The sequence below is a fragment of the Ovis aries genome, chromosome 15 (genome assembly GCF_016772045.2).
Source record: "Ovis aries strain OAR_USU_Benz2616 breed Rambouillet chromosome 15, ARS-UI_Ramb_v3.0, whole genome shotgun sequence".
Classification (NCBI taxonomy): Eukaryota; Metazoa; Chordata; class Mammalia; order Artiodactyla; family Bovidae; genus Ovis; species Ovis aries.
Genome location: NC_056068.1, coordinates 24,761,582 through 25,049,939, shown reverse-complemented (window position 1 = coordinate 25,049,939; position 288,358 = coordinate 24,761,582). Strand labels below are relative to the sequence as shown.

General features: G+C 40.9%; 2 protein-coding genes, 2 long non-coding RNA genes, 1 other non-coding gene and 1 pseudogene across 12 annotated transcripts; 4 read left to right on the top strand and 2 right to left on the bottom strand.

Annotated features, from left to right (window-relative positions):
- Positions 1–125,092: 125,092 nt before the first annotated feature.
- Positions 125,093–161,621, bottom strand: LOC101115226 (NXPE family member 2). Of its 2 annotated transcripts, XM_004016039.6 has the most exons (6): positions 161,532–161,621; positions 160,431–160,536; positions 133,091–133,824; positions 129,554–129,615; positions 126,907–127,122; positions 125,093–126,527 (listed from the first exon to the last, which is right to left on the bottom strand). In XM_004016039.6, exons 1-6 carry the CDS (start codon positions 161,555–161,557, stop codon positions 125,992–125,994), a joined length of 1,680 nt encoding a protein of 559 aa, XP_004016088.4. In that variant the 5' UTR covers positions 161,558–161,621; the 3' UTR covers positions 125,093–125,991. The 2 variants fall into 2 exon arrangements, with proteins under 2 accessions (XP_004016088.4, XP_011950870.3); XM_012095480.5 differs by lacking the exon at positions 126,907–127,122.
- Positions 161,622–163,817: 2,196 nt separating this feature from the next.
- On the top strand, positions 163,818–233,913 carry LOC101114973 (NXPE family member 4). Of its 6 annotated transcripts, none has more exons than XM_060399307.1 (8): positions 163,818–163,979; positions 166,243–167,869; positions 219,582–219,677; positions 220,609–220,714; positions 226,665–227,395; positions 227,914–227,975; positions 229,990–230,199; positions 233,051–233,913. In XM_060399307.1, the coding sequence occupies exons 4-8, from the start codon at positions 220,619–220,621 to the stop codon at positions 233,584–233,586; spliced, it is 1,635 nt and encodes a 544-aa protein (XP_060255290.1). In that variant the 5' UTR covers positions 163,818–163,979; positions 166,243–167,869; positions 219,582–219,677; positions 220,609–220,618; the 3' UTR covers positions 233,587–233,913. The 6 variants fall into 6 exon arrangements, with proteins under 6 accessions (XP_060255290.1, XP_060255288.1, XP_060255289.1 ...); XM_060399305.1 differs by having other exon boundaries at positions 163,818–163,983; positions 167,777–167,869; XM_060399306.1 differs by having other exon boundaries at positions 163,818–163,983.
- LOC121816675 (uncharacterized) lies at positions 220,085–233,058 on the bottom strand. Its single transcript, XR_006056332.2, has 3 exons — positions 232,197–233,058; positions 230,495–230,630; positions 220,085–220,513 (listed from the first exon to the last, which is right to left on the bottom strand). It is a non-coding gene; the product is annotated as an uncharacterized LOC121816675 (long non-coding RNA).
- TRNAC-GCA (transfer RNA cysteine (anticodon GCA)) lies at positions 232,273–232,344 on the top strand. The gene has a single exon. It is a non-coding gene; the product is annotated as a tRNA-Cys (tRNA).
- An 11,947-nt stretch (positions 233,914–245,860) lies between the features above and the next one.
- Positions 245,861–262,252, top strand: LOC121816674 (uncharacterized). Of its 2 annotated transcripts, XR_009596509.1 has the most exons (5): positions 245,861–246,827; positions 248,731–248,823; positions 249,626–249,727; positions 252,827–252,903; positions 253,808–262,252. It is a non-coding gene; the product is annotated as an uncharacterized LOC121816674 (long non-coding RNA). The 2 variants fall into 2 exon arrangements; XR_006056331.2 differs by having other exon boundaries at positions 246,591–246,827; positions 249,626–262,252.
- Positions 262,253–263,457: 1,205 nt separating this feature from the next.
- On the top strand, positions 263,458–271,555 carry LOC132657815 (NXPE family member 1-like; annotated as a pseudogene).
- Positions 271,556–288,358: the final 16,803 nt, after the last annotated feature.

The window sequence follows — 288,358 nt, the reverse complement described above, 5'->3', positions numbered from 1 at the left end:
GGATCACTCACCAAATTGCATTATAAATTTTTTAAAGAGAAAGGACTATGATTTCTGTCCAAAAAGTACTTTGGAGTGCAAAAAGGATTCATCAAATTTAGAGAAAACAGACTACAAGAAGGAATCTTTATGTTACAATCCCAAACTCTATAGTGGGAATGTCTTTTAGGTGAGACAAAGACTCTCTTACCCGGAAAATCCCGCGGATGGAGGAGCCTGGTAGGCTGCGGTCCATGGGGTCACTAAGAGTCGGAAACGACTTCACTTTCACTTTTCACTTTCATGCATTGGAGAAGGAAATGGCAACCCACTCCAGTGTTCTTGCCTGGAGAATCCCAGGGATGGGGGAGCCTGGTGGGCTGCTGTCTATGGAGTCACACAGAGTCAGACACGACTGAAGCACCTTAGCAGCAGCAGCAACAGCAACAAACAAAGACTCAGTGATTTCCTGAAGGTTAATTACTGTTGATAATGGACAATGTCTAGATGGGTGTGCACATTTTTCTGTTCCAAATCCCATACATGTTACAATATATCCCCTAGTAGAGAAATGATCTGTATGAAGGAAATCTAAGCCAGATCCCCTGAAACTCCTGTTTCCTTCATCAAACCATGAAGGCCACTGAAATGCTCAGAAGGATGGAAAGGTTGAGACAAGATTCGATTCTTGCTGAAGCCCCAACTTGATCTTACGTGGGTGGCTTTCAGTGTTTACTGGAATCAGAAAAGCTCAACTTAGAGATGGTCCAGGGCTCTGAGAGGGGCTGAACCAGCAAATACTGGCTGAAAACCTACTGAGCTCTGGGCTAGAAATAGAGAACACACACAGGATAGAGCAAGATGCAGGAACGAGGTTAAGGATCTCTCTGTGCATTTTGTTTGCTAATTTTGCAAGCTGCAAGTTTCATTTTTAGATCAAGTTTCTGAAAGATCTACAGCATAAAAATAGCCTCAATTATGAGGGCTTTGTATGGACGTTTGCTTAGTAAAGCAGTGGTTCCTAGTGCATTTGCTCCTTTCAGGGCTAAAAATACTTTGAAATCTCATCAAAGCAGTTGTTCTTTGAGTTATCTGTTCATCAGGAAACTGTGTGATGACAAAAAGCCATTCTGGAAAATGTGTTTTATTGGTCACAACATTGATAACATTTAACAAATCACTGCACATCCTGTATGTCGGAGCTATGTTATGAGTGGAGCCCAGGAACTGACAAGCTCTAGGATTCACTCATCCAAATATACCCAGATCCACATACATGCATGTGTCTTCATGCGTACATACAGGAGAGAAGCCCACGGTGCTGGTTCAAAGAGGCTCAGCACTTGGAGCCTTGGCTTGAGTTGCAGCTCTCAGATGCCACCAGACGATGAGTCAGTTCCAAGGGGTGTGTGTGTGCAGATTCTTGAGAGTCTGTTTGCAAACCCAGTCTGGCCTGGTCCCTCCTCGGGGCTCCTGAGAAGGTGGCACAGGGATGAGCTGTCTGATTTGCTGGGAGGAAGCTGGGAGCAGCTAGCTTGGAAAGTAACCCAGGCAAACAGCTGAAGAAGGAGGAGATGACAAAGGATAGGTCTCCCGGAAGCTGCTGGGCGGAACCTGTGATTACACTTTCATGATTCTAACCACTGGGTAGATACAGCAGCTTAGTCTAGTTTGGTTTTCTTCCTGCAGCAGGCTTTCCTGTGATGCATACAGCAATTAAAATTGGGGAGATGGGGCATAAATAGCTCTCCTGATGCTGCAGTCCTGAGAACTGACATTAATAGGGTGAGTTGAGGGAGCCCAGCCCCCCACCCCTCAGCAGGAGACCTCCCTGCTGGCCCCTCTCCCCAGGGTGCAGCCATAAGCTGGGAGCTTGGCTATTTATAGTCAGACTGCTATCTCAGATGATTACCTTTCAGATCTCAAGTGTGAAGTCTACTTTATGGAAATAGCACAGTATAAACTAATTGTTGGTTTCGTAGTGCATCTATTTTTTTTCTCCATTTTCTCTTCTCTTGCCACCACTCCCCTCCCTCCAATTCCCAAAACCACCACTACCCCATTTTTTGCAGAGGTCAGAAGCAGCTCAGTGCAATTGGGAATCAAATAGCCCTGCAGAAGTCCCACCATATCTATGAACCCCTGGAAACGGTGACTCTTTCAAGGGTGCCAAAATCTGCCAAACTAGATTTAATTCCTGAAACTTTTCTGGCCATTTTTTCGCTCAAAATCCAGCATAGTTCCAATAGAGTGTGCTTCCTTAGCAACTCCACCTTTGATAGCACCTTGGAGGACAGCTAGTTCAATCTTCTAACCTGGGTTTCTCCTGTTAGAACATCTGTTTGTCCATCATTTGCTTAATTAAAAGATGAGCTCACACCTTTCCAATGCCATGTTCCCATATTTAAAGTAATTCTAATGGCTAGAATGTTCTTATTTTGAACTATAATTTGTCTCTTTAGATACGCTTATGGAGACAAAAGTGAGTATGAGTGTTCTCCCTTTTTCACATGATATCCTGTTACATACTCAAAGACAGCTAAGCTACTGTTGTGCTTGGCCTGGCTCCCAGCCTCTACCACATCCTTCTTCATCCCCAGCTGGGGCTACTTGATCCTCACCTCTGGACTCTATTCTACCCTGGGGAGCTAAGACTAATCTTGGCCTTTGGCAAGAGGGATTTAAGAGCTCAAACCCAACTGTGTGGTATTAAAAATCAATTTTCTTTCAGTGTTAATCTGGATAATGTGGTTCTTGTATTGTGTTCTTTCTCTGATTAAACTGGGTTCTACTTATATTTGTGACAATAATGTCTAACTTTTTAAAAGTATTTGCTATGTGCCAGGTAATGTGCTAAGCATGAATATATATAATTTATCAGTCCTACCAGAAATTCTCTAGGATTGTTATCATTGCCAAACTCATGGTCAGTTGCTTGCCACTGGCAAGCCAATACACAAAAGACAAGGGCTGGTAGGAACAGAAAGGGTGCTATATTCAGGAGACTAGCAACCTGGGGAGAAGATGGACTCATGTCCAAAACCCAACTCTGATGATTCTGCTTGACCATGAAATTTTTTAAATGGAGAATCATTTGGGGAGGGGATGTCAGAGTCTTCCACTATATGCAAATTTTCTTCTGATTGGTTAGGGGTGAGATAACAGGGTGGTGTTCCAGGAATCAGTGGATCTGTGCTCAATCTGAGTATATCATGTGAAATGCTGGGCTGGATGAATCACAAGCTGGAATCAAGACTGCCAGGAGAAATATCAATAACCCCAGATATGTAGATGAAAACCACCCTTATGGCAGAATGTTAAGAGGAACTAAAGAGCCTCTTGGTGAAGATGAAAGAGGAAAGTGAAAAAGCTATCTTAAAACTCAACATTCAAAAAACTAAGATCCTGGCATCCAGTCCCATCACTTCATGTCAAATAGATGGGGAAACCATGGAAACATTGACAGACTTTATTTTGGGGGACTCCAAAATCACTGCAGATTGTGACTGCAGCCATAAAATTAAAAGACACTTGCTCTTAGGAAGAAAAGCTATGACCAACCTAGACAGCATATTAAAAAGCAGACATTACTGACAAAGGTCCATATAGTCAAAGCTATGGTTTTTCCAGTCATCATGTATGAATGTGAGAGTTGGACCGTAAAGAAGGCTGAATGCTAAAGAATTGACGCTTTTGAACTGTGATGTTGGAGAAGACTCTTGAGAGTCCCTTGGACTGCAAAGAGCTCAAACCGATCAATCCTAAAGGAAATCAATCCTGATTCATCAGAAGAACTGATGCTGAAGCTGAAGTTTCAGTACTTTTGCCACCTGATGCAAAGTGCTAACTCGTTAGAAAAAAACCCTAATGCTGGGAAAGATTGAAGGCAGGAGGAAACAGGGATGATAGAGAATGAGATGGTTGAATGACATCACTGACTCAATGGCCATGAGTTTGAGCAAGCTGAAGGACAGGGAAGCCTGGTGTGCTGCAGTCCATGGAGTCACAAAGAGTTAGACATGACTGAGCAACTGAACAACAAAAGGGTGGTGTTCCAGGAATCACTGGATCTGTGCTCAATCTGAAGTTACCACCCTCCTCTCAGGTAAGGGTCTTAGTTCCCACAAAAGAATTTAAAGGAATTGTATTATATATTCCTTGAGGAGAAACAAGGGCCCTATTTCATGGTTGCACTATTATTTCTTGTCTACAATAGAATGGGAAAGACTAGAGATCTCTTCAAGAAAATTAGAGGTACCAAGGGAATATTTCATGCAAAGATGAGCACAATAAAGGGCAAAAATAATATGGACATAACAGAAGCAGAAGATATTAAGAAGAGGTAGCAAAAGTACACAGAAAAACTGTTAAAAAAAAGATCTTCATGACCCAGATAACCATGATGGTGTGATCAATCACCTAGAGCCAGACATCCTAGAATGCAAAGTCAAGTGGGCCTTAGGAAGCATCACTACAAACAAAGCTAGGGGAGGTGATGGAATTCCAGTTGAGCTATTTCAAATTCTCAAAGATGATGCTGTGAAAGTGCTGCACTCAATCTGCCAGCAAATTTAGAAAACTCAGCAGTGGCCACAGGACTGGAAAAGGTCAGTTTTCATTCCAATTGCAAAGAAAGGCAATGTCAAAGAATGTTCAGACTACCACACAATTACGCTCATCTCACACGCTAGCAAAGTAATGCTCAAAATTCTTCAATCCAGGCTTCAACATTACATGAACTATGAACTTCCAGATGTTCAAGCTGGATTTAGAAAAGGCAGAGGAACCAGAGATCAAATTGCCAACATGTGCTGGATCATCAAAAAAGCAAGAGAGTTCCAGAAAAACTTCTACTTTTGCTTTATTGACTATGCCAAAGCCTTTGACTGTATGGATCACAACAAACTGTGGAAAATTCTTCAAGAGATAGGAATACCAAACCACCTGACCTGCCTCCTCAGAAATCTATATGCAGGTCAAGAATCAACAGTTAGAACTGGACATGGAACAACAGACTGGTTCCAAATCAGGAAAGGAGTACATCAAGGCTGTATTTTGTCACCCTGCTTATTTAAAAATTATATGCAGAGTGACCAACCTAGATAGTATATTCAAAAGCAGAGACATTACTTTGTTGACTAAGGTCCATCTAGTCAAGGCTATGGTTTTTCCTGTGGTCATGTATGGATGTGAGTGTTGGACTGTGAAGAAGGCTGAGCGCCGAAGAATTGATGCTTTTGAACTGTGGTGTTGGAGAAGACTCTTGAGAGTCCCTTGGACTGCAAGGAGATCCAACCAGTCCATTCTGAAGGAGATCAACCCTGGGATTTCTTTGGAAGGAATGATGCTAAAGCTGAAGCTCCAATACTTTGGCCACCTCATGAGAAGAGTTGACTCATTGGAAAAGACTTTGATGCTGGGAGGGATTGGGGGCAGGAAGAGTAGGGGACGACCAAAGATGAGATGGCTGGATGGCATCACTGACTCGATGGACGTGAGTCTGAGTGAACTCCGGGGGATGGTGATGGACAGGGAGGCCTGGCGTGCTGTGATTCATGGGGTCGCAAAGAGTCAGACACAACTGAGTGACTGAATTGAACTGAACTGAACATCATGTGAAATACCAAGCTGGATAAAGCACAAACTGGAATCAAGGCTGCCAGGAGAAATATCAATAACCTCAGATATGCAGATGACACCACCCTTATGGCAGAAAGCAAAGAAGAACTAAAGAGCCATTAATGAAAGTGAAAGAGGAGAGTTAAATAGATGGCTTAAAACTCAACATTTAGAAAACTAAGATCATGACATCCAGTCCCATCACTTCATGGCAAATAGATGGGGAAACAATGGAAACAGTGAGAGACTTTATTTTGGGGAGCTCCAAAATCACTGCCATGAATTTAAAAGATGAAATTAAAATTAAATTAAAAGATGAAATTAAAAAGACACTTGCCATGAAATTAAAAGATGCTTGCTCCTTGGAAGAAAATCTATGACAAATCTAGACAGCTTATTAAAAAGTAGAGACATTACTTTATCAACAAAGGTCCATCTAGTCAAAGCTATGGCTTTTCCAGTAGTTATATATGGATGTGACAGTTGGACTATAAAGAAAGCTGAGCGCCAAAGAATTGATGCATTTGAACTGTGGTGTTGGAGAAGACTCTTGAGAGTCCCTTGGACTGCAAGGAGATTGAACCAGTCAATTCTAAAGGAAATCAGTCCTGAATATTCATTGGAAGGACTGATGCTGAAGCTGAAACTCCAATACTTTGGCCACTTGATGCAAAGAATCAACTCATTTGAAAAGACCCTGATGCTGGGAAAGATTGAAGGCAGGAAGAGAAGGGGATGACAGAGGATGAGATGGTTGAGTGGCAAGTGGCAACACCAACACAATGGGCATGAATTGAGTAGGCTCTGGGGTCGCAGAGAGTCAGACATGACTGAGCAACTGAACTGACTCCTCCTTTGTCTCTGCATCTGCTCCTTTTCCTGATAAACATCTGTTTAAATCCTCCCTGTGGGACTCAGGAAAGGTCAAGGAGGCTGAATGAAGTCTACTTCCTACAAACAAGAAATGGGGCACATGGAAAGAACTTGTACCTAGGAGGGTCCCTGAGGGTCTTTCTCCATTTCAGTTTTATTGGCCTCAGTGTACAGATGAGAAAACTAAAGCTAAGTAAGTGCAGTGACTTTCCCAAGGTCACAGAGGTGATGTGCCAGAGAGCTAAAGAAGGAACTCAAGGAGGGTTCACTCTGCAGTCTTGTGGTTAAGCCAGTCCAACACATTGCCTTCTAGCCCAGATATTCGTGACACTTGAAGGCTTGTGTCCCTTTTGGCACCTCTAAGCAAAGGGAGTGCCCAGACTGGAGTCCTTCTTGAGTCCTGCTCAGGGGTAGGGCCTAGCCATCTGTTAGAGACTTCCCTGCCACTGCCTGTCCACTGCCTTAGTCCCATTCACCCTGCATGCTTGAAACATTTCTCACCATTCTTTCTCCCCATCCTGCTTGTGCCATTTGGTGTTTATATGATTTCTTCTCTTCATGAGTGCAACAGTGAGACTTTTAGAGAACAGGTCTCTCCTCTTTTTAAAATCCTGGTGACCCCAATAACGATTCTTATTTGGCCTCTGGGAGAGGCCTCTGGGAATCATATTGAGAGAGCGTCATCTCCTTTCATCTCCTACCTAAGGAGATGGCTCTGATTGTACCTAATCCCACTACCTCTTCAGTAACCAGGAGAGACATGTGTTACTTGGCCCCCCATCCCAAAGGGAAAGGAAGTAGAAATTTATTCTAGAGAGACACTCCTTGAGAGTTTCTTAAGAGAGGTCATATTTTCAAATTCTTTTGGCATTCATGGATCTAATCCATTAGGTCTGAAGACCATGCTCTAAAGGATTAAGAGTTTCCAAGGTCTGTGCTTCTCTCCAAGTGAAGCCTTTGTTCAGGAAGCCATGACCCAAGGTCCAGAGAATTTTCCTACAAGGACACAACCATATCAAGCTCTTTGTGAAGGAAAGAGGAAAAGCCACATAGCAACTCACTCAGTAATTGCCTTGCTGACCCGAATCTGAGCTGGTTCCTATTCATCCTGTTGATTCTACTATGTAGACAAAAATTAAGACTTCTTTCTAAGAGCATATGTTTTAAAAGGCAAATTAAAAGTGACAACCTAGATATTCTAACTGAATACAAAAGAAAAGAAAGAACATCAAAACCCCAAACAAACAAAAAACAGCATCTAGGCTCATCCTACACATAATTGAGTTACAGTGAATAGCCAGCCACAGAGAATGGCAAGCTAATTGTCTTTATTGCTGTAGTCCTCTTCGGCCTCTTAGGAATGAAAGACCTTTTGTTCTTTTAAGACAGGGCTCCGGACCCTAGTATCTTGCTGGAGCTGATAACATGGCTGAATGAAGGTTATAAAGGGTCAAAACCATAGACCTTGGCAAATCCCAGAGCATATCTCTTAACCTTGAGGCCAGACTCTCCAGACCAGGTCATGTGGATATGGCATATAGGGAATGAGGGTGGTAAGAAATCTTTCCTGAAACTTAATGAGCTTCTTTGGTCATATATTTGGGGTCACTTAGGAGGTTCCTCTTAACAAGCTGACAGAGGACTCTTGGAGGTTGGAGACTGCAATCAGGTGCCTTGCATGGATAGCCTTTAAGATATTCCTGAAATTGCCCTCTTGTATAGTAGTCATAAAGAGGGACTGAAATGTGCGTTTTAAATAAGCCAATGAAGTAATGGTTTTGCGATGTGCTATTCACCTCATCATTATTTGGTGAGCAAATTTGGGTTGTCACTTTTTCTTAGTCCCCTGAGTGTGGGCTTAGAAATAAATTCTTCCCCCCCCCCCTTTTTTTTTCTGCACAAGTGACTCAAAACAAAATCAGGAACAGGCCTAGACTAGAGTCAGAAAAATAATTACTGTTGCAGGGTAGCCAGTGTTTCAGGGTAGCCAATCCAGAATAATTGTCATGGGCCAGCTGGCCCCTGCCTCTGGCTATAGCTCAACCTATTTGCAGCAGGGAGAACTCTGGGCAGGCAGGGTTGTATAGAAGCTGTCATCCAATCTTGATGTGATATATGATCTATAGGGAAAACCCTCTGGTCCAGGAGGCCTAGCTTCACCAAGACCCCTCTGTGAATACACCATACCTCGAATCAGACAGGTTAGTGTCCAGAGAAGGTTCCTGATCCTCTTGTTTTCTTTCTTTTTCTTTTTTCTTCATGACGCACTTTACTTTCCAGTATAAACCTTGAGTACATCAATCTTGACTTCAGATAGGAGCAAATTTATTTATTTAAACTTGATTAGAGACATCAAACAAGAAGAATTAAAACCCAGACCATCATGTCATACTATATTTGGAGATATAGACAGACACATCAAGTTTACAATTAGGAAGCAGATCCAAATTGAAAAGTTTGCCTAGCTCAGTGATTTCACCAGTAACCACAAATGTGCTACTCTTTTCCAAGAAAAAAAGTTCATGCTTTTTCTCCAGGACACCAGGTAGGACCAGTCAGTAGAGTTACCCCCATTCTCCTGGCCTGGGATTGGTTCAAAAGGTGGACTCGTGACCTATGCCCTAGGCCACCTATGTCGTGACCTTCCTTAATATATTATGAAGTTAGGAGGAAAAATTTTCTTTTTCTCTTGCATTATGAAGATGGAGTTCAGATCTGCCTGTGGCTAGGTTTCCTTCAAATAGAAAAACTCCAGGATTACAGATGGAAATGGACTGAGTTGAAAGATTGAGGGAGGGAGGGAGGGAGGGAGAGAGAACCCAGAGTGGTAAAGGCAGACAGAACCCTGATGGCTTAGGTCAGTCCCATTCTTCCCAAACTGGCTTAATTATGAAGCAAATAAATGCACGGATCTTCCTCTTCTGAATGACTTCTAAATCTTGGCATCCCCAAGGTTTTGTCCCAAACCATTTTCTCATCTTTATCTATATTCACTCCCTTGGTGATCTCATCAGATTCCACGGCTTTGAGTACAATTTATGTTGACATTGTCATTTTCAACTCTAGCCCTGATCTCTACACGCGTACCTAAGCTGCCTATGGGTTGTCTGATAGTCCTTTGGATTAGACATGTCCAACACACCCTCCCCCTGCTCCACCCTTTACCCAGGTTTCCCCATCTGTTAATGGCATCACCAATTACATTTTTCAGTTATTCAGATCAGAAAATTCAGCATCATCCTTGACTCCTCCTTGTTTTGTGCCTCTGACATCCAATCCATCACCAAATCCTACTGATTTTATATCTAAGATAAATTTTCCATCTGTCTACTTCTACCTCCTTTTCCCCAGTCTGGTCTACCACAATAGGCTTCTAACCGGCTTCCTGCTTTTGCCTTTGGCCTCCTGTGATATATTCTCCCTCTCCACGTAGCACATAGAGTACTCTTTTTAGAATTTGAATAAGTCACTCATATACTTAATCTCCTTAAATTACTTCTACAATAACAAACAAAACCCAGACTTCTTATCATGGCCCACAATAGTCTATGATCTGGTCCCTTTCTATTTCTCCAACTCATCTTAAATAAGACTTCTTTCCTTGAAACTGCCTAACTTGTTCTCTGCCTCAGGGCCCTTGCATTTGCTTCTCTCTACCAAGAATGTCTACATGACTGGATTCTTCTCATCACTTAAATGCTTCAGAGAAATCTTCTCTATCCCCCAAATCTAAGTTCTCTCTCCTCAGTAACACTTCATACGTTATTATTTAAGTATTTAATCACAATCTGATATGCATTCTTTCTGCTTTGGCTCTCTCTTCTAGAATGTAAGTATCATAAAACCTGGGACTTCATGTTTCCACTACTACCATCTGAGCACCTGAAACAGTGAAGTGCTCAGTAACTGTTGGTTGACTGGGTGAACAAAGTTTGTTTAGCTGGGTTCTTCCACTTGTAAGTAAAGGAGATTTTGAGAGATACAAAAGATTTCCCCATAATTCTACACAAAAATCAATGATAGTAAGTTTGATAGCTATGGAACTTAATAGGTTATAAAGCTGTATTGAATGTTATAACAACAACAGTAGCAATAATGACACTATTTATCGAGCATTCACTATATCCCAGACATAGAATTTTATCTTAGTCTAAATCAATCCTCAGCAAAATTCTGTAAGACAGGTATGTCAGTCTTTTTTCCAATGTTAGAGACTGAGACCCAGAAAGATTACACGACTTGTCCAGGATTACTTAGGAAGTAAAATTGTGGGTCTTGAATTCGAACTTGGGATTTCTGAATCCAAAGTCAGTATTCATCCATGACATCATGCTGACTCTCTAAAGTTAAACATAAAGTTTAAAAGATCAAAGACAAATATTTGACAAAGTCAACTCCTTACGAGCTATGAGGTTTATAGATACCTTGATAAACTTCACTGCTGAAAATGATAGAATAAAATTTGAGACAAAAAGCACTTCAAGGGAGAACCTAAGAAAATTAGTTTAACAATAATCAAAGAATATAAATATTATTTGATATTGAATAATCAAAGAATTATTTGATTGAATAATCAGAGAATATAAAAAATCTAAAGTTCATTATCTATCTCCCATCTTAACATAGTGTAGCTTTCAAATAGATAAAATATCAATACTACCTACCCAAGCATCTCATAGTGATGTTGAGATATTGTGAAAGTTATTGCAAAAGTATTTTGAATACAAAAATTGTGACAAGCACACGTGAGGTTTAACTACTTTTAAACTGGCTAACACCCTAATCCCAGAGACAAATGTCTGCCCATCCAAGGAGCTTGCAACCTGTGGTGTAAAGATGTTATTTACCAATGGAAATCTGTTGTTTTTCTTTAGAAACATTATTTAGAGAGACAAAGATACAAAAAGAGAGAGACAGAGGGGGAGGGAAAAAATGGAAGGAAATAAAGAAAAAGAAGGAAGGGAGGAATGGGGAAGGAGAAGAAAAGAAAGAAAGAGGGAAGGAGGAGGGGAGGAAAGAGGAAGGAAAAAAAGAGCTCTGAGCCTTGTCTGCCATGAGATAAACTCTCTGGGCTTATCACTGCGGATCCCTCTGTCCTCTCACCGTCTATAGATTCTCCCTCTGGTTGCTGACGCCTGTGCTTCAGCTCTGGGACTCACAGGCTTGCCTCACATCTTCTTGTTGCTGTTTACTTGGATGCAGCTTCTCTGATACCCCCATCCTGTCTCAGAGGTCTGGAAGGATGACTGTAAACAGTGGGCAGAATACACTGGCTAATTTCCTTCCCACCTAGGGAGACCCATCATTGGACTGCCGTTCTGCCCTCATTTGGAATCTAAACATTTTCTCCTTGGCTCTATTTCCCCTCGAGGTGTCCATTAGTTTGTAATGGTCACACTTCATCACCGTCTCATTTATTCATGGCCTGCCTCCTCAGGACCACTCTATCCTCTGATATATTTGATGAAACTCTTATTTTCCTTAACTCCTCTCCAAACTATTAACTCAGCCAGGATTTTTGCCAACCTTATCTTCTCCCAGCAGTCTTAACTGATGCAGCCAATTTTTTTGCCCTCTTCCCTCTCATCTCCTCCATTTCCAGGACAGATGTTTCCTCCTCTTCTTATTAATTATCACAAATACCCAAATAAAACCTAAATATAGACTAACTTATTTTCTCTTCCCTATCAAAAGGAATTAAAGTACTGCTCCCCGTTCCTTCCTGTTACTAAGAAAATCCCTGGGTAGAAAAATAAAAATAAAAACACTGAAATTACCCATTTATTTAATTACAAGGCACTTGCTTTCATAAGCCACATTTTCACTGCTGAGAAGATTCTGATTTGGCAACAAAAGGCAAAAGCTATTTCTAGTGAGCGGCAAGGAGTCGACGTTAGCAGTGCAACAGTGTGAAGCGAGCATGGGGAGCCGCTTTAATGGCTCTCTACCTTTGAGGGAGGGGCAGCCAGGAGGAGCAGGGCAGGCTTGGGAAGGCGCAGCCAGGGAGAGATGGATAAAGCAAAGGCAGAACATCAAGGCACGATACAAAATGTCAGGAAGGGAGAGAACAACAAAAAGAAACTTGAGACAGGATGTAGAGGCAAGGAAGAGATGTAGGAAGTAAATGATGCAAAGTGGTAATGGGCAGAAAAAGAGACCTGGAAAGAGAGAAAAATGAAGGTTCCAAGGCAAGTTCATTAAAAGTTGGTCACATTTTGCTGGGGACAGTGGCTGTGATTCAGGTCATTGTCCCCTGACAGTAAAGGCAATTTTAGGGCTTATTTGTGGCCATCTATCATTAGGAATCTCAGAGAAAACGCACAAAATGCAAGTATTGTTTGATACTTTTCTAACATGATAGCTTTTTGTTAGAGCAGGAATGTGTATGAGATTGGTAGTCTCTTTTAGAGATAAATGAATAAGAATAATATAAACAGAGGCAAGACTTAAGAAATTGAATGACCTAGGTACAGTTGAGATGCTGTAGCCAATTTAACTTTGGATTTGATTAGTCTTCGGTTTTACTGTGTTTTCTGAAATGATAGACCCCAAATTGGCTTTTTTAGGCAGTAAAGAGGAGATCTAGAACTTAGGCTGGAAGCAGTTACTTTAAATGAGCTGTCTAGCTCTGAGGGCCTCAGAACCTCACGTGAAACTTGATTGTTTTAGTATTAAAATCTTTCATCACAGTATTACAATATGAACATTATCTAAACCTAAGTTCATGGATGTTATCTAATAAAGTGGCTGGAATAAAATGTCTTCTCTGTCTACGGCTCACTTGAAAGGTTCATAGGATTCATTCATCTCTGAAATGGTAAATAGATTTCATCTCAAGAGTAAACGCCAGTGAAGGTGCCAAGGAGCTTTGCTGAGAAGGGATGTGTTAAGAATGAGTGTGTGTTTGAACAGAAAGGATGCTGAGCCTGACTAACTCTGTATGCCATTCACGTGGGAGGGGGTGATGGTGAGATACTTATAGTGAACTAACCAAGGGCCTCTTGGCCTGACAGGAGCTTCCTCGCGAACCCTTGTTTAAGTATCAGTTTGAGATGTGGGAGGCTGTGCTCATCCTCGGTAAGCCTGAGAGGAGAGAAAAATAGAAGTATATGGGGACTAGCCAGAAGAAACAAGGTAAGCCGCCTCCTAGTTTGCATGCACTCATTTCATCTTTGTAATTTCACATGGTTTATCTTCAGGAGCAGTTATAGAAGGAAAAGAGGAAGGAACAATAACTTTTATTCATTTCTATTAACATTAAGGTAGTGACGACTATAGGCTTCCCTAGTGGCTCAGCGGTAAAGAATCCCCCTGCCAATGCAGGAGAAGTGAGTTTGATCCCTGGGTCAGGAAGATCCCCTGGAGAAGGAAATGGCAACCCACTCCAGTATTCTTGCCTGGAGAATCCCATGGACAGAGGAGCCTGGAGGGGGTTGCAAAAGAGTCAGGCATGACCCTTAGTGACTAAACAGCAACAGTGACTACTATAAGCCAAGCACTTGGGATACGGTGACTAGTATGACATTATCCAGTTCTCATAGAACTCACAGTCTAGCTGGGTGGGCAGGGAGATCAGTCAGATGGAGAATTATTTTAATAAATTATGAGTCATGCAATAGTGAATGCCAGTCTTCTACATAAAACCTTTCTATGACCTCTTGCTTCCTGCCTAAAGGGGAAATTTCTTACTGTGGCACACAGATCCCTGTTCACATGGATTTCATTGACCTCTTCACCTTTCTCTCTGAATTCTGTGCTTCATCTGCACTGAACTACTCCCAGTTTCTCAAACAAATCATATTTCAATCACCTCCAGACTCTCGCCAGACCATCCACTCCATCTAGAACCCTCTTATCTCCTTTTCCACCCCATGCCCTGCCTGCTGTGATCACAAACTCCGGCAGCCTTCCTCCAGCAAATTTTCTTGGACTTCACTTGTCTGGGAGATGCATTCTCTTATATGTCCTCACATCTCTTTCAGCTCTTAACCACCCTATAGCTAGTTTGTTACCTGTCTGTTTCTGCCTATAGATTGTTTGCTCTGTGAAGGCAAGGACCATGCACACTTATTCATCTTTGTCTTCCCAGCAAGTAGCACAACACCTGGCATAAATTAGGTTCTTAGAGGATATTTGTTAGATAAATAAACAAACAGGTGGTGGTGGTGATGGTTTAGTCACTAAGTCATGTCAGACTCCTGTGGCCCTGTGGACGGTAGCCCACCAGGCTTCCCTGTCCATGGGATTTTCCGAGCAAAGATACTGGGAATTTTATACAGGTAGGTGGTTCACTATGTCTTCAGGTTACTATGGTTGGATATTGGACACAGAAAAGAGATACAAATTTATCTGAATCTCAGGCAAGAGAGTTGACCATGTCTTCAACCAATTATCTTCTACATTTTACTACAAATTTCCTTCTAACTCATTTCTTGATCCTTATTTTCAGTTTCTAAGCTGGAAGGTGACGACTAACATACATAAAACATTACCTCTCCCCTGGATATTTGAAATTAAAACTTGGTTCTGAAAGGTAAAACGTCTTCAAGGGCTGATTTAATGAAGAGCAATAATAATTAATATGTGTGCAGAGATTTAAGATTTTCAAAAAGAGTCCATATTATTTTTATTTGCTTCTTACTATAAACTGAGATCCAGGAAGCTGAATTAGCCGCCCAAGGTCACCAAAAGAAAGAACAGAGCCAGGAATCAAAGATGGGCAGATCTTTCCAAGACATCACAAGTTCCTCCAGGCACTGAACAGAAATGTGAGAGGGTAAGGGGAGAGGATAAGTCTGCCTAGTGCCATCCACATCACACCATGTAAGTGACTTTCTCTTCTGCCTATTGTGAAGCTGTTGTGAGGCTGTCTTTGGGGAGAAGATATGGCAATGACCCATCTTGAAAACTCATGAGTGAATCCCAATCTGGGCTCAATGCTAAGCTGTTTGAGAGGATGTGGAAACTTGTACTGCAATCTTACGCCCTAAGATGAGTATAAGACACGCACAGGTACATGGTGGCTGGGACAGACAGTCTCCATGCCAGGGCACTATCCCAACTAGAAAAGAGTGCTTTCACTCATGGGCTTCAGTAAATGCAATTGGTGGCAGATATGAACCCATGTCCTGGCGGAATGGGGATCCCTTCAGGATATTCATGCTGTCGTGGGAGTGCCGAAGCTAAGTTGGGCGCTGGGATCTAAAGAGATGGGGAGTGATGGATCCAGAGCTTAATCCAAAATTGGAAACTGGGTATTATTTGAATGTAAGTGTGTGCATGCATGCTCTGTTGTGTCCGATACTTTGCAACCCCATGGGCCATAACCCATCAGCCTCCTTTGTCCTTGGTATTTTCCAGGCAAGAATACTGAGCGTTCACTCAGCCCATGAGTGAAACCACTCTTTTCTAGTTAGGATAGTGCCCTGGCATGGAAACAGTCTGTCCCTGGCCACCATGTACCTGTGCATGTCCTATACTCATCTTAGGGTTGTAATTTCTCCCTCCAGGGGAATCTTCCCAACCCAGGGATCAATTAGCAGGAGATCTCTTTACTGCTGAGCTACCCATTATTTGAATGTAAGAGATGTACTTAAATCTAAGAGACTGGGGCCGGGGAAGAAAGAAGATCTACAAAGTAGGCAAGCAAAGGCTAAATGAAGGTGTCCAGGCAGGACTGTGTTGTGCTAGGGTTCTCTTGGAAAGTTTAAACATTATAGCCCTGAAAGGATCCACTCTGATCTGAGCCGTAGACCATTGACTGGGAAACCAGACGAGGGACTAGAAAGCTGAACACAGAAAGAAGGTAGCCATTGCCATTGCTAATGACTCCCACCTCTAAAATCCCTAGAGTCTTTTCCTGGGGTCCCGGACACAGACTGGATCTGGCCCTTCTCCACTTCCCATTTCCATCTATTCACAAGTTGGGATGGCTTTCTCTTCCTTCCTTCAGCTCCTGGGATTGGCAACACACAAGAATTTGCCCTTCTCTCTGTCATTCAGCCTTCCCCTGCCTCTGGGAGAAAAATGCCATTGATTACAACCTTCCAAATTAAAGCTTCAGGAGACTTAAGTGAACAATTATTATCAGCTACAAAACGCCCTGAAAATTGGTTATTAGGCAGCATCTCATTGTTTACTCTGACACCGTCTCAACTACTCTGTGAACATGGAGGACTGTTCTGAGGCAGTCTGATGGGTTTCCTGAGGTGTTTTTTTTTTTTAATTTTAATTTTTACTTTATTTTACTTTACAATACTGTACTGGTTTTGCCATACATTGACATGAATCCACCACGGGTGTACATGTATTCCCAAACATGAACCCCCTCCCACCTCCCTCCCCATAACATCTCTCTGGGTCATCACCGTGCACCAGCCCCAAGCATGCTGTATCCTGCATCGGACATAGACTGGTGATTCGATCCTTACATGATAGTATACATGTTTCAATGCCATTCTCCCAAATCATCCCACCCTCTCCCTCTCCCTCTGAGTCCAAAAGTCCACTCTACACATCTGTGTCTTTTTTGCTGTCTTGCATACAAGGGTCATCATTGCCATCTTTCTAAATTCCATACATATGTGTTAGTATACTGTATTGGTGTTTTTCTTTCTGGCTTACTTCACTCTGTATAATCGGCTTCAGTTTCATCCACCTCATCAGAACTGATTTAAATGTATTCTTTTTAATGGCTGAGTAATACTCCATTGTGTATATGTACCACAGCTTTCTTATCCATTCATCTGCTGAGTTTTTAAGAGTTCATAGCTGAGATGAAGTTACTCTTTAGAATCCAGAGGAGTCAATTCTTTCATCCCTCTTTCAAAGTAAGTGTTAAATTAAGAAAGTAGGAGCCTGGAGAAGAAGAGAAGATGGAGATCTCCTAATTTAAAATTGCTCATGAATAGAGATGGTTGGATAGCACCACCAATTCAATGGACATGAACTTGGGCAAACTCCAGGAGACAGCACTACAGGGAGGCCTGGCATGCTGCAGTCCAAGGGGTCACAAAGAATCAGACATGACTTGGCAACTGAACAACAGTAACAACATGAACAGAAATTCCCAAATATCCCTGTGTCGTGGTGGGAACATTTGGAGATCAAGTCCATCTCTACGACTACACACAGCACAGACTGCATGGCTTTCCTCTGGTTCTTGCCATCAAACTCCTGGGTTTTCCTGGATTCCTGCCGGTTTTCCCAACCTGGCTCTCCAGGTGGGATGCTGTGAGTCTCTGTCAGCTTTTCAATAAGGATGAGACAGCCTAGGGGACTTCCATTGCCTCTTGCCCTGTATAGTTGGGCACAACAGTCACACCCAGCATCTTGAGTGCTCATGAAGTGCCCAAGATGCTCAATCAGCTCAGTGGACCGAGGAGGTGTCTTCAGATGACACATGAAGCTGAATCTTGAAAGATATTACTCTGAGGAGAATATGGGAGAATGGTATCCAATGGAGAAGGGGCAACAAGTGCAAAGCCAAGAAAAAGAAAGTATTCGGTGTGATGAAGCAATTAAAAGGTTTGGTGCACTCCTGAGCACAGGGCTCATAGGAGGAATAGCTGGAAATGAGGCTAGAAAAGTGGGCAGAAGGCATGACTCCATTGAGATCCCATAGGAGGGACTAAGCAGGAAGTGCTGAGTTAGGGGCTCAGAAGTAGAGTCAGGAGGCGGACAGGCATCTCAGAGCAGTCATCCCAGCAGGACGGATGCACAGAGACAGCACTTTTCAGGTGAAGTGGCGAAGGTAAAGGAGAAGGAACAGGCTCTGATTGAAATCGTCAGGGACAGAGAAGCCAGCTGGGGGTAAATTGGAATGGAGATAGAAATTAGCATAGGTGCCCTGCAGAGAAATCCTGAGCCTGCAGAAGTGAGATATAGGGAAGCCTGGACTGAATGAAATGCCCTTAAAATGACCTCCTTCTCTCACCCCGATTCTGTGTTTACATATTGGGTTAGCCAAAAAGTTCATTCAAATTTTCAGTCAGACAGTATGGAAAAACCGAAATGAACTTTTTGGCCACCCGATGCATGTAAATTCTGGAGCTTAACAATCAAGACTTCCCCGTCCCTAGCGCCATTCCCCATCCTCATTCCCCAAATTCCCTCTGCAGAGCAGTTCTCCCCATTTCCTCCAACACACAACCTGGGATTTCTCATTGTAGCTTACCCCCTAGAATACCCTCTGTTCTGTCGCTCCCTTAGTTTCTACTGCTTCACCCAGGTGAAGCCGCAAATAGTTCCAGAAAGCCCTCCCCAATGACTCCTGCCTCCTCCCCTCTTTCTTACTGGGTTTTCTGCCCTGTCTACAGTCAGATCCACACAACACAATAAACAGTTTACTAAATATACTGCCTTATTGTTTCTCAACCAAGAAAACAATAACATTTTAGCTTGAGGGCAAGGACTTTGTCTTATACATCTTTTGCTTCGCCTGTAAATTTAGCACAAGAGAGAAAAAATTGTAGTAACCCATAAAATGCAGTTGAATCTATCATTAGTATCTACAATACAATTATTAGGGTTCTACTCAGGGTACCACAACTGAAGGCAAACTGTAGCAAATGTGCTTCATCAAAAGGTCCTATGAGGGCTTCCCTGGTGGTAGAGTGATAAAGGATTCCTCTGCCAACGCCGGGGACACCGATTCGATCCCTGGTCCAGAAAGATTCCACATGACACAGGGCAGCTAAGCCCATGCGCCACAGCTACTGAGTCCACCCGCCCTAGAACCCATGGTCTGCTGCAGGAGAATTCACCACAGCAAGACCGTGCATTGCAATGAGAGAGTAGCCCCCACTCGCCGCCACTAGAGAAAGCCGATGAGCAGCAATCAAGACCTACTGCAGCCAAACAAATACACAAGCAATTGTTTTTTAAGTCATATGAGAATGAGTTGAATCTGGAGATGTCTTGCACACTTCAAGAGAAACACGCGGGATGTGGTATTTGCAAAACTGCCATGTGATGGAGGCATTTTGGCTCGTTCTGCCTTACGAAGGTGTAAAACCAGGGCATGGGTGAAAATTATAGTTTTTTAACTCCAAATAAGCAAGTGCTTTCTCAAGGTCAGAGTCGTCAAAGGGAGCAAGATGCTTCAAGTTGTGAGTTCCTCTTTTCTGGAGGCTTCCAAGCAGAAGCTTCAGAACCAACAGGAAGAAGTGTCAATGTAGAATAGGGGTTCAGAGCTTGGGCTTTGCTTCCTGAACTATATGATGAGGATGCCAACTTTTTCCTCACAGAATTGACATCAGGATTAAGTGAGATAATACCTGTAACATGTTTAGCAGAGTCCATTAATGATAGCTCTTCTTAATTTGAAATAATTAATGTAGTAAGGAAATTTTCATAACAAATGGGGAGGTGTCAAATTAGATACCTTTGGGGACTTCTGTGGTGACCCAGCGGTTAGGACTCTGTGCTTCTGCTGCAGGGGGCATGGGTTTGATTCCTGGCTGGGGAACTAAGATTCCCCCATGCTGAGGTACAGTTGAAAAAAAAAAAGATAGCTTTGAAGTGTCTCCCAAACCCAAATGTCTATGACCGTAAGATAAAGAGTACTTAGTGGTGAATCTGAATTCAGAGATGGTGCACCTTCAGTGGGGGATTGGCAACATATTTCCACTGAATGATCATTTTGGGTCCCCGAGCAGCAAGGCAAGGATCCTCAGAAATACACTGGCCCTAGAGGACTGATTTGTAGCTGGGAATAGGATTATTATAGTACAGATACAGGTAAGAAATCAGAAATCAAGGTTACCAAGTCAAAACCCTAATGTCAGCAATGGTGGGGGGTGGGGGGAGATCAGAATTCAGACTGGTAAGATACAGATTTAAGAGCATCTAAGGGTTTAGAGGAAGACAAATGTAAAAACCAGGCAGATGGGGCTGGTGAACTCAGCAATGATCATTATGATAAAACCTCATTCAAGCAAGAGCTGCTTCCCCCAGGACCCAATGACATATTCCCAAATGGAGCGGGGCTTGGGTACCCCTCTTTAATTTGCTGATATTCTTACTCTCCCTAGGCTTTGACCTTGACTCAGCCCCTGATTTTTGTCTCTCCCATGGCAGCACTGACATCTTGAAAGGGCGTGACACCTGCCGCTCTGCCTGAGTGACACCTACCACTCTGGGGGCACAGAGTGCTCTTCCTACGGTAGCACTTGGGTGGTCCAGTCACCCAGACAGTCCCCCAGCGGGGTCTTATTTCAGGCCAGGGAGTGACTTAGACACATATGCATCCTGGACCTTCCTGCCCCATGGCTGCAAACAGTGGAGTATTTGGAAGAGTTGATGAGAAGACATGGGAGCCCATATCAGCTCAGTGAAATGGGAACACAGTTAACAGCCCAGGGTTTACTCCCGCCTTCTCTCACTCTTTTCTGAAGTGAAATCACCCTGTTGTCAACGCTGGGGAGGGTTAGCCTGTTTGACTGAAGCGGTAATTTGACAAGATGTGTCTTTGCTGTCATTCAAATTGTGAAATTGAGCTCTTAACATATGCTGGGTTCATTCTCCCTGCCACCTCCATCTCTTTGTGAAACTTTGCCTTCCCCTTGGAGATATGCCTCCTTAAAGATTAAGAAAAAAAACCCCATAATCTTGGGGTCAAGAGGGCATGAGCTAAAATCTACAATGACTCGGTGAGTTCCCAGGAGTCAAGACAAGCTTCAGTGCTGGCGGGGCCTCTCTGGGGACGGGGAGAGGCAAGAAATCAAAACAGAGGATCACGGAGTCTGCTGGACTGTCCCCTGCCCATCTCTATAAATCAATTGCAGAGAGTTAATTCCTTGTTGAGAATGATGACTGAAAGTCTCCAAGGCCTGGCACTGGCTGGACTGGCTTGGTGAGAGACCAAGTCTGCCAAAATGTCCATCTGATCTGTCTCAAAGGCCTTAAGCAGGGGATCAAAACGAAGAAAGACTCCTGTGTGCATTTCTGGCTGTAGGTGCTGCCCTGGCCACCTGAGACTCCGGACACGCATGCTGAACTCCAGACATTTTGGGAAATTGGGGCCAGCCAAAATCTGGATTGTGTACTAATACAACTTAGTGATTAGAGTATACAGTTTAAGAAGATGTGGTATATATCAACATACAATGGAATTTTGCTCAGCCATTAAAAGGAATGAAATAATGGCATTTGGAACAACATAGATGGACCTGAAGATTATCATATTAAGCGAAGTAAATCAAATATGAATACTGTATGATATCTCTTATATGTGGAGTCTAAAATGTTACATAAATGAACTTACTTAAAAAACAGAAATAGACTCACAGACATAGAAAACAAACTTATGGTTATCAAAGGGGAAGAGGGGAGAGGATAAATTAGAAGTTTGGGAGTAAGACATATGTATCCCATTGTTCACTGCAGCACTATTTACAATAGCTAGAACATGGAAGCAACCTAGATGCCCATCGACAGATGAATGGATAAAGAAGTTGTGGTACATATACACAATGGAATATTACTCAGCCATAAAAAGGAACACATTTGAGTCAATTCTGATGAGGTGGATGAACCTAGACCCTATTAAACAGAGTGAAGTGAGTCAGAAAGAGAAAGATAAACATTGTATTCTAATGCACATATACAGAATCTAGAAGAATGGTTCTGAAGAACTTAGTTACAGGGCAGCAGTGGAGAAACAGACATCGAGAATAGACTTACGGAGATGGGGAGAGGAGAGGAGAAGGTGAGATGTGTGGAAAGAGTAACATGGAAACTTACATTACCATATGTAACATGGATAGCCAACGGGAATTTGCTGTACGGCTCAGGAAACTCAAACAGGGGTTCTGCATCAACCTAGAGGAGTGGATGGGGAGGAATTTGGGAGGGAGGTTCAAAAGGGAGGGGATATATGTATACCTATGGCTAATTTATGTTGAGGTTTGACAGAAAACAACAAAATTCTGTAAAGCAATTGTCCTTTAATAAAAAATTAAAAAAAAAAAACAGAAATAGACTCATAGACATAGAAAACAAACTTATGGTTATCAAAGGAGAAGAGGAGGAAGGATAAATCAGGAGTTTGGGAGTAACATGTACACTGTAGTTTGGGAGTAACGTGTACACATTAGTATATCAGAATACTGGAGTGAGTGGCTGTTCCCTTCTCCAGGGGATCTTCCCAACCCAGGGATCAAACCCAGGTCTCCCACATTGCAGGCAGATTCTTTACCAGCTGAGCCACCAGGGAAGCCCAAGAAAACTGAGATGAGTAGCCTATCCCTTCTCCAGTGGATCTTGCTGACCCAGGAATGGAACCGGGGTCTCCTGCATTGCAGGCGGATTCTCTACCACCTGAGTTACCAGGAAAGCCCATGTACAAAATAGAAAACCAGTGCCTGTGCTGGCGCTCAGTTGCTCAGTCGTGTCCGACTCTTTACAACTCCATGGACTGTAGCCCACCAGGGTCCTCTATTCATGGGATTTCCCAGGCAAGATTACTGGAATGGGTTGCCATTTCCTCCTCCAGGGGATCTTTCTGACCCAGGGATCAGACCTGCATCTCCGGTGTCTTCTGCATTGTTAGGAGGATTCTTTTACCACTGAGCCACCTGTGTCAAAGAATCCACCTGCCAATGCAGGAGACTTGGGTTCGATCCCTGGGTCGGGTAGATTCCCTAGAAGAGGAAATGGCAACCCATTCCAGTATTTTTGCCTGGAAAATCCCACTGACAGAGGAGTATAGTGGGCTACGGCCTTTGGGGTTGCAAAGAATCAGGCACGACTTAGCAACTAAACAACAACAACAGTTCAGTTCAGTTGCTCAGGTAGCTATACTCATATCTTGTAATAATCTGTGAGAAAAGAATCTGAAAAAGAATACATATAACGATCATTTTGCTGTACACATGAAACTAATATAACATTGTAAATAAACTATAAGTTGATTTTTTTACAGTATGAATTTTTAGCCAGAACCACCTGGAATCTTAGCTTGTAACCTTGGGCAAGGCACATGCCTTCTCCATCTATAGAACGGGGATGATAATACCCATCCTGGAGCACTCAGTGAATGGTAGCTGTTAACTCTCAGTATATCACACATCTTCCCAATTGTGCCTCTGGTCCCTATGGGAGACAACTGCATGGTCTGGAATTGAGGGTTTACATAAGAATCGTGTTGGCCAGCCTGGGAAGCAGGAAACAAGAAAGAGATGTATCTATTAAATGCTTATTATTGAAATCCAGATTCTCCTCCTGGGTCTTGGCTCAGCCTTGTGGGGCCATATCCTCTAGAACCCTTGTAAGCTCACCCGCCGCCTGGTGGGCAGGCTGCATATCTGCCTCTGAGAACCCGTGGGTTCCTTGTTGGAATTCCCAGCATGATCTTGTCTCTGTACACATTCCCAGCAAACATTTGAGTAAGCAGTGCACCAGGCATCAGTCTGGGCAGAAGGATATGAAGATGAAGGAGACGTGACCCCTGCCCCGAGGGATGTACCCAGGCTGCGGGATGGAAACAGATGGGGAAACGAATAGCAGGGAAGCCAGCCGGGGAGGTAAGCAGAGTGAGCGCACCATGGGGCCAAGGAGGGGCACCTCATGTGCCCAGGATGGAGGCTGACTGAACCCACTTGTGTTAGGAAGCTTTCACCAGTCAAATAAGTCTTTTCCCTCATTCTATAATACTGCTCACCTTAGCATTTACATATTTTATTTCTTTTATATATGTTTTTCTTCTGAACCAGAATTAAATACGGAATAAACTAAGCAAGATGAGACTCATAAAGTACCTGACACCCAGGAGATATGCAACAAAATCTAGTTTTCTTTTATTTCTTCTCTCCATGAGGGAGGTGTTTATGTCATAGATTTGGTTGAAGCGCATGAAATTACCATTTTTTGTAGGTAGCTGAATATTGGTGATTTCATATGGTCCAAGTTCACACTTTATTCAGTGACCCAAAGCTGCTTGATGGGTTAATGGATTTAGCTTAGAAGAAAAAAGTTTCTTCCTGGTGATGACTGAGGGGAGACGAGCAGCCTTGTTCTGTATATCCAGCATGTTTTGAACATCAAATACATGCAAGGTACCATACAAGGACCTGGGGTGTAGGGATAGAAGGTCCCTGCTCAGCAAAAGTTGACCATCTCATGAAGAGATAGACGAGTCATCAACATGATGACTAATGTATCAAAACTTCAAACAATGCACTACAGAAATGCAAGAAGGGGGAATGAGGAATGGGAACGAGGAGTCTGATCAGGGAAAAATCTTACAGGAGGGTCATGACACCTGTATCTAAGAGCTGCAGAGGCATCCTTTTTAACGAAGCTGGGCATCCATCTGGGCACAGAGAGTAACAGAAAGACACACACAGCAGGGTGCTTGTGTTTTTGGAGGGAGAGTGGCCACACCACAGGGCTTGCAGGATGTTATTAGTCCCTCAACTAAGTAATTCCCCAAGCAGGGATTGAACCTGCATCCTCAGCAGTGAAAGTCCTTACCACGGGACTGTCAGGGAATTCCCACCCACACAGAGAGAGGCTTTAAGGAACAAATGGACTAATGTCTCCAAAACAAATAGGAAATCACAAATGCAAGTATGCTTTTATAGATCTTTAAAAAGAAGCTAGTGCCTCTTTTTAAAATTCATTTATTTTTAATTGGAGGGTAATTTCTTTACAATAATTGTGTTTTTCTGCCATACATCAACATAGTATATATACGTCCCCTCTCTCTTGAACCTCTTCTCACCTCCCACCCCATCCCACCCCTCTAGGCTATCACGTAGCACCAGAAACCCGAAACCACTGCTTCTAACTGGAGCCCTGTGATCCTCTTGTTAGGGAGGTGAACAAAAAAGTCCCCTCCCCAACCCCTTGCAAGGGAGTTGGTGGGCCCTCCCCTTGGGCAGAATGTCCAGTTCTGAGTGACTGGAATTTCCATAGGTCTGGCCTTGCCCTCCACCCTCCCATTAACTGCAAACAATAAGCTCTGCTCCTAAGGAAAGAGGTAGTTTCTTTGTCCTTCTTCTCATGGCCACACTGCAAGCCCCAGCTCCATGTTATTGATGCTTCCCTGGGTAGGGGAGGAGGCTGATGGTGTTCTGTCACGGATGCTGGATAAACCATAAATCGCTTTGAGTCATTTGTATTGGCTTCTGACCCCACAGTATCTCACCTCCCGCCTCCAAGGCCTTTGTTAATTGGGGCAACCTACCCTTCATCCTTACTGTCCTTGGGCCAGGCTACCTTCCTCCAACCGGGCTGAGGTTGCAGAAGCTCCAGAGTGTGACTGGGAAGGCACTGACATAGGGAGGAAAGCAGAAAGTGGGAAGGAGCCAAGTCCAAGGGGAGAGAGGCCCCCAGCAACTGGGAGAATATGCATTTCCTGGGTGAAGGGCAGAGCCAAAAAGGGGCCTGAGGAAAGGAGACAGGTATCTTTACAAGTTCCTCCTGTGTGGTTGATTCTGGAATTTTTATATAAAATAAATGTGTGTGTGTGTGTGTGTGTGTGTGTGTGTGTGCGCGCTCAGTTGCTCAGTTGTGTCCAACTCTTTGCAACTCACGAACTTGTAGCCCACCAGGCTCCTCTGTCCATGGGATTCTCCAGGCAAGAATACTGGAGTGGATTGCCATTCCTCCTCCAGGGGATCTTCCCAGGGATCCAGTCTGAGTCTTCTGCGTCTCCTGCATTGGCAGGCAGATTCTTTACCACTGAGCCACCTGGGAAGCCAACAGAATAAACACATATACACAAAACAGCATCTGTATTTCCCTAATGAAACTTATTCTGTCAAAGGACTTTTAGGAAGAGCGGGCAGCTGAATGTGTCTCAGCCCCTCCCCTCCCATGCCAGCCCCTTTCCAAATGAATATTTCAGCAGAGTGCCCCTGGTGCTCTCAGTAAATAAACCAGGATCAATTGTTTGCTAGAGCCTCTGCTCAAATCCGCCTTAGATGGTAATATTTTAAAGTTGATTGGATCTTAAAATTGTAAGAGGTCCGTGGTGTCATGACTTTGCTGGCATTATCAGCTCAGCCATTGTCTTACCAAGCAATCTCCCACTGAAGCCCAGGGCTTCCCGCCCCCACCCCCAGTGAAGGCAGATGGAGGCAGCTGCACCAGGCACCCACTAGGGATGCTCACTTAAGAATCAAGTGATGGTAAAGAATGAGGCTGCCTCTCCTCGCCCATCCGCGTGACCTTGGGAGTGCAGAACTCTCCTTGCAGCATCAAGGGAGGCTCCAGGCTTCCCCCACCCCCCCCACCACCCCGTCTTCCTTCTTTTTCCTTTTTTTTAATTTTCATATGCCCGTTGACAGTGTCATCTCTCAACTTGATAAACTTGTCAGAGGGAGCTCCGGGAAAGTGTGACACGGAGGTTGGACTGATTGCTGAGTATGCAGGGAGAAGGGGCTGGGGAGACAAGGGAGGCACTGGGACTTTAGCCTAGGGGCAGGCAACTGTTCTGGGGTGTTCTTGGGCTAGAGGGCAATGCACACCACCCCCATGGCTTACTCTTAGCAGACCAGGATCCTGGAGGAGGGAAAGGGAGCTCTGGGGACAAAAATGTGTTGGGATTGAAGGTTGATGTGGATGGACAATACCCACCAAGGATTTGAGGCTGCACACGCGTGCACCTGTGCGTGACTCTGTGTTACATGCATTCTGGGGCATGCATGAGGCAGGCCATAGGAGGCTGTGGGGACGAGGTGTGGGTAGCCAAGCAAAGAGACAGGATGGAGGGTGAGAGGCAAAGAGCAATAGGCCTCTCTTGATAAAGCAAGCTGGAAACTAGAACTTGGGTGCTTTCTGGAACCCTTCTACTAATTTCTTCCTGAGAGATCTTTTCAGATCCCCACCTGGAATCCATAATCATCCATAATCATGGAAGTTTGCACTAAAAATTCTCCTTTGCGTCCAGAGGGTGAGTAAGCTAGTGATCACTGTTGTTCTGAGACTTATGCCGTGATTTATGTCATGACATTTTGTTAACATTAATCACACACACATTGGATCAATGAATGAAACAAAGAACTTCACTTTTGCCTGAACTAATTTGTTGGGATGTGAGGGAAATCCACATTAAATGAGTAATTTAGAGAAGAAAGAAGAAAGATCTGAATCTGAATATATCAGCTTTGTCCAAATTACCTCTCCTCTTCGGTCCTCAGTTTCCTCATCTGTACAGTGGGAGATACGAAATTTATCACAGGGAACGTTATCCAGTATTCTAACTTGCAGGAAAAATCCTAGGTGCTGTCCTGGTGATCAGTGTAACAATGCAAATGAAAGATGCGTATAAATTGCAACACCATACAGATTCATGAAGATGGTCTGATCTCCTCCACTGGGATGGATTTCCCTTATTTTGGGGTCCTGTGGCCAATAATCCCCTTATTGGGCTGATAACCCACCCCAACTTCGTTTTTTCTCTCTGGAGGGAAGGACCTGGCCATCTGCCAAAGGAACGGGCGTCCCCTTTTCCTGGTACTGTTTAATAGGGCAGTAAAATTCTGCCCCAGTGCCACCCAGTGATTAGAACACATCTCAGGAGCTGCAGTGAAGATTCGAGGCCAAGAAATTCACCTCACCTGGGGAAGTGCCATCATTGTTCTACGATGCCCTGCCTGGAGTGTGGTATTTATAAGACAGGATTTAGGTCTGAAAATAAGGGAAGTTGTCAGAGCTCAGGGTTATTGATACAAGTGTGAGTGACAACACTGACAGCTAACGTGAAGAGTTTTAGTTGTGTCCAGGTTTCTAAATTGGGAGGGAGTCAAAATTAATAAATTAGATCGTTGGCAAAACCCCTGGAGGGAAGGAATCCTCATCCCAGCTCACTGGCTCACCTTTTTAGCCTTCACATAAAGAGAACTGCGTTTGGGAAGCACCATGAAATTAAATACACACACCAAACACACAGGGATAAAATAGCTACTGTCGTTAATGTATTAAAAGTCATAGAGGAGCACTACTTAATCAAATAACATGGTAAAAAAAAAAGGAGCCACATTATTCTCTGAAAGATGACCCATGTGCAAATTATTATAACACTACAGAGCCTAGGTTGTCTGTGTGCTATGATAGGAAACAGCATCAGGACCGTGTTTCCAGTTTTGATCAACCAGTCTTGTGAACTCTGAGCCTCAGTTTCCTCAATTGCAAAATGAGGGGGTTGGGCCAGAAGACTTCTAAGGTCCCATCCAGTTTTGAGATTCTGAGGCTCTATTTTGAGTATGACTTCACTGGTCTTTTTGATCCAGAAGGTACTTGAGGATCCTGCTATGCATGTGGTAGCCATTTTGAACATCAGTGGCCTTTGTCTGGGAGACGCACTGTCAGCCGACAGAGAGGCCTGATTAATAGGATGGGAGATCACAGGGCTGACTGTGGGCACTTTCTTATTTTCTGCAGCATTTCTGTCCTCGGAGAGCTAAATAAAACTGGTCAGCTTTGCTTTCTTTCTTCTTCTTCTTCTTCTTCTTCTTCTTCTTTTCTGGTTTTTAGCCACACCTCCAGAAGAGATTTTGGTTTTTCATTTCCTTTCACTGCAGGTTTCGATCTTCCCCACCCCCAAAACAATATCTCCCATCCTACGGCATTAATAGACACACACACAATGGTTCACATTGGCTCTGCCTCCTTAAACTTTTGGAAACTCTTACTGTGCACGTCTACAAAACCTAAATTTGGGGCCTGTGCTATTTGGTGGTGTCTCTTTGCCTCAGAGAAATCTTCTAGCTTTTTTCCATTTCAAAGCCCTTGGGTCCATACAAATGCTCTTGGAGAGAGAGCTTTTTTTCCCCCCTTAGGAAAAATTCAGGTTTGTCACCAGGAGAGAAGAGGTTTTTCTGTGGAAAATCTTCCTCATGCTGGTTATAAAGCCACTCACATCTCAGTGTGAACTCTGCAAACTCGCCCGTTGTCTTTGTGAGTGAGAAGTGAAATCCACACAAAGGTATAAAGAGCTGATCCATATAAAGATTGTTCTCCGGATTTCCATTGGGCAGCAGCTTTCTGATGACTGCATCTTTGCTGCAGACAGCTGTGCAATTGAGACAACAGCAGGGCTCCAGATGTGCTGGGACTTGCTAGGCAACAGACTTAAAAGTTTGGCCAAATCAGCCCCAGATCATCACCAGAGGAGGGGGAAATAATACAGGGCTGGGCCAGAGTTTTCGTGGCATTAGGGGGCTGGGGTATTAACCCAGCGGACAGAAAGAGAACGAGTTGGGATGGAAGGTCTATTTCTCATGTAATGTGCAAAGTCTTTCCTTTGTCTGTAAAAAATTCTCATGGGCTTCCCAGGTGGCTCAGTTGTAAAGAATTCACTTGGCAAGCAGGGGACTCAGGTTCATTCCCTGGGTCGGAAAGATCCCCTAGAGAAGGAAACGGCAACCCACTCCGGTATTCTTGCCCGGGAAATCCCATGGACGGAGGAGCCTGACTGGCTACAGTCACAAAAGAGTCGGGCATGACTGTGTGAATAAACAAACAAACAAACAAACAAATAAACCGACAGGAGAACAGAACTGAGAGGGCCCACTTGGAGAGGGCTTCACACTGTGGTTAGAAATCTGGGCACTTGAGTCCTGCAGACCTCAGTTTGAATATTGGTCCTGCCTCTGACTAGTTGTGTGACCTTGGGCTCCTCTGCAGAGTTGATGCTTACAAGGCAATTAGATTGTGCTTAACATGTTTAATTATAGCGGCTCCTTCTTTTACAAAGAGGAATTTAACAACCAGCAAGACACTGCGGTGATGATCAGTTGAAGTGAAATGAAGAGGCTCAGTTGTGTCTGACTCTTTGCGACTCCGCGGACTGTAGCCCGCCAGGCTCCTCCGTCCATTGGATTCTCCAGGCAAGAATACTGGAATGGGTTGCCATTTCCTTCTCCAGGGGATCTTCCCAACCCAGGGATTGAACTCATGTCTCCTGCATTGCAGGCAGATGCTTTAACCTCTGAGCCACCAGGGAAGCAGGAAGTAAAGCTGGGTCTAAAATCCAGTTCTCCTATAAAGCTGGGTCTAAAATCCAGTTCTCCTAACTCCCCACTAAGTGTTCTCTCCACTATACTAGTGTCTGCAAATTTACCTGATCATGACAATCACCTGGCTGAGTACCTCTGGAATTGGTCCCAGGTGAGTCTTAAGATGAACGAGACAAATTTGAGAAAGACCTTCTCTGCACCATGTTACCTAGGATAGAATTTCGCAGAGATATGCTGTCCTTCCTTCTATATCTCTTCTATCCATACAGATGATGGGGCTGGGGAGGGAAATGAATCACTCATCCCAAGAGGCAACAGGGATACCAGAAAGAGTCCAAAACAGTTCTGAGTGGTGTTTTGGCATAAACAAACTGACTAACTTTTCACAGAAATTCAGGAGAGAAAATCTGTGTGCCCTTACATGAGCTGTCTAACAGGGGTATATGAGAAAATGCGTAATGATTCTCTCTTGGGCATATTTTAGTGAGATCCGTCTGCTTTGGGGTGACCTGGCTTTTCCTTGGACTTTGCTAGAAATCAGGGAGCTATCTGGGGCTTGTACAATTCAGGCATTCAAAGCAGAACACACGAAAAGAGCCCCTCAGGTGGGAACCGTAGATGAGCAGATGGTAAAAAGTGTTCTTGGTGTCTCTTGAACATTAACGCCCTGGAAACTTTGTTTTAAGTTGAGTTTTTATGGTTACTTTGGGCAACCACAAAGGATAACAGAACCATGGCAGCAGCTACTTGGAGAGGAGAAGCACGTGTCCTAAAGCACTTTAGGTACAAAGGCAGGTGGCTTCAGATAGACTGCAGGTTATGAAATGGAAAAGCCCATTGTCGTTTTGGACTTTGCAGGGAGCCAGGAGTAAATAATACTTCTCATATAGCTTTAGCCCCGTGCTATCTTAATTGCAATCTCTGGTGAGATTTGGAGTTATGCGTTTTTAACAAGCAAACCATAAAATAAGGTTTAATCTCCCCAGAGCCCCGGAGTTAATTTATCTGTCCACAGGCTAAGATCTTTTTAAAGGTTAAGAATGCTTGGGTTTTCTTTCTAGGTCTCTGGGTTGGCTGGAACGCCTGCAGGTTTCTCCTACGGCTGGTGGCTGGAATCTGGCTTTCATCAGCGCTAAAGACCCAAGCCCTTAGGAAACCCTGCTATAAGCATCAGATATTGGATCCTAGTATCCAGACTATCCTGCATCCAGATGGGGAGGAACTGGTATTCATCAGGACTGTGTCTGTGGCTGAAAATGCATTTGATTTAGCCTCAGAAGACCAGGGATTATCTTTACTCTATGATTAAGAGCTGTGGGATTTAGGGGAAATTATTTAGCCTCTCTGAGCTTTTGTTTCCTCATCTGTAAAATGGGTATAACCATATCTACCTTGAAATATTCAAAGAATTCTGTGAACGTTAAATAGAATGAATGGCTTTTTCTTTAAAAAGTAAAGCACAAAGTAGTTGTTAAGCTAATTTTCTTACATGGCTATTCAAGCAAGTGGAATTTGCTGCTTTCATCAAAGGAAGTATTTTCTAGCAAGCCATGCTGTTGAAAGACATTTCTGAGTGTTCAGAAGACATCTAAAACCCAATCCTGGCTCTCAGCTTGCCAGCGTAGGTTCATTGCCAACATATAGAGAGCACAAGTTGTCACACAGCTCTTGGGCCTAACCATAGAATTAATACACATATATTATCTCCATTACTCAGCTCAGCAGGGCCACCTGTCCTCTTCAGAACACCTTTCTTGTCCTTGCCAACCACCCCAGGGGATGCAATAACTAATCTGTATCCATCAGTCGGGAGTCTACTCTCATCCATCTGCAAGGCTGTGTCCCAAGGGAACTAAATCAAGGGGTTGCCTGTACTCTGGGTGGAGGTGGAGGAGGAAGGACTCTGGAGGATGGATTGACGTGGCCCATTATTGATGAGCCATTCTGGGGTCTTCCATCACCTGGAATTCATATTGATGGAACCTACCCACTCCCTCCTCCCAGCACATCAAGTTCGCCCCACCCCACCCAGCAGTCACACCAACTGTCCTCAGCTCTGATGAGCCTTCTTCCTGAAATGCCTCCCTCTTTTACCCCCTACTAAATCATTCATCTGTGATGTTGTTTAGTTGCTAAGTCATGTCTGACCCTTTTGTGATGCTGTGGACTGTAACTCACCAGGCTCCTCTGTCCTTGGGCTTCTCCAGGCAAGAATATTCGTGTGGGTTGCCATTTCCTCCTTCAGAAAATCCTTCCCACCCAGGGATGGAACCCACATCTCCTGCATTGGCAGGGGAGGGGGTGGTTCCTTAACCTCTGAGCCACCTGGGAAGCTTCATCTATGATATCTCCATCACAAAGCCGCAATGTCGGGAAGCCTTCCCAATTAACCACATACCTCTCTTGTCCTCATCGCCCTTTACGTGCAGGTTCCCTAGGCATGTGTATATTTGGTTGGGTTGTTATGAAACCCACGCAACTGAAAGTCAGCATGGCCAGGACAAGGAAGGGATGGTGCTTGATCAAGCATCCTCAGGAAAAGCCATTCTGCTGTCTGTGTCCCGCTCGTTGGAGCTTTGCTGAAACTGTCCACAAGCCCAGCTGCAGGAAGTAAAGAGGCTCATGCCGTGGCTCTGGATTTCTCCTAAGTCACACATGGAGCTATGTTTGTGTTCCTAGCTTTTTTTCTGGCAAGCCACATGGTAGGGATAAAGAACTAGGGAGCTCATGCCAAAAGGGAGCAGAATTGTCCTCCAAAATATCATTCTAATCCCATCACTCAACATCTTCTAGGTCATTCCCAACTCCCCACGGCACAAAAAACAAAGGTGGGCTCCCCAGCCTGGGGGACCAGGTCCTGCTTGGCTGCTACAGCCTCTCTTCAGGGCCTCTCTGTCTCTCCTCTCAGCCCCCCTTTGGCTCCCACAATATCTTCTGGGTTAAAGGACCCCAAACATGCCACTGCGCCAGGGGTGCCCCCCTCAGCACCTTCCGCCTGTTGCTTCTCCGTCTGGGCCATTCCTCTTGGCATCCTTCCCCCCAAGCCAACAGTGTGCAGGAGCGGCTCACCTGCAAAGCTTTCTTTTCCCAGACCTCCCCAGGCTAGACTCAAGTCTGCCTTCCCAAGGCCCTCAGAATGTGTGGTTTGTTCTTGCACATTTGGCCACCTCAGCCCATGAGCCTGGGAACCTCTGGCATTCAGGGACTCCTTCCCACCTAACAGCCTGAAGCCCCGTGTCCAGGAGGAGTCACTATGTCCCATACCGAGTTGAGTTAAAGTTATTGAATTGAGCTGCAGGACATCAGGAGAACCGCCACCCCCTTCTCAACTCTGTTCCGCCACCCTGCCCCTCCTGTCCTCATCTCCTGCCCGGTTTCAGCACCCACTGCCTGCAGGTGGGGCCCCAAGTCCGCAGGGATTTGCAGACCAGGCGGGAAGCAAAGACCTCCTATTGGGGGCCTGCTCTTGCCTCCTTGGCCCGAGACAAGAAGGGAGTGGCTGCTGCAGGAGGGCCAGAAGAAGGGGACCTGTGTCCTTCTCCGCCTCCTTCTGTGCCTCTTCCATTTGCCTTTGTCTGTGGCTTCAGAGCTATTTGAGAGACACCTTGAGACAGCTGGAGAAACAGCAATAATCCAATTAGAGTGTCTGACACTCTGGGCTGGTGGCATCCAGGTGGGGAGGAGGTGGACACACCGGGGCTGTTTCTGGTTCGGTCTGTGATATGTTTTCCTGGCCATCGATACCTACAGGGAAAACTCCAGCAGTCAGATTCACAGATAAAAACCGGTGACCTCTGTTTCCTCCCTGGGATGTTTTCACCAGAAATTGGTTTCTGGGCAGGGAGGGGACAAAGACGCCTTCCTTTTCTTTCCCCACCTCAGTAGCATGCAGAGGGGCTTGAAAGAGAAAGTCTTGGAGGGAGGGAAAGAGTAAACCAGAGGAGCCAGCGGGGTCTGAAAGTCAGAACTCTCTCCCCAGCCGAGGAGTTTTTCAGGGTGAGAAACTCAGTCCCCCTTCCTCTCCTGACTCTCTCTCTCCACTGCTACTAACCCTAGCTGTGCTTTCTCACTTTTTTTCTCCCTTTCTCCTTTCGTCTTTGGTCACTGTCCCATCTCTGGGAATTTTAGGGGGTCCTCTGGGCCCAAACAAAGCGCAGAAACTGTCCCCTGGGAATTAGAACAGATGAACTCATGATCCAACCACTCTGCCTTTCATTGCGGATATCAAAGCGCATGGCGAGAAGCCGTTGATGGATTTGTTATCTCGAGGGAGTAGGGCGCTGTTACTCTCCCAGTCATCCCAAGAGACGTGGCTCTCAGCAGCCCTTCCAGTCCGATTTCTGTCTCCTTCACCCACCTTCCAGCCCTGCCATCCCAGCAACCCCTTCCCAGATGCACCCGAGCTCTCACTCCCAGCCCCCTAACCTGCCGCCAGCCCCGGCTGCCCCACGCCCCACGCCAGGCCAGCTTGACTGTGTGGTGGCTGGGAAAAGTGAAACGCTCTTCCCTTCATTATCAGAAAGAGTTTTATTCTGACTGAAGTGAACAATATGAAGAGACACTACAGAGCCCTGGCGGAGGATGAAAAGTTTCTTATATCCACAGAGCCTCACTTCAAAGTGTCCTGTGAGAAGGTTCCACTTTAATTAGGGGGAGGAAATTGCCATGTAACTTAATTAATATCGAAAACAATTTTCCCTTAAATATAAGAAAGAAAGATGGCTCCACTGAGAAGGAGAAAGGATCTGACAGCAAATCTGGACAGGCCTGTTCACCTGCTGCTGCTGCTGCTGCTAAGTCGCTTCAGTCGTGTCCGACTCTGCGACCCCATAGACAGCAGCCCACCAGGCTCCCCCATCCCTGGGATTCTCCAGGCAAGAACACTGGAGTGGGCTGCCATTTCCTTCTCCAATGCATGAAAGTGAAAAGTGAAAGTGAAGTCGCTCAGTCGTGTCCGACTCTTAGCGACCCCATGGACTGCAGCCCACCAGGCTCCTCCATCCCTGGGATATTCCCGGCAAGAGTACTGGAGTGGGGTGCCATTGCCCTCTCTGCCTGTTCACCTACAGAATAACAATAACCTCTGTTTTGAATGACTCTGCATACGTCTTAGGTTGATTAAGAACTTGAAAGCCATGGCAGGTTCTTCATGAAACAGGGGTTTTTATTTTCCATCTCAACACTGGCCTTTGTACAAAACAAATTGAAGACCTGAGATCTGGATATCTCAGGAGAGAAACACAGAAATCCTATTTTATTTCAATGATCTGAGAAGCATTTGCAGAGAATGCTTTGGAGAGCTGGGTCATGTGGCTCCTTCACACCCTCCCAGGAGAGTTTGTGGGCACCATCTCTCCTGCAGGGCTCCCTGGCCCTGTCATCATGTCCCATGTTCCTTCCAGTCTTCTGGAAAGACTCCTAGGCATTTTCCTGGTTTCTCTTCTCTTTCCACATTCAAGCTGTCGTATCCATTCTGCCTTCTAAGTACCACCTCTTACGTCTATCTGCTACTCTGCTGCCACCTTGGGCAGGGCCACCTCCTATTTCTCCCAAAGGACTCCCAAGTATGTTCCTAGATGGTCGTTCTGATTTCCCTCTCGCCCCTTGGAGTTTATTCCCCACCCAACAGCCGGAGAGATCTTTTATAAGACAAAGTTACGCTACTCTCTGCTCAAAATCCTTCAATGGCTTCCTATTACTCTTAAGATTTCTTACCAAGGACCCTAAGGCACTATATGGTTTTGTGTCCCCCAAGTCTTTTACTCTTGTTTTACCCTAGCCAGAGTCTCAGGGTCTTGGACACAATGTTCCTTCTGTTTGGAACACTTTCCATACCTCCTCTCCCCACTGGACCTTGGCCTAACTCATTCCTACACATCTTTTGGGTCACAGTGTAAACATAATTTACTCTGGGAAGAATTCTGAGATACCCACTCACCCCCAACACACACAGATATCAAAATGAAATCCCATATGACATGCTCACATGGACTACTGCATTTCTTTGTAACCCATATCAAAGTTGTAATCAACTAGTTGTTTGGTCAAACAAGGTTTGATATTTATCTTTTGCCCTGGACTATAAGCTGGGGAGAAGCAGAGATGAAGTCTATCTTATCATAGTTGTTTGCTGAGTTGCTTGTATGTTATCACAGCAGACACTGATATAATCTCCATCAGGGCATTTCAATCTCATTACAAATCAAAAAAAATACATCATTTTATTAAACACATTACAGGAGTAAAATATGAAGCATAGAGGTTAGATGTTACCCCAAGTCCAGTAGTCATGTATGGATGTGAGAGCTGGACAAAAAGAAGGCTGAGTACTAAAGAATTGATGCTTTTGAACTGTGGTGCTGAAGAAGACTCTTGAGAGTCCCTTGGACTGCAAGGAGATCAAACCAATCAATCCTAAAGGAAATCAACTCTGAATATTCATTGGAAAGACTGATGCTGAAGCTGAAGCCCTAATACTTTGACCACCTGATGCAAAGAATCGACTCACTGGAAAAGACCCTGGTGCTGGGAAAGACTGAGGGCAGGAGGAGCAGAGGGGGACAGAGGATGAGATGGTTGGGTGGCATCATCGAATCGATGGACATGAGTTTGAGCAAGCTCTGGGAGAGAGTGGAGGACAGGGAAGCCTGGCACGCTGCAGTCCACGGGGTCCCAAAGAGCTGATGATGATTTATTGACTAAACAACAACCACCGTGGAGTCACACTGGGTAGCAAAGGGTGTGTAGTCTGGCTCCTGGGTCCTGCTGTTTATCACTGGGGTGTACTCAGACAAAGGAAGGATAATATTCATTTGTGAAAATCAAGGAGGAGAGAAGGGAGGGAGTTAAAGAGGAGGGTGAAAGGAAGGAAGAAATAACCAGCCTAGAAATAGTTGCAGAATTAACCAGTGGCACCAGGCATAATCCCAGGGACCCAGTTCTCAACTCAGGTACCCATTCCTACCTTATGCAATGTCCTTAACATTCACAGGAAAGATCTCAGCCTTGTGATTTTTCCTAGATTTGCTTCTTTAGAGAATGAGTATAGTCTGAGGATGTCTTGAGAAAGTTAAGACAGTTTTTCTCTCTCCGTTCTTTGCCTTTATCCCAACGTCTAGCCCCCTCACCTTCTCCAACATGAGGAAATGCAATAAACTTACAGAGTAGGGTCACAGTTCTCAAACGGTGCAGCATGGTGTCCTAGTGAACAATGAACCCACACAGAATATCTTAATTTGGGGACGGTAACACAGAGATACCCAACAACTGCCAGACACTGAGCACGTTACTGTCTCAAAATTTATAGTTTTGACATTAGATCTCACTATTTCCTTTCATTTGGGTCATATCTTTATGAAAGTGGGTTTTCTGAAGTTGCTGTGATAAAAAGCAAGTAACTACACGAAAATCAATGTGGAACAAAAATTGAAGGCAGCAATGTCCAAGGTTTGAGAAGTTGGGTGGTGCTCAACAGGTGCACACATCCCACTAGCAGATAATTATGAATATTTAAGAATGAAATGAAAATGTTTTTCCCTTTCATTTATGTATATATTTTCAAATAGCTATTGAGTTGTTAGGACATTAAAACTTGCTACATTGTTTGATCCAAGCTATTTTAAAGATTGAACTGTTAGTTCTCTTGGCCTCTGGGTACCATAAAAATCTACTGAGACCAAAGATATCATGAATCAAGAAAATACCGGACCCTCTGGGGTTAGGGGTTCCAAGGGATTGGTGCTGGGATTGACATACTAATATGGCAGAGAGGGGAAAGACCTCTCCCCTTAAAGAAGACCGCCTCGGATAGGACACAACTGTCCTCCAGGGTGATGTCGTCTTGGCAGATTACAGTACTTTCCAGTGAGTTAAGGGGGAAGGGAAGAAGCAGACCGACGGGGGGCCACGCCCATTGGCTCTCTGCACCAGGCTCCTCCTTGGACACGTGCACACCCATCAACAGGCAGACCCCTCGGCCATCGGGCCTGAGGCTTGAAGGATGGGTATGTAATTGACAGTATCTCAGCTGCCCTCGGAAAGCACTGCCTCCAGCCAGGGGTCTCTCCATCTCTCCACAACAGCAAAGAGAAGCCTCTTAACTCCCTGCGCTTCAAGCAAGGCCTTCTGTTATCAGCACCGATGTGAGCTCGGCCGCCTCCCACTCCAGAGAGCTCAGTGGAAACAGCCTTGGCAGGTGGACAAAACGGGCAAGATGGCAAGTGCTGTTAAGCCGCAGCAGCAGGTTGTTGTGGCGTGTGCTTAGGACCTTCCTTCTCTTGGGTTCCCCGAGCCACCGATGTGGCTGCCAGGGGGCCACAGTGCACCTCCCAAGTCCAGAGGCTGCCATGAGGTTCTGGTCCCCTGAGGCCTCCCAGAACAGAGGCGAGAGATGGTGGGTACTCTGGGCCCTCCTAGTGGGTCTTCTCCTTCAAAGCGTGGGACCTCCCTGATAGGGAGACAAAGACTCACCAGAGGGGAAGCTTTGGGTTGACTTCAGTGCCTAACCACTCACTTACTCCCAGGTGCCAGGCACCGTTCACCTTTCTCAGCCCCTTCTTTCCGACAGCTCCATGACACCCTGCCCTAGACGCCAGGTTTACAGCATCTGTAGTCTCTCAGTACTTTCTCCTGGTGCCCTGCACACCTGAAAGGTAATAAGTGGACAGAGTTGAGGGATTGGGAGCTGGTGGAGGTGTCTGCTCAGCTTCCTACAATAGCTCTCTCCCTTCTCCAGCCCAGAAGGGCTTACAGAGAGCTGTTCAGAACCTCATTCTCTTCTCCCCGACCTTGAAGGCCCTGGGTCTAACCAAGGGAGGCAAGCCCAGGACAGCCTCTTACCCTGCACTGCCCCAAAGCTAAAGGCCATCTCTTTTCCCCACCTGGGAGGCACAGATCCAGAGGGAAGTGGGAAGGAAAGGAGAGAAAGATGGGGCAATAGCTGCTGGTGACCGCCCATTCTGGTGGTCCCAGCGGCCTGCGTTCAGGAGACCTGTAGTTGGGCAGCTCCCAGAGTGGACCTGCTACCTGGAGAATCTACCTCATTTCATCAGAGCCAGGGACGTCTGTCTCCAGCTGCCATATCGTCAACCCCCCAGCTGTAGGACTTACTATAATTTCATACAGTTCTGTAGACAGATATTGAAAAGGCATCTGGAAAAATTGATAGCATATCAAGGCAAAGATTTCATAAAAGTCATTTTTTAAATGTCCAGCCATAGGTACTAGCTAGCATGCAGTCCTCGCAGACACATGTTCAAGGTCCCCAAAGGCCTTTTTCCTGATCTCAGAGCGCCCCCTTTGGAAATGAGGCTCCTACTGCAACTGGCCTGCAGCCTTCTCTGTGCACGTTTGAGCTGGGGGAAGGCAAAAAGAGAAAGGCCAGGGAGGGGGGAGGAAGACGGGAGCAGGAGCGGGGAGAAGAGGGCAAGGGCAGAGGGAGAGGGAGCTGACCTCCAGGGGTCACGTGGTTACACGTTCTCACGTGCTGAGAACACTCAACACATGTAACCTCATTACCACTCGCATGCAGAGTAAGCCCCCGGCCCCAGTTTAGTAACAGAGACACAGAGAGACCAAGGAAGGGTGGCTGTCAGGGCCAATGGTCCCCAAGATGACCACGTACATGCTCTTTCGTTAGAGGAAATCTGTGGCCGGCTCCCTTCTCACCTCTCTCCGGCTTTCAAATTCTCCACTGAAATCACAATGAGAAGAAACAACCATGTTCAAGGAACTAACGAGAAGTTTCAGGGGGTTTGACTGCAAGTGGAGAGCACACTTGAATTAACAATAGTCAAGGGCAGAACTCACAAATACACCCTTTTCCCTGCAGTGTCATCTTGTTTTGCTTCCTCCCGAGAGTCTCACAGGTGGCAGCCTCCAGGACAAGAAAAGAGCCCTGGATTTGGAATCAGACACCTGCTCTGGCGCATCGGCTCAGGCCTCAGCAGGGTTTGGCCAGTAAGGAGAGAAACTGTTAGGGTTCTGGTTTGGGGAGGGCAGGGAAGCCAGGAGGCTGTTTCAAGGGCCGTGGAAGCAGCATCTAGCGATCACACAAAGGGGAGCAGGGAGCTAATCCCAAGTACAGGGAGAAACCCAGGATCCTAGGGTAAGAGGCCAAGTCAGGAGCCAGAGGGTGGCCGATTTTGGAGCTAGAAACAGGAGAAGAGAAAAGAAAAAAAAAAGGGCAGTTCTCCGGAAGGGAGACCTCTGTTGAGTCAGGGGCAAAGGGGGAGCTCTTATCTGGAAGCATCTTAAAGATACGTTCCTTTGAGTGGGTCTGGGGATGCAGAGAGCCAGAGGAAGATCTGTGAGTGCTCAGGATGCAGTGGGGTACACAGGGTGTGCGCTTGACCTTGAACCCAAAGCTTTCTTTTGGAGTCTCTTTTGAAGGTGTCTGGGATGAGAACAGAGGAAGTCGTGCGCTAAGGTATCTCTTTGGCAGGAACGCTGCTTCCCCGTGGACCTGTGCTTGAGTAGAAGCCCGCTCCCCTATATCTTTCATGGCAGGGAGCGAATCTGCAGGGTTAGTGAGCCTGAGATCACTTTGTTCATCCCTCTGCCTCCATGCCCCACTGCCTTCCAGTCCTTTCAACCACACCAGAGTCAATTCTACTTTGAATATGAGAGAGGGTTCGAAAGAGATTTCCGTGCTTGTCCTTCCTGAATAGCACTCTGGAGAGTCAGGAGTAGAGGGAGAGAGGCCGGCTTTGGCTCAGTGATGTTGTGACGAAGGGAGACAGGAGATGACACTGGTGTACAAGGGGTGAGCCTGGAGCTTGACCTCTGCTCCTCAAAGCACTGAACCCCTGATTCTGTCTGATAACTATCTTCATGAGCAAGCATGTCAATGGGGTTGGACAGAGAAGGCAGGTCTGTTTTTATAGGGGTAAAGAAATTGGGGGTACTTTTTCAGAAGGACTTTATCAGGGAAAAAGACATGAAAGAGTTTGGACCCTCCCTCTTGCCCTGCCTAATCTGTAAGCTGATGTGATCTCTTGTAGTAGAATAACTATGACAAAACTAAGGTCACTACTGGAATCCTAGGTGGGCAACTCAGTACTTCAAAGAAGAAAAACACTATTTCCAAGCCCTAGTCACCCAGAAACTTGCCTGTCAAATGCGAGACAATGTTGAAAACACTGTTTATCATCCAATGTCTCCCAAAAGAAGGGTCACATGAGGATTTCCTATTACCATTTAGAACAAGGACATTATTTATGCCCTAAGAATAGGGGCTAGTGGGGAAGTGCGTTTCTCTCTTTTAAATGATGAAAACAATGGTAATTTGCTATGTTTCTTTTTTGCCTTAGCTACCAGGGAGCTCCGATTAGATTTTGTGTTACTTGTGATAAATATGCTAATTAATCCTTTGGGTGACTATGTTTCTTAATCTTCAACTTTAGCTAGTTCAGTCTCTCAGTCGTGCCCGACTCTTTGCGACCCCATGAATCGCAGCACGCCAGGCCTCCCTGTCCATCACCAACTCCCGGAGTTCACTCAGACTCACGTCCATCAAGTCAGTGATGCCATCCAGCCATCTCATCCTCGGTCGTCCCCTTCTCCTCCTGCCCCCAATCCCTCCCAGCATCAGAGTCTTTTCCAATGAGTCAACTCTTCGCATGAAATGGCCAAAGTACTGGAGTTTCAGCTTTAGCATCATTCCTTCCAAAGAAATCCCAGGGTTGATCTCCTTCAGAATGGACTGGTTGGATCTCCTTGCAGTCCAAGGGACTCTCAAGAGTCTTCTCCAACACCACAGTTCAAAAGCATCAATTCTTCGGTGCTCAGCCTTCAACTTTGGTTTCCCTCTTTGATTTCTGTTTCTTTATTTTTGTAGGTGTCCTTTGTTTAAGCTGTTCAAACCATCTTTGGAAAGAGGTCGATAGTTCCTTAAGGGACAACACACTGCTTAACGCACACTCATGGCCATAGCTGGGTAAGCCGTGCAGAGAGCACTTTCTTTTGGCAGGAACCCACATTACATCAGCACTGTCTTCAAGATAAAGGACAGTCTTCTGTACTCCTCCCCTGCCTCTTCCCCTGCCACCACCCTCACAAGGACAAAGTGTCGAGGGCATTCTTTAATCTCCTCGCTTCTAATTGGTGAGAGAAAGTGGTGCCACTCATCAGTGCTCTAAGTTGGAGGGATTTAATTAGATCTAATGACCAGATAAATGGAGAATTCTCAGCAAGGACCTTTGGGGACTGAACGGTGTGAAGAGGATTATGTTGTTATATTTCCCTGTACTCCTTCCCGTGGCCGCGGCCACGACGCAAAGAGGAGCCGGGCACCAACAGCAGTCAGATGTGGACGCTACTGGCGGGGAGAAGGTCATCTCTGAGCCCTGGTGGAGAAGCATTCGGAGCAAAGGGTGAGGTGGGAGTGAGGTCTCTGGGAGGATCCGACGTTTGACTACCCTGCCTGAGTCATTCTCACGCTCTGGCGGATCCTGTCTTCCAATTGACTTGTTTCCCAGGCTTTCTATCTGCCTGTGACCCTGGCATCTTTCTCACCCATGAGAAGAGCCACAGCTTGGCCCTAGAATGGGTAGACGTGTTCCCTTGTCAGACTGCCCGTGTACAGCTGCTAAACCGACCTGTCCCCTTCTGACAAGTTGCCTTTATCTAGTCTGCACGGGATCATTCTGAATATCCGCGTGCTGTCACTTAGGGCCTGGAGTGTCAGGTTTCTCCCCCCTCCAAGATCATCTGTCACCGTGACTAGGGTATTCTGGTCCAAAGAGCCCCGAGGGAAAGTTCTTTGGGCTGAAGGGAAGCATGGGGGAGAAAGGGATTGAAGACAGTCAGCAGATACTCCATATCTGACTCATTCTCAAATTGTGAGCTGGGGAAGGGGTGGTGAATTCTTTCCTAGAAAAAGGTCATTTGAAGCCATGAGGCTTAAGAGGAGTAGAAAGACCGTTTATTGAGGTTTCATCATACGCTCAGCATTTGGTCAGATACTCACACCTGTCATATCACTTCATTTCTAGAAAATTAGAGCCTGGTACACGATATGTCCTCGATAAGCATAAGATGAATAATTGAATTTTCCGGAGAAGTTACCGCTATCCTTATCAGACAGAAGAGAAAACCAACGTTTCAGAAAAATGAGCAATTTGCTGAAGTTTACTCACCAGGGGAGCTGGAATTTGAGCCGAGGTCATTCTTTCTGATGTCGACAACACTCTGTTTCCAGTTTGACATGAGGGCAAGACATTGACCACAGCCCTTTCTGGGCTGTCTCCAAACCACAGTCCCTTCAAATGAAGATTGTGCATGGTCTGATGTCATTAGACCTCAGTATGCTCACTGATGAAATGGACTGGCTGGGACTTTGTGCCAATGCTTTGTGACGGAGGAAATGACCACTGTGTTTTGTTTGTTGTTTTCCCCCCCACCCCCCCCCCCAGAGATATGGTAAAGCTGAGATAATTTGTATGGAGGCTGCCTCTCCTCTAAATCCAAACCCCACACTTCGTGATAAACAGCATGAAGGTGATAGCTCTATGTATTATATATATTATATAGTTCTATATGTATTATCTATCCCCCTGAGCCAGGAGATAGATTTACACATGTGTCTCATATATTCCTCCAGTGCCTCAGAGTGATGCTTTGTATCAGTAGCTCTGGACACCTAGAAGCAGCAGCTCAGGTCATTAAGGAAACACACACACACACACACACACACACACACACACACACACACACATTGCAGCCACTCTAGGAACACAGAACCAACAGGAGACAGATGGGGAGGACTCTGGCAGGAAGGTCTCACTTACAAATACAAATGACAAATAACTTCTTGTTCTGACTCTCTGTAAGTTTCTTAGAGATAAAGGAGCTGTCAGGGCTATCTCATCCTTTTACTTCTCAGAATTATTTAAATGAAAGTAGAGTTCAAGGCCAAATTATTTGAATTGGCTACATTTCTGGTTTAGCTTAGCCATGGAAAGACGTCTGTGGTTTTGAAGTTGACAACATGGCAGTCGGTGAGCCCCATGCTATGGTCCAGGGGTTCCTGAAATACACTGATCATCTTTCCTCAAGATAATTGTTAACTTTCATCGAGTATTGTGTCCCAGGGCCTATATACCAAAGGCTTCAAATCAATGATCCCACTGACTTCCCACACCAATCTTACAAATTTTATTAGGCCCATTTTACAGATGAGAACATTGAAACTTAGGAAACTAATAACTTGTCCACAAACACCCGACTAGCTAAAATCAGCAGAGAAAAGGTATGAACCCAAGACTGCTTGAGTCTTAACTACACAAGACCACAGACTTCAGTGAGATGTGTGTTTTTAAGGATACTGGACTGCTGGGGCCAAAGCTAAGGGGATTTACAAAAGAAGAAATTTCACAATATTTTTACAATCATGTACAGTGTACCATGGAGTGCACATAGTCATGAAGCATGTTAGGCTAGGTTCTTTAAGAGGCAGATAGAATCAAGTGACAATTCACTTTCATTCGTGCATTTATTCATCTTTGCTTTAATTCTTTTTTTTTTTTAATCTTTAATTCTTACATGCATTCCCAAACATGAACCCCCCTCCCACCTCCCTCCCCATAACATCTTTCTGGGTCATCCCCATGCACCAGCCCCAAGCATGCTGCATCCTGCGTCAGACATAGACTGACGATTCAATTCACATGATAGTATACATGTTAGAATGTCATTCTCCCAAATCATCCCACCCTCTCCCTCTCCCTCTGAGTCCAAAAGTCCGTTATACACATCTGTGTCTCTTTCCCTGTCTTGCATACAGGGTCGTCATTGCCATCTTCCTAAATTCCATATATATGTGTTAGTATACTGTATTGGTGTTTTTCTTTCTGGCTTACTTCACTCTGTATAATCGGCTCCAGTTTCATCCTGAACCAACATATCCTGAACTATTCACTGGAAATTAATAACACCTGATCTCTGCACTCAGTAAGCTCAAAGTTTAATGGTGGGGGGCGGTGGGAACCAACTTGTAAATCAATGACAACACTGCCATTACCTGCTTTGGTGCATGGGAACTGTGCAAGCCCAGAGGAGGGTCATCCAGACCAGAATGGAACAAAGGAGCAAAAGTCTTCAAATATAAAAGAAATTTTGAGTTCTGTCAGTGTGATCTTGAGCCAGTTCAAACTCTTTTTTTGCTGGATGGCAGAAATATCAGTCTAATGATATTGCCAATCCTAAAAGAGTCAGGTAGAGGATGAAATGAGTTAATGTAAATGAAAGCACTATTATTCATCATCATAATAGCAAAGATATAAAATACGGGAAAGGTAAGTATGAAAAGTCATAAAAGTAAAGCAAATGTTTCTATAATATAGGATTAAGTAAGAGTATAGTAAAACAATATGGATACACCAAGGAAATGACTCGATATCCCTGGAATTTTGAAATCACCAGCCTCAAATTTCTCCATTTGGGATTAAGGAGGAAAAGTATTTTCAGAAATTGGCAGGTGTAATTAATTCTCCCTAGAGTAGGAGAATAAAAAACATAATTAATGCTTTCCATTAGACCTCACAGAAAACAATCAAATCCTAAGCATGTCCTGACCATAGCCATGTGCCCAGCACTGTGGGGGTTTGTATGTAGAACTCCAAAGAGCTAGTGAGTTAGTTGGAAATAAATAAATACATATATTAAATATTTAGCTACCAAACTGCAACTAACTTTGGTCACTGTGGGAGAAGGAAAATTTTAGCATAAGCTCAAGCAGTGAGAGATACTTTGATGGAAGCAATGGAAACTGAATTATATCCTAAAGAAAGGCTAAGATTTGGGGGCTTCCCTGGTAGCTCAGTGGTAAAGAATGTGCCTGTCAATGTAGGAGACATGGGTTCCATCCCTGACCTGGATGATCTCACATGCCACGGAGCAACTAAGCTCGTGCACTGCAGCTAGTGAGCCTGTGCTGTAAGAGTCTGGAAGCCACAACTGCTGGGCCCACGTGCTGCAGCCCCTGAAGTCTGCTCTCTCTAGAGCTCGTGCTCTGCAACAAGAGAAGCCACCGCAACGAGAAGTCCATGCACCACAGATAGAGAGTATCCCCCACTCACCACAACTAGAGAAAAGCCCACACAGCCACAGAGACCCCGCACAGCCAAAAATAAGTAAATAAGCCATGTAGAGCGTTTGCAGATGGGGACGCTAGGGTAGATTTGGAAGGACCTGGCTAGAGGGCTGTCGAAGCAGAGTCAGTGACCACAGAATAGGGCGGATGAAACCAAATTATATTCTGAGCTGCAGAGTCTAGATTTCATGCTTCTGCCAAGTTGACTCTTTTTTGTCGGTTCATACCACGGACTGTCATGACAGTTTTGTTTTGTAACAGATTGAGGGGTGGCTTGGGGAAAAACCAAGAATGAGGAGAAAGCCCAAAGCAGAGACTCTCTGTGATCTTCGCTCCATTAATGAGGATGCATTTGCCAGAACAAAGAAGAAAGGGCAGATCTGAGGGGAAATGATAGGGCTGGGAGTATTAGAAATAAAAATGAGAAATGGAGAAGAAGAAAAAGTCAGAGAATCCTGCCGAGAATCTATGGGGCTGGGAAACCAGAAGAAAAATGGTGCCTCTGGAGGGGGAGCAAGCATTCCGAAAGAGGAAACATAGTGATTTTAAGTTTGAAAGTGTCAGTCTGAGGTGCTGGGAAAGTCATTCCAATGGGGAAAAGCATGTCATATAAGCGCTCAGGATAATGAGATTGAAATGGCAGCAGTGAGATCAGGACTGGATGCGTACACAAGAGAGATGTACTGGAGGTGACAGTCAACAAACTCTTGGAGAAAGTGGTTAGAAGGACAAAGGGAGAAGGGCTTAAAAACAGGTTCCCAGAAAATCCTTACATTTAGGAAGGCAGGATAAAATGAAACATTAACCCCCCACCAAACTCTGATACATGATGATTAAAGTAGGTAAGACTATCGCACATGAGGGACTTGTCAGTGGTGCTACACAGCAGAGATCAAGAATAACAGAGCAAAGGGCTGAAAAGGCTATTTGTTCTGCAAGAAGACATATCAGTCTAATTTGGGAACAAATGCCAGCTTGTATGGGACTTCCCAGGTGGCTTATCAGGAAAGAATCTGCCTGAAATTCAGAAGACATTCAGGAGACATGGCTCCGATCCCTGGGTCGGGAAGATCCCCTGGAGAAGGAAATGGCAACCCACTCCAGTATTCTTGTCTGAGAAATCCCATGGATGGAGGAGCCTGACAGGGTTGCAAGGGTCAGGCACAACTGATTGGCTAAGCAACAACAACCAGCTTGCATGAAAGCCAAGACTGGGGTAGCAGGAAGTGATATCTGCAAAGACCATGAGCCTGAAAAGCTAACCAGGAGAAAGGAAGAGGAGAAATTAGAAAGTATGATAGGATCAAACACAGGGCTTTCTGCAGTATAGAGACTGCAGCACACGGAGAGAAAGAGTCTGAAGCTGGCAGAGATGGAGGAGATGGAGGAACTAGCTATATCTTGTGGAAGCAAACCTCCAGAGGAGTCATGGGTTCAGAGCTCAAAGGAAGCAGTTAGCTTTAAATAAGCGGAGAGATACCTTTTCCTTTGAGAATAAAGGGAAATGGTCCACCTCAGAGACAGAGTTTTTATGTTGTGAGAATGCCTATACGATATGTTCCAAAAGATGTCTTTAGTTTCCCACCAATCTGAAATGGCCGTGTATCTATCACATGTGAGGAAGAAATCTTTGAAAGTGTAAGTTACCCAGATCTTCAGATTGTTACTGCAGCATAATGCAGCCCATCCTGGTTAAATGCAAGGAGAAAGTTGCCTCCTGAGATTAGAACAGCAGGAAGAATTGAGATTTTTAAGGGGAAACTCGTTATGAAATAACTGCAGGAGTATCCAAGTGATTCAAAAGATTTTTTTTCTGACCATATGTTTCTAAAATTTCAAACCTACAGAAAAGTACAGAAACTGGTATAGTGACCACCTACAGCCCCTTCACCCAGACTCACCAGCTGCACAACATTTTGCACATTTTCTTTTTCTCTCTGAGTATAATGTATAGACACACACACACACACACACACACACACACCTTTTTTTTTTTTCTTTAAAAAGAACATTTGAAAGTAAGTAGCAGGCATCACATCAGTTCACTCTGAGTATTTCAGCAGATGTCTTTTAAGAATAAGGGTGTTCTGAGCTTATGGTGGCTGGAGGGGAAGGATGCGGGGAATAGTTAGGGAGTTTGGGATGGACATGTACACACTCCTATATTCAAAATGGATAACCAGCAAGGACCTACTTGTTTCCTACAAGCGCAGGAAACTCTGCTCGATGTTATGTGACAGGCTGGATGGGAGGGAAGCTTAGGGGAGAATGGGTGCATATATATGTATAGCTGAGTTCTCTTGCTGCTCACCTGAAACTGTCGCCACATGGTTACCTGGCTATACCCTACTACAAAATAAAAATTTTAAAGAAAGAATAAGAATGTTCTCCTATAGAACTATAATACCATTATTATACCAAAAACTTTCATAGTAATACACTAGTTTTATCTCATATACTTGTGTGCTTAGTCGTGTCTGACACTTTGTGGCCCCATGGATGGTAGCCCGCCAGGCCCCTCTGTTTATGGAATTTTCCAGGCGAGAGTACTGGAGTGGGTTGCCATGTCCTTCTCCAGGGGATCTCCCTGACCCAGGGATCAAACTCATATCTCTGGTGTCTCCTGCATTGGCGGGCAGGCTCTTTTTCACTAGCGCCACCTAGGAAGCCCTTACCTAGTGTACATCCATTTTCAAAACTTCCCACGTGTCCTTACATTTACTTCACAGGTGTTCCACCCCCCATGATTACGATCCCATCAAAGATCGCGTGCTGTACTTGGTACATATGTATCTACCCAAAAGCAGGAAGGTTGCCTAGGCAGAATTTGGATAGCCTGATCTTTCCATGGGGAAACAGGAGTTACAGCACATATGGAGATGGACTTGGTTGGAGAACACAGGCCTTTGCCTGAGGTTATCTGTCATGGTAACGGTGGGGGTGATGAGACGATGATGAGGAAGATGAAAAGGAAGACGAATGAGGCATAGCATCAAAGGAAAATGACAATTTTCAGATATTAAAGGGCCAACAAAGAAAAAATTAGAAATATGATTTGGCAATATAAAAATTAATATTAATTAGACTCTTTATGCTCTACTAAAAATGTTTAATTATATGCATTAAATAAGAAATCATTAAATGTATGTGAAATTAATTTGTTCTAAGCTCTCTCAACATACATGCTCAATTTGCAAGTAGCAGCTCCTCCCAACTTAATTAATTAGAGTTGGCACTGATGATGGAATATTTATTTATGGACCAGGTGCCATGAAAGAGGAATGGGCTATGTACACTACAGGGAATGCCAAAGGGGATTTAAGATGTAAGAGATGTGAGAAGCCTAGAATCTCAGAGCTAGTGTGACCTTTGTGGTTATTTATTTCAGTACATCCCTTTGTATTGTAGGATCTATGATGGCTATAATACAAGGCTATGTGCCACTCTCAATATTTCAAGATGACTCACAGAAACGCTAGATTTACTCATGATAAGGCTACACAAGCTAGATAAAGTATCAGCATTTTTAATTTTGTGTTTCACCTTTGCTTGTAATAAAATTAACTCTTTATAGTCCAATAGCAGTTAAGTATGTCTTTGATGGATGGAAACGAGACGAGTAACAAACTTTTCTTTAATCAGAGAGTCTATTTCGGTAGAAGAGATTTTTTGGAGCTAGGGAAAAGGGCACGGTGCCGAGGGAACTCAGAGTGTAAGTACTCACACTGAAAAGATGGAAAAATACTCTCCTTGCTACCAAACCCTCACTTTATAGGATGCCTAGATTGCCCAAGTGACATGCCTAAGTTCATGCAGTTATTTACCAGAGGCAATTAACAGCAATCTCCTAGCACATCAAAGGTTAGTTGAGGAATAAATTTAGTGAGCCACAAGTGGGATATCCCTAGTGACAGAAAGTCTTGAGAAGGGAAGTCAGTCAGGAAAATGTTGCTTACGAACCAAGCAGGGTAGTGGTGCCCTGGTGTCAAACAGTGGAAGGATGGGGGCGTTTATGTAGGGGTGCAATCAAGAGGCCTCAGTGACTGAGGAGCTCTTGGCTTGGAGACTTGAGTAGAGCGGGGAAGGAAAGGAAGCATCAGACACGGGGTGGGGTGGGGAAGCATAGGTGGGACGAATGGAGAGGGTAGCATGGAAACAAAGACACTACCATATGTAAAACAGAGAGCCGTGTGACTCCAGAAGCTCAAACCAGCGCTCCGTGACAACCTAGAGGGGTACAATGGGGCAGGAGGCGGGAGGTAGGCTCAAGAGGGAGAGCACATATATATGCCTATGGCGGGTTCATGTTGACGTATAGCTGAAGCCAACACAATATTGTAGAGTAATTTATCCTTCAATTAAAAATGATTTAAAAAAAAACCACACACACTCAGATTCTAAGTGGCAGCTTTTGTCGAGGGAGGGAGCGTGAGAAGGGAAATAGAATTGAAGACAAATATTAGAAAATGACTTCAGAAGACCTAGGAAGGTTGGGATTCTAAGATCCACTTCTGGGCCGAAAGGCTTCTTGGGCCTTTCTGAAGCCAGGGACGGGAAGATTAAGAAGCCCGGTATCTAGTTCTGTGCCCGCAATTAGAGGCCTCTGCTCAAGGCAGACACCAGGGGTCAGTGCAACCCCAGCTTCTCTATAAGGAGGTATGAGTCCCTTTCCTTGAGGTCTGTTCTTTACCAAGAGAATTTAAGAGAACTCTAAAAGGCAGATTCGTTTACGATCGCAGCATTTACAAGCAGTTGTAATTATGGTGTATGAAAAACAATTATTCCCTCCTAAAATTGCTCTTTTAATTTTCTCTTATATTTCCCATAGTGAACATTTAGTAAGCCTCATTGCCTCACATACTGCCTTGGATTCGTGCACCGAGGCTCCTTAACGTTAGGATAGGAAACAGACATCACACTCACACTCACATTACACAGACTGGTTCCAGGACTGCATGGTGGGCGTCTCCGATGGAACCCCCAACTCAACCCCATCCTGGGCACAGCTCTGAAATGTATAACCTACTTTCTGCGTAGCCACCTGGAGCACACCCAGTCCTCCCCACAAATCCACCTCAAGAGCCACCTCTGCTATGAAACCTTTCTGTATTGCACCCCCAAGACCTAGCCACCCCATTCTTCATGCCACCATGTTCCCTGAGCAGACATTTTTCACCTGAGAAACTTTCATCAGCTTCTTTGTTTACATGTCAGTCTTTACAAAATCGTACATACCTTAAAGGCAAAGGCCTTACCTTCTGAGTTACCAGTCCCCAATGCCTGACACCCAGAAAATCCTAATAAATCAGTTTGGGGTTAAACAAATGAATGATTAAGTCTAAAAAGGACTGGCCAGTGGATATGGAGAGACAAGGAAGAAGGCAAGGATATAACACCAATGAGGACCTTTGACACAAAGAAAAAAAATAAGAGGGGCCTGACTTGGTCTGAGGTCCTTCTATAGACATAATAGAACATGACACACGAGACTGCATTGTGAGGTGCCCTGGACGTCAAGCAAAGAAATTTAGGCTTGATGAGACAAATGATAGAAGATCATAGTGGATTTGGATTCTGGTCATTGTGAAAAATAGCTGGCTTCTGATTTCTCTCTCAGGCCATAGCTGAACACACTGCTCTCCTAACAAAGGTCACAAAATTGGCTGCTTTCCCAAAATGTCAGCTTGCAAACAGTTCAGTTTCCATATTTCCCACCTCCGCCAAGAAAAGTGGGAGAAGCGACAGGAGTCAGGAGCTGAGTGCACCTGCCTCCTGAGGACTTCCCTGGGAGCTCAGATGCTTTTGCAGAAATGCATCCCATTTCAAAATGTCCTGAGATCTTGATGGGGATGTAGAGAAACAATACCCAGCAGGGTCTCTAATTCTGCCTTTCAAGAGAATAGGTGTCCAGAGGAGATGGACAGGGATGAGAAACAAACAATTTTCACAATCAGGAGCAATGACATTTAATAAAGTGATTAGTCAGTGACATTAAATAAGTTCTCAGGCCATCTTGAAGTGATTAATGTGGGTGGATGGAGGCCAGGATCTGTTAGGGGAGGGATGTGGAGGGCAGTTCTTTTGATTAAAAAGGGTGTGTTGGGGGGAGTGAAATTTCAGGGAAGTGTTGTTATTAATTGGTTGTCCTTAGCCTTAAGATGGTCTTGACTATTAAATAGCTTTATCTCTTTACAGTAGGAGAGTGAGTGGGAGGGAAGAGTCCCATGTGAAGGACAGAAGGAAGGTGCTGGCGCCAAGAGTCCTTTGCCAGAATCAGACACTTAGTGATTTACAAACACTTTGGACTGCTTATCCACTGATATTTCCTTGTTTTCACTAAAATGTTAAAGGAGCTTCTGAATTCCTTCATTTCCCTTTTTCTACCAGTGCATGGACAGTCCTGAGAATCACAGTAGCTTCATATTTGAGTGCTTAGCTATAACCCCCTGCTGGTGAGAGTGGAGGAAACGACCAGAGTTTATATTCTCCAACTGGTTTAGGAGCTCCATGGAAACATCAAGGGAGATAAAGGAAGACGGAGAGAACTTTTTGTTAGGCGTAGCCCCCAGTACCTTGTTGAAAGCAGTGACCCTTAGAAAAGTACTTATGTACTTTTACAGTACTTATGTACAGAATTTCAGAATTAATTAATGAGAAGTCACTGACTCCCAGGATTTAGGATTTCATGAACCAGAGAAAGTTTTTGGATTTCATGGGCCAGTAAATTTTCTTTAAGAAGAAACATCAGTTCTTTATATCACCAAATAAAGTAATAACAAATAAATTACCATTCACCACTAACAAAATTATATGAAATATAAAAGGTAGGAAGAACATAAAATGATTAAAGAAAATTAAATATAATAGAATTTGCTTTATGAGAAACTTAGTCTTTATTGTAATTTTCTTCGTTTTGTAAATTACTTTTTGACCAATCAAATAGTCATCCACATAACTGGGAGAAGGCTTAGCATAAACAACCTCTAAGACACCAGCAGAAACTGACTGAATAAACATAGTAGCAATAGTTGATACTCCATGAGCACTTGCTAGCTGTTGATAAAATGGCACTAATATAACTTACAATGGTTTGTTTTATATGGATTTTTCCATGTATTGATTCATCTCATCTTCACAACACCCCTAGAGAGGGCCTCTATTATCACCCTTATTTTACAGAGAAGAAACTGACGTGCAGATACATTAAGTGACTTACCCAAGTCTTACAGCAGGGCCCGGTGGAGCTAGAACTCAACCCCAGGCTCTCTGGAGGAGGCTTAGAGCATCACTGTGGGTTACTTGGCTGAAACAGAAACAATCTACATGGGCAAAGCCAAGTAATCCATGTGAATTCTAGGTTGGAATTAGAAAGAGGAGTGTGTGTTTCTGTGTGTGTGTGTGTGTGTGTGTGTGTGTAGGAGGTGGGATATGGACCTGGGTACATGCCCTTCATCCAATGATTAAAAGAAAAAACTTACAGCTTCATAGCCATGTGAATATTATACCATTTGAGTCTTCAAAAACTTTTTCCAGTGTGGCAGAGTATATTTATGTCATCCATTTTAAAGACGCAGCAATCTGTAGGAAAATACGAAGTTGCATTGATAACTATAATACCTAATCTTTACTATCCCTTTCGCATATATTAAATTCTAGTCCTCACAATAACCTAAGGAGTTTCACAAGATTATTACACAGATTAGTGTTACTTTATTATTTAACAGATTGGTGCTGTTTTACAGATTGAACTGGAACTCAGAGGGATGAAGTGAATTACCCAAGATCACAGAGTTAGGGAATGGTGGTAGGATTCCAATCAGAGACAGATATGAGTTCCTTGGAGCTGGATCTTCCAGGGCTTTCTGGAAAAAAAAAAAAAAAACATAATTAAAAAGACAAAAATAGGTGTCAAACTCATTTAGAAGGAGAAAGGAAATTTTAACAAATGAACACCTTTTTAAAAGCTGATACATACCAAACTTTACAAAATCCAGGAAAATAACTTATTATTATTAACTCCCTAACATGGGGTCACAAAGAGTTGGACATGACTGAGCAACTGAACTGAACTGAACACGTCTCTATCTCCTCCTTCCTCATGCTTTATGAAGTTATTATTCTTTGTTTTTTGGTTTTTGCTTCGTGTGTGTGTGTGTTTAACTATAACAGAGAGGCTTTATTCAAAGAAGAACAACATATATATGGATATGTAACAGCAATTTGATCTTACCCATTTGTGGAAGTTGACTAAGTAAGGTTCGTTCTTCACATCTCCGGCTGGAGATTACAGACCACTGGGAAGACAGATGGGAAGGGACGATGGATGTAAAGAGAGAGATCCAGGACAAATCGGGGCCGATATCAGGAGGTGAAAACCCACGAGATGGACAGAAATATTTCGTATTTGTTCTTGTCACCTCTGACACAGTGGTACGGACACCTGGCAGAACTGAAGTCTTTCATCTTGGAGTTCATTATGCCTGTCTGTCTCTAGGTGTTGTAGGAGCTGGCAGCATATGCAGGGGATGCTGGAGTCACTGCAATCCACCTGCTGCCTTAATGCCAGGTTGATTCAGCAGATCAGCAACAGTAGGCTGCGGCTTCACTTCCACCTTCTAAAAATCTTCGGCACGAATCTCCCTGCGGCCCGTCACAATCGGAAATATGAAAGACTGAATATTCTGGGAAGCGTATTTCAGCCCATCCAAGCTGACACATAACAAAGCAGTGTCGTGTTTTCTGCTGATATTGGTTAAGAGTTTAATAAATGTCAAATGTGTCTAGCTGCTTGACAGTGTTAAGTGCTTTATATCAACACTGATGATCTGTCTACATGGGGTGTCAGTTTTTGAGAGAGGGTGTTGAGCTCTCTAACTATATTTGTATTTTTCTATTTCCCCTTTGCTGTACATTCCAAAATATTTTCCATAACAATATAAAATAGTGATCTCACGTATATGTGGGATCTAAACAATATGACAAATAAAACAGACTTAAAGATCTAGAGAGCAAACTGGTGGCTGCCGGAGGGGAGGGGATGGTGGGGCGGGGATTTGCCAAAATAAGTACTGGGGATCAAGAGACACGAATTTCCAGTTATAAAATGAAGAAGTCACAGGGCTTAATCCGTAGTGTAAGGAATATTGTCCATTATTCTATAATAATTGTGTATGGTAACAGATGGTTCGGAGAAGGCGATGGCACCCCACTCCAGTACTCTTGCCTGGAAAATCCCATGGATGGAGGAGCCTGTTAGGTTGCAGTCCATGGGGTTGCGAAGAGTTGGACACGACTGAGCAACTTTACTTTCACTTTTCACTTTCAGGCATTGGAGAAGGACATGGCAACCCACTCCAGTGTTCTTGCCTGGAGAATCCCAGGGACAGAAGAGCCTGGTGGGCTGCCGTCTCTGGGGTAGCACAGAGTCGGACATGACTGAAGCGACTTAGCAGCAGCAGCAGCAGCAGCAGCAGATGGTTATTGGGCTCATGGTGAGCATTTTGTAATGTATGTGATTGTCAGATCACTATGTTATACACTTGAAACTAATTTAGCAGGTATGTTTTATATTTAAATATATTTGTATGTTAAATATATATATAGCCGCCTAATCACTGTTTGTTGTTTTAGTGGTTGTTTACTCTTTGATTGTCTCGTCACATAAAATCTGGGTGGAAAGAGCCCTTGGTCTTAACTAATGGCAACTTTATTTACAGTGGGGCTTCCTAGGTGGCGCTAGTGGTAAAGAACCCACTGCCAATGCCGGAGACATAAAGAGAAGTGGGTTTGGTCCCTGGGTCAGGAAGATCCCCTGGAGGAGGTCATGGCAACCCATTACAGTATTCTTGCCTGGAGAATCCAATGGACAGAGGAACCTGGTGAGCTACAGTCCATGGCATCACAAAGAGTCAGACACAACTGAAGTGACTAGGAGAGCGATGTATATATGGTAAAATAACAATATAAATACATTTATAAAATATACATTTTTACATTTTATATATATTTCTCTCTACATCTAAATATATGTATAATATATACACATTTTTTTTACTAAAATATATGACCATGGAAATATATTAGAAGGGCCCCCACCCAGGGCCGTAGAAGGAACCCATGCAAATGAAGGACCCTAGCTTACATTTTCTGCTCTGATTCTAGCCCAGGTTTGTCTCCAAAGCCCAACCTCTTAACTCCTCTATTGCCTCTTCAGTGAGAGAGTCAGGACCAGAATTCAGGTATGACTCAAATACACTTGTTCTCTGCTCTGTTTAAAGAATAATTATGTATCCCAGACTCCCACTGTGATCCAACTAAAGAATCCACATATCTCAGTAATTTCACGCATACTTGTCCAAGAACGTGTCCTGCTTCTTACTCAAGAAAAATGTGACCATTCAAGCAAACCTCCCAATCACACATTAAAGGAAAAGCAGACGAACATTTGAAAGAAAGCTGAGATTGTGATTCCTGTTTTCAGTAGGAAGTTGGGTCAAATAATCCCAGATTGCCTTCTAGCAGAGTCATTCCACCTTCCTCTACCTTTCCCAGCAGGATGAATGCTGCCTGAGTGGAATCTGTCCATCTAATTCTCATTCAGCTGCAAAGTCTGCACACATCAGATTCATTTAACAAGCCTCTATTATATACTTGATATAACAGCAAATAAGACAAGTATTGCTTACTGGCAAACTCAAGTGTGCTGGGCTAGAACACAGAGACTGAGCCCCGTGGGCATAAGCTGTTGATTAAAGATTCTGCAGGACTCCTTCAGCATCAGAGCTGGTGTTAAAGAGAACACAATAATGCAAGCAGCCATAGCACCTTACGTTGTTGAGTAGTGGCCACATACCTTGTTCTCTGCCAAGCACGTTACACAACGTGTCTCACTAACTATCCCCAATAATCCTAAAGATAGATGCTTAACCACTCTGCAATCATGAAAGCAATACCCTTCTGCCACATGACAGCCATACCCTTGGGTCAGTAGAACTGACCTAGGAGATAGGAGAGGTTAATGGGTGGAGATGAGGAGATGAACTAAAAGCACCTGCAAATGACTCTAATAGCAACCCAGAATCCGCTCCCAAATGTTTCCATCCCTCCAGAGGCTGTAATCCTCGCCATCCTGCGGCAGGGAAGAAGAGGAGACATTTTAATCGTCAATGTCTTTTAATGACAAGGACAATCAAAACTTCCCACGAGATTCTTACCACCAACGCTTGCAATTTTTAATCAAGAAAAACACCCCTGTATTCCTTCCCCCAGTGAATCCTGGCCTCCCTCCACCCACATTAATCACTTCAAGATGGCCTGAGCACTTATTTAATGTCACTGATTAATCACTTTATTGAATGCCACTGCACCTGAGTGTGAATATTTGTTTTGATCTTCACTTTGACGTCTTCCACAGAGCCCTAATCTAAGAACTCCAGCTCTTTTCCAAAACAATATGAGTTTCCCACCCTGCACCCCCTTTGTCACTTTTTTGCCATAAAGCCCAAATGGTACAATGTGAGGTACCTCAGAAAAACTGCTCTTTACAAAGGTGGCATGTCTCCCCTTCGATCTTAGTGTCTGAAATCCTATCATAGAAAACTCTTGCCATAGATTAAGCAAAAAAAAAAAAAAAAAGAAAGAAAATAGGTTAAGTATGGTCCTTTCCAAATCCCTCCCTTATAGGGTAACAATATATATATTTTTTCATTTTAAATTAGCATTCTTTGGTCTGAGGAGAGAAAGGGGCAACAGAGTTCTGAAAACTTCAGGAATGGGAGATTACTAAGAGAAAAAAGTGGAAAACAGAGAAGGAACTTCTATCACCGATAGAAATATTACCAAACCAGAGTGTCTGCTCCATTGACTAAAACCAAAATATTGTTTCATGACTGGCCTAAGGCGTGCCCTGCCCATACTCCGTGGAGGAAATATAGAAGGATGACGCAGCTGGCACAGGAAGATGTCTCTGGAGGGAGGCGGTGGTTTCACTTTAGTTGATATTATCTTGGAGAAAAAAGAAAACGAAATTCTACTAAGTGTAGAAATATTTTCAACTCTACAAATACTTTCACTCCAGGGTTGGAAAATTGGTTTCCATGTGCATGCCAGTGCGAAATGATTGGCAATGTCTTGCTGCAGCATTACAGTGAAAAGGATTCTGAGACCGCATTAAGCAGAGCTGGAAAAAGGTGTGATGCTTCAACAAGGTCTACTGTGGAAAAAAAAACTAATAATGACATACACCCCAAGGAAACCAGAATTGAAGGAGACGCATGTACCCCAATGTTCATTGCAGCATTGTTTACAATAGCTAGGACTTGGAAGCAACCTAGATGTCCATTGGTAGATGAATGGATAAGGAAGTTTTGGTTCATAGACACAATGGAATATTACTCAGCTATAAAAAAGAACACATTTGAGTCCGTTCTAATGAGGTGGATGAAACTGGAGCCTATTATACAGAGTGAAGTAAGCCAGAAAGAGAAACACCAATGCAGTATATTAGCGCATATATAAGGAGTTTAGAAAGATGGTAACGACAACCCTATATGCAAGATAGCAAAGGAGACATAGATGTAAAGAACAGACTTTTGGACTATGTGGGAGGAGGCAAGGGTGGGACAATATAAGAGAATAGCATTGAAACATGTATATTACCATGTATAAAATAGACGACCAGTGCAAGTTTGATGCATGAAGCAGGGCACTCAAAGCCGATGCTCTGAGACAATTCAGAGGGATGGGGTGGCGAGGGAGGTGGGAGGTGGGTTCAGGATGGTGGGACACATGTACACCCATGGCTGATTCATGTCCATGTATGGCAAAAGCTACGAAAATATTGTAAAGTAATTAGCCTCCAATTAAAATAAATAATTTTTTTTAAAAAAGGGAATGTCACAACTTCCTAGTACCTGCTAGCCCTGCATTGACATATCAGTTAATCCACCCAGTGCTTCCTTGAGGACAAGAAAAACGCACGCAGTAGACACTCACCAAAAACTCACTTTATATTTCATTCAACCCGGAAATCTCCTTCTGCACAAAAATCTGAAACTGATATTGTTGGTTGCATGTATACGGTATTGTGCACATTTTCTTTTCACACTGTAAGAGATCTACTATTACAGAAATTGCCCCATATCTGATGTTGCCCACTCCCACCTCTCAAGTCACTCTCTATTATAAAATCTTATTTTCTCTGTAGTAATCACCACTATTTGAAATTATTTTTTAGTTGTTTCTCGTCTCGTTGAACAGAATATAATTCCGTGAAAGCACAAAAAAAAAACCGAGGAGGAATCTTAGAAATCCTCTTCCTCTCACTCCTCACTTTATGAATAAGAAAACTGAAAATGGAAGAAATGGTTTAGTTATTGTATCTTTAGGTTCCAGGATTTTTTTTAAATGTACCATTCTACAAGTAGGGTCATTTCATTGTATAAAATAAATCAGATTTCTGAGAGGGTCACTACAAAATAAAGCTTTCAGAACGGTAAGTTTTTCTGTTGACATCTATGATAGCAAGAAGAAAGCATTATGATTTCCTCTCCATTTAGCAGGGAGCATGCTGCACAGAGCTAGTCGGTGCAGGGCTGACACTTGCATGCAGGCCTGTCTTACTCAATAGTTTGGGCTCTTAAACTCCTCTGTTATTGCCTCCTTCTGTGACCTTTGCAAAAGAAGAAACATCTCATCCTCTGTGGGATAATAAAGAGAATTCACAAGTATTATAGAATCTGAGAAATCCACTCACTGTGCCCAGGAAAAAAGGAAACCATCAACTGGAGAGCATGGAGGAAACATTAAATGGTGGGTATGAGAAGTCAAGAAAGGACTGGCTGTTTCTGGTGCAAAGGAATCAGGATGTGATGGATAATAGAATTTATCACTCTTTCATCCCCATCCACTTCAACTCATTCCTAGAAGGATGCAGGTGTGGGACATAGGGAAATACTCTAGAGAAAAGATGTCTTATCATAAAGCTATAAAACTTGGGGTTCAGGTTAGTAGTACTTTTGTTTCAATTAAGATTGGGGTTTAAGGAAAGAAATTAGTTCAATGAATGGCCAAGTAGTTTAATTTCTTTCTAGAACTAGATGAAAAATGGGAAATAGATAGATGTAGACAGATAGATAGGCTTTGTTGTTGCTGTTGTTGTTGTTTAGTTGCTAAGTTGTATCTGATTCTTTTGCAACCACACAGGCTCTAGCCTGTAAGGCTCCTCTCACCATGAGATTCTCCAGGCAAGAATACCAGAGAGGGTTAGCTTGCTCTCCTCCAGAGGATCTTCCGGACCCAGGTGTCGAACCCATGTCTCTTGCATTGTGCTGTGCTTAGTCATTCAGTCACGTCTGACTCTTCACAACCCCATGGACTGTAGCCCGCCAGGCTCCTCTGTCCATGGGGATTCTCCAGGCAAGAATACTGGAGTGGGTTGCTATGTCCTCCTCCAAGGGATCTTCCCAAAGCAAGGCTAGAACCCAGATCACCCACATTGCAGGTGGATTCTTCACCATCTGAGCCACTAGGAAAGCCTGTCTCTTCCATTAACAGGCATATTCTTTACCACCAAGCCACCTGGGAAGCGCCCAGATATATAGATAGATAGATACATATTGATAGATATAGATAGATACATATTGATATAGATAGATGTTGATAGATAGACAGATATAAGGCAACAAAATCTGTCAGCAAAGCTAGTATTACAGGATGACATTTGGCTTAGGTTTTCTAGATTCTGGTTTAAGATGCTGAAGTATTGGCTCTCTTAGCAAAGAAAAGAGTACACATCTAGAATATGAAGGCTACCTAGATGCTTATTGATTTATCAAGCAGACTTTACACTAAAAATAGAGGTAGAGAAAGAAAAATTCCCAGAAATGAATCAGGGCGGTATCTATAACAAGAGAAGAAAAAATAACTTTGAGAGGGATGCCTGGTACTTCATAATGGAAATAATGCAAAGAAAAACCTAGAAAAATACCCCCCAAATATGTGTAGCCTTAGTACATCCCACACACAGCTCCTGGGTGATAAACAAAGGTAGGCATCATGTCTCTGCAAAAGCTATCTCATCAACACACAAACATGCTATTAATTCTATTATAAAAAGTTCTCTTTTCTTAAACTTTTTATTTTCTGTTGGTGTATAGCCAATTAACAATGTTGTGATAGCTTCAGGTGGACAGCAAAGGGACTCAACCATATGTATACGTATATATGTACCCATTCTCCACCAAGGTGCTCCCAGGTGGCGCAGTGATAAAGTATCTGCCTGCTAATGAGGGAGATGCAGGAGACTCACGTTCAATCCCTAGATGGGGAAGATCCTCTGAGTAGGAAATGGCAACCCACTCCAGTATTCTTGCTTGGGAAATTCCATGGGCAGAGGAGCATGGCAGGCTCAAGTAGTAGTCCGTGGGGTCACAAAGAGCTGGACGCGACTGAGCGACTGCGCACACATCCTCCCCCAGGCTCCTCCAATCCCTGCTTCCACAGAGCATTAAGCAGAGTCCCCTGGGCTCCATAGCAAGACCTTGTTGGTTACCCATTTTTAAATATAGCAGTGTGTACATTTCAATCAAGAAAAGCCTCTTTTGATCTCCTCATCTCCAACCCCATTTCTTTGCTCCTCTTTATAGCAAAACCCCTTGAAAGAGTCACCAGTTGTCCTTGCATTTTTTCCCCTGTACCTATTCAGTCAAACTCATACCCTCACTGGATCACCAAAAGACCAGTGACCTCCATGTTACAAAATCAATTTTAAGCTTGCTTGAACTTAGAGTAGAGCAAATATCCAACCATATGCATAGCTATAGCCATATCAGTTGTTCAAATACTAAAATATTTCCACATCATTGATAAATAGCCACATTTTCTGAGACCTCTGAGTGCTCTCGCCAGCCATTGCCACTCTCTGGAGTTTATTACCTTCTCAAAATCCAGAAATTAAGGGGTTAATCCTAGGCACTGCAGTGGGCTCCAGGTCCCCGCTTCAACACTAAGGTCGGATTCCTTTCTCGTTGATGGATAGTGTACGGGCCAGTTGTATTCCCCAAGGAGCCTGGCTCCCTGCATTGCCATCTGTCCATTCCCGAGCAGATTAGACCATGCCCTGCCCACATTATTCCCAACCCTGAGGATCCCTGAACAACAATGTTTGGGAAGCTCCTGGAATGTAAGCCTGCCCTCCATGGTTCCCATGAACCACCCTTAGAGCCAGGCTCTAGCAGACCCAGAGATTTGGAGGAAGTGTCCCTGGTGGCACTGGTATTCACGCAAGCAAACGCCTAAGCTCCATCTGGCCCCTAAAGCTCTGGTCTAGTGTGCTGGTGCTCATCCTGGTGTCACTTTCATGTGGCTGCTAGGACTGGAGCCTCCATGTGACCTCGCCTCAAAAAGGATCTTGGATGCAAACAATTATGTGTAGGATGGATAAACCACGTGGTCCTGCTCTGCAGCACGGAGTGACTGAGCCACAGAGCACTCAGCTCTATACAGCACACGGAACTATGGACAAGCACTATATAGAACAAGAAACTATATATATATATATATTCTTTGTATTTTCCATTACGCTTTGTCACAGGATACACACACACACACACACACACACACACACACACACACACACAGGTTTAGTCATTAAGTCATATCCAGCTCTTTGCGACCCCTTGGACTGTAGCCCACCAGGCTCCTCTGTCCATGGGATCTTCCAGGCAAGAGTTCTGGAGCGGCTTGCCATTTCCTTCTCTAGGGCATCTTCCCAATCCAGTGATCAAAACTTCATCTCCTGCATTGCGGGTGAATTCTTTACTGTTGAGCCACCAGAATAATAAACCTGAAACTCTTAAAAAACAAAAGAAAGGATTTGGTAGATGCTGGAAGAACAGGTAAGCAGGATGCAATGGATGGGGCTCTTAGGCACAGTTTGAGGTCAAGGATATCCAGAGTGTAGATTACTGTTGAATTTCACCTTCATCTAATTTTATCAGCTCATTAAAATCCATCAAACCCTAACTCATCACAAGAATTAGCAGCAATAATTTTGTTAATAAAAATGAGAGCAATCACTTACAGTATTTGCTTTGTCTGGTAAATATCAACTCATTTAAATACTTAATGCTCATTAGCACCTCCTTGTTTACAGATAAGAAAACTGAGACAAATAGAGAGGTTAAAATTTAAACGGCAGGACTAAGATTCAAACTTCATCTGGCATATGGCCAATGCTCTTAACTGCTACAGTGCTTTCCTCTAGTTTGGCCTGAAGGATCGTATTCCACCCAATTAACTATGACATTCCAAAATGCCTTTCTTGATTTAGTTGATAATAAAGATTTTTAATACACAAAATCTCAGTAATATAAGGGCTAAAACATTTGGGAGGATGGAACATCTTTTATAGAATTGCTTTTCAATAGAAGCTGTGGGGATTTGGCATCATGATCTATACAGCTGATGTTAATTTGACACTCTAAGTCCCCATGACTGTTAATTTAGTGTGGAAGTTTTTGTGTGTTTGATGCAGTCTCTTTTATCAAAGCATAATTCACAGACAGAGGCATCACTTAGCTAGTGACAGCCTCTTCAATGAAAGATCACACAACAATTTCTAAAAATTAACAAATGATTTGAAATTGATTGCAGTGATCTGATGAACAGTTTACACTGTGACTATGGCACACGATGGAATTCTAATATATTTAGCTTAGCTTGTTTAAGGATAAGAAAGGTTTTCTTTTTTGGTTGTTCTGTATGCACTTTTACCTTAATTTATCCTACCAAACTGATCACCTTAACTTCCACTAACATTTTACCCTCCCTCTTAAAACACATTTTCAATTGACTTTAATGCAACATACTTTGCTTTCCTTTTAACTCACCATGGAACTTCTCAGTTTCCTTTGCTGATCATTCCTCACCTCTCTGGTCTCCCAAACTTACACCATACTTGCATTCCTTGGATTCTGGTCCCTTCAAAGCCAGCCATGCGTCATCTTCAAATCTCCCCTCCTCTATCCTCTGCTTTCCATTGTTACCTTGTCTTTTCTGACTCTGACACTTCTGCCATCCTCTTATAAAGACCCTGTGATCACATTGACCCAACAATTTAATCCCTGATCATCTCTCCAACTTATGACCCTTAATCACCTCTGCAAAGTCCCTTTTACCATAATAGGTAACATATTCAAAGCTTCTGGGGATTAGGTCATGGACAACTTTGGGTACCATTATTTAGCCAACCACAGTGACCTTCTTGGTAGACCTTCTCCAACTGAAGTATTTAAGCTTACATATCTCATTCCTCCACCAGAAAGCCGTAGTCTCCTTTTCTGCCTAATTTTTCTGCATGGCATTTTTTCACCACCTGACATGCTGTATATTGAAAACGTGTCTATCTGGAATGAGAGTAGGGGGGCCTTGTCTCTTCACTTCACTGCTGTGTGACTAACTAGTGCCTCGAAGAGCACCTAGAAGGTAATAGATGTCTGCTGAAAGAGTGTGAAAGACACTTCATAAGTAATAACCATGCTGGAATGAGACGCAACCGAATTCTGCTCATGAAATGTACATGCAGAAGATGATGCTGCGTGTGCTGTCACGTCCAGCTCTTTGCAGCCCTACGAACAGTAGCCCATCAGGCTCCTCGCCCATGGGATTCTCCAGGCAAGTATACTGGCATGGTGCCACTTCCCACTCCAGAGGATATCTCCCGACCCAGGGATCAAACCCATGTCTCTTGCGTCTCCTGCATTGGCAGGTGGATTCTTTATCACTAGCACTACCTGGGAAGCCTGCAGAATATACTAGTGTTTGCAGATATCTAGTTCTGCCCCTGTTGGCACATGGAAGACAGCTTTCAGTTTCTTCAAGGTTGGTTAGGATCTTGTGACTATTAACAATTCTGGCCATTGAAATGTGACGTGTGTCATATCTGGTATGAGACAATGGAAAGTCCATGCACTGTTCATCAGTCCCATTTCCCCGATGAAACAACTAAGAAACTGGCTGTTTTGGCTGGTGCAGATACTGATGGCAGAGCCTCTGACAAACTGGGTTTCTGAGTGGCTACACAAACCAAAGCCTTCCCTTCATCCCCACTGACCGGCACAGGACATAAAACATGATGCTGGGAAAGAGATCAACTTTTGTTGTATTAAGACAATGAAACTTTGGATTTTTTGTTATTAGAACATAACCTCATCCATTCTTTGTTGTTGTTCAATCACTCACTCATGTCCAACTCTTTGACACCCCATGGACTGCAGCACATCAGGCTTCCCTGTCCTTCTGTCCTTCTCCGTCTCCAAGAGTTTGCTCAAGCTCATATCCATTGAGTTGGTGATGCCATCCGACCATCTCAAACTCTGTCATCCCCTACTCATCCTGCCTTTACTCTTTCCCAGCATCAGGGTCTTCCCTAATGAGTTGGCTCTTCACATCAGGTAACTCCTAATGTTTGGGAGCTTCAGCTTCAGCATCAGTCATTTTAATGAGTATTCAGGACTGATTTCATTTAGGATTGACTGGTTTGATCTACTTGCAGTCCAAGGGACTCTCAGGAGCTTTTTCCAACACCACAGCTCAAATGCATCAATCTTCAGTGCTCAGTCTTCTTTATGGTCCAACTCTCACATCTATACATAATCACTGGAAAAACCATAGCTTCGACAAGATGGACCTCTGTTGGCCAAGTAATGTCTCTGCTTTTTAACATGCTGTCTAGGTTGGTCATAGCTTTACTTTCAAGCAGCAAGTGTGTTTTAATTTCATGACTGCAGTCACCATCTGCAGTGATTTTGGAGCCCAAGAAAATAAAATCTGCCACTGTTTCTTCATTTGCCATGAAGTGATGAAACTGGATGCCATGATCTTCATCTTTTGAATGCTGAGTTTTAAGCCAGCTTCTTCCCTCTCCTCTTTCACCTTCATCAAGAGGCTCTTCAGTTCTTTTTTGCTTTCTGCCATTACTGTGTTGTCATCTGAGTATCTGAGGTTATTGATATTTCTCCTGGCAATCTTGATTCCAGCTTGTGCTTCATCCAGCCCAGGATTTCACATGACGTACTCTGCACATAGGTTAAATAAGCAGGGTGACAATATGCAGCCTTGACGTACTCCTTTCCCAATTTTTAACCAGCTTGCTGTTCCATGTCTAGTTCTAACTGTTGCTTCTTGACTGGCATACAGGTGTCTTAGGAGATAGGTCAAGTGGTATGGAATTCCCAACTCTTTCAGAATTTTCCACAGTTTGTTAGGATCAACATAGGCTTTAGCATAGTCAATAAAGCAGAAGTGAAGGTTTTTCTGGAATTCCCTTGCTTTTTCTATGATACAGTGGATGTTGGCAATTTGATCTCTGGTTCCTCTGCCTTTTCTAAATCCAGTTTGAATATCTGGAAGTTCTCGGTTCATGTATTTTTGAAGCCTAGCTTGGAGAATTTTGAGTATTACTTTGATAGCATGTGAAACGAGCGCAACTGTGCAGTAGTTTGAACATAATTTCACATTGCCCTTCTTTGAAGCCAGAATGAAAACTGACCTTTTCCAGTCCTGCGGCCACTGCTGAGTTTTCCAGATTTGCTAGCATATTTAGTGCAGGACTTTAACAGCATCATCTTTTAGGATTTGAAATAGCTCAGCTGGAATTCCATCACCTCCACCAGCTTTGTTCGTTGTTATGCTTCCTAAGGTCCACTTGACTCTGTACTCCAAGATGCATGGCTCTAGGTGAGTGGTTATGTGGGTTATGTGGGTCATGAAGTTTTCTGTATAGTTCTTCTTTGTATTCTTGCAACCTCTTCTTAATATCTTCTGTTTCTGTTAGGTCCATACACTTTCTATCCTTTATTGTGCCCATCTTTGCATGAAATATTCCCCTGGAGTCTCTAATTTTCTTGAAGAGAACCCTAGTCTTTCCCATTCTATTGTTTTCCTCTATTTCTTTGCATTGTTCACTTAGGAAGGCTTTCTTATCCCTCCTTGCTATTCTTTGGAACTCTGCACTCAAATGGGTAGATCTTTTCTCCTTTGCCTTTCACTTCTCTTCTTTTCTCAGTTATTTATAAGGCCTCCTCAGACAGCCATTTTGCCTTTTTGCATTTCTTTTTCCTGGGGATGGTCATGATCACTGCCTCCAATACAATGTCATGAACCTCCGTCCATAGTTCTTCAGGTACTTTATCAGATTTAATCCCTTGAATCTATTTGTCAATTCCACTATATAATCATTAAGAATTTGATTTAGGTCATCTTTATTTTGGGGGGCTCCAAAATCACTGCAGATGGTGAGTGCAGCCATGAAATTAAAAGACGCTTACTCCTTGGAAGAAAAGTTATGACCAACCTAGATAGCATATTCAAAAGCAGAGACATTACTTTGCCGACTAAGGTCCATCTAGGCAAGGCTATGGTTTTTCCTGTGGTCATGTATGGTTGTGAGAATTGGACTGTGAAGAAGGCTGAGCACCGAAGAATTGATGCTTTTGAAGTGTGGTGTTGGAGAAGACTCTGAGAGTCCCTTGGACTGCAAGGAGATCCAACCAGTCCATTCTGAAGGAGATCAACCCTGGGATTTCTATGGAAGGAATGATGCTAAAGCTGAAGCTCCAGTACTTTGGCCACCTCATGCGAAAAGTTGACTCATTGGAAAAGACTCTGATGCTGGGAGGGATTGGGGGCAGGAGGAGAAGGGGATGACAGAGGATGAGATGGCTGGATGGCATCGCGGACTCAATGGACATGAGTCTGAGTGAACTCCGGGGGATGGTGGTGGACAGGGAGGCCTGGCATGCTGCGATTCATGGGGTCGCAAGGAGTTGGACACAACTGGGCAACTGAACTGAACTGAACTGAATTACTGGCCTAGTGGTTTTCCCTGCTTTCTTCAATTTAAGTTTAGATTTTGCAATAAGCAGTTCAAGATCTGAGCTGCAGTCAGCTTCCAGGATTGTTCTTGCCAACTCTATAGAGCTTCTCCGTCTTTAACTGTGAAGAATATCATCAATCTGATTTTGGTCTTGACCATCTGGTGATGTCCATTTGTAGAGTCATCTCTTGTGTTGTCGGAAGAGAGTGTTTTCTATGACCAGTACATTCTATCCTTTGCCCTGCTTCATTTTGTACTCCAAGGCCAAACTTGCCTGTTACTCCAGGTGCCTCTTGACCTCCTACTTTTGCATTCCAGTCCCCTATGATGAAAAGGACATCTTTTCTTTGGTGTTAGTTCTAGAAGTCTTTACAGAACTATTCAATTTCCACTTCATCCTTAGTTGCTGGGGCATAGACTTGGATTACTGTGATACTGAATTGTTTGCCTTGGAAATGAACAGAGATCATTCTGTTGGTTTTGATATTGCACCCAAGTACTGCATTTTAGACTCTTTTGTTGACTATATGGGCTACTCCATTTCTTCTAAGTTATTATTGCCCGTAGTAGTAGATACAATGGTCATCTGAATTAAATTCACCCATTCCAGTCCATTTCAGTTCACTGATTCTTAAAGTGTCAATGTTCACTCTTGCCATTTCCTATTTGACCACTTCCGGCTTACCTTGATTCATGGACCTAACATTCCAGGTTCCTATGCAATATTGTTCTTTACAGCATCAGACTTTGCTTTCACCACCAGAAACATCCACAACCGGGTGCTGTTTCCCTCTTTTGCTCAGCCTCTTCATTCCTTCTGGAGCTATTTCTCTGCCCTTCTCCAGGAGCATATTGGGCACCTACCAACCTGGGGAATTCATCTTTCAGTGTCCCATCCTTTTGCCTTTTCATACTGTTATGGGGTTCTCAAGGCAAGAACACTGAAGTGGTTTGCCATTCCCTTCTCCAGTGGACCACGTTTTGTCAGAACTCTCCATTATGGCCCGCCCATCTTGGGTGGCCCTACACAGCATTGTTCATAGTTTCATTGAGTTAGACAGGGTTGTGATCCATGTGATCACTTTGGTTAGTTTTCTGTGATTGTGGTTTTCATTTTGTCTGCCCTCTGATGGATGAGAATAAGAGGCTTGTGGAAGCTTCCTGGTGGGAGGGAGTGGTTATGGATAAAACTAGGTCTTGCTCTGGTGGGCAGGGCTATGCTCAGTAAATCTTCAATCCAATTTTCTGCTGTTGGGTAGGGGAGTGTTCCCTCCCTGTAATTTGGCCTGAGGCCAAACTGTGGTAGGGGTGATGGTGGTAATGGCAACCCCCTTCAGAAAGACTTATGCCAGCATGCCACTGCCCCCAGGACTGCTGTACTCAGTGCCCCTGACCCTGCAGCAGGCCACTGTCAACCACACCTCTGCCGGAGATTCCTGGACACTCATACGCAAGTCTGGCTCAGTCTCTTGTGAGACTTATATTAATAAGCCTATTCTTATTAATATATAATTTCCTTCCAGAAATTGGGTGACCTTGTGAAAAAAAATATGTGGAACTGATTTCACAGTTAGGTGGTCATTGGCAAGAACATGACAGAGGCTAGAAAGGCTGTGATCCATGTTTTTAAGTGACCGAATATTCTGCAGAACTGTCATTCATGTAATTTGAGAAATAGATCATGATTTGAGCGAACCTACAGCACTAGGGGAAAATGTGTTCGAATGTTTGTTTAGTGATATTTATCGTGTTTGGCTAGATATTATAAGAAAGACATAAACCCAGGAGAAAATCGCCTAATTTGAAAGCAGAAATGAAAGGAAACTGAGAGATTTAAGAGTTGGGGCTTTGCAAGGTTAAAAAAAAAAAAAGAACCAACTGCTTCTAGGTTTCAAATACTAAAATATAAGAGTCAGAAAGCAATTTTAAGGAAGATGCTAATAAAATCTTTCAACAGATTATATTACCTAAGGGCAAGGATCAGATTAAGGGTATATTGCTCAGTAAATCTTTTTCAACTTTATAAAATTACTCATGTCAGATATTAAGGGTAAAAACTTGCCCACAGAAGTGGGATAGAGAAGGAGAGCTTTGGGAATGAAAATGCAAAGAAACGTACCAGATATGAGAAATTTGTCCCAAAGGGAACTATGAGATCTTTCTCTTCTCCTCCCTTTCTTTTTTGAAGAATGTGGCCCTGAAGCCATTAGGAGGGCAGAGGAAGGTGGACCTCCATACATGGAACCTAGTGCAGGGGTGGGCCAGCCACAGTGGCCTAGAGGAGGGTGCTGGAGTCTGAGCTGAACGAGGCGGGCATCTGAATAGGACAGCTGCCCGGGCCTGAGCCTGACTAAGGCAAGGAGGGTGCCACCTGGAGGAGGGAGTGTAGGGGTCAGAGCCACAGAGGGGCGAGGAGGCATCCCTGTGGAGGGAAGTGTACCGGCAGGTGCTGTCAGAGCCTAAGGAGCCTGAAGAGTCATGCTGGAGGAGTGGCCTGGCATATCAGAGGGCATCGCTGTGGGGGCATGCATTGGCATAGATAGTCAGAGCCCCTTGTGAACCAAGGAGACCACCCATAGTGATGGGATGGGGGGGTCGGCACATCTGGCACAAGGTGGCAAAGCCTGAGCTGGGTGCAGAAGACGTCCTGTGAGGGTGGCTTGGAGGAGCCCAGTGTGAAAAGGGTATTCCAAGTATGGGAATTGGAGAGCCAGCAGGGTGAAGAGTGGTCTTTGTGGAATGGCAACCTAGCATGGGCATCAGATCTCGAGCGAGCTGATGGTGGCATCCACACTAGAAAGCAGACTGGGTCAGGCTGTCAGAGCCTGAGTGCAGGGAAGAGGGCATTCGTGCAGGGAAGAGACAGTAACAAGGGATGATTGTCAGGGCTTGATGAAAGAAAGACAATGGGAGGTGAGTTTCTCACTGTCAGAGACTGCTGTTGTTTTAGTTGCTGAGTCATGTCTGACTCCGAAACCTCATAGACTATAGCCCACCAGGCTCTTCTGTCCAGGCAAGAATACTGGAGTGGGTTGCCATTTTCTACTCCAAGAGATCTTCTTGACCCAAGGATGGAATCCACATCTACTGCACAAGCAGGTGGATTTCTTACTACTGAGCCACCACATTGCAGAGAAGGGCGCTTCAAACAAAACAGGGGAAAAATTAGAGTAAGGCTCGTGATGCATCATATGAACACAAATAGGTGTAAATGTATATGTATCTGTATGTACATACATATACTGATTCTTTAACCCCTTCCTCTGAGAGAGCTTAGGAAGAGAGACACTGGACTAGCAATGAGCACACTAGTGCCTAGATCACGGCTTCTATAAACCCATTCTCGGCCAAAAGGAGCCAGGGCTCCTTGGAGAAGTGACTGGTTCCAGGGCTGAGGCAAGAAAAGTAGAAAATAAACTTGGAATACCTTCTTGTCCTAAAACAAAGAATAACTCAAAGAATGATAAAGACACGTCAAAAGAACACAGATGCCTGCTCCAAGGGGCACTTGCTAATCAAATCTAGGACAATTTAGTTATCAGAATAAATAATCATGGTAATGAATTATAATCCATTAAGGTGGGAAACATACATGTGTTCTAAATTTACAAATAAATTGAAAGTTTGATGACAAATGGAATATACACATAGTTCGAAAGTAACTTCCCACAATAGCTATTAGTTAAAAACGAAGAAAGAATAACTGCAGTGGAGAAGCAATATGGCAGGCATCATCTCATTCAAGTGATCAAAGTGAAAAAAATCAAACTGTATCATCCAATAGCATGAACACAACATCATCTCTGTGATATTCTTGACAAAATGAACAGCTTGAATCTGATAATGGGGAAACATGAAACAAATGCATATCAAAGGACACAGTACAAAGTAATTGGTTTATAATCTTCAAAAGTGTCAAGGTAATGAAAGTAAAGGGAAGACTGAGGAACTGGGCCACAGTCAGGGACACTAAGAAGAAACGAGAATGAAAAGCAACTCAAGACTCTGAGATGAATTCTTTTGCTATAAAGGGCATTTTTGAAATATAAGGCAAAATGCGAATGTGTCTGAGGATTCAGTGTTAGTAACATGTCAGTGTTGACTTCCTGATTTTGATGATTCTATTTTGGTTACATAGGAGAACATGCTTGTTAGTAGGAAATGCATACACTGGGGATCCTCAGATCAGCAAGTTGCTGTCAAATGGCTCAGAGAAAAGAAAGTTCTTTTTGTGCCTACTTGCAGCTTTTCTATGCATTTGAGATTATTTTAAAATAAAATTGAATTGGAAATATTTGGTTCCAAGTCCTGGATAGTTTTACACGATTAAGATCTCAATCCCTCATTCTGCTATTTTGGTGTTGCAGACACAGCTGGAAGTAAGAGTAGTGACAACTAGAACTTTAGTAGATGGAATAGATCTCATTTCCTTAGGAATTCAGGAAAAGAAGTTTGAAGCCCAGTCTGGAACTGGCATTTCAAAGGGATTTATTGTAGCCAGTTGTTTCCAAACTCTTCCCTGCATGTGGAAAACCCATCAGAGCAATCCCAAAGACCTGGAAATAGGAAGTTGACAGCATCGATAACAATTGGAATTATCAAAAGAATCAGCATATAAATAAGGTATGAAAGAGGATAAGAAAAAACACTTTCATTCCACTTGTTGGGCTCCCAAAGGGTGAGATGTCTGCCTAATCTTGTCAGCAGCCCCACCATGTTGAAACTTTGCTGAAGAAAAAAGAATGCAAGCCTGTTGCTACATTGATCCTTATCACATATCCCTGCCTGACTATATAACCTCTCCCTATTCACTGGGAGGGGGGGCACAGTTCTTGAGGCCCTAGCATACTATGTTCCCCCTCTGCCTGGTAAAGTAATAAAGCCAATCTTTCTTTCTCCTCCATAAAAAAATAATAAAGGGGCTTCCCTGGGGGCTCAGTGGTAGAGAATCCCCTGCCAGGGGACATGGGTTAAATCCCTGAGCCAGAAAGATCTCACATGCCACAGAGCAACTAAGCCCATGCACCGCAACTACTGAGCCTGTGGTGGGGGCCACAGCTACTGGGCCCACGTGCTGCAACTACCCTAGAGTTTTGTGCTCCACAATGAGAGGCCACTGCCATGAGAGGCTCACACACTGTGACTGTAGAATAGCTCCCAGGATCTGCAACCAGAGAAAAGCACAGGCAGCAATGAAGACCCAGTGCAGTCAAGAATAAAAATTAATTAGTAAAATTATTTTTAAATGATAACTTTTAATAATAACAAAAAAAGAATCATGAATGTGGGTGTAGTTCACATGAAAATGACTGGAATCAAATGACAAGAGGCTTTCTATGTTTCTGAAAGATCGTTAGAAACTGTTGGCTTCCTGCCTTTTCTAGCCAGAACATGGGCTGTGAAATCTGCATGGTCCTCAGAGAGGGCCTATTTCCCAAAGTCATACCAGTTGTGGCTAAAAAGGAAAACAGTAAAAGGAAAATCTCCCACAGCCTGGGGCCTAGAAAACAAAGGACTAGGAGAATTTGCTCCTTGGAAGGAAAGTTATAACCAACATAAACAGCATATTAAAGAGCAGAGACATTGCTTTGCCAACGAAGGTCCATCTAGTCAAGGCTATTGTTTTTCCAGTAGTCATGTATGGATGTGAGAGTTGGACTATAAAGAAAGCTGAGTGCCGAAGAATTGATGCTTTTGAACATGGTGTTGGAGAAGACTCTTGAGAGTCCCTTGGACTGCAAGGAGATCCAACCAGTCCATCCTAAAGGAAATCAGTCCTGAATATTCATTGGAAGGACTGATGCTGAAGCTGACACTCCCATACTTTGGCCACCTGATGTGAAGAACTGACTCATTGAAAAAGATCCTGAAGCTGGGAAAGATTGAAGGAGGGAGGAAAAGGGGACGACAGAGGATGAGATGGTTGGATGCCATCACCGACTCTATGGACATGAGTTTGGGTAAATTCCAGGAGATGATGATGGACAGGGATGCCTGGCGTGCTGCAGTCCATGGGGTCTCAAAGAGTCAGACAGGACTGAGCAACTGAACTGAACTGAACTGAGGAGGATTTCAGGGATCAACATCCCCACAAGGCCTGCCAGTGAGACGGAAGAATTCCTATGGACCAGTGATCACTTCCCTTTCCTGGGTGCTGCGCCCATGGCAAGCAAGTAACCTGCCATTTTCATTTGTAGTTTCCAGATTAAGAGGAGCCAGACCTGCATCTGAAGCAGAGACTGTAATTCTTTCTGAGGAGCCCCTGGGCTTCAAGCTCAGGACCATGACTGGCCAGGATTTCAGGATATCTCCCTTGGGGAGGTTGTTGGAGAAGAGGAGCTGAATATTGGTGACTAGAAGAGAGAATGTGGTCATCATTATTTGTATCCACCAAAATCTGACTTTCCTCGCCTTCTGTGTGTATAGCATACTACACCAATGAGCCCATATGACTTGTGATTATTTCAGGCCAACAAAAGATGAACAGAAATAACATGTACCACTTTTGCACAGAGACAGTGAAGAGTCCAGGTGCTAGGCACCATCTCTCTTTCCCTGCTGTGGTAATGGGAGAAGACATGTGCTCAGATGTGCAGCTACAAGATGGCACATCCTCTATCAGCCTGCGTCCCGAGCTTCACCAAGGGGTCAGACACCTAATGGAACCTATAAATAAAGAAGGCAGCCAAGCCAGTAAAAGATTTTGGGGGGTATTAAACCATCAGTTTGGGGGTTGTTACTGTAATACAATTTAGCCTACAGAGATACTGAATTTCTAGAAAGAACATGGGTAGAGGGAAGGTAAAAGATATGAGCATCAAATTGAAGATGAAAGAAGGATGAGAGTGATATCTTTGTGGATTATAACCGTGAATTAACCAAACAGAGGGGATCTGGATTTCCTGATGGACATAACAATGCTCGCATAGCAACAAGACATAAAAAAAAACCTGCTTTATTTAGATGTGCGTGCGTGCATGCTTAGTTGTTCAGTCGTGTCCAATTCTTTCTGACCCCATGGACTATAGTCTACCAGGCTCTCCCGTCCATAGGATTCTCCAGGCAAGAATACTGGAGTGGATTGCCATTTCCTTCTCTTGGGGATCTTCCTGACCCAGGGATCAAACACAGGTCTTCTGAATTGCCGGCAAATTCTTTACCACTGAGCCACCAGGGAAGCCCTTATGTAGACATAGGGGCTATAAAAGAAAAAGGCATTCTTTTGATTCCTGGCCCTTTAAATGTTTGGATTCCTATCACTTGAAATGGATCTCCTACTAGTTCTTGGTCTTAAGATTTCTGTCCCCTCGCCCACCTCTGGTCTTTGTTGCCATTGTTCAGTTGCTCAGTCGTGTCTGACTCTTTGCGACCCCACGGACTGCAGCACACCAGGCTTCCCTGTCTTTCACCATCCCCCAGAGCTTGCTCAGACTCATGTCCATTGAGTCAATGATGCCTTCCAACCATCTCATCCTCTGTCACCCCCTTCTCCTGCTGCCTTCCATCTTTCCCAGCATCAGGGTCTTTTCTAATGAGCCGGCTCTTTGCATCAGGTGGCCAAAGTATTGGAACTTCAGCTTCAGCATCAGTCCTTCCAGTGAAAATTCAGGGTTGATTTCACTTAGGATTGACTGGTTTGATCTTGCAGTCCAAGAGAGTCTTCTCCAACACCACAGTTCTAAAGCATCATTTCTTCGGTGCTCAGCCTTCTTTATAGTCCAACTCTCACATCCTTACACTTGGTAGCAATCACCAAATGGTTTATATCTCTGGATTTGGTGTACTGAATTTCTTGCAATACCTGAATCCTACTAAGTGTTTCAAGGTTTGTTTTGTTTTTAGTTTATTTGATATTCTTGACAAAAAATCCTGGCTCAGTGAACAAAAGTAAAGATACTATAATAATACCTATCATCATAGCTAGTTACCCCACATGCTAGGAATTCTCACTTAATGAGGGTCAACACCCCACTGCTTAGGATACAACCTGGTTCCCAAAATTATACAAGATAGCTTGCAGTAGAAGTTCATCAAATAAGTTGGCCAAATGTTCAAAGGGCAAGTATGAAAACCATTATTCAGCTAAAGCTAAACCAAAGCTGGAAATAGCCATCAGAAAAGGCAATTATGGGATGTAAAATATATTACTTTATTTATATGTGCATAAAATGCATTACTTATATTTTTATAATATAGCAAAAATATTATTGTTGCAATTTTATCATTAAACTTCGAAGTAAAATTTGACATTTTAAGCTTATCATGTGACCACAGGAGCAATATCTGCTCAGCATGGCCCACTCATACATATAGCACATTTGTGAGATAAAGTAACTCATTAGATTGGTAAAAGAACGAGAAATTGGGAGGCACCTAACTTTTCTCTAGTGTTTTTGAATTGTATTCTAATAAAACTAGTATTATAATTAGCTTTTCTATATGATTTTGTACTTCTCATAAAATTTGAAGGTCCCAAATTTGACATTCTTACTTCATTCTCACAAGACATGAAGAACCAAAAGAAACTTTCCTTGAGAGGATCATGGCCTACATGAAATTACAAAACTAAGATTTAAATGTGGTTCTGAAAGCCTGATTTAATACCTAGTCATTTTATAAATATGAGAACCATGACATAATATTTTTATTATTCTGCTTTGTGTTATTTAAATTCTTATATTTATTTGCTGATGAAAGTTAATTTTCTGAAGTTACCCAGCTTCCTCTAATTTTTGTATTAACTACTGACTTTAAATTTACATATTCTTGGGTTTCCCTAGTGGTCCAGTGGTTGAGAATCCACCAGGCAATGCAGAAGACATGGGTTCATTCCCTGATCCAGGGAGATCCCACATGCCATGCAACTAAACTCCTGTGCCACAGCTATAAAGTCTACGAGCTGCAACCACTGAAGCCTGTGCGCCTGTGCACCGTGCTCCACAACAAGAGTAATTGCCGCAATGAGAAGCCCTCGCACCACAGCAAAAAGTAGCCCCTGCTCACCACAACCTGAGAAAGCCTGTGTGCAGCAACGAAGACCCAGTGCAGTCAAAAATAGATTAATTTTTTAAAAATTTAAAAATCAATCAATACATACTCTTAATTACTTTTGTAAAAATTGAACAGCTTTCATAATAACTGTTCATTTATAATTACAATAATAAATATGCCTTCATAATTTTAATGGGCTGAGAATCTTCATTTTGAGTTGAATGCTCATATTTAAAGGTATCAGTGATAAAGCTGAATAACATGTCATGTTTGTATTATATTGCTAAAGCAGTTGGACATAATAGTAAACATAATGAAGTTGTTATTGATCATGGACAGGTTAAAGGTGCCACAAGTTATCTTAAACATGTCTAGGCTATTCTGACATCCAAAGGCCAGTACTAATGATGAAGCCACAGCTCAATATCAGGTTTTTTTGTTTCTTTTTTCCAGATTTCAAAGGTGAAGTCAAATTTCGGTGTATCTCTAGTGTGTACAAATGACACTGTAAAGACAAATTCTCTATCTAGAATTTACAGGGCTTCCCAGGTGGTGCTAGTGGTAAAGAATCTTCTTGCCAATGCAGGAGACTTTAGAGACATGGGTTCCATCCCTTTAGTAGAAGGCTTCTTGGTTTGGGTATCCAGGTACTAGCACAATTCAGTTTTGAATTTAAAACCAGAATGCAGGTGGCTCAGCTGATAAAGAATCTGCCAGCAGTGCAGGAGACACAGGAGAGGCGGGTTTGATCCCTGGGTTGGGAAGATCCTCTGAAGGAGGGCACGGCAACCCACTCCACTATTCTTGCCTAGAGAATCCCATGGACAGAGGCAACTGGTGGGCTATGATCCATTGGGTTGCAAAAGAATCAGACACAACTGAAGTGACTTAGCACGTCTGCATGCATAAATGCCAAAGACCACGTCCCCATGAGGCACAATTTAGTAGGGAAAGCCATCATGCTCTCTCAGCCAATCAGCTCATGCACATGGAGCTGAGTTGCGTTATCATAGGGCTCCAGGGGGAACTAAGAAAGCAAAATCCACAGACACAGAAGAAACACACTCCTAGCTTTTGTAAAGAAGAATATTTACACCAAATAAAAAGCTCATCTAAAATGTCCAAACAAAAACAAAAATAAAAAGAACTAGGAGGAAATTTCCTGGTGGTCCTGTGGTTAAGAATTCGCCTTCCAAGCAGGTGATGCAGGTTTGATCCCTGGCTGGGGAACTAAGATCCCACGTGCCCTAGGGCAACTAAGCCCAAGCACCACAAGGAAGATCCTGCATGCTGCAACTGAGGTCCAATGCAGCCAAATAAACAAATAAAACAAGCATCTTAAAAAAAAAATTTTTTTTATAATAAGGACTAGGAAATAGATGATGAGGCAGAGGTCTGGACTATCTTCCCATTTCCACTATGTATTGAGTATTCCACTGTAACCCACTTCATCCATCAAAGCCTGACTTAACCATCAATAAAATGTAGGTAACATTTTAACCCACCTAATCCACCTAAGTTGGACTTTACCATCTATAAAATGTAGGTAACACTTTAACCAACTTAATCCACCTAAAGCCGAATTTTTCCATCTACATTACCAAATTGATTAGCATAGGAAAGATAAAGTTTTGTCAATTCGAAATTTCTACATAAAATAAATGATTTTAAGCATCCAAGTAAGCTCTTCATTTGAAAATCATGTTCTATTCTGCTTACTCCCTCACCTTTCCAGTCTGACTGGTACTAAAATTTTGATCATGCTTACATGTTACATTATAAAAGCAATATTAGAAAATATGACTATAATTCCCATCTTGCATATAAGGAAATCGAAGCACAGAGCCAAGATTACGTAGCTAAGAAGCATCATAACACACATAATTTACTGATAAGATCAAATTTTCTTTAGTAATACAAATAGTATACAAGAAGTGACTCTTTGTTTTTCCCACCTCCATCCTACAGTGATATAAAGGAAGCAAGCTGGTTAGGTGTGTCTACCCTGTGGAATCAAACTTCCCAATGATTTTACTTGTAAAACACTGAGAAGTGGAAAGCCAATGTTTACTACATAAGTCATGGCCTCCAGTACAATTTACATCAGTAAAAGAGCCAACCGTCTGATCTCCATCCTTCTATTTGTTTCTCAGTTGGTTTTAAATTCAAGATGGAAACATAAGGGTGTCATTCATTAGGGAGGGCCTCTTAAACCCTATATGAATGTCCAAAATTGTCTGTTCAACAGACGTATGTGATCATGAGTTAGTGATTTAATCCATCCGTATCTCTGCTTTCTCATCCATAAAATGGGGATAATAATAGGAACAACTTGAAGGATTGTTTGGCAGGATGACAGGGTATAATCCAAGGGAAGGGTTTAGCTGAATGACACATTTTAAGTACTCAAGAAATTTGTCCGTTACATTTATAATTCAGTCTTTTAAATTCCTTTTCATACTTTAATTTAGATATTTGCTACAGAAATATGTTGCTCTGTTCCTCTTTAAAAACATCCTTCCAGCCCTGGGACCTCCCTGGCAGTCCAGTGGTTAAGACTTCGCCTTCCATTCGCCTTCCATTGCTGCAGTTTCAGTCCCTGGTTGGGGAGCTAAGATCCCACATGCCCTGCAACCAAAAAATCTAAAACATAAACAGGAGCCGTATTGCAACAAATTCAATAGAGACTTTAAAAATGGTCTACATCACGACCCTGTATGCAAGACAGGGAAAGAGACACAGATGTGTATAACGGACTTTTGGACTCAGAGGGAGAGGAGAGGGTGGGATGATTTGGGAGAATGACATTCTAACATGTATACTATCATGTGAATTGAATCGCCAGTCTATGTCTGACGCAGGATGCAGCATGCTTGGGGCTGGTGCATGGGGATGACCCAGAAAGATGTTATGGGAGGGAGGTGGGAGGGGTTCATGTTTGGGAATGCGTAAGAATTAAAGATTTTAAAATTAAAAAATAAAAAAATAAAAAAAAAAAATAAAAAAAAAAATAAAAAAAAAAAAATAAAAATGGTCTACATCAAAAATTTCTTTAAAAAATAAAATGACAGCTCTTCTAGCACTGATATCAGCTAATGCCCCAAACCTATCTCCACACAATCCATGTGGAAACGGATTTGAGGCATTAGCTGATATTGGTGAAGATGGGATTGGGGTATTACTGATATCAGCAGAGATGAGTTTGGGGCATTAGCTGATATCAGTGTTGAAAGAACTGGTTTAAAAAGAAAACACAGCACTAAAATTCCAGGGCAAAGATCGAAATGGGACTATTGTCAGAACACAGAGAATAAGAGAAATCCGATTGTGTAAAGGAAGAAACAAGGTTTACAATGTGTGTGTGTGTTCTTGGAGGGAGTGCAAGAGTCAAATAAATCAATACCTTGCAAATTGCTGGCACTCAGAGGTTGGTGGGTTATCACTTCCAGAGAGAGAAGGGAAGAGGCAGGCTTTAGAAGCATGATTTCCAAGAATACCACAAACAGACACAGATGGTGCCCACACAGGACCACTTAGATAAAGCTTAAGTACGGAGAGACAGATACTTGTAGCAAAGGCCTATAGGACAGGGCGCCATGGATACTTTCCTGTTTTAGATAATCATCCCAGATACCTCCTGCGTGTTTCGACTGGAGTTTCTGCTTGATAACAGAGGAAAGCAATTGACATATAAACGATGACAATGGTGATGATTATGACTGAGAGCGCCACCTAATGTTTATTGACTCATGCGTGCCAAGCTAAGCAATGTAGTTCATTATCTCATTTTATCTTCACAACAATCCTGCAAGATGAAAATAATCTTAACTCTCCCGTTTTTCTAACAAAGACATTGTGGTCAGAGAAGTTAAGTGGGTTTGCTTACATTCCCAAAGCTAGAAACTTGTAGATATGGGCTACAAACCTGGCTTATCAGTGAGGAAAAAAAAATTCTCACATAAGATATAAGAAATCCTTTTGTAAAAAATACAGTGGTAGAAGGAAACGACTCATAAGAAGTAGATTTTGAAAGATTCCAAACAGCAGAGGTTAAAAAAAAAAAAAGAAAAACTTTTATATTCTTATAAAGAGTGGAGGCTCTTTTGTAGATTATTCCGAATATGCTTAAAAAAGGAAAACCATACCATGCTTTTAGAAATGCAAAGAAAAGAAGAAAAGTTCCCAAACACCACAGGAGGAAGAGACATGCAAAGATTATTAAAGCTCCCTGCTACACTTCAGAGAAGTGACCACTGAATCACACAGGGACTTGGCCTTATTTTCCTGGAGCATGTATCCAGGAGAAGCTAGAGAGTCTCAGCAACTCTATGAGGATACAGAAAACATATTAAAGAGATAATGCAATTGTGAAATGAAGTAAATTGAAGGTCATGCTAACTTTCATTGCTTCCTACTGACAGCCATAGCTTTAAAGATGAACGGTGTATAGGAAAGTAAATTATTAGCCACACACCAGGCAATGGCCAAACTCTTGGTCCCCTGAACCATGACCAATGCCAGTACAATGAGCACTTTGAAAGAAATTAAAAAGAAAACTAAACAAATATATAAAGCCTTGTGTTCACGCACTGTGGAGGAAACAAGATGAATTAGCTTTGCCCTAAAAGTTGTTCATTACACAAATAAGCAGTATTTGGAAGACATATCTGTTGAAATATAGGAGAGTTTTGAAGTTGTAATAAGAATTCACCATGTCAAATTTGTATCAGATTAAAAGATCTATGTGAAAAAGATGATTTTTAAACAAAATACAAGTAATCAAAACTGACCAAGATAATAATTACTATAGGTAGTCAAAACTCTACCACTATTCCAGGTCCAGAGTGTTTCTTTAAGATAAGTTCTATCTCAATTTAAATAATCCTGGTGCTACTTAAACTATTCTAGAGCACAGAAAAAGATAAATAGTGGAAAATGGATTGACCACAAACTCCCATCTCCACTTCCTGACCTGAATCCTTAAACATGGTATAAAAGAACTGTTTAAAGAAATAAATTCATAAACACACTATAAAACAAAAAGTGTATACCAGTGATCATGAGGAATCCATGAAAGATAGGATATACATACACATGGGTTGGTTTAACAGAAGAAATCATTGTTCAAAACATGTGGGGGCATAGTTACTAATGAGGGATGAGACACTGAATTATTTGTAACAGGGCATCGTCATGACAACATCAAAGATGTCAAGGACATCTTCATCAGAGGTCCACTGTCCCCATCTATAAAAGTGGGCTGCTGCTGCTGCTAAGTCACTTCAGTTGTGTCTGACTCTGTGCAACCCCACAGACAGCAGCCCACAAGGCTCCCCCGTTCCTGGGATTCTCCAGGCAAGAACACTGGAGTGGGTTGCCATTTCCTTCTCCAATGCATGAAAGTGAAAAGTGAAAGAGAAGTCGCTCAGTCGTGTCTGACTCTTAGCAACCCCATGGACTGCAGCCCACCAGGCTCCTCCGTCCATGGGATTTTCCAGGCAAGAGTACTGGAGTGGGATGCCATTGCCTTCTCCACTGCTTAGCTATTTAGATACTTATCTGCAACAAACATTAAATGACAAGAAGATGATTGCCTTGTCTAATATTATAGTTTAAGGGCCTCAAACATGCTTGGCACAAACTTGACACTCAATAAATATGTGCTAAATAAATTTTCATGTTAAAACAAAACAAACAAATTAAAAAAAACATGTGAGAGGACTCTTAGCAAATGTGGCAATGACTTTGGAAGTACTTCAAGCTAAACGTGTAGACATAGAGGGTCAGGAAGGATTCCCAGAAAAACATCTAGGTGATTAAAAATATACATTTTAAATGTCTAGATGAGTTGATCTCATAGGACAATGACACCCCATGCCTATTTATACCATTTATACCAACAGCCTCTGGGTTAAAACTATGAATATGAGTACTTGGGTAAGAGGGGAAAGGCAATGTACTGGGTGACTTGCAACACCCAGGAAGAAGTAGGAGACCCCTGCCCCCTAAATAACTATTATTTTCTCCCTGAATACATCCAAATTTTTAGTATCCACACTCACGGAGCCAGCGTTGTTCCCCCCCAAAATTAGCATCCACTTAAATTAGAATAGGGAAACTCTCTACAAGATGAGTATGCAGGAAGAAGCACCTAACATTTTGGAAATTCACTACAAAAAGCAGCACACTCAAGAAGATAATTCAAGGAACAGAACTTTTTTTTTTTTTAATCAAGGTAATAGTCTCAGAGGGATAAGACAGAATATAATATCAATTAAACAAAAACAAGATAAAATGAGGAACTAAGAAATAATACTATAGAATTGCTGTAAAGGCCTAATTGATGGGTAGCTTAAACAATAGTAATTTGTTTTCTCAAAATTCTGGAGGCTAGAAGTCAAAGGTGAAATGTTGGTGGAATTGGTTTCCTCCAAGATCTCTGTCTGGCTTGTAGGTGGCCATCTTCTCTCTGACTCTTCAAACGGCTTTACCTCTGTACCTACCCGTGTCCTTTCGCTGTTGTTCAGCTATTAAATCATCTCTTTGTGACCTCACGGTCTGCAGCACACCAGGCTCCTCTGTCCTGCACTATCTCCTGGAGTTTGCTCAAATTCATGTCCACTGAGTCCTAGTCTCCTTTTATAAAGACATCATTCTTCATTACTGAAAACAGAGTAAAATTAGTGTCTTTAAATCTAATCAGATCAGAGAATCAATTCCAGACACCCCAGAACCAATTAGGAAAACTCATCCTTAATATTCTGTTCCTCTAGAACCATTTCGGTATCAAAGTCTCTAACAGTCAGTGTTCTCCAGAGAAACAGAACCGGCAGGATGTGTATATAGCCTGAGAGAGAGAAAGAGAGAGAGAGATTTATTGGCTCACAAGATTGTGCAGGGTTGGAACATCCAAAATCTGCAGGGTACACTGTCAGGCTGGAGACCCAGGGAAATGTTTCAGTTCAAGGCCAAAGGCAGTTTTCTGAGAAAACTCCCACTTTTTGAGGCAAAATCAGTCTTTTTCTATTAAGGCCTTCAAATAATTGGATGAAGCCCTCCTGTATTATGAAAGATTATCTGCTTTAATCAGTCTACTGATTCAAATATTTATCTCACATTTAAAAAAATTACAAAAACACGTAGAATGATGTTTCGCCAAATATCTGGTTATTGTGGCCTAGCCAAGCTGACACATAAAATTAACCATCACCGGAACTAATAGTTTACCCAAAGTGTTGACATATTAAGAAGAGTTTTATTATTCTAACAGAGAATGGGGGGGGGGGGGAATGTGTAAGTACATAGAAAATTAGGCAAACAGCAAAAGATAATTTTCAACATCAAAGTAAATTATATATGTAATGAAACTTTACTCACAGTATACTATGTGATTCAACTATAGAAAGATTTATATAATCCTAGTGTGGTAGGCAAAATGACACCAAGCTTCTGCCCTAGATGGCCACATCGTATTTTGTTTTGTTTTTTTTTTTTAACTTTTTATTTGTATTGGGGTATAGCGAATTAACAATGTTGTGATAGTTTCAGGCGAACAATGAAGGGTCTTAGCCATACGTATACATGTATCCATTCTCCCCCAAACTCCCCATCCAGGCTGCCACATAACATGGGGCAGAGTTCCATGTGCTATACAGTAGGGTCCTGGTTATCCATTTTAAATATAGCAAAGTGTACATGTCCATTCCCAACTCCCTAACTATCCCTCCCTCCCCCTAGCTTATGGCAACCATAAGTTAGGTTTCTAAATCTATGAGTCTGTTTCTGTTTTATAAGTTGTTTCATTTCTTTTTAGATTCCTGGAACGTGTGAGGATATTAACTTATATGGCAAAGGGACTTATAGATGTGATTAAGTTAAAATGGTAGATTTTCCTAGTGAGCCCAATGTAATCAAAAGGATCCTGAAGAGAGAAGCAAGAGGATTGGTGTAAGAGGGAGGTGGCCAGCTAAAGTAAAAGAGTCAGAGAGCTTTAAAAATGTTACACTGCTGGTTTGAAAAATGGAGGAAGGGGCCACGAACTAAGGAATAGGAGTGGGTCTCTAGAAGCTGGAAAACACGAGGAAACAGACTCTCCTCTAGAGCCTCCAGAAGGAACCAGCCCTGCTGATATCTTGACTTTACACTCTCACTTCTGACCTATGGGATGTAAGGTAATATCGTTGTGTTCATTTACACAACTAATTTGTGGGAATTTTTTCCAGCAGTAATGCAAAACTGGCATACTTTGTGATATGAAATTGTGGAGAATTAATCAAAATCATAGTCTTTTGAGAGGAAGAGAAGGGAAAAGATTGTGTGTGTGTGGGGGGGGTGGGGTGTATTGATAGGGAATAAGGTAAGAGAAACAAACTTATCTTCCTATATAACAGAATATATAGCCAGTGAATAGATCAGAAATAGTTAATAGGTCTAGAAGGCAAAACTTAAGAAGTAAGGATATAGGGGGTTGCTCTTATTCATTACAAGCTTTGTCAGATAATATACCATCTGTATAGCTACATAATTTTAATTTGAAAATTAAAATTAAACTAAAATCGCAAAGGCTACCAATTCCATACTCTGGAAGAATTATTAGAAGATATACTCCAAAAGGAGAAATAAATGAATTCAGAGAAGACACCAGTCATAAGAAACAAGGATAAGCAAGGAAATTAAAGAAGTCTAAATTTGAAAAGGTTAGTAGTTTGAAACTAGAATCCCAGATGATCTCAACATAGATGATGGCAAAGAAAAGACAGAAATAAGTCCTGCTAAAGTTCTTGGTGTGTGTTTGTTTGGGTTTTGATAAGCCATCGGTACTGATTAACTCAAGATATTAATGCCTAAATAAAAATTAAGATACATTAACATTTTCAGTGTTACTATCAAAATGAGTAGCATGTATGTCTTTCAAATCACTAGAGGGGGTTCTGCTTTTACTATGGCTAAGTAAGCTTCTAATGAGCAAATCCTCCCACAAATAGTTATTATAGAATCTGGGGTGGAAGGGAGAGAAACTAAAAGTAGGCAGACTCTGGAAAGTGGTTGATATTTGAAAAACAAGAATGGTACCTTGGGGTTCCTGTTTTGAAAGCTTTGAGCCTGGGGAAAATTTTAGACTGTGCTATGCAGGGCATCTAAAACTCTTAAAGCAAATCTTCCACTTTTCTGACTTGAAGAACCAGAAAAGACAGCTAATAGAAAGAAACTGGAAAGTGAGAGGAGAACTCTAGAAACGAGGGAGAAAGAGAAAGGGAGGTATCTCCAAATGCTGTGTGCAATCTTCAACAAAATCTCTGGCTGTCTCCAGACCATGAATGTATAGGGTAGATTCCAAGCTGCTTAGCAAAGGATAAAGAACTAAACTGAAATTTGAACTGTCTCTCGAGGAATAGGTTTGCATTTGAATCCAACCACTTCAATGAGTGCTGAAACAATACAAATAAAAACAATACATATCAGAGGAATAGAACAGATTCCATAGTCTTTATGACAATATTTACAGCATCTAGAATTTTTTCTAGTTTTGAATAAACAGGGAAATGTGCCCCATTTTCGGGATAAAAGAAAACATTCAATGGACGCTAACCCTAAGAAGACTCAGATGTTGAAATTAGAAGTTTTTAAACTATTCTCAATGACATAAAGAAAAATATTCTTGCAATACATAGAACCATAGAAATTCAGGCAGAAGGATATGCACTACTTTTTAATGTAAATTTTAGAACTAAGTTTTTTCTTTTAATTTATTGGATATACTCAACAGCAGAATGAAGATTATAGAGGCAAGTCAGTAAACTTAAAGATAAATCACAGTTATTATCCAGTGCTTTAAAAAAAATTTTTTTTACATGAGTCAAGACTCAGGAACAGCATCATAAAGTTTAATATAGATGTAGCTGGGAACTGTCAAAAGTTCAGAAACAGCTGAAATAAAACCAGTGAATCACCAAGTAGTAATTAGCAAAAGTTTATTATGTACACATCAAAAAGACAATTTGTGAACCTGGAGCATTCAGATGAAACATGGTATGATGCTCCAGGATAAGGAGACAGTAGCAGTTCATTCTTCACAGTGATTATAATATTAGAATTTTCTTAAATGATAGGGAATTAGTCAGTGGTTATCTCACATCAACAGTTGAAATTTTGCTTATGATTTCCAGAGTCAAAAACCAGAAATGACCCAGGTCAAGTTATTCTTGCAGAGTAAGCTAAATTAAGCTTTACTTGTCTGACTAAATTAGTTTTGTCTGCTCAGGGAATTTTCAAGGCTGGTCTCCATTGTTTTTAATTTTAACAAGTTCCAAAAGGAGAGAAGACAGAGAATAAAGGGGGGGAAATGGGGGTGCTTTTCTTCCCTGGTGGCTTAGAGGATAAAGTGTCTGTCCACAATGCAGGAGACCTGGATTCTATCCCTGGGTCAGGAAGATACCCTGGAGAAGGAAATGGCAACCCACTCCAGTACTCTTGCCTGGAAAATCCCATGGACAGAGGAGCCTGATAGGCTATAGTCCATGGGGTCGCAAAGAGTTGGACATGACTAAGCGACTTCATTTCACTTCACTTTAAAGAAATCACGGTGTCAAAATGTCCTGCTGCTGCTGCTGCTAAGTTGCTTCAGTCGTGTCCAACTCTGGGCGACCCCATAGACGGCAGCCCACCAGGCTCCTCTGTCCCTGGGATTCTCCAGGCAAGAATACTGGAGCGGGGTGCCATTTCCTTCTCCACAAAATGTCCTAAGGTTAGGGGAAAAAAATAAATTTATAGATTTGAGCATTTCATGGAGCCCCAGGCAGGACAGATTTGAAGAAAACCACTCTTAAGCACATTGTAGTTAAAGTGCTGAAGACTAAATATAAGGAGAACATCTTGAAAGTAAACAGAGGAAACTGACACAATACATAAAAAGTGAATGACTCAAATGATAGCTGACTTCTTATTGGAAGTAATAGAGGCCAGTAAACAGAGAAAGGACATGTTTAAAACATTTACGAAAAACAACTGTCAACACAGAATTCTATATGCAACAAAAATATCCTTCAGCAATGAAGGTAAAATAAAGCATATTCAGGTAAAGCAAGCTAAGAAAATTTGCTGTCAATATACATTACAAGAAACACTTGTGACTTAACAAGCTTTTCAGGTGATTCTGATACATGTTAAAGTTAGAAAACCATTGACTACATGGGAATTTGGCACCATGTACAAGGTTAACACAGGAGCTCTTCACCACCCCCTTTAACTCTAAATGCTATGATTGAATGATTTAATAACATGAAGCAGGGAATTTTGGTTGGTTGAGCTAAATAAACCTCACATGTTTATTAGTGTGGATAACATACTTTTATAAGCTTTGGCACAATGCTGATACAGGACTCCAGTGCAAAAATGTAGCATCGAGTGATGGTGGGATGGCATCAACAACTCAATGGACATGAGTTTGAGCAAACTCTGGGAGATAGTGAAGGGCAGAGGAGCCTGGTGTGCTGCAGTCCATGGGGTTGCAGAGTTGGACACAACTGAGTGACTGAACAATAGCAACAACATGACCTCTACCTGAAATCTAGCACCACTGTGCCACCCCAAGGATCACCAGATCCTTTACTAGCATTAGGAGGAGATAGTTTCTGAAGGCAACTTTATCCAGAGTGTAAGATAAAGACATGGAAGTCTCAGTGAGGCTTCTTCAAGAAGCTTTGCAAGCTTCTTGAAGCTGCTTACTTGTGAGCAAGCATGAACCAAAGCAGAGAGGGGTGAAAGAGACAAACACAGTAAGGTCAGCAGATAGATAACACGAGGCACCTGTTTGGGGATGTTTAGAAACAGCTGGGAAGACTTTTTGTTCAGGGGGAGTGTAGTGGAAGATTGTAAAGTTCCTGCTTGGGCTAGTGAAAAGTTCTGCTGCTGCTGCTACTAAGTCGCTTCAGTCGTGTCCGACTCTGTGTGACCCCAGAGACAGCAGCCCACCAGGCTGCCCCATCCCTGGGATTCTCCAGGCAAGAACACTGGAGTGAGTTGCCATTTCCTTCTCCAATGCATGAAAGTGAAAAGTGAAAGTGAAGTCGCTCAGTCGTGTCTGACTCTTAGCAAACCCTTGGACTGCAGCCCACCAGGCTCTGTCCATGGGATTTTCCAGGCAAGAGTACTGGAGTGGGTTGCCAGTGCCTTCTCCAGTGAAAAGTTCAGAGGCATTTAAATGTGGCTACATAATATGCAGGTGTCGTCATTTGGTGTGACCAGGCAACATTTGGACTTGAACATCTATATATGGCAAAGGACTGGCCAAGTGGTAGGAAAAAAAGATGATGAAAAAAAGAATGTAAGGCTGAGACACTAGTTGTTGGCTATATCATTACAAGTAGAAGTGAATGTAATATTTTCAAAGTCAACCTGTTAAAGCATTATGTTTTCATGCACTCTGGTGGTATAAGAAAAAAGACTTCACTCTGCAGTTGACTTATGGTTGAGAGTCTACTTGGGAGGTGGGCTGTCCTGTGGCATGAGAAGCAGTATGGTGTTGTGGTTAGGATCTGGGTTAGGAATTATTCAGATCTGGGATTAAATCTCAGGTTATGGTTTGCCCTTCCTGTGACCTTGACTATTTTATTTATCCTCTTTGAATTTCAGGTTCCTCATCTGCCAAATGGAAATAATAATGGTCTCTCATCCTTAGGATTGTGTCTGTTGTTCTCTCCAACCACTTTGACGTTTTATTTTTCTAGAGGAAATTTAGGAAGGCTTCTCATTTCTGATTTTCCTCTTCTATGAAAGCATTGTTGATAAATTCTCAGCTATGAAGAGATGACAGCTGGGAAGAACTGAAGAACTTGGAACCAGTCAAAAAAGGGTTCTGAGCACAAGGGATCAGTGGTAAGAGATCAGCAATCAGCACCAAGGGGTGCTTCATGTTGCTTATGAATGGGCATGAAATTTCTTTCATATTTATCTATAATAAAATATTTACCATGTATTGGATATTGGAGGGAAACACACATTATTTTCCATACTGAAGTTTGTACTAGTTGCCTGGATCACTTTTGCAACCCCTTCCTTGCCCCACCCTGAAAGGCTTTGTAAACCTAAGAAATGTTTACTCACTCAGTACATTAGATAAGGGTGTTGCTTCATAACAGATCCTCTGGGCAGGCTAAAGTTAATCTACCTCCTTATGAAGATAACTCAGATATGGGGGTATAGCTGGTGCACGCCCAGGGGAATGCATAACTGCATATAAATCCCATCCTGAGTCTCGTTCCTTCTGAAGACCTCAGGAAATCTTGCCATATGACACAACCTTGAGCTGTTTTCTCTCTTCCTGCCCCAATGGATCATTTATTACTGTGTTTTTGAAACACTTTTCCAACTCTATGCTTTCCACACTTTGGATTTCAAAAATCAGTAACCTCTTATTGCACAGGGAGGACTTCCCTGGTGGTTCAATGGTAAAGAATCCACCTGCGCTGCAGGAGACGCAGCTTCCATCCCTGGGTCAGGAAGATCCCCTGGAGAAGGAAATGGCAACCCACTTCAGTATTCTTGCCTGAGAAATCCAATGGATGGAGGAACTTAGTGGGCTAAAGTCCATGGGGTTGCAAAAGAGTTGCGAAATTTGTTCCAGTTAAACAACAACATAGACAGGTACCTCTGCTTAATGTTACATGGCAGCCTGGATGGGAGGGGAGTTTGGGGAAGAATGGATACATGTATATGTATGGCTGAGTTCCTTTGCTGTCCACCTGGAACTGTCACAACATTGTTAATACTCCAAAATAATTTTTTTTTAAAGTTAGTAATCCTTCCCTTCCTCTCCCCTCCCTTCCAGGCTTTCCTTCCTTTTTTCTCTCCCCCTTTCCTTCCTTCTTTTCTCACTTCCTTCTTTCCTTTCTTTCCTCATTGCAATTTTTAGATAAATTGCAAATTTTCTATAAAGTTTGGGGAATGATATATTGAATACCCAGGTACTCATTGCCCAGTTTAAGAGATAAAATAAAAATAAAGCTTCCTTTATACCATCTCCAACCCAGTTTCTCTTCTCCCCTACTTCCAGAGGCATTCACTGCCCTAAATTTGGTGTGAATTATTTTACATGCATGATGTTACAAATTTTATCACATGTGCATATAACCTTATATAGGGGACTATTTTGTTGGTTTTAAAACTTTCAGTTTCATATAACTTTTTTCCTTCAACTTTCTTCTCAATATCTTGTTTTTGAGATAGAATTTTCAATTTTTGGCTTGACAAAGGGGATATTTCAATGCCCAAACTGGAAATAATCTCCAAATCCTTTGTTAAATTATGTACATGTATCTTTATGTGAAGCACTGCATTGGTTTTGCTTTCCTCTTTTCCCTTGGACTGATCAAAATTTCCTCCCAAGCTGAGGGCAGCATGTGGTCCAGCCAAGCTCACATGCATCCCTGCTCATGGCTTTCCTAGCATCTCAGAGGGGAGGGAGTATTGTGCACCGTTTCAAGGACCCATGAGGTACAGAGAAATGCACGCCAACATCCCAGAGCCCTGGCTTGGAGTTAACCTTAAAGTTACCTTCTGTCTTTATGGTTCTGCTGAGTCTGCATGGGAAAACCCCTCACACTCTCAAAACGTACATTTCCTCACCCTGCAGAACACCTTGCTCTAGCATCTATGTCATCCCTTCTGACAAAGGCTCCCTCTTCACAAGTTCCTGCACTGGGAAAAGTGGTTCCCATATAAACCATATCATAAATAGAACCCTATAGAAAAAGTAAATCTTAAATAGAAATTTTGCTGATGAATGTGAGAATAGGGATCTTCCAGTTATATAAACAAGGGTTGAAACTATAGATTTTTCCACTTCCTTCCTATCTCCTACTAGTCAAACTTTTCTCTCTTCCTCTATGCTACTCACATTTATAGGGTATTATATTTTGTTCCCTCTATTTCTTTTTTCTTTTGACATGTCTCTTTCCTACGTAATCCCCTATCCTAACTCATGGGCAGGAAGTACAATCATTAAGAACACTCTAAAGTCAGATTGGGCTCAAATCCTAGTCTGGCAGATTATTTAACCTTACTCTGTGTCAGTTTTCTCATCCGTAAAATGGGATGATTTTACTACCTTCCTCAGGGAGTGATTATGGGAAGTAAAAGAAATACTATCAATATTAAAAATCTTTCATACGGGATGGATACACAGTCAACTCCCCAAAGCTATTAAATATTACCCTTATCTTTCTACTCTGTATTTTCCATTCTATTCCATCTCTTGCCAACTAATCCTCACTTGTTTTTATTCACCTCACTTCCCCTGACTCCCATAATAGTCTCCCAGGTGGCCCAGGCTCTCTTTCTCCAACAGTGGGGATCTAGAAATGCAGCAGAATCCAGACAAGAGATAGCAGCAGGTCATATAACTCTAGTAATGAGCCCACCAACATAGAGAATAATGTGAAGACAAGCCTATAATTTTCACAAAGCACTAAACCACGTTTCTCATCACTCCATTGGGATTATGCTCTGAAATATCACTGTGCCCTAAAGAACACAGAACAGCAATGACTAATTCGAGGATTTTTAAAAGTAAGCTAAATCCAATGATCTCACACGTCCATGATTGCCAGCTCAGCTCTTGGTGTACACACAATCCTCAACCTCAGAATGGCCCACAAAAGAGTCATCTAACCTCGTGCTAGGGGTGAGAGAACACTTGGGGGGAAGGAAAAAGCACAGTGGGGGTCTTCCTTAGGCCAGGACCTGACAGCAGGTGCTTCAGGAAGGGTGATTGACTTCCTCACTGGGACCTCCCTTGTCAAGCTCACATGACTCTGAGAGGATGCCTTCATTGCGTGTCTTCTGCCCATCCACCCAAGAAAAAGTGAGGTGTGTCTGCTCTCTAGAGGACAAGAAACCCTTCCGCCAGATCCTCCCCAAATCCCCTCTGAGTGTGGTTTCAGGACAAAATAACAAGTTCAACTGTGCCTGGAACTGGATGCTTTAAAAATAGGAATGAAGGAAATGGCAACCCACTCCAGTATTCTTGCCATGAACAGAGGAGCCAGGTGGACTACAGTCCATGGCGTCTCAAAGAGTCGGAAACAAGTGACCAACTAACAAAACAGAAGTTTCAATGCTATTCTCTCAAGTCACCCCATGTAGGGAGGGAAGCAGGGAGGGGGGACATTCAGGAGGGAGGGGATATGTATGTCTACGGCCAATTCATACTGATATATGGCCAAAACCATCATAATATTGTAAATTAATTATCCTTCAATTAAAATAAATAATTTTTTTAAAAAAGAACATGTTAAAAACCAGGAATATGTGAGCCATCCCTATAATTTCAAACGCTGTATTTAAAAAGTCAAAAGAAGCAGATGAAATTAATGTTAATAATAGATGCATGCTCAATCACTTCAGTCTTGTTCGACTCTTTGTGAACCCATGGACTGTGGCCCTCCAGGCTCCTCTGTCCATGGGATTCTCCAGGTAAGAATACTGGAGTGGCTTGCCATTCCCTTCTCCAGGGGATCTTCCCAGCCCAGGAATCAAACCTGCATCTCTTGTCTACTTGCATTGACAGGTGGGTTCTTTACTACTAGCGCCACCTGGGAAGCCCAGTTTTAATAATGCATTTTATTTAACATGACACATTAGCACTGTAACATATAATCAGTGTAAAAATTAAGATATTTTACAATCCAGGTTTCTTTTTTAACGCTAAGAGTTTGCAATCTGGCGTGTGTTTATACTTACAATGCACCTCCATTTGCACCAGCCACATTTCAAGTGCTTAAGAGCCACGTGTGGCTGGTGGCTACCAGGACACAGCAGGTTTCAACCATGAAGTCTTCTACTGCATGAAACGTGACGTGTGCCCTGACCCACCTGAAGAGCAGGTACAGCAAAGTGTCCTTCTTAGTTTCAGAGAAAGACATTTGCTCTACAGATGAACAGGCCTTCATGAGCAGATGAACTAAGATGGAACCAGACTTGGATCAGACTACCTCAGTAGGACTTTTCTCAGTGGAGTCACCCCACTCTTCACAGCAAGTTCTGCAAACAGATCCATCCGCTAAGAGATCCACTCACTCCTTTTCCCCAGATCCACGGAACTCGGGAGTGTTTTTACAGGAAACCATTTATTTTCCTTGCATGGCTCTGATCTCATTTCCCTGAAAGAGTCTGTAAAAGGAGAACAGCCAAAGAAGCGGCCTCCCTAGAAGACAAGTGGAAGGGTGTCAAGGAGGAGAGAGTGTCAAACCCTCACATTCTGTTGAGAGGTAGGAAGAGATCTGAGAACGGATGATGGTGGTGCTCAGCAGCGACCCCAGCCATACCCACGCTTGTGGGGCTGACACACGCCAGATGCAGGCTGAGATGAACGTATCCAGGGCCCAATAGCCCAGGCAAGAGAGGGCACATGAACTTGACTTTAAGGAATGGGAATGGGACTAAGCAGGTGTTAGGAGGTGGTAAGTGTAACAATGAGGGAAGTCAGGGCAAGATCTGCAGGATCTAAACACCAGTCAAAGTACCTAGTACACTAGGGACAGTGGGGACATTGAGGTTTTCAAGAAAAGAAGGAACCTCTAAGACCACACGTATGTTGGCCAGGAGGAGGGAAATGGGAGAGTGGGTTCTGGCCACCCATGGGCTGGAACTCACCCTGGGCACCCTGGGTGGCCACTGGATCTTGCAGGCTTCCTCCTCTGTCAGGAACGGTGCAGAGCCATGGTGTAGGTGGGGTTCAGACTCAGGGCACAGGCTCCTATCCCAGCCAGGCTGTCATATTCATGAGGGGACAGCCACTCAGGTACCCATGAGAATTGCGGGGCTCCCAGGGGTACCTAGGGAGGGAGTGGCATCAGAAAGGGCCAGAGTCCCATCCTACTTGTCTCGAGAGGCTCCCAGCGGAGGAACAAGGCCAGGAAACTGCCTGAGAGGAGACATGTGACACTCGTGCTGTGACCTGGGACCCTCAGCCACCACAGCCACCAAACGCAAGCTGAGCCCCTGGGTCTCGCCAGCACATGAGGCTGGCTGCAGTCACTCTGCAGGCCCTCTGCCAGGCCTAGGGAGGCAGCGACTGTGTGCAAGTCTTCTAAACACTTCCCCTGACCAAAAGGATCCAGTGGGTCTGAAGGGTGCGGCCACTTCTGACTCATACCAGGGGCCTGTAGTGAGAGCAGAATGGACAACTGTCCATCCAAAGTAATGGGGAGAAGAGTAAAGGCACCAAAAGGCAGCTCTCTCACCCCCAGGGTCCGTGGCGTCCAACCTCCTGCTGCATTAAGCTGTGTTTCCCATTCTGCGCCCTCAGCAGTGACATTGCTTTCTGACTTCCAGAAACTGCTCCAGATCTCTCATTGGCCCTTGGTTCTCTTCCTTGCTTCCTAAAATTGTTATGCATGCATTCATAAAAGTATTATTTCTACCATTTCTTTGGTTGGGTGGGAAGAGGTGAAAAACAGGAAGTAGTGAAGTAGTATTATTTATTGTACCTGCTGGCGGTGAAGACACAGTGACTACAGGTGATCTAACGTGAAATAAAGGCTTGGCTGTGTTAGATAAAGCAATAAAAACACAATCCACAGAAGCACTAAAAGTAGTAATATAAGGCAAAAATCTTAGCGTGGCAGAGAGAAGCTGGAAGTGATCTAGATTCCTCATCTTCCCCAATGACAACTCAATGAATTCCATCTAATGTCTGTATAGTCAATAAGAAGTATGAGTTTAAATTAATAGAATACCACCTGCCAACCTAAAATAGAAATAATTAACTCTGGAGGGAGTGGTATTCCATGTGATATCATTCTATTGTACTTGGCCTTGCTTTTAACATGTGCGTGTGTGTGTGTGTGTGTGTGTGCGTGCGTGTATGTATGTGTGTGAGTGAGGGCTTCCTCATGGCTCAGCATGCAATGCAGGAGCTGCAGGAGATGCAGATTCAATCCCTGAGTCAGGAAGCTCCCCTGGAGGAGGAAATGGCAGCCCACTCCAGTATTGCCTAGAGAATCCCATGGATAGAGGAGCCTGGCCGTCTACAGTCTATAGGGTCACAAAGAGTTGGACACAACTGTACAATTGAGCACAAATGCTTATGTGTGTGATTAATCACTCCAGTCTTTGTGATCATATGAACTGTAGCCCACCAGGCTCCTCAGTCCATGGGATTCTCCGGGCAAGAATCCTGGAGTGGGAGGAGGGCCATGCCCTCCTCCAGGGGATCTTCCCAATCCAGGGATCGAACCTGCATGTCTTAGGTCTCCTGCATTGACTGGCAGGTCCTTTACCACTAACACCACCTGGAAAGCCTGAGCACACACACACACATAAATTAATATGTTATATAATTTTTACTTTACATATATCTTGTTATATATATGTATATATCTTATATGTTACATTTCCTATTTCAAAATTTTTAAAATAGGATTTGTGATTTCATTTTTGTCACAGATAAATGAAGCCTGAACATATTGGTTACACTAATGACTATATGTACTTACATTCACAGCAGTTTCATTGAAAATTCTACCAGGTTTACTATCCTTATTGTGGATCTCAACTGACCATGAGAAAAGAAGCAATGATGGATGTGATTTCACCCATTTCTTTATTACAGAGGAATTCTGGACCCTCACTTCTTTTACACTTTTTACTGAATGTTTTAAAACATTTTTATCAGTAGGTAGACTGGAATAACATAATTGATTCTCAGTTACCTATCATCCGATTTTAACAAAGAGTAACATTTTACTATATTCTTTCCTTTTTTTGGTGGGGGGTACAGAATATTTTAAAGTAAATGTCAAACAAATGAAATCTATCTCTAAATGTGTATATGCCTTTCCTTTCTAAAACATGGCATTTCTTACTTAAAGTTAATGCCATTATCATTTTTAATAAGATTTACAGTATTATCTTAATTCCATCAAATATCTTGTTCATATCTTATTCAAAATTCCCCAGTTGTACCCAAAACATCTTTTACAAGGTAAAACCAGATTCAATAAGCATATGTTTTAATAATTGGATATTACATCTCTTAAGTCTTTCTTGTATAAAAAAACAACTTTATTGAGGTATAGTTTACATACAAAACTCGGTATGTATTTAACATGTATAGTTTGAGCCTGACACAGTATGGCTGAATTCCAGTCTCTGTCCATCAGCACAAAATTGAATCTCAGAGATAGAGTTTTTGGTGAAGCAGGAAATAACTTCACTGCTTTGCCAGGCAAAGAGGGCCATAGCAGGCTAATGCCCTCAAAGCTGTTTCCCAACCCAGGGTGGGAAACAGGGTGGGGTTGAGGAATCTTACTGTAATGGTTTAGGGAGCAGGGTTGTCAATAAGGATCTATGTGAAGGCAGGGCCTGCATTCCTTCCATCCATATATCATCTGAAGACCAGCGGTGTTGGCATGAGCTGGGCTTGTGATATGCTTCTGTGGTTCTGGAGGTTATTGAACTGTGCTCTTCTCTCAGAAATAAAGAATCCTTACAAAGAAGGGTGTGTAGAAGGAGTGTTCTCAACAGAGAAAAACACCAGGTGTGGATATGAAACTAAGCAGAAAAGCAAGTCATCTGTAAAATGCAAGCCAGAGTGAATTAAAACAGATTATCATTCCCAACAGGATTTGCAGTATTGTCTTAACTCCATCAAATATTCTGTTCATATTCAAAATTCCCCAGTTGTCCCCCAAACATCTTTTACAAGTTCAAACCAGGCTTCAATAAATAATCATAAATTTAATACTTGGATGAGACATCTCTTAAGTCTTTATTTTTAAAAACAGCTATATTGAGATATAATTGATATACAAATATCTGTATGTACTTAATGTGCACAGTTTGGACATACTGTTGCTGAATTCTGGCCTCTGTACACTGGTATTAAATTGAATTTTAGAGACAGAGTTTTGGGTGAAGCAGAAAAGACTAGCTTTATTGCTTTGCAAGGCAAAGGGAGCCACAGAAGGCTAATGCCCTCAAAACAGTGTGTCCCAACCCAAGGAGGTTTTTTGTTTTTAAAAAAATTAATTTATTTTTTATTAAAGGATAATTGCTTTACAGAATTTTTCTATTTTCTTCCAAGGAGGTTTTAAGGAGTCTTACAGTAATGGTTCAGGGAGCAGTTTTGCTGATAAGGATCAGGGCACACGCAAGGCAAGACCTGCATTCTTTTCATCTAGAAATCAACTGGAGACCAGCAGTGCTGGCACCAGGTGGTCTTATGATGGGCTTCTGTGCTTCTGGAGGCTACTGAACTGGGATCTCTCAGGAATGAAGAATACTTACAAAGAAGGGTGTGTAAAAGGGAGAGTTCTTAAAAGAGAAAAATTCCAGGTATGGATATGCAACTAAGCAAAAAGCTCTGTAACAAGCAAGTCAGAGTGAAAGTATACTAACACATATATATGGAATTTAGAAGATGGCAATGATGACCCTGTATGCAAGACAGCAAAAAAGACACAGATGTGTATAGCAGACTTTTGGACTCAGAGGGAGCGGGAGAGGGTGGGATGATTTGGGAGAATGGCATTGAAACATGTGTACTATCGTGTAAGAATCGAATCGCCAGTCTATGTCCAATGCAAGATACAGCATGCTTGGGGCTGGTGCATGGTGATGACCCAGAGGGAGGTTGTAGGGAGGGAGGTGGGAGGGGGTTCATGTTTGGGATCGCATGTACACCCGTGGTGGATTCACGTCAATGTATGGCAAAACCAATACAGTATTGTAAGGTAAAATAAAGTAAAAATAAAAATTTAAAAAAAATAAAATAAATTAAAAAAATAAAATAAAACAGATCAGAGCATGATGGGGGCTGTTTCAACTAAACTTTATAAATTCATCTGGAACAAAATGTGTAACATTCATGAAGACATCAGCACAATCACCATAATAAACATATCTACTGCTGCTGCTAAGTCACTTCAGTCGTGTCTGACTCTGTGAGACCCCATCGACGGCAGCCCACCAGGCTCCCCCGTCCCTGGGATTCTCCAGGCAAGAACACTGGAGTGGGTTACCATTTCCTTCTCCAATGCATGAAAGTGAAACGTGAAAGTGAAGTCACTCAGTCATATCTGACTCTTAGCAACCCCATGGACTGTAGCCTACCAGGCTCCTCCATCTATGGGATTTTCCAGGCAAGAGTACTGGAGTGAATAAACATATCTAATCACTTCTAAAAGTTTCCTTGTACAACTTGGCTATTTTTGTTTAGTTTGTGCATGTGCTAACATGAGATCTGCTCTCTCAATTTTTTTTTTTAATTTATTTTTTTTACTTTATTTTACTTTACAATACTGTATTGGTTTTGCCATACATTGACATGAATTCACCACGGGTGTACATGCGTTCCCAAACATGAACCCCTCCCACCTCCCTCCCCATAACATCTCTCTGGGTCATCACCATGCACCAGCCCCAAGCATGCTGTATCCTGCATCAGACATAGACTGGCGATTCGATTCTTACACGATAGTATACATGTTTCAATGCCATTCTCCCAAATCATCCCACACTCTCCCTCTCCCTCTGAGTCTAAAAGTCCATTATACACATCTGTGTCTTTTTTGCTGTCTTGCATACAGGGTCATCATTGCCATCTTTCTAAATTTCATATATATGTGTTAGTATACTGTATTGGTGTTTTTCTTTCTGGCTTACTTCACTCTGTATAATCGGCTCCAGTTTCATCCATCTCATCAGAACTGATTCAAATGTATTCTTTTTAACAGCTGAGTAATACTCCATTGTGTATATGTACCACAGCTTTCTTATCCATTCATCTGCTGATGGACATCTAGGTTGTTTCCATGTCCTGGCTATTATAAACAGTGCTGCAGTGAACATTGGGGTACATGTGTCTCTTTCAATTCTGGTTTCCTCGGTGTGTATGCCCAGCAGTGGGATTGCTGGGTCATAGGGCAGTTCTATTTGCAATTTTTAAAGGAATCTCCACACTGTTTTCCATAGTGGTTGTACTAGTTTGCATTCCCACCAACAGTGTAGGAGGGTTCCCTTTCTCCACACCCTCTCCAGCATTTATTGCTTGCAGATTTTTGGATCGCAGACATTCTAACTGGTGTGAAGTGGTACCTCATTGTGGTTTTGATTTGCATTTCTCTAATAATGAGTGATGTTGAGCATCTTTTCATGTGTTTGTTAGCCATCCGTATGTCTTCTTTGGAGAAATGTCTATATAGTTCTTTGGCCCATTTTTTGATTGGGTTGTTTATTTTTCTGGAATTGAGCTGCATAAGTTGCTTGTATATTTTTGAGATTAGTTGTTTGTCAGTTGCTTCATTTGCTATTATTTTCTCCCATTCAGAAGGCTGTCTTTTCACTTTGCTTATATTTTCCTTTGTTGTGCAGAAGCTTTTAATTTTAACTGCATGTTGTAGCATTAGCTATAGGCATGATATTGTACAGAAGTTCTCTGGAATTCATCCAGTATAATTGAAACTTTATACCCACTGAAGAGCTCCATGTTGCTGCTGACAACCACCATTCTACTTCATAAATCTCTTTCAGTCTGGAACAGCCATCTCACAACTCCCTTTGTTTTTTTGACATTGACTTGTTGAAAATTGAGACAGTTGTTCTGCAGAATAACCCATCTTTTGAATGTTCTTTTTGTTTCCTCAAAATGTTAGTTACTTTGTTCCATTACCCTTCTAGAAATAGATCTGAAGGCTCCATTAGATTCTAGTTCAACATTTTGGACAAAAACAGTTCAGATTGAATCGTCAGAAGGCATGCAGTTGCTGACTCTCCCACTTGTAGTGATTCTGAGTGGGTTCAGATGGTGGTAGCCTGACTTCCCCACTATGTAGTTGCACTTTCCTCTTACATCCAGGAGGTCATCTGTAGGGCAATGTTTGAACACTTTGTGAATATCTGTAATTACTTTAGCATCTATTAATGATTATTATCTAGATAGATAGACAAATTCACTAGGAGTGTTAAAACTGGTAATTTTTTTTCTAATTATTTCCACACTTATTTTCTGAAACACTTCTGCTAAGAAGAGGTTTCCTTCATCAGTTCAAGCTGTTTGATTTCCCTGAATATAATTCACACAGGACAAGAAAGGTGAATGCAAATTCTTTAACTTTAATTATTAACATTTAGAGTAACGTGTTTCTGCACTTCTGCCTCCAATAATGATAAATGAGATTTCTTTTCTCTCTCACTCCCTTGCCTTCTCTCCCATAAGCTTAGAGACTTTTATGTATTCAACATGTTTCAAACAATTGCAGTCTTTTTTTTTTCAGTGTTCACATTGCCCCATATTTGACCAGTAAGAGCACCTTTGAGTTTCTTTTCACACCCCTAAAAGGAAGGGGATCTCAGTTTTCATTCCACAATTTCAGTTTATAAAAAGAGTTAAGTACCCAGAAAGATGTTATGGGGAGGGAGGTGGGAGGGGGGTTCATGTTTGGGAATGCATGTAAGAATTAAAGATTTTAAAATTTAAAAAATAAAAAACTAAAAAAAAAAAAAAAAAAAAGAAGTGACATGGGGAATAAGTTGATCCCAAGGGTAAAGAATATTTTCTATTTAAAGAACACTATTTTTTATGACAAGGAATATATTATAGACTGTGGTTAGCCTCTGTTCCAAATAAATGTAAATTGCCTAATTAAAAAAAAAAAAGAGTTAAGTATTACATGTGAAATTTTATCCATGGCTGCTAGAAGCCTGAAAAAAAAAAAAAAACTACCAGGACACAAGTGAATTCAGAATTACCTTCCAATGTAAAAAGAAAAGTATGTGATATAGAGTGTAGGAGTCTTGGGGAAAAAATGTTAAGACATTTCAGACATTGCAGAGATGGAAAAATATTAGATGTAAGTAAATAAAAAAGCAACCACAAATAGCCTCTGGACCATTTTCAGATTGCAGATGAAATTTTGATGCAGTTATTCTTAAGCTACATTTTGCTATTTACATATCCCTGTCTACCAAAAGGGAGCAGAGAGTCAGAGAGATGGAGAGAGACAAAGAGAGGGTAAAGGGAGGGAGGGAAAAATGGGGAGGGAGAAAGAGTAACAGAGGCAGACTAGCTTGGTTCTTCCAAAAGCTTTTCGATATGAGTAAAATTGCCACCAAGTCCATCCATCACCTTTACCCCAGCTACAAGTCCCACCTCTGCAAGTTACTTTGTCTTTATTTTATTCCATGTCTGACTCTTAATTCCTTTGTTTTGAAAAGGGCTTTGATTTTTAAAAATTTTTTTTCTACCAATGACATCAGCAAGGATTATTTCTTCTATTTGCATGGATAAAAATTTGAAGAATTATGACACATTCCCCAAAATATTGTCTACCATTTTACTAATGGAGCAAGACAATTGTCCCAAGGCAAAGTGATTCAAAGGGCTTCTCTGGTGACTCAGTCAGTAAAGAATCCACCTGCAATGCAGGGGATCTGGGTTTGATCCCTGAGTCAGGAAGATATCCTGGAGAAGGGGATGGCAACCCAGTCCAGTATTCTAGCCTTGAGAATCCCATAAGCAAAGGAGGGATTTGAAGGAGCCTGGAAGGCTACAGTCCGTGGGGTCACAAGAGTCAGACATGACTTACCAACTAAACCGCAACAGCTCAAAAGTGATTCAAGACACAGGATATTTTAATGTTGATTGTTGTTACACAAGGTACAGCTCAACTCAAAAGCAAGAAAGCCAAAAATTTAAGCCCCAATCTAAATCTGGCTACTTAATTTGAAACCAAAGATTAGTTGAAGGATTTAACAGCAAGTTGTCCACAATAAAGTTGATACTAGTAAAATATTTGGACTACAGGTCAGGAATGAGATTATGTCCAGGGGTGGGGCAAGGCTGGCCATCACGGGAGAGGATTCATTTTTCACATTAGTTACTTACTAAAAAAAAAAATAACGAAGGCTAAAAAGTGAGTGCTACCCACACCACTGCTTCCACAAAGCATCATTACAGGAAAACATTCAATTTCTTAACTGTCATCGCCCCTATACCTTAGCCAAGGTATAGAATCTAAGAATTAGCCGTAGCGACATAGATGAGATAGGAGTGGACATTTCTGTGAGGCAGAGACCATTTCAGAGGCAAGAGGGAACAATAGTACTTAACATCTTTTGCTGATGTAATTTAGACTTGTTTTGATTTCATTGCCGCATTTGCTTCTTTAATCTGATGAGCATGGGAGACCTAAAGAACAGAAATATTCGGCTATGATAAATTTGGTTTATTAAAACCAAGCATCTTATGAATGGAGGGAGTAACGTGGGAGCATATACACTACCATATTTGAAATAGAGAGCAAGTGGGAATTTGCTGTGTGGCTCAAGGAGCTCAAACTGAGGCTCTGTGACAACCTAGAGGGGTGGAATGGAGTGGGAAGGAGATTCAAGAGGGAGGGGATCTGTGTATACCTATGGCTGATGCATGTTGATGTATGGCAGACACTAACACAATATTGTAAAGCAATTATCCTTCAATTAAAAATAAGTCAATTAAAAAAATAAAACATTACACAAGTATAAAAAATTTTTTTAAATGAAATTAAGCATCTTGCCATATTAGAGTGGTACTATTGTATTTTGACTTCCTTTCCTTGAGATGTTACGCCACTAATATCTTAAAACAACAGCATGAGGCATAGTTGATATCAGTGTTAGTTGTTAACATCGACTTTGATGAAAAATAGAATAGGTACTAATAATAAATAAAAATAACAAATAAAACACATTGTTGCATACTTATATTGTTCCAGGCTTATTTTACTAAATACTTTAATAAATCAGTCCTAGAAAGTAGATTAGTTCAGTTCAGTTCAGTTGCTCAGTCGTGTCCGATTCTCTGCAACCACATGAACTACAGCACGCCAGGCCTCCCTGTCTATCACCAACTCCCGCAGTTCACTCAGATTCACGTCCATCGAGTCAGTGATGCCATCCAGCTATCTCATCCTCTGTCTTCCCCTTCTCCTCCTGCCCCCAATCCTTCCCAGCATCAGAGTCTTTTCCAATGAGTCAACTCTTTGCATGAGGTGGCCAAAGTACTGGAGTTTCAGCTTTAACATCAGTCTTTCCAAAGAACTCCCAGGGTTGATCTCCTTCAGAGTGGACTGGTTGAACCTCCTTGCAGTCCAAGGGACTCTCAAGAGTCTTCTCCAACACCACAGTTCAAAAGCATCAATTCTTCAGGGCTCAGCTTTCTTCACAGTCCAACTTTCACATCCATACATGACCACTGGAAAAACCATAGCCTTGACTAGATGGACCTTTGTTGGCAAAGTAATGTCTCTGCTTTTCACCATGGTATCTAGGTTGGTCATAACTTTTCTCCCAAGGAGTAAGCATCTTTTAATTTCATGGCTGAAATCACTGTCTGCAGTGATTTTGGAGCCCCCCAAAATAAAGTCTGACACTGTTTCCACTGTTTCCCCATCTATTTCCCAAGAAGTGATGGGACCAGATGCCATGATCTTCATTTTCTGAATGTTGAGCTTTAAGCCAACTTTTTTCACTCTCCACTTTCACTTTCATCAAGAGGCTTTTTAGTTCTTCTTCACTTCCTGCCATAAGGGTGGTGTCATCTGCATATCTGAGGTTATTGATATTTCTCCCAGCAATCTTGATTCCAGCTTGTGCTTCTTCCAGCCCAGCGTTTCTCATGATGTACTCTGCATAGAAGTTAAATAAGCAGGGTGACAATATACAGCTTTGATGTATTCCTTTTCCTATTTGGAACCAGTCTGTTGTTCCATGCCCAGTTCTAACTGTTGCTTCATGACCTGCATATAGGTTTCTCAAGAGGTAGGTCAGGTGGTCTGGTATTCCCATCTCTTAAAGAATTTTCCACAGTTGATTGTGATCCACATAGTCAAAGGCTTTGGCATAGTCAATAAAGTAGAAATAGATGTTTTTCTGGAACTCTCTTGCTTTTTCCATGATCCAGTGATGTTGGCAATTTGATCTCTGGTTCCTCTGCCTTTTCTAAAACCAGCTTGAACATCTGGAAGTTCATGGTTCACATATTGCTGAAACCTGGCTTGGAGAATTTTGAGCATTACTTTACCATCATGTGGGATGAGTGCTATTGTGCGGTAGTTTGAGCATTCTTTGGCATTGCCTTTGGAATTGGAATGAAAACGGACCTTTTCCAGTCCTGTGGCCACTGCTAAGTTTTCCAAATTTGCTGGCATATTGAATGCAGAACTTTCACAGCATCATCTTTCAGGATTTTAAATACTCAACTGGGATTCCATCACCTCCACTAGCTTTGTTCATAGTGATGCTTTCTAAGGCCCACTTGACTTCACATTCCAGGATGTCTGGCTCTAGGTGAGTGAGCACACCATCGTGATTATCTGGGTTGTGAAGATCTTTTTTGTGCAGTTCTTCTGTGTATTCTTGCCACTTCTTCTTTTTTTTTTTTTTTTTTTTCAAAATTATGGTCTTACTTTATTCAGTGTTTTTTTTTTTTTTTAGTTTTTTATTTTTTAAATTTTAAAATCTTTAATTCTTACATGCATTCCCAAACATGAACCCCCCTCCCACCTCCCTCCCCATAACATCTTTCTGGGTCATCCCCATGCACCAGCCCCAAGCATGCTGCATCCTGCGTCAGACATAGACTGGCGATTCAATTCACATGATAGTATACATGTTAGAATGTCATTCTCCCAAATCATCCCACCCTCTCCCTCTCCCTCTGTGTCCAAAAGTCCGTTATACACATCTGTGTCTCTTTCCCTGTCTTGCATACAGGGTCGTCATTGCCATCTTCCTAAATTCCATATATATGTGTTAGTATACTGTATTGGTGTTTTTCTTTCTGGCTTACTTCACTCTGTATAATCGGCTCCAGTTTCATCCATCTCATCAGAACTGATTCAAATGAATTCTTTTTAACAGCTGAGTAATACTCCATTGTGTATATGTACCACAGCTTTCTTATCCATTCATCTGCTGATGGACATCTAGGTTGTTTCCATGTCCTGGCTATTATAAACAGTGCTGCGATGAACATTGGGGTACATGTGTCTCTTTCAATTCTGGTTTCCTCGGTGTGTATGCCCAGAAGTGGGATTGCTGGGTCATAAGGTAGTTCTATTTGCAATTTTTAAGGAATCTCCACACTGTTCTCCATAGTGGCTGTACTAGTTTGCATTCCCACCAACAGTGTAGGAGGGTTCCCTTTCTCCACACCCTCTCCAGCATTTATTGCTTGCAGATTTTTGGATCGCAGCCATTCTGACTGGTGTGAAGTGGTACCTCATTGTGGTTTTGATTTGCATTTCTCTAATAATGAGTGATGTTGAGCATCTTTTCATGTGTTTGTTAGCCATCCGTATGTCTTCTTTGGAGAAATGTCTATTTAGTTCTTTGGCCCATTTTTTGATTGGGTCGTTTATTTTCTGGAATTGAGCTGCAGAAGTTGCTTGTATATTTTTGAGATTAGTTGTTTGTCAGTTGCTTCATTTGCTATTATTTTCTCCCATTCAGATGGCTGTCTTTTCACCTTGCTTATATTTTCCTTTGTTGTGCAGAAGCTTTTAATTTTAATTAGATCCCATTTGTTTATTTTTGCTTTTATTTCCAGCATTCTGGGAGGTGGATCATAGAGGGTCCTGCTATGATTTATGTCTGAGAGTGTTTTGCCTATGTTCTCCTCTAGGAGTTTTATAGTTTCTGATCTTACATTTAGATCTTTAATCCATTTTGAGTTTATTTTTGTGTGCGGTGTTAGAAAGTGATCTAGTTTCATTCTTTTACAAGTGGTTGACCAGTTTTCCCAGCACCACTTGTTAAAGAGATTGTCTTTACTCCATTGTATATTCTTGCCTCCTTTGTCAAAGATAAGGTGTCCATATGTGTGTGGATTTATCTCTGGGCTTTCTATTTTGTTCCATTGATCTATAACCTAACTCTACAACTAAAGCAACTAGAAAAGGAAGAGTTGGAGAACCCCAGAGTTAGTAGAAGGAAAGAAATCTTAAAAATTAGGGCAGAAATAAATGCAAAAGAAACAAAAGAGACCATAGCAAAAATCAACAAAGCCAAAAGCTGGTTCTTTGAAAGGATAAATAAAATTGACAAACCATTAGCCAGACTCATCAAGAAGCAAAGAGAGAAAAATCAAATCAATAAAATTAGAAATGAAAATGGAGAGATCACAACAGACAACACAGAAATACAAAGGATCATAAGAGACTACTATCAGCAGTTGTATGCCAATAAAATGGACAACGTGGAAGAAATGGACAAATTCTTAGAAAAGTACAATTTTCCAAAACTGAACCAGGAAGAAATAGAAAATCTTAACAGACCCATCACAAGCACGGAAATTGATAATGTAATCAGAAATCTTCCAGCAAACAAAAGCCCAGGTCCAGATGGCTTCACAGCTGAATTCTACCAAAAATTTCGAGAAGAGCTAACACCTATCCTCCTCAAACACTTCTTCTTAATATCTTCTGTTTCCGTTAGGTCCATACAATTTCTGTCCTTTATCAAGCACATCTTTGCATGAAATGTTCCCTCAGTAACTCTAACTTTCTTGAAGAGATCTCTAGTCTTTCCCATTCTGTTGTTTTCCTCTATTTGTTTGCACTGATTGCTGAGGAAGGCTTTCTTATCTCTCCTTGCTATTCTTTGGAACTCTGCATTCAGATGCTTATGTCTTTCCTTTTCTCCTTTGCTTTTTGCTTCTCTTCTTTTCACAGCTATTTGTAAGGACTCCTCAGACAGCCATTTTGCTTTTTTGCATTTCTTTTCCCTGGGGATGGTCTTGATCCCTGTCTCCTGTACAATGTCACAAAACTCCACCCATAGTTCATCAGGCACTCTATCAGATCTAGTCCCTTAAATCTATTTCTCACTTCCACTGTATAATCATAAGGGATTTGATTTGGGTCACACCTGAATGGTCTAGTGGTTTTAGCTACTTTCTTCAATTTAAGTCTGAATTTGGCAATAAGGAGTTCATGATCTGAGCCACAGTCAGCTCCTAGTCTTATTTTTGCTGACTGTATAGAGCTTCTCCATCTTTGGCTGCAAAGAATATAATCAATCTGTTTTTGGTGTTGACCATCTAGTGATGTCCACGTGTAGAGTCTCCTCTTGTGTTGTTGGAAAAGGGTGTTTGCTATGACCAGTGTGTTTTCTTGGCAAAACTCTATTAGCCTTTGCCCTGCTTCATTCCATATTCCAAGGCCAAATTTGCCTGCTACCCCTGGTGCTTCTTGACTTCCTACTTTTGCATTCCAGTTGCCTATAATGAAAAGAACATCTCTTTTGGGTGTTCGTTCTAAAAGGTCTTAGAGGTCTTCTACTATTATGTATTTCACATACTATGAAACTGAAGTCCAAAGAGGTTAAGTAAGTTGTTCAAAGACATAGAGCTGATAAGGGACAAAGCTGGGATTCAAATTCAGGTTGTTCAGAGCCCCATCTCTTAATCAATATTTGATCACAATTGCATCCATTTATAGATAGATACAATCATCATTCATTCACTCATCCAGCAATTATACACTGAATGGCTCCTATTTCCATACAATTGTGTCAGACATAGTAGATACAGAGCAAAATAAGACCAGAACTCAGTTCTTAAACTGGAATCCAATGACTATCTTCTCCTTTGACAAACATCCTCAGAGCAACCCACCCAAAGTTCTGTGTTTGTCCTGCTTGTAAGATCCCAGCCAACTCTCTCAGACCTCAGGCTTTTCCTGAGGTCCAAATACCTCAAACAGACCCAGAAGGTGGATCCCCTGGACTCCCATCCAGTCCTGACCTAAGCAGAGAGGGCAGCAGGGAAGATGGAGGAGAAAAGAGGAAGCCTGCACCCTGCCTGCCGTAGGGCCAGTGGAGAAAAAGTAGGGAAGGGGTGTCCTAAGCACTGTGTGATTTGTTTGCTTCTACCTGATCTCAGTCTTCCCAGATCATTTTCTTGAGATAATCAGTTCAGTCGCTCAGTTGTGTCTGACTCTTTGCGACCCCATGAACTGCAGCACACCAGGCCTCCCTGTCCATCACCAACTCCCGGTGTTCACCCAAACCCATGTCCATCGAGTCATTGGTGCCATCCAACCATTTCATCCTCTGTCATCCCCTTCTCCTCCTGCCCCCAATCCCTCCCAGTATCAGGGTCTTTTCAAATGAATCAGCTCTTCACATCAGGTGGCCAAAATATTGGAGTTTCAGCTTCAGCATCAGTCCTTCCAATGAACACCCAGGACTGATCTCCTTTAGAATGGACTGGTTGGATCTCCTTGCAGTCCAAGGGACTCTCAAGAGTCTTCTCCAACACCACAGTTCAAAAGCATCAATTCTTTGGCCCTCAGCTTTCTTTATAGTCCAACTGTCACATCCATACATGACCAAGGAATATTGAGATAATAATGTAGCATTATTTCAAGTTTATACATGAAAAACCAAGATCATTGACATTAAGTGCTGCATTCAATATGCTAGCAAATTTGGAAAATCCAGCAGTGGCCCCAGGACTGGAAAAGGTCAGTTTTCATTCTAATCCCAAAGAAGGGTAATGTCAAAGAATGTTCAAACTACTGAACAATTGCACTCATTTCACATGCTAGCAAGGTAATGCTCAAAATTCTTAAAGCTATGCTTCAACAGTACATGAACCAAGAACTTCTGGATGTATAAGCTGGAGTTAGAAGAGGAAGAGGAACCAGAGATCAAATTGCCAACATCCATTGGATCATAGAAAAAGCAAGGGAATTCCAGAAAAATATCTATGTCTGCTTCGCTGATTATGCTAAAGCCTTTGACTATGTAGATCACCACAAACTGGGGAAATTTTTAAAGAGGTAGAATACCAAACATGGAACAATGGACTGGTTCCAAATTGGGAAAGGAGTACATCAAGGCCGTACATTGACACTCTGCTTATTTCACTTACATGACTTATTTCACTTATTTCGAAGAGTACATCATGTGAAATGCCAGGCTGGATGAAGTTCAAGCTGGAATCAAGACTGCTGGGAAATATATCAATAACCTCAGATATGCAGATGATACCACCCTAACGGCATAAAATGAAGAGGAACCAAAGAGCTTCTTGATGAAGGTGAAAGAGGAGAGTGAAAAAGTTGGCTTAAAACTCAACATTCAAAAAACTAATCATGGCATCCAGTCCCATCACTTCCTGGCAAATAGAAGGGGAAAAAATGGAAACAGTGACAGATTTTATTTTCTTGAACTCCATAATCACTCTGGACAATGGCTACAGTGCTGAAATTAAAAGAAACTTTCTCCTTGAAAGGAAACCTATGATAAATGTAAACAGCATATTAAAAAGCAGAGACATCACTTTGCCAACAAAGGTCCATATAGTCAAAGCTATGGTTTTTCCAGTAGTCATGTACAGACGTGAGAGTTGGACCATAAAGAAGGCTGAGCACTGAAGAATTGGTGCTTTGGAACTGTGGTGCTGGAGAAGACGCTTGAGAGTCCCTTGAACAGCAAGATCAGACCAGTCAATCCTAAAGGAAATCAACCCTAAATATTTATTGGAAGAACTGATACTGAAGCTGAAGCTCCAATACTTCGGCCATGTGATGTAAAGAGCTGGCTCATTAGAAAAGACCTTGATGCTGAGAAAGATTGAGGGCAGGAGGAGAAGGGGGTGATAGTGGATGAGATGGTTGGATGGCATCATAGACTCAATAGATGTGAGTTTGGGCCAACTCTATGGGATAGTGAAGGACAGGGAAGCCTGCAGTCCATGGGGTCACAAAGAGTCAGACATGACTGAGTGACTGTACAACAGCAACATCCTAAGAAGTAATGATTTAATTTGAATTTAAGAATATTTAACCAGAGAATGATTCTCTTTCCACTATGCCAGCTGCCTCACACTTCTCAAGATTGGGCAGTGGTTGCAGGAGTTAACTCCTACCATCTAGCAAGATCTGATTGTGTGCATTGCTCCCCAATTTTGTGTTCAGTAACATCATTGTTACAGCTTGAAATTGTTGGCAGTTTGAAGTCAGCTGTGGAGGGGAGTATTTACACCACAGAAATTGGCAGATGCTACAAATCAGGGCTTTTTTGTTCCAATTGCTGGTTGTTGAACACTTCAGTTCAGTTCAGTTCAGTCGCTCAGTCACGTCTGACTCTTTGCGACCCCATGAATCACAGCACGCCAGGCCTCCCCGCTCATCACTATCTCTCAGAGTTCACTCAGACTCACGTCCATCGAGTCCGTGATGCCATCCAGCCATCTCATCCTCGGTCGTCCCTTTCTCCTACTGCCCCCAATCCCTCCCAGCATCAGAGTCTTTTCCAATGAGTCAACTCTTCACATGAGGTAGCCAAAGTACTGGAGTTTCAGCTTTAGCATCATTCCCTCCAAAAGAAATCCCAGGGCTGATCTCCTTCAGAATGGATTGGTTGGATCTCCGCAGTCCAAGGGACTCTCAAGAGTCTTCTCTGACACCACACTTACCCAAACACACATGGGACTGGGTGAACTGAGGACAGGTACATGAACTCAGTCAGAAACAACTCTTAGTTGGTCTTCATGATGCAGCCAGAAAGAGTACAATTATGAGGAGAGCCAGACAGGAAGTTACCAGGTACACGAATCTAAAAGGACTCTAAGCCAAATATCAGCAAAGTTTTCTGTAAAAGGCCAGATGGTAACTATCTTAGGTTTGCTGGTCACATATTCTTCTTTGTTTTATTTTTACAAACCTAAAAAGGCGAAAACCATACTTAGGCCCCACCCCTCAGGCTGTATGAAGGCAGGCTGCAGTCTGGGTTTGGCTGGTAGCCATTCATTTGTTGACTCCTAAACTAGCAACAGATCTGCAGAAAAGCAGAACCTGTTTATTTATTTCCATTCTCCTTACAGAAAGTGCTCTTTGCAAGTGGAGTGAATACTTTCACCAACTGCTTCAAGTATGGAATACTGAAACACCACCTGCCTCCTCCCTACAGTGTATAACTAAGTGACAATGGCCTGATACCAAATAACTTTCTGAGAAGGGAAGGCCTTTTCAATCACAGAGTTCTCATTTGGCTTAGTGGGATATGCAGCTTGGGGATCAGAGCTGAATTACTCAAGACAACATAAGCAGCACTGATCATTCACTGCTTTGCCCTCAGCTTGCATCACAATATATGCTGGCCAAATCCTTAAAAAGAGCCACACACTTATTTCTCTGCCCAGGTCGTACTTTGCAGGAAGAACATATTGTGTAATACATCCAAGACCCAGATAATGGAGACAGAAATAAATAGAAGAGACAAGAAACATACTCATGTGCATTTCAGAGCATTTTTATTTCATCCCTTATCATGCCTCCCCTATTCCTAGGGTAACTTCTATGCCATAAGTGGAGTGACCTTCCTTGAGCACTGGAATTCCTTTTTTCATGAAGTAGAGTAGAAGTGGAGATGTAGACACTGAGCTTTATTGGATCCAGAGCAGGTGAGGATAGAGACAAACTGCCTGGTAATCAGGTCCCATGAAGGCTGCTTTTCCTTGCCCTACCTGCTGATGAAACTTCCACAGGGATTATGAGTTACCTGTCTTGGGAGCTGCTTCCCATAGTATCTGGTGGTGAGGACTCAGCCATGTGATAGGTTTAGGTGAGAACTGCTGCTGCTGCTGCTGCTGCTGCTACTGCTGCTGCTGCTGCTAAGTCACTTCAGTCATGTCCGACTCTGTGTGACCCCATAGACGGCAGCCCACCAGGCTCCCCCATCCCTGGGATTCTCCAGGCAAGAACACTGGAGTGGGTTGCCATTTCCTTCTCCAATGCATGAAAGTGAAAAGTGAAAGGGAAGTCGCTCAGTCGTGTCCAACTCTCAGCGACCCCATGGACTGCAGCCCACCAGGCTCCTCCGTCCATGGGATTTTCCCGGCAAGAGTACTGGAGTGGGGTGCCATGGCCTTCTCCAATGAGAACTAAGGAGGGATATAAACAGGGAAAATGGACAAATGTAAGCTGCTTGACCTCAGGAAATAGAGTAGAGAGAGAATACTGTAGAATATGATTCCTAAATTGATCTTATTGCAAGATGCCAGGATGGGTCTGTTAGAGGTACACTGGAAGACCATTTAAAATAGATTTCTGAGCATCACACAGGGAAGGTCTTATTTGGCTGGCCAGAAGTTGGACATGTCAATCAATGTCTTTTATAAGCTTCAGAAGTAACCGTGGTACCCAGTCTCCTGGAGGAGCTGACTTTGAAAATACTCTTGCAGACACAGAGAACAGACTTGTGGAAATAGCAGGGGAGTGAGAGGATGGGACAAACTGGGAGTAGCATGGAAACATATACCTTACCATGTGGAAAACAGACAGCCAGTGGGGATTTGCTGGATGACTCAGGGAGTTCAAACTGGTTGGTATTGCTCAGTTGCTCAGCCGTGCCCAACTCTTTGAAACCCCATAGACTGCAGCGTGCCAGCCCTCCCTGTCCTTCACTATCTCTCAGAGTTTGCTCAAACTCAGGCCCATTGAATCGGTGATGCCATCCAACCATCTCATCCTCTGATGTCTGTTTCTCCTTTTGTCCTCAATCTTTCTCAGCATCAGGGTCTTTTCTAATGAGTCAGCTCTTTGCATCAGGTGGCCAAAATATTGGAACTTCAGTTTCAGCATCAGTTATTCCAATAAATATTCAGGGTTGATTTCCTTTAGGACTGATTAGTTTGATGTTCTTGCCGTTCAAGGGACTCTCAAGAGTCTTCTCCAGCACCACAATTTGAAAGCATCAGTTCTTCGGCACTCAGTCTTCTTATGGTCCAACTCTCACATCTGTACATGACTACTGAAAAAAGACCATAGCTATGACAATATAGACCTTCGTTGGCAAAGTGATGTCTCTGCTTTTCAATATGCTGTCTAGGTTTGTTATAGCTTTTCTTCCAAGAAGCAAGCATCTTTTAATTGCAAGGCTACAGTCACTGTCCGCAATGATTTTGGAGCCCAAGAAAATAAAATCTGTCACTGTTTTCATTTTTTCCTCATCTATTTGAAGTGAAGTGAAGGGACCAGATGCCATGACCTTAGTTTTTTGAATGTTGAGTTTTAAGCCAGCTTTGTCACTCTTCTCTTTTGCTTTCATCAAGAGGCTCTTTAGTTCCTCGTCACTTCCTGCCATTAGGGTGGTGTCATCTTCATATCTGAGGTTACTGATATTTGTCCCAGCAATCTTGATTCCAGCTTGAACTTCATCCAGCCTGGCATTTTTCATGATGTACTCTGCATATAAGTGAAATAAGTGGGATGATGATATACAGCCTTGATGTACTCCTTTGCCAGTTTGGAACCAGTTCATTGTTCCATGTCTGGTTCTAACTGTTGCTTCTTGACCTGCATACAGAAAGTCTGGTATTCCCATCTCTTTAAGAATTTTCCACAGTTTGTTGTGATCCACACAGTCAAAGGCTTTAGCATACTCAATGAAGCAGAAGTAGAGGTTTTTTTCTGGAATTCTCTTGCTTTTTCTATCATCCAACAGATGTTGGCAATTTGATCTCTGGTTCCTCTGCCTCTTCTTGCTCCAGCTTGTAAATCTGGAATTTCTTGGTTCACATACTGTTGAAGCCTAGCTTAAAGGATTTTGAATATTACCCTGCTAGCATGTGACTTGAGTACAATTGTGTGGTAATTTGAACATTCTTTGACATTGCTTGTCTTTGGGATTGGAATGGAAACTGACATTTTCCAGCCCTGTGGCCTGGAAAACAAGTACTCTGTGACAGCCTAGGGGAATAGGATGGAGTTGGAGGTGGGAGGGAGGTTTAGGAGGCAGGGGACATATGTATACCTATGACTGATTCATGTTGATGTGTGGCAGAAGCCATCACAATACTGTAAAGAAATCATCCTCCAAATAAAAACAAATAAATTAAAAAAAAAATTTTTTTTTAGAAAAGAAAATACCCTTTTAGGAGAAAGCACTAACCCTCAGAGTGTGGCCTACAATAGTTTATTAAGGAGTCAGGAGGTATTTGGGTAGTTCTCAAAGAAAAACACGTAAATATTTTGTACTTATATTTCATAGAGTTGAAATGTATTTCATCGTACCCCTTCTTAGGTTAGTTTGTTGTTGATTTCTATCACCTGCTAAAAACAGTCTCATCTAATACGGAGGACTAAAGCCATCAAAGATTTTATGTAATTGTCAGAGAAAGCACAGTAACCTCTCTGCTAAAGCAATCTACTTTTTTTTCAGAGCAGGAACAAAAGATTTCCTTCTAGTACAAACTTGTTGAGTTCTATCAGTAAACTCAAAAGAAAGATTAGAATTACTAAGGTATCATTCAGCATTGCACTCCTGATAATGAAAAAAGGTACATATCAAACCACAAAGCCAAACACAAGTTAATGACAAATATGGTTAGTGCTAAATCAGAAGGAACCGTTGGTAAAATTCCTTTATCAAATGATACTGTTGTGCAAACATGACGTCAATAACATAGAATGTGAACTGAAAGGTGTGTGCTAGACTACACTTTGCTTTACAGTAGGTTGAAGTGATTGATATGTAGGGTATAAATAAGCTCTTCGCATCTGTGCAGCATTTATAAGAAGCTGAAGCACTTGATTTTTTGCTTCTGGTTGTCACTGAAAACTCATGCTGTAGAGGAAGAATTTTCATATAAGTTACTTTGTGTGCTATGGTGTAGAATGGAAAGGAGTGCTAGGATTACTCCCTTTAGGACAGCAGCTATGTGCGCAGCAAGACTTATACCTGAAGCCAATTCACATGCTGCTTGCCAACAGAGAACAGCTAGGGTTAAAACAAAACAAAACAAAACAAAACAAAAAACAGTATGCCTCCTAATGTTGACTCATTATGAAAGAAAATTAAGAATTCAAGATGCTAACAGCTACTGTGCAACTGAGGCTGTTTCATTTTAACATGTTGAGCAAAAAAATGAACTGCTTTGGATTTCAACACTGATGTTTATTTGCCATAATATGGAAAGAACACACATCATGTAAAAAACACATAATATTAAATTTACCACCTTAGCTACTTTCAATGCTCATTTCAGTAGCGTTAAGTATATTCACATTGCTTTCCAACAGGTCTCTAGAACTTTTGTCTTGCAATATCAAAACTCTACACCCACTAAATACTTGTTGCCCTTCCCCCACATTGATAACCACATTTATACTTCTTGTTTCTATGATTTTAACTACTTTAGATACTTCATATTAGTGGAATCATAACACTGTTTGTCCTTTTGTGACTGACTTATTTTGCTTAGCATAATTTCCTTGAGGTTCATCATGTTATAACATCTGACAGGATTTCCATTTTTCCCTAAGACTTTCATTATGTTCCATTACATGGATATACCACATTTTCTTCATTCATTCATTTTCCAGTGGGCATTTGGGTTGTTTCTGTATCTTGGTTATTGTGAATCATGCTGCAATGAACAGGGAAGTGTACATAACTCTTTGAGATTCTGATTTTAGTTCTGAATATACCTAGAAGCAGAATCAGTGGGTTACATGGTAATTTTATTTTTAACTTTTTGAGTAACCTCCATACTTTTTTCCACAATGACAGCACCATTTTACATTCCCACTAACAGTGCACAGGAGTTCCAACTTCTCTGCATCCTCACCAACATTGTTTTGATTGTGGCCCTTCTGATAGGCATGAAGTGATGTCTTATTTTGGTTTTGATTTACTTTTCCCTAATGATCAGTGATGATGAACATCTTTTCATGTGCTTATTGGCCATTTGTGTATATTCTTTGGAGAAAATCTAAGCAATTCCTTTGCTCAGTTTTTCCTCTGTTGCATGTCACTGGCCTGGTGAATGACTATGCCACAGCCAGTGAATAAGGTCAGCAGTTACTCTTCAAGGACTCTAGCACACTAAATCAATAGCTGATACCCAGGTGGCTCAGATGGTAAAAAATCTACCCACAATGCAAGAGACCTGGGTTTGATCCGTGGGTCAGGAAAATCCCCTGGAGAAGGGAATGGCTACCCACTCCAGCATTCTTGCCTTGAGAATTCCACTAGAACTGACTCTAGCCTCAATCCTTTGCCCATTTTTTTCAATCAGGTTGTTGTGTTATTGTTGTTGAGTTGTAGCTCTTCCTTATATATTGTGGATATTAAGCTTTACCAGATGTACAATTTACAATTATTTTATCCCATTCTGTAGGCTGTCTTTTCATGCATTTTTCCCTTTGACGTGCAAAAGCTTTTGAGTTCATGGTATAGTCCCATTCGTGTTTATTTTGTTACTTGTGCTTTTGGTATCATATCAAAGAAGTCATTGACAGATCTATTGTCTTAAAGACTTTCCCCTATGTTTTCTTCTAGAAGTTTAGCAGTTGTAGGTCTTTTGTTTAGTTATTTCATAAATTTTGAGTGAGTTTTTATATACGGTATAAGGTAAGGGTCCAACTTCATTGTGTTGTATGTGCAAACCCAGTTTTCCTGACACCATTTGTTGAAAAGACGGTTCTTTCCCCATTGATTAGGCTTAGCACCCTTGTTAAAAAATCATTTGACCATATATGCAAGGGGTTATTTCTATACTCGCTATCCTGTTCCATTGGCCTATATATCTATCTTTATGCCTGTACCATATCACATTAATTGGGCTTCCTAGGTGGCTCAGTGATAAAGAATCCACTTGCCAATGCAGAAAACGTAGGAGATGCAGGAAACATGGGTTCAATCCCTGGGTAGTGAAGATCCCCTGGAGAAGGAAATGGCAACACATTCCAGTATTCTTGCCTGGAAAATCCCATGGACAGAGGAGCCTGGCAGGTGACAGTCCACGGGGTTGCAAAGAGTTGCAGACAACTGCCTGACTAAACAATGAGACCACTGCCTTAATTACTGTTACTTTGTAGTATCATTTTGAAGTCAGAAGTCTGACTGTTCCAATTTTGTTCTTCTTCAAGATTGTTTTGGATATTCAGGTTCCCTTGAGAGTTCATATGAATTTTAGATTTTTTTTTCTATTTTCACACACACAAAAATACCACTGGAATTTTTATAAGTATCACATTGAGTCCGTAGATTGCTTTATTTGGTATGTATGAACATTCTGATAATATTAAGTCTTCCAGTCTACAAGTATGTGAATGTCTTTCCATTTATTTGTAACCTCTTTGATTTTAAAAGCATTTTTTATATCGTTTAGTGTACAAGTTTACAATCTACTTCATTAAGCTTATTCCAAAATATTTTATCCTTTTTGAGGCATAGTAAATAGGACTGCCTTCTTAATTTCTTTTTCAGGTTGGTCATTGTAAGTGTATAAAAATACAACTGAATTTTTTTAAATCAAAGTACAGTTGATGAACAATACTGTGTAAGTTTCACATGTGCAGCACAGTGATTCAGTTATTTTTTTCTGATTATATTCCCTATAGTTTATTACAAGATGTAGAATATAATTCTCTGTGCTATACAGTAAAGTCTTGTTGCCTACCTAGTTATGTATAGTGGTTTTTATCTGTTAATCCCACACTCCTAATTTTTCCCTTCTTCCCTTCCTCCCTCTCCCCTTTGGTAACCATAAGTTTGTTTTCTGTCTGTTTCTGTTTTGTATACAAATTTATTTGTATTATATTTTAGATTCCACATTTAAGTGAAATCACAGAGTGTTTGTCTTTCTCTGCCTGACTTACTTCACGAAGTATAGTATTCTCTAGGTTTATCAATGCTGTTGCGAATGGCGTTATTTCATTCCATTTTTACTGCTGACTAATAGTCCACTGTATATGTACCACATCTTCCTAATCCAATTGTCTGTTGTTCCATGTCTTGGCTACTATAAACTATGTGGTTATAAACTTTGGGATGCATGTACCTTTTTGAATTAGAAGCTCTTTTTGCTGAGTATATATCTACGAGTGAGGTTGCCAGATCATACAGTAGGTCTATTTTTAGTTTTTTAAGGAAAAAAACTAAACATGTTTTCCATGGTAGCTGAACCAATTTTCATACCTATCAGCAGTGTACAAAGGTTCCCATTTCTCCACACCCACGGAAGCATTTATTATATGTAGATTTTTTTAATAATAGCCATTCTGACCATTGTGAGGTGACACCTCATTGTGGTTTTTATTTAAATATGCAACTGATTTTTAAACGTTGATTTTTGTCTTCTGCAAATTTGCTGAATTTATTAGTTCAAACCGGTATTTTTGTAACATCCTTAGGATTTTCTAAATATAAGATCATGTCATCTGGAAATGGAAATAATTTTATTTCTTCTTTTTCAATTTCCATGCCTTTTGTTAATTTTTCTTATCTAATTGCATTGGCTAGAATATCCAGTACTATGTTGAATCTTTGCCTTGTTCCTGATTCTAGAAGCTAAGTTTTTAGTCTTTCTATGCTGACTAAAATGTTAGCTGTGGGCTTTTCAAATGGAAGTAAGTATTGTACTGTCAGCACAGTGCCACTAGCCACATGTGGCCTCTGAACACAAAATGTGATTAGTGCAACCAAGTAAATGATTTTTAATTTAATTTAATTTTAAGTTAAACAGTGACATGTGACTGCTACTTCTACTGCTAAGTCACTTCAGTCGTGTCTGACTCTGTGCGACCCCATAAACAGCAGCCCACCAGGCTCCCTGGGATTCTCCAGGCAAGAACACTGGAGTGGGTTGCCATTTCCTTCTCCAAGGCATGAAAGTGAAAAGTGAAAGTGAAGTCGCTCAATAGTGTCCGACTCTTAGTGACCGCATGGACTACAGCCTACCAGGCTCCTCCCTCCGTAGGATTTTCCAGGCAAGAGTACTGGAGTGGGGTGCCATTGCCTTCTCTGGACATGTGACTAACAGCTATAATACTTACAGTACAGCTTTAGAACAAGTGAACAGACCCTTATTATTCACTGCTGATTAATCACATTTAAATTAGAGCATTGACTTTGTTGAAGCGAGAGATGGGGTAGCACACATGTTGTAGAATGACAGACACAGTTCAGTGCAATCGGAGAAGGGTAATCATAATAAAAGTGCAAACTCTATCACCTAAGAATTAGGTTAAAGGGACTTAATATAACTATGATTGGTAGGACAATGATAACTCATATAAGCATTTAAGAGTGCAATGATTGGAAGAACAGATAGATTTATTTTGAAAGCTTTCTATGTGAAGATTTAGAACCAAAGGAAAAGACTTCTAATATGTTTCTCTTATTTAGAGAAGCCTGATTCTAAGCTGTATGGATTGACATTCATACTGATGTTACAGCACTATAATTTCACTTCCTCTCCCTAGGAAACATAGTACAAAAAAGAAATCACCCTGGAGTAACAACATTTCCACTCTTGTAACTTCAGGTGGTCTTCATAGAACCATTTGATTCCAGTTTCTTCAGCATTACTGGTTGGGGCATAGACTTGGATTACTGTGATATTGAATGGTTTGCCTTGGAAATGAACAGAGATCATTCTGTCATTTTTGAGATTGCACCCAAATACTGCAGTTTGTACTCTTTTGTTGACTATGAGGGCTCCTCCATTTATTCTAAGGGATTCTTGCCCACAGGAGTAGATATAATGGTCATCTGAATTAAATTCACCCATTCCAGTCCATTTTAGTTCACTGATTCCTAAAATGTCAGTATTCACTCTTGCCATCTCCTGTTTGACCACTTCTAATTTACCTTCATTCATGGACCTAACATTCTGGGTTCCTATGCAATATTGCTCTTTACAACATCGGACTTTACTTCCATCACCTGTCACATCCACACCTGGGTGTTGTTTTTGCTTTGGCTCCATCTCTTCATTCCTTCTGGAGTTATTTCTCCAATCTTTTCCAGTAGCCTATTGGGCACCTACCAGCCTGGGGAATTCATCTTTCAGTGTCCTTTTTGATTTTTCATACTCTTCATGGGATTCTCAAAGCAAGACTACTGAAGTGTTTTGCCATTCCCTTCTCCAGTGAACCATGTTTTGTCAGAACTCTCCACCATGACCCGTCCATCTTGGATGGCCTTACATGGCATGGCTCATGGTTTCATTGAGCTAGACAAGGCTGTGGTCCATGTGATCAGTTTGGTTAGTTTTCTATTATTGTGGTTTTCATTCTGTCTTCCCTCTGAAGGATAAGGATAAGAGGCTTATGGAAGCTTCCTGATGGGAGAGACTGACTGTGGGGGAAACTGGGTCTTGTTCTGATGGGTGGGGCCATGCTCAGTAACTCTTTAATCCCATTTTCTATTGATGGGCAGGGCTGTGTTCCTTCCCTGCTGTTTGACCTGAGACCAAACTATGGCAGAGGTAATGAAGATAATGGCGACCTCCTTCAGAAGGTCCCATGCATGCACTGCTGCATTCATTGCCCTCGACCCTGCAGCAGGCCACCACTGGCCCATGCCTCCGCTGGAGACTCCTGGACATTCACAGGCAAATCTGGGTCAGTCTCTTGTGGGGGTCACAGCTCCTTTCCCCTTGGTCCCAGTGCACACAAGGTTTTGTTTGTGCCCTGCAAGAGTCTGTTTCCCCAGTCCTGTGTAAGTTCTGTAATCAAATCCCACTGGCCTCCAAAGTTAAATACCCTGGGGGTTCTCAGTCCCTTTGCCAGATCCTAAGGTTGGGAAATCTGTTGTGGGTCCTAGAACTTTCTTAACAGTGCAATGATTTCTTTGGTATAATTGTTCTGCAGTTTGTGGGTCATCTGCTCTGCAGCTGTGTGGTGGGGTTAATGGCGACCTCCAAGGGGGCTTATGCCACAGGCTGTGTGACCAGGTAGCTGAACCCAGAGCCCCTGCCCCTGTGGCAGGCCACTGCTGACCCATACCGCCACAGGAGACTCAAACACAGGTCTGACTCAGTCTTTTGTGAATGATGTCCTTTTCATCATAGAGGAATAAAATGCAAAAGTAGGAAGTCAAGAGACATCTGGAGTAACAGGCAAATTTGGCCTTGGAGTACAAAAATGAAGCAGGGCAAAGTCTAATAGAGTTTTCCTAAGAGAGAACACACTGGTCATAGAAACACCCTCTTCCAACAACACAAGAGAAGACTCTACACATGGACATCACCAGATGGTCAATACTAAAATCAGATTGATTATATTATTTGCAGTCAAAGATGGAGAAGTTCTATACAGTCAGCAAAAACAAGACCAGGAGCTGACTGTGGCTCAGATCATGAACTCCTTATTGCCAAATTCAGACTTAAATTGAAGAAAGTAGGGAAAACCAGTAGGCCATTCAGGTATGACCTAAATCAAATCCCTTATGATTATACAATGGCAGTGACAAATAGACTCAAGGGATTAAATCTGATAGACAGAGTGCCTGAAGAACTATGGATGGAGGTTCGTGACATTGTACAGGAGACAGGGATCAAGACAATCCCCAAGAAAAAGAAATGCAAAAAGGCAAAATGGTTGTCTGACAAAGCCTTACAAATAGCTGAGAAAAGAAGAGATGCTAAAGGCAAAGGAGAAAAGGAAAGATATACCCATTTGAATGCAGAGTTCCAAAGAATGGCAAGGAGAGATAAGAAAGCCTTCTTCAGTGGTCAATGAAAGAAATAGAGGATAACAGCAGAATGAGAAAGACTAGAGATCTCTTCAAGAAAATTAGATTAAAGGGAACGTTTCATGCAAAGATCAACACGATAAAGGACAGAAATGGCATAGACCTAACAAAAGAGGAAGATATTAAGAAGAGGTGGCAAGAATACACAGAAGAACTGTACAAAAAGATCTTCACAACCCAGATAATCACGATGATGTGATCACCAACCTAGAGCCAGACATCCTGGAATGTGAAGTCAAGTGGGCCTTAGAAAGCATCACTACGAACAAAGCTAGTAGAGGTAATGGAATTTCAGTTGAGCTATTTCAAATCCTAAAAGATGATGCTATGAAAGTGCTGCACTCAATATGCCAGCAAGCCTGGAAAACTCAGCAGTGGTCACAGGACTGGAAAAGTCAATTTTCACTCCAATCCCAAAGAAGGACAATGCCAAAGAATGTTAAAACTACTGCACGATTACATTCATTTCACATGCTCACAAAGTAATGCTCAAAATTCTCCAAGCCAGGCTTCAACAATATGTGAACCAAGAACTTCCATACATTCAAGCTGGTTTTAGAAAAGGCAGAGGAACAAGAGATCAAATTGCTGATGTCTGTTGGATCATCAAAAAGGCAAGAGAGTTCCAGAAAACTATCTACTTCTGCTTTGTTGATTACACCAAAGGCTTTGACTGTGTAGATCACAACAAACTGTGGAAAATTCTTAAAGAGATGGGAATACCAGACCATCTTATCTGCTTCCTGAGAAATCTGTATGCAGGTCAAGAAGCAACAGTTAGAATTGGACATGAAACAACAGACTGGCTCAAAATCAGGAAAGGAGCATGTCAAGGCTCTATATTGTCAATCTGCTTATTTAACTTCTATGCAGAGTACATCATGCAAAATGCCAGGCTGGATGAAGTTCAAGCTGAAATCAAGATTGCTGGGAGAAATATCAATAACCTCAGATATGCAGATGACACCACCCTTACAGCAGAAAGTGTAGAACTAAAGAGCCTCTTGATTAAAGTGAGAGAGGAGAGTGAAAAAGTTGGCTTAAAATTCAACATTAAAAAAAATTAAGATCATGTCATCTGGTCCCAACACGACAAGTAGTTTGAGAAAGACTGGAAACAGTGACAGGCTTCATTTTCTTGGGCTCCAAAATCACTGCAGATGTTGACTGCAGCCATGAAATTAAAAGACGCCTGCTCCTTGGAAGAAAAGCTGTGACCAACCTAGACAGCATATTAAAAGCGGAGACATTACTTTGCTGACAAAGGTCCATCTAGTCAAAGCTATGATTTTTCCAGTAATCATATATGGATGTGAGTGCTGGACCATAAAGAAAGCTGAGTGCTGAAGAATTGATGCTTTTGAACTGTGGTGTTGGAGAAGACTCTTGAGAGTCCCTTGGACTGCAAGGAGATCCAACCAGTCCATCCTACAGAAAATCAGTCCTGAATATTCACTGGAAGGACTGAAGTTAAGACTCCAATACTTTGGCCACCTGATGCAAAGAACTGACACCTCATTGGAAAAGACCATGATGCTGGGAAAGATTGAAGGCAGGAGGAGAAGGGGATGACAGAGGATGAGATGGTGGGATGACAGAGGATGAGATGTTCAGATGGCATCACTGACTCTATGAACGTGAGTTTGAGTAAACTCCAGGAGTTGGTGATGGACAGGGAGGCCTGGCCTACTGCAGTCCATGGGGTCCACTCAGTCCACAACTGAGTGATTGAACTGACTGAACCTCAAGTATATTAATAGAAAGGGAGGATAATTTTATTTTGAGAGGATAATCTAGAGAAAATCTTATAAAGTCATTTGAAGTCGTCTCAAGGAGACCTCCTCTCATGCTTTTATGATCAGCAAGAACCAGGATTGTAGGGTCTGTACACTGACATAATAATAGTAGCTAGTTTTCTCAACATGTTTGCAGGTTTGGGCTGATTCCTGACTCTTCCTGAAATCTAGAGAACAACTGGTTAACAAATTTCAAATAATTATCTTAAGTACAAAGACTGCTATTACGATTCCACTAGGTTTTCTTCTATATTTCACATTTTCTCTAAACTTCTCTAAACTTTAATCATTTAGAATGCTCATTTCCAGGCCTTATATTTCCTGAAATTAAACTATGAATGATGACCTTTTGCTGTTCTGTCATCACACTCAGCACTAGAAACAATCCTTTAAATTTTATTTCCTCTTCACAGCAGAATTATTCACAATATCCAAAAGATGGAAACAACCCAAATATCCCCACCAAAGATGCCTGGAAAGACAAAATGTGTATAGACATAATACAATGGAATTTTTCATATGCAAAAATGGAAGAAAATTCTGACACATGCTACAACATGTATGAAACTCAAAAGACATTATACTAAAAGAAATAAGCCAGTACAATGGAAAAATACTATATAATTCCACTTATATGAGCTACCTGCTGCTGCTAAGTTACTTCAGTCGTGTCTGACTCTGTGCGACCCCATAACTGGCAGCCCACCAGGCTCCCCCGTCCCTGGGATTCTCCAGGCAAGAACACTGGAGTGGGTTGCCATTTCCTTCTCCAGTGCATGAAAGTGAAAAGTGAAAGTGAAGTTGCTCAGTCATGTCGGACTCTTAGCGACCCCATGGACTACAGCCTACCAGGCTCCTCCGCCCATGGGATTTTCCAGGCAAGAGTATTGGTGTGGGGTGCCATTTCCTTCTCCAATATGCACTACCTAGAATGGTTTAATTCATAGAGACAGAAAGTAGAATGGTTGTTATCTGGGGGTAAGAGCAGTTGGGGAATTATTAATCAATGGATACAAAGTTTCTGTTTGGGGTGATAAAAAATATCTGGGGATCATGATGGTGGTTGCACAATATTGTGAATGTAATTAATGCCATGGAATTGTACACATAAAATGGCTTCGGTTGTAAATTTTATGTTATGTTTATTTTAACAGTAACTTTTCAATTTTGTTTCCTCCTACCTTGGATTGTGTTAAACTATCCTTGCAGTATAAGTGAAGTCATCTATATAGAATGGCTACAACTGGGTATTTTTGTTATTGCTATATTTTTCCTCTAGCAAATGTAGTTTAAGAACATGTTAATCTGATTTTCAATCACATAATCAGGTGGATGGATATTATTGGTGCTATCAGCAATAGTCATGTCCCAGGCATCAATAATACCCACATTGAGATCCATGAAAATATCCCTCATGATAAGATTCTGAATATAACCATGAAAATCACTGAACATCTCTGCATTATCAAACAGCCTCCTAGTGTTTTCAGTTTTCAGGATCACCTTGGTTTCTGGGCTTCGCAAGAATAGTCGTTCTATGGCCTTTTGAACATTGATGGCCCTACGGATAAAAATTTTTATGGGGAAGGGTCTCAAGTGCTGACCAAGAGTGATAACAATGGCAGTGTCCTTGTCTCCAGCTATCCGGTCAATTTCCCGTGGGATATAATTATCATCCTTTACAGAGAACAGACTTTGGGTAATAAATGGATGACCATGCTTTTTCCACTGAATCAAAGTATGTCTTTCAGCATCCAGAAGCACGTGTGTTTTAAAGGGCCCAACTCCATGAAGATCAAAATATTTTAAGGCTGATGGGGAAAAAAAAAATCAATAACTCTTTTAACAAAAGGAAAATAATGATATAATTTTTGGATGCACATATTTATAATCTGACCAAGATCACTTCTAACTATAAAAACATTGCTGCCTATGGGAAGAAGAGAACTTTACCAAATGCGTTAAAATCTTAACAAAATTGTGAAATTATTACCACCATAGAGAAAGAGAAAGAAAATGTTGATATTTGAGAGTGAAAAGATAAAATTTAACTTTTGATTCAAAGCCCAAATCCAAATATTTGACATGTTTTTTAAAATAATTAACATCAGAAAAGGAAAATGAAGACTTCTATTATAAAAATAGCCTCTGAAGGCAACTATAATTTCAAAATAAAAATAAGACACATACTTTTTACCATTTTTGGTAAATATTGAATCCACTGACGCAGTGTTGAATCTCCCATTAGGTAAATAAGTTTTCTCTTCAAGCAGTCATTTATAGTTTTTGTTTCATTTAATTCTATCTGTTTACAAAATGCTGCAATCCACTTTCTTTTCAGACTATAACCACTGGGGAAAGGACTCTTCATGCCGAGCCGACATTTGGTTTCTATGTTCTTATTCTCTGGTGATAAAAATTCCCACAATTAGCAATTTTTATTATCACAAATTATTTCAAAGACAGTTTCCTCATTTTCTTCCTCTTTTTCCCCTTTTCCCTCCACCCTTCTCTATTGCTTTGTCTTCTTCCCAAATATTGACTAAACAAGATCATGTTAAAGGGATGACTTAAAACTTATCACTTTTGAATAATCTCAGTAATGAATGGTATTCCCTAGAATGGGGTTGAGGTTTCCCAGGTAGCTTAGTGGTAAAGAATCTGCCTGCAAGTGCAGGAGATACTAGAGATGCAGGTTTGACCCCTGGGTTGGGAAGATCCTCTTGAGTAGAAAATGGCAATCCACTCCAATATTCTTGCCTGGAAAATCCCATGGAGAGAAGCCTTGAGGGCTACAATCCATAGGGTCGCAAAGAGTTAGACACGACTGGATGACTGAGCGTGCACATACACAGAGTGGGGTTAGATTTTTCCCTTGTGAATTTTCATTGTTTCCCAGGGCTTCATGTTGTTCCTAAGGCCATGCAGTTGTGAGACAGCTAGCCAAAACTGAGGGAGAAACACGTGGTGGTTAAAAGCAGGAATCAGTAGCCCAGCTGAATATCATTCCCATGACCCTGGCCAGGCTGGACTGGACATCTCTTCATGGAGAAAGTTTGAACACATTTACGAAATGATTACTGCTTGTTATTCTATATATATATCAGAACCATGTTTTCTAGTTCACAGGAAAACTCCTTCCATGTTTCTTCCTTGTGCCCAGAACTGAATTTAATATTCTGTGTGGTCTGATTAGTGCAGAAAAAGAGAAGAACAATACCTGCTTTTTCTGAATATTCCACTTTGCAGTGCTTAGTCACTCAGTCATGTTCGACTCTGTCCTGTGTCAGGCTCCTCTGTCCATGGACGTTCTCCAGGCAGGGATACTGGTGTGGGTTGCCATGCCTTCCTCCAGGGGATCTTCCCAACCCAGAGACTGAACCCAGGTCTCCTGCATTGCTGGTGGATTCTTTATCATCTGAGCCACCAGAGAAGCCCGAATATTCCACTTTAAAAGTGGCCTAAGCTGAACTCACTGACTCATATCAAAATCTTTCCATCCATGTGTAACTGAGCCATTTTTATCTTTTGCTGCTTTAAAACCAATCTTGGCATACATCAACATGAATCAGCTGCATCACAATATTGTAATTATCCTCCAACTAAAATAAATAAATAAGTTACCAAAAAAAATCTTCTCTGGTGGTCCAGTAGTTAAGAATCCACCTGCCAACGCAGGTGAAAGTAGTTCAGTCTCTGGCCCGAGAAGATGCTACATGCCGTGGAGCACTAAGCCCAAGAGCCACAGCTACTGATTTCTTGGGCCTGTAGACTGTACTCTACAACAAGAGCAGCCACCGCAGTGAGAAGCCCACACACTGCAAGGAAGAGTAGCCCCTGTTCACCACAGCTAGAGAAAGCCCACACACAGCAACGCAGACCCAGTGCAGCCAATAAATAAAGAAATACATAATCTTTTTAAAGCCACATCTTTTTGTTATCTACCTACATTGCTCGGATTTGGGATATATGTTTAGGAACACACCATCTCGTAAGACTTTACTAGAAATTGCTATCTAGGCAAGAGGGAAACCAAAGAGGGGTGTGACAAATTAATTGGCCTCAAGAGTCAAAGAACTTTCATTGATGTAAAAGTTATGTATGGATGATGGTTGCCGTGGGAGGGAAGCAATCTATCTTTCACCCATAGCCCATGAGCTTTAGATCTGGGTTTCTCGTTTATTTATATCCCCACAGGGTTTAGCAAAGTTCCTTGCCTATAGTAGGTCCTCAATAAACATTTTCTGAATACATGAGAAAAGGGCAGTAGATAGATGTATACCCTATTGACTGTTAAAATGGAAGTAATTTGCTTCTTTGAAGTTCACTTTAATTTCAGTATAGCAGAAACATCACTTTGATAACTGAGATGGCTTTGAATTGACCACCAAAGTTTATGTGATAAAACTGAAAGAAATCCACAGGAATTTTCATTTATAGAACTTTAACTGAGATGGTTTGGCTGAAAGAGAGATTAGAAACCATCAAAGAAATTTCCAAGCTCTGTAGTTCATTTGAGACATTTTCACCAGTACCCAATTATTGGTTTTTCAGGAACAAATCCCAAGTTGAAATACAAATACAAATAACCTGTACATTTTGAGAGAAGGCAGCTGAAATGAAGGGTTGCCTAGCCTTTTATAGCTGACTCAAGATGAAAATTGGTTTAAATTTATATGAAAATAATTTCTAAGAATAAAACCCCTTCTGCAAAGCCCAAGATGATTAATACTATTTACCCCAGGAAATGAAAGATTGAAATGGTCAATGTTTAATAAATATCTCTTACAGTAAGGATGTCCATTAAATGGATAAATTTTGAACACAATAGACTTACTGCCACATGCTGAGACCTTGATGGAGGCAAAATTCTTCATTATTTCAACCCCCACGTTGGACCTTCAAGAAACGAGAAAGTAAATTAGCCTGATAACTGTTGAGACATTAAAGAAAGAACGAATCATGGGGGACTTAGAATGATCAAACCACTCTCAACTCTCTGTAAATACATTTTTTCTTTATTTTGATATATATTTAGATATTATACAGAAAGGGAACAGGCCAGGATTCTGTAAAACTGTTCTCCTGCTAATGATAGGAATCCAGAGATCCAGAGTGTCACTCACCTTGTATACATTTTTTCTTTATTTTGATATATTTTAGATATTATACAGAAAAGGAAACAGATCAGAATTCTGTAAAACTGTTCTTCTGCTAATGATAGGAATCCAGAGATCCAGAGAGTCACTCACCTTGTATGTGCAATTAATCAAGTATAAATCTCTTCGATTTTACCATCCAAATTATTTTTGACCACATTCTACCACATTTAGCACACATAGTAGTTTAGTCCTTCATGGATACATATTTTCCTAGGCGAGTACTTCTCTAATACGAGTTTGCATCAGAATCATCTAGAGTGCTTGTTATAACTCAGATCACTGGGCTTCATCTTCAGAGCTGATACAAGAGTTCTGCAAACTTGAAGAGATATCTGTAGTTCTGTGGTCATAGCAGCATTATTGGCAATAGCCATGATATGGGAACAACCTAAATGTCTATCAATGGGTAAATAGATAAAGAAAAATATGGTTTATATGTACAGTGGAATATTGCTCAGCCTTAAGAAAGTCCTGCCATTTGCAACAATATGGATGACTCTAGAGACCATTTCGCCAAATAAACTAAGCCAGATATGGAGAAGGAAATGGCAGCCCACTCCAGTATTCTTGCCTGGGAAATCTCATGGACAGAGGAGCCTGGTGGGCTATAGTCTATGGGGTCGCACAGAGTTGGACATGACTGAAGAGACTTAGCAGCAGCAGCAGCAGCAGCAGCAGCAGCAGCAGCAGCAGCAGCAGCAGCAGCAGCAGCTACACCTGTGAGCAGATTCATATCTCTACTTCCATGCATTGATGGGCAGGGGAGCGGGGAGGGGTGTGGGGTGAGGGAGGAAGGGATAAATGGTTTGAATAGAGCAGGGTATGGAGGAAGTAAATGTGTCTTTTGGGGAGTAAAATGGAGTCAGGGAGATTATTGTCATGAACATAGCTCACTTGAGAAGTATGATTAGACCCAAAATACAGATCTGCAGACCTGCCAGACCCAGAACTTAGCATTCCTGAGAGCAGACAGGAGAATGTGCAAGGAGAGCTCCTCCATCCCAAACTGCAAGGAGGACCATTTTCTCAAGAGGGAGCAGATGTAGCGAATGGGAAATATGGAATCAGCACAGGTAATCTTTGTGCATAGAGTTGAGATGCGGTTTTGAGACCTTCAAACAGGAAGGTCTCTATGCTTTTGTGATTATTTAGGCCTTTATGTCTCCATGATTATGTATCCTTTAGTTATTAGCAAAATATTTATTTGAAAAAGTCCAGCCTTTTTGGGCTAAGCTATAAGATCAATGGATTTTTTCACACCTTGACCAGGAAAACAAAAAGAAGTAAAGGCGGCCTAGGTGTGGAAGGGAAATCTTACAGCCAGGTAGGGTCTGTTGTATCCTGCCCCTCCCCTTGTGTCATCATAATGTTTGAATTGGATTTGAACTTGAATTTCCAGGGTATTATGCTATCCAACTTGCTTTTCTGAACATGTTTTAGAAAACTAAGGCCATTCTGCAGCAGCATTTACTATAGAACCACAACCCCTTAAAATAATCCATTAAATAGGTGGTCCGTAGTCAAATAATTTTGGGAAGTGTTTTGTTTTCTATCTGGCTTGAAGGAATAGATACTAAAGTTAATAGATATTCCAAGGCTCTACCTACTTGCTGGAACTCCTTTTTCCTTCATTCACTGCATTCCAGCCTCAATGGTCCCCTTCATGTTCCTGGAAGATTCCAGCACGCTGTTGCTTCAGGTTCTAGCCCCCTTCTTGAAATAGTGTTCCCCTTAAACACACGTGGCTCACTTCCTCACTTCATTCAGGTTGCCGTTCAAGTAACCCATTCTCAGGTTGCTGCTCAAGATACTTACCTGACCATGCTTTTAAAATAACAGTCACTATCACATTCAGATCTTATTCTGATGACTTTATGTTACAAATCTCTTTGTTGTCTTTCTACCCCAGCTCAGAATGTTAAATTCTCAACACCTAGAGCTATGTCTGGAGTATAGAAAGTGAGAACTATTTACAAATTGAATGAATGAATGTTGAAAAAAATTTAATTGGCCAAAAGGTTCGTTTGGGTTTTTCCATACGATGTTACAGAAAAACCCAAATGAACATTTTAGCCAACCCAATAGTCACAGTTATTGGATCACAGAGCTTACAGCTTGGCAGAGGATATAAAATGTTTATCTGAAATTAAATAGTGTAATGAGTATTTTGATTGGGGGAGAATAGAATACAACGGAAGAATATGGGACTAGCAGTTTACCCAAACAAAGTAAAAATGATGTTTAGATGCAGGCTTGTGAAATGCCAGAGCTGAGAGAGAGCAGCCCACCAGGCTCCTCCATCCATGGGATTTTCCAGGCAGGAGTACTGGAGTAGGGTGCCACTGCTTCTCCATTTGTATAATTAAAGGAGCTCAATTTGAGTGACAGAGAGCAAGGTAGCTGAAAGGTGAGATAAGGGGCTTCAGAGAGAGACAAGCCCTTGTAAACATACTAAAGAGTTAAGATTTCATCCTCACAGGAATGGGATCATATTAAGGATTTTAGGCAAGGAAAAGTAAAACACTGGTCTGAATGCAGTATGGATAGGAAGGAAAGCAGGCTGTGAGCAAGGAAACATCTCTGGAGATCATTGCAATAATCTGGGGGCAGGATGATAGTTTATACAAGGACAGAGGGAACAGCAATGGAATGAAATGGCTGGGTTCAGGGACTATTTGGAAGGTACAATTCATGGGATTTCATAATTCATTTGATGTAAAGGGTGAGGTGGACCAAATAATGATAACATTCACTCCCTGTGGGTTTTTTGTTGGTTTGTTTGTTTTTTTTTTTTTTTTTGTCACTGTTGTTCTATTTTTGGTTTTGCATAGCATCTATTAACACTCTGTAGGACTGGCATCCCACAGAATACATTATAGAAAATGCTGGTCTCCAGAAAATTACTGAATCTAAAAGTGTGACAAGACACTTTAGACCTATAGAACTATAGGTCTAAAGGAGAACTATAGACCTATAGAAATTGTTTCATGGGTAATACTCGTTTTACAAATAGTCAGGATGACTAAAAGCGCAGTTGAGAAGGTGACCTGTATGGGCTCTGCTAATATATTTCCATGCCAACTGACTCTGATTATAACCTAGTCAACATTATTGACTTAAGGGAGCTTGATAATGAAAAGTTATTAAGCAGAGTTGGTCTGAACCTAAGTCTCCCTCTTTGTATCAATAATAGTATTTGAAGGCCTATTTACCTGTGGAAAAGGGCCCATTCTTTCTGTCTAATATAGGAAATGTCTGCATTCCTGGTGGTCACGTGGGTCAGCGCCTCGCAGGGAACACGGGGAGGCTTCAAGCAGTAGAAGGCTTCCTGGTCGCGATAGTCCAGGTACTTGCACAGTTCAGCAGTGGTGTGAAGGGTCAGGCCACATTTAGAGAAGACTGGGGAGGTGCCATTAGCAAACTGGCCTGTGAAGTTCACCCTGTCGTAGCCTTGGTTCCTGGCCCTCCAGAGAGCCGACACCCCTTCACTGGGGTGGATGAGCAGGACAGACAGGGACACCTGGCCCTCCCAGAACAGGGTGAAGCTCACAAGGTAGGTGCCATTGTTGAAGTCTGTCACCTTTCCAGAAGCACCTGCTTTCAGGGCTGGGGAAAATATCCTGGCCCTGAGGAAATCTCCGCCATATTCCTTCCTGCGTCCCAGGTGGTCTCTCATCTCCAGCAGGACGTCCAGCTGGTCCCCCCTGCAGTATGTGTCTCGAGGGCTGAGGAGGGTGGCTCTGCTGTGTGTGGCACTGGTGGTGGAACTCACGTTGGTGAAGGGTCTGGGTGGGATGAGCTGGTCTAGTTTCTCCATGATGCTCTCTATCCTCAGCTCAGTCTCAGTTGGTGAAATTTCTGGATTTGGTGGGGCTTCCGGGTAGGTGGAATTTCTGAATGTGTTCCAATGATTCAGAGAAATAGAATTTCTCAAGCTGAACAAGAACTAAAGTATTGAGGGAAAAAGGATATATTATCAGCAAATAATATGGCTTACTTTTCAAAATAAACTATTATGGGTTAGTTAAGGCAATGGCACCCCACTCCAGTACTCTTGCCTGGAAAACCCCATGGACGGAGGAGCCTGGTGGGCTGCAGTCCATGGAGTTGCTGGGAATCGGACACGACTGAGCGACTTCACTTTGACTTTTCACTTTCATGCATTGGAGAAGGAAATGGCAACCCACTCCAGTGTTCTTGCCTGGAGAATCCCAGGGACGGGGGAGCCTGGTGGGCTGCCTTCTATGGGGTCACACAGAGTCGGACATGATTGAAGTGACTTAGCAGCAGCAGCAGTAGCAGTTATATACATTTCAATTGATATAATCACACAGATAAAAAATGTATTCTAACTAGTTTTCAGTTTTGGAATCACAGGACTAATTTCCATGAAATGTGACTTCCTTAGCTACCAGCTGATGATTTCTGTTAGAAGTCATTGGCTTAAAAATTAAATATATGAAATAATTTTACACTACCAAATGACTGGCTGTTTAAGTGTTTCCCTTCACCAATTCTTCGCTTGGCCTACTTTTCTTTATGAAAATCATATAGCCATATTATAGGCAACATGGAAAACACCATGTTTTTAAAAATATGATCTTACCTAAGCTTTGCTCTTTATGGTGATTTTGAGTTATTATGTCCACCTTTCCTTTTCCTTCCATGCATATAATTCATTTAGTAGTTATCATACTAAATATAGAGTACTAACACATATTTGCAGATAAGACCATTCAGGTATGATCTAAATCAAATCCCTTATGATTACACAGTGGAAGTGAGAAATAGATTTAAGGGCCTATATCTGATAGATAGAGTGCCTGATGAACTATGGAATGAGGTTCGTGACATTGTACAGGAGACAGGGATCAAGACCATCCCCATGGAAAAGAAATGAAAAAAAGCAACATGGCTGTCTGGGGAGGCCTTACAAATAGCTGTGAAAAGAAGAGAGGTGAAAAGCAAAGAAGAAAAGGAAAGATATAAGCATCTGAATGCAGAGTTCCGAAGAATAACAAGAAGAGGTTAGAAAGCCTTCTTCAGCGATCAGTGCAAAGAAATAGAGGAAAACAACAGAATGGGAAAGACTAGAGATCTCTTCAAGAAAATTAGAGATCCCAAGGGAACATTTCATGCAAAGATGGGCTCGATAAAGGACAGAAATGGTATGGACCTAATAAAAGCAGAAGATATTAAGAAGAGGTGGCAAGAATACATGGAAGAACTGTACAAAAAAGATCTTCACGACCCAGATAATCATGATGATGTGATCACTAATCTAGAGCCAGACATCTTGGACTGTCAAGTCAAGTGGGCCTTAGAAAGCATCACTACAAACAAAGCTAGTGGAGGTGATGGAATTCCAGTGGAACTGTTTCAAATCCTGAAAGATGATGCTGTGAAAGTGCTGCACTCAATATGCCAGCAACTTTGGAAAACTCAGCAGTGGCCACAGGACTGGAAAAGGTCCGTTTTCATTCCAATTCCAAAGAAAGGAAATGCCAAAGAATGCTCAAACTACTGCACAATTGCACTCATCTCACATGCTATTAAAGTAATGCTCAAAATTCTCCAAGCCAGGCTTCAGCAATATGTGAACCATGAACTCCCTGATGTTCAAGCTGGTTTTAGAAAAGGCAGAGGAACCAGAGATCAAATTGCTAACATCACTGGATCATGGAAAAAGCAAGAGGGTTCCAGAAAAACATCTATTTCTGCTTTATTGACTATGCCAAAGCCTTTGACTGTGTGGATCACAAGAAACTATGGAAAATTCTGAGAGAGATGGGAATACCAGACCACCTGACCTGCCTCATGAGAAATCTGTATGCAGGTCAGGAAGCAACAGTTAGAACTGGACATGGAACAACAGACTGGTTACAAATAGGAAAAGGAGTACATCAAGGCTGTATATTGTCACCCTGCTTATTTAACTTCTATGCAGAGTACATCATGAGAAATGCTGGGCTGGAAGAAGCACAAGCTGGAATCAAGATTGCTGGGAGAAATATCAATAACCTCAGATATGCAGATGACACCACCCTTATGGCAGAAAGTGAAGAGGAGCTAAAGAGCCTCTTGATGAAAGTGAAAGAGGAGAGTGAAAAAGTTGGCTTAAAGCTCAACATTCAGAAAATGAAGATCATGGCATCCGGTCCCATCACTTCATGGGAAATAGATGCGGAAGCAGTAGAAACAGTGTCAGACTTTATTTGGGGGGGGGGGCTCCAAAATCACTGCAAATGGTGAAATGGCTGCAAATGGCAAATGGCTGCAAAATCACTGCAGCCATGAAATTAAAAGACGCTTACTCCTTGGAAGAAAAGTTATGACCAACCTAGATAGTATATTCAAAAGCAGAGACATTACTTTGCTGACTAAGGTCCATCTAGTCAAGGCTATGGTTTTTCCTATGACCATATATGGATGTGAGAGTTGGACTGTGAAGAAGGCTGAGCGCCAAAGAATTGATGGTTTTGAACTGTGGTGTTGGAGAAGACTCTTGAGAGTCCCTTGGACTGCAAGGAGATCCAACCAGTCCATTCTGAAGGAGATCAGCCCTGGGAGTTCTTTGGAAGGAATGATGCTAAAGCTGAAGCTCCAGTACTTTGGCCTCCTCATGTGAAGAGTTGACTCATTGGAAAAGACTCTGATGCTGGGAGAGATTGGGGGCAGGAGGAGAAGGGGACCACCGAGGATGAAATGGCTCGATGGCATCACTGACTCGATGGACGTGAGTCTGAGTGAACTCCAGGAGATGGTGATGGACAGGGAGGCCTGGCGTGCTGCGATTCATGGGGTCGCAAAGAGTCGGACACGACTGAGCAACTGAACTGAAACTGAACTGAACTAACCATGGGTTATAAACATTTTAATATTGTTAGATAATTTTCATGATCAGTTTTAATGGTTGCATGATACTCTGTCAAGAGGATGCAAAATAAATTCTGTGGCCGGTGACACGAGACAATTGGATTATAGCTATTCACTTCCATTTGATATTACATTTGGATAGTTTCCAACTTTTCAAACATAGGATACTTCTTTGAAGGATTCCTAGGGATGGGCATATCAGATCATATATTATTGAATGATCTGTCAACCAATGAATATAAACATTTCTATTCTTAACTGTCAAATATATATCCTCAAGATAAGAGTTTTCATTGCTACCGCAATATGTAAGACTAGCTGGCATGCCACATTGCAGCAAAGTATGAGTTAAGTACAATGCTCCATTACAAGAGTACTGAAAGACATATTTAATCAGATATCAGAAGTTTGTTTAGCTGACAGTGAATGCATGGTTTCTGTGGGACAATGAGGTAATTGGAAGAAATCACCACCAGTTTAAAGTCTGTTCAGGTCCCAGGAATCTCTCAGGCCTCAAGGAAGTATATTTAGCTGTAGCCTAAAACAACATGGGTAAAGCCAGGGTTGAAAACAACTCCTGTTTGTTTCTTAATTGGCTTGTTTGTGTTTTGTTTTACGTTGTTTTGCTTTTTAAGTCAACCGCTGTTTAATATTTATACAAAAAGGCTTGAAACTCAAATGTCTTATTTCCTCTGTCATAAAGATGCAATGCAGGATAGGCAAGAGATGCAGGTTCGATTGTGGGGTCAGAAAACCCCCCTGGAGTAAGAAATGGCAACCTGCTCCAGTATTCTTGCTTGGAAAATTCCACAGCGGATCCTGTCAGGCTATAGTCCATGGGGTTGCAAAGAATCAGACACGATTGAGTGACTAAGCAGCACTGCAACTATAGTCAAAGATTTTTCTGGAACAAGATATTTAGTTATGCCAAAACAATATATAACATCACATGTATCATACTCTGCCTCCCAGGTGGCGCTAGTGGTAAAGAACCTGCCTGCCCATGCAGGAGGCATAAGAGATGTGGGTTTAATCCCTGGGTTGGGAAGAACTCCTAAATGAGGGGCATGGCAACTCCATTCTCCTGGCAAGAATACTGGAGAATCCCATGGACAAAGGAGTCTGGTGGGCTATAGCCTATGGGGTTGCAAAAAGTCAGATACGAATGAAGCAGCTTAGCATGCATGCATGCATTTCATATTCTAATAATTGGATTGTGGACTGAATAAAAGAGTCATACAAAATCTATCTTCTGACTGAGGAGTTTGGATAGCTGTCTGCTCACCAAGAGAAAGGAGTTGGATATCTCAGTTAATTCAGTTTCCCTTACAAAACCCATCAATTTAAATATTGTCGGTGAAATTATAAAACGTTGTCATTAAAACTATTTGCAAAGTTGACAGGTGAAAATGGAAACTTACTATTGTTTTAAATTAAATTTATTTTAATACTAGTATGTTTCAACTTTATTTTCTCTCAAATATTGTATAAAAAATAAAGTGTTCTCTTCCATATAGTTTATTTCCTTTGTTCAATTTTTTATTTTGATTTCATTGATTTCAATGTTTTTTAATTTCTTGGTACATCAGTTCTTTATATAACAAACATTTTAACATTTAGTCTCTCAGTTTTGCAGAAAAAAGTTTTTATCTGCAAATGTCACTTCTTGACATTTTTAGAAGTATTTAATGTTTACTGTAAAAGCACTGAAAAATTCCTTTGTGATATACTTCTATTGCTTCTAATCTTAGACTGTTCTCCACACTTCCATTTTCTAAATATTCAATTCTATTTTTTAAACAAAATAAAATTTTTATTTAGTGAATAAAAATATCTGCTCAGCAGAGAGCAAAATTTTGAAAAAGTATTTGTTCTATAGGAATTAGCACTATTGGAAAATTATGAAAAATATGTCATTTCAAATTATAAACAAGTACCTTTGTACTAAGTCTATCAGGTGCTAAGTCAAAGAAAAAGATCAACTATTTTGTTAAGGAAAAACCTAGTCAGCCAAACTAGATCGCTTAGACTACCCATAATCATTCTAATTAGATTTAGTTAAATTAGCAGGATTATTACCTGTTTTGAATTTATTTTACATTTTATTGCCTTATTTTCATTCTTTTTTATTACCATATATGATCATAATTTTACTATCTGGTAAATAATCACTCCCCCCAATTTTTAATCTTAAATTGGATAACAACTTTATTGCTTCTTATTAAGATTATAGCATTTTAAAATATTTATTTTGTTTATTTATTTATTTGGCTACCTTGGATCTTAGTTGCAGCACACAGGATCTAGTTTCCTGGCCAGGGATTGAACTCATGTCCCCTGCATTGGGAGCTGTAGTCTTAGCCACTGGACCACCAAGGGAGTCTCAATTATAGCACTTTTTAAAAAAAGAAATTTTTTTATTTTGTACTGGGGTCTAGTCAATTAATGTTGTGATAGTTTCGGTGAACAGCGAAGGAACTCATCCATACAAAAACATGTATCCATTCTCCCCCAAACAGCCCTCCTATCCAAGCTGCCATGTAACAAATAGCACTTTCAAATTAACAAATTTAACACCTAATGGCTTGGTCAATATCTACCCATGGAAGAAAAAATTTTAATACCTGGGTTGCCAATGTCTTTGATGAACTGAGTGACTTCAGGGCTGATGAAGCAGATGTGGTCAGAGCAGTCATGAAATTGGCGGTTGACTAAGTGCTCAAAGGCAGACCGAGTAATGTGGTCATTGAGCCAGCTTGGAGGACCCAGCAGTGAGACATCTGACAGCCTCTGTAGACTGTACATATACCTCAAGACTATTGGAACTATCTTGTACTGACTAGAGCCACTCAGAAATTCCAGAAGCTGGCTTGGGCCTCACCATCCCAACCAACCTGAAAGCTGAAGATGGGTCTCAAGGTAAATAAGTCTAAAAGCTAAACTTCGAATTAGCCTGTGTACATGAATTTATGCTTCATTCTGTGTTTTCCCTCATACCTTTCAGTGTATATGTATAAACCAAATGGGTTAAATGCTTTAAAATATTTGGATACATTTTTTATTTTTTGGAGGACAATTGCTCTACAATATTGCGTTGGCCTCTGCCACACATCAGCATAAATGAGTCACAGGTGAAAACAGATCTATAATGTATTCAAACAACTGTGGTTATATATATATATATATCAAAAGTATTAAATAAATAGATTTAGATAAAGAACAATCAAGTTACCTGTGAAATTATTAAGAGAGTTTTACTCTAAATCATGAAACCATGCTGTATTATTGGTTTTCTACTCCTGACTAAACATTCTCACTTCTTTTACTCCTTATTTTCTCTCCTTTCCTCTCTTCTCCCACCTCTCTTCTCTCCTCTCCTCCCCTCCTCCTTTTCCCTCCTTCCCTTCCTCCCTACTTCATTTCTCTTTTTTCCCCTTTCTTCTTTCATAAAATACATAGTGAGTCCATGCCATGCACCAACCTTATGTTAACCATGGAGACATGTGGAAACAGAAGCAAGACACACCTGATCTCCCCTGAATTTTTAAGTTGGAAGACTTAGATGGAAAATTAGAAAACAAAGTGAGAAATTACAACAGTGTTAAATAACATTAATAATAATAATAAGCAAATGTTTTCTGTGTGTTGATGTTGTTCTAATTGTTTTAATTGGATTTTCTAATTTAGCCTCATGACAATACTTTGAAGCTAGTAGAACTGCTTCCCCTCTTCTACAGAAAGTGAAACTGAGGCCATGAGAAAGTTAAATAACTTGGCCAGAGATGCAGAGCTTGTAAGTGATGGGAAGTATGATTCAAATGCAGGAAGGCAGACTCTAGAACCTGTAGTCCTAACCACTAAATTGTACTACATGCTGGAGAAATTCTTTGGTTGACAAGAAGGGAATAAATTAAAAAGCTTAGTTGGTTTATTTTTTACCATAAGGTCTTTTTTTAATATATATGTATTTTGTGCTTTTATAAACAATTTTGACCTACTTTAGCGGTGAACATTTCAACTTGATGTGGTTACTGTGAGTTGTCTTACTAAGCTTTAGTTCACATTTATCTTTCAGGGTATAGAATCTGGTTCTGCTTGAAAATATGCTCCAAATTTTGATTACAGGACTAGGAGATATTTTGGCTACAAACTAAACTGATCAAATAAATGTTCCAAATAAATGGCTTTTCAAATGGGTTTGGCAAAGGATATGTGTGTAGTGAAGATAAATTTCATGTTTAAGCAATGGTAGTGTTCCCTTAGGAAAAGATGTTTAATATTGCACAACTAGCATTTCCTGTGGCAATTTTGAGATAAATAAGAGGATCTTTCAGTTTGGAAACTGATGTGCTATCTACAGCTACAGCTCTTTCTAAGGTTCATATTTCAAATTCTAAAGATGATGCTTCAGTTACTCTGTGTGTGTATTATATATGTTTCAAGTGCTTTCTAGTTTTTTTCACATGCAAATGTCCCAAATAATCCTAGAGGGGAAAAAAGGATTTTTTGTATATATGGATAACATTTATTTATCAGATGTGTCTTATGCAAATATTTTCTCTGCAGCTTGTCTTCTCACTCTCTCGCCTTTCATAGGGCACAAGTTTACTTTTAAAGAAGTTCAGTTTATGAATTATTTCCTTTATAGATTGTGCCTTTGGTATGATATCTGAAACATCACCTCCATACCCAAAGTCAGTATCATTTTCTCCTGTTATCTCTTGAAATTTTATAGTTTTACATTTTACATTTAGGTCAGTGATTCATTTTTAGAAAAGTTGTCTAGGTTTTTTTTTTTTTTTTAACATGTTCCAGTACCATTTATTGAAAAGACTGTCTTTACTCCATTGTCAACTGTTAGTTGACTTTATTTATGTAGCTCTGTTTCTGGAGTCTCTACTCTTTTCCACTGATTTGTTCATCATTCTTTCACTAATATCATTCTGTCTTGATCACTGTACTATTTATAGTAAGTATAGTAAGCTTTATAGGAAGTCTTAAGGTCAGGTAGTGTCAGTCTTCTGACTCTGTTCTTTACTCTTGATTTGGCTACCCTGGGGGTTTTGTCTCTCCACACAAACTTTAGAATCAGTTTTTTCATATTTTGTATGACTGGATTTTTTAATTCTTTTGTCTATCTAGAATTCAAATAAGTGGATAGAAAGATCTACTCCACTGGCTCTTTTTTCAATTGGAAGATAATTTCTTTACAATATTGTGTTGATTTCTGTCTACTGGTTCTTATGGTGTAGATATTCTTTGCCTTTATTGATCTTAATAATAATAATTTTAATTTATTTCTAATTATGAGAGGATATGATTCTGAAGGAGATCAGCCATGGGATTTCTTTGGAGGGAATGATGCTGAAGCTGAAACTCCAGTACTTTGGCCACCTCATGTGAAGAGTTGACTCATTGGAAAAGACTCTGATGCTGGGAGGGATTGGGGGCAGGAGGAGAAGGGGATGACAGAGGATGAGATGGCTGGATGGCATCACTGACTTGATGGACATGAGTCTGAGTGAACTCCAGGAGTTGGTGATAGACAGGGAAGCCTGGCGTGCTATGATTCATGGGGTCGCAAAGAGTCAGACACGACTGAGTGGCTGAACTGAACCGAACTGAACTGATGATTGTATATCCAGAAAAACCGACCTAGTGAAAAGAATGAATATATAAACTTATTATTACAAAAGAATAATTTGAAAGACATGTAAGTAGAGCTGCAAGGGCATTTCAAAGAGATTGTTGCAATCTTGGCCCCAGACTGTTAAAAATGGCTTCCTATCTTGATGACTGTGGCTTTGTAGTAGAGCCTGAAGTCAGGCAGGTTAATTCCTCCAGTTCCATTCTTCTTTCTCAAGATTGCTTTGGCTATTCGAGGTTTTTTGTATTTCCATACAAATTGTGAAATTATTTGTTCTAGCTCTGTGAAAAATACCGCTGGTAGCTTGATAGGGATTGCATTAAATCTGTAGATTGCTTTGGGTAGTATACTCATTTTCACTATATTGATTCTTCTGATCCATGAACATGGTATATTTCTCCATCTATTAGTGTCTTCTTTGATTTCTTTCACCAGTGTTTTATAGTTTTCTATATATAGGTCTTCAGTATCTTTAGGTCAATATATTTCTAAATATTTTATTCTTTTCGTTGCAATGCTGAATGGAATTGTTTCCTTAATTTCTTTTCTACTTTCTCATTATTAGTGTATAGGAATGCAAAGGATAAGCCACAGTCATCAAGACAGTATGGTACTGGCACAAAGACAGAAATATAGATCAATGGAACAAAATAGAAAGCCCAGAGATAAATCCACACACCTATGGACACCTTATCTTCTACAAAGGAGGCAAGAATATACAATGGATTAAAGACAACCTCTTTAGCAAGTGGTGCCGGGAAAACTGGTCAACCACTTGTAAAAGAATGAAACTAGAACACTTTCTAACACCATTCACAAAAATAAACTCGAAGTGGATTAAAGATCTAAACATAAGACCAGAAACTATAAAACTCCTAGAGAACATAGGCAAAATACTCTCTGACATAAATCACAGCAGGATCTTCTATGATCCACCTCCCAGAATACTGGAAATAAAAGCAAAAATAAACAAATGGGATCTAATTAAAATTAAAAGCTTCTGTACAACAAAGGAAACTATAAGCAAGGTGAAAAGGCAGCCTTCAGAATGGGAGAAAATAATAGCAAATGAAGCAACTGACAAACAACTAATCTCAAAAATATACAAGCAACTTATGCAGCTCAATTCCAGAAAAATAAATGACCCAATCAAAAAATGGGCCAAAGAACTAAATAGACATTTCTCCAAAGAAGACATATGGATGGCTAACAAACACATGAAAAGATGCTCAACATCACTCATTATCAGAGAAATGCAAATCAAGACCACAATGAGGTACCATTTCACACCAGTCAGAATGGCTGCGATCCAAAAGTCTACAAGCAATAAGTGCCGGAGAGGGTGTGGAGAAAAGGGAACCCTCTTACACTGTTGGTTGGAATGCAAACTAGTACAGCCACTATGGAGAACAATGTGGAGATTCCTTAAAAAACTGGAAATAGAACTGCCTTATGACCCAGCAATCCCACTGCTGGACATACACACTGAGGAAACCAGAACTGAAAGAGACACGTGTACCCCAATGTTCATCGCAGCACTGTTTATAATAGTCAGGACATGGAAGCAACCTAGATGTCCATCAGCAGATGAATGGATAAGAAAGCTGTGGTACATATACACAATGGAGTATTACTCAGCCATTAAAAAGAGTACATTTGAATCAGTTCTAATGAGGTGGATGAAACTGGAGCTGATTATACAGAGTGAAGCAAGCCAGAAAGAAAAACCCCAATACAGTATACTAACACATATATATGGAATTTAGAAAGATGGTAATGATAACCCTGTATGTGAGACAGCAAAAAAGACACAGATGTATAGAACAGACTTTTGGACTCTGTGGGAGAGGGAGAGGGTGGGATGATTTGGGAGAATGGCATTGAAACATGTATACTATCATGTAAGAAATGAATTGCCAGTCTAGGTTCGATACAGGATACAGGATGCTTGGGGCTGGTGCACTGGGGATATGATATGGGGAGAGTGGTGGGAGGGGGGTTCAGGATTGGGAACTCATGTACACCCGTAGTGGATTCATGTCAATGTATGGCAAAACCAATACAGTATTGTAAAGTAAAATAAATAAATAAATAAAGAGCAAAAATAAAAAAAGGCTTCCTGTGGGGGAAATGGGAATTGGGGTTTAGTAGTCACAGAGTTTCTATTTGGAGCACTAAAAATGTTTTAGAAATAGATAGTGGTGATGGTTGCACAATATTATAAATGTTATTAATGCCATTGTGTTATACACATTAAAATTGTTAAAATGTTAAATTGTTAAAGTTTCATGTTATATTTAATCACAGTTTTTACAATTAATAATTTTAAAACCAATTGTAACCCCAAATCATTGAATTATATATTTTAAATGAGTGAGTAGTATGTTATATGAGTTATACCCCAATAAAATTTTCCCCCTTGAAGAATGAATGGCTTCACAGAGCTGATGACATATAGTTCTCAAAAGATAAGAGGAGGATTAGCAGATAGAGGGGAGAAAAAAAGGCTTTTTAGGGAGAGCTCTTTCTTGCACTGAGATTTTTATCTTTGCAGAAAAGGACTATCTTTACTACATATCTCTAAACTGTGGCTATAAGTCCAGAACCATTAACCTTTCATCAAGAACAATCCTTTGAGTCAAGAAGGCAATTAGTGTCAAAAAAGAAAAGAAAAAAGAACAAAAAGTCTAACCTAAACATTTAAAGGACTTGGAGGAGCTCTGCTGCTAAGTCGCTTCAGTCGTGTTCGACTCTGTGCGATCCCATGATGGCAGCCCACCAGGCTCCCCCATCCCTGGGATTCTCTAGGCAAGAATACTGGAGTGGGTTGCCATTTCCTTCTCCAGGGCATGAAAGCGAAAAGTCAAAGTGAAAAGTCGTGTCCGACTCTTCGCGACCCCATGGACTGCAGCCTACCAGGCTCCTCCATCCATAGGATTTTCCAGGCAAGAGTACTGGAGTAGGGTGCCATTGCCCTCTCCGGAGGAGCTCAGGGGAACAAACTAATAAGGAGAATCAGCCATCTTGGTTTCCTTCTTTCTGACAATGGTCTTCATTAATTTTAACTATTCAATCATGCTTCCTGATTTCTTTACAAAAACAAATATCCAATAGATCTTATGATATAAAGATCCCATAACAACTAAATAAAAGAAGAGTCTAGGCTAATAAATGATAAAGGTATTGTGGAAGATTTTGAAGAATTGGAACTAACTCTTCTTGGGACTTCCAGAGTGGACTTTCTATTGATTACTCAGGGTCAAAGTGTGTTTATTCACGGTTTTATTGGTGATGGCCTTTCTGATCAGTGTGGGGTAATAACTCATTGTAGTTCTGATTTGCATTTCTCAGATAATTAGTGATGTTGAGCATCTTTTCCATGGTGTTTTTCTGAATGTCTCTGAGGGACACTGTCACAACTGAAGCAGTGTTGGGGGGTGGGGAGTCTGAAAAGTTGCTGCTAACATCTAGTGGGTAGAGGTCAAGGTATATTATCTGACAATGCACAGGACAGCCCCCAACAACAAATAATTACTGGCCCAGTTGAGAGTTCTACAATTGAGAGACCTGCCCCACAGAAAAATACCTAAGAGTAGGAATAATAAAGGTGTATGGTAAATGCCTCTTTAACTTTACCAGAAACAACCAAATTATTTTCTAGAACATATGTATTTTTTTACATTCTCACCAGCAATGAAAGTTCCATGTCTTTACCAGCAATTGAAATTGCAGGGTTTTCTTTTTTTGTATTTTTTTGCCATTCTAGTAGCTACATAGGGTCAGCTCATCAGAGTTTTAATTTGGATTTCTTTAGTGGCAAATCACATGAATTATTTATTTTTATTTTGTTTAGTTGCCATCCACTATATCTTTTTGGTGAAGGATCTATTCAAGTTTAGGGGCCTAATTTTTAGTTGAATTATTTGCTTTCTTACTGTTGAATTTTTTTAGAGTTTTTTTAATACAGTTGTCCCATGGACAATGTGGAGGTTGAGGGACCAACCCTCCACACAGTCAAAAATCCGAGTATAACTTATAGTCAGCTATACTTATACTATGTGTCAGTTATGCTAGGAGGATAACTCATAGTCATTTCCAAACAGTAAATGCAACTCTTCCATACACTTGATTCCACATCCATGGATTCAGTCAGCAGCAGATCCTGTAGAACTGGCATGTTTATTGTTGAAAACAATCCACACATAAGTGGACCTGTGCTGTTCAAACTCATGTTATTCAAGTGTTCACCATATTTTATAGACACAAGTGCTGTGCTGAGTGTATAATTTGCAAATATTTTCTCCCATTCTGTTCTTTGTCATTTCATTCTCTCAACAGTGTCTTTCACAAAGAAAAATGTTTTAACTTTGATGAAGTCCCATATTATTATTTTTTTAATTTTATGGATCATGATTTTAGCATTATATCTAAGAAATCTGACTAACCACAGGAGGTTAAGATAATTTGCTTCCTTAAAACTGTTATGGGTTTTTATTTAGATCTATGATCCACTTGAGTTAATTTTTGTATAATTTGTGGGGTTTAGGTTGATATTCATTTTATTACCATACAGATGGCTGATGATTCTAACCACATTATAAAACTATCATTTTTCCATTGAACTTCCTTTCTACATTCCTCAAAAGTCAAGTCACCTTATTTGTATGGCTGCATTCCTGGACTTTCTATTCTGTTTTACTCACCTTTGTGTCTATTCCTTCATTAATTCTGTACTGTGTCAACCTCTGTATCTTTATACTGAGTCTTGAATTATTTTAGTGTGGCCTCCAACTCTATTCTTCTTTTTAAAACTTGCTTTGTCTGTGCTACTTCCTTTGCTTTTCCATATAAATTTTAGAATTATCTTATTATCTAGATCAACAAAAATTCCTGTGAAGATTTTGTTTCAAATCGTGTTAAATCTATAGTTTGATGACAGTTATATTGAGTCTTCCAATCCATGAACGCTGTACGTGTTCAACACTGTACGTGTTCAACACTGTATGAACATTTTTAGGTGTATAATCTTTCTCAGCATTTTAAAGTTTTCAGACTATAGATTCTGCCCTATTTTGTTAGAATTTTATCTCAGGATTTCATTTTTTAATCTCTTGTAAATGGCATTATGTGGATTGATGCTTTTGAACTGTGATGTTGGAGAAGACTCTTGAGAGTCCCTTGGACTGCAAGGAGATCCAACCAGTCCATCCTAAAGGATATCAGTCCTGAATATTCATTGGAGGGACTGATGCTGAAACTGAAACTCTAATACTTTGGCCACCTGATGCAAAGAGCTGACTCATTTGAATAGATCCTGATGCTGGGAAAGATTGAAGGCAGGAGGAGAAGGGGACAACAGAGGATGAGATGCTTGGATGGCATCCCAACTCAATGGACATGGGTTTGGGTGGACTCCAGGAGTTGGTGAAGGACAGGGAGGCCTGGCATGCTGCAGTTCATGGGGTTGCAAAGAGTCGGACATGACTGAGCGACTGAACTGAACTGAAATAGCATTATGTGGGTTTTTATATCTGATTTTTCACTGCTAAAATTATGGTATATAGAAAAAACCTGAATGTTGTGTTACCCTTATAGCCTATGACCTTGATAAAATTACATAATAGTTCTGGGAGCATTTTTGTCAGTTCTTCAGGATTTTCTATGTGGACAATCAAGTCACCTGGGACAAATAGGGCAAATAGGTTCAGTTTTACCTCCTCATTTCCAATGTACATGTGCTTTACTTCCTTTTCCTTCTCCTGCTACAAGGTTAGCCCTTCCAGTATGATGTTAAACAGAAGTGGTGAAAATGGACATCCTTGCCTTCTTTACGATCTCAGGGATTAAGAATCCCTTTCACCATTAGGAATTATGTTAGCTCTATATTTGCTATAGATATACTTTAATGGGATAAAGAGGTTCTCTTTCATTTCTAGCTTGCTAAAAGTTTTGTCATAAATGACATGTGAATTTTGTCAAATTTTTTCTGTATAAATTGACATGATCAAATATTTTTTTCTTCTGTAGCCTGTTGACATAGTTGAATATTTTAATTGATTTTTAAAAACATTAAACCAGCAATTGTATTCCTGGGATAAAATCCAGTTGGTTATGGTATATTATCCTTTTTGTATATTGCTAGATTTGTTAGTATTTTGTTGAGGATATTTGCACCTGTGTTCATAAAGTATATTGGTCTATTATTTTATTTCCTTATACTCTTTGGTTTGGGCATTGGTGTGATGTTGGCCTAATAACATAATTTTGTAGTTTTCCTTTCTCTTCTATCTTTTGGAAAAAGAGACTGTGTAAAATTAGTGTTATTTATTTTTTAAGTATGTGATAGAATTTTGCCATGTAAAATGACTATCTGGGCCTAGATATTTCTTTTTCAGAAGAGTTTTAACTATTCAGAACATCTATTTATTCTTGAGTGACTTTTGGTAGTTTATGGTCTTTAAGGTATTCATCCATTTTATCTAAGCTGTCAAATTTACATTCATAGAGTAGCTTGTGGTTTTCCATTATTATCTTTAATGTCTGTAATTTCCTTAATAATGTCTCTTTTGCCAATTCTGGTATTGGTTAGTTATGCCTACTCTTTCTTTTTTCAATATCAGTTTGGCTAAAGTTTGATCAATTCTATTAATCATTTTAAAGAACCAACTTTTGTTCTATCGATTTTCTCCATTGTATTTGTTTCCAATTTTAATGATTTCTACTGTAATATTTATTATTTCCTTATTTCTGCTTTCTTTTTCTTGTTCTTTAAGGTGGAAATTAGATTATTGATTTGGTACCTTTCTTCTTTTTTAAAATAACCACTTAATTTATAAATAAGTTATACATGAAAGAAAAAAAGAACAAATTCAAAAGTATAGTTGTTGAGTCCTGCATTGCTCTTTTTCATTTATAAATTTCACTCTAAGTACTGCCTTAGCTGTACTAGAAACACAACAAATATTAATGTTATATTGCCATTTTTGTTTAGTTCAAAATGTTCTCTCATGTCCCTTGAAGCTTATTCTTTGATTGATGGATTATACAGAATTGTGTCACTTAATTTCCAAATGCTGAGAGATTTACCAGTTATTGTTCTGTTACTGATCTCCAGTATAATTTCATTATGGTCAGAGAACAAACTTTGTGTAATTTCAGTCACTTTAAAGTCTATTAAGGTTTGTTTTATGACTTTAGATATGTTCTATTCAGTTAATTGTATTCTTTAGTTCTTCTATATTTTTGCTGTTTTAGATTCCTAGGGCTGCCATTACAAATTGTCACTAATTTGGTGGCTTAAAACAACATAAATTTATTCTCTCACAGTTATGGAGGCCAGAATTCTAAAATCAAGATGTCAACAGATATGATTCCTTCTGGGGGTTCTGAAGGAGAGTATACTCCATGCCTCTCTCCTAGCTTCTGGTGGATGCTGGCTGTCCTTGGCATTCTTGGCTTGCAGAAGCATCACTGCCATCTCTGCCATCAGATTCACTTCACCTTCCCCTTGTGCATCCTCTACCTTCTTCTCTTTTAAAAAGACACTTGTCATGGACTTTAGGGTCCACCCTAACCCAGGATGATTGCATCTCAAGATTAAAATCAAAAATACAATTAAAGTTGCTAATCAGCTGACCTTAAAATAGGGAATACTGAATTATATTGAATTATCTAGGTGGGCCAAATGTAACAAGGGTCCTCAAAAGTAAAACAGGGAAAAAAAATAAAGGAGGAAGGCAAAGGAGGGAGGACCAGACAGCTGGCTAAGAAGAACTTGGCCCAAAGTTGCTGGCTTTCACTGATGAAGGAGCCAAGAAAAGCAGACAAATTCTAGAAGCTAGAAAAGGCAAGGGCATGTACTCTCCCAGAGTGTCCAGAAAGGTGTACATACTGCCAACACCTTGATTTTAGCCCAGTTGAACCTCATTCTGGAATTTTGACCTCAAGAAACATAACATAAAATACATTTGTATCGTGTAAGCCACCAAGTTGGTGATAATATGTCACAACAGCAGTAGAAAACTAATACAATTATAACTACTGTCTTAAAGTTTTTGATAACTTCAACAGCTATGTGTCTGAGTTAGTAACTTTGCTTATTCTCCTGAAAGTTATAGTTTTCCTGGTTCCTCATATGCTAAATTGTTTTGGCTCATATACTGGATATTTTAACTATTGTGCTATGAGATTCGGGTCTTGTTTAAACCTTAAAGATAATGTTGATTTTTTTTTTTAACCAGGCAATCAAACCTAGTTAGGTTAAAGCCATAAGTTCCAACCCACCTTTTACAAGCCCTAGTTTCAAGGTCTGTTCAGTTCTCTAAGCCTGTACTGTTTGAATCTGTCCCATGCTTCTAACATCCAGCAGCCACCCTGGGACCTGGGCAATGGTCCAGCCTGTAGTTCAATTCCCCCAAGCCTTTAGCATGCTATTTAGGGTAAGACTGACACGGGCTAACCTCCACTTTGGGGGATAATCCTTTTGAGCTTTGTCTTCTCTGCCCACTCTATGGAATCCCTACTTTTGGCCCTTCAGCCAGACAAATGGGGCAAGAAGAAGGTTTCTTAGCCTGCATGAGAAACTTAACATGTTTCCCTATAACTCCTGTAGCACCTGAATGAGGCAGGAACATTTGAACAAGGCCCCGGTGGCTCAGTAGTAAAGAATCTGCCTGACAGGCAGGAGACGTGGGTTCGATCCCTGAGCCTGGCAGATCTCCCGGAGTAGGAAAATGGCACTCCAGCATTTTTGCCTGGGAAATCCCATGGACAAAGGAGCCCTGGGGGGCTACCATCCATGGACTCACAAAGAACTGGGCACATCTTAGCTACTAAACAACAACAACAACTGATAAAGGAAATCTAAGTACCACATGAGGATATACAGTTCGGGCAAGATTCTGTTTGTAATGAGATGTTTAATTTGAACAGTAGTATAGCAGTGAGGGAACAAAAACTATTTTTAGACAACTGTAAATTCACACATATATAATAATAACAATAGAATAAAGTAAATAAAAATACAATAGAATAAAATAAATACAAAAAAATAAGAATAACAGAGAGACCTCATGTATCCTTTACCCAGTTTCAACAATAGCACCTTGTAAAACTGTAGTAAAATATCACAACCAGCACATTGACACTGAATACAATCAAGATGGGGATCCCCTGGTGGCTCAGATATTAAAGAATCTGCCTGCAATACAGGAGACCTAGGTTGGATCCCAGGTCAGGAAATCCCCTGGAGAAGGGAATGGCTAACAAGTCCAGTATTCTTGCCTGGAGAACTGATGGACAGAGGAGCCTGGCAGGCTACAGTTATGGGTCACAAAGAGTAGGACATGACTGAGAGACTAACACTCAGATAATCAAGATACAGAATATTTCCATCACCATCTGCCGCCTTCATATAGCCCTTTACAGTTACACTTTGTTCCTCCCATTCCCACCCCTTCTTAATCCATTATCCTCTGTTCTCCCTTCTTCCATTGTTTGAAGAATGAAGAATATTATGTAGTGAAATCACATAATATATGAGCCATAAATATGAGCTAGGGAAAACAATTTTGTGCCTGACCCTTAAAATGAGTCATAGAAAGGGGAATGTCTCTTTAAGATAGTAGTAGTAGGGCGGGGATAAGGATTCAGTGCTCAATTTCTCCTACCCAGTTGCCTCATTCCTTTAACAACCTGTTTCAAAGATACTTATTTCAAATATAAATATTAGGGATATATATATTTTTCAAGTATATATTAGAGATAAATACAGAGTAAATACAAACGCATATTAAATATAAATACTTAATTTAAATGCATTTTTATTTCCCATATATAGGCCCTAATACATACTGTATTTTTCCGAAGACTCTAAGATCTTCTGAAAGATCTTAGAGTCTTCTAAGACATATCTAACCAAATTTCACTAATGTCATTACATAATCCTCCTATCATCCATCATGTTCTAATAATTGGTAGCTTCTATTCAACTCATTGACTGAAAATTTTGAAGAAATTGGCTTATAGCCTTCATCATTAAAAATCCTGATAACCTCCAAGCAGCCCTCAACATCCAGGAGGTAACTCCTCCAATAACTGAATTTTTTTTTTTCCTAAACTTTAAAAATCTAAAAAAGTCATCAGGGACTTCCTGGTGGTCCAGTGGCTAAGACTCCTTTCTCCCAATGCAGGGGCGTGGATTTGATCCCTGGTCAGGGAACTAAATCCAAGATCCTGCATGCCACAATGAAGACCTGGTACAGCCAAATAAATAAATAAATAAATTTTAAAAAATTCTCATTTAAAGAAAAGATCCAGGGCTTCCCTGGTGGTTCAGTAGTAAGGAATCCACCCACCAGTGCAGGAGACATGGGTTTGATCCCTGTTCCAGGAAGATCCCACATGCCGCAGGGCAACTTAGCCTGTGCACCACAACTAAGCCTGTGCCCTAGAGCCCAGGGACCTGCAGCTACTGAGCCCTCACACCACAGCTCCTGAAATCCACACGTCCCAGAGCCCATGCTCAGCAAGAAGAGAAGCCACCACAATGAGAAGCCATGTACTGCAACTGGAGTGCAGCCCCCACTCACCTCAGCTAGAGAAAAGCCCACACAGTAACAAAAACCCAGTGCAGCCAAAAATAAATACATTAATTAATTAAAAATTTTTAATCCAAATAAATTTTTTTAAGTAGTCATATAGCAATTCAACTTTCTGTTACCCTTCCCTATTTAATTGGGCCCACATTTTTTTCCTCTACTTCCTATTTACTTCTGTTAACTTCTTTACATAAGAATTTAAATGTATTCACGTATCTCCCATATTATACAAAGAACTGCTATATGAAAACTTTTGCTTATTCCCTAAACCTACCCAGTTAAACTTCTCGGGAGTTCTTATCAGTCTCTTTCTCTCTTCCCACTCACTTCACAGACCAGTGCTTGTTTTGTTCCTTAGGGCAATAGCTTTAGCAACATTTTCTTTTCTTTTCTTAAATTTTTATTGGGGTATAGTAGATTTACATTGTGTTAGTTTCAGGTGTACAGCAACCTGAATCAGTTATACATATATATATATCCAGAGCTGACTCATTTGAAAAGACCCTGATGCTGGGAAAGATTGAGGGCGGAAGGAGAAGGGGACGACAGAGGATGAGATAGTTGGATGGTATCATGGACATGAGTTTGGGTAAACTCCGAGAGTTGGTGATGGACAGGGAGGCCTGGAGTGCTGCGGTTCATGGGGTCACAAAGAGTCAGGCATGACTGAGCGACTGAACTGAACTGAACTCTTTCTTAGATTCTTTTCCCATATAGGCCATTACAGAGTATTGAGTAGAGTTCCTTGTGCTGTATAGTAGGTCCTTCCTCTTTCATTCTGTAGCTCACCCAAGGAATTGTCACCCACATCAATAGGCTAAGCTGCCATTTATATTCTGACGATTCTTAAATCCATTTTTCTAAACCACACCTTTCTTAGCTTCAGATTTGTATATTCAAGTCTACTGAAGCAACATCTCCATTTAGATGACCTAAAAGCACCTCCAACATAGACTGTTCATATCTAAACTTGTCTTTTTTCTTCCAAAACTATTTCTCTTACTCTATTCTATACTTCAATGAATGGCATCACCGGTCAGGCAGTTGTACATATCTGGAATAATTCCTACTTAATTCCACATCCTCACCCCTGCTCCACAGTCAATTTATTCCTGTCAATTCTAACTCAAATTTCTTGACTTTTTTCCATCCTCATTGTTATACCTTATTTCAGGTCACCATTATACCTCACCAAGACCACTGAGCAGTCCTTATTTTGTAATTTAAAGAAATTTATTTGTTAAGCACCTACTATGTGCCAACCACTGTTCTGGGCACTTGGGATATACCAACAAATTAATAATGATAAAAATCCTTCTCTTATGGAGGTCACCTTACAGCAGGCCAAGAGAGACAATAATCAATGAACAGGGTAAATAAGTAAATTATATAGTATTTTAGAAAGTCAAAAGTATTATCATTATTTTTTAAAGTCAGAGTAAGGGAAATGCTAAGTGGTGGGGTAGGGGCCGTTTCTAGTGCTAAATAAAGATGACATTTGAGCAAAGACCTAAAGGCAGAGCATTAGCTACGTGAAAACTTGGAGGAAGAATGAGCAGAGGAATCAACCAGTGCAAGAATACCTTGGCCCAGGTTGTCTAAATCCTTTCATAAAACAGCCTGACTAAGACACTGAGCCAGGAAGTCTGAACCCCACCATGTTTCCCCTGAAGTTGGGAGCATGGCATTTTTCTTTTAGAAATACAATCTCAGGATCTTGAACACAAAGATTATGTCCTATATTTCTGTATCCCTAATACCCAGTTCAGCCCTGACACACAATCTATACCCAACAAAGGTTTGTTGAATGAATGATTGGATCAGGCTGAGACCAGAGGCAGGGAAATTAATGAGAGGACTATTTCAACACCATAGATGAGAAATGACAAAGGACTTGACTAAATCAAGACTCTGGGGATGGAGATAGAAGGATATGAGAGAAACAGGAGGTAGAGTTTAGGAGATTAGTGACTGATTGCTTGTGGAGAGAGAATTGGTTTAGTTGACTAATGGGCTGAGGCAACATAGGAGACATAGGAGAAAAGCAGAGAATTTGTTTCCATATGATTCTGTTTTGCCAAGGAGGGAGGTGAGGAAGAAGGTAACCTCTGCGTGCTTTTCTCTGTGATGGTAACACTAGTGAAACTGAGGTGGAGATAACCGAGGAATGAATTTAAGAGTGAGGCACAGAAAAGATCTCAGGTCTGGAAATATGAAGGCAGTGATTCTAAAAACTTCAGTGAGTGTGAGAATCATCTGGGGGGGGGGGGGCTTGTTGAAACGTTATCATTTTGTTCATTTTATTGGGGTACAGTTGATTTACAATGTTGTATTCGTTTTCTGGTATAAAGTAAAGTGATTCAGTTATTTACACATATGTACATATATATTCTTTTTCAGATTCTTTTTCATTATAGGTTATTACAAAATATTGAGTAAAGTTCCCTGTTCTATACAGTGGGTCCTGCTGTTTTTCTATTTTTTTTTTTGGGGGGGGGGTGCTGTGCTGCACAGCATGTGGTATCTTTAGCTCCCCAAGCAGAAATCAGTTCCCCTGCTGTGGAATCAGAGTCTGAACCACTGGATCACCAAGGTCACTCTATTTTATATACAGTAGTGTGTATCTGTTAATCCTAAACTCCCAATTTACCCCTCCCCCATCCCTACTTTCCCTTTAGTAACCATGAGATTGTTTTCTATGTCTGTGAGTCTACTTCTGTTCTGAAAATAACTTCACTCGTATCATTTATTATAGTCCACAAATAAGCGATATACAACATTTGTCTTTCTCTGACTTGCTGAAGTGAACTTAGTATGATAAACTCTAGGTCCATCCATGTTGCTGCAAATGGCATTATTTCATTCTTTTCTATGGCTGAGTAACATCCCACTGAGTACGTATTCCACATCTTCTTTATCCATTCCTCTGTTGATGGACACTTAGGTTGCTTCCATGTCTTGGCTGTTGTAAATAGTGCTGTTATGAACATTGGTGTACTTGTATCTTTTCTGATTAGATTTTTCAAAACTTCATTTTAGGCTCAAGTCCAGAGATTTGTTTTTAGCAGCTTTGGAGTAGGGCTCGGGGATCTGCATTTTACACACACATGCACAAACATGGGCACTTCAGTGCAGATTGTCCAGGCCTCACTTAGAGACACAAATATTTGTGGATGGCACCTGACCATATGAATTAAAGGGTACAAGCATGAACAAGAAGAAGATTGATGGAAGAAATCTATTAAACACATATTTACAGAGAGGGTTCACAGAGAGGAAGTTTCAGAGCGGTGGTTTGAGAACTCTACAGTTTACCAGTTTCCATCATTGTCCAAATGTCCTAGATTTGTGGTCCTTCTTATTTGGAGGTGAGAGTCTGTATTAGACAAAGGTGGAATAGATACTTTGAAAAGAACCTGGGCTCAAATTTAGAAGAAGCATGAATGGTTAAGGAGTTGATCTCTTCAGCACTGCCCTCTGAAAGTTTTTGATCAGGACAAGAAGATGATGAAAACAGAATTTTTGAAAGATCAGATTTGTACTGAATGGTTGAAAAGAGGAAAATATAAAGCAAAATCAGTTTTTAAAAAAGACTGAGGAAAAAGAAAATCAAGAAATATGAACTGAACTATGTAAAGAATTGCGATGGACCATGCAGAAGTGCCGCTGAGAGGAGCTACCTCACGCCCAAGGTCAGGGGCGGTGACCAAGAGTGCCAGGCTGTGCCGGTGCATGAGGGCTGAGAGGAGCTATTCCACATTCAAAGTCAGGAGGGGCGACCTCGTCCAAGGTAAGGGGCAACTGTAAAGAGATACCCTACATCCAAGGTAAGAAAAATCCAAGTAAGACAGTAGTTGTTGCAAGAGGGCATCAGAGGGCAGACACACTTGAAACCATAATCACAGAAAACTAGCCAATCTGACCACATGGACCACAGCCTTGTCTAACTCAATGAAACTAAGCTATGCCATGTGGGGCCACTCAAGACAGAGGGGTCATGGTGGAGAGGTCTGACAGAATGTGGTCCACTGGAGAAGGGAATGGCAAACCACTTCAGTATTCTTGCCTTGAGAACCCCATGAACAGTATGAAAAGGCAAAATGATAGGATACTGAAAGAGGAACTCCCCAGGTCGGTAGGTGCCCAATTGCTACAGGAGATCAGTGGAGAAAATAACTCCAGAAAGAATGAAGGGATGGAGCCAAAGCAAAAACAATACCCAGTTGTGGATATGACTGATGATAGAAGCAAGCTCCAATGCTGTAAAGAGCAATATCGCATGGGAACCTGGAATGTTAGGTCCATGAATCAAGGCAAATTGGAAGTGGTCAAACAAGAGATGGCAAGAGTGAACGTCGACATTCTAGGAATCAGTGACAAAAATGGACTGGAATGGATGAATTTAACTCAGATGACCATTATACCTACTACTACGGGCAGGAATCCCTCAGAAGAAAGGGAGTAGCCATCATGGTCAACAAGAGTCTGAAATGCAGTACTTGGATGCAATCTCAAAAATGACAGAATGATCTCTGTTCATTTCCAAGGCAAACCATTCAATACCATGGTGATCCAAGCCTATGCCCCAACCAGTAAGGGCTGAAGAAGCTGAAGTGGAACGGTTCTATGAAGACCTACAAGACCTTTCAGAACTAACACCCAAAAAAGATGTCCTTTTCATTATAGGGGACTGGAATGCAAAAGTAGGAAATCAAGAGACACCTGGAGTAACAGGCAAATTTGGCCTTGGAGTACAGAATGAAGCAGGGCAAAGGCTAATAGAGTTCTGCCAAGAGAACACACTGGTCATAGCAAACACCCTCTTCCAACAACACAAGAGAAGACTCTACACATGGACATCACCAGATAGTCAACACCAAAATCAGATTGATTATATTCTTTGCATCCAAAGATGGAGAAGCTCTACACAGTCAGCAAAAACAAGACTGGGAGTTGACTGTGGCTAAGATCATGAACTCCTTATTACCAAATTCAGACTTAAATTGAAGAAAATAGGGAAAACGAATAGACCATTCAGGTATGACCTAAATCAAACCCGTTATGATTATGCAGTGGAGTGAGAAATAGATTTAAGGGACTAGATCTGATAGAGTACTTGAAGAACTATGGATGGAGGTTTGTGACATTGTACAGGAGACAGGGATCAAAACCATCCCCATGGAAAAGAAATGTAAAAAACCAAAATGGCTGCCTGAGGAGGCCTTACAAGTAGCTGTGAAAAGTAGAGAAGTGAAAAGCAAAAGAGAAAAGGAAAGATATAAGCATCTGAATGCAGAGTTCCAAAGAATAGCAAGAAGAGATAAGAAATCCTTCCTCAGTGATCAATGCAAAGAAATAGAGGAAAACAACAGAATGGGAAAGACTAGAGATCTCTTCAAGAAAATTAGAGATACCAAGGGAACATTTTATGCAAAGATGGGCTCGATAAAGGACAGAAATGGTATGGACCTAACAGAAGCAGAAGATATTAAGAAGAGGTGGCAAGAATACACAGAAGAACTGTACAAAAAACGATCTTCAAGACCAAGATAATCACAATGGTGTGATCACTCACCTGGAGCCAGACATCCTGGAATGTGAAGTCAAGTGGGCCTTAGAAAGCATCACTACAAACAAAGCTAGTGGAGGTGATGGAATTCCAGTTGAGCTGTTTCAAATCCTGAAAGATGATGTTGTGAAAGTGCTGCACTTAATATGCCAACAAATTTGGAAAACTTAGCAGTGGCCACCGGACTGGAAAAGATCAGTTTTCATTCCAATCCCAAAGAAAGGCAATGCCAAAGAATGCTCAAACTACTGCACAATTGCACTCATCTCACACGCTAGTAATGCTCAAAATTCTCCAAGCCAGGCCTCAGCAATACGTGAACTGTGAATTTCCAGATGTTCAAGCTAGATTTAGAAAAGGCAGAGGAACCAGAGATCATATTGCGAACATCTGCTGGATCATGAAAAAAGCAAGAGAGTTCCAGAAAAACATCTATTTCTGCTTTCTTGACTATGCCAAAGCCTTTGACTGTGTGGATCACAATAAACTGTGGAAAATTCTGAAAGAGATGGGAATACCAGACCACCTGATCTGCCTCTTGAGAAACCTATATGCAGGTCAGGAAGCAACAGTTAGAACTGGACATGGAACAACAGACTGGTTCCAAATAGGAAAAGGAGTATGTCAAGGCTGTATATTGTCACCCTGCATATTACATTATATGCAGAGTACATCATGAGAAACACTGGGCTGGAAGAAGCACAAGCTGGAATCAAGATTGCCGGGAGAAATATCAGTAACCTCAGATATGCAGATGACACCACCCTTGTGGTAGAAAGTGAAGAAGAACTAAAAAGCCCCTTGACGAAAGTGAAAGAGGAGAGTGAAAAAAACAGCTTAAAGCTCAACATTCAGAAAACAAAGATCATGGCATCTGGTCCCATCTCTTCATGGGAAATAGATGGGGAAACAGTGGAAACAATGTCAGACTTTATTTTGGGGGGCTCCAAAATCACTGCAGATAGTGATTGCAGCCATGGAATTAAAAGACACTTACTCCTTGGAAGGAAAGTTATGACCAACCTAGATAGTATATTCAAAAGCAGAGACATTACTTTGCCAACAAAGGTCCATCTATGCAAGGCTACGGTTTTTCCAGTGGTCATGTTTGGATGTGAGAGTTGGACTGTGAAGAAAGCTGAGTGCCGAAGAATTGATGCTTTTGAACTGTGGTGTTGGAGAAGACCCTTGAGAGTCCCTTGGACTGCAAGGAGATCCAACCAGTCCATCCTAAAGGAGACCAGTCCTGGGTGTTCATTGCAAGGACTGACGCTGAGGCTGAAACTCCAGTACTTTCGCCACCTGATTCAAAGAGTTGACTAATTAGAATAGACCCTGATGCTGTAAGGGATTGGGGGCAGGAGGAGAAGGGGACGACAGAGGATGAGATGGCTGGATGGCATCACTGACTCAATGCACGAGTTTCAATGAACTCTGGGTGTTGGTGATGGACATGGAGGGCTGATGTGCTGTGATTCATAGGGTCGGAAACGTCGGACACAACTGAGTGACTGAACTGAACTGATGTAAAGAACTTAAAAAATTAAAACTGAAAAAGGGAAGGGCTGACACGGAGATTTAATTGGATTGGAGGCTCAGTGGCCAAGGTTGGTGAAAATGCTTAGGCAGGATGGTTAGTAGTGCCAAACACCACATAGAGGCTGCAATCTACCTGTCGCTCAAAAAATAATAATAATAGAATGCATATTGTCAAAGGAATTACTGATGAACAAAGGATTCTCTCAGCCACATCTATTGCTAAGATTACATGCTTTTCACATTTAATTCTTGCATTAATCACAGTGAACATTCCAGGTCATTGTGACCTTTTCTGAAATTCTGAAAAAGGAAACAGTACCTACCTTTGTGTGGTCTTTGAGAGAGAAGTAAATGACCCAGGAAGCTAATATAAACATCCACATCAGCAGTAATTTATGAGCTATGGCCTTTGGAAACAAAGTGAAGAGCCTATAAGAGAGGACAGGAAAAATAATCGCATGTTGAATCAAATAAACATGACATTGCTCTGCATATAGCTTCCTCCTCAGTACTTTTCCAGAACAGGTTATGTCTAGACAGCTGCCCTCTTCAGGGTTTCCAGGATGTTCCATCATAGGTTCTATTAGAAATCAGAAACAGTTGTCCTCCCCAAAGAAAAGAACTGAACTGGGTGAAGCAGGAAAGAACTCCTGGTTCCTAACTCTCAGATGACCTTTTTCATTTGAGTCATATCAGGGCTGTAGCATTAACGGCTCAGCAGGTGTAGCAAGGTTTTATAGCTGTTTACCCTAAAAAGCAGGGTTTTTTTTCTGGTGCCCTCTAATGAATTCTGGTCTCTAAATCTCTCTCAGACACACACACACACACACACACACACACACACACGCATGCACACACACGCATATATGCATTATCTGATATCCTCTCTCGGAGGCTTCCTTCTAAATCTCCCCTTTGCTTTCTTAGGCAGCTTATTTCCAGCTCAGGTTTTTAACTGCCTCATGTTGAAGTAGTTGAGAAACATTGCCATAAAGGGCAAGAGTATATTCTTTAGAGAAGGTTACTGTTGAGTGGCCAGAATTTTAGTTTGTTTGGCAAACACAGAATACCAAAAGTATGTGGCAAAGAGCTAAATTATGGCAGCATTTCCCGAACTTCTTTTGCCTGAGACACACAGTAAGATCATATCAAATCTCATTTCAGGGCACACACACATGCCTACACACACACAACACAAGTTTCATAAACAATCCTTATTCTTCCTGCATGCAGTATACTATGGTATTTTCTAGTTATTATATTTAATTCTATGTGACTATTTCCATTTTAAAGTATTTTTTCATGCCTCAATAAAAACTCATTTTTATCCCCTATGGGGTTGCACCATTTGAAAATCACTGACGGGTCTATGGTTCTCCCTCCTGTTTCTGCCATTAAACCTACAAATAAGAGTTAGACGGTACCTATGAATGAATGTCTTCTCCATCATATTCTCATATTCTCTCACAGGAATTACAGCTGTCCAGACTTTCTTCGGATAAAGCAGTCTTTGCATTTATTTCGGGACTGGAGTTTGCCTATAAGCTTCATTGATCACAAGCTGAAATGCCATTGGTGGCTCAAGCATGCCTTGTAGGATCACAGCCCTGCCCCTGCTCACTTCACAGAGCCAGAGAAAGAAGCCAGGAGGAGGAGGAAATTCATTTTCGAAAACAGACACATCTAATCCCAGCCCATGGTCACCTTTTATTGTAGTCTTACACTTTCTACATATTTACATACTTACATAGTGAATTTCCCTTGCTTATGCCCTCATTTCCCTGTCATGTGGAATTAGTTACTTCCACAATAGCAGAAGTATCTGAAAAACTGGAAATAAGGCAAACAGCCTTTGACCACAGTTGCTGAATGACTAAGATTTGATTTGGCTGGTTCTTCTCAATATTCAGGTTGTATTCTTTGTAAACTCCTCCCCTTGCTCTAAGCAACTACATCGATTGAGCATTCCAACAATTATGATCTAAATTAAATCTCAGGCCATAAGAGAAGGAGGCGTAGGTGTAAATCCCACCGCACCCTGTGTCTGTAACAGGATAGGAGAGCATCCAAAAGAGAAAATCCTATGGGCAGAGTCCACAGAATGGACTCCATGCTAAAATTCTATTGGCAAAGAGTCAGACAGGTCTGAGCAACTGAGTATGCATGCACACTTGCATGAAGATAACTGCAGAGATGTATATCTAGGTAGAGATGTGTGTACAGTTGTTGTTCCTTAGGCACTAAGTCGTGTCTGACTCTGCAACCCTATGACTGTAGCCCACCAGGCTCCTCTGTCCATGGGATTTCCTGGGCAAGAATACTGGAGTGGATTGCCATTTCCTTCTGCAGGAGATCTTCCCAAGCCAGGGGTTGAACCCAGGTCTCCTGCACTTGCAGGTGGATTCTTTACCATTGAACCACCAGGGAAGCCCATATATAGATAGGCATATGTTTATTTCACACACATGCTATAATGTACACATAACATTTGTGTGTTTGCATCTGTATTAATCTATACACATAACTGTATGGATAGCAGGACTGTGGTCACAGCATGTAGGAGATTGGCACAGAGATTGAGTAGATAATTTCTAAAGGCATATATTGAAAGAAAAGTCATCTAGATCCTGCCAATCCTTCCCTGCCCCTTCTAAGGCATATTTCTGTTTATTGCCTTGTACTACTCAAATTGTGACAATGATAATAGTGGGTCCAGGATTCCTAAAGTAAACCCTAACAGCCTTCTCTCGTGTAGAAATAAGTGAAAACACTTGGCTTCCTAAATTTTTGATGATAAATGTATGCTCTGAGCCGCAGCATAATTACCACAGTCCCTTAGATAATAGTATAGTAAACGGACAAATGCTTTGTACCTCTAAAATATGTAATTAACTCATTTTGTTTATATAAGAGTTGCTGAGCTAGTTGGGACAGTTACTACCACCCTGAGACACAGAGAGGAGCTACAAAACTGGCCTGAGGTCACCGCGTCAGCAACTGAGCTGAAGTTAGAGCTGAGGCCAAGCTAGCTGAGGCCAAGCTAGCTGAGGCTAGCCTCTGAGCTAAGGCTAGAGCTCCCAGCCCTTGACTTGTGTAAGCCTGCCGTCCACAGGAATGGGTGTGGTGGGATCAGGGTGTGTCTCCACATCACGGAGACCAATTTGAAAGGAAATAAGTGTAATGAAGGAGAACTATTTTTGGTTGAAATAACAAAGCCGTGGCTTTTGCTTCTCAAATTAAAGTTACTTTGCCCAATGGCAGGGATAGTATGAAGCCACATTCGAGGGGAAGAGGGTACTTATATACTTCAAAAGTACACTTTTCCTATAGTGTTAATTTTACTCAATGATTTGGTGGGTGAGGGGGGATTAAAAATGTTTAATTGGAAAATAACTTAGACAATTTTGTCAATTTAAACTTTAGCATACCCCAAGGGAAATGCAACATTAGCATAAAAAGAAAAGATGGCCAAGGAATCTTAGCCCCTTAGTGGGGTCTTTTTTAGTCACATCCAGAAGCCCCAGAAGCTTAAAGTCCCTTCTAGTCTGCTTTTGGAATACATTCACAGAGAAATTTGAGCTAAACGCAGAAAAACTCACCTGGCAAACACTCAGGAAACTATGACAATGTGTCAGCGTGTTGCCAGCACCCTTGTGGGAGGGGCGGCCTTAACCTCATAAACATAAATATCCAGCCTGGCAACAGTGGGAGAAGGGGGTGAACATTTGCCCTCAGCAGAACATTAAGAACCCATTTGTGACATTTCCATCCATTTGGACAGACCTTAATGATTTTTAATAGAAAGGTACCCAGTCTCCTCAACTTCTTCCTGTTCGAGAAGGCCTGGCTTGGTGTGGTGTTGCCTAGACGATGTAGGTAAGCTTCTCTGATTCTGGGGTTCAGTATTAGAAAGGCCACTTATATAAGCCACCTTCTCCAATTCCAGCTTTCTTATAAGTAACAGTGAATTTGAGGGTGGGGCAATGTTTTCCATTCACTTTTTTCTAATTCCTCAACTCAACTATGTGCCATCAATTACATGACGCTGATACACCTTCTCATTTAATACTTTTTAAAATATTTATTTATTTCCTTGGCTGTACAGAGTTTTCACTGAAGCACACCAGATCTTTCATCTTTGTTGCAGTACATGAGATCTTTTTTAGTTGCGGTATGTGGGATCTTTAGTTGTGGCATGTGAACTCTCAGTTGAGGCATGTGGGATCTAGTTCCCTGATCAGAGATCAAACCCAGATCCCCTGAACTGGGAGTATGGAGTCTTAGCCACTGCACCACCAGGAAAGTTCCTTCATTTCATTCTTATAAACTTGGGAGAGTTAGAAAGCATCATCCCCAATACATAGATGGAGAAACAAGGCTCAGAAAAATTAAATAACTTGCATTTTCTTGCATAAGCCCATGTCTAGGTCTGAGTCTGACTCAAGGGAGGAGTATAAACTGTGGTCATGGATCATATCTGATCTGTGGCCTGTTTTTGTAAGTAAAGTGTTCCCTGGAAGACAGCCATTCCTATTTGCTTACATATTGTCTAGGATGGCTTTTCCCCTGAAACAGCAGATTTGAGTAATTGTGATAGACAGCATGTGACCCAAAAGGCTAAAATTTTTGCTATCTGGCCATTGACAGGAAAATTTGCCTTTGATCTTGGGTCTAAGCAGTCTAATAACTTATTAGATTAGTAAGAGTGAAAAATCCAGGAGGCTACAGGAAGAAAAGGAGGATGTACTCACTAAGGGGAGAGGTGAGGTGGCAGAGAAATTACAGCTAATGACAAGCTGTAATGTATGCCCATGGGTCTGATTCTCTAAAGTGGTGAAAAGGGGAAGAAGATCACTGGATTGAAAAGGCAAGAAAGTATGAGGGTTTAGATGTCAGATGTGTCATCCAGATGACTATTGAAAACACGTGGAATGAAAGCAAAATTTAGGGTGGAAAGAAGGTCATGAACTCAATACTAAACTCAATTACAATGTAAGGGAAAGATTGATAGATGTCAAATAAAGGAGGGTGTGATGGGTATTAGCAGAAGGGAATGATCCTCAAAAATGAGGGGGAATTCTACAGAAGAAAATGGAGATTTAATTGTTTGAGCAGCTCTGTTGATGGCAACCCTCGCTTTCTACTGGCTCCTTGCCACTTACACTGAAATACCTAGTACCCAGTAGTCACCTAAGGCCATCACAGGTCATAGTGATCTACTGGCTGAAGTGCCCTTTTGTATCACTAACAAGTTTCTGTATGTGTGTGTGTGTGTAGTCACTCAGCTGTATCCAACTCTGCAATCCTCTGGACTGCAGACCACCAAACTCTTTTGTCCATGGGATTCTCTAGGCAAGAATATTGGAGTGGGTTGCCATGACCTCCTCCAGGGGATCTTCCTGATTCAGGAATCGAACCCATGTCTCCTGTGTCTCCTGCATTGCAGGTGGACTCTTTACCTGCTGAGCCATCAGGGAAGCCCTATAAATTTCTAGGCGTTTTTATTTGAATTGCTGTTAAAGGCTGCTTGCATATCTTGGCTATTGTAAATAGTGCTATAATTTTGAAGTGGCATCTACAGGAAGATTCTTTACCACTGAGCCACCAGGGAAGCCCCATAGTGGAATATTACTCAGCCATAAATAATGAATTTACAGTCACATGGATAGACCTAGATATTATCTAACTAAGAGAAGTAAAGCAGAAAAAGACAAATATCAAATTTTATCACTCATATGTGGAATATAATTTTTAAAATGATACAAATGAACTTATTTACAAAACAGAACCAGACTTACAGATGTAAAAAACAAGCTTATGGTTCCTAAGGGGAAAGAGGTGGGGGAGAGATAAATCAGGAGCTTAGGATGAATATACACACTACTATCTACAACATTCAGAAAACTAAGATCATGGCATCTGGTCCCATCACTTCATGGGAAATAGATGGAGAAACAGTGTTGACTTTATTGGGGGGGGGCTCTAAAATCACTGCAGATGGTGATTGCAGCCATGAAATTAAAAGACGCTTATTCCTTGGAAGGAAAGTTATGACCAACCTAGATAGCATATTCAAAAGCAGAGACATTACTTTGCCAACTAAGGTCCGTCTAGTCAAGACTATGGTTTTTCCAGTGGTCATGCATGGATGTGAGAGTTGGACTGTGAAGAAAGCTGAGCACCAAAGAATTGATGCTTTTGAACTGTGGTGTTGGAGAAGACTCTTGAGAGTCCCTTGGACTGTAAGGAGATCCAACCAGTCCATTCTGAAGGAGACCAACCCTGGGATTTCTTTGGAAGGACTGATACTAAAGCTGAAACTCCAGTACTTTGGCCACCTCATGCGAAGAGTTGACTCATTGGAAAAGACTCTGATGCTGGGAGGGATTGGGGGCAGGAGGAGAAGGGGACGACAGAGAATGAGATGGCTGGATGGCATCACCTACCCAATGGACGTGAGTTTGAGTGAACTCCGGGAATTGGGGATGGACAGGGAGGCCTGGCGTACTGCGATTCATGGGGTGGCAAAGAGTCGGACACGACTGAGCAACTGAACTGAACTGAACTGGTATACAAGATGGATAACTAACAAGGACGTACTGTAAAGCACAGGGAACTCTACCTAATACTGGGTAATGGCATATATGGGAAAAGAATCTAATAAGGAATGGATATGTGGATACATACAACTGATTCACTTTGCTGTACATTTGAAACACCCAACATTGCAAACCAACTATAATAAAATTAAAATTTTTAAAACAACAAAGAGTCATTTACCAAACATCACAGCATCTGCTGCTCCACCTGCACATAATTCAATGAGGATCTGCAGACAAATAAAAATATGTGTAACTAAACAAAAAAACATTGTTGTTAAAGGGACTGTATAGGAGACCGCCAAGGTGATATTTTAAGAATCTCCCCATTTCAAATACCACTGCCACACTCAACTTTCTACATATAATATTCATATCACACTAGGAGAAAATAACAAAGCAGTGCTGAAAAGTAGATTCTGCTCCCTTGGTTCCTACCACCAGTGTCTATGTGAACTCTTTCTCTACACCAATCTCATGGTGGACTGGCTTAAACTTTAACCTTAGAAAAGCCACAAGTGGCTGTATTTAGTGGGTTTTGGGGTTGTTCAGGTACAGACAAAACCAAGAATGGTTTCCAATCTATGTTTCATGTTTAGTACCCTCCAACCCAAAACACAGTGATTGATTTTCCCTAAATTTGTTTTTAGTACATGATGCCTTTTGCTATTTGGACATATATCCCACATAACTAAATTTTTTGTTTTAACAGCTTTATCAAGCTATAATATCCATTCAATAAAATTACCCACTTTAAGTGCTTAGTTCACTGACTTTTAATAAATGTACCTAATTATCAAACCATTACAAAAATCAATTTTAGACGATCTTTATCACCCCCAAAGACTCCTTGTCTCCAGGCAACCGCTAATCTGCTTTCAGTCACTTGGCCTTTTCTGGATATTTCATATAAATATTAATTGTTCAATATATGGTATTTTATGCCTGGCTGTTTTTTTCTTAGCATAGGTCTTATATATTTTTTTATTATTGAACTATAATTGATTTACAATATTGTGCTAATTTCATATGTACAACAAAGTGATTCTTATATAAATATTTCTTTTCAGATTCTTTTCTGTTATATATTTCCTCTTCAAGAGTTTTGTAGATTTGCTGTAACAATGGGACTATAATCCATTTTGAGTTTGTCTTCATATAAGGTATGAGGAAGTGTTTCAACTTTATTTTTGAGTATGAATATGCAGTGGTCTAGCACCATTTGTCAAATAAACTGCAAACTATTCTTTCCCCACTGAATTGTCTTGGCACTCTGGCCAAAAAGAAATTGATTACACTTGTTAGGGTTTATTTCTGAACTTTGAATCCATTCCATTATCTGAGTTTACTCCTATGCCCTTACTACACAGGCTGGATCACTGTTACTTTGTAGAAGGATTCAAATTGGGAAGTGTGGATTATCTGAAATTGCTCTTTTTCAAGGTCATTTTGGCTATTCTGGGTCCCTTGCATTTCCATATGAATTTCAGGATCAGTTTGTTAACTTCTGCAAAAAAGAAGCTAGCTACATGTTTGATAGCAATTGTGCTGAATCTGTAGATCAGTTTGGAAAGAACTGTCATTCTAACAATATTAAGTCCTCAGATCCATGAACATGGTCTATCTATAAGAATTTCATCTATTTTATTAAATTCATTCACATTTTTTATGTTACTTTAACTAGAATTGAAGGAGGGAAGGGGGCAGGGCACAACTTTTGGAAAAAAAAAAAAATGACATAGCCTGAGGACACAAAAGAGCAACACATGTCATATCTTTTTGCCATCCATGGGGTCGCAAAGAGTCAGACATGACTGAGCGACTGAACTGAACTGAACAGAGGACACAATGTAAACTGATTAGAATCAAATGGGTCCAAAATGGCAAACAAGTCAACTTTGATTAGACCTTGATCCTCAATCAGCAAGCTAAATGACACACCCAGAGGCACCATGACAGTTCCAAGGCACCATCAAAAGACCAAAAAGGGGGCGATGGCCCAATTCCTGGAAATCTCCACCCATTCACAAAATAGTTGGAATAATCCTCCTACTCGTTGTTGTTGTTTAGTCACTCAGTCATGACCAACTCTGCAACCCCATGAACCACAGCACGCCAGGCTTCCCTGATCTTCACCATCTCCTGGAGTTTGCTCAAACTCATGTCCTTTGAGTCAGTGACACTATCCAACCATATCATCCTCTGTCATCCCTTTGTGCTCCTACCTTCAATCTTTCCCAGCATCAGGGTCTTTTCTAATCAGTTGGCTCTTTGCATCAGGTGGCCAATGTGTTGAAGCTTCAGCTTCAACATCAGGCCTTCCAATAAACATTCAGGATTGATTTCCTTTAGGATTGACTGGTTTGATCTCCTTGCAGTCCAAGGGACTCTCAAGAGTTTCTTCCAACACCACAGTTCAAAAGCATCAATCCTTTGGTGCTCAGCTTTATCTATGGTCCAATTCTCACATTCATACGTGACTATTGGAAAAACCATAGCTTTGACTAGACAGACCTTTGTCAGCAAAATACTGTCTCTCTTCTTTAATATGCTGTCTAGGTTGGTCATAGTTTTTCTTCCAAGGAGCAGGCATCTTTTAATTTCATGGCTACAGTCACCATATTTTTGTAACCCAAGAAAATAAAGTCTCTCACTGTTTCCATTATTTCTCCATCTATTTGCCAGGAAGTGATGGGACCAGATGGCATGACCTTAGTTTTTGGAATTCTGAGTTTTAAGCCAACATTTTCACTCTCCTTTTTCACTTTCATCAAGAGGCTCTTTAGGTCCTCTTCACTTTCTGCCATGAGGGTGGTTTCCATCTATTGTTATTTCTCCTGGCAAACTTGATTCCAGCTTGTGCTTCATCCAGCCCAGCATTTCACATGATGTACTCTGAATATAAGTTAAATAAGCAGCATGACCTTATATAGCCTTGACATACTTCTTTCCCAATTTTGAACCAGTCTGTTGTTCCATGTCCAGTTCTAACTATTGCTGCTTCTTGACCTGCATACAGTTTTGCAGGAGGCAGGTAAGGTGTTCTGGTATTCCCATCTCTTTAAGAATTTTCTACAGTTCATTGTGATCCACATGGTCATTAATCTATGAAATTACCCAGCCCATAAAAACTAACCATGCCACATTTAAAGGCTGTTGCACTTGCCCTTTGTGATGGCCCACCTCTGTCTGTGGAGTATGTTTCTGTCTTAATAAATATACTTCTTACATATCATTTTGTCTCTCACTTAATTCTTTCTGTGATGAGACATTAAGAACCTGAGTTTCGTTAGGTCCTAAAACCAAGTCTGTGGTCTCAGTTGGAAGACCATGGGTTTTGGCTAAATTTGAGTCCCAGCCATGTGGGTTAGAGTCCCAAGCAGGATTTTGACTGGGTTCAAGCCCCAGCCATGTGGGTTCAAGTCCCAAACTGGGTTTTGGCTGGGTTCAAGTCCCAACACATGGGTTCAAGTCCCAATCTGAGGTAAACAGTTTCATAATTTTTTATTAATTTCATTTTCAGATTTTTCATTGGTAATTTATAGAAATATTATTGGTTTTGGTATATTGGTCTTATACTCTGTAGCTTTGCTGAACTTATTTTTCTAATAGTCTGGAAGTGGTTTGCTTTATACTATCCTAGTTGGAGTTGGCTGAGCTTCTTGGATGTGCAGATTAGTGTTTTTCATTAAATTTGAGAAAGTTTCAAGTTATTTCTTCTAATAGTTTTCCTATTTTCTTTCCCCTCTCCTGTGGTTTGCCTATGATGTGTATGTTCATGTACTTAAAATTGTGCCACATATCTATGAGAACAGATCTATTTTTCTCATGATCTTTCTCTCTAGTCCTCTATAATCTCTATCAATTTATCTACAAATATAACTTTCCAATTCAAATATACTATTGAGCTTTTCATCTCAAGTCACTAGTGTACTTTTCTGGAGGAGGAAATGGCTCCCCACTCCAGTACTCTTGCCTGGGAAATCCCATGGATGGAGGAGCCTGATAGCCTATAGTCCATGGGGTTGCTAAGAGTCGGACACAACTGAGCGACTTCACTTTCACTTTTCACTTTCATGCACTGGAGAAGGAAATGGCAACCCACTCCAGTATTCTTGCCTGGAGAACCCCAGGGACAGAGGAGCCTGGTAGGGTGTCATCTGTGGGGTCACACAGAGTTAGACACGACTAACGTGACTTAGCAGCAGCAGCAGTGCACTTTTCAACTCTAAAATTTGTATTTTGCTATTTAAAAAATAATTTTTCTTTATTGATGATCTCTTTGATGAGATATTGTCATAATATCTTTCTTTAATGTCTTTTGGCAGAATTTCCTTTAGTTCTTTGAACATCAAGGCATACCCCGACTAAATCTGATAACTTGGCCCTATCTAGGGCAGTTTCTGTTGCTTGCCCTTTTTCCTTTTTCCTGTTTTAGGGTCATACTTTCCTGTTTCTTTGCACGTCTCTTTTTGTTGCTGTTGTTTTGTTGAAAACTGAATGTTTGAGGTAATATACTGTAGTAACTCTATACACTGATCTCCCCCTGTGGAGCTGGATGTTGATGCTGTTTGCTTGTTTGTTTAGTTGTTGACTTGACTGTTGTAGTAAAGACTATTTCTCCTGGAGAATGCAGCTTTTACTCCTCAGAAGGCGTAACCCTGGGCATGCACACAATCACCCTGAATTGACAGTGATTTTATGAAAATTTCTTGGCTCTTTGACTATCTCTTATCCTGATCTGTTAAGCTGTCTGCATCTACTGACACAGCATCCTAACAGCTCGAGTAACTGCTGACTGATTACTTCATTATTTTTGACCAATCAATTAAATGTAGGCCCCTTTGCATGGGCAGTCTTTGAGACTAGTCATTGCAGTTTGTTCCAACTCCAGAGGGCTCTTAGTTTCCTCTTTCTATGGGTTCTCTCTGGTAAACTAGTCAGTCTGTGGTTTAACTTGTTGCTCTCATGTAACTACCAGCCTCTTCCTATTTGCCTACCACCAGTATCCACTGTTTTTGAGAGTGTCTTTAGCCTTGAACTTCCCAAATAAACTCAGTTCTCTCAGGGAGAACTTTGGAGCACTCTGTTCTATGTTCTGCGTTTCTGAAACCTCTGCAATTGCTCCAGATCTGAGGACAGGGGCAGTGGCCTACTTTCCCCAGAGTGACGTGCTAGCTTTGCACACAGATTTTCTCAGCTTGTCTCTCCCAACAAGGAAGTTGGATGGGAATGATATTTGGGCCCAGGATTATTAGTCTACCACACCTGGAATACAAATTCATGCCCTACAAGTAGAGGCTAGGAGGAGGAAGGGAGTCTTCAATTTCTCAGTCATTCTGCCTGGAATAGAACTTCGGCAACATGGAGCTGGAGATGGTGAGAAATGCTAGTGTTTGACCCTTCTGGGGAAGATACCTTCTACTGGAAGCTGGGGAAAGGGAAGCCCTGTGTTCTTGGTTGTGCCCACCAGAACAGAGTTTCCATCATTCTCATCTGGCGAGGGGGCAGGTATGGGGGAGTGGGTGTGGAGAAAAGCAGCATTTCATGTTTCAAATGTGATAAACTCTTGCTGTTCTAACCAAGATTCAGCATATTTTCTTTTTTAAATGTTTATTCCTTTACTGTATTCCCTTAGGATAACTTCCAGAGACATTAAATCTGTGTTTTATAATTTTCACCAGTTACAGTTGTTTCACTGGGAAGAAGGTCCACACATTGCCCCTCAAACCAGTTTCAGAAGTTGTCTCTGGATTGTTCTGTTTTCAAAATCATCCCTGATGGTAGAGCTTTTCTGTGAATCTCCAAATCAGCTTAGCCCTGTCCAGCTGCCATATCTCATGGCTACTGCTCCATGGTGCTGGGAGTGGAATGAGCATCTCTGAATTAAAATGTCAGAGATTCCACTCTTCTTATCAAGATCCAGTTGTTTTTCTCAAATAAATGCTTCTCTATTTGTTGTATGCATTTGGTTAACTTCTGAGTTCAGAAATAGCTGTTTTTAATAATTTTGTCCAGTTGGTTTTTGGGGGGAAGGATTTTCCAAGGTTCCAAGTTCCACTAATCCATCGGTCATGTCCCAGTAGTCTCATTTTATACCTGTAGTGTCCATTAAAAGATTGACAAACTAATTACTGATATTTTGTAAAGAAAAGATAAAAACAAGTCACAACCCCTATTCTCTCCCATTATCTTCCTATGTTGTTCCTTTCCGCACTTGTCTGCCCAGGTTCTAAATTACCTTGTGCACACTCCTGCCTTCATAGCCTTGTTCTTTCTCTTCCTTCTGTCTGGGATACACTTCACTCTTTCACCTGGTTATTCCCTACCTGTATCAATCCGGGACCATTCAAGAAAACAGAAACCAAACACTAGGTATTTCAACAGAGAGAAGTTAAATTAGAGAAAAAGTTAAACAAGTATTGGTGGCTTAAAAAAAACCCAAGGGGAGGAACAGTGAGGTACACGAGACAGTAACTGCAGGGGCGCTCCACAGAGAGAGAGAGGCAGTGGAACTTCCCTCAGCAAGGCCGAGGGGTCCCAAGGAGAGGTGAGACTGCTGTCCACCAACCCAGCCCCTCCACGAGCGACAGACAATCAGACATGACAGGGTTCCATCTAAGCAGTTCAGCTTTATTGCCACAAATTCTTGGTTTATATAGGCAAGCAAGGGGGTTTTGCAAGGGACTTTCCATAGTTGCACCAATCACGTTAAAGGTCAAATGGTCATGCGCCTTCATTGTAACAGGAGTCTATGGTGATCACATGCTGTCCACGTGCACAGAAATCAAGAGAGCCAATCAATAACTGTAACATAGACCACGCCCCTATCTCTTGCGCCAGGCACCATCTTAGTCTCCGATGGCAAAGCTAACCCATCTTTTTTAAGGTTTCCCATTTAGGGCCCCACAGTAACTGCAGAAAGCAGTCATCACCCTAGGACTGGGGGAGCCTAGGAAAGAGGTGGGATTATCAAACCCCATAAGCTTCACAGAGGGTCCCAGTGAAGTAGGGCTCAAGAGACTAAAGGGGGAATTCCTTTATGGAATGTTGAAAGTTAGAGAAGAGGGCAATAAGAGTAGTTCCTTTTTTAAAGATTGTATTATTTTTATTGGAGGATAATTGCTTTACAATATTGTGTTGGTTTCTGCTATACAGCAGAGTGAATCAGCCATATATATATATATATATATATATATTCCCTGTTTTCTGGATTTCTTTCCCATTTAGGTCACCACAGAGCACTGAGTAGAGTTCCCTGGTCTATACAGTAGGTTCTCATTAGTTATCTATTCTATACACTACTATGTAAGACCAGAAGCAGACAATGAGTCCATTCATTGCTTCCCTCCCCCACCGAAAGCCTTCACTTGGCAAAAGAGTAGCAGTAATAACAAAAACAAAAAACAATAGGCTGATGGCCTTGGAACGCTTCAATTAGCTTTAGCAGAAGAGAAATGGAGGAACCATAGAGCATTAAAGGATGAATTCAGGAAGACCCGAGACCATGGAGAATTTGCCTGCTCTCTACACTATTTTCCAAGGAGAGCTTACAGGATCATAATTCCCCGACAAGGGATTGAACCTGAGCCTTTGGGAATGAAAGCCTAGAGTCCTAACCACTGGACCACCAGGAAATTGCCAGAATGTCATTTTAAAAACAGATTGGGGAGAAGGAAATGGCAACCCACTCCAATGTTCTTGCCTGGAGAATCCCAGGGACAGGGGAGCCTGGTGGGCTGCCGTGTATGGGGTCACACAGAGTTGGACGTGACTGAAGTGACTTAGCATGTATTTTTTTTAAAGGCTTGCCTTTTTAGAGGAAACAGTATCAAATAATTCATAGACATACTTTAAATCTAGCTTCTGCCTAATATGGTGACTGACGTATAGGGTATAGCATGTTTTCTTTTAATTTACGGATGAATGGCCTCCCACTGAATAAACACTTAGAAGTCTGTTGCTTCAGAGTGTCCCTTCAAATCAGTGTTTTAAGAGAGACTTGCCTAGTTGCTGATTATAATTAGGTTAATAAAGAAGCACTTTCTCCTTTTATCTTCACTCTGCTACCCTGTTTCTCAAGTATTCTGACTTGTAAACTGAGGGGGAAAAAAAGAATTAGAAAGTCCAGACATATTCCTTCAAGTTCTAGAAGAACATAAGCAGCTCAATTGCTCTCTGTTGATCAGAATCTTGATCTTCATAAAAATACCTGTGGATACTAAGATAACTCACTGGCCCATATGACTCTCCTAACACAGTAGAACAGCACCCAGCATGTAGCAGATGGTTAATAAAATTTTGTTGAATAAATGAAAGAATGACCATTTTTATGGACTGAATGTGTGTGTTCCCTCCTTTCAAATTTCCATGTTGCAATTCTAACCCTCAGTGTGAGGGTATTAGTAGATGGGGCCTTTGTGAGCTGATAAGGTCATGAAAGTAGAATCCTTATGATGGAATGACTTCCCTCATGAAAGGGACTCCAGAGAGCTCTCTGGCCTTCTTTCTGCCACATGAGGACTCAGCGAAAAGTCAGTCTATAGCCCAACTGAGGGCTCTCACCAGAACCCAACCATGCTGGCACCTTGATAGCAGACTCCCAGCCCTCCAGAACTGAAAAAATACATTTATGTATTTTTAATAAATACATTAAAAAATGTATGTTTAAAGCTTTCCCAGTCTATGGTAATTTGTTATAACAACTCAAATGAACTAAGGAAAGTAGGCACATAAGTTTAGAAGTGGAGAGCTTAGGTGTTCTTCAATGTTGGTCACTTGAAAAAAAATGCACAGTATGAGAGTTGTGAGTCAAGTTTTATTTGGGGAAAAATATGAGGACTATAGCCTGGGAGACAGACTACCAGATAACTGTGAGGAACTGCTCCAAAGAGGTGGGGGAGTGTCAATATACATATGATTTTGGTGAAGGGGTACAAGCAGTCAAGCACACAAAACCATAGAAGGTTCCTGCTAGTCAAGAGAGGCAGATGTGTCTGTTAATGATTTTAGTACTTTTCTAGTTATAAGAAGATAAAATAAAATAAAATCTTTTGCTGAAAAATATCTAACTTTCTTAAAGCCTCTTCTGCCAGTTTCTCCCAGAGCATAGAGTGCCACATTCCTGATCTGTGCCCTAAACTCCTTTTAGGATGTATTGAAGGTCAGCACTTGCAGTGGCTACTGAATTTATCCTTGCAGAGGCAGATGGTGAGTGACAATTTTTAGTTGCCACTTTCCATGCTGCATTTGTGCGTCTGAGGCATGTACATATAGGGTGTTTTCTGTGCCTCTCTCTGCCCATCAATAACCAATGTTGTAGACAAGCCCTTGTGGTTCTTACTGTGAGCGCAAGTCACCCTTCAGCAATAACCATCAGGAAACTTTAGAAAAATAAAGGTTTATGACTTACAGGACCTGGAAATTTCATAGTACACCTGCAGTTAGGGGTCATAGGCAGAGAGTGTGATCCTGGAGTTCTGCTTTTATTGAGGTCAAGGGTGGGGGCCTAGTGTCTTGCAGGCTCCCTCTTTATTATTAAATTTAAAACATAAAAGTGGGAATTTAAAATGTGAGAAGACAAAAATAACAAAAAGGCCCAAATGGTCAGTTTTCATAATCAACCAAGATCTTTAAAATAAACGGGCCTATGTTGGGGGAGGTGGCCTGGTTCTTTATCTGGCTTTGTGCTGGCAACGTGTTTATTCAAGACTCCAACTTTAAAGAGGATACCTCCGCAAGTAAAGCTGGATGTGTGTAGGCATGAGTTTTACGTATATTTTCTATAGAGGTGTGTCTATTCTAAATGAGGTGTTTGTTTTTCCTTTGGTCATTTTGTCCATCATGATGGAACAAGAATTCTGTTCAAACAGAGGCTATAAATACAAAGAAAACACAATTACATGAAGAGAACATCCCAAGACAAGCTGTCTACTAGCTCATAAAAGTTTATCACATGCATGCTTTGGCAATCTAGAGTGAGGCTGGGGTCTCTAAGACCTATTTAGAAATTGTTTGGCAAAACCATACCTGATTTTTCAGACGAAGAAGCCAAAGTTCAAATCAAGTATATGATTTACTCAAGGCCATATAGCTGTTTCAACAATGGATTTCAGATAGAAAAAGTCTCTTAATTATCAGTTCATCAACACAGCTGAGCAGGCAAGCATTCACACAGTGGATTTCAGTTATACTATGTTACCATTTCTGGAAAGAAACAAAACAAAACCTGCCTTCTGTTTGAGAGTTCAGAGAAAACATTTTAAAACAAATCAGAACTGATCTGGGGATGTACCCTTTAAATCTTGATAATAATCAAATTGGATTTTTTTAGGGGGAAGATTTTTCCCCATCCTTTGATTAAGGATAATTATGATGCTATGAGGTTTTCACTGTGAAGAAGACCTTGACATTGGCTCCAGGCTAGCAAGAAATGTTATAAAACTGAAAATGGTGATGCTTAAAATGAGAAAGGTGATCTAAGTAAAAACAAAAAAAAAAGTATGAACCTTCTACAGGAGAGAAAAGGTGTGTTCCTTTCAAAAAAGCATAGAATAGGAGCCTGTGAGACAAGGCCTGGGTTGGGAGTAGTCCTCTCCGATGTCTAGAAGGTGCCATAAATCACAAAGACAGGAGATAGTAGCAGTGGAAAGAGTGGCTTGATTGTTCGGAGATGTGGAAAGGGACCTCACAAATCTGGAAAATGTGCGGTAGGGCCAGAAAGGCTGAATGCTGGGCAGTTCCTTGTAAGATGCAGGATAGTGTGGAACATCAAGTAGGGTAGGGACGTTGGAATCAAAAAGATATTCCTGACTTTGCTACAAGCGCAGTCTCTTTTCCTGTAAAATGAGAATGATAATAACGGCACACAGGTTTGTCATGAAGATTATTAATGTTTCAGTGCAAGAAAAGGTCCTAATGCAGTATCCGTGTTCAAAAATAGTAGCTTTACTTAGAATGAGGTGGCGTAGGAAGGGGAAGTCCAAGGAGGAGCTTCAAATTTTGATCGTCAGCCCTTCTCTGAATCCCTAGATCCTGAGCTTGACTGTGCCACCTACACACTCAGCCTTTCTAACTCCAAATTATAAATTCTTTCTAACATGCCAAACTATTTCCCACCTACACTGACTCAGCAATGGGTTCTTGCTGTCCGTGGCCAGCCCAGTAACTCTCAATGTTAACTATGTGGGCTTCAGAGAAGATGCTGAAGTATTTTAAAAGCTACAAGTCTCTTTGCATGCTTTGAGATCTTCAGACTTTACAAACCCTTATATTTTTAGAATTAGCATATTAAGTTCTACCATGGGTGCATGCTCAGTTGTGTCTGAATCTTTGTGACCCCATGGACTATAGTCTGCCAGGCTCCTCTGTCCAGGGGATTCTCCAGGCAAGAATACTGGAGTGGGTTACTATTTCCTCCTCCAGGGGATCTTCCTGACCCAGGGATCAAACCCACATCTCCTGCACTGGCAAGTGGATTCTTCATTACTGAGCCACCTGGAAACCCAAATACTACCATAATCCCCAGTAAATTACGACTACCAAAGGGACCAAAATCACATACTATGCCCATAAAATTTTCAAACTTTGAAAAAGTTCAGGCCATACATTCTTTTGTTAACAAATCATCAAGATGTGATACACTGACAGCATTCTAACTGGAGAGCTTGTTGGAGGGAAAAAAAAAAATCAACATTTCAAATTAGTTGTCGTATAACTGATAAGAAAACCTTTTTGATCTAATCTTAAACAGATATGCTGGGTTTTACCAAGATAATAGCATTATCATGAAGAAAATGAGAATGACATTACATATTTATAATGAAACTCTATGTTTTCATTGGAAAATAAAAGCTAACAAATAAGATAAAATAGTATATGGTATCATGTATCTAAGTGTATACAAAATTATATGCCTGTCCCTTTAAAGAATATGTGCCTTCAAGGAGCCCATTTCTTCATGGTATGCAGAACAGTCTGACAGGATCAAATGTCAAAAATGACACTCCCATCCAGATTTTTTAAATTCAATTTATTGAGATATAATTCATACACGGTAAAATTCACCAATTTTAGTATGCAGTTCTGTGAGTTTTGACAGTAATATGGCCATGACCACAATCAGGATATGGAACGATTCCATTACCCAAAACATTATCTCAAGTCCCTTTGTGGCCAATCCTTGCTCCAATCCCTGGTGGTGGTGGTGGTTTAGTCACTAAGTAGTGTCTGACTCTTGCGACCCCATGGACTATAGCCCACCAGGCTTCTCTATCCGTAGGATTTTCCAGGCAAGAATACTGGAGTGGGTTGCCATTTCCTTCTGCAGGGGATCTTCCTGGCTTAAGGATCGAACTCCGGTCTCCTGCATTGCACATCTCTAATCTATTTTCTATTCCTATCATTTTCCAGAATATCCTATAAGCCTTTTTAGTCTAGGTTCTTTTTCCTAGCATAGTACATTTTAGATTCATACACTGTGTGTCTCTCAGAAGTTTGTTCCTTTTTACCGTTGAGTAGTATGCTGTGAAAGTGCTGCACTCAATATGCCAGCAAATCTGGAAAACTCAGCAGTGGCCACAGGACTGGAAAAGGTCAGTTTTCATTCCAATCCCAAAGAAAGGCAATGCCAAAGAATGCTCAAACTACCGCACAATTGCACTCATCTCACACACTAGTAAAGTAATGCTCAAAATTCTCCAAGCCAGGCTTCAACAATATGTGAACCATGAACTTCCTGATGTTCAAGCTGGTTTTAGAAAAGGCAGAGGAACCAGAGATCAAGTTGCCAACATCTGCTGGATCATGGAAAAAGCAAGAGAGTTCCAGAAAAACATCTAATTCTGCTTTATTGACTATGCCAAAGCCTTTGACTGTGTGGATCACAAGAAACTGTGGAAAATTCTGAGAGAGAATGGGAATACCAGACCACCTGACCTGCCTCTTGAAAAATCTGTATGCAAGTCAGGAATCAACAGCTAGAACTGGACATGGAACAACAGACTGGTTTCAAATAGGAAAAGGAGTGCGTCAAGGCTGTATATTGTCACTCTGCTTATTTAACTTATATACAGAGTACATCATGAGAAACGCTGGACTGGAAGAAACACAAGCTGGAGTCAAGATTGCCGGGAGAAATATCAATCACCTCAGATATGCAGATGACACCACCCTTATGGCAGAAAGTGAAGAGGAGCTAAAAAGCCTCTTGATGAAAGTAAAAGAGGAGAGTGAAAAAGTTGACTTAAAGCTCAACATTCAGAAAATGAAGATCATGGTATCCGGTCCCATCACGTCATGGGAAATAGATGGGGAAACAGTGGAAACAGTGTCAGACTATTTTGGGGGGCTCCAAAATCGTGCAGATGGTGACTGCAGCCATGAAGTTAAAAGACACTTACTCCTTGGAAGAAAAGTTATGACCAACCTAGATAGTATATTCAAAAGCAGAGACATTACTTTGCTGACTAAGGTCCATCTAGTCAAGACTATGGTTTTTCCAGTGGTCATGTATGGATGTGAGAGTTGGACTGTGAAGAAGGCTGAGTGCCAAAAAATTGATGCTTTTGAACTGCGGTGTTGGATAAGACTCTTGAGAGTCCCTTGGACTGCAAGGAGATCCAACCAGTCCATTCTGAAGGAGATCAGCCCTGGGATTTCTTTGGAAGGAATGATGCTAAAGCTGAAACTCCAGTACTTTGGCCACCTCATGTGAAGAGCTGACTCATTGGAAAAGACTCTGATGCTGGGAGGGATTGGGGGCAGGAGGAGAAGGGGACAACAGAGGATGAGATGGCTGGATGGCATCACTGACTCAGTGGACGTGAGTCTGAGTGAACTCCGGGAGTTGGTGATGGACAGGGAGGCCTAGCATGCTGCAATTCATGGGGTCGCAGAGTCGGACACGACTGAGTGACTGAACTGAACTGAAATAAACCTTCTACATACATTCACATACAGGTTTTTGTGTGGGCATCAGTTTTCATTTCTCTTGGCCAGTGGTCATTCTGAGTAATATTAGAGGTCTATTTTAACATTATAAGACATTTCCAAACTGCTTTTCACAGTGTCTTCACCATTTTTGCATACCTTATTAGCAATGTATGAAAGTTTCAGCTGCTCCACATTCTTGTCAGCACTTGGTACTCTCAGGGTGTTTTTTAGACATTCTAATAGATGTATAGTCATATACCATTATGCCGGAAGCCAGTGTGAGGAATCCCGCCCGTGACAAGGTCATGAGGAAGGAAGCTGACATACGCAAGGCGTGCTCAGACTTCAGAGACCCCTCTGGAAATTCCTAAGCATGTACCCCAACAAAAATCTCCCGGCTTTTGTGCTCTGCTTTTCCACTCTTCTGACATTTTCTGGAAAAAGTCAATTCAGGGCTTTAGTCTTCTGCATTTAAAAGAGTGTTTCAATCCAAAAAACCCTCTGATGGCTTTCTAGCCTGCCTGCAGGACTCCTACAGCTGCGCATGTGATTGTTTGAGGCCTCCTGACCGCAGGAGGCACAGGAAGCTTAAAACATCCTAGGAATGTAGGAGCTTCCGAGGAGTCAAAATCTTTTTAGGACTGATTAAAGGTTTCATTTGTTGAGTCAATATTTGCTGCCAAATTTTCACATCCTTTAGTTGTAGATATAGTTAGAAAAACAAGTAGTAGACCTTGTGTTAGCAACATTAGATCTTTGAGTTAAGTACCCTCTTTGTTGTGTCCCACTGCACCTTTGTTCTATAGAGATGTAACTTTAATGTTAATACTTTAAGGAGATGTAGATTAAAGAAAAACACTTCAGGGGAAACAAGATTAACATTCATTAAGGAAGAGAGCCAAAAGTGTTAACAAGCCTCTTGGCCAGAAGATAATGTAAATCACCTGAGACCTTTTGTATACCAAATGATGTATAGAAAGAGCCTGAGCTGCGAACGCTACATAATCTTGTGTTACCCATTGATCTCTGTGTTTTATCAAAAGTATAAAAGGCCTTCTGAACAATAAAGGATGGGGCCAGCTCCAGGGGCCAGCCAGCTTGGACCAGCTTCTCTAACTAGTCTCCGGCCTGGTTTCTTGGGGCTCTGGCTCCTGGTTGAATTTCCACCTGGAGCGCGGAGGCTCACCAGGTCTACTTAGATATTCAAGCGGGCGCCGGTGGCCCAACGTAGATGGTGCAAATTCCTTGTCTGGAATTTTATTGGCCTTCCGCGTAAACCAAGCTATTCAGCCCTCTTCCTCCACTTAATCTTCTTACTACACTATAGTTTCTTAATCTAATCTTTCATTAATAAATAAACAAGTCTTTCCACGCCGACGCCATCCACCCTTCGAATTCCCTGGATCCACCGGGGCTGGACCCCAGCACCATTATACTGGGATTGGCCAAAAAGTTTGTTTGGGTTTCCCATAAGAGGGTATAGAAAAACCTGAGTGAACTTTTTGGCCAACCCAAATTTTAATTTTCACTTCCTAATATTTGGTGATGCTGAGCATCTTTTTATATGTTCATTTATTTTCTGTGTATGTTTTTGGTGAAATGTTTAAACTTTTGCCAATTTTTAATTGAGTTATTTTCTTGTCATTGAGTTTTGGGAGAGATATATATATATATATGTGTATATATGTGTGTGTGTGTGTGTGTGTGTGTGTATAAAAGTTCTGGTCCAAGTCTAAAGGCTGGAGAACAAGAAGCACTGATGTCCAGGGGTAGGAAAATATAGGTATCCTGTCTAAATTAGAAAGACTAAATTCACCCTCCCTTCATTTTTTTATTCTCTTCCAGCCCTCAGTGGATTAGATGATGCCTACCAACATTGGTTAGGGATGAGGGCAATCTTCTATACTCAGCCTGCCTTGAATCAGTAATGTCTTCTGGAAAAATCCTCACAAAATACATCCAGAAATAATGTTTTACCAGTTATCTGGGCATCCTTTCAATTCAGTTCAGTCACTCAGTCATGTCTGACTCTTTGTGACCCCGTGGATTACAGCATGCCAGGCCTCCCTGTCCATCACCAACTCCCAGAGCCTACTCAAACTCATGTCCATTGAGTTGGTGATGCCATCCAACCATCTCATCCTCTGTCGTCCCCTTCTCCTCCCACTTTCAGTCTTTCCTAGCATCAGGGTCCCTTCAAATGAGTCAATTCTTCGCAACAGATGGCCAAAGTATTGGAGCTCCAGCTTCATCATCAGTCCTTCCAATGAATATTCAGGACTGGTTTCCTTTGCTTAGTCAAATTAACACAAAATTAACCATCACAGCCGTCAAAGACATACTTCATCTCTGTAACTACCCCTGTCATTTAACTTCAATATCTGGGTTATCTCTGCATCTGATTCTGTTGATTGCTTTGCTCTTTACCATGGATTATTTGTTCTCACTTTTTCTGTATTTCCCTCATATTTTATTCATTGTCATAAACAACATTCAGAAGAGTATAGACTGAGACAAGTAGTATTTGTGCATAGAAATGATACAGCTCTTCTAGGCCCTTAGGGTGTGTTGGAGGCCAGGGTTGGGTTAGGTTTAGTCAGTAGTTGAGCTGAATTTTGGCTTTTTGTTGCTGTGGTGACCTTGAGTTCACCATCAGCTTCAAATTTCCCTGGAAAGTTAGGGTGGTGGATATCATTTATTTTATTTTTTTTACTCAATTAAACATTATGACTTTAATTAACTTTTATCGGAACATGATTGCTTTGCAATGTTGTGTTATCTTCTGCTGTACAGCAAAGCAAATCAGCTGTACATACACATATATCCACTCATTTTGGATTTCCTTCCCGTTTAGGTCACCACAGAGCACTGATTAGTGTTCCTTGAGCTATATGCACATGCTCAGTCACTCGGTTGTGTCCAACTCTTTGAGACTCCATGGACTGTGCCCCACCAGGGTCTTCTGTTCATGGGATTAGCTGAGCAAGAATACTGGAAGGGGTTGCTATTTTCTCTTCTAAGGTATCTTCTTGACTCAGGGAAGGAACCTGTTCAACCCATGGCTCCTGCATTGCTGGCTGATTCTTTACTGTTGAGCCACCAGGGAAGCCCCCCTGAGCTATACAGTAGGTTCTCATTATTTATCTATTTTATATACAGTACAGTGTATATATGTCAATCCCAATCTCCCAGTTCATGGTGGGATGAATTGGGTGTTGCTTAGACAGAGGACTTTTCTTGGTGTCCCTATTTCACTCTTAGCTTCGCCCTTCCCTTTGCACCAGTGTCTCCAAGCCACACTCTTCACCTGGCCCCTTCTCCTGTGGCCCACTGTGGTTGCCTCTCCGTTGGCCCTGCCCACCCTGGTGGGGAGAAGAAATAGCACTTTCTGTTGATCTGGCTCAGCCTCTATCTTAGGCCGGCCCTGTGCTCCTGAATTGGTCCAGGGGTTGGAGGGCACCATTCTCATTAATCCTGGCCCCTCCCCACAGCATCCCTTGCATGGATTCTAAGCCACTTGAGTTGTGTCCGACTCTGTGTGACCCTATGGACTCTAGCCCGCCAGGTTCCTCTGTCCATGGGACTCTCCAGGCAAGAATACTGGAGCGGGTTGCCATTCCCTTCTCCATGAGATCCTCCCAACCCAACGATCGAACCCGTGTCTCTTATGTCTCTTGCATTGGCAGGCAGGTTCTTTACCACTAGTGTCACCTGGGAAGATCACAGCGTTAGGAAATCCCTAATGGCCTGTATCCTCCCCTCCACACTCCCCACAGGAGTCTACAGTTTTCTTTCTTCTCCACTTCCCCAGCCAGAGTCAGTCTTCACACATGCTCTGGGAAGGGTTCACTGTCCACCCCTAAGGGCACAGGCTTTTGTCGTAGGAAAGGAGGATGCAGGGGAGACTTGGTGCCTTTCCTATCAAGGGTCTGCCTTCTCCTCCAGGCCTGCACCACCAAGAGAGACTTCATCCAGCCTCCTGCCCTGACTCTCATCTTTCTCATTAGTGCTTGGTGGAGGCCCACAGAGAAGAGCTGGCAGGTAGGGACAAACTCTCATGTGTCTTCAGCCCCAGAAGTTCTCTACCCTTACACTAGCTCATACTCAGCTTTCAACAATTTGTTTAAAAATAATTTTTAATTCTTACCCATCCTTCTCCCCACCACCCAACCACCAAATGTGAATCACTGTTTGTGTCCCTTCTGTTCTTGGACTACTTTGCTTTTCTTAGATTTTTAAGTTGAGATAACTGGCCTGTGGCCCTGGTTTCTGAGAGTTATGCAAAAGTCACCTTTCTGTAGATGATCTGGAATTTCCTATCGTTGTGGGAGTGATGATGTTCCTGGTGGCCAACTCCACTGTAAGCTGATGTTGTAAGTCTTCTGGGATTTATTTCAAAGGAAAAAATGGCTTTAGGAAGATAAATATCCTTGGACTAGAGAAGAAAACCTTAATTTAATGAAAGCTCATGTTCAGTGTGTGATTGGACATTAACTTTCTACAACTAAAAGTAATTGTGTTATATTCCCTTTTGATTGAGAAAGATGATAAAAAAGAGACTAAGAAGTTTTGCCCAGAATGCAAATTTGAGATGGTATTTTAACTGAAAATAGTATATTTATCTAAGTGTGAGTCACTCAGTCGTGTCCAACTGTTTGTGACCCTATGGACTGTGGCCTGCCAGACTTCTTAATCCATGGAACTTTCCAGGCAAGGATATTAGAGTGCATTGCCATTCTCTTCTCCAGGGGATCTTCCCAACCCAGGGATTAAAGCTAGTCTCCTGCATTGCAGGCAGATTCTTCACCATTTGAGCCACCAGGGAGGCCCATATTTATCTAAATTAGTGGGAAAATATACTATAGAAAGTATAAGGACAGGTGTTCTTAAGCTTATTTTTTTAATGCCATAGAAAGCTTTTATAATCTATGAACCTTTTCTCAAAACAATGTTAAGTGCATGAATTAAAATATACAGGATTAAAAACAAATTAATTACACTGAATTTTAGTGTTCAGAGCATTTTAAAATATGATACAGAAATTTATGCCCTTCAAAGTTACCACTATTAAACAACAACAGTTTATAATAATTTAAAAGTAGTAGTGTGAGTAAATGGCTGTTTTGTGAAATCTGCAACAACTGGGACATGATATGAAATATTTGTGACTTTTAATGGCTTCAGTATCGGATATTACTCGTACTATTGAGCTTTATTATCTCCATACAAAATTCTTTAAATGTGGACTTTCAGTGAGATGTTAGTGAAAATAAAGATGTAACTGATTCCCATCTAAATTCACAGATGCCTCTGATTTCCATTTATAGATCCCCCAAGGGGACTCTTGGATTAAGAAACATCTGTGCTGGAAACAGAAACCCATCAAAAACAATCAGAGATAGAGAGAGGAAAGTCAGAGAAGGCTTTTGGGAAACTCCAAGTAGAGATCACAATATCTTCAAAAACATGTAGATGAGGATGAATGTAGTACATTCAGAGAACTGAAAGTAAGTCAGTATTTTCGGACACAACCCTATTCCTACTCCTGGTTACCACTTACTGAAGACTCTTTAGGTGCCAAATACATCCTGTATTAGGTATATTATAAACACTTTTTATGTAATTAGGTCCTCAAAACATCTCTTTGAGATAAACATACTTAATTTTCCTTTTAGAGGTGAGGAACTTTGGGTCCAGAGATTTTAAACAACTTTCTAAAGATCAAGTAGCTTGTATATTGCGAAGCATGTATATAAACCCAGATCTATTTTATTCAAAGCTCATGAGGGGCTTTGGATGTGTGAGAGGGAAGCATTTCAGTCCGCAAATTCTCCGGGGTAAAAAAGTCTTGAATGCCAAACTAAGGAGAGTGACTGTACCCTCAAAGCCAGTGGGTCTGAAGAGTCACCTCTTCTTTCAAGCCTCATCTTCTGCCTCTTCACATGCACCTTAGTCCCCTTGTCCCACCACCATGCCCGAACATAATTAACCTTCCCATCTTTTTGCTTTGTCTGTGCTTTCCCCTCTGCCTGGTGTGCCCTCTTTCCGGCTATGCCTTTGTCTCCGGATAACTAGGATTCATCTTTCAAGACTTCATGGGGATTTCCTCTCTAGTACACAGACATAGATGTGAACTTTAAGAAAGCTAAAATCATAAGCTTTCTAGAGACAGGTAGAAGTTCAGTTCAGTCGCTCAGTCATGTCCGACTCTTTGTGACCCTATGAATCACAGTACTCTAGGCCTCCCTGTTCATCACCATCTCCCGGAGTTCACTCAGACTCATGTCCATCAAGTCCATGATGCCATCCAGCCATCTCATCCTCGGTCGTCCCTTTCTCCTACTGCCCCCAATCCCTCCCAGCATCAGAGTCTTTTCCAATGAGTCAACTCTTCACATGAGGTGGCCAAAGTACTGGAGTTTCAGCTTCAGCATCATTCCCTCCAGAGAAATCCCAGGGCTGATCTCCTTCAGAATGGACTGGTTGGATCTCCTTGCAGTCCAAAGGACTCTCAAGAGTCTTCTCCAACACCACAGTTCAAAACCATCAACTCTTCGGCACTCAGCCTTCTTCACAGTCCAACTCTCACATCCATACATGACCACAGGAAAAACCATAGCCTTGACTAGACGGACCTTAGTCAGCAAAGTAATGTCTCTGCTTTTGAATATGCTATCTAGGTTGGACAGGTGGAAAGGGAACCAGATAAGAGAATGCAATACGGTTTCATGAGCAGCAAAGGGTAAAACATGTTTAAAGATACTTTTCTAGGTCAGGAAAAAAAATGAGACATCAAATGAAGAATCAAGAGGAAAATTAGATGGTTTGTTGCCTGTGTAAAAAGATTGTTGAGCTTACAGGGACATAAAAGTAGCATATGCTGACTGAAGAGAAAACCATTTCTTTGCACAACCCTGCCTGGACTCAGCCCTACCTAACATGTTTATGTTTGCTTAAGATTCCTTTTGCATCTCTAATCTTTAAATGTTAAGTCTTGAGCAGCAGTGTTGTATTTTAGCATCCATTTCTCTCAACTGTTTTATAAATTCAAAATTTATAAAACCAGGAAGTATTGGTATACATGCTTCCTAGAATTTTATCAAAAATGCATTCATTTCACCAGCACTTAATGAGAACCTAAAAATACGCAGGGCATTCATGGGACAGGCATTGATGAGTTCTACAACAGAGGAACCTCTGAGATCCTGCACAGAAGTTGCAAATTTGTACCTTATGGTGATGCTTGATTTGCTCTAGATTTTTAAGAATATAAAAACTCAGAAGATTTCACATAATCATCTGGATTTCTGGCTTCAGCTGAGAAATTTGTGAATTGACACTGCTAGGCTTGCAGTCCTAAATGGAAGAGGCTGGAGCTGAATGGTCCACCTTTTACAGACGAGGCTTACGGTTTACAGTGTACCACAGGCACGACCATACTGCCAGCCTTGAGAGTCTCAAAATGGAGCACCATTGTTGGCATTGCCCTCTCTCTCATCCATCACTTTTAATGAGGAAACAAGTAAATTCAGTCTCTACAATATCCTCTGCTTCCAGTCTTCCTTTTCATTCTAACATCAAGGACTTTATTACCCACCTGATGAGAATTATAATAATAATAGCTAACAAACCTAGACAGCATATTAAAAAGCAGAAATATTACTTTGCCTACAAAGGTCCATATAGTCAAATCTATGGCTTTTCTAGTAGTCATGTAGGAAGAATTGATGCCTTCAAATTGTGGTGCTTGAGAAGACTTTACAAATACTGTAAACCATGAAAATAGCTTCAGGCTTGGGTACAAAACATCCTGGTACCTCGAAGCCTTTCCAAGATGTAGAAAGAAACAGAATGCTTTAAAGGATCATTTGCTATTCCAGATCCTCAACTGCCATAAATATTCTGTCCTAAAATAGGTCTCCTTGGAAGAAAAGCTATGACCAACCTAGACAGCATGTTAAAAAGCAGAGACATTACTTTGCCAATAAAGGTCCATCTAGTCAAAGTTTTGGTTTTTCCAGTAGTCTTCTATGGATGTGAGAGTTGGACTATAAAGAAAGCTGAGCACCGAAGAATTGATGCTTTTGAACTGTGGTGTTGGAGAAGGCTCTTGAGAGTCCTTTGGACTGCAAGATCAAACCAGTCGATCCTAAAGGAAATCAGTCCTAAATATTCATTAGAAGGACTGATGCTGAAGCTGAAACTCCAATACTTTGGCCACCTGATGCAAAGAACTGACTCATTTAAAGAAACCCTGATGCTGGGAAAGATTGAAGGCAGCAGGAGGCGGGAACGACAGAGGATGAGATGGTTGGATGGCATCACCGACTTGGTGGACACTGAATTTGAGCAACCTCCAGGATTTGGTGAAACACAGGGAAGCCTGGCATGCTGCAGTTCATGGGGTCACAAAGAGTCAGACGTAACCGAGTGACTGAAGCTGAACTGAACTGAAAATGGGTCTGCCTGGTAAATCAAGTGATTTCTCAGCATTCCCCTTGACCATCACTTTTCTCTCACTGACTATCCCTCACCCATCCTCAATCTTATGAGGGTGCATGGCCCCAGAGTATAAAACACTCCAGAAAGTAAACAAAAGGACAATTTGAAATATTGGTATAGGCGTTGGGAAGAGTCAACAGCCTTTTCAGCCAGGTAACAAATATTTTGAGGCCCAACCCAGTTCCAAGTTCCATTCCAGCCAACAGAAAGATGGAGTGCCATTGCTGCCTGACAACACCCTAATAACTTTTCCTTACTGTTGTAATTAATCTGCAGTGTACCACAGGCTTCAGATTCTTTGTTGCCCTATGCTTAGGCTGAGATGCAGGAGGGTGTTTCCTCAGTGTCCCTTCTGCCCTCTCTGCTATCAGCAATCTCTGAGGCCAAGGTGACCGTGCTCCCCCTCCACTGGCTGTAGATGCTGCTGTGCCCTTGCTCCTGGGGACTAAGCCTGGGGTGGACTAAGCACAGGAAAGAGTCTCTGTTTTCCTGCTCTGGCCTCTGTCTTAGGCAGGTCCTCTGTGCCCGGGTCTTTGAGAGAGCCTTTCTCAGAGTTCCAGTAGCAACCACTCTCTGCCTTGTAACCATGATTGGTCTCACAGGGGTTCCTTCCCTGTTCCGGGTGGTAGCAGACTTCTGCCTACTGTCAGTATAAATCCTGAGTCCATGATGGTTTCCTTTATCTTCCCTAGACGTAGGGGTCTTATTCTCCTATCTCCCGTCTTTGCACGATCGGATCTTTGCTTGTGTTCTGGGAATGTGAACGTTACATTTTCTACTCTCAAGGCAGAACAGTTTGAATTTCTAACCTGTTTGCAGCTTCTCCTCAAGTGATTGAAATTTTGCTGAAGAGCCTAGGAAAGTCTGCAGGGCTTAATGCCAGTCCCTTAGTGACTGCCAATCCCATCCTTCATGACTGCACCAAGTAAGGGTACTCTCTCAATCTCCTGCCTTGCCCCTAGTCGTCCTCATGAGCACTAGTGATGAGCCACAAGGAATAGTTTATAGGTGACTGTCCCCACTGTTTTCTGGGATGCTCATCTATTTCAAACCAGTACCTAAGCCCCCACTTGTGTGTGGTCAGTCGTTCAGTCACTGACTCTTGGCAACCCTAAGGACTATCCTGCCAGTCTCTTCTGTCCATGGAGTTTTCCAGGCAAGAGTACTGGAGCAGGTTGCCAATTCTTCGTCCAGGCGGTCTTCCCAACTCAGGGGTCGAACCCACCTCTCCTGTATCTCCTGCATTGGCAGGCGGATTCTTTAGCACTGAGCCACCTGGGAAGCCCAAACTCACACTTGACCTGTAACATTTCATTTACATTTTTGCTGGTTTCTTCTTTCCTTTTACTAATGCTCTCTTCTCTCTTTCCTGTATGAAACCAAATATGAAATGGTTTGTGTATCTCATCTCTTCTTGAAGGAGATTGCCCCTCCTTGGAAGTTGGATCATTTGGTTGTTTTGCTTCTTGAGTTCTCTGATGTACTCAAGGAAATTACACTTTTGTAGATTATCTGACCTTTTCACATTGTGAGGATAAGAGTGTGTCTTTTTGCAGCTTGCAATATTTTCTGTAGAAACAGATGTCTTTGTTGACTTTTAAAAATAGTATTTTACTGAGACATAAAAACATTACACATAATATAGTTCACTCATTTCGAGTGTACAGTTGAATCCTCTTTCCAAATGCACATGCCCATTCATTGCCCCACCTCGATTGCTGTAACTGAGACAGTGTTATAACCTGCAGGAGTGTATGAGAACATGGACATGACTTGGTAAATATTAGCCAGAAACAAAAGGTGTTGTGTGCCCCTGGATTCACCTCTCCCTTCAGTCAGTTCAGTCACTCAGTCATGTTCAACTGTTTGTGACCCCAAGGACTACAGCACGCCAGGCTTCCCTGTCCATCACCAACTCCCGGAGCTTGCTCGAACTCACATCCATTGAGTCAGTGATGCGATCCAACCATCTCATCCTTAGTCATTCCCTTCTCCTCCTGCCTTCAATTTTTCCCAGCATCAGGGTCTTTTCCAATGAGTCAGTTCTTTGCATCAGGTGACCAAAGTATTGGAGCTTCAGGTTCAGCATCTGTCCTTCCAATGAAAATTCAGGACTGATTTCCTTTAGGATTGACTGGTTTGATCTCCTTGCAGTCCAAGGGACTCTCAAGAGTCGTCTCCAGCACCATAGTTCAAAAGCATCAGTTCTTCGGCGCTCAACTTTCCTTTTAGTCCAAATCTCACATCCATACATGACTACTGGAAAAACCATAACTTGACTAGACGGACCTTTGTTGGCTAAGTAATGTCTCTTCTTTTTAATATACTGTCTAGGTTGGTCATAGCTTTTCTTCCAAGAAGCAAGCATCTTTTAATTTCATGGCTACAGTCATCATCTGCTGTGATTTTGGAGCCTCCCAAAAATAAAGTCTGTCACTGTTTCCATTGTTTCTCCATCTATTTGCCATGAAGTGGTGGGACTGGATGCCATGATCTTAGTTTTCTGAATGTTGAGTTTTAAGCCAGCTTTTTCACTCTCCTCTTTCACCTTCATCAAGAGGCTCTTTAGTTCTTCTTCGCTTTACTTTGTCCCTCTCTTGGGTTCCTTTCATTGTTTCCTCCTAGCTGCTTCCTTGCCTCTATTTCAACCTATTTTGCAGTTCATAGCTGTGTGCAACCATCATCATAAATCAGTTTTAGAACATGTTCATCAGCCCAAGATGGGCTTCCCTGGTGGCTCAGCTGGTAAAGAATCCACCTGCAATGCAGGAGATCCCTGTTCAATTCCTGGGTTGGGAAGATCCACTGGAGGAGGGATAGGCTCCCCACTTCAGTATTCTTGGGCTTCCCTGGTGGCTCAGCTGGTAAAGAATCTGCCTGCAATGCTGGAGACCTGGGTTTGATCCCTGGATTGGAAAGATCCTCTGGAGAAGGGAAAGGCTACCCACTCTGGTATTCTAACCTGGAGAATTCCACGGACTATAGTCCATGGGGGTCACAAAATGTCAGACATGACTGAGCGACTTTCACACATCACCCCAAGATGATCCTTCATGCCAATGTACCTTCTACTTTTGTCTCATCTTCATCCCAACCCCGAGCAACTATGGATCTAGTTTCTGTCTCTACAGCCTTGCCTTTTTTGAACATTTCAAATTTTATATTGCAGATAGAATCATGAAATATGTGGTCTCTTGTGTCTGAGTCTTTTATTGAGCATACTAGTTTTAAGGTTCATGTGGATCCTGGCACGTATTAATAGTTAATTCCTTTTTACTGCTAAATTCTGTTTCATTGTATAGCTATACCTCACTTTGTCTATATCATATTCACCAGTTAAAAGATATTCAGGTGTTTTCAATTTGGAAGCCCCTATGAATATTTCAAATCTCTGTGTAGTTCATTGAATTCTTTAGGTATACCTCTTCATTTTATTATCAGTGATTGTTCAGCTCTAATAAGCTGTGGTTGGGCCCCAAATGATCCACAGCTTGTAATTTCTAAACAAAAATTTTTGGAACATAGGCCTTCATAGGTTTACATGTGGTTTATGGCCAGTTTTACATTGCACAACAGCAGAGTTGAGTACCTTTGACAAGGACACTCTGGCCTACAAAGCCTTAAATATTTACCATATGGCCCTCTGTTGGAAAAAAAAAAAAATTGCTCAACCTGCTCTCAAGTTTATAATGTACATATTTAACTTATGATTCAAATAATATACTACCCCAAAACTAATATAGGAACCATACAACCATATAATTCTACTTACTCTCTGCTACCCTTTGTACTCTTGTTAACTTATAGTCTTATCTCTATCTCTGCTACAAACTCAGCACTGTATGATAGATATACAACCTCTAGGTTATGTTCCCCTGGAGAATCTTGACTAGTACATCTTTTATGGCAAGTGTCTGTTTGTTGAGTTTCTTACAAGAGTTCTCATCTTTGATTCTTGTCAGTTTAATCAAGATATGAATAGCTGAGGAAGTCTGTTTTATTGCATTAGGGATTCATTAAGCTTCTTAAATCTGTGAGCTGATATCTTTCCTTAGTTTGGGAATGATCAGTCATTAACTCTTCAGATATATCTACTACCCCATTATCTCTCTTTTCCTTTTGGGTCTCTAGTTCTTATATATTGGTCCAGTTGATATTGTCTCACATATTATAGATATTCTGGTCTTGGACTTTTGCCTTTTTTCTTTTGGTTCTTCATTCCATATAATGTTATTGGCCTTTTTTCCAGTTTATTGTTCCCTTCTTCTTCTGAGTCCAAGTCTGTCATAATACAAATAAAGTTTTCAGTTCTGCATTATTCTTTTTTCATTTTTAACATTTTCATCTTAAACTCCATCAAAAGAGCTCTTTGAGTTTTTAAATAATTTTTATCTCTGGTAAAATTCCTCTGTCTATTACATTGTCCAGTTTTTCCACTAGAGCCTTTAATATGTTTGCCAAAGTTATGTTAAAGTCTCTACCTAATAACTCCAACAACAGGACCATCTTTGAGTCTTCCTTATGTGACGTATAATTTTTGACTCTGTGTCAGACATTCCATATAAACTAGTAAATATTGAAGGAAATATTACCCTCCCCCAAAAGGGCACACTCCTTCTTTCAAGATACTAGAATGCAGGATTGAGTCAACTTAATCTCTCACTGAGATGTGTCTGAACTATGTACAGTTTTAGCCTGATTCAGTTCATCAGGCTTTAAAAATTTTGACGGCAGATTTGCAGCAACATGGATGAACCTGGAGATGTAGCAGAGAAAGACAAATATCATGACCATTTATATGCAGAATCAAAAAATATGATACAAATGAACTTATTTACAAAACAGAAATAGACTCACAGACTTAGAGAACGAACTTATGGTTACTGGGGTAACGGTAGAGGGAGGGATAAATTGGGTGATTGGGATTGATATATACACATTGCTGTATTTAAAATAGATAACCAACAAGGACTTACAGTATAACACAGGGAACACTGCTCAATATTTTATAATAACTCAGATGGGGAAAGAATTCAAAAAAGAGCAGATACATGCATAAAATTGAATCACTTTGCAGTACACCTGAAACTAACACAGCACCATTAATCATCTATGTGCTAGGTCGCTTCAGTCGTGACCCCATGTTCCTCTGTCCATGGGATTCTCCAGGCAAGAGTACTGAAGTGGGTTGCCATGCCCTCCTCCAGGGGATCTTCCCAACCCAGGGATCGAACTCACATCTCTTATGTCTCCTGCCTTGGTAGGCAGGCTCTTTACCACTAGCACCACCTGGGAAGCCCGAATCAACTATGTTCCAATATTAAATAAAAACTTAAAAAAATTTTTTGGAAGGCAAGATCAGAGATTCCCTCCGGTAGAGCTTAAGTCTGATCAAACATAAGACTCCATAGATCCTTTTAAGCTTAAGAGGCCAGGCACCAGCTTTCCAACTTATGATAATAGCTTCCTTGGGCTTTGAGGAATTTCTCTTTGCTCTCCAGTCTCACTTTCCACCTCAGTGGATCCCTTGTCTCTAACCTTTGGAAACTGCTGCAGTACATGTGATGAAGGCAGCCCAAAGTGCTTTGGAAAGATTTCTCTTAGGTCTCCCCTGTTTTCTCCCCTCTGGCTGGCCACTTCAATACATGGTGAAAGCTCAGACTGCTTCAGAATCATGTGGCATAGCTCTCCTACCCTATTCCCAGCTTCAGCTGTACACTGCCTTTCATCTGAAAGACACTGCTTATCTCAAGAGAATTCTTTTAGCCTTACTCTGAAACCTCAAGTGTAATGTAAGTAAGTATGATAAGAACAGATATCCTTGACTTGCTCCTGATCTTAGAGTGAATGCATTCTATCTTCTCCATTAAGTATGGTGTTAATATTGCTTAGTATAGTTAGACAGAGAAGGAGAAATATCATATGACACCCCTTATGTGTGAAATCCAAAAATAAATAATACAAATGAACTTACTTACAAAACAGAAACAGACTCACAGACTTACAGAATGAAATTATGGTTTCCAGGGGGAAGGATGAGGGGAAGGGATAGTTAGGGAGTTTGGGATGGACATGTACACACTCCTATATTTAAAATGAATAACCAACAAGGACCTGCAGTACTACACGTGGAACTCTACTCAATGTAATGTGACAGCCTGGATGGGAGGGATGTTTGGGGGAGAATGGATACATGTTTATATATGGCTGAGTCCCTTTGCTGTTCACCTGAAACTATAACAACACTGTTAAGTGGCTATATTCCAACATGAAATAAAAAGTTTAAAAAAATATTGCTTAGTATAGATGACAGCAACCTTATTACATGTCAAAATTTGTAACATACATCTTAACAGAACTTGGGGAGAAATTCACTTTGAATGCATTTATTAAAACAATAAAGTTTTAATTAGGTAACTTGATCTTAAGAAACCAAAAGAGACTATCTCAACAAACAAATCAACAAAAGAATCAAAATTTTTGAGAATAAAACAGCAATAGGAAGTGTGTGGTTTCTTCCTGACACCAAACATATGTCATTTATCCACATACCAATCTATTCTCCAACACCAACTAGTTGTCCAACAATTCAGTTCAATTCTATCATTAATTGTCCAGAGGTAGCACAGACTCCACAGGTTAAAAGTTCAGTCTCACAAGACAGCCGCCATCTCACACACTAGTTGAAAGTCCCAGGGGCCACTTGTACTTCTGATCAACCAGCTAGAAATATGGATTCCCACAACCCTTTCTTCAGGCTTGACCACTTACTAGAATGACTCACAGAATGCAGGAGAGTGTTTTATTAAGGATGCATCTAAGGAACAGTCAAATGATAGAGATGCATAGGACAAGATATGGGTGGGGGGAGGCACAGGGTTTCCATGTCTGTTCTGGGCACATCATCCTCCCAGCACCCTGTTGTGTTCACCAACCCAGAAGGTCTTCAGATCTTGTTGGCAAATCTTCAGCCACACTTGCCTCCCCAGGGGTTGGGAGATAGGACTAAAAGTTCCCACCTTTTAATCATGTGCTTGGTCTTACTGGTGACCAGACCCCAGGCAAATCAAGTCACCTCATTAGCTTAAACTCAGCTGTGGTCTAAAGGAGCTCATTATGAATAACAAAAGATGCTCTTATCACTCAAAAATCATGTAAGAGTTTTAAGAGCTTTGTGTCAAAACCCAGGGACAAAAGCCAAATATGCTTTTTATTACACCACAAGGAGTATTGACACAACTAAAATCTATTCTTTGAAAAGACTAAAAAGAAAGACAAGTCTGTTAAAGACTGATTGAGAGAATCTTAATGAACAAAATAGAAAATGAAAATAAGTATATATACTCCAGAAGCTAACAGAAAGAATGATATAAAGCTGATGAACCAATAAATTCAAAAACTAAAAGAAATGAAGCATTTCTGAAAAAATAAAATGCCAAATTAGTTTAGTAAGAAAAAGGAAACTCAGAGTGGTAAGCATTAAGGAAATAGAAATGGTCATTAAAGACTTCTCCTTGAAATAAGCACTGGATTTAGATGGTTTTACAAGAGTCGGTGGTTGAACTTTCATGGGAGAGATACCCTAAGTTATATAAGTTTTTCCAGAAAATAAAGGGATAGCCTGCAATTCATTCTATGAAATCTTATGCCAAAGCTGATAAAGATAACACAATCAGAAGAAATTACAGGCTCATTTAACTCAGGAATATAGATATGAAAGTCCTAAGTGGAACAGTTACCTACGTCTAACTGTATATAAGTTAAATAAAATACCCATCTTGGTGATCAGTAACCATCTGGATTAAGAGAATCCAATTAAAATAAGAGTTTATTTAATATCAGTACTTCAACTTACATGGCCTCGTGTTTGTTTTATAAGGGTCATTTTTGACTTAGGGCGCCTTGCCAGCTGCTGCGTCACTTCAGTCATGTCCGACTCTGTGTGACCCCAGAGACGACAGCCCACCAGGCTCCCCTGTCCCTGGGACTCTCCAGGCAAGAACACTGGAGTGGGTTGCCATTTTCTTCTCCAATGCATGAAATTGAAAGTGAAGTCGCTCAGTTGTGTCCGACTTCTAGCGACCCCATGGACTGCAGCCTACCAGGCCCCTCTGTCCATGGGATTTTCCAGGCAAGAGTACTGGAGTGGGGTGCCATTGCCTTCTCCACCTTGCCAGCAGGCACGCCCTATGAAATGAGACCCGCCATATAGCCTGCCTTTGCAGGAGTGCTATGCTGCCTTTCCTCTCAGAGAACATGAGCTGGTTTACAACACTAATGATCTGAGATTTCACGCCCCCCTTCTTTTTAATCAACTATTGCAATGAGTGTGGTATAAACTTGCTTTGTTTCCATCAAGTTCTTTTGCTCTATTTTTTTTCTTCCTGAATTTTGTTCTTTGTACCCTAAAGACTGAATCACACAAGTATCATATTTAACACATCTTTGTGAGCATAGTCTTAGAGTAAGATGCGTCATTGCTTAAAAAGAAAATTCCTTAATGAGAGAAGATAAGACTTATCATACAATGTGATTAACAAAGAAAAATGCTTTGGCAGGTTGTGTTCTCAAAAATCACTTTAAAGTAATTGTGTTTGAAGGAATTGTGCTTATTTTAATGGTATTTGGGGTTGTTATAATAGAAATAGATGTTATTTTGATGTGGAGATTACTTAAAATATTTTCCCATTGAAATTAATAGTAATCATATTTGACTTCATAAGAATTCACTTTTATAACTCATGTTTTTCAAAAACAGGTATATTCCTCTCATAAAGTGAAGTAATCTTATCCTCATGATCAAATTAGATTTATCTCAGGAATGCCATTATCTTTTAAAAATAGAAAATCTGTAAACATAATTAATGAAATCCCAATAAGAAGAAAAATTAATGTTTATTTCCACAGGTACGCAAAAGTATTTGATAAAGTTATTTAGGTTCATTTATAATAGATATTTATTTTTAAAAATCCAAAAAATGAGAAATAGAAGGGAGTATTCACTTTAAAAAAAATTGTATTGGAGTACAGTTGATTTACAATATTGTGTTAGTTTCAGGTGTACAGCAAAGTAAATCAGTTATACGTATATATATATCCACTATTTTTTAGATTCTTTTCCCATGTAGGCCATTACAGACTACTGAATAGTTTCCTATGCTATATTACCTGTGCTTATGTGTATGTCAATCCCAATCTCCCTATTTATCCCTCCCCCTCACATCCCCTGGTAACCATTAGATTGTTTAAATGGTTATCTGGAATCTGCACAATGTAGGGTAGGAAACTTATTTTATAACGAATTCTTTCATTTTTAGGACAAGAACTTGTTCATTAAATTGCATATCAAGTTCATCAACTTTTAATGACAACTCTGCTATTTATCATGGTTTCTTAGCAGGTTGATTTATGGGCTTTTTATTCTATCTCAGTTATCAATATGTTTCAGTTCAGTTCAGTCGCTCAGTCGTGTCCAACTCTTTGTGACCCCATGAATTGCAGCACGCCAGGCCTCCCTGTCCATCACCAACTCCCGGAGTTCACTCAGACTCATGTCCATCGAGTCAGTGATGCCATCCAGCCATCTCATCCTCTGTCATCCCCTTCTCCTCCTGCCCCCAATCCCTCCCAGCATCAGAGTCTTTTCCAATGAGTCAACTCTTCTCATGAGGTGACCAAAGTACTGGAGTTTCAGCTTTAGCATTATTCCTTCCAAAGAACACCCAGGGTTGATCTCCTTCAAAATGGATTGGTTGGATCTCCTTGCAGTCCAAGGGACTCTCAAGAGTCTTCTCCAACACCACACTTCAAAAGCATCAATTCTTCGGTGCTCAGCCTTCTTCACAGTCCAACTCTCACATCCATACATGACCACTGGAAAAACCATAGCCTTGACTAGACAGACCTTTGTTGGCAAAGTAATGTCTCTGCTTTTGAATATGCTATCTAGGTTGGTCGTAACTTTTCTTCCAAGGAGTAAGTGTCTTTTAATTTCATGGCTGCAGTCACCATCTGCAGTGATCTTGGAGCCCAAAAAAATAAAATCTGATACTGTTTCCCCATCTATTTCCCATGAAGTGATGGGACCAGACGTCATGATCTTCGTTTTCTAAATGTTGAGCTTTAAGCCAACTTTTTCACTCTCCACTTATAGATATGCAAATACCAGTTCAGCTCAGTTCAGTTCAGTCTCTCAGTCGTATCTAACTCTTTGCAACCCCATGAACTGCATCACGCCAGGCCTCCCTGTCCATCACCAACTCCCGGAGCCTACTCAAACTCAAGTCCATTGAGTCAGTGATGCCATCCAACCATCTCATCCTCTGTTGTCCCCTTCTCCTCCTGCCTTCAATTTTTCCCAGAATCAGGGTCTTTTCCAATGAGTCAGACTTCTCATCAGGTGGCAAAAGTATTCGAGTTTCAGCTTAAACATCAGTCCTTCTAATGAACACCCAGGACTGATCTCCTTTAGGATGGACTGGTTGGATCTCCCTGCAGTGCAAGGGACTCTCAAGAGTCTTCTCCAACACCACAGTTCAAAAACATCAATTCTTCAGCACTCAGCTTTCTTTATAGTCCAACTCTCACATCCATACATAACCACTGGAAAAACCATAGCCTTGACTAGACGGACCTTTGTTGACAAAGCAATGTCTCTGCTTTTTAATATGCTGTCTAGGTTGGTCATAACTTTCCTTCCAAGGAGTAAGCGTCTTTTCATTTCATGGCTCCAATCACCATCTGCAGTGATTTTGGAGCCCAAAAAGATGAAGTCTGCCACTGTTTCCACTGTTTCTGCATCTATTTCCCATGAAGTGATGGGACCAGATGCCATGATCTTCGTTTTCTGAATGTTGAGCTTTAAGCCAACTTTTTCACTCTCCTCTTTTACTTTCATCAAGAGCTTCTTTAGCTCCTCTTCACTTTCTGCCATAAGGGTGGTGTCATCTGCATATCTGAGGTGATTGATATTTCTCCCAGCAATCTTGACTCCAGCTTGTGCTTCATCCAGCCCAGCGTTTCTCATGATATACTCTGCATATAAATCAAATAAGCAGGGTGACAATATACAGCCTTGACGTACTCCTTTTCCTATTTGAAACCAGTCCGTTGTTCCATGTCCAGTTTTATCTGTTGCTTCCTGACCTGCATACAGGTTGCTCAAGAGGCAGACAAGGTGGTCTGGTATTCCCATCTCTTTCAGAATTTTCCACAGTTTATTGTGATCCACACAGTCAAAGGCTTTGGCACAGTCAATAAAGTATAAATAGATGTTTTTCTGGAACTCTCTTGCTTTTTCCATGACCCAGTGGATGTTGGCAATTTGCTCTCTGGCTCCTCTGCCTTTTCTAAAACCAGCTTGAACATCTGGAAGTTCACGGTTCACGTATTGCTGAAGCCTGGCTTGGAGAATTTTGAGCGTTACTTTACTAGTGTGTGAGATGAGTGCAATTGTGCAGTAGTTTGAGAGTTCTTGGGCATTGCCTTTCTTTGGGATTGGAATGAAAACTGACCTTTTCCAGTCCTATGGCCACTGCTGAGTTTTCCAAATTTGCTGGCATATTGAATGCAGAATCATCACAGCATCATCCTTTAGGATTTGAAATAGCTCAACTGGAATTCCATCACCTCCACTAGCTTTGTTCATAGTGATGCTTTCTAAGGCCCACTGGCTTCACATTCCAGGATGTCTGGCTCTAGGTGAGTGATCACAGCATCGTGATTTTCTAGGTCATGAAGATCTTTTTTGTACAGTTCTTCTGTGTATTCTTGCCACCTCTTCTTAATATCGTCTGCTTCTATTAGGTCCATACCATTTCTGTCCTTTATAGAGCCCATCTTTCCATGAAATATTCCGTTGGGATCTCTAATTTTCTTGAAGAGATCTCTAGTCTTTCCCATTCTATTGTTTTCCTCTATATCTTTGCACTGATCACTGAAGAAGGCTTTCTTATCTCTTCTTGCTATTCTTTGGAACTCTGCATTCAGATGCTTATATCTTTCCTTTTCTCCTTTGCTTTTCGCTTCTCTTCTTTTCACAGCTACTTGTAAGGCCTCCTCAGACAGCCATTTTGCTTTTTTGCATTTCTTTTTCTTGGGGACGGTCTTGATCCCTGCCTCCAGTGCATTGTCACAAACCTCTGTCCATAGTTCTTCAGGCACTCTGTCTATCAGATCTAATCCTTTGAGTCTATTTCTCACTTCCACTGTATAGTCGTAAGGGATTTGATTTAGGTCATACCTGAATGGTTTAGTGGTTTTCCTCACTTTCTTCATTTTAAGTCTGAATTTGGCAATAAAGAGTTCACGATCTGAGCCATAGTCTGCTCCTAGTCTTGTTTCTGCTGACTGTATAGCGCTTCTCCGTCTTTAGATGCAAAGAATATAATGAATCTGATTTCGGTGTTGGCCATCTGGTGCAAATACCAGACTATCTTAATTTCAATTCCCTTTTGATAAACTGACATCTGGTAGGGTAGGCCCTTTATTTTGAGCTGCTTCTGCAGATTTGGTGACTTACTTTTGGGCTGTTGCTCTTCCATATAATAATTAGAGTCAGCTGAGAGAGATCTGACAGAACTTGGGGGAGAGTAGCAGTTGACATGATAGTAAACCTTTGTATTGATAAACACAACATACATTTCATTCATTCAGATATTCTTTGATGTATTTTATAATGTTTTTATAATGTTAGCATATTTTTTATATGTGTTACCAGTATTTTATAATGTTACCATAAAAATGTTTTATGTCCCATGTTAATTTTAGATGTTACTGCAAATAGAAATTTTTATTATTACATATTTAATTGGTCATTATTACTGCTTAGAAAGAAATGGACTTTTTCTGTTGATGAGTTTCCTAGGGGCTGCCATAACAAAGTGTAATAAACTATATGGCCAAAACCACATGCATTTATTCTGTCACAGAGGCAGGCATCTGAAATCAGGTGTCAGCACAGTGACACCCCCTCTGAAGACTCCAGGAGAGAATCCTGGCTGGCCTGTCTCAGTTCCTAGTGAGCCCAGGCACTGCTTGGCTTGTGCCAGCATAACTGCAGTCTCTGCCTCCGTCTCCACCTGGCATTTTTGCCTCTGTGTCCTCTTCATTTTCACAAGGACATCAGTCACTGAATTTAGGGTGTAACTTAAACTGAGAACGACTCCATCTTGAGATCCTTACGTAGTTATATCTACGAAGACTCTCCTTCCAGATAAGGTCACAATCTGAGGCGCCAGGTGGACTTCAATTTTGGGTGGGCACTATGCAACTCACGATCTTATATCAAACATCTTGATCAAACTTTCTTATTATCTCCAATAGTTCGCAGCTTGTCTATGTGGTCTTGTATGTCATCAAACAGAGCATGTTCTCATCTTCTCTCTTCTGTCATTCCCCCCGAATACCCGCCCCCACCTCAGGTCTTCTTACTATGATTACAACTCCAGGACAATAGGGAACAAAAGTTGTAATGACGAGCAACTTTAATTTGTTCCTGACTTTAGTATGAGTTCCTCTAAGATTTCACAGATGAGTGTACTGTACTTGATGCAGAGCTTTAATAAATGTCCTGTTACACTAATTGTTTCCTTCAATCCTAGTTCGCTGAGAAGTTGCTTTTATATTGTTTTAAGTTATGAACCAGTGCTGCGTTTTGCCGGCTTTTCTCTTTAACCTCAGTTGAAACGATCACATTTCTTTTATCTAAATATTAATGTGGTTGTCAGGAAGGAAAAAATTGTTCCTCTGTCCTCCCATGTTCAGTGGCTGGAGAGTCCTACATAGTTTATCTCTTTCTCTTGATCAAATTTACTAGAAAGTGGCTTGTTTTAACTTTTGTTCTAAGAATTCGCTTTTTATTCTGTTGATCATTTCTATCATCTCTTTGTTTCATTTCCTATAGTATCTGCTTCTACATTTATGATTTCCTTACTTCTACTTTTTTCAGGTTTACTATGTTCTTTTTTTCTGTTCTTAACTTGGACCTCTAACTCATTTAGTGTTCATTTTTATTGCTATTTAATAGCTGCATCTTCAGTTAGATATTTCCCCCTTAATACAACTTGGAGGCTTTCTATAATGTTTGATATAAAATATCTTCATTGTTATTCACTGTCAAATATTTTGTGATTTCATTGTGGTTTATATATAAGTGATGAATTTAAACATTATTGAGATTTCCCTTGTGACCAGTAATTCTGATTTTCATATGTACTTAAAAATAAGGTAGCATCTCTGTTTCCTTAGTTTTTACCCTACCTTTCTGGGATTCTTATTAAATATGGATATTGACATTTTTGCTTCTTTGCTCCATATCTTTCAACTTGTCTTTCACATTTTTTCAACTCCTTCTTGATGATTTCTGGAGAGTTATTCAACCTGATCTTCAAACTGATCTGCAAGGTTACTAATTTGATTTTTTTATACATTCTGCTCTTTCACTCAATTATTATTTATTTTGGTTATTATATATTTTAATAAAAATGTCAATCGGAGGGAAAGATGGTGGAGGAATAGGATGGGAAGACCACTTTCTCCCTCACAAATTCCTCAAAAGAACATTTCAACGTTGAGCAAACTTCACAAAACAAATTCTGTAGGCTGGCAGAGGACATCAGGCAACCAGAAAAGCAGACCTTTGTCTTCAAAAACAGGTAGGATAAAATATAAAAGACGAAAAAGGAGACAAAGGAGGTGGGGAGGGAGCTTCGTCCCGGGAAGGGAAGCCCGTCCCGGGAAGGGAATTTTAAGAAGAGAGGTTTCCAAACACCAGGAAACACTCTCCCTGCCGAGTCTGTGGCGAGCCTTGGAAACACAGAGGGCAACATAACAGGAAGGAAAAATAGATAAATAATTAAAACCAACAGATTACAAGCCCAACAGTAACTCCCCCAGCGGAAAAGCAGCACAGACGCCTGCATCCGCCATTGGGAAGTAGGGGCAGGGCAGGGACGCGCGGGAGGCGCGGGCTGCAGAGCTTTGTAAGAATCGGGCAGGAACGCCCCACGCGCAACCAGAACGACCTAACTTGGGCTAGCAAACCAGACTGTGGGATAGCTACCACGCGAAAAGCTCAAACATAAGACACCGCCAGGACCGAGCACAGAACAAAGGATGGAACGGAAAAGCCGGCTGCAGACCATCCCCCGCCGGGGATAGGCAGCCAGAGCCGTAAGGTCTGGAAAGGGGCAATTGCAGACCCGGAGAGACTTTACTTACCTAACTGCAAGCAGGCTCCTTTGCTAAGACTTCTGGGGGTGCTGGACAGTCACAATCTGCCTCACGGGGTGCGCCAGCGGTCCACCCAGAAAGCTGAGTAGCAGCGGCAGAAAAGGTGACAAGCCGCAGCGACCGCGCTCGCCAAACTCCTGAGCTACTCGGACCTGGGAAGGGCACAAAGCGCAGTCCCAGCCGAATCTGTGCCTCTGAGGGCTGCCTGAGCGCCGAACCTGAGCAGCTTGGACCGGGGAAGTGCACGCAGCCTAGGGCCGGCCCCAGACGGTTCCCGGCTGAGCATCGTAGAGCCGGAGCGGTTTGTGCGCCGCGAGAAAGGACAGGTCAAGCGGAGCAGAGATACTGTGTGCACACGACAGTGCTATTTGTTTGCAGCATCCCCCCTCCCCACAGCGCGACTGAACTAGTGATCCTAAAAACCAGCAAACAGAAGAAGTTAATCAGAGGGAACCACCTTGGAAGTGATCCCACACGGCCCATAACACCAGAAAGGGCCAGATATATATTTTTTTAATATTTTTAAAAGCATTCCTTTTTTTTTTTTTTGCTTTTTTTTTCTAACTTTTTTTAAATTGTTAAGTCTTCTATTTCTCCTCTAATTTTTGTTTCTATAACCTATTATTACTATTTTTTTTAAAAAAGACCTTTTTTTTATTGTTTGTCTGTTTGTTTGTTTGTTTTTTAATAATTCTTTTTCTTTCTTTTTTTTTCCTTTCTTCCTTTTTCCTTCTGCTTCTCTTTAATATTGTATCTTTGAAAATCCAACCTCTACTCTAGATTTTTAATCTTTGCTCTTAGGTGTTTATTGCCAATTTTGTACATTTAAAAACCCAAACTTCACTACCCCAGTTTACCTGAGAGCGAGATTACTGGCTTGACCACTCTCTCCTCCTCTGGACTCTCCTTTTTCTCCACGAGGTGGCCTCTGTCTCTTTTCCCCCCCATCTCTGCTCTATCCAACTCTGTGAATCTCTGTGTGTTCCAGACGGTGGGGAACACCTAAGGAACAGGTTACTGGCAGGATTTGTCTCTCTCCTACTCATTCCTCTCTCTGATCCTCCTGGTCACCTCTGTCCTCTTCCTCCCTCTCCTCTTCCCCGTATAATTCTGTAAATACCCCTGAGCGGTCCAGACTATAGAGCGCACATAAGGAAGTGACTACTGGCTAGTTTGCTCTCTTCTCTTTTGATCTCACCGCATCTCATTCCAGTTACCTCTAACTACCTCCTCCATCTTCTCTTCTCCTTATAACCCAGTGAACCTCTCTGAGTGTCCCTCAGTGTGGAGAAACTTTTCATCTTTAACCTAGATGTTTTATCATCGGTGCTGTATAGATGGAGAAGTCTAGAGGCTACTGTAAAAATAAAACTGAAAACCAGAAGCAGGAGGCTTAAATCCAAAGCCTGAAAACATTAGAGAACTCTTGAATTCAGGGAACATTAAGCAATAGGAGCCCATCTAATGCCTTCATACCTACACCGAAACCAAGCTCCACCCAAGGGCCAACAAGTTCCAAAACAAGACATACCACGCAAATTCTCCAGCAACACAGAAACAATCCCCTGAGCTTCAATATACAGGCAGCTCAAAATTATCCCAAAACCTTTGATGTCTTGTAACCCATTACGGGTTACTCCACTGCACTCCAGAGAGAAGAAACCCAGCTCCACCCACCAAAACTCCAAAACAAGCCTCCCTAACCAGGAAACCTTGACAAGCCACTGATAGAACCCCACCCAAAGTGAGGAAGCTCCATAATAAAGAGAACTCCACAAATTACCAGAATATAAAAAGGCCACCCCAAACGCAGCAATATAACCAAGATGAAGAGACAGAGGAATACACAGCAGGTAAAGGAACAGGAGAGTTGCCCACCAAACCAAACAAAAGAGGAAGAAGTAGGGAATCTACCGGAGAAGAAATTCCGAATATTGATAGTGAAAATGATCCAAAATCTTGAAATCAAAATGGAATCACAGATAAATAGGCTAGAGACAAAGATTGAGAAGATGCAAGAAAGGTTTAACAAGGACCTAGAAGAAATAAAAAAGAGTCAAAATATAATGAATAACGCAATAAATGAGATCAGAAACACTCTGGAGGCAACAATTAGTAGAATAACGGAGGCAGAAGATAGGATTAGTGAAATAGAAGATAGAATGGTAGAAATAAATGAATCAGAGAGGAAACAAGAAAAACGAATTAAAAGAAATGAGGACAATCTCAGAGACCTCCAGGACAATATGAAACGCTCCAACATTCGAATTATAGGAGTCCCAGAAGAAGAAGACAGAAAGAAAGATCATGAGAAAATCCTTGAGGAGATAATAGTTGAAAACTTCCCTAAAATGGGGAAGGAAATAATCACCCAAGTCCAAGAAACACAGAGAGTTCCAAATAGGATTAACCCAAGGCGAAACACCCCAAGACACATATTAATCAAATTAACAAATATCAAACACAAAGAACAAATATTAAAAGCAGCAAGGGAAAAACAACAAATAACACACAAGGGGATTCCCATAAGGATAACAGCTGATCTTTCAATAGAAACTCTTCAGGCCAGGAGAGAATGGCAAGACATACTTAAAGTGATGAAAGACAATAACCTACAGCCCAGATTACTGTACCCAGCAAGGATCTCATTCAAATACGAAGGAGAAATCAAAAGCTTTACAGACAAGCAAAAGCTGAGAGAATTCAGCACCACCAAACCAGCTCTCCAACAAATTCTAAAGGATATTCTCTAGAAAGGAAACACGAAAGGGTGTATAAACCCGAACCCAAAACAACAAAGTAAATGGTAACGGGATCATACTTATCAATAATCACCTTAAACGTAAATGGGTTGAACGTCCCAACCAAAAGACAAAGACTGACCGAATGGATACAAAACAAGACCCCTCTATATGCTGCTTACAAGAGACCCACCTCAAAACAAGGGACACATACAGACTGAAAGTGAAGGGCTGGAAAAAGATATACCACGCGAATAGAGACCAAAAGAAAGCAGGAGTGGCAATACTCATATCCGATAAAATAGACTTTAAAACAAAGGCTGTGAAAAGAGACAAAGAAGGCCACTACATAATGATCAAAGGAACAATCCAAGAAGAAGATATAACAATTATAAATATATATGCACCCAATATAGGAGCACCGCAATATGTAAGACAAATGCTAACAAGTATGAAAGGGGAAATCAACAATAACACAATAATAGTGGGAGACTTTAATACCCCACTCACACCTATGGACAGATCAACTAAACAGAAAATTAACAAAGAAACGCAAACTTTAAATGATACATTAGATCAGTTAGACCTAATTGATATCTACAGGACATTTCACCCCAAAACAATGAATTTCACCTTTTTTCAAGTGCTCATGGAACCTTCTCCAGGATAGATCACATCCTGGGCCATAAATCTAAACTTGATAAATTCAAAAAATTGAAATCATTCCAAGCATCTTTTCTGGCCATAATGCATTAAGATTAGATCTCAATTACAGGAGAAAAACTATTAAAAATTCCAACATATGGAGGTTGAACAGCACACTTCTGAATAACCAACAAATCACAGAAGAAATCAAAAAAGAAATCAAAATATGCATAGAAACTAATGAAATGAAAACACAACAACCCAAAACCTGTGGGACACTATAAAAGCAGTGCTAAGAGGAAACTTCATAGCAATACAGGCATACCTCAAGAAACAAGAAAAAAGTCAAATAAACAACCTAACTCTACAACTAAAGCAACTAGAAAAGGAAGAGTTGGAGAACCCCAGAGTTAGTAGAAGGAAAGAAATCTTAAAAATTAGGGCAGAAATAAATGCAAAAGAAACAAAAGAGACCATAGCAAAAATCAACAAAGCCAAAAGCTGGTTCTTTGAAAGGATAAATAAAATTGACAAACCATTAGCCAGACTCATCAAGAAGCAAAGAGAGAAAAATCAAATCAATAAAATTAGAAACGAAAATGGAGAGATCACAACAGACAACACAGAAATACAAAGGATCATAAGAGACTACTATCAGCAGTTGTATGCCAATAAAATGGACAACGTGGAAGAAATGGACAAATTCTTAGAAAAGTACAATTTTCCAAAACTGAACCAGGAAGAAATAGAAAATCTTAACAGACCCATCACAAGCACGGAAATTGAAACGGTAATCAGAAATCTTCCAGCAAACAAAAGCCCAGGTCCAGACGGCTTCACAGCTGAATTCTACCAAAAATTTCGAGAAGAGCTAACACCTATTCTTCTCAAACTCTTCCAGAAATTGCAGAGGAAGGTAAACTTCCAAACTCATTCTATGAGGCCACCATCACCCTAATACCAAAACCTGACAAAGATGTCACAAAAAAAGAAAACTATAGGCCAATATCACTGATGAACATAGATGCAAAAATCCTCAACAAAATTCTAGCAATCAGAATCCAACAACACATTAAAAAGATCATACACCATGACCAAGTGGGCTTTATCCCAGGGATGCAAGGATTCTTCAATATCCGCAAATCAATCAATGTAATTCACCACATTAACAAATTGAAAAATAAAAACCATATGATTATCTCAATAGATGCAGAGAAGGCCTTTGACAAAATTCAACATCCATTTATGGTAAAAACTCTACAGAAAGCAGGAATAGAAGGAACATACCTCAACATAATAAAAGCTATATATGACAAACCCACAGCAAACATTATCCTCAATGGTGAAAAATTGAAAGCATTTCCCCTAAAGTCAGGAACAAGACAAGGGTGTCCACTTTCACCGCTACTATTCAATATAGTTCTGGAAGTTTTGGCCACAGCAATCAGAACAGAAAAAGAAATAAAAGGAATCCAAATTGGAAAAGAAGAAGTAAAACTCTCACTGTTTGCAGATGACATGATCCTCTACATGGAAAACCCTAAAGACTCCACCAGAAAATTACTAGAGATCATCAATGAATATAGTAAAGTTGCAGGATATAAAATCAACACACAGAAATCCCTTGCATTCCTATACACGAATAATGAGAAAGTAGAATAAGAAATTAAGGAAACAATTCCATTTACCATTGCAACGAAAAGAATAAAATACTTAGGAATATATCTACCTAAAGAAACTAAAGACCTATATATAGAAAACTATAAAACACTGATGAAAGAAATCAAAGAGGACACTAATAGATGGAGAAATATACCATGTTCATGGATCGGAAGAATCAATATAGTGAAAATGAGTATACTACCCAAAGCAATTTACAAATTCAATGCAATCCCTGTCAAGCTACCAGCCACATTTTTCACAGAACTAGAACAAATAATTTCAAGATTTGTATGGAAATACAAAAAACCTCGAATAGCCAAAGCAATCTTGAGAAAGAAGAATGGAACGGGAGGAATCAACTTGCCTGACTTCAGGCTCTACTACAAAGCCACAGTCATCAAGACAGTATGGTACTGGCACAAAGACAGACATAAAGATCAATGGAACAAAATAGAAAGCCCAGAGATAAATCCACACACATATGGACACCTTATCTTTGACAAAGGAGGCAAGAATATACAATGGAGTAAAGACAATCTCTTTAACAAGTGGTGCTGGGAAAACTGGTCAACCACTTGTAAAAGAATGAAACTAGATCACTTTCTAACACCGTACACAAAAATAAACTCAAAATGGATTAAAGATCTAAATGTAAGATCAGAAACTATAAAACTCCTAGAGGAGAATATAGGCAAAACACTCTCAGAAATAAATCACAGCAGGATCCTCTATGATCCACCTCCCAGAATTCTGGAAATAAAAGCAAAAATAAACAAATGGGATCTAATTAAAATTAAAAGCTTCTGCACAACAAAGGAAAATATAAGCAAGGTGAAAAGACAGCCTTCTGAATGGGAGAAAATAATAGCAAATGAAGCAACTGACAAACAACTAATCTCAAAAATATACAAGCAACTTATGCAGCTCAACTCCAGAAAAATAAACGACCCAATCAAAAATGGGCCAAAGAACTAAATAGACATTTCTCCAAAGAAGACATACGGATGGCTAACAAACACATGAAAAGATGCTCAACATCACTCATTATTAGAGAAATGCAAATCAAAACCACAATGAGGTACCACTTCACACCAGTCAGAATGGCTGCGATCCAAAAATCTGCAAGCAATAAATGCTGGAGAGGGTGTGGAGAAAAGGGAACCCTCCTACACTGTTGGTGGGAATGCAAACTAGTACAGCCACTATGGAGAACAGTGTGGAGATTCCTTAAAAAATTGCAAATAGAACTACCTTATGACCCAGCAATCCCCCTGCTGGGCATACACACCGAGGAAACCAGAATGGAAAGAGACACATGTACCCCAATGTTCATCGCAGCACTGTTTATAATAGCCAGGACATGGAAACAACCTAGATGTCCATCAGCAGATGAATGGATAAGAAAGCTGTGGTACATATACACAATGGAGTATTACTCAGCCGTTAAAAAGAATTCATTTGAATCAGTTCTGATGAGATGGATGAAACTGGAGCCAATTATACAGAGTGAAGTAAGCCAGAAAGAAAAACACCAATACAGTATACTAACACATATATATGGAATTTAGGAAGATGGCAATGACGACCCTGTATGCAAGACAGGAAAAAAGACACAGATGTGTATAACGGACTTTTGGACTCAGAGGGAGAGGGAGAGGGTGGGATGATTTGGGAGAATGGGAATTCTAACATATATACTATCGTGTAAGAATTGAATCGCCAGTCCATGTCTGACGTAGGGTGCAGCATGCTTGGGGCTGGTGCATGGGGATGACCCAGAGAGATGTTGTGGGGAGGGAGGTGGGAGGGGGGTCATGTTTGGGAACGCATGTAAGAATTAAAGATTTTAAAATTAAAAAAAATAAATAAATAAATAAAATTAACATCTAGAAAAAAAAAAGAACATATGTTAACAAAATGGTAAAAAATTGAAAGCAAAGATATATTGGTAGTATTGTCATAACTTTATATTTCAAATAATTCAAGATTTTATTTCACAAGATCTGTATTAGTACTTATAATTTTGTCTGTAAAACAAAATTTCAAATGTAGTTGCTTAAGCATGTAGAGATTTGTTTTTCTATAATAAAATTAGTCCAAAGAAAAAAAAATAATAAAATAAAATAAAAATGTCAATATATTTTAGATCAAGACTCTTCCACTCGTTCTTCTTAATAACTACTCATTTCTGCTTTACAGTCAGGCTACTGGTATCTCTTCTTTCTCTCTCTCTCAACTGATATTTATTATGCTTAATTCTAATTCTTGGTCTGTGTGGCCCATTACTTTTCTCCTGTTTTAGATAGGAATTGTGCTCTTCATATGTCTCATTATTTTTTCCTGTGAGGTCACATTTCCCTGGGATTACTGGTATCAACAATCATGTCTTCCCAGGAGAATAGACCAAATTCCATGCCTTAACTTGTGTCATTGGCAGAGAATTTGCAGGGCTTCTTAGAAGGGTTCTTTAGTGCTAAGAGCTTGTTTTGATCTGTCCTCAACAATGTCCCTTTCTGTTACTCACACATCCAACCCTCAGTGGCCTTTCTGTAGCTCCACCCAAGTGCTGCTTTCCCAAGCGCTGTAATCGTCTTGTGATCTAGTCAGGTATTTGGAAACATGTGAGGGAAATTCAGGGGTTGCTCTAATGACACTTGTTACCACAGGTATTTACGGCAAGGGACTGGGGATACTAAGCATGCATTATTATAATATATAGGAAAATCCCATACAGTGAAGTACTACTGAAACAAATGACAGGCGTGCCCCCATAGCAACGGGAAGAGGTTAAAGTTCAGGACTAGCTCACAAGCTAGTTCCATTTGCACAAGCAGGTTTCACCTCTCTGCAGACCTCAGGGCCCCCTAGTGGTGCCGGATGTTACTACACTGCCTCCCCATTGAGTGCTGGGAGAAGTTGCTATTACTGTGCCCTGCAGTAACAAGACGGCAATCTATGTTCTAAGCAGGGCCTTGTAAGGAAGTTAAAAGGAGTCAGAACCTTCGCCTAAATCTTTACCCTGCCCATAGCTTCCAGCCTTTTTCTGCCCTAGGTTTACTTCCTCTGCCTAGACCTTCACCTCCATCAGGCACATCAGAACTCAAATCCTAGGGATATCTCAGTTTCCATTAATATCTGAAATAGACCAGCTCCTCTTACTTCTGTGGCATCTCCAGTGCTGAATCAAGTGAGAGACTCAACGTTCTCTGTTAGTATCCCATCTTCCTAACTCCCAGGAACACTGATTATTAACAATGTGGGGGGCCGAGGGGAGGAGCACCTAGAAACCTAATTTTGAAAAATCAGAGCAACAAAAGGAGAGTTATCCCAGCAGATAAGATGTATGCATCTTTATATTTGTATAGAGCCATGTTTTTCTGCAAGAAAAAAAAAAGCAAAATAAATCCTCAAAGAATAACATTTACAGATGAAAAATAGACCAAACAGGATGAAAAGCCCAGAAATATACCAGGTATAGGTGGCAATGTGAAATGATAGAAGTGGCAGCAACTATCTGTGTGAACATGATAGATACACTATTTGGTAAGTCATTTAGTAGACGACACGGGAGAGAATGAACCATTTCATGGAAGAATATATTATTTTCTCCACTTGAAAAAGTTTTTAAACTTTTAATTTTGAAATAATTTTCTAATTACAGAAAAGTTTAAAAATAATACAGAGAGTTCTCATATACCCTTCAGCCAGCTTCTCTCAATGATAACATCTAGTATAATCACTATAAAATGTTCAAAATCAAGAAATTAACATTGGTACATGAGTGGCTAAACTAGGCACTTTATTTGACTTTTACCAGTGTTTCCAGAAAAGTCCTTTTTCTGTTTCAGAACCCAATTTAAGAATTCCACATGGCGTTCAGTCATCATGTTTCCTTAGTGTCTTCCAATCTCTGAAAGCTGCTTAATTTCACATTATTTTTCATGATCATGACACTTCTGAAGAGTATTTGTGAGTTATTTTGTCAATTGTCCCTCCATTTTATACTATCCAATATTTTCTCATAATTAGATCGGGGTCATGCATTTTTCTCAAGAATAATACAGAAGTGGTATGTCCTTCTCAGTACAATATCATGAAAGAAGATTTGTCTTATTACTGCTGATGTTAATCTTGACCACGTGCATAAGCCAGTGTCTGCTGGTTTTCAACACAAAGTTACTATTTTTCACTTTGAAATTAATAAATGTATTGATGGAAAACTATTCTTGTTTCTCCTCAAACTTCCACCCAGTGATTTTAGGATTCATCAGCAAATCTTGACTAGTGCAATTATTACTACAGTGTTCTCACACAGAGGAATGATTTATCTTAACAATGGACCTATTTATTGTGTGCACTCAGTCCTCCAGTCATGTCTGACTCTTTTGCAACCCCATGGACTGTAGCCCACCAGGCTCCTCTGTCCATGGAATTTCCCAGGCAAGCATACTGGAGTGGGCTGCCATCTCCTACTTCAGGAAATCTTCCTGACCCTGGGATTGAACCCATGTCTCTTGCATCTCCTTCATTGGCAGATGGATTCTTTACCACTGCACCACCTGGGAAGCCCTATTTATAGTAGAAAATTGAGTACTTTTCATTCCGAAATGTGTGTCTAAGTCACTCTACTTCATTCACATTCTCATAAGAAAAAATACATATACTTGTTTTACAATCATATAACTAAAAAAAGGTCTTGGGTTCCAGTCAACCCTGAAGGGCAAGACTGCATGTAGATTTTTAAAATAAGTTCCTCTTCATTCTGTCTTGGAGTTAAGATGTCAGCCAGGCAAACCTGTTATTCAACATTTGGTCCAAAACTGACTAGATGGCCAGATACCCATATCCTCCTGTTCCGGCTATGCAGGTCCATCCAAGTTTTTCCGGAAACTGGTCACATCACTCTTTGAACAAGCACATCATTTAGTCATCTACAAAACCCCCTGGACACATGCTGCTAGGATCATCAATACTATCAGAGTCGAGGGCATTTGAAAAAGATATTCATGGTTTTCTTGTGCTTTATTTTTTCATCTTCATGAAAAACATGCTTTCTGTTGCCAGTGAATAAGAAGCTAACAACTTACATTCGCAATATGGGTAGCTGGTTTCATGTAATCTGGACAGTTTCTCACATTTCAGAATTGAATCCTCTCTGAGAATCTGGAAAGTGAGATGAAAGTCTTCTGCCCAGCCTCCCAACACACTCCAGCTCCTCACAGGGACGGAAAGCATTACTGAGGACCTACCTGGAAGGACCTTCAGGACAGTAGTCCCCAACCTTTTTAGCACCAGGGACCGGTTTAATGGAAGACAGTGTTTCCATGGACCAAGGGAACAAGGGAGAGGGAGGAGAGTTTGGGGCTGATTCAAGCACATTACATGTCTTGTGCACAATTTTTTATTTCTATTTATTATTTTTCTATTATTTATTTATTATTCTTTACTTCTATTATCACTGCATTAGCTCCTCCTCAGGTCATCAGGCACTGGATCCTGGATGCTGGTGACCCTGCTTCAGGACACACTGCGGGGCCTAGGAGTGGGCTGGGAGCAGCCTCACTAGCAGGAACAGGGTCTCCTTGTGCGGCATCAAGTAGTGACTTTCTGTCTCTGCTGTTCTTGCTGCTGTGAACATCTAGCTACTCTCTACTTTCTCTCTGCTGCATGGATTCTGCTGTCTCATGTCTTCTATTTCATGACTGTTGGCCGGACCTTGGAGTGAATAAAAAATGCAGCTCTGGCGATCTGGCTGCACGGCCTGCCCCTTCCATATACTGATTTTGTGATCTTAGCTAATGTTTAAGCATCCTGTGCCCCAGTGTCCTCATCTGAAAATGGTGATGTCTTCATAGTGAAACTCTGAGAGTTAAGTGGATTAGTGCATAAAGACAGGCTTCCCCAACGGCTCAGCAGGTAAAGAATCTGTTTGCAATGCGGTTTGATTCCTGAGTCAGGAAGAATCCCCTGCAGGAGGAAATGGCAACCCACTCCAGTTTCTTGCCTGGAAAATCCCATTGCAGAGAGGAGTCTGGTGGGTTAAACCCATGGGAACACAAGGAACCGGACAGGACTGAGCACACAGGCATGCTAGTGCATAAGGAGCACTGGAAAAGGGCCTGGTAGCTAACAATTCTTCAGATAAATGTTAGCCCTTATCTGATCCATGCATCTCTCAAAGCGAACCCACCTACTGCTTCCTTCCCCACATATATGTGTCTCTTTCAAACTGCAGCAAATAGGAGATCTGAATGCAGGCAGTGACCATCAAAAGGGACCACTCATATTTGGCAGGGTTCTCATGCCAGGAGCTCAACCTGTTGCCTTTGAAACAAGTACCCATCTATGATACAAGTGGCCAGGTAGCAATGACTTAGGCATAATGAAACAGCTTGATGCCACTATTTCACCACCTTTTTGGAGAAGGAAATGGCAGCCCACTCCAGGATCCTTGCCTGGAGAATCGCATGGGCAGAGGAACCTGGCAGGCTACAGTCCACGGGGTCACAGAGTCAGACACAACTGAGTGACTGAGCACGCATGCACGCACCACCTTTTTAACATTTTTTTTAATTTTTATACAATTTTTAATGGATACTTTCCATTTACAGTTCTTCCAAAATATTTGTTGTGTTGTATAATACATCCTTGAGCCTATCTTATACCCAAGAGTGTGTACCTCCCACTCTTTTACCCCTATATTGCCCCTCCCCGCCTCTGGTAACCAATCACTTGTTCTCTGTATCTGTAAGTTCACTTCTTTTATGTTACGTTCACTAGTTTAATTGTATTTTTTAGATTCCATATATAAGTGATATCATACAGTGTTTCTCTTTGTCTGATTTATTTTACTTAGCATAATGTCCTCCAGGTCCATCCATCCCATCCATGTGGCAGCAAATGGCAAAATTTTGTTTTTTATGGTTGAGCAGTATTCCATTGTGCGTATGTATGGGTGTGTGTTTGTGTGTGTGTATATATATATATATAATTTACATACAATTATACCAATTTACATCCCTACCAACCATGTAGGAAGCTTCCCTTTTTTCCACATTCTCACCAATATTTATAATTTGAGGACTTTTTGATGATAGCCATTCTGCCAAGTTGGAGGTGATATTGTGATTTGATTTACATTTCCCTAGTGATTAGTAATGTTAAGTATCTTTTCATGCACTCATTGGTCATCTGCATTTCCTCTTTGGAAAAATATTTATTCAGTTCTTCTGTCCATTTTTTAAGAGAGTTGTTTGTTTTCTTTGATGTTGCGTTCCATGAGCTGCTTATATATGTTGGATATTAATCACTTATTGGTCATATCAATTGCAAATATTTTCTCCCATTCAGTAGGTTGCCTTCTCATTTAATCAATGGTTTTCTTTGCTGTGCAAAAGCCTTTAAGTTTAATTAGATCCCATTTGTTTATTTTTGCTTTTATTTCCTTTATTTTAGGGGAAGGAGCCACCAAAAAAAAAAAAAAAACCATTGCTTTATGTCAAGAGTGTTCTGCCTGTGTTTTCCTCTAGTAGTTTTATAGTATCTGGTCTTATATTCAGGTCTTTAATCTATTTTGAGTTTATTTTTGTATATGGTATTAGAGAATCTTCTAATTTAATTGTTTTACATATGGTATTAGAGAATCTTCTAATTTAATTTTTTTACATGTGACTGTTCAGTTTTCCCAGCACCACTTACTGAAGAGACTGTCTTTTCTCCACTATATATTCTTACATCCTTTGTCACAGATTAATTGGCTATAGCATGTGGATTTATTTCTGGGCTGCCTATCCTATCCTACTGATCCGTGTCTGTTTTGTGCTGGTACCATACTGTTTTGATTACTATAGCTTTGCAGTGTCATCTGAAGCCAGGGAGTCACCACCTTTGTCAAAGAGTGTTAGGTGCATAGCAGTCACTCTGAACTTCAGATAATTTTCCACAATACCTGAAAATGGAAGAGAGGTCTGTTCCCAAATGGAAGACCATCTGTTACTAGTTAATCTGGGGTCGTGGTGAACGGCCTACCCCTATATCTGCCTCAGCGTCAACCTTTCCCCTCCGTCAGCATGGCTGAGCTGCAGTCTGTGCCTTCCACCATTACACTGTGACGTGGAGTCCGACGTCAAGCACTCACTTCTGGAACCTTGAGACTTCTTGATATTGCATCTTCTATCTTCCTTCCAGGCGCAAGGACTCTCCCTCTATACTTGGGTCCCATGGACATGAGACTTCCCACCTTTCAGTGTGGGCTCCTCAGCAGTGAGGTGCATCTTGTTTGATTTCTGAGGCCACGGCAGCCACTTCTCTAGCTTCTGGCTCAGTAGTCATGACATGTTCCCTGGACATCTGCTCTTTGCTTTGCATAATCCTGGACTGTCTACCCAGTTTGCTTGGGCTCCTTTAGACCCCGGGCAAGGTAAAACTACTCTTACCCTACTCACTCCTCCCAACAAACTGACACTTTCTTGGGCTGTGCTTTATTGTATGAACTCATGGCTCCATGTTCCTACCTCTGACCAAGTTCTCATATTCTGACTCCTCATTTAGACCCTTAAATGTAGGGGAAAGGAAACTATCAAAGATGATGAGGAAACTACATACTCACTGCAAAAAGAGCAATATATTGTGCTCACACCAGGTTTTTGAGCAAATTAAAAGGTGGTACAAAAAAAAAAAAAAAAGAGAGACATTTCTTTGAAGCATAATGGAAAATAGATATATGAACCCCAGGATCTACCTGAACTTTGTTCTACTGTATGCGTTGGAGACCTGATGAGTATTGGAAAGGGCTCTGAATCAGAAGTTAATGTGGCAGGAATCCTGGCCTCAACTCTTGTTTCAAAGCTCATTAGATGACCTAGAAAAATCACTTAAACTCTCCTGACTGAGCTTCCCTCAAGTCAAACATATCTATTATACCAACCTCAGGTTAACATTAAATATCAATATTGATGTGACTAAAGCAAATTAAAATCCATACATCTACATGTCTCAGAGAAAGCTGGGAACCAGTCTCCTACGGAGAAGCCAAATCAAATTGTCTGTAAATATTTATCTCTTATTAAAGGCTTTATCTGTAGGAAAGAAGTGAGCAACCTGGACCCAGTCACACAAGGTTAAAACAATGTTTTCAACAGTCATTATGCAAAGACATAAGAAGTGTTGTTAAGGCCAGTTTCACAGAGTGGGATCAAGGATGTTGGGAGGATTATAAAAATCCTGAAGATCCTTGTGAAACAGGTCTTGATTTCTTGTTTATACATATGACTGAAAGGATAGAGTAGATTTTTAAAGAGGTTTAACTTCCTGGGTGTGACAGCATAAATGAAAGTGTAGAGGGGTCCACAGTGTAATCGGCTACTGCTTCTATGAGCACCAGTGCATTTGTCCTGGGCACCTGCTCCTTCTGACACCATTTCTATTGGTTCAAAAATACAAATCCCAGGGACTTTCCTGGTGGTCCAGTGGCTAAGACTCTGCGCTCCCAATGCAGGGGCTCAGGTTCAATCTTTGGTCAGTGAACTAGATCCCACCATGCAATGAAGAGTTTGCATGCCACAACTGAAAGGTCCTGTGTGCTGCAACTAAGACCCAACACAGCCGAACAAGTAAATAAATATCAGATTTTAAAAAGGAATACAAATCCCAGATGGATTCAAACCCATGACTGTAAACTGTCACTCTGTTGGTCTGAGAGTGAGTCAGTATTATTGTCTTGCCTGTGCTGTGTGTGAGGTTCTTTCAAATTTATTCAGCAAATTTTATTGAGTACCTATTCTGTACTAGATAATATACACTTGAATCCTGGCACCTGGATCTTGATGACAAGGCTCAGATGGAGACTAGGTGGTTCAGCTTCCCAGGGACGACTATTCATTCAAAATTCCAAACTCATTCACATTTTTTGTTGGATATTTATTGTACACTTATTAAGATTAGACTAATCAAGTCTAAGAACATGAAAACTGTCTCATCTAAGCATACTGAGAATTTCATTTCTCCTCCCCACCTCTGAGTGAACTGAGAACTGTAGTTGCGCTCCACATACTTCCTTAAGGTGGAGCTGGCAAATCACCTTACCTGAACCGAGAAGAGGGCTATGGATCTAAGCTCAAAGCATGCAGACTGCAACGTATACCTGTAATTTGTCTTGGCACAGAGGAGAGGTACCCCAGTAATACACCAGCGGCTTCAGAACAAAGCTTTACAACAGTAGTTCCTGTGTATGGAGTTATGCAAAGTCTTCAAATTGAAGGTATGAAAATATTTGCAAAATTGGGGAGGTGAGGGAAAGGGGCAACATTTATTCTTGGGTGCAGAAACTTTTAACCTCTGTGTTTTAACTGGGTATTAGGGTAGGAGTTGCTTCAAGGGGAGAAAAAATTTTGAGACAAGGAAAATTTTCAAAGGGCAGTGTTTAAGCCAAGTGATATGAAAAGACAACTTGAAATTCCAGGGCAAAGACAGAAATGAAGATGTAACCATAGGAAAACACTGAGAAAGCCTAAAACATTTCAGAGAGAAATATGAATTTTACAATACATCTTCTCAAGCTTGAGGGGTGCTAGAAAGGCTAGTAAGACAAGAAAGGGGGAACCTACTAACACATTAGTAAAAAGGAAGCTAGAAAAAATCAAGTACTTTAAAATGGCCACAAAATAATGCGATTATCAGTCAGTATTTATTGGGATTTTTTTTAACTTTTTATTTTTACTTTATCTTACTTTACAATACTGTATTGGTTTTGCCATACATTGACATGAATCCACCACGGGTGTGCATGCGATCCCAAACATGAACCCCCTCCCACCTCCCTCCCCATAACATCCCTCTGGGTCATGTTTTATGTCTGTTCTTTGTTCTTACGGGAAGAGAACAGGAAGCCTGTTAGATGACATACAGCCTGGAAACGCCCCCCTAAGAATAGGCACACTTGCGTCCATCACATTCTTAGTTCCTCAATTTTTAGACTCCAAGATGGGCTCCGTTCTCAGAATAGTGCCTCTCTTGAAGGTACAAGCCAATAAACAAAGGAAGCAGGGACCCAGCAAGAGCAGCGGGAGGACCAAGTTTCCATTCTGGATGTAACATCTGAGGAAAACAGAATCAGGAGAACTTTTCAAGTATTTCTGCATTTCTTTTCCGGTGCTGTGTATTTGGGCCTGTTTTTGCATTGTCTCTTTTAGGATCCTGATCATGACAATGAGAATAGCAAATCACAAGTCACTGTTGATATTGGTGTTTATCTTAGCCTCTTGGATCACTTTTGCAGTTATCCAAAACTCCACGAAGGTAGGAATTGCTTTCTTTGTATGTTTCACAAAACTATATTTTTATGTGAGACTTCACTCGTTCTAGAAAAGTCCAAACAAGCAGACCTTTCGAGTCTAGAAGAGGAGTTTCAGCTTTTAAGAACTACTTGATAATCATCATGTAATATGGGAGAGGATAATGTTGTACGTGTGTGTGTGTGATCTACACTCACACTCTTCATCCCTTATATCTGCGTTGCAGCTGTCTCCTCCCAAGATTTAGCTTGTCTTTACACCTTCTCTAAGGAAATTCTGTGGAGTAGACAATGGCAACCCACTTCAGTATTCTTGCCTGGAAAATTCCATGGAGAGAGGAGCCTAGTGGGCTACAGTCCACCAGGTTGCAAAGAGCTGGACACAACTGAGCGTACATGCACAAGGAACTTCTGAACAACAGAATATTTTCAGGTGTATATAGTAAAATTTATTTGTGTTTTTTTTCAGTTAATGCTTTTTAAGTACTAATAAACCTTTCCCTACACCTGTGTCAAATTGTTTATCTAAATATTCTACTTACAGTTTTAAAGGTTGCTTTCTTTAGACACTGAACCCTTAATGTACCTGGATTTTTTTGGCTGATTCTGCTTTTATTTCTGTATGGATAACCACTTTTTCCAGCTTTTTCCATTTTGTAATCCTTTCTTTCCAAGCTGATATATCAGGTCATTTTTATTGTATATCAAAAATTTTAATAAGTACAGGTCCCTCTGTGGGTTCTTTGTTCTATTCCATTGATCAGTTTGGCTTTCCTATATCAATAACGCATGGCTGTAATTAACAGAGCTTCATAATTAGTTTTGAAAACTTGGAGGTCAAGTTATCCTTGCTTAACCTACTTTAGCAGGTTTTCAGCCGGTCTTGGCCTTCCCTCTTACATGTTTTGGAATCAGTCTGTCAAATTTAGTGAAAAATTCTACTTAAATTATATGTGCATTACATTAGCCATATAGATCAAATTGAGAAAACTGACTTGTTTATAATACTATTGTGCTATTTATCAACATGTCATCTCTCTCCACCTACATAGGTCTTCTTCAACATCTTTCACTAAATTTTATAACTTTTGCATTCAGGTCTTAAGCATCTTTGGTTAGATTGACACCTTGGTACGTCATTAATTATTTTGTTGCTATTGTAATGACTGTTCTTTTAAACACATTTTCTAATTGCTTGCTGCTGGAATAAAGGAATCCTACTGATTTTTCATAAGGAACAGTAGGGTCTTACTTTCCAAGATCTCAAAAGACTTACTAGTTCGTAGATCCAATATCATCTAGATCTCTCTGAGGCCAGAAAGTATGCTTGTTCTAAAGCTTTGTTTTGATTTTTGTATTAATTCTGTTCCTTCCCTTGGATGTCTACCCTTTGCTGAACTTGATAATATCTCTCTCTCAGAGTTGCTTTTATTTTTTGACCAAGCTGTCGGTTCCACAACCAGGAACTTGGAACCTGCGCCCCCTGCAGTGAAAGTGCAGAGTTTTAACCACTGGATAGCCAGGGAATCCCCTCTCATGAGTTACCTTCGATGAAAGTTTTTGCTGATTCTCGGTTGTGTGCATTCTTACACCTGAAGCTCTGTGGTGGCCAGTCCGGACTGCCATTATCTGTTTCCTCCAGCATGTGTGTGGCATAAGTGCTCCCTGTTTGTCTAAAGTGTTGCCAGGCACACTGGGTCCCACTGACCTCCCCAACTTAAATATCTATAGTTTTTATTCTCATGAGAGTACAGAATTCCCTGTTCCTAGCTGCCTGGCCCAGCACAGGTGGGGAAATAGGAAGGTATCAACCTGCGTGGTTTGTCCTCCTATGGGCCTGCCCTCAACCCCTCCTACTGCAGTTACCAACCTCCTCCACGCTGGCAATGTCCCTGGAGGGACTTCCTTCTTTACAGAAGCCTCACCTATATGGATTGGCAGCCATGGGCTCTTCCTTGATCTAATCTCATCTGCCTTTCAGTTTTCAGGAGATTGCTTGTAAGTTCTGGTCCAGTTAGAAAATTGTTAAGTTCTTTTCTGCCATTTATATGATCTTATGGTGGGAAAGCAAGGCTAGGAAAGAAAGGTAAAGTGTTAGTCACTCAGTCGTATCTGACTCTTTGCGACCCTGTGGACTGTAGCCCACTAGGCTCCTCTGTCCATGGGATTCTCCAGCCAAGGATACTGGAGTGGGTTACTATATCCTTCTCCAGGGGGTCTTCCCAACCCAGGTATTGAACCCAGTCTCTGGCACTGCAGGCAGATTCTTACCATCTGAGCCACCAGGAAGCCCAGTCGAGGTTATAACATGTGCTTATTCCTCCACCTTGAATCAGAATTTTCCTGTTGTTTTTCTACCAAAAGAGTTTGCGCAGAGAATATTATTTTACTCTACTGAAATCACTTACGATTTTCACATGAAGTTGTAGCAATTTAAAAACGTCTGGTAATGTGCTGTGATAGTTAAAAAATGTTACCATAATAATGTTCTTCAGATCCTCTAGGTACTTAGTCATTTTTAAATTTTGTTCCTATAGCATCTGCTGAGAGAGATTTGCCTAATTTTTAATTATAATTGTGTCTTTTTCTATTTTTCCCTTTAGTTCCGGCAGTTTTTGTTTCACATATAAATACATGTATATGTAGGCATGTACACGTTTAAGGTTGTTATGTTTTTAGACAAATTGACCCTCTTATCACTCTAGGATGTCCATCTTTATGTCTGGTGATACTCTTTGCCTTGAAGTCTACTTTAACATTAATAGCAGCTTTTTTATGCTTTAATGACATACTGTTTTTTTTTATCCTTTCACTTTCAGCCTATAGGTATCTTAATACTTAACCTACATTCCTCATAGATAGCAAGTAGTTGGGTCTTGCTGTTTTATCTCTGCATTTAAAAAAAATTTAACACTCCATTTATTAGAAATCATTCTAGTAAAACTTTTTTTCTAGAATGCATTACTAATCACATAGCTGGAACTATAACAGCTGCACCATTTTATAAATGAATAATCTCAAATACTGAAACACTGATCACAAATTTACTAAACAAAAATTCTTCCAAAATTTGATAATACCATAAATTTTAATGTCAAACTATAACTTTTAATACCAAAATATTTTAAATATTTCAAAATACATACAAATGAATGCATTGATAACAAAACATTATTTTATGCATACATACTGTCTTTTAAAAATCTGTAAACTCTGCTATTCCAAAGCAGTATGATTATCTCTGCCCTTTAATGAAGTGTTTAGTATACCTACTTTTAATGAAATGATTAATATGAGTGGATTTAGGTCTACCATTTTGTTACTTATTTTCTGTTTGGCCATTCTGATTTTTATTCCTCTGTTCCCCATTTCCTTCCTTCCTTTGGATTGATTTTTTTTTTCAGTATGTCCTTTTAGTTTCTCTATTATTTTTATAGCTCTAAGTTTTTTTTAAGTGGTTTCTCTAGAGATTACAATGCATATTCTTAAGTTTTAGAGTTAATATTGCGCTACTTCACATAATCTATAATAACTTTTTAATAATTTATTCCCATTTACTCCCCAACTCATTCATTATGCTATAGTTATTATAATATTACAAAATTGTAGTTTTTAAATAATTATATGCATTTTAAAGAAATTAGAAGATAAGCACATAGTATTTTATGTTAACCCATGTATTTACCGTTTCTGGGGCTTTTCATTCCTTCCTGAAGACCTATGTGTCACTTTTGGTATAATTTCACTTCACGGGGAAGAAACTCAGTTGGCACTTTTTTATTATGCAAATTCAGCATAGCTCCTTCTTTCACATTTCAGCTCTCCTCTGGCGTCTGTCAGTTTGTGGTCACTCTCCAGTGCTCTTAAAAGAGATTTTGCAGTGGGGGGCGGAGGGGAGTACCTAGAATTTATCATTGTTATCTACAGGGAAGTTAGTCCAATACAAGCTGCTGCTGCTGCTGCTGCTGCTGCTGCTGCTAAGTCGCTTCAGTCACGTCCAACTCTGTGCGACCCCATAGACGGCAGCCCACTGGGCTCCCCCGTCCCTGGGATTCTCCAGGCAAGAACACTGGAGTGCCAACACAAGCTACTCTGTCTTTATTGGAAATTCAGAGGTATTACTATGATTCGCTGAGTTCTCAGAAGTAGAATTATTGGTAAATGCAGTGAACATTGTTAAAGGTCTTACTATATGCTATAGACCTGTTTTTCAGACATATGGTGCCAATTTGCACCTAAACCAGCAGTGAAAGAGAATTCTAGCCTTACTGCATATTCACAACACTGGGCAGCTCAGATGTATGTAGGCATGTGTATATATATATATATACATATATATCATTTTTCTCATTTATTTAGTCAGCTGTGCTGGGTCTTAGTTGCAGTGTGTGAGATCTTTTAGTTGCAGAATGTGAACTCCTTAGTTGTGGCATGTGGGATCTAGTTCCCTGACTGGGGATTGAACCCAGGCCCTCTGCACCGGGAGCATGGAATCTTGGCCAGTAGACCACCAGAGAAGTCCCTGGGTAGCTCATTTACAGAGATACCTACCTGGGATTAAAACTCGACTCTCTTGTTGACTAACTGTGCAGGTTTGGCTAAATTTCTTAACTTTTAGGTGAACCAGTTTCATCATCTGAAAATTGGGTCATAAAAATAAATACCTCATATATTATTGTGAGGATTAATGAGCTAGCAAATGAAAAGCATTTAGAATGGTACCTGGCACATCCTGGTTACTAATAACATCTCTGTAATTTAATAAATAAAAATGTTTTTATTTCTAAAAAATCAGAACATGTCAAATAATACAAAGTAAAAATGTTAACCACAGTAACCTAGTCCAATACAAGATACTCTGCCTTTACTGGAAATTCAGAGTTATTACTGGGAAGATTTATACCAAACAGTGTCCTTTACAGAATTGTAAGTAACAGAGAAAAGCTGAATACAATAAATATCTAAAAATATAGGAATAGGTGAAATATTAAACTATGTCCATAGGCTGGAATATTATTTGGACATAAGGTGGAAAGGTTTTAATGACACTATTTTTAATCAAAATTAATTGGTAAATATTCAGTGTGTTCACAATCACGTGAAATGGTTTTACAGGATGAGCGGAAAACCACCAAAATGGTTAAGAGTGGTTTCTGTAATCATGACTGATTTTTATTTTCTATCGAGTTGTGGCATTCTCTCACTTTTAATAATGTCAGTGTTATTTTATGATGAGAAAATAAATATAGAAAGTAGCCTATGTCTCTTATGTCCTGTTAGCTAAAACAGTAATCTGAGAATTACTAGTAAATACCGCAGACTGTTTAATCAAAGTATAAAAAGTGAAATAGAAAAAACAGATAATTGTATATTACATAAAATCTCCACGCTTCTTGAAAATTTTCTTAAAGATTTATTTAAATGACTGAACTCTAATTTTAAGATAAAAATAAAAGAACAATAAACATCTGTTCTCTGCTATGCAGTTAAAAAGCATTTTCTCATTTGGTCTTCACAGTTGCCCAATGAAAGTATATTTTATGATCATCACTTTCAGAAACAAGATCCTTTGCAGTAGAATGGCTCACCCAAAATAGATTAGCCAGTGATGGAAACTCCCTGGCAGTCCAGTGGTTAGGGCCTGGTGCTTTCACTGCCAAAAGCCCAGGAGTTCAGTCCCAGGTTGGGGAACAATCTCACAAGCTGTGTGGTGTAACAAAACAACAACAAAAACAACACTTTTCAACAGCCAGTGAAAAGTAAAGTTTCACCACCAGCTTTAAGGAAAATCATTTTTCCTATGAAACATGGATGATAATGTAATCTCAATATCATTTTATTTTTAATTTTTCTACCACTCATCATTTGATAAAAGAGACGTTGACTAACCTACCATAATTATCACATTAAATAGGCACACTTTCCGTGTTCTCTATTGTATTCCTTGTCATTCAGTTACGGACTGTGCTCAAGTTGCCCTTTTCCCTCCATCACTGGAATTTCATCATGAAAACACATCCTGAACCAGCACTGAATCCAGCAGTTTCACCAACAGAGACTGAGCTGAGGATAAAGAGGATCATGGAGAAACTAGACCAGCTGATCCCACCCAGACCCTTCACCAATGTGAGATCCACCACCAGCGCCGCACACAGCAGAGCCACCCTCCTCAGCCCTCGAGACACATACTGCAGGGGGGACCGGCTGGACGTCCTGCTGGAGGTGAGGGACCACCTGGGACGCAGGAAGGAATATGGTGGGGACTTCCTCAGGGCCAGGATGTCCTCCCCAGCCCTGAAAGCGGGTGCTTCTGGAAAGGTGACAGACTTCAACAATGGCACCTACCTTGTGAGCTTCACCCTGTTCTGGGAGGGCCAGGTGTCCCTGTCTGTCCTGCTCATCCACCCCAGTGAAGGGGTGTCGGCTCTCTGGAGGGCCAGGAACCAAGGCTACGACAGGGTGATCTTCACAGGCCAGTTTAACAGAGGCACCTCCCAAGTCAGTACTGACTGTGCCCTGGTTTTAAATTCAAGTGCTGAACTGTGTGAATACCTGGACACCCGAGACCGAGAAGCCTTCTACTGCTTGAAGCCTCCAAACGTTCCCTGTGCTGCACTCACCCACATGCACTCCAAAAATAAGGACGTGTCTTATCTTAGCAAACAAGAAAGAAGTCTCTTTGAAAGGTAAATAATTATTTCTGGAGACTATCTGGGTAAATACAGTAATGATTTGGCCTATCTGTTGATCCAAAGGAAATAGCTATTAATTAATTGTGTATTAATGTATCAACTTTGGGACTCTATGAAGAGCCATTTTAGAAAAGATATGTGAATTCATCTGGGGACAGTGCCCACTCTCCAGTCATTCCTAAATATTTTGGATATTTAACCCTTATCATTGAAACAACGACAAAAAAAATGACTAGAATAAAAATTAAAAGAGAAGAAATATACATGTGTGAATATGCCTAGGTGCTAATATATTCTTTCTGAATCACAAAATTTACCTTGTACACCTTCTGGGGATCTGTACTCCCTGAATTAATAGGCCAAGAAATGGAAATTTAATAAATGGCCTGGAACTGTGGCCAAAGTAGTCAGTTATTATCATAAGAAATAACTGAAACAATGGGTAATGTGACTTCTTATGTTTCCTGATCTTGGGCCACTTGCCAATTAATTTTTATATTTGTCTCTTTAAGGTCAAATGTGGGTGTAGAGATGATGGCAAAGTTTGATGCCATTACTGTCTCCAAATGTAACTGTAAGTCCTCCCTTTGTGTGACTGATGGCTGGGGCTTCCCAGGTGGCTCAGCAGTAAAGAATCCACCTGCCAATGCAGGAGACATGGGTTCGATCCCTGGGTCAGGAAGATCCCCTGGAGTAGGAAATGGCAACCCACTCCAGTATTCTTGCCTGGAGAGTTCCATGAACAGAGGAACCTGGTGGGCTACAGTCCATGGGGTCGCACAGAGACGGACACAACTGTGCGACTGAGCACACACACACTTAGCACTCATCCCATTTAAAGGGTTTTTCCTTCCTCAGAACTTGTTCACTACTACCAATGATATGTTACTCTGCTCATCAGGCTTGTCTATGGTGGGCCAAGGCACCAATCACCTAAGTGAATAAATGACTGGAATCCTAAACCTGATTTATAACCCTCATCATCAACCTCATCAGTATCTATCAGGCAACGGATTACCTGCCCATCAGATGCAACAACATTCAAATGTCAAAACTCTCTCCCAGTTTGCACCTAGGTCTTACCTCCCCCAACCACCACCATTAGCACTTCCCTCATCACTACAAGCACAATAATCACCATCTAGAAGGCAATGGCACCCCACTCCAGTACTCTTGCCTGGAAAATCCCATGGACAGAGGAGCCTGGTGGGCTTCGGTCCATGGGGTTGCTAAGAGTTGGACACGACTGAATGACTTCACTTTGACTTTTCACTTTCCTGCATTGGAGAAGGAAATGGCAACCCACTCCAGTGTTCTTGCCTGGAGAATCCCAAGGATGGGGGAGCCTGGTGGGCTGCCGTCTATGGGATTGCACAGAGTCAGACATGACTGAAGCGACTTAGCAGCAGCAGCAGCAGCAGCAGCAGCAGAGGTTTCTAACCTGCCATCTATAATTCAGTTCATTCCAATTTCCCCCTCCTTGTCTTTGCCATCTTTCAAACCATTTGAACATATAAAATAGCACTTCCACACTTTTATTAATTTCTCTTCAATTTCTTTGGCTCAAAGTGTTAGTTGCTCAGTTGAGTCCGACTTTTTGCAACCCCATGGGCTGTAGCCCACCAGGTTCCTCTGTCCTTAGAATTCCCCAGGCAAGAATGCTACAGTGGGTTGATATTTCCTACTCTAGGAGATCTTCCTGACCCAGGGATCAAACTTGGGTCTCCTGTACTGCAGGCGGATTCTTTTACGATATAGCCACTAGGGAACATCGAAATCCCTATCGAAAATGATTTAATGCAGGAACTTTTGTGTCCCTTAAGTTCAGTATCAACAGCTTGCTAATTGCTACTAAACTCATTGACGCTGTAGTGTGTTTATGTATCTACAGGTGGAAATGGCATTTTTCACCCAGGATACACAAAGATACTTATGCCAGTTATTAAAATATTAAACCACTTCCTTTGGATGGTGAATAATCACAGCCCCAAGACTGCCAAGGATAAACACCTCAGTCCGTCATATTCCCAGATTCTTCAGAAACCTGGGACTAATGGTCAATACCCAGCCTATCCTGGATTCCCACAAGTCTGCTCCAGCCTACAGCCATATCCATGTGGACTGTCCAGGACTCAAACCAAATTAATTGTTAGTTTTTTTATATCTCCTTGCACTTAAAGCATTAACAGTTTGATGGTGGCGTTTAAGACACTGTGACAGTGTGTGATAAACTTTGAGGTGAATTGGGCTAAATGACAAGATAATTGAGTTTTCACTACTAAGAAAGAATTGATATCTTTTCTTTCATAAGAAGGCAAACAAATACTTAAATTTTACCCAGAAGGCCTTTTTCTCTGGGAGAAAACATGTTATCTATAATGAACATTAATGAGTTATCACTTATAAAATTCTTATCAGAGAAATTTTTTCTGAAAACTAACTATTCCATCAAGAGAATGATGCTTCAATAAGGTTTTTCTCCACCCTCACACTCTATTAAAAGGATACCTAAAAAAGACAGTTGGTTCTTATTAAATACTCATGGATAAAGTGATACTTTAGAAGACTCTATCTTGTTGATTCTTTAGCAGAAAAGACAGTTCCAGTGAAAAGGCAATGCAAGTTTGGAATGGCATCCACAATTCCCAGTGGACATGTCTGGAAAGACACGTGGAATCCTGTCTCCTGTAGTCTGGCTGCAATTGAAATGAAAGAATGCCTGAGAGGAAAATTTATATATCTACTGGGAGATTCCACGATCCGCCAGTGGATGGAATACTTCAAAAGCAGGATCAACAGTATGTCTCTGTCTGAGCTTTTACTCACATCCCTTTCAGAAACTTCTTTTTCATTTCAAGGGGAGAAAGGAATATAGAGAATGCCTCTTTCATATTTCTTAATCAGAGCACATCAACACTTTTCACAAGGTATTATCTTCTCTTTATAAGAATCCATTTATTGACTAGAAAGGAGCCAGGATAGAAAAACGTTTACTCCATTCCTATTTCTGCAGAATTCACACTTCAGTATTTACCCAGGATACTCAGAAAATCACGCACAAAGCTGACGATCAGAAGATCGTATACTACCCACCTTCTACAGATGGCATGATGATTATGGGTGTGGCTTCTACACCCAGATGTCCTGAGATCAAAATAGGGCCTCTACTGTCCTATCTGATGGCCTTGGGCAGGTTACATCACTAGGATTTTGTCCTTAGTTTCCTCATCTGTAAAATGGAGATGAAAACAGTACCCACTTGGTAAAAATGAAGTACTATACACAACGTATTTAGAATACGGCTGACTACATAGTTAGCTCTCTTTGGTGTGAGCTGTCATCAAGATGACTGTTTCACAGAAAGATAGATGCTACAGTTGAGGTAATAGCTTCATATCAGGTAGGCATAATAGTTAAATGCAGGGGCTTAGAAGCTTAACAAACCTAGACTATGACCCTGGACATACAGCTTATTTTCCACATCAGTGAACTAAAAATAACAACAGCATCTGGTGATGGTTATGAAGATTAAATGAAGTAATGGTTATAAAATATTTAACACATAGTGAGGCACATAGCAAGGCACTTAGTAAGTGCCCAGAAAACAATAACTATTGCCCTATTATCATTGGTTCATATTAGAACTGGGGCTAGAAGCCTAGTCCAGTGGCTCCTTTAACTAAACAAAGAATGCATCAATAATAACTCAGAATCCACTAGTAGATCTTAGCACTGTTATCTGGAAAACTGTCACTGCCAGTCCTCTGTATTCTGGGCCCTAGCTCTTACCACTGGGGACAGTGTAGCTTTAGCGTGGCTCCCCACTGGCCTTCCTAACATGAGGCCACTCTTGTGATCTCCAACTCAGAGAGTAAGCTGATTCATTCAGTAAAAAGGGAACATCAGTAGGACCTTGAACCCCCTGTAACACAAGGGGAGAGTTTTTTCTTTTTATTGGAGAATACTAGCTTTACAATATTGTGTTATTTTCTGCTGGGCAGCAAAGTGAATCAGCTATATACGTATCCCCTCTTTTTTGGATTTTCTTCCCACTTAGTCCACCACACAGCACTGAGTTCTGTAGGAACCATAGGATAGTTCCCTGTACTATACAGTAGGTTCTCATTAGTTATCTGTTTTATACATTGCAGTGTATATATGTCAAATCCAGTCTCAAAGGGGAGAGTTTTAAGCTGTGACCCCTGGTAAATGACAAATCTCCTCCAGATCTCAGTTTCCCCATCTATAAAATTTAGGATCTAGTGACAACTTCTAGCATCACATTCTGCAATAGTGGGGTCAGGGTGGGCTCTTAGATTTTGACAGTGTTGAATTACTGACTTACCTACTTTCTTGACTGACCTTTGAAGCTACGATAACAAAACATCTGTTACATGTATTGTCAAAAGTTAAATTGTGTGGTTATTGTGTGCTTTAGAAAATGAAATTGAAATATGTTAGAAACAGAATGAAGAAAAAATTCTGCCATTTTCTTCCACCCAACCCTCCAGCATCACCATTTTCAAACCTCACTGGGTTAAGACTTTAAGTGTAGCCCTTTACTTCTAAGTTGGTACATATTACAAAGCATTAATAATCATTTCCCACACATTTTCCTCAGATGTTCTAGCTACGAAGAAACTGGCCTTGATAGTCTAATTAATATAGTGAAAAATAAAGCAACTTCATTTTCTTCCATTCATATTATACTTTTAAAAAGTTTTAAGACTGGGTAGATTACTTTCATAAGAATTAGGAGGAACTTCAAGTTTAAGGTACAGAGTCTGTTACTTACTAGTTGTATAATCTTGGCAGGTCATTTCATCTTTTGGTTTTCTTTTCCAGAAGATGGCAATTTTCTAGATAGGGTTTCCCTGGTAGCTCAGTTGGTAAAGAATCTGCCTGCAATGCAGGAGACCCAGGTTCAATCCCTGGGTGGGGAAGATTCCCTGGAGAAGGAAATGGCAACCCATTCTTGCCTGAAAAATCCCATGGACAGAGTAGCCTGGCAGGCTACAGTCCATGGGGTAGCCAAGAGTCAGACAGGACTTACCAACTAAATCACCACCACCATGCATATATACGGAGCTTTGAAGTAAATAAACATATCAGTCCTAATAAATGTTTTGTAAACTATTAAGTCCTGCACGAATGAATAGCAATAATATTGTTATAGATGATGTATTCAATACCACTTCATGCATATGTAAAAGAAACACAGAAGTATAGAATACAATTCCAGTCTTAAGTGAACTTACAAAGATCTTGGGGAAGTAGGTTTACTTGTATTTTGAAATTTATAGACATCAACTGGCACCTTTCTCTATCTTCAAAGGAGCTTAGTCTATAGTTAACAAAGTGTCAAAACTAATATCCATGAAAGTGACTCCGTCATTTTCCACTGAAGTGACATCGATGCTCGCTATCAGCAGTCCATTTGGTCCTACATGGCTCTACAGAGGGGCAGATATAATTTATTTGTATAACACTTTTTGTTGCTCAATAATTTTCAAACTGGTCTCTCATTTAAGCCTATAATAAATTAGTCAGGATTAACATTTAATTATAAACATCATAATTTTTCTTCTATTTGTATGAACTTCATAACTTTATTCTGCTTTTATTTTGGGATTTCCCATTTGTCATCAGCCCTGAAGTCAGTGGATCTGCACGAATCTGGAAAATTTCAAAAGCAACTTGCTGTGGACTTGAACAAGAATATCAATATCCAGTGGCAAAAACATGGTTATCCCTTGATTGGATCATTGACCTATTCAGTCAAAGAGATTGAGTACCTTGCCCAGGTTATTGACAGAATTGGAGGAGAAAGAAATACTATCATTGTTATTTCTCTGGGCCAACACTTCAGACCCTTTCCCATTGACGTTTTTATCCGAAGGGCCCTCAACATCCATGATGCACTTCAACGCCTTCTTCTGAGAAGTCCAGACACTGTGGTTATCATCAAGGAAGAGAACATCAGGGAGATGAACGCTGATGTGGAGAGATTTAGTGACTTTCACGGTTATATCCAGTATCTTGCCTTGAAGGATATTTTCCAGGATCTCAATGTGGGCATTATTGATGCTTGGGATATCACAATTGCATATGGCACAAATAACGTCCACCCGCCCCAGTCTGTAGTCAGAAATCAGATTAATATACTGTTAAACTTTATTTGCTAGATAACACATATCTTTGAAATTTATTCAGTTAATTAAAAACATCTATTAAGTGTTTGCTATCATGCCAGATGCTGTTGGCTCTGAACTCTCAATTAGCAAGAGAAAATCTGCACTATGGCTGATTTATTAACCGGCAATTCAGCCAAATCTGTTATTTCTCATTTGGGCTTCTACTTACAAATAAACACAAAAACACTTACGAAAAGGAGCTACCCTTCTTGATCAGAGTCAGACCACTTTTCACAGACAGGAAGTCAAGACGCCTAACGGTTAAAAGCTCTCTCTGATTAATGGAAATTCACATCAATAAAGTTATTATAAGATAAATATTTGGAGAAAGCAGTATCATTTCCTTATCCCTCATAGCTCAGTTGGTAAAGAATCTGTCTGCAGTGCAGGAGACCAAGGTTCAATCCCTGGGGCGGGAAGATCCCCTGGAGAAGGAAATGGCAACCCACTCCAGTATTCTTGCCTGGAAAATCCCATGGGCAGAGGAGCCTGGCAGGTTACAGTCCATGGGGTCACAAGAGTTGGACACGACTTAGCGACTAAACCACCACCATCACCAAAACAAGTTCAAGATGATTTCCGGGACTTCCTTGGCAGTCCAGTGGTTAAGACTCTGCATTTCCAATGCAGGGGACATGGGTTCAGTTCCTGGTTGGGGAACTTAGATCCCACAAGCCGTGAGGCATGGCAAAAAAAAAAAAAAAAAAAAAGATGACTTCCAAGAAGAAGGGCGATTTCTTTGGTGGCTCAGTAGTAAAGAATCCACCTGCCAATGCAGGAGACACTGGAGACACAGGTTCAAGCCCTGGGTCAGGAAGATCCCCTGGAGAAGGAAGTAACAACTTCTCCAATATTCTTGCCTGGGAAGTCCCATGGACAGAGAAGTCTGGCAGGCTGCAGTCTATGGGGTCAGAAAGGAGTCAGACAGGACTTAGTGACTAAATAGCAATGAGCAGAAGAGCAGTCTTATGAGGCCATGTTCCAGAGGAACAGAGGAACTGCACATTTTGAAGTAAAGTCTTTGACTTTTCTCTCCCTAGAGGGACTCCCCTGCTAGGAATTAACCTATCCTATAGAATCTATCCTTCAGAAATACAGGATAAAACAGTCAAAGGCACAGTGCTCTAGGATTCAGGGAGCTGGGCTTCAGGCCTTTCACTGACAATACGTTTATAACTTTGGATAAGTCACTTCAGCACCCTGGGCTCAGTTTCTCAAATGAAGGGATTAATATGAGATTTGTGATGTTCAAACCTTGCTCTGTACAGCTCTGGGAACCATAGGTGGTCTTCAGGTGCTACCTGGAAGGACAGGCTTTAGAAGTGCTTGGTGAGCAGGGTACCAGCTTCTCCATGCCACTTCAGTTGGAGCATCAGCAATTTTTACCAAGCTCTGTATTGGGCTTCTGGGTGGCCTTTGGTTTGAAAAAAGTTCCACTGCTTAAAATATGTTAGGAAACCATTATGGAGATAATCAACAACACTAACTTCTCTCACCTGTACATATAGGTTACTATTTCAATCACTCTCACCTGCATTTTAATAGGCCTTCCCAAAATTTGACCCAAGAATGATACTGAATTCAGCTGAATAGAATTCAGAGAATTTCAGTTGAATAGGGCAATAAAATTATGACAAAGCAACTTGGTATTATATTCTTCCTTAATTTTTCCCTCTTAACCATGCCCCAGCCATCACTGGGCCCCTGACCTACTCTTGCTGCATCTAGGAAAAGACAGTTATAATAGGAACATCTTAAATCCATTTATTCAGTTTCCTCCAGGAAAGGGATAATAATTTTTTTACTTGTTTGCCCATGAGCCACAATTCACAGCTCAGCGCACAGTAAACAGATGGTCAGAAATATTAAGTCTCTTATCATGTGCCAGGAACTATTCTAATCTTTAGGGATACACTGGCCAAAAGGCATGTGAATTCTCTGACATCAAAGAATCCTTATTGTAATAAAGGAAAAGATAAACAAAAAAAGATATTAAAAAATCTATAATACCATAGGAGTATGAACAAAGTATATGGTATACTACAAAGAAGTATAACAAAGTATATAACAGGGCAATATGACAGATAGTGACAGTGTGCTGGTGACGGAGACAACTAGTTAGAGCAGTTAGAAGAGGCAAGTCAGAGAAGAAGGCATTTCAAAATAATGGAAAGGAATGGAAACAGTGATCTTTAAGGAAGAATGGCAAGTGCCAAAGCCTTGAAACATGATAGAGCTTGGCTTATTAGAAGACCATCATGTCTGGAGTATTGTCAGTGGAGGGAAAAGAAGTTAGAGAGGAAGGCACAGGCCAGGTCACATGTGGCCTCTGTAGCCTATGGCAAGGAGTTCAAATTCTATCCTAATTACAATGGGCTTCCCAGGCAGTCCTAGTGGTAAAGAATCTACTGCCCATGCAGGAGATTCAAGAGATGCAGGTTCAATCCCTGGGTTGGGTTGGGAAGATCCCATAGAGTAGGAGATGGCACCCACTCGAGTATTCTTGCCTGAAAAATGCCACGGGCAAAGGAGCGTGGAGGGCTACAGTCCACGGGGCCACAAAGAGTCGGTCATGACTGAGCGCTCCTAATTATAACGGGAAGGCAGTTGACGGGGGGAGAAAAGGAAGGAAGGAAAATAAGAGAGAGGGTGGGAAAGAGAGAAGGAAGAAAGAAACAAAGAGAAGGAAAGATGGAACGGGAGGGAAGGAGCGAGAAAGCAAGAGATACGGGGAGAGAGGGAAGAAGGAAAGAAAGGAAGGGAGGGAGGGAGGGACTGGCAATGCAACTCAGGCATCGCCACAGACTGCTGTAGTTGCCAAGGTCAGGATGAACAAGAGTTATGAAACTATGGAACTTTGGAACAGCATCTGTTTTCTTCTATTAATAAAATGACTTTCCATTACCACTCTCCAACTGGGTAAGGCTGGATAAGGGTCACTGAAGGTCTTGCTAAAAGGGCAGATTTTTTTAAAAAAAGAACACAGAGTACTATCATTTTAGAAGAAGGACAAAAATAAGAAGGTGACCCACAGATTTTTTTTTTTTTGAGAAAATAAAAAGGAGGAATATACGTTGTAATGTGTGAACCCTAAGAAGAAGTGTGAGCTCAGGATAAAGCGTTTGGAATGACATCTCTCAGAAGTTGGCACTTTCTGGGGAAATCCATGAAGGGTGAGCAGTTCTTGCCAAAATGAATCATTATAAACACAGAAGTAACTATTGCCATGTCTGCTTGATGTGTGACGGTCATTTCCTGTCTGAGATGATCACCCAGTCTGTTTATAGCACATGTTGATCGTCCAACAGAAGAAACAAGTAGAAATGACTGGCACACAGCCTCTTGGACAGAATGGACTCTTAAACAAGATAGATAAATATTCCTAAAGGAAACAAAGAGGTAAATATTTTCAAGGGAAATTATTATCATGAAGCAAGGATGTTAAAGAGCAGACTGAGAAGAAACTGAGACGATTAAGAATTACAAGTATGAGGGTCTTTACAAGGAGGAGGTTTCAAAAAGTGGTATATTCCAAGTATCCACGGGTGCTGAATTCTTGAAGTTATAATCTCTCATGTCATTGTATCCTATGGATTCAGATAGGACATAGAAACCACACAGTGGGCTAAGCAGAGAAAATCTGATATAAAAAATTAATACACTCAGATAAACAAGTGACTAAGATAGAAGGAATTTTTTTCTGGTTCCTTTAGGGAAGAAGAAGGGTATCCAACGAAGGAGCAACTTGGAAGGGGCTCTCCCCAAGGCTGAAGGAGAAACTTCGAAGAGGCTCTTCCTGAGGCTGGAGTTCAGACCTTGCTGCGGAAGGTGTAGTTCAGCCCAACGGGCAGCAGAAGATGACTGGTTTGTCCAGGTCACAGATGGTCTGCAATTGCTGGGCAAGCAGAATTGACCCTCTGTGGTGTGAGTGGGGTACAGGTGGCCAGCAAGCAGGGGTGTGGACATGCAGAGCAGGACCAAGACAGTCAAGCGGCCCAGCGACCTGCAGAGGGAACCAGTGCCTGTGCAAGCAGGAAACTCCCACCAACAGGAAGCCACAAGGTATCATTCTCTACGTAGCAAAGGCCAGGGAAGGTTATCGCAGGGCCAGGACAAGCCGACAAGGTCACCAAGAAATGGCCTGGTTCTAGGAACAAGACAGGAAGCGCTCCACCGGAAGTCTCCACATCCACAACACACACTCTCTGCAGGCCACCAAGAGAGGATAGCACCCTCCTCCCGCAGTGTCCCTCCAGTGCCCTCTACTGACAAAACTCGACAATGTGCTCCCTGTTAGGAGAGATGCTTAGAAGAATTCTATCATCGCAATACACTATCATGCGGGCCTCCCTGGTGGATCAGAGGGTAAAGCATCTGCCTACAATGCAGGAGACCTGGATTAGATCCCTGGGTCGGGAAGATCCCCTAGAGAAGGAAATGGCAACCCACTCCAGTACTCTTGCCTGGAAAGTCCCATGGAAGGAGGATCCTTGTAGACTACCGTCCATGGGGTCGCAAAGAGTCTGACACGACTCAGTGACTTGACTTCACTTCATCATGTGTTACCTAGATAGCTAGTGGGAAGCTGCTGTATAGTACAGTGAGCTCAGATGGGGCCTGGAAGAGGCTCTCCCCGAGGCTGAAGGAGGAACTTGGAAGGGGCTCTCCCCAAGGCTGAGATGACCTAGAGGGGTGGGGTGGGGGGGGTGGGGTGGGGGTAAAGGTGGGACAGAGGATCAAGAGGGAGGGGATATATGTACACATGTAGCTAGTTGACTTTATTGTACGGCAGGAATGAACACAACATTGTAAAGAAATTATACACCAATAAAAAATATATATTGAGGGGTGAATTTGGACTTGAGAGGCAATACATTGCTAACTGTCACAGTCATCAACCCGCTCCTTTTTATTGGGCCATTTTCTTAGGAAACAAACATGTCCATGCTCTAATAATAGCTATACTAGTTTGCATCTTTAAAAAAAAAGATAAATAGAAATTATACGCATCTTCTGATATTACTTATCTCTTCAGAGATTGACACATATATCCTCTTCTCTTTCCATAAAACCTTCTTGAAAATGTCCTCAATAGCTCTTCTTCTCTGTTACAACACATCTGAGTTGGGCCTGTGTCTGACACTGCTAACCTATTTAGAATTAGGAAGATGTGTAAAATGACATGGGCTTCCCCAGTGGCTCAGCAGTAAAGCATCCACTTGCAATGCAGGAGACATAAGAGATGTGGGTTCCACCCCTGGGTCCGAAAGGTCCCCTGGAGATGGGAATGGCAATCCACTCCAGTATTCTTGCCTGGAACATGCCGTGGACAGAGGACCTGGCAGGCTACAGCCCGTGGAGTCACAGAAGAGTCAGACACGACGTAGCTACTAAATAACCACATAAATGATATGGCATGTAAGAAAGGCATGTTTTCTTTTAGGACAAAGTATCCATGATATGACAGAGAGCCTCCAGGATTCATCATATCTGCCCAAGTCCACAAGATTAGCACATCACAAAATATCTTGATGCTCTGACACAGAAATGAAGAATTTAGGGACCAAGATTGTATTTTTCATCTTTATCTACTGATGACTTCAGCTTTAAAAGAGAACATGGACATATGAGTTGTACTCTGTGTGTTGCCAGAGAAGATTTGCTCCTTTGGAACATAAGTGAAGTGAAGTCGCTCAGTCGTGTCCGACTCTTTGTGACCCCATGGACTGTAGCCTACCAGGCTCCTCAGTCCATGGGATTTTCCAGGCAAGAATACTGGAGTGGGGTGCCATTTTCTTTTCCAGGGGATCTTCCTGACCCAGGGATCAAACCCAGGTCTCCCACATTGTAGACAGACGCTTTACCGTCTGAACGTAAACAATGATATTAATACAAGTGGTTCCCGTAAAAGGCTTAACACACTTAGAGAAACAGGAAAGAATAAGATTTGATCCCTGACCAGAAAGAACTCGTAATAGAACTTACAAATGAGATCAGGGTCTGCCAGCATAGCCTAACCTTCCATATCTCACAGTAAATCAAGCTCTAAAAGCGGCCCTTTTTCATGGATTTCCCACTTCCAGAACCACATAAGGATCATATTGACTGTAATATATATTCCTGCCTTCACTTCATTGTGCAAACTATTGCTTTTAATGGAAAGAACAGCTTTCATAGCTTTCTCCAGTAAAGAAATCTCAGTCATCTTTCAAGTCCCAGATCCATAGAGTTACAGTCAGTCATTCCCTCCTCTGTACTCATAGCACCATTCTTATAGGGCTACCATGTTAGACTGTGTTAGAAATAATTCTGTATGTGTCTAATAACATACTGAAACTAAATCGTATATTTTCAATTCAGACCATACTGAAATGAAATCGTATATTTTATGAGGGCAGGGAATAATATCCTTATCACCTACGGACAGTCCCAGCTCTTCAGAGCTGACAGCCTATATGTGGACTCGCAGTTATTTCCAAGTTTGCTACTGCAGACATGTCATACATAAGTGGGGCTAAATAAATAAACAAATGAGTGAATAAATAAGCACCCTATTTGACTCATTTGGGGAGAAGGCAATTCTTCAGGTGAATCTTTCATCAAGATAAAGAGAGAGAAGATGGATAAATGACAGAAAACATAATTCCCTCTCTTTTTGCCTTCATCCGTGTTGTCTCTTGTACTGAAAATCTGCTATTTCTGTCCTGAACAATACTCCTCATAACAGAGCCCCTCTTTTCCAGGAGAACTGCAGCTTCCCACTTTATATCCTATGAGTGAAACTGTCAACCATATGAGTCTGCCCTTCTGGACTGTACTCATCCAAAGGACTCTTCACCCTGCGAAGTGACTGGTCCTAGTCGAGTCTAAGACTTGTTATTTTTGGTGTGACTTAATATAAATTTTGAAGAGATATGGGTGTCTCTCTCATTGTGAGAGCTTGAACACTGAAGATCATGTGTGGCTTAAGCCTCTTGGAAACACTTTGGAAAGGATCGGTCTGAGAACAGATCCAAGAAAAGAGAACAGTAGAGCCTAGAGGCTTAGAGAGCTTGATTACCCTTATTTGAACCCCTAGATGAGTCATTAAATGTTTTTCTTCCTTGAGTTGGCATGGAAACAACTAGCATGAACTGGAAACTACAACTGGAAGAGTCTTGGATAATGCATTTCTGTGAAGTCAACTTGCCCGTGGAGATAATAAATATGAGTGATCACAGATGCAGTTGTGAGTCATCACAACATAGGAAATTAGCAGAATTAAACAGTCCCAGGATTCATGTTTGACACCGAAGAGAACTTTCTGCATACCCTGATGGGAACTAATTGAAATGAGAGTGTTTGTATCTTTTGCTATGAATCTTACAGAAATGAGTGAAGATGGACACAGAGTTTATAAGGAGACTGAGTGATTTTATTTCACAGATTTCTTCTGACAGAAAGTTAACAAAACAGATTAAAGGAACTACTAAGCACCTGCATATATTTTTTTACATTTAATCCTCCCAAGCCCTAAAAAGTTTGTACTATTAAAACATCCACTTTATAGGTAAGTAAATTCTGCATTGGCCTTCCCGGGTGGTTCAGTGGTAAAGAACCCGCCTGCCAATTCAGGAGATGCAGAAGACACAGGTTCAATCCCTAGATCTGGAAGATCCCCTGGAGAAGGAAACGGCAACCCTCTCCAGTACTCTTGCCTGGAAAATCCCATGGACGGAGGAGCCTGGAGGGCTACAGTCCATGGGTTCCCAAAGAGCTGGACAAGACTGACTGGTTGACACGCACAGGCAAGTTCTACTTTAGAAAGTTAAGATCTTGTCTAAGATTCTAAAGCCAATGTATTGAGAATGTTGTTTATCAGCAATTGAGTAATAATATCAAAGAGACTCTAGTAATAAAAGAGAAATAAGTGATTAACAGTACAAAGAGATAACAAGAGATTAACAGTACAAAGTAGAAAGTTGGGGGGGGGTGGAATGGAATTTATTCAAAACTGTAGAGCCTCACCTCTCTGTTAAGCCCACAGAAATTTCTGGAAGGAGACTGATAAAACTTCATTACAGTGCTAAAGGAGAATTTCCTTCACCAGAGCAGAGAAAGTGCTTGCGTGCTCAGTCATGTCCGACTCTTGTGACACCATGGATTATAGCCCACCAGGTTCGTCTGTCCATGGGATTTCCCAGGCAAGAATACTGGAGTGGCTTGCCATTTCCTACTCCAGAGGATCTTCCTGCCCCAGGGATCAAACCCGCATCTCTTTCACCCCCTGCCTTGGCAAATGTATTATTTACCACTGTGTCACCTGGGAAACCCACAGAGAATGGGAGAAAATCTTAACAGACTGAAATTAGAAGAGATTAAAGTATGCAGTTACAGTACAAGATGAATTCAGGACTGGACTGCCACAGAAATTTCATACACCAGGGTCAGGAGGATGACTGAGAAGCAAAGAAGTCTGACCCCGCTTCACATCTCATATGAAAGCACTGAGGGTATGTGCTTGAGTAGAAAGACAAAGGAGCATCATGCATGACATCTAAGAAGAAAAGGCAGCCTGGACTCTGAAAGATGAGGTGTTAGCACACAGCATCCCAGAAACAAACTGCAGTAAACAGAACATTGACAGGGAGGCTAGCAGGAGACCTCAACTTCAAAGATGAACACATAACCAAAAATAAAGAACCATTTGAAAATGGCTAATACTTGAAAGAAAAGCATTAAGCACAACAATCAGAAGAAATTTATACACCTAGGAAACAAAGCAAGTCAAATAGGAATTTAAAATAAATCTAATTAATTTCCAGCGTGACATGAGAAGGCGTTGCAGCTATACTTAGAGTTAACCAGATGTTTGTTAAACTAAACATGGGATGGCTGAAATGAGGAAAAACTTGAGGGATATACTGAAAATCAAAATGAAAACAATAAAGTAGTGAGATGAAATAATAACTCAAGATTTCCTCCAGAATATAGAATGAAACAGAAATGAAATCAAAACTATGAAAAAAAGTTCACAGATATTAGATCTCAGCTTTAAAGGGTCATGAGTCCTTAAAAGCATCAGGCAAGATGAAGATAAAAAGATCTACATACATTTTGTAAGATCAAGGATGCAGAGAAAATCCTAAAGAGTTCCAGAATGATGTTAACTTTGATATCTAATATTTTATCAGCCACTTTAGATACATACAAGAAGAAACTGGAACACTGTCTTCAAAGCTAGGAGAAAAATATTTTTCAAGTTAGAATTCTATACCACGTAAACTTAACTATTTGTGGGGACAAAGCAAAACCATAGTCAGTCTATAGTGTCCCTTTCTGAAAGAATTACTAAAGAATTGACAAGATGAGAAATGAATCCAGTATGTAGGAGTGGATTTTAGAAGCAATATAGGTTAAAGAAACCAGGAAAACAAAGAATATTCCTATAGTTGTGAGTGAAAGAATATGTGAAACTTACTCTTAACTATATATAGTCGTAGTATGAGTGGTGAATGTAGTAGGTGGTGATAACTGCTGAGCTTAAGCGCAAGACACTGTTCTAAATGTGTTAATCCTTATAACAACCCTATGAGCAATTGGAAATTGATGATACTAAAGCATAGAGGAGTTGAGCAATGTGTCACAGAGCTAGTAGGTGGGAGAGCCAATATACGAAACTATAAATAGAACATCTATAAATGAAACTCCAGATAATATTAGCATGTATTATGGACTCAACTGTATCCCCCCAAAACTCATATGTTGAAGTCCAATCCTCCCAGGACTTTAGAATGCAGTACTTGGAAGTGAAGTGAAGTGAAGTCGCTCAGTCATGTCTGTAGCCTACAAGGCTCCTCTGTCCACGGAATTTTCCAGGCAAGAGTACTGGAGTGGGTTGCCATTACCTTCTCCAAGGGATCTTCCCGACCCAGGGATCGAACCCAGGTCTCCCACATGGTGGGCAGACACTTTTACTGTCTGAGCCACCAGGGAAGCCCCAAATAGAACTTTAAAGAGGTGATTAAGTTGAAATGAGACCCTCTGGGTGGGGCCGTAATCCTATAGAACTGCTGTCTTTCTAAGAACGGAAGAGACGTCAGGAATGCGGACACAGAGGAATGCCCTGGGAGGAAATGATGAGGAGGTGGGCACCCACAAGCCAAGGAGAGAGAGAAACCAAGCCTGCTGAGATTTTGCTCTTGGACTTCCAGCCTCCAGAAATGTGAGAAGATATATTTCTGTTGTTTACACCACTAAGTCTATGGCATTTTGTAATGGAAGTTCCAGCAAAATAATACAGATTTGAGTGATGACAGTGTAGCAACAGGAAAAGTGTACATGCTATTAAGTTCTGTTGTTATTGTTCAGTCACTCCGTTGTGTCTGACTCTTTGTAACCCCGTGGACTACAGCACGCCAGGATTCCCTGTCCTTTACCATCTCTTGGAGTTTGCTCAAACTCATGTCCATTGGGTCGGTGATGCCATCCAACCATCTCATCCCCCTTTCCTCCTGCCTTCAATCTTTCCCAGCATCAGGGTCTTTTCCAATGAGTCAGCTCTTCAGGTCTTTTACACCAGGTGGCTGAAGTATTGGAGCTTCAGCTTCAACATCAGTCCTTCCAATGTATATTCAGGGTTGATTTGCTTTAGGATTGACTGGTTGGCTCTCCTTGCAGTCCAAGGGACTCTCAAGAGTCTTCTCCAGCACCACAGTTCAAAAGCATCAATTCTTCAGTGCTCAGCTTTCTTTATGGTCCAACTGTCACATCCATACATGACCACTGGAAAACCATAGCTTTGACTATTTGGACCTTTGTCAGCAATGTAATGTCTCTGCTTTTTAATACACTGTCTAGGTTGGTCATAGCTTTTCTTCCAAGGAGCGGGCATTTTTTAATTTCATGGCTGCAGTCACCATCTGCAGTGATTTCAGAACCCAAGAAAATACAGTCTGTCATTTTTTCCAGTGTTTCCCCATCTATTTGCCATGAAATGATGGGCCCAGATGCCATGATCTTCATTTTTTTGAATGTTGAGTTTTAAGCTAGCGTTTTCACTTTTCTCTTTTACCTTCATCAAGTTCTTCTCTGCTTTCTGTGATAAGGGTGGTGTCATCTGTACTGAGTGGCATGTGGTATCTTAGTTCCCTGACCAGGGATTGACACCTGTATCTCTTGCAGTGGAAGTGCAGAGTCTTAACGGACCACCAGGGAAGTCCTATTAAGTTCTAGGTGTACCTTTTAAGGGAGAAGGCAATGGCGCCCCACTCCAGTACTCTTGCCTGGAAAATCCCATGGACAGAGGAGCCTGGTAGGCTGCAGTCCATGGGGCTAAGAGTCGAACACGACTGGGCGACTTCACTTTGACTTTTCACTTTCATGCATTGGAGAAGGAAATGGCAACCCACTCCAGTGTTCTTGCCTGGAGAATCCCAGGGACGGGGGAGCCTGGTGGGCTGCCGTCTATGGGGTCACACAGAGTCAGACATGACCGAAGCAACTTAGCAGCAGCAGTACCTTTTAAATTATAAGTTTAAACATACTGCTCTAAAAGAAATTAAGAGCAGCCTATAAAGAAATATTTAATTTTAAAACAAAAAAGAAAAATGTAGCAAAGAAAACACAATTAATTTTTCAAATGGGAAGAAACTAAGACTTGCAAAGTAAGATGGTAGAAGTAAGTTTGTACATATCAGTGATCATACTATAAATTTTTCCTCTAAAGAGAGAGCATTTAAAATATAAAACTAAGCATGTACTTACTAAGCAACCCAATAACTGCCATCCCGAGCATTTACCCCCGAAAAAGGAAATTTTATGTTTGCACAAAAACCTGGATATGATTGCTCTTAGCAGCTTTATTTGCAACACCCTAAAACTGGAAAGAACCAAAACGATCCTCAATAGATGAATGGTTATACTATAGTACATCCATAGAGCAGAATGCTACTCAGCAATGCAAAGGAGCAAACTACTGATATATATGACAGCTTGGATAGATCTCAAGGACAGTGTGTTGAGTGAAAAAGTCAATCTCCTAACAGCAAACAGAGTTGTGATCAGCAGAGGTAAGGGATGGTGGGAGGATGAGTGGGACGATAAAGGAGTAGCACAAGGGAGATCTTTGTGGTGATGGAACAGTTCTATGTATCTTGGTTGCAGAGGTAGTTACACAAATCTACACGTGATAAAATGACTTAGCTCTATACATCTGTACACTCAGTGTACTGATGTCAGGTTACTAGTTTTGATATTGTTATGTAAGCTATAATTATTATGCAACAGTTATGTAAGCTGTAACTATTAGGGGAAACTGGATGAAAGACATAGAGGACCTCTCTGTACTATTTTTACAACTTCCTATGAATCAGAGCTTAAACTAAGTGCAAGCCATTGTTCTATATATTGTACGTGTATTAATTCATTTAGCAACCCTAAGAGTTATATAATCGGAAGCTATTGATGAAAGTGAAAGAGGAGAGTGAAAAAGTTGGCTTAAAGCTCAACGTTCAGAAAATGAAGATCATGGCATCTGGTCCCATCACTTCTTGGCAAATAGATGGGGAAACAGTGGAAACAGTATCAGACTTTATTTTTTTGGACTCCAGACTCACTGTAGGTGGTGATTGCAGCCATGAAATTAAAAGACGCTTACTCCTGGGAAGGAAAATTATGACCAACCTAGATAGTATATTCAAAAGCAGAGATACTACTTTGCCAACAAAGGTCCGTCTAGTCAAGGCTATAGTTTTTCCTGTGGTCATGTATGGAATGTGAGAGTTGGACTGTGAGGAAAGCTGAGCACCGAAGAACTGATGATTTTGAGCAGTGGTGTTGGAGAAGACTCTTGAGGGTCCCTTGGACTGCAAGGAGATCCAACCATTCCATCCTAAAGGAGATCAGTCCTGGCTGTTCATTGGAAGGAATGATGCTAAAGCTGAAACTCCAGTACTTTGGCCACCTCATCCGAAGAGTTGACTCATTGGAAAAGACTCTGATGGTGGGAGGGATAGAGGGCAGGAGGAGAAGGGGACGACCGAGGATGAGATGGCCGGATGGCATCACCGACTCAATGGATGTGAGTTTGAGTGAACTCTGGAAGTTGCTGATGGACAGGGAGCCCTGGTGTGCTGCGATTCATGGGGTCGCAAAGAGTCGGACACGACTGAGCGACTGAACTCACTGAACTGAATGACACTAGGACACAAAGAAACTGTTTTCACACATGTGTGAATAATGCCTGGCACTTGGTAAGTCTGTAAAAAAGATTTGATTAATGAAATGAAGTCAGAAAATTATAATGATAGTGAATAGTTAGGAGACTTTAAAACAAAGTTAAGTAAATACTACAGATAAATAATAAAATGCAATATATATAAAATGGGAGCTAAGTGGTTTTTTAGATAGAAGAAAGAGCAAATTTTATGTTATGTTAAAATTTAAGATACAGATTTTAAGTTTTGTTAAATATGGATATTACATTTCAAAATTTCATTAACTATATATGTAAAATAAATATATATTATATTCCATTAATGGTATATGTATATAATAAATATATATAATATATACTAAATATATATAAGATAAAAACATCTAAAACTATGAAGAAGATAAAAGGACAATGAAAACATAATCATCAAGAGAATAAGAAGATAAGCCACAGACTGAGAGAAAATATTTGCAAAAGACATATCTGATAAAAGATTATTACCCAAAATATACAAATGATTCTTAAAGTTTAACAATAAGAAAAATACTCCTATTTTAAAAATGGACCAAAAAACCTGAACATACACCTCACTAACATATGAAAAGATACTCAACATGGTATGTTATCAGGAAATTGAAAATTAAAGACATAATGAGACACTACAATATACATATTAGAATGGCCAAAATGCCAAACATTGACAACATCAAATGCTAAGGAAAATGTGGAATAACAGGAACTCTCATTCATTGCTGGTAGAAATACAAAGTGGTATAGCCACTATGGAAAAGTTTAGTAGTTTCCTGAAAAATTAAACATACTCTTACCATATGATCCAGCAATTATACTCCTTGCTATTTACCCAAATTATCTGACAACATATGTCCATACAAAAATCTCCACATGGATGTTTATAGCAGTTTTATTCATAATTGCTCAAATCTGAAAGCAACCAAGATGTCCACCAGTAGGTGAATGGATAAATAAACTGTGGTGCATTCAGACAATAGAATATTATTCAGAGTTGAAAAGAAATGAGTTATGACAAGACATGGAAGAAACTTAAATGCAAATTACTAAGTGTAAGAAGCCAATCTGAAAAGACTATATGATTTCAACTATGTGACATTTTAGGGCAGTAAAGTTTGCTGTAATAACAAGATTTAAATAAATATACATTCTGCAAAAATAAATAAATAAATAAATAAAATCTTTCTTGCAACAACCAAAAAAAAAAAAATGAAAAGGCTCAATTAGGGAGACAGTAAATGTATATATATTGGAGAAGTGGGTAATGGACAGTTGGAATACAAAGGATTTTAGGGCAGTGAAGCTGTTTTGTGTGATATCATAATGATGGATATATGCCATTATATATTTGTCAAAACCCAGAGAATACACTATACCCTGATGAAAACTAATGTAAACTGTGGACTTTGGGTGAAAATGATGTGGCAGCGCAGGCTTATCATTTGTTACAATGTACACTCGGGAGCATGATGTTGATAGTAGAGGAGGCTATGCACACGAGTGGATATAAGGCATGTGGAAAATCTCTGTACTTTCTGCTCAGTTTTGTGAATATAAAACTGCTCTACTTTTTCAATCATTCCAGTAGGGCAGAAAAGAAGAGGAAAAAAGAGTAAGGTAAATTTTTTAAATTTATTTTTATTGGTGGAAATAAATTCAAATAAAACAAAATCATAACTTTAAAAGGACCAAATTTCTCATGCTAAATGTCAGTGGTTTATAAATTAGAATTAAAAAAAGAAAATTCTTTTCTAAGATGTTCAAAAGATACATCAGAAACGTCATGACGCAGAAAGGCAGAAAGCCAAGTGGAAAACTAGTAAACAAGACCAATGCTGAACATCTATTTCAATGTAAGATGAAATCTTGGGAGAACATAATGACTCATTAATTTTGCTGTCCTCCAACAGTGTCTTCTACTCAGACCATAATCCTGGATCAAGGACCAAGACTAGAACATTTGCCTTTCTGGATCTGGCGTCTGCAAGATGAATCACCAGAAGGTACATTGTCCTGGGGAAATGTCTAGACACAAGGATACAGGGCCTGGAGGCAGGTGAGGCTCTGGGTAAGATGGGATGTCCTAAGATAAGCTTGTGAATCATGTAAATTACAATCTTGGGGTCATCACTAGACTATGAGATTCTTAAGAGCAACAATAGTGTTTCACACACTTACGGTTGCCAGGGTGAAAAGATGGGGGGACATGACAATTAGGGAGCTTGGGATGGACATGTACACACTGCTATATTTAAAACAGATAACCAACAAAACCCTACTGCGCAGCACAGGGAACTCTGCTCAATGTTATATGGCAGTCTAGATGGGAAAGGAGTTTGGGGGAGCATGAATACATGTATATGTATGGCTGAGTTCCTTTGCTGTCTACCTGAAACTATCACAACATCATCACTCCAATATAAAATAAAAAGTTTTAAATAAAAATATAAGAAAAAAGAATAGAGTTTTATTATTCATGCTTGAATCACTAGCACCTAAAACATCATAGGTACTTAGTAAATGTTGGATGAATAAATGAGTGAATTGATTCAGCACATAGTACAGTGTAATATTTTAACTCTTGATTATCATTATAAAATTCATCAATACAAAAATATTGCTGTGTTCTCTCTGTCCCAAAGGCCTGTGACTGGCAAAGGAATATAAGGTTTTCAGAGCACCCAGATAAGCACTGCCCTGGCTTCTCATGTCCGCACTTGTTCATACTTCCCATTTATCTACTGTCGTCCCTTTCCTGAAATGTATTCCTACTAGCTCTTTTCTTACATAGCCTTTTCTCTACAGCAGTGCTTCTCAAAGGATGTTCTACCGACATACATACACAGACCGTGTGCCAGAGCATGGCCTACTTTCTACCACTCCTCAAGATACATACAGAAGTTAAGAGTAAGCATTTGAAACTTTCTAGACCATTTCACATTGCCGTAACATCCATGCAGGTTTTTATTGTGTTTTTAAAAGTCATGGAAGGGACTTCCCTGGTGGCCCAGTGGTTGAGTCTGCCTTGCAATGTGAGGGATGTGAGCTTGATCCCTGGTTGGAGAACTAAGATCCCACAGGCCTCGAAGCAACTAAGCCTGTGGACCACAACTAGAGCCCACATCCCACAGCCACTGAATCCACACAGTCTGGAGCCCACGAGCCACAAGTAAAGAGTCCACATGCCCCAACGGCAAGCTCCTGCAGGATGCAACGAAGATGCTGCCTGCTGCAACTAAGACCCAACACAGCCTGATCAATTAATTATAAACAAATAAATCTTTTTTTTTTTTAAGTCATGGTAGATGACAGTTTGGAAATAAATACTTTGTCCTTCACCACAGGTAGTTTGAGAGGATTTACCCATAGGCTGTTTGCTAAATAAATGCCACTTGTGATCTTTGAAACCAAATCTTAGAAATTGGCTCATGGTTTAGGCACCCAGGCATAGAAAGAGAGTTGAAGAAATAGTCTCATGACAAAACTCAAGGCGCTAAGGTAGGAAGGGCCTACTTAGCAGAAAAGTGAACCACACTACCCCCCTTCACTAACCTACAGAGCACATAACCCTTCCCCTTTTATCCGGTCCTTCTCAAACTGGTAGAGATATCTCAACCATCCATCAGCTTTCTGCATGGTGTCGACAGACAGTATGTCCTCTTATTTGGGGTTGTTTTAAGACTCAGGTTTTCAGGGGACTTCCCTAGCAGTCCAGTGCTTAAGACCCCACACTTCCACTGCAGGGGCAGAGGTTCAACCCCTGGTCAGGGAACCAAGCTCCTACATGCCACAGCGCAGCCAAAGGAAAAAACACACCCCAGATTTTCAGAGGAAAGTCTACTCATACAGTAGAACCACTGGGAGTATTTTTACACTATGACCACAAGGACCTTAGCTGTCTTAGAACTAAGAGATTTCCATTCTCAAGGGTGTCTGGTCATGTATGAGGAGAGAAACAGGAATCTCAAAGAATTTCTGGGAAAACACCCAGTTAGCAGAGCCTGTGGAATTATACTGCCATCTATGTGTGACATTGTCTGGGTGGAAAACATAAGATTATGCCACAGAAATTCAGAATATGGGAGAGATCAATGGGGTCTCAGTTTATTCTGGAAAGGTTTTTGTGGAGATGGGTCTTAAGTTGGGACCGTGTGATTATAGAGTTTGGATGAGTGCAGGACAAGCCATTCCAGGTGGGAAGCTGGATACGTCATAAACCAAGTCAGAAAAGCAGATTTTTTTTATTGTCTTTGAATATGCCTGTATCCTTACAAAGCATTTTGTGTATATGTTTGTCCTTTATATAAATAGTTTTGTAATAAATATTTGTAATATTTCTATTTTATTCACTTGGCACTGATTTTAAAAGACCCCATCTAATTTTGTAAAACTACACATACAGATATACAAGCAACTGAAAAAACTTCTGTGCGTGATTCTTTGTAGACCTAAGAAGTCCTCTGCAATGTGCCCAGACTGAACTGATTGAATTTAGGACACAGGATACGTAATTTCAAACAGGAACGAAAACCACTGTCATGTCACCTTCAAAAATGTTTCTGTGCATTTGTATTTTCATCGGCAGTATAACAGAGTTACATATACAAATGCAATATATATTATGCCCCAGCTGGGTGTAGCCAGCAAGGTAGTGTGGTTTAGCTTTAAAAATATTTAAAGAGGAAGGAGAAAAATTATATAACCTCAATAAATCATAGAAAGCCTTTGACAATTACTCAACTTCTATTAATGACAAAAAAAAAAACACTTAGCAAACTGATTTTTAGGAGAGCTTCCTTCATCTAATAGAATATATTTTAAAAAAAACAGCAAATATTAAACATCATACATTCAATTAGCACAGTGAAATACTAAAATTAACAATGGGAACAAATCAAAGCTGCCCAATATGGTCACTTCTAATTGTCTTTGTTCTCAATAGACTGCTGACACAAAAACACTATAAAAATAATAAAGCGCAGTAGGCGGCAGGGAGGGGAACAGATTGCCTGGGAAACGGCACTAGGTTCTACTCCTTACAATTATGCAGGAAGCCAGGCACCCATCATGGAAGCTCTGTCATCCTCTGCCTGTGTTCATAACTTGGGGTTGATGGACCCTCACATGGACCTCTGGACAGAAATTAGGAAGGCTGTGAACTTGAATGGCAAAAAAGTTACATCCTTATGTTCACTAGCTCCTACATGAGGTTTAGTCATAGTGACAACAAATCCCAGTAGCATTAACACTACCTGTGGCTCAACAGTCAACTGAAATCATGAATTTTCATATCACAATAGAGTCGTTACAGAATCTGGAAATATCACTCATACTTAACATCACTTAAAATTATTATCAAATATTAGACCTGGCTGCTGAGCAACTGAACAACAACAAAAGACCAACTTAAAGAAAAACCATAGAATAAATTGTTGTTGCTTAGTGGCTAAGTCATGTCCAAACCTGCCAGGCTCCTCAGTCCATGGGATTTCCCCAGCAAGTACACCAGAGTGGGTTGTCATTTCCTTCTCCAGGGGGTCTTTGTGACCCAGGGATTGAACCCCCGTCTCCTGCATTGGTAGGCAGATTCTTTACCACTTCACCACCTGGGAAGCCCCACAAAACAAATTAGGTTATTTCAAATATTGTTAACTACACTTTGACATAATTATTTTTTTGTTTTAAATCTATATAAACTTAATTACATTTTCAGCTCTGCCAGAAATGAACTCTTAAACCAGTCAATCAGGAATCACCTGATGAGCACTAGTTAGGTAACATGCTTGGTAGACCCTGCCATCCCTAAAGAAAAGTAACCTTGCAATAACCAACCTAAATTTTTTGGCCTAGTATAACTTCCCCTGTTCTCACTCCCTTCTGTCTGAAAATTTCATTCAGTACAGCTCCTCAGAATTCCTACCTGCTAGACTGGATGTTGTTCAACTCGCAATTATTGCTCAAATAAAATCTTAAAGTTTGTAACATGCCTCCTTTATCTTTCAACAGTTCTAGTGTCAGAAGAGGGAACCAAAGGAGACTCCTGATGGCCTCCAAGCACAAGAAGCAGCTAGGGAAAGGCAAAGGTACACATTGAGACCCTGGGGTTCATTACCTTCCTGCTGCCTCTGGAAGTGTAGGGTAACATAGCAAAAATTAGCATCCTAGCTCCCTGGCTTCTGTGTGATGAACTTTTAGACTTTTGAGCATTTCCTCTTCCAGAAGGGGTTCGGAAACTGACAAGAGTTAGACTAGGTCTGATTTAAAAACTGGACTAGGTATGGGGTCAGATTGGGTTCAATTTAAACTAGATTGAGCCCTGTGTGAAGCCTCAGGTGAATAATATTTTGTTTTAAGGCTGATCAGGTTAACCCTACCAGGGATAATCTTGAATTACAGTGGCAACCATGGAAAACTTTTAATCTAAATAAGTTTATTTATCAGGTACCCTAGATAAAAGGGGTCTCAGACAAGCAATAAGCATAAAAAGGTAGAGGTGAAATTAGTTTTCCTCCTACACAGTTTCCGATGGCCAGGATGAGACCTGCTGGAACACCCCACTCACTCCAGAGCCTGCAGATGGGATGCTAGGAAAACTGGCAGAAGTCAGCAAAGGATGAGAATTCTTCCCAAAGTCAGCTCTCCCAGATTTCTATCTGGGATACCTGGTCAAGAGAAACACAAATTTCCACACTGTTCCTTTCTTTCCAAATTCAGATTGGGGACAAAAATCATTTGCAAGAATTAGATCTTTAGGGATTTCCCTTGTGGTTCAGTGGTTAGTACCTTGCCTTCCAACACGGGGGGGTTGCAGGTTTGATCCCTCGTCAGGGAGCTAAGACCCCACATGTCTCGCAGCCAAAAAGCCAAAACATAAAAGAGAAGCAATACTATAACAAATTCAATAAAGTTTTTTAAAAAAAAAAAAACTTTCTTAAAAAAAAAGAATTAGATCTTTGGATTGTGGCTCATGAATTTAATTTCCTAAAGGAAATCAACCCTGAGTATTCACTGGAAGGACAGTCACTAAAGCTGAAGTTCCAATACTTTGGCCACCTGATGTGAAGAACTGACTCATTTACAAAGCCAACTGGTAAAGACCCTGATACTGGGGAAAACTGAAGGCCAAAGGAGAAGAGGGAAGCCAAAGATGAAATGGTTAGACAGCATCACAGACTCAATGGACATAAATCTGAGCAAACTCCAGGAGACAGTGGAAGACAGAGGAGCCAGGCATGCCACAGTCCTTGGGGTCGCAAAGTGTCAGACATGACTAGGCAACTAAACAGTTTGTTCACTGTCTATTCTTTCTCTCCCAGGAACAGCTTGAGCCTTCATATTTGTTTTGTGTCCTGAGAACCTGGCTTAGCAACTGTCTGATGGGGACCCAAAAAATATGGCCACACAGAATTGTGGCTCACACTCCACTGAATGACTGGACAGAAGCATGGATTAGGGCTAGGGTCCAAACAACTGCTGCCAGCTCTCAGGGCAGTTGTCTAAGTCTTTCTCTTGTTTATCTTTGGATATTGGGAAAGTAGTATCTTGCACCCACTCTGGGGACACCTCTTACATTCGAGGAGTTGTTCAGTACTGTCAGGAGTATTTACTGTTTGTCCTGACTGAAATCTGACAAGTTACTTGAAATCATTTTTAAAGTAGCTTTATGGTCAGAAGTTGGCCAAATTAAAGGCTGATATTCAGAACCTAAGAGGAACTTTCTGTTTATGCCATGCCCCTAAGCTAAAATGAAACTACTTGCCCAGAAAGAAAGAAAAACATTCTGAACCCTTTGTGGGAGGACTTACTGAAATACTCCAAAGACAAACACCTCTAAATCTAGAACACAGGAATCTTTTCACTTCTCTCTTAGCACATTACTTCCCAAGGATTTTTGCAGAAATTAATCCCTGTGGCTAACGATTTGCTACATAAGTGAATATTGAAATGTTTCCGGTAAATAAGGTTCAGGTAACAAAAGGTGTGTTAACATGTCTCTGGTCAATAATGAGTTCATAAAGACCTTCTCTGAGACATAAAGAAGTAAATTGAATATAATGTACTTATATGGGTATGTTACCACCTTGATATCACTCAGTTTTCAACCCAAATCTTTGAGATATTTAAAACAACTCTCCAACAAATTGAGGACAACTTGTACAACTTGTCCTACAAATTGAGAATTTGCAAGAACAAAAAAGATCACCTATCCTTTTTACCAATCCCCAAACCTTCCCTACTCATTTCAAAAGGCCTATAGGTATTGAAAAACCTCTGCCTTTAGGAAACCAAAGTCCTTCTAGGAGGAACTTGTTTTCTTTCTCTGTTCCCTTGAGATATAAATATTCTACTCTGTCTTCTCTAAGAAATGCGGGTCATCTCTTTAAAATGCAAACTTCAGGGGGTCATCCTTATCAGAAGGGGGAAAAAAGGCTATTTATAAGCTAAGTAAATGAAAAATCTTAAAAAATCTTCACTACAAATGTTAACAAAAAGTCTAAGCCTCTTGAACAAGTAATCTGAATTATTCCATCTGTCAGATACACATTTGGGATCTGTCCTTTTATAAACTAAAGTTTATAAAAATTTTGCATTATCATATCTGTCTCATGGCTAAAATTTTAAAATGAAAGTGATACTATGCAGGGCCCCTTGGGCCTCCTGGGCACAAAGGCTTTCTGTGTCCCCCCATTATAGGAAATAGCCTTCACTCAGCCACCACGACCTTCCCTGATTTCCAATGGGCAGATTCAAGCAGTTGTTAACTAGGGAAGGGATGGGATATGAAACCAGGGAGAAACAATCAAGCACAGCCTTGGGGCAAGGTCCTATTTCCCCATGAGTGTATACATACAATATCTTTGAGCTACTTTACAGAAACTCAAAGCCCCTCCAGGTGGGAGAAGCTAATGATTAATGATGGCATGCTGCCCAAAAGCATGTAGACCCCAGATCAGTTAGACCTGAAACCTGATGATACCGACTGCTACTTACCTCACCACCAGCCCATCAGAAGAATGTCCAGGAGCTGATCACACCCTCTTTAAACAACTACTATTAATATAAATATTATAGCTCTCATAGCTCAGTTGGTAAAGAATCCATCGGAAATGCAGGAGACCCCAGTTCAATTCCTAGGTTGGGAAGATCCTCTAGAGAAGAGATAGGCTACTCATTCCAGTATTCTAGGGCTTCCCTTGTGGCTCAGCTGGTAAAGAACCTGCCTGCGATGTGGGAAATCTGGGTTTGACCCCTGGGTTGGGAAGATCCCCTGGAAAAGGAAAAGGCTATCCACCCCAGTATTCTGGCCTTGGACGGTATAGTCCATGGGGTCACAAAGAGTCAGACACAACTGAGCGACTTTCACTTTCATTAATATAAAACTTCTCACTATCTTCCCTAAGTTGGGACACATAGTTTTGAGGGCATTAACCTGTTGTGTCCCCCTTTGCCTGGTCTCACATCCCCTTTCTCTCATACCATTTTCTACCCACCCAAAACTCTGCCTCTGAGATTTGATTCAGTACTAGGGTACAGAGAAGCTGAGCTTTTGGCATCAAAAGCTGTAAGATCTCTGTTGGAATCTGTCTGTATGCTTATGCATGTCTATGTATACATATTATAGATATGTGATATTGTTTCTACTCTGGGAGGTATTGCCAAACTTAATTTGTAAAGAGTTCTATTTAATTGACTTAAATTAAGTATACTGTCAGGAATATAGAAACTAGAATGTTTTTCAAGTTCACATGATCTAGAATAATCTTTAGTAAATAAAAGCTAGTTTAAGTGTTGGTTCAGTTAAAACAGGACTATCTTTAGAGTTCTCAGTGTTCAAATATAATGCAGACATATAACTTTTATTCTACTTAACTTTACTGAAAACTAAATATGCTCACATTATCTCTGTTGCATAATTTGCCAGCAAGAAAGATAACTTAAGCTGATAGTTAGCGTTTAATGTCTCATAAGGCTTGTATGAGTAATCGAGACATCACTGTCAAGAACAAGTAAGTTAAAAAGATATAAGTAAGGGAAAATTTATAAATGAACTTTTCAACAATAATTATGCTTTATGATAAGTCTACATAAGAATGGTTTCTAAATCATTTTAAAAACTTGAAATCTTAAAGTTATATTGATACAAATTAAATGATGGCTATTCACTGAATAGCTAGATCATTTTCAACTAAGATAAAACACTGAAGTATTAATTACTGAACATAGGTTTATTCATTTTGGTTTCATTTTATAGAGGAGCTAAAGATATTTGAGCTTATTAGCAAACATGTTTTTGAGACATTAAAAAACTTACTATAAGAAGGATATACTTCTAGAAATTATTAAATGTATCTATAAATTTGGCAATCCATACATAGAGTCCTAGTGTAACAGTCCACAATTGCTAACTTCATAGTTTCCAAGAGGAGTTAAAGATTCTAAGGACTAAGGGTTCTAATCAGGGGGAGATTAAGATGGCAGAATAGGAGGATGTGGGGTTCACCTCCCCCCACAGACACATCAAAAATACCTCTACACGTGGGGCAGTTCTCATTGAAAACAAACTGGAGCCTGGCAGAAAGACACTTGAACAATCAAGGCTGTAAGAAAGATGATTGTGGAGTCAGGTAGGAGGGAAGAGAAGCGATCAAGTTGGGACCAGCACCCCTGGTAGAGGACACCTGTGAAGAGTGGGATTACACAAGTTCAAAGATCCTCCCTGGGGGTAAGCAGGTAGAGCCACATAGTGGGCAACCCAAACCTAGGCTCTGACACCAGGAAGATGAGTCCCCTTAGCTGGTTTGAAAACCAGTGGGACAAACAGGAGGACTGTAAGAAACTTAGATTCTGTCTGTGAGGAGCACACATGCACACACTTGCTTACTCCCAAAACTAGGCGGATGAAGCAGGCTGAAATGGCCCAGGACTCTGGCCAGTGTCCAGCAAACCCCAGTGTGAGCCCCAGCCTGAGATGAGCACCCGTTCTAGCCATCCTTGCCCTCTGGCAAGTCTCCACAGTGGAATGGGGCTGCAGCAGCTGAGGAGCGTGTGCAGTCGTGAAGCACAGAGCCAGCACAGACCCAGAATGCCATTGGAACGGGGCAGGGATGGCCACCGCTAGCACTCGTGGAGGCAGTATATATGAAGCTGTGCAGAACTCTGACCGGGGCCAGGAGGACCACAGCCCATGCCCCTACCTACACCAGCTGCCTGCAATATCCCCTCACCTCTAGGGCAAGGGTACTGAGAGTGGGAAGCACACGCTTAGAGGAAATAGAGCCCGCTCACACACTCGATCCTGAAAGCACCTCCTCTCGCATCAAGAGATGAGACCACACACACAATAAGGAGGTGGTGGCCATGGGGCAGAGGAGAAACCCTGAGTCACGAGGGCTCTGGCTCTAGCCCTTCCGTCTCTAGCCCTGCCTTCTACCAAGGTGACAGCTGCCAGCAAACCCTGGGGGAAAGCATGATTCATGCTTATGTCAGATCCAGCTCTCTGATCAAAGCCACTGGAAACACACACACCATATAAAGTTACTTCCACAAAAGGACACTGCTTCAAGATCAAAAGAGCTAACTGGTCCCCTAATTTCATAGAGATAAAGAAAGGTAAGGAGAATGAGAAGACAAGGAATTTGTTTCAAATGAAAGAACAAGAAAAACTACTTTAAAAAAAACCTAATGAAACAGGGACTTCCATGGTGATACAGTGGATAAGAATCTGCCTGCTAGCGTAGGAGACACAAGTGCAATCCCTGGTGCTGGAAGATTCCACATGCTGTGGGTATCTCAGCCTGGGCAAGACAACTACTGAGCCCAAGGCCACTCCTACTGAAGGCTGTGTGCCTAGGGCCTGTGCTCTGCAACAAGAGAAGACAGCACAGAGAAGTCTGTGCACTGCAACCAGAGAGTACCCCCTCTCCACAATTAGAGAAAGCCCATGTGTAGCCACAAAGACCCAGTGCAACTAAAAATGTTTTTAAAAGTAAATAAATAAACATTTTTTAAATATTTGTTTTAAACACAGGGAGCAATGGAAAAAACTAATGAAACAGAAATAAGTCATTTACCAAATAAAGAAGTCAAAGAGTTAGTAATTAAAACACTAATACGATTAGAGAATAAATGAGCACCAAAGTGTAACAAGGAATTGGAAAGTATTAAGAAAAAAGAACCAATCAACTTGAAGAGTTCAATAACTGAAATGGAAACACACACACACAAGCAATTAACAGCAGGTGATACAGAAGAATGCAGAAGCGATCTGGAAGACAGAATAATGGAAATAGCCCAATCAGAACAAGAAGAAAAGGACAAATTAAGAAAATGAGGACAGTTTAAGGAACTTGTGGTACAACACCAAGAATGTTAACATTGGTATTTTAAGGGGCCCAGAAAGAAGAGAGAGAAAAAAGGATCAAAAATGTATTTGATGAAATTATGTCTGAAAACTTCCAAAGTGTGAAGAAAGAAACATATCCAAGTACAGGAAGCACAGAGGGTCCCAAACAAGACAAACCCAAACAGACCCATAAAAAGGCAAATAATTAAAACAGCAGGAGTTAAAAATAGAGAATTCTAAAGGCAATAAGAGAAGAGCATACAATCACACACAAAGGAAGCCCCATACAGCTATCAGCTGACTTTTCTGTAGAAACATTGTAGGCCAAAAGGGAATGCCAGGATATATTCAACATACTAACAGGGGAAAAACCTGCAACCTAAGATACTCTACCCAGGCATATTATTATTTAAAACTGAAAGAGATAAATAACTTCTCAGACAAGCAAAAACTAAGAGTTCATCAATACTAAAGCTATCCTCAGAGAAATGTTAAAGGGTCATCTCTAAGTGGGAAAGAAAAGGCTACAACTAGAAGTAAGAATCTATAGGAAAGAAAAATCCCACTCGTAAAGGCACATATATAATAAAGGTTGTGGGTCAACAACTTAAATAAGCTAGTACAAAAATTAAAAGACAAAAATTTATAAAATCAACTATAACTACAAGAAAGAGTTAAGGGGTAAACACGAAGATTCAAATATGATGTCAAAAACAAAAAACGTGGTGTAAAGTAAAAACTATAGATCTTCTACAATGTGCTTGAACTTAAATGACTACCAGTTTTAAATTAGTAGATAAAGCTATAGGTCAACATATATTAAACCCCATGGTAACCACAAATCAAAAATCTACAACAGGACATCCCTGGTGGTCCTGTGGTTAAGAATCTGCCTGCCAACGCAGGGGACACAGGTTTGATCCCTGATTCAGGAAGATGTCCCATGCCAAAGAGCAACTAAGCCTGAATACCACAACTACTGAGCCCACAGTCTAGAGCCCAGGCTCCACAATGAGAAGTCTGAGCACCACAGCTAGAGAGTAGCCCTCTCGGGTAACAACTAGAGAAAGTCCAAGTACAGCAATGAAGACCCAGTGCAGCCAAAAATTAACTAATTTACTGCTTTTTTAAAAGCCCATAATAAATACACAAATACTAGAGGGAAAGAACTGATGGGTGTATATGTATATGTGTATATTCAGTCACACTTTTTATTGTTGTTACAAACCTCTGTCTCTATGTTGGGCTTTTGCAGTTCTGTGGAGTTTTCCTTTTTTCTCTCTCTTTTATTATTTTAATTTTTTTAAACCTATTATATTTTTTCTATGTTTATTCCTTTGTTTGCCTTTCCTACTATTCTTTTCCCCTTGCAGTTAATCTTTAATGTATATAAATCCTCTTCATCTACCTCTGTTTAACTTTGCATGTCTATTCTTTCTTATTTTTTTCTTTTCTTTCCTTTCCTCTCAACATATTTGTTAGTTTTGTTTTCATTGCTTTATTCCCCACGTGAAGGCACCTTGCTTTAGTTTTATTTTCCAGTTTGTGCTTTAGTTAGTTTTGTTCTTAACAGGTAAATACTTTTTTTTAATTTCATTTGTTCTCCAGCTCAGTCTACTGTACTGTATTTTTATGGACTGTTTTGACTTTGCTTTTGGGTGTATATGTATACTCCATTATTTTAACTATTATTTGCCTGATTTTGTAACTGCCATTTGTCTGGGGTTCATCTTTGCTTCAGAGAAGGTGATGGCACCCCACTCCAGTACTCTTGCCTGGAAAATTCCATGGATGGAGGAGCCTGGTAGGCTGCAGTCCATGGGGTCACAAAGAGTCAGACACGACTGAGCGACTTCACTTTGACTTTTCACTTTCATGCACTGGAGAAGGAAATGGCAACACACTCCCGTGTTCTTGCCTGGAGAATCCCAGGGACAGGGGAGCCTGGTGGACTGCCATCTATGGGGTAGCACAGAGTCAGACACGACTGAAGCGACTTAGCAGAGGGAAAGAAACACACTCATACCACTACAGAAAATCAGCAAACTACAAAGGGAGAAATTAAAAGAAGAAGAAAAGAACACAGAACTACAAGAACAACCAGAAAAAAGTAACAAAATGGAAGTAAGGACACACCTATCAATAATCACTTTAAATGTCAATGGACTATCAAGAGCGAGAGAGATTGACTATCAATCAAATGTCAATCAAGAGAGATAAGGCGGCTGACTGGATAGAAAAAAAGAAAAACACAAGACCCAGCCATATTCTGCTTAGAAGAAACTCACTTCAATGCTTAAGAGACAGACTAAAAGCATGAGGATGGGGAAACACACATCATGCAAACAGAAACAAAAAGCAGGGTGACAGTACTTGTATCAGACAAAACAGACTCTAAAAAGAAAGGCTAAAAGAAAAGACAGAGAGGGAATTATATAGTGATAAAGGCATCAACACAAGAAGAAGATACAATGCTCATTAATACATATGCACCTAACATAGGATTGCCTAAATATATAAAGCAAATATTAACAGACGTAACAAAAAAAAGACAAAAATACAATAATAGTAGGGGACTTTAATGCCCCACTTACATCAATGGACAGATCATCCAAAAGAAAATCAATAAGGAAACAGCAGTCTTAAATGACACGTTAGCCCATTGGATTCAACATATATCTACAGGACAGTCCATCCAAAAATACCATAATACACCTTCGTTTTAAGTGCATGTGGAACACTCTCCAGGATAGATCACATGGTAGCCACAAAACAAGTCTCTATAAACTTTGGAGGACAGGAATTATGTCAAGCATTTTTTGCAACTATAGCAGTATGAAGCTAGAAATTAGTTATAGGAAGAAAAGTGGGGAAAACACAATATTGGGAGATTGAATAACATGCTACTTAAAACTAATGGATCAATGAAGAATCAAAATAGGAATCAGAAAATATCTTGAGAAAAATGAAAATAAAAGCACAAGTTTTCAAATTCTATGGGACGCAGCAAAAGCAGTTCAATAGGGAAGTTTATAAGTGATACAGGCCTACATCAAGAAACAAGAAAAATCTCAAACAACCAAACCAAATCTAAAGTAATTAGAAAAAGGAAAACAAATGAAGCCCAAATACAACAAAGGGAAAGAAATAATAAAGATAACAAGGAAATAAATAAAACTGAAACCAACGACATGAAAGAGAACATCAAAGAAAAACCAAGAGTTGATTTTTTGAAAACATAAAAAAATGATAAACCTTTACTCAGGTTCATTAAGAAAAAAATAGAGAAGACCCAAGAAAAATAAAACAAGAAGAAAAAGAGAGAATAAATAACAACCAATATCACAGACATACAATCCTAAGAGAATACAATGTTATTTGTCAATAAATTGGAAAACCTAGGAAAAATTGTAAGTTTCTAGAAACATACAATCTTCAAGATTGAATCATGAAGAAACAGACAATCTAAACAGATTGATCACTAATAGTGAAATTGAAAATGTAATTAAAAAAAAACAAACACTTCCTAGAAAACAAAAGTTCAAGACCAGACAGCTTCACAGGGGAATTTTACCAAATGGAAAGATCATACCCATGCTTCTCAAACAATTCCATAAACTTGCAGGGGAAGGAAACACTCCCAATACATTTAATGAAGCCACCATACCCTGATGCCAAAAGCAGGAAAAGACCCTACAAAAAAGAAAATTATAGGCCAACATCTTTGATGCATAATGGATGCAAAAATCCTCATAAAAATATTAACAAACCAAATTCAATAATATATAAAAAGATAATACACCATGATCAAATGAGATATATTCCAAGGATTCAAGGAATAATAATTCAGTGTAACATACCATATTAACAAATGGAAGCATAAAAATTCAATGACCATCTCAAAAGATGCAGAAAAAGCATTAGACAAAATTCAACATCCATTCATGATAAAAACTCTCACCATAGTTGGAATAGAAGGAACATATCTCACCATCAGTTCAGTTCAGTTCATTCGGTCAGTCGTGTCCGACTCTTTGCGACCCCATGAATCGCAGCACGCCAAGCCTCCCTGTCCATTACCATCTCCCGGAGTTCACTCAGACCCACGTCCATCGAGTCCGTGATGCCATCCAGCCATCTCATCCTCGGTCGTCCCCCTCTCCTCCTGCCCCCAATCCCTCCCAGCATCAGAGTCTTTTCCAATGAGTCAACTCTTCGCATGAAATGGCCAAAGTACTGGAGTTTCAGCTTTAGCATCATTCCTTCCAAAAGAAATCCCAGGGCTGATCTCCTTCAGAATGGACTGGTTGGATCTCCTCGCAGTCCAAGGGACTCTCAAGAGTCTTCTCCAACACCACACTTCAAAAGCATCAATTCTTCGGTGCTCAGCCTTCTTCACAGTCCAACTCTCACATCCATACATGACCACAGGAAAAACAATAGCCTTGACTAGACGGACCTTAGTTGGCAAAGTAATGTCTCTGCTTTCGAATATACTATCTAGGTTGGTCGTAACTTTTCTTCCAAGGAGTAAGCGTCTCTTAATTTCATGGCTGCAGTCACCATCTGCAGTGATTTTGGAGCCCCAAAAAAATAAAGTGGGACACTGTTTCTACTGTTTCCCCATCTATCTCCCATGAAGTGATGGGACCAGATGCCATGATCTTCGTTTTCTGAATGTTGAGCTTTAAGCCAACTTTTTCACTCTCCTCTTTCACTTTCATCAAGAGGTGTTTTAGCTCCTCTTCACTTTCTGCCATGAGGGTGGTGTCATCTGCATATCTGAGGTTATTGATATTTCTTCCGGCAAGCTTGATTCCAGCTTGTGTTTCTTCCAGTCCAGCGTTTCTCATGATGTACTCTGCATAGAAGTTAAATAAGCAGGATGACAATATACAGCCTTGACGTACTCCTTTTCCTATTTGGAACCAGTCTGTTGTTCCATGTCCAGTTCTAACTGTTGCTTCTTGACCTGCATACAGATTTCTCATGAGGCAGGTTAGGTGGTCTGGTATTCCCATCTCTTTCAGAATTTTCCACAGTTTATGTGATCCACACAGTCAAAGGCTTTGGCACAGTCAATAAAGTAGAAATAGATGTTTTTCTGAAACTCTTGCTTTTTCCATGATCCAGCGGATGTTGGCAATTTGATCTCTGGTTCCTCTGCCTTGTCTAAAACCAGCTTGAACATCAGGGAGTTTACGGTTCACATATTGCTGAAGCCTGGCTTGGAGAATTTTGAGCATTACTTTACCATCATGTGGGATGAGTGCTATTGTGCGGTAGTTTGAGCATTCTTTGGCATTGCCTTTCTTTGGGATTGGAATGAAAACTGACCTTTTCCAGTCCTGGGCCACTGCTGAGTTTTCCAAAGTTGCTGGCATATTGAATGCAGCACTTTCACAGCATCATCTTTCAGGATTTGAAATAGCTCAACTGGAATTCCATCACCTCCACTAGCCTTGTTCGTAGTAATGCATTCTAAGGCCCACTTGACTTCACATTCCAGGATGTGTGGCTCTAGATTAGTGATCACATCATCATGATTATCTGGGTCACGAAGATCTTTTTTGTACAGTTCTTCCATGTATTCTTGCCACCTCTTCTTAATATCTTCTGTTTCTGTTAGGTCCATACCATTGCTGTCCTTTATCGAGCCCATCTTTGCATGAAATGTTCCTTGGTATCTCTAATTTTCTTGAAGAGATCTCTAGTCTTTCCCATTCGGTTGTTTTCCTTGATTTCTTTGCACTGATTGCTGAAGAAGGCTTTCTTATCTCTTCTTGCTATTCTTTGGAACTCTGTATTCGGATGCTGATATCCTTCCTTTTCTCCTTTGCTTTTCGCCTCTCTTCTTTTCACAGCTTTTGTAAGGCCTCCTCAGACAGCCATTTTGCTTTTTTGCATTTCTTTTCCATGGGGATGGTCTTGATCCTTGTCTCCTGTACAATGTCACGAACCTCGTTCCATAGTTCATCAGGCACTCTATCTATCAGATCTAGGCCCTTAAATCTATTTCTCACTTTCACTGTATAATCATAAGGGATTTGATTTAGGTCATACATGAACGGTCTAGCAGTTTTCCCTACTTTCTTCAATTTGAGTCTGAATTTGGTAATAAGGAGTTCATGATCTGAGCCACAGTCAGCTCCTGGTCTTGTTTTTGTTGACTGTATAGAGCTTCTCTGTCTTTGGTTGCAAAGAATATAATCAATCTGATTTTGGTGTCGACCATCTGGTGATGTCCATGTGTAGAGTCTTCTCTTGTGTTGTTGGAAGAGGGTGTTTGCTTTGACCAGTGCATTTTCTTGGCAAAACTCTATTAGTCTTTGCCTTGCTTCATTCCGCATTCCAAGGCCAAATTTGCCTGTTACTCCAGGTGCTTCTTGACTTCCTACTTTTGCATTCCAGTCCCCTATAATGAAAAGGACATCTTTTTTGGGTGTTAGTTCTACAAGGTCTTGTAGGTCTTCATAAAACTGTTCAACTTCAGCTTCTTCAGCGTTACTGGTTGGGGCATAGACTTGGATAACTGTGATATTGAATGGTTTCCCTTGGAGACGAACAGAGATCTTCTGTTGTTTTTGAGATTGCATCCAAGTACTGCATTTCGGACTCTTTTGTTGACCATGATGGCGACTCCATTTCTTCTGAGGGATTCCTGCCCACAGTAGTAGATATAATGGTCATCTGAGTTAAATTCACCCATTCCAGTCCATTTTAGTTCGCTGATTCCTAGAATGTCGACGTTCACCCTTGCCATCTCTTGTTTGACCACTTCCAATTTGCCTTGATTCATGGACCTGACATTCCAGGTTCCTATGCAATATTGCTCTTTACAGCCCCACAACTAACATTATATTCAGTGGTGAAAAGCTTCAACATGTCCTCTAAATGAAGAATAAGGTAAAAATGTTTCCAACCTATATTTAACAGAATATTGAAAGTCGTAGCCAGAGTAATCAGAAAAGAAAAGGAAATAAAAGACATTGGGAAGGGAAGAAGTAAAACTACCTCTTGCAGATGACATAATATAACATACAGAAAACATAAAGTCTCTATCAAAAAACTATTAGAACTGACAGATTAATTCTGTAAAATTGCAGGATACAAGGTTAGTTAATATAGAGAAATCTGTATACAGTAATACTGAACTACAAAAACAAAAATCAACAAAACAATCCCATTTACAATTGCACTGACAAAACTAAAATCCTTAGAAATAAACTTTACCAAGGAGGTGAAAGACCTACATTCTGAAAAACCATGACATGGATGAGGGAAATTGAAGTCAATACAAATAAATGGAAATATATCTCATGGATTAGAAATGGAAATCTATCTACATGGATTAGAAGAATTAACATTGTTAAAATGGCCGTACTACCCAAAACAATCTACAGATTTAATGCAACCCCTATCAAAATACAGGCTTCCTTTGTGGCTCAGCTGATAAAAAATCTGCCTGGAATGAGGGAGACCTGGGTTCAAACTCTGGGTTGGGAAGATCCCCTGGAGAAGACAAAGGCTACCCAATCCAGTATTCTGACCTGGAGAATTCCATGAACTGTATATCCATGGGGTCACACAACTGAGTGACTTTCACTATCAAAATACCCAGACATTTTTCACAGAACTAGAACAAATAGTCCTAAAATTTATATATAATCACAAAAGACCCAGAATTGCCAAAGCAATCTTCAGAAAAAAGAACAAAGCTGGAGTTATCACACTGGCTTCAGATTATACTATAAAACTACAGTCATCAAAACAGTATGGTACTGGCACAAAAAACAGACGTACAGATCAATGAAAGAAAATAGAGAGCCCATAAATAAACCCACACACCAATGACCAGGTAGTCTAAAACAAAGGGGAAAAGGATATATAATGGAGAAAAGACAGTCTCTTCAATAAGTGGTACTGGAAACACTGGACAGCCATGTGAAAAAGAATAAAATTAGAACATTTCTCACACCATATACAAAAATAAACTCGAAATGGATTAAAGACCTAAATACAAGACAAGTAACCAAAAAATTCCTGGAAGAAAACAAGGGCAGAACACTCTTTGACATAAGAACAGTATTTTTTGTATCTGTCCCCTTTGGCAAAGGAAACAAAAGCAAACAGAAAACAAACAAAAGTAAAAACAAACAGAACTAATCAAACTTAAAAGCAAAGGAAACCATCGACAAAACCAAAAAACAATCTACTGCATGGGAGAAAATATTTACAAAGATATGAGTGATAAGGGGCTAATATCCAAAATACATAATCAGCTAATACAACTCAATATTTTTTTAAAAAAACTTTGTTTAAATGGACAAAAGACATGAACAGATATTATTCCAAAGAAGACTCACATGGCCAACAGGCATGTGAAAAGATGTTCAATACCACTAATCATCAAAGAAATGGAGATCAAAACCATGAAGAAATATCTCCTCACACGTATCAGAATGGCTATCATAAAAATGTCTACAAATAACAAATGTTGGTGAGGATTTAAGAAATGAGAACTCTAGTACACTGTTAGCGGGAATGTAAATTGGTGCATCTACTATGAAAAAATAGCATGGAGGTTCCTTAAAAAACTAATATAGAGTCACCATACAATCCAGCAACTCCACTCTTGGGCATATATCTTGAGAAAATTCTAATTAGAAAATGTTCATAGCAGCACTATTTACAATAGCCAACACATAGAAATAAACCAAGCACCCATCAACAGATGAATGGGGTAAGAAGAGGTGGAATATAAGTACACAATAGAGTATTACTCAGCCATAAAAAAAGAAGGAAATATTGCCACTTGCAGCAACGTGATGGACCTAGAGATTATTATAGTCAGGTAAGTCAGATAAAGACAAATCTATATGATCTCACTTATATGTAGTATCTAAAAAATAATACAAGCAAATCTATACACAAAACGGAAGCAGACTTACAGACGTATTATAGAACACACACTTATGGTTACCAAAAGGGAAAGAGGGATGGGGGAGGGGTAAACTAGAAGTATGTTGTTAACAGATGTAGATCAAGTGGATAAGCCACAAAGATTTATTGCGCATGCCATGCGCTCAGTTGCATCTGACTCTTTGCAGCTCCATGGACTATATATAGCCTGCCAGGCTCCTCTGGCCATGCGATTTCCTGTGCAAGAATACTGGAGTGGATTGCCATTCCCTCCTCCAAGGGTCTTCCCAATCCAGGGATTGAACCCGTCTCTCCTGTGTCTCCTGCACTGCTGGTGGATTCTTTACCCACTGAGCCACTGGGGAGGCCCCATTGTATAGCATAGGGAACATTATTCAATATAATGTAATAACCTATAGTGGAAAATAATCAGAAATAAATATACATGGATATAACCTAATCATTTTACTGTATACCTGAAACTAATACAATATTGTAAGTCAATTACAATTCAATTGAAAAGAAATACATAGAATTTTAAATTATTTGTGGGAAAATTAACAAATTTATAATATTAAGCTCTAATACTTTTTAAAATGTTAAAGTTTTTCACTCAAGGTCTTTAAAAATGTTCTTCAAAAGAGTTTTCAAAATGCCTTCATCACAGTCAGAGATTATCTTCTATTGTATTTTCTGATGATTATCACTGTTATAGACAAATGCTATTTTTACAAGTTTATTTTGATCCAGCTCCTGTTGACTCTCGTAATACTAATAATTTGCTAACTCTGGTGGGGATTATTTTGTGGACAATAACAACATCTGCAAAAAATAAAATTAAAAAGAAGAAAAATGAAAAATAAGACAGCTTGCTTCTTTCCTTACAATTCTCATACACTTAATTATTTGTTTCATTTTGTTTTAATGTTCATAACTTTTAAGGTGGTAAACATGTTTGTCTTATTCCTGACCTTGAAAGGAACTTGGGCTCTATTAATCTTTCTTTTTAATTATATCTCATTTTCTTGTTTATTGTCCCTTTTGGTTTACTCTATTGCTTTGTACAAACCACAAGGGTTTTATTGATTGACGCTGGGGTGCAGTGGATCTATTTTTTTGTTTGTTTGTTTAGGCTTTATGTGTGTTCCAAAGTACAAGAGGGTTGACAATCACCAGTCTATAATCATTGTTCTCATACTTATCAGACTTGATTGCAAGTGAGGCTTTAGAAAACAAAAATAAACTCCTGGACAAGGCATTTAGCAATTATGATTCAGTTTATCTGGGCTGTAGCTTGAGAATCCATATTTTTTGAAAAGTTTGCAGGTACCTCTGACCATCAACAGGATTTAGAAATCACTGAATTTGAGTACCTATAAAAACATGGTCTAGTGTGAAAAGGATAAAAAGGAACCTCTAAGCTTCTGATGATTTCTCAGTAAGAAGTTGACAGATGTTTAGGTGACTTGGGGGAAAATCTGTAGATGGTAAGTCATCCCAGAAGAGGAAATCATATTAGTAAAAACCAAGAGCTGAAGGAAAGGAAGGTCACTTCCTGAAAAATACAGTTACTCATGAAAATGTAACATGCAGAAAAGGAGTGGCAGGAACAAGAGAGTTAAAACAGAGGCCACAGAATAAAGCCATACTAAGACTGAACTTTACCCCAAGAGTAATGAGAAGCCATTGAAAGGGTTTCAGCAGGGAAGGACATGAGTAGAGTCTTGCTGGAGAAGGGCTGATGTAGTAACAATGGAGAAAATTAATTGGAGAGAAAGCAGGATGGAAGCCCTGACCCTTGGGATGACTACTACAATTCAGGCAATGAATGATGGTAACTTGAACTATAATACAATTACAGATAGGTAAAAGATGTATATAAGTAGAACTAACAGACAGTAACGATGACTGGTGATAAGATGTCTAAGAAGAGGAAGAGCAAATGCACTGGAATCAATTCATTACTCATAAGTATTCTCTGAGCTCTGTATTTTGGATTTAATATATTTATCTAAAAGTGTTGAGGCATTCTGTAAAACAATGAGGTTAAAGATAAATGTTTGTGTCTTATTCAAAATTGCCAGAGTTTAAATAAAACTGATGATAATATGTATATAAATATTCAAATACATAATAAGTAAAAATGATTTGGATGGGTTCATTTCAGAGTATGTCACATTCCTTGCCATTTCAGTTTTGGTCCACTCTAACAGCCATTTCCCTACACCACCGGAGTGAAAGTGTGAATTGCTCAGTCATGTCCGACTCTTTGCAATCCCATGGACTTTACCCACCATGCTCCTTTGTCCATGGAATTTTCCAGGCAAGAATACTAGAGTGGGTTTCCATGCCCTTCTTCAGGGGATCTTCCCGACCCAGGGATTGAACCCATGTCTCCTGCATTGCAGACAGATTCTTCACCATCTGAACCACCAGGGAAGCCCTGGAACAGCTCCACCAAGTCCCGCGACCCTAAAATACCACCAAGCCTGTTAAAGTCACCAACAGAGACTGAGCCGTGGATAGAGAGGATCGTGGAGAAACTAGACCAGCTCATCCCACCCAGACCCTTCACCAACAGGAGCTCCACCACCAGCGCCACACACAGCAGAGCCACCCTCCTCAGCCCTCAAGACACATACTGCAGGGGGGACCAGCTGGACGTCCTGCTGGAGGTGAGGGACCACCTGGGACGCAGGAAGGAATATGGCAGGGATTTCCTCAGGGCCAGGATGTCCTCCCCAGCCCTGGAGGCAGGTGCTTCTGGAAAGGTGACAGACTTCATCTACCTTGTGAGCTTCACTCTGTTCTGGGAGGGCCAGGTGTCCCTGTCTCTCTTGCTTATCCACCCCAGTGAAAGGGTCTTGGCTCTCTGGAGGGCCAGGAACCAAGACTGTGACAGGGTTATTTTCAAAGGCAGGGCTGTTAATAGCCCCACCCATATCCTCCTTGAATGTGGCCTAACTCTAAGCCCAAGTGCCGAACTGTGACACTTGAGAGAAGCCTTCTACTGTCTGAGGCCTTAACATGTCCCCTGTGAGGTCCTGACTGGTATGACCACCAGTAACTGAGAAATTTCTTATCTTACTGTCAAGAAAGAAAGCCCTTTTTTCACAGGTAAGTATACCTTTAGATACCTGAGAGGTGCCAACAGGCACCACTACATACAGTTCAGTTCAGTCACTCAATAGTATCCAACTCTTTGTGACACCATGGACTGTGACATGCCAGGCTTCCCCATCCATCACCAACTCCTGGAGCATGGTCAAACTCACATTCAAGTCGATGATGCCATCCAACAATCTCATTCTCTGTTGTCCCCTTCTCCTCCTGCCTTCAGTCTTTCCAGCATCAGGGCCTTTTCCAATGAGTCAGTTCTTCGCATCAGGTGGCCAAAGTGTTGGAATTTCAGCTTCAGCATCAGTCCTTCCAATGAATATTCATGACTGATTTCCTTTAGGATGGACTGGTTGGATCTCCTTGCAGTCCAAGTTACTCTCAAGAGTCTTCTCCAACACCACAGTTCAAAAGCATCAATTCTTTGGCACTCAGTTTTCATTATAGTCCAACCCTCACATCCATACATGACCACTGGAAAAACCATAGCTTTGACTAGATGACCTCTGTTGGTAAAGAAATGTCTCTGCTTTTTAACATGCTATCTAGGTTGGTCATAGCTTTTCTTCCAAAGAGCAAACTACGTGCCCACCTCAATTAATAATGGGCATGACCCTCTCAGATGCCTCTGCTACTCAAGGTCTGGCTAGGTATATGGTGTCTTCCTGAGCCCCCTACTCATGACTCCCCCCACCAGGGTTGGCATTCTCACTCAGATGTTCAATAAAAAAGGACTGCCGAGGAGGAATTGTGTATTATGTATGTCCTTTTCCATCATGCCCTATGGTAATCCCAGATCTCGTCATGTCTTTTACTGTAGACCTAAGTTTTACAAAATATGTTCAGTGGAGAAGTTTTCTGCTATGTGTTAATAGGTTTTATACTGGACAAGTTCTCCTTGATAAGTGTATGACATCTATGCTTCATCTCATATCATTTTCTGTAGACTACCTCTTAAGTATCTCTCACATTTACCCATTTTTCTCCAAGCCGAGTGTTCTTACCTCTGTTCAGGTCATCATTATCTCATCTAGATTACTTGCCATAGCTTCCTGTCTGCCTCTCTTACCCGCTCTAATCCACTGTTCACTGTAGCGTGAGTCATGTTTCCAGAAATTCACCTTCTTCCGCCTATGTGTGTATTCACTCCGTTGAAGCCAACTCTTTTCTGACCCCATGGGCTGTAGCCCACCAGGCTCCACTGCCCATGGGATTCTCTAGGCAAGAATAATGGTGTGAGTTTCTGGTTCTTTCTCTAGGGGATCTTCCCAACCCAGGGACCAAGACTACATCTCCTGAGTCTCCTGCACTGGCAGGGATTCTTTACCAGGGGGCCACCTGCGAAGCCCATCTCAAATTGATCTCAAGGTCAGGTACTGTCAGCTGTTCTCAGGTCTCTGGCTGGAGGAGTCCTTCATATTCCCCGAGTTGTGATCTAGCAATTCTTGGAAACCACAAGTTGAGCAGGCCTCCACAAACTGGGCTGTAAGCATGTTTCTCATATCAATCACAGCAACATCAATGCCAAGGCTCTGCTCACAAACAGATATTCACTTCCTGGTCTGCCAGCTTTACACTAAGCTGCAAAACACTTCCTAAGCCACTTTGGAATTTGCAAAGGGTAACTTATATGCCACCACAAACCCCACAACCTGGGGGCCAATCCCTGAGACCACCTATCCATATCAGACTCTTTTGCTGCTTTGCTAATTTACTGTTAAGTCTTGAGGGCTCAATCCATTTCCTTTTCCCTTTCCACTCCTTTTTTCCCCTAGGGATCCATTTTTTTCCCATGGGTTCGGTTTCTCTAAGCTTGGCCACAGAGTGGAATGCTAGGTTCCCAGCAGCAACCCCTTTCTAAGCAGTTTTATTATTTTAATTTTTAATTTTTTAATTTTGTTGGCATATAGTTGATTTACAATGTGCTAATTTCAAATGTAAAGCAAAGTGAATCATATGTATATATGTATATACATATATATACTCTTTTTTAGATTCTTTTCACATATAGGTCATTACAGAGTATTGAGTAGAATCATCAGTTCAGTTCAGTTCAGTCGCTCAGTCATGTCCGACTCTTTGTGACCCCATGAATTGCAGGATGCCAGGCCTCCCTGTCCATCACCAACTCCCGGAGTTCACTCAAACTCACATCCATCTAGTTGGTGATGCCATCCAGCCATCTCATCCTCTGTCGTCCCCTTCTCCTCCTGCCCCCAATCCCTCCCAGCATCAGAGTCTTTTCCAATGAGTCAACTCTTCGCATGAAATGGCCAAAGTACTGGAGTTTCAGCTTTAGCATCATTCCTTCCAAAAGAAATCCCAGGGCTGATCTCCTTCAGAATGGACTGGTTGGATCTCCTCGCAGTCCAAGGGACTCTCAAGAGTCTTCTCCAACACCACAGTTCAAAAGCATCAATTCGTCAGCACTCAGCCTTCTTCACAGTCCAACTCTCACATCCATACATGACCACAGGAAAAACCATAGCCTCGACTAGACGGACCTTAGTTGGCAAAGTAATGTCTCTGCTTTTGAATATACTATCTAGGTTGGTCGTTAACTTTTCTTCCAAGGAGTAAGCGTCTTTTAATTTCACGGCTGCAGTCACCATCTATAGTGATTTTGGAGCCCCCAAAAATAAAGTCTGACACTGTTTCTACTGTTTCCCCATCTATTTCCCATGAAGTGATAGGACCAGATGCCATGATCTTCATTTTCTGAATGTTGAGCTTTAAGCCAACTTTTTCACTCTCCTCTTTCACTTTCATCAAGAGGCTCTTTAGCTCCTCTTCACTTTCTGCCATGAGGGTGGTGTCATCTGCATATCTGAGGTTATTGATATTTCTTCCGGCAAGCTTGATTCCAGCTTGTGCTTCTTCCAGTCCAGCGTTTCTCATGATGTACTCTGCATAGAAGTTAAATAAGCAGGGTGACAATATACAGCCTTGACGTATTCCTTTTCCTATTTGGAACCAGTCTGTTGTTCCATGTCCAGTTCTAACTGTTGCTTCCTGACCTGCATACAGATTTCTCAAGAGGCAGGTCAGGTGGTCTGGTATTCCCATCTCTTTCAGAATTTTCCACAGTTCATTGTGATCCACACAGTCAAAGGCTTTGGCATAGTCAATAAAGCAGAAATAGATGTTTTTCTGGAACTCTCTTGCTTTTTCCATGATCCAGCAGATGTTGGCAATTTGATCTCTGGTTCCTCTGCCTTGTCTAAAACCAGCTTGAACATCAGGGAGTTCACGGTTCACGTATTGCTGAATTCTGGCTTGGAGAATTTTGAGCTTTACTAGCACGTGAGATGAGTGCAATTGTGCGGTAGTTTGAGCATTCTTTGGCATTGTCTTTCTTTGGAATTGGAATGAAAACGGACCTTTTCCAGTCCTGTGGCCACTGCTGAGTTTTCCAAAATTGTTGGCATATTGAGTGCAGCACTTTCACAGCATCATCTTTCAGGATTTGAAACAGCTCAACTGGAAGTTTTCGAAGTCAAGCTTCGAGTTCTTTTCCCTTGAAAGTGAAAGTGAAAGTGAAATTGAAGTCACTCAGTCGTGTCTGACTCTTTGCGACCCCATAGACTGGGGCCTATGAGGCTCCTCCATCCATGGGATTTTCCAGGCAAGAGTACTGGAGTGGGGTGCCATTGCCTTCTCCAGAGGATCTTCCCGACCCAGGGATCGAACCCAGGTCTCCCGCATTGTAGGCAGACGCTTTACCGTCTGAACATGCATTCCAGATCTTACATAGTTATCCAAATGTTGGCTCCTAATCCATAGTCCTTGATTCTCTTCTGAAACAAGTAAAAGCACAGTTGGGTTTCTGCTCTTTCCCTTTGATCTCTGATGGTACACCTCACCAGATCTCCTCCTGTCCACTAATTGTCCGTATGCCTGAGTCCCAGTAAGGGTGAAAATGTGCTGATCCCTTCCTTTCTCTAGAATGAACCTGAAGAGACATCCATAGCACCAAATCAGGTACCACTTATATCTGCTGTACTCCTGGGTCCCCATTCACCTATGTTCCCTTTCTGCCTGCTACCACTTACCTACACAGGATTGGAACAAAGAGTGAATCAAAGGGAAGATAAGAGCTTTGACGCAGAAAGTCAGGAAGCCTTTCATCAACCGGAGGAAAGAAATGCAATATATATTTATTCATGCATCAGACTGAGCAGGGTTTCCCAGGTGGCATTAGTGGTAAAGAACCTGCCTGTCACTGAAGGAGACATAAGAGACGTGGGGTCAGGAAGATGCCCTGGAGAAGGGCATGGCAACCCACTCTAGTATTCTTGCCTGGAGAATCCCATGGACAGAGGAGCCTGGTGGGCTCCAGACCATAGGGTTGCAATGAGTCGGACACGACTGAAGTGACTTAGCAGGCACACACAGACCAAGCAGGACTTTCTGCCAGCTCTTTGAGAGGTATTAGGGACACAGCAGTGGATCAAGCAAATGCATTACCTTCCTTGAGGAAGCTTACAATCCTCAGAAAGCAGGTTTCTAGAAAAAATGAAAGGTAAACATAAAAAATAACATATATAAAGAGAGAACCCTGTGATAAGAGGTCTTCATGCCATGTTGAGGAGCCTGAACTCCTTCGTGAGGGGAATTTTAAATAAAGGATTTTAAGCAGTAATGAAGCTGCATTTGCAGTTCAAAAGGATACTCTGGTGGTTGTGTTGAAGAATTTAGATGGAATAAAACAGAGACAATCTGGCTAGTGGCTTATAGCAATCTAAGAAAAATATTATATGAACTTGAATAAGTGATGCAAAAGTAGCAAAAGAGAAGAGAACTTGCAGGTTAGATAAATACTTTGAATCTAAAATTCCAGACACCGTGAATGCATGTGACAGAAGAACAGAGCTGCCCTGAACTCAAGGCTCTCTCAGAAAGGTATTTTCCCTAAAGCATATACAGTGGATACACACACACACACACACACACACACACAATCCTAATGCATACACACATAAAAAAATGCCCAATAGATACAAAATTTACAATGATAATACTTTTCAGTTACAGAAAATTTTAAATTATCCTTCACTCACAAGCAAGTAGCTTCCATTACCTATATTGTGTGAACAGTCATTTGTTGTCTTGTGAAGGTCCAGTGTGGAGCTGAAATGATGATACATCTTAACCACATTGATCTCTCCTGATGTGACAGTAAGTTTGCTTTGTCCTGTGGTAGGTGGTGTGTAGCAGGCATCTTCTAAGAGACATTCTGATGCAGAGGAAACTTCATCAGCATCAACCCAACAATCAGGATTTTCCGAGGGCACAATTCGTAGCAGGGGGGTCTCTGAGGTCAATCACCTTGAATTTTAAAGAGAAAAATCAATTCAAGGAAATTATTTCAAGCTCCTTTGATAACAGATTTCATCTCAATTTTTTCCAAAGGGGAAAGGATTCATATCCTATCTCCAGATTTAAACCCAGGAGTGTATCTCCTAGAGTCAATGATTCTATACGGGGAACATTCTGGGCAAATCTTTGATGGATACCCACAGTTTTAGAGTAGGAACATTTTGATTTAGTTAGCCTAATTCTCTGTAGGCATAACTTCCTAACCTTTAGTGGATGCACTTAAAAGTTTTATAGGGTGTTTTCCATTTCATTAAATGTGTTTTAGTGGCAAACACAAAGCCACGTTACTTAGGAAAGAACAATGTTTATACTTAGCTTTAATAGAACTTTCTTTAAAGCCTATGAGTTTACCAATAACAATCATTTTGAGATTTACTTCAACTGATTTATTGCCTAATATTTATTCATTTATTCAGCAAATGTTTATTGAGATTCTAACAGATATGAGGCATTAAGGGCAAATGGAGAAAAATAAATGTTCAGCACGGTTGCAACCTGAAAGACATTTAACCTACCAATTCTATGAAGGAAGTAAAAACGCAGAAGGGCTTATGATAAGGTGGTATTTGACTTAGCCCCTAAGGATATCTGTAGACAGGGAATGGAGTGAAAGAGAAAACTCATAAAGATCACGAATAAGGTTGCCAGGTTTAGCAAACAATAGTACAAAGTATCAGTTCAATTTTGGTAATTTCTAATTGCCTATGAAGAGTTGACTCACTGGAAAAGACTATGATGCTGGGAGGGAATGGGGGCAGTAGGAGAAAGGGACGACCGAGGATGAGATGGCTGGATGGCATCATGGACTCGATGGACGTGAGTCTGAGTGAACTCCGGGAGATGGTGATGGACAGGGAGGCCTGGTGTGCTGCGATTCATGGGGTCGCAAAGAGTCAGACACGACTGAGTGACTGAACTTAACTGAACTGATGCATATTACATGAGATAAAGGGAAAATATTGCACAGGAATTACTGATGCTAAAAAATTATTGCTCACTAGAAATAATTCAAATTTAATTTAGTATTCTGTATTTTTATCTGATAACTCTAATCAAGAACAAAATTATCATGAACTTTGTTCACCAGTCCAAAGGAGTGAGAGCAATTGGCGGAATGCAGCAAAGACTGAGGCTAAGAGGAGGAAGAAACTAAATTATGGAGGCTCTCGAGTATGAAACTGAGGATTTTAGTGTTTATTCAGTAAGTTTTTGAAAGCTACAAAAGCCAGTTCAAGGAAGAGAGTGATGCAATCCACTTTGTGATCTAAAGAACAAATTCACAATTTAACAAGATGTGCATGACCTATAGAAAGACAATTTAAAACGTTACTACTATGTGATATAAAATTTATATAAACAAAAGAAAAAATACTATTGTTTCTGGGTGGGATGACTTAATATTGAAAAAAGGTCAACTTTCTCTTTAATATTTTCTTATTGTTGCTGCAACAAAGTGGCTTGAACAAGTGGACCATCTTGCAGTTCTGTGGCTCAGTTCAACCTTGGTCTCAGTGAGCTGAAACCAACATGTGGCAGGAGCCAAATGCCTTTCTGAAGGCTCTGGAGGAGCATCTGTTTCTTTGTCTTTTCAGGCTCCTAGAATGGCCCACATTCCTCAAAGTCCCCTTCCTCCTGTTTTCAAAGCTGTAATGTTGGGTCAAGTCCTCACACCACATCTTTCTGAACCATTCTTCTGCCGCCCTCTTCCACTTTTGAGAACTAAGGAGATTTAGATTGGTCCCACCCAGATAATCCAGGATATCTCCCATCTCAATACCCATACCCTTAATCATATCTGGAAAGCCCCTTTGTCATGGAAGGTAACAGATTCACAGGCCCCAGGGATTATAAAGAAACCTTTGGGGAACCATTAATTTGTTTTCTGCAATCTCTAAACTAATCAATAAATACAGTAGAATCTTAATAACATTATTAACATACTGTTAAAAATACTCAAGCCTAGGACTTCCCTGGCGATCCAGTGGTTAGGACTCTGAGCTTCCGGTGCAGGGGGCATTGGTTCAAGCTCTGCTTGGGGAGCTAAGATCCCACAGGCTGTGTAGTGCAAACAAAAAAAGTTTTTTTTAATTTTTAAATAAAAATTAAAATTAGGACTTCCCTGGTGGCTCAGATGGTAAAGAATCTGCCTGCAATGCAGGAGACCCGGGTTCAATCCCTAGGTTGGGAAGATCCCCTGGAGAAGGGAATGGCAACCCACTCCAGTATTCTTGCCTGGAGAATCCCATGGACAGAGAAGCCTGGCGGGCTACAGTCCATGGGGTCGCAAAACATCAGACACGACCGAGCAACTAACACTTTCACTACTCTAAAATGATCAAGTAAAATAAACATGTAAGACCGATCATAAGAGATTTGTTATATATTTCAAATAGTCCTGCAGAGCACATCCTCTGACACTTAGCAAAACGTATATCCTGACACGTTACTATTATACAAGATATGGTTTATAATAATAAATTCAAAGACTGTATCCTCACCAAAGGATAGTAGCTCATTATAAAGATGGGTGTAGCGATGTTAAGTTTCCAGGGTCAGAATATTCAACCATCCAGGTTGTGATGCTGTCAAACATCATAGAAGCCCAACCCTGCCACATGGAAATTCCAACATAATTATAGGATTATGAAAACTCTCTTTAGCAGGCCAAAATGACCAGGACTTAACAACTCCTCCAGGTCATAATGGAAGAGCCATTCCAGAATTTTTTCAATTCTGCCATCAGTGCCATTTTTCACTGTCTTTATTGGTTACTTACACAGAACAACCATGCTGATAAATTCTTCTGTGGACACAGACAACCAGGGGCTAAGCATGGAGAGTGAAGCAGAGACTGTGGGTGGTCTCCTAAAATCCATTCCCCTCTCCCTCTTTAGTAATTGAACACCATAATCTTAGCTGGGTCCAGTGTCACCAAAGTAAAGGCCACAGCCTTCCCACAGCTGGTTATGGCCATAACGAGATTTCTGCCAGGATTGTGAGTGGAAGTGATATGGGAAACTTCTAAGGCATGCCTTTAAAAGTGAAACAACTTGCTCCTCCCTTCCTATTGGCTGAACTGCAATATAATGATAAGAGATGAAAAGGCCATGTTAGGCTGTGGGACTGAAGTCATATATTAAGAATGCACTTTAATTGTGGTGAAGACATCAGGGGTTTATGCTCAGTCGTTCAGTCATGTCCAGTTCTTTGCAACCCCATAGACTGTAGCCCGCCAGGCTCCTCTGTGCATGGGATTTCCCAGGCAAGAATACTGGAGCGGGCTGTCATTTCCTATTCCAGGGATCTTTCCAACCCAGGGTTTGACCTGCATCTTTTGCATCGGCAGGTGGATTCTTAACCACTGTGCCACCTGGGAAGCCCAGGGGTTTATGCATAATGCTCAAACTCATCAAACTGTACACATTAAGTATATGGGGTTTTGTACACCAATTAAATCCCAGCAAAGCTGTAAAAGAAATAATAAAATTAAGAGCATCGCACTAGCCTCTCTTTAAAAAAAATAACAGCTGAACAAGCACATAGAAGGAACTGGAGTCCCTGACACCATGTAACATCATATTAGCCCTGGCTTGCTCACCCTATGACTGTTATGTGAGGGATAAATACATTTGCATTTTTTGGTCATCATTATTTTCTTCCTACCTAATACAGAATGTGATATTAGTACAGAAGTGCTAATGTAACCAAACCAAATTACAATGCATTGGTCTAATGGTAGGAAAGTGATATCGTGAGTGACAAGGAAGTTTGACAGGTGAGGAACTGGATGATTAAAGTTACCTCAAAGCAACAAACATGGTGCCTGCTACCTGATACACCTTGGAAGGAAGACCTTGTGCCAAGAGAGCTTGTAATTCGAGTGGAACTCACTGAAAACAATCTCAGAATATTGGTTTGCACTGGCCGCTGCATGTAACTTTTAGCAAAATCTTATTTTAAAACATGAATTCAAGTTAGATTTTAAACTTTTTCAAGTTTTTAAAATGTAGATGTGATATTTTTAAGCTATTTTTTTAATTTTAAAAAATTCCTATAAAAATGCTCATAGAAAAAAATAAAAGTATTGCTTCATTAATAAAACAAGGGTAAGTGATTTGATACAAGGACACCAACTGTCAGACCGGCGATACTCAGGTTAGAAACCAAGGTCTACGTCAGCACAGCATCAGCAGAGATGCCAAAGAAATGACAGAACCTCAGGACTCAGCTAATAACCAGATTTGGGAGAAAATTACCAGGAAGGAGTCAAGATGACTCAGATTCTCTTAAAAGAAAGTCAGAGGAGAAGGGTCTAAAAAATATCAAATGATCAAAGAGTAGTACTCGAAAGGGAGGAATTAGGAAGTAGGAGTCAGCAGAAGAGAGAAGGCTGGATATTTAACTTATCCCAGCGGAATCACCTACCACCAATTTGTCTGTAACCGCAAAGTGAAAAGGTGAAAGAGAAATGCCAAGTTGGAATGAAGACTCCTGTCCCTGGTGGTTATACTTTACAAGGAAGTGGATTACATTTCACAACCAGATTCAGTTAATACAATTAAGATAAATGACTGTTTGAAAGGAAAACTCATTTACCTCCTGGGAGACTCTATACTGGGGCAATAACTGTACTACTTAACTCCAAGTTGTAAAAACACATGTAATTATTTTATATTCTTATAGAAATTTAGGCTGATTTTTAAAATATCTTTAATGAGGTCTCTATTCTCTCTTTTTGACTGTTTTCTTTCAACTTCACTTATCTTAATAGATTTGAGTCTTTTAATTTAAAATATATTGTATTCCCTCTTTCACAAGAAATGCTGTTTTTATTTATAAATCCCAATGAAAACTCTACATTTTGATTGATACTTCACACATACAAACAGGTACTCTACCCCAGACCCTAGGGAAGATCCAGTTAGAAATAATCTTGATGGTTGAGCCTTTTAAATGATAGGATATACTTTTTAGAATAGGAATCCAAGAAGGCAAAATGGTTGTCTGAGGAGCTTAAAAATAGCTGAGAAAAGAAGAGAAGTGAAAGGCAAAGGAGAAAAGGAAAGATATACGCATCTGAATGCAGAGTTCCAAAAGAATAGCAAGGAGAGATAAGAAAGCCTTCCTCAGTGATCAATGTAAAGAAATAGAGGAAAACAACAGAATGGGAAAGAATACAGATCACTTCAAGCAAATCAGAGATACCAAGGGAAAATTTCATGCAAAGATGGGCTTGATAAAGGACAGAAATGGCATGGACCTATCAGAAGCAGAAGATATTAAGAAGAGGTGGCAAGAATACACAGAAGAACTGTACAAAAAAGATCTTCATGACCCAGATAACCACGATGGTGTGATCACTCACCTAGAGCCAGACATCCTGGAATGTGAAGTCAAGTGGGCCTTAGGAAGCATCACTACAAACAAAGCTAGTGGAGGTGATGGAATTCCAGCTGAGCTATTTCAAATCCTGAAAGATGATGCTGTGAAAGTGCTGCAGTCAATATGCCAGCAAATCTGCAAAGCCCAGCAGAGATCACAGGACTGGAAAAGGTCAGTTTTCATTCCAATTGCAAAGAAAGGCAATGCCAACGAATATTCAAACTACCACACAATTGCACGCATCTCACACGCTAGCAAAGTAATGCTCAAAATTCTCCAAGCCAGGCTTCAACAGTACATGAACCGTGAACTTCCAGATGTTCAAGCTGGATTTAGAAAAGGCAGAGGAACCAGATATCATATTGCCAACATCCATTAGATCATCGAAAAACAAGATAATTCCAAAAATAACATCTATTTCTGCTTCATTGACTACGGTAAACGCTTCAACTGTGTGGATCAAAACAAACTGGAAAATTCTCAAAATTCTTTTGAGCTGTGGTGTGTTGGAGAAGACTCTTGAGATTTCCCTGGACTGCAAGGAGATCAAACCAGTCAATCCTGAAGGTAATCAGTCCTCAATATTCATTGATGCTGAAGCTGAAGCTCCAATAGTTTGGCCACTTGATGCAAAGAACTGACTCATTGGAAAAGACCCTGATGCTGGGCAAGATTGAAGGTAGGAGAAGGGGATGACAGAGATGGTTGGATGGCATCACTGACTCAATGGATATGAGTTTGAGTAAGCTCTGGGAGTTGATGATGGACAGGGAAGCCTGGCGTGCTGCAGTCCATGGAGTCACAAAGAGTCAGACATGACTGAGTGGCTGAACTGAATTGATTCTTTTTAGAAATATTCATCATTTTCCTTCTATTTATAAGGCTTATTTATTTTTTGATTATTTATTTATTTAACTGCACCAGGTCTGAGTTTCAGCATGTGGGATCTAGTTCCTTGACCAGGGATCAAACCCGGGCACCCTGCATTAGGAACGTGTAGTCTTAGCCACCGGCCCACCAGGGAAGTCTCGAGGTTTACTTATTATCAGCACTAAAATTTTTTATCTTCATGGCACTAAAGTTTTTAAGAAACAATTCCTTCTGGATGCAGAAAGACTAGGCATCAGTGGGGAAAATTCAGGTCCTCTTTTATGATTTTCCTACTCTCTGATAGATGTAGATTATATCCCCCAGGCAATTGACCAAACGTCAGCCATCATCATCATACTTGGCTAGCATTTCAGACCTTTCCCCTTTGACATTTTCACTCTCAGGTCATCAGGGTCAGAAAGGCTACAGAATGACTACTCCTAAGAGGTCCAGTCACTAAAATGACTCTTCAAGATAGAGAACATCTAGGAGATACACGTTGACACAGAGAGGTTTGGAGACTTCCATGGTTACATTCAACATCTTACCATGAAGGACATTTTTAAGTCTCAGTGTAGGTATCATTGATACCTGAGCCATGATCTTTGCATATGGCACCCAGGGTAACCACACACATGACCATGTGATTGAAAAGCAAATTAACATGTGCTCAAACTATATTTGCTAAAGCAGTTTACAAAATCCCTACAGACCAGTCTCTACAAATCATCCTAGCTGTATTGTCAGCGAAGTTTTACTTATTTTAGGGACTAAGAAAATCAAATTTAAAAGATTCCATCTGGGCAGGCAGGACACTTAAGAACAAAGACAACCAATATAAGATACAACAGCGAGAGAATCAGATGCAAAGAATGATTATACTGTGTCCAGAGCGTGTCTACATGTGAATGCTTTTACTCTTTAGTTAAGTTTGGTTTGGGACTTTCCTGGTGGTCCAGTGGCTAAAACTACATGTTCCCAATGGAAGGGGGTGGGTTTGATCCCTGTTCAGGGAACTAGCTCTCACATTCTACAACAAAAGAGTTTGCACGCTGTAACAAAACTGGAAGATCCCACATGCTGCAGCTAAGATCTGGGGCAGCCAAATACATTAAAAAACTAGTTGTTGTTTTTTTTTTTAATAAGCCCTTTGAGCCACAATTTCTATTACTTATGGCTGAAAGCATTCTATATGATATTTCGGTAGGGCAAAAGAGAATAAACGTGATCATAATGATGGTCTAAAACAGGAGTCATCAAAACTTTTTGAAAGTTAGATGCGCTAGATGACAAATATTTTAGGCTTTGCTGGCCATTTACCTTTAACAGTCGCTCAATGCTCCCAAGGTAGCCTGAAAACGGCCAAGACAACACATGAATGAAAGATATGACTATGTTCCAATAAAACTTCATTTGTGGACATGGAATTTTGAATTTCATATATTTCACTCTTCTTTTGACCTTTTTGGCCAATGATTAAAAAGTGCAAAGTCCACTTTCAGCTGATGGGCCCTAGAAGAAAGAGGGGTGAACTGCATTTGACCTTTAGGCCACAGTTCGCCAACACCTCGTTTAAAATGAAAATCTTGACAGACTTGAACACAACTTCTTTGGAAGAAAAAAGAAACAACCTTGGAAGAGAAGAGAGCTCCCATAACTTGAGAAAGTTTATCTATCAGGAGACTATAACAAATATCATTTAATGAATGAAATAGAATAAACACTTCTTACTAATGTCAGGAAGAAAACCTGAGTGCCTGTCACTGCTTCTGTTCAACAGTGTAGTGGCAGTTTGTGTCAAAAAGAACGGAAGGAACTGTTCTGGTTATTTCTGTCTTTCACTTTAAGAAACATTCTCTCTTTTTTTTTTAAATGTCTCATTTAAGAAAAGTTCTCCTTATTTTTTTCAAAAAAAGAGTTAACATGAAAATTTAGAAGATGACCTAACAGAAGCTCAACATACAACAACCAGTAGATTCCCTCATAGCAGCAATAGGTGATTAGACAAGACATTTTCAACAGCATGATTTGATGGAATGGAAAGTTCACTCATGAAGTATTCTTGCAATACATTTTCCCCTACAGACTCTCATCCAATGACTCCCAAAGAACCAAATGGGATATTTCGCTGAAGAAAATACCTGTCTCTAAAGAAGAGCCTGCTAGCTGCAACTTTCGAGGAAGACTGAAAAAGTAAACCTTGATTTAAAAAAAAAAAAAAAAGGAATGCTTTTTACTGTGTATAAAGGTGACTTGTTTTTGTGAATGTGTTTTTTGTCTGTGTTTTTTAAGATCTCACAGGTGTATTTTCAAATTAAAAATGAGCCATACCTTTGGCTACCTAGGTATGTTCAGGCTTTTATACTTTTCAGCATAAAATGTAGAGCCAGGGCCCCACTGTCGCAGGGCTGAATGTGCTGATCTATTCCCATGGTCCCTGTACTCTGGGAAGATCATGGCAAGTCGGCTGAAAAACGCACAGCACAGTCATTCTCGCCACTGTCCTGGTAGCAAAGCCTCAATCATGTTGATTGCAGTGCCTCCTAAGAGAAGGGATGTCGATGAGAAGATGCACACCAAATAGCTAAGAGCAACATTTAACCCAAAGGTTCACAACTGGAGTGCAGAACACATGGGTTCCATCACTGCATACTAGCAGAGCCCATCTGGCTTCACAGGTCTACGGCTTTCAGATACCTACACACCCTGTGAACAGGCACACCTATACACCTCACTCCCAGGATTCCTAAGGGTCTCTCCCTAACCCAGTGTCCCTCATACAAGCAATAGATGATTAGACAACACCGTGACAAGACAGAGTTGACAGAATGGAACGTACACATCACCACTCATGAAATATCCTTCTAATACTTTTTCCAGTCTGGTCCTTCTCCTGGCACTTGCATGGTTATAACAAAGAAGAAGATGAACAGGAACAAAGCTGCAGTAGAGCCGCCAGGGCTGCAGCTGGGGCCTCGCCCAGGGCATGGCATTCAGAGGCCCCTAGGGGCCTGCATGCTGCTCTGGTATCAACTTCTCCCCTGCCCAAGATGCCTTCTCCCCCACTTCCCAGTCCCCACCCCCTGGTATATGTGTTCTCCACCCTCCACAGAGATGCCAGCCATGACCCCAGTGCCTCCTAGGAATTCATCCCTAGTTTATCAAACAGGACCAGGCGCATAGAAGCATCCAAACCACACTTGCCAAATGAATGGTGCCACATCCCTATATATGCAGACGTGACATAGAATAGGACCTAACTAGTCAGGTACACAGAAAAGGGACGTAACACATTTTAAAAACTAATCAACATGGATGGCTTAGAGAACATTATGCTTAGTGAAATGAGTCAGAGAAAGACAAGTACTGTATGATATCACTTACATGTGGAATCTAAAAAATAATACAAATGAATATATATGTAAAACAGAAAGAGACTCACAGATACAGAAAACAAACTTGCAGTTACCAAAAGGGAGAAGGAAGGTGGGGAGGGACAAATTAAGAGTATAGGACTAACAGATACAAACTACTATATATAAAGCTGATAAGCAAGAGGGAATTATACCCAGTGTCTTATCTTGTAATAAGCTATAGTGGAATATAATATGCAAAAATACTGAATCAATACACTGTACACTTGAAACTAACACAATATGGTAAATCAACTATACCTCAATTAAGACTAAAGCTACAGATCAATCCCACATTAAAAAATATACAATGAAATTATAGCAAGAATACAAAAAAAATTAAAAAGACAATCAATAAGAAATCTTCCACAAGCCCAGAAGAGGAAGAAACAAGATAAAACAAAGTGCCATGATCATCTATAAAGAAGAGTGAGTGTGTATATGTGTGTGCTCAGTCATGTCCAACTCTTAGCAACCCCATGGACTGTAGCTTGGCTCCTCTGTCCAGGGAATTTTGCAGGCAAGAATACTGGAGTGGGTTGCCATTTCCCACTCCAGGGGATCTTCCCAACCCAGGGATCGAAACTGCCTCTGTTGGTCTCTTGCATTGGCAGGCAGATTCTTTACCACTAGCACCCCCTGGGAAGCCTAAAGAAGGGGGTGAGGGTCAAAATTCTGTGTTTACAATGAGAATAATTGTTGACACTTCTTTACACCTGTTTTCTGGGTGAGGGAGGAGGGACATGGAGCTGACATTATAATGTAGAATGGATAAAGAAGAAACAGTTGAAGGAGGAGGAAGCCTGGGTCTCCAAAAAATTACATGCAGCCACTAACCACCTTGTTTTTGCTTTCCTTCCTTTTTGTTTATGCTAATGACACACACTGAGAACCTCAAAGATCCCCACAGAGAAGATATTAAAGTGATTATAAAGAAGAAGAAGGCTCTGTTTGGAGAATCATTCATGAAACAACACTTGTTCACCCAACAACTATTATATGGTGACCTCAGGATGGGAACACAACATTAAACGAGAGAGAATACCAATCAGTATCAAACTACCGCAATATTCTGTGATACCTGCCATGAAAGGATGCTAGGGGAAATCCCCCAGCATTGAGTCCAGAGAAGACTTCTGAAGGAAGTGATATCTGAAACAAGACAGAGAAAAATGAGTAGGGTTCAAGGACACAACAGAGGATGTACAAAGGGAGCAACCTAGAGGTAAAGCCTTCTGGAAGGCACAGCATGCACAAAAGGGCTCATTTCCGTGTGAGGAAATGGCACCCCACTCCAGCACTCTCGCCTGGAAAATCCCAGGGATGGAGGAGCCTGGTAGGCTGCAGTTCATGGGATCGCTGAGAGTTGAACACGACTCAGTGACTTCACTTTCACTTTTCACTTTCATGCATTGCAGAAGGAAATGGCAACCCACTCCAGTGTTCTTGCCTGGAGAATCCCAGGGACGGGGGAGCCTGGTGGACTGCAGTCCACTGGGTCAAGAAGAGTCGGAGACACGACTGAGCGACTTCACTTCACTTCACTTTAGAAAGCAGACCCTCCCTAGTCTGCTTGTTTGTTTTCAAATAAGATGATTCATAAAATGCTGCTAGCACCTATTCTAGGGCTAAATGCATGGACTATTTTTATAACTGCAAGTGTTCCACAATTTTTTGTAAATTTCAGTTCTCTACTTATTCAATAAAACCTCTCTCAGAATTCAATCCATCCCAGGTCAGACTAAGAACATAGCATTAAATTACCTGGTGATGCACTGAGGGTGGGGAAGTATTTGCCAGTATTCTCACCTGGAAAATCCCATGGGCATTGGAGCCAGATAGGCTATCGTCCATGGAATCTCAAAGAGTCAGACACAGACACATATACTCTGCCTAGTACAAGACAGATACTAAAGTGTGTGTTGAACAAATGGATAAATTGCTCAATATATTTTAAAGAAATATTATAGTTTCTGAAGTGCTTAAAGGTTTGCTCTTTTTTTGTTTTAATTAAGTCTTTTCTCCTTGGGAACCACCTCAGTCTTGGAGGATGAAGGTAACCATGGAATGGAAAATTCCCCTTCCATTCCACAATGCATTCCATTCCATTCT

What these genes read in the sequence shown, in the direction of transcription:
- LOC101114973 (XM_060399307.1), top strand. Translation starts at nt 220,619, where the DNA reads ATGACAATGAGAATAGCAAATCACAAGTCACTGTTGATATTGGTGTTT. An exon ending in TTATCCAAAACTCCACGAAG is followed by an intron (nt 220,715 to 226,664) that starts GTAGGAATTGCT and finishes CTTGTCATTCAG; the next exon opens with TTACGGACTGTGCTCAAGTT. An exon ending in CTTCAAAAGCAGGATCAACA is followed by an intron (nt 230,200 to 233,050) that starts GTATGTCTCTGT and finishes ATTTGTCATCAG; the next exon opens with CCCTGAAGTCAGTGGATCTG.
- LOC101115226 (XM_004016039.6), bottom strand. Translation starts at nt 161,557, where the DNA reads ATGATGGAGAAGACATTCATTCATAG. An exon ending in CTCTCAAAGACCACACAAAG is followed by an intron (nt 133,825 to 160,430) that starts GTAGGTACTGTT and finishes TCAATACTTTAG; the next exon opens with TTCTTGTTCAGCTTGAGAAA. An exon ending in GAATGGGCCCTTTTCCACAG is followed by an intron (nt 129,616 to 133,090) that starts GTAAATAGGCCT and finishes CGTTTCTTGAAG; the next exon opens with GTCCAACGTGGGGGTTGAAA.